Source organism: Marmota monax, unplaced genomic scaffold, assembly GCF_021218885.2.
Source record: "Marmota monax isolate L192 unplaced genomic scaffold, Marmota_monax_Labrador192_F-V1.1 WCK01_AAM20220418_F8-fsc00029, whole genome shotgun sequence".
In the NCBI taxonomy this organism is placed as follows: domain Eukaryota; kingdom Metazoa; phylum Chordata; class Mammalia; order Rodentia; family Sciuridae; genus Marmota; species Marmota monax.
The window spans coordinates 17,671,366-17,906,640 of NW_026693024.1; the positions used below are offsets into that span (position 1 = coordinate 17,671,366).

The following is a 235,275-nucleotide window of genomic DNA, read 5'->3' on the forward strand; positions in this document are numbered from 1 at the left end:
GAGGGTCCCATCCCTTGTACGTGCACTGTAAGGAAAAAGGTCCCGCGCCTTTAGGGGTTCCCTGCACCCGCCACTCGAGTGGATTGCAGCGGGTCCATGTGGCGGGCCCTCCCTCCCTCCGGTCACCGAGGAAGCCCCGAGTTCCTGCAGCCGCACCCCGCCCGAGCCCCGGCGCACCTCCGCAGGCACCTAAACGCCGTGCTCCGAAAGCAATGCAGTGTTTCCCCTTCCAGTGGCCCCCTTCCGTTGGTGATGGCCACCGTTTTCTCCCAGCTCCTCAGCCAATAGCTGCCCAAGGATTCCTTTACTCGATGGGTTTAATCAGGGCAGAAATTAGACATCTTCCTTGGCTCCTTTCTTGTCCTTTTGTGCAGCTATCCCGGACACAAGCAAATCCTGTCCTTCCTACTCGCGAATTTCATTTCCCTCTCTACTGTCTTGGCTCGAATCCTGTGCACTCTCTTCTGCTTGGAAGCCTGTCATTAAGTCTCACCTTCCTATTGCTGATGCCTAATCCCCCCTAGTCACGCAACAGCCAAAGTGAGCTTTTTAAAAAATTTTCAAATTAGTTACTCTCTTGCTGGAAAACTCTCCAGTGGATCCACATCATACTTGGAATAAAATGCAAATTCTTGTCCTGGTTTATAAAACTATGTAATTCGGTTGCCAATGGCCTCTCTCCTCTCGTCTCTGACAAAGTTGGATGTTGCAGCCACATAAGCCTTTTTTTTTTTTTTTTTTTTTGATGCTCCATGAGGCCAAGTTTATTTTCACTTTGGGGCCTTACACTTACTAGTTTTTTTGTTTTGTTTTGTTTTTTGTGTTTGCTAGGACTGCTTTGCTCTTTGAGTTCTCAGATGACTGCCTCCTTCACATTTAGCTCTTTACTGGAGTCATTTTCCATCCAAAACCCATCAATAGTTCCTTACCATTTCTTCTCATTCATTCAAGAATATTAATTGAGCCAGGCAAGGTGGCTCATGCCTGTAATCCCAGCTGCTTGGGAGGCTGAGGCAGGACAATTCTAAATTTGAGGCCAGCCTGAGCAACTTAGCCAAGATCCTGTCTCAAAATAAAACACAAAGGATGCAGCTCATTGGTAGAGCGCCCCCTGGTTAGAGCGATACGAAGTACCTGCCGTCTAGAAGCTTACATTATCGTGCAGACAGTGAACAACTCAGCCAATATATTTTGTGATAAACAGTTAAAAATCAGATTAAAGGAGATAAGAGGTAACATTAAGGTGGATTATATTTTATTTTATATATTTGATGATTAATGAAGATCTTAATCCTTGCATTAAGGAAGATGACATTTGTTTGAAAAGAGAACTTAAGAAAATGAGAGTAGTGGAGAGAGACTAGATACAGTCTAGAGAATTCTCTAACATATTGTATGTGGGGGTTAGAATCAGGGCGAAGTCAGCCATGCAGGGCTTTTTTTTTTTTTTCTTCTTCAGGGGAGGGACCTGTGGGAACATGTTTTAAGCATGTTAGGTTTGAGATTTTGGTGAGCATATAAATGGAAATTCTGAATAGGCAGTTGGATATAAGAGCCTGGCATTCAAGGACACGGCTCTAGCTCAAGATGTAAACGTAGTAGCTCTGAGACTAGATGAGATCATGGACAGTGAATACAGGTGCCCGGGGAGGAAAGAGGTTCAAGATTGTACCCTGAGTCCTGCAGTGTTCACAGCTTCTGGAGAGAGAGGAGCCAACAAAGAAGATGAGAAGATCAACTAAACCAGTGAAGTGGGGGGAGGCTCAAATAGAAGCTGTGTCCCAGAAGCCAAGTGACAAAGGAGTGTCTTCTGAGGAGAGGGTGATTGACTGGGTCAGATGCTGCTGCTAGGTCAGATGAGATGTGAACTGGGAGTGAGCATTGGATACAACAGTGTTGTGTTGTCAGCGATGCGGATGAGCTGTCTCTGTGGGGTGGTTAGTGTGAGGTGCCAGGTATGAGATGCAAGGAATGCATGCGGACACTCTGTCCAGGAATTTGGCTAACAGGAAAGAGACAAACTGTAGGGCAAAGCAAGTTTAGTTCTTTTTTTTAGGAAGGGAGATGTTACTGTGAATTTGTATGATGATGGAAATGAATCAGGAGAAAGGGGAAAGTTCAGAACTGGGCTCCGTGGTGCAGCCTATGATCCCAGCCACTCAGGAGGCTAGGGCAGGAAGATTGCAAGTTGCAGGCAAACCTGGCCAACTTTGTGAGATGCTGTCTCAAAACAATACATAAAAAGTGGGGAGGACGTAGCTAAGTGGTAGAGCATGCCTGGGTTCAGTCCATAGTACCACAGACACACACACACAAAAAGGGTATCTTACAGAAGCCAGGTGTGCTGGTTCACACCTGTCATCCCAGCAACTTGGAGGCAATTTAGTAAGCTTCAGAATTTTATTTTATTTTATTTGGCATCAGAGATTGAATCAAGGGGTGCTTAACCACTGAGCCATAATCCCTAACCTTTTTATTTTTTTTATTTTGAGACAGGGTCTCACTAAGTTTCTGAGGGCCTCACTAAATTGCTAAGGCTGGCTTTGAACTCATGGTCCTCCTGTCTCAGCCTACCTAGCCACTGGGATTACAGGCATGAACCACTGTGCCCAGCTCAGTCTCAGAATTTTAAAAATAAAAAGGGCTGAAGATGTACTCGTGGTAAATCACCCCAGGTTCAATTCCAAGTATTGCAAAAGAGAGAAAATTCGGTGATGGGAGAGAAGCAGGGGACATAAGCAGGAGCCAACTTAAAGCAGGTATGTCAGGTTGGGTTTTCTGTAAGCAGATGCTGAAGAAGAATTTGGGGTACCAAGTGTTTTCTGTATTGTTGCTGAATGAACAATGCTCTGCACTGAAAGGAAAGGAGAGGAAATGAGACGGGGCAGAGGAATAGGTCAGACTGCAAAGCTGACCTGACAGCACTCAGCCAACCCCTGGGGAGCTGTGCAGCGGGCACTACTCTTCTGCGTGTCCTGAATGACTGGGCTTTTATTCCCCACACTGTGCAGGCACTGCATGTAGGCTGCCCAGGAACAGTGTGACCTCCTTGAAGGGACCGCAGCTTTGGCAGATCCTGAAGGAGCTGACAGTGGGGCCTGTCTGCCTACTGCAGGCTGTGGAGGAAGGATCTGGAGGACAGGAGATGGGATCTAGTGCACAAGGAGAATTGTCCTTCATTGGGCAGTGAACAGTTTCTTCATATCTCTTAATCTATTTTCTCTTGTTATAACAAAAATACCAGAGACGTGGTAATTTATAAGGAATAGAGGAGAGTTATAGAGTTTGCATAGCTGTTCTGGAGGCTGGGAAGTCCAAGGGCATGGTGCCAACATCTGCTAAGTCCCTGGTGAGGGCCTTCCTGCTGCATGCTAATAGAGGGGCTCAGGTGCTGAGACAGAGCAAACTTGGGCCAGCTCAGGCCTGGCCTCCTCTACTTAGCTACCAATTCCATCCTGGGAGCCTCATGCCTATGATATTACTGAACGCTAATTACATCCTTAAAGGCCTCATCCCCAAATACCAACAGCATATGAATTTGGGGGTTAAGTTTCCAACGTGAAGTTTGGGGACATATTCAAATATAGCAACAGATTAATGGGAGGGAAGACAACATATGTATGCATATATGGGGTGGAGGTTGGCAGAGATAGTGGGAATTTTACAAGTTCTTATTCCTTTAAATTTCTCATTGGAATCAGGAGCAAAACCATTGACTGTAAGTATGGAAGAAGACTATTAGAGGTTTCAAGAAAGAGGAAATGTGAGCTGAATGAGGGAGATACAGGAGTAGTGTTGCCAGGCAGCTGGGAGTGAATGGGAGACAGAGGAGTAGGGCTGCCAAGGCAGCTGGGAGAACCCGTTGAGGTTTGTGCCTCAAAGTGAGACGAGTTAGCATGAGTGTTTTCTCCAGCCACGTTCAGCTGCCTGGTAGTAGGTGCAAAATGGAAAAGGCCGGCAAGCAGGCAGGGGTTTAAAGGAGAAGGTAACAGTGAATATAGTGACCACGGAGTCCGCTGAGTAAGGAGGGAAGAAAGGACGTGAGAAGGACAAGCTTAGTCAGAGGGGCAGGATTACCAAGTAAGGTCTTTTCTTTTTCCCCTTTGCTGCATTTATCACTACCTGAAGCTCCCCACTAAAACAAGCTCCAGAGGCAGCAGGCTTCCTTTTTCTTGGTCACCACTCTATCCTCAGCGCCAAAGGCAGTGCCTAATTCACAGTAGGGGTCAGTAATTATTTGCCTAATGAATGAATGCAAGCCAAATAAATTCTTATTATGAAGATCCAGCATTTTCTTATTAATGTGGTCAGAAAGTGTATTAGGATAGATAGCCTATTTCAGTGGCTTAAAAGTCAGTTATATATTTTTGCTCTATGAAGCTCTCTGGTCAGTTGAGGCAGCTCTTTCCCAGTTTCCTTCCATTCACGTGGTTTACTCATTGCTCCAGGCCACTTTGATCCTGAGAACCTATCACCTCAACACAGTCCTTCATGTTCACGGTGGTGAGGAAGAGAGCAGGAGAACTCACACCCAAGGCCCTTCTATAAGTCTTCCCAGTGGTCAGTGGCCAGATCAGGCAGAGGATTCCCCCTGAGGGCGCAGAGGGAATCGGTGGTGAGTACTGCTGCCCCTGCCGTGGAAGGAGCCAGTAATTGCAACCTTGTCTGGACCAATTGGGATGAACAAAGGATGTGCCTGAAAATACCTGTTGGCTTTATTTTGGTAATCATTAAAACACCAGTTCTTAAAATTTCTCTCATTTTGCCTTTGAAAAGTTTTTACATTCATTGCATGCACCTGCCAATCTTTCTCACACACATATCTAGCTCTTGTATGAACATATCTATCTATTCCAGGCTGTGAGCTTCATGAAGGGTTTCATTATGCTCTCCCAGTGCTTGGCACAGTGCCTGACATATAGTAAATGCTCTAAAAATATTGGTCTAATTGAAATGCACCCTGTTTTGGTTCTTAGACAGTGGTATGCATCTGTTGTCTACATGCTATTTAGAGACTATCTAGCAATATCCACTCAGTAAATTAATGTGGCTTGAATAAGCTGATGGCCAGATCTTTTTTAAACCAGGTCATAATTATAAATACAGTGACACTTATAAATACAGTGACATTTGGTTCTTCTAAAAACAAGATATCATACTCTATTTTGGTAGAAAGAGTTAGCTCAAGTACATAGTTTAGTAATTTGAGATTAGGCTTGAGAATATCTGAATGCAACAGTGACCAGTTGGTTGATGATAAACTGGATACACTTGCCTGAAAATGGCCAAGTAAGCAGCTAGAGAAGAGGAGGGAAATGGTAGTGAGACTAGAAAACTTGGAGAGCAAAGGATGAGTGGTTACCAAGCTTCTGCCCTAGTGACTAATTTCAGTCTAAACTTTATAGGTATCATTTGCAACACATTTCATTAATATATCTTATCAGCTGTTCCATGTAATGAAACTAAACAGAGAAGCTTTGGTAGGTGTTTATTTGCTGTAAAATAAAGAGATCATCTCAGCAGGAGGGGCTTTTCTGCATATGGTGTATTTAATGTCATCATGGTGGCTAGATCATCCCATCAGAATAGGAAGGATGCTCTTCACTAAAGTGGGCTAGATGTCCTCAACAGTTACAGGACTCAAAATGAAGTATTATCTTAGAAAATAGGTATGTCTAACTCTAAGATAGTCTTATAAGTTTATTTTGAATCTAGACTTTATAAATAAAATATTGTAATTTATTCTTTAAGGGAACTATAGAGAGTTTGAGTATGTACATGTCCCACAGGCAACTTGGGTTTAAGAAATTAAATTTAGAGTAAGGAGATATTTTCAAATTACAAAAAGAAAAAAAAAAGATGATGCCACCTCCTAAAATATTTTTTGAAAAATATACGTATTGTATCTCTCTTCTATGCATGTCTGTGTTAGTGAACTGTCACTGTAACAAATACCTGAGATAATCAACTCAGGACAGTTTCATTTTGGATCACACTTTTGGAGGTTTCCGTTCGTGGTGGATCGTCCCTGTTGCTTTGGGGTCTGTGGTGAGGCATGGCATTATGGCACAGCCGAACCACTTACCTCATAGCAGAGAAAGAAAAAGAGAGATCAGTGTCCCACAGTCTCCTTTAAGGGCACACCTGCAATGAAGGCCTCCTGCTAGGCCCCACCCCTAGAAGTTCTCATCCCCAAGCTGGGGACCAACCCTGGAACCTGTGGGCCTGTGTGAGACACCCAGGATCCAGTATAGTACAGTGGTTCTGAGGTGTTAGGGGCACCCTTTCCCCATAGTAAACTATGTCATTACAGCTCAGTGACAGAGTGCTTGCCTAGTGCTATGGGTGCGAGGCTGTGGTAGTGTCCCCAGCACCACAAAAGAAAACAAAACTGGGGAGAGGTGTTACTGACATTAGTGAGTAGAGGCCATGGGTGCTGTTAACAAGCCCAGGGCAGCCCCACACAGCAAGGAATCACCTGGTACCAAACTCAGTAGTGCTAAGAGTGAGCAGCTTTGATCTGAAGTGATGCATTGTCTTTGCCCACCATTCCAGTAAAAATGCTCTCCGAGATGAACAAAGACCTCCAATAGTCAAAGTGAAAGGCTTTTTTCTTTTTCTTTTTGAACTAGGGATTGAACCTGGGGTATTTTTGCACTGAGCTACATCCCTGGTCCATTTTTTTTTTTTTTTTTTTTTTTTGTACTGGGGTGCTTAACTACTGAGCCACATCATCCCTAGTCATTTTTATTTTTTATTTTGAGAAAGGGTTTCACTAAGTTCCCGAGGGCCTCACTTTATATTTTGAGACAGGGTATCACTGAGTTGCTTAGGGCCTGGCTAAGTTGCTGAGCCTGGCTTTGATTTTGCAGTCCTCCTACCTCAGCCTCCCGAGTTGCTGGGGATTACAGGTGTGCCCTACTGCACCCTGCTTTGAAGACCTCTTGAATTCTCCTCTGATATCAGGTCCACACGGCATTTCACACTGTCTTCCCTCTCCTTCTTGTAAACAGTTACTGTCTCTTGACTTCCGGGACATTGCTTTCTCTTGCTTCTCTCCTTTGCCGGCTCTCCTGTCTGGCATGCTGTCATCATGAAGAGCCCTTAGCTCTTTCCTTATACCTGATTTCCACGGCTGATCTCATCCATACCCATTTCAATGGGCCTGGATTTATAAAAAACAAATCAAGACATTCAATAAAATACTCTTTCTCTGAGCATCACACTAATAACAAGCGCCTATTGTATACCTGCACTCAATATCTCATCAATATTTGAAAGTCTACATTATAAAAAAAACTTAATTTATTCTATAGTAAATATCTTCCCTTTTTACTGGTTTTATTTAATCTCGTTATTGTCTACCTTGTAGTTTGAGCTTAACAATTTGAAGTCATCTCTGGCATCTCCTTGTTTTCAACTCCTCACATCAAGAAATCTGGAATCTACACCCCTCAGTATCTCCCATATCCACCCCATTTTATTTCAGGCCATATCAGCTCTCGATTGAACTGAATAGTCTCCTACTGCTCTTTCCCTGAAGTCTCTGCTTTCCCTTTTCCACCAAACAAGGAATAAAATCCTATAGACTAGCTCGTATGACTGGCAAGCAGATTAATCTAGTAAGATTCAAAAAATTGTCTTCTATTTTCTTTTTTTCCTTCTCTTCTTAAACACTGTTTTGAATGGAGACTTCCTCGTGTCTCTGAAGCCAAGACACTGGTCCCTCCCCTTCACTGTGCCCCTTAGTGCTCTGCTCATGTCTTTACTGTGGTGCTAATTGCGTGTCTGCCCTTAGAGCAAACAGATACTGAGTTGTCTTGCTGAAGTGCACTTTCTGAAGAGCTGTCCTTCCCCTTGGCCTCCTGAAATACCCTTCCGTCCCCATTCCCAATCCAGTATCCACCCTCCATACAGGTAGATGAAGAATTCTTGTAGGCATGTTATTTTTTTTTTAATTTTTTTTAGTTTAGTTGTTGATGGACCTTTATTTTACTTAGTTTATTGTATATGTGGTGCTGAGAGTCAAACCCAGTGCCTCACACATGCTAGGCAAGTGCTCTACCATTGAGCCATAACCCCAGCCCCTTGTAGGCATGTTTTTACATCATGATTCTTATCTCAGTAAGGCCAGCTAGCCCCCTCTCTGGGAATTAGGATCTGAGAGAGAAAAATATTGATTCTATTTGGTAGTTGGATTTACAACACATAAAGTTAGGGACTGTTGGGAAATTTTTCTGCTGTGTGAACAGGGGAGAGAGAAGAATGAAGATCAAAGAGCATTGAGGTCAGGCAATGAGATGGTTAACTCTATACATCAACTCCACAGGCCACAGAATGCCTGGGCAGCTGTGAAACAACATTTCTGTGTCTGTGAAGAGGGTGTTTCTAAAAGAGATCAAGAGGTCAGTGTTTGAGTTGGGGGACTGTGTTAGACATGTTCTCTAGAGGATCAGAATCATTTATATATATTCATATATATATATATATATATATATATATATATATACACACACACACACAATGATACTATATATATATATATATATATATATATACATACACATATGTAATGTAATATATGTAATAATATAGAATTAGAAGAGATTTATTAGGTTGGCTTACATGGTCAGAGGCTGTAGAGTTCCACAAGGGTCATCTGCAGGCTGAAGAGACACAGAAACCAGTAGATGGACAAGAAGCTGGAGCCTCAGAACAAGATGGATCAGTGATGTGGTGCAGTCCAAGGCTGAAGGCGGGAAGCCCCTGGAGAGTGAAGCTCAGGCCCACAGGTAGCTGCGGCGGCATCCTGAAGAATGGAGCTAGCCCACGCTGGCAGGCTCCTCCTTCTGCTTTTTGTTTTCTTTTTATCCATTGGGCCCTCAGCCTATTGGACAGTGCCCCCCACATTCAGGGTGGGTTTCTCTGGGCAGTTTGCTGTCCACATGCTTCTTATCTCTGGAAACACCCTCACAGAAACACCCAGAAATGTGCTTTACCAGTTTTCTAATTGTCTTTTAATCCGATCGAGTTGACAATCAAGATTAACCATCATAGAGGCTTCCTGGATGTGGGTGGCATCGTACAATTGGTTGAGGGCCTGAGTAGCCTAAAAAGGCAGAGGAAGGTTGAATTGGCTCTTTGTGACTGAGCTGGGGTACTGGTCTTCTCCTGCTTCAGTGTTTCTGATTTTCAGGTCTTCAGACTGGTGGTCAGACATGTGTCAAAGCTGCATGTGTACTGAGCATGTATGGTATTTTTGTTTTGTAATTATCCCCTAAATAATATGGTACAGCAACTATTTACATAGCTTTTCCATTGCATTAGGTATTTCAAGTCACAGAGATGATGTAAAGGGTAGGGGAGGGGGTGTGCTGATTATAGGCAACTGCTGTGCCATTTTACATGAGGTATTGAGCACCTCAGATTTTGGTGTCTTTGTGGGGTCCTGGAACCAATCTCACATGGACACTGAGGGATGACTGCATATCGTATATACCAACGAGGCTCCCATGTGTCAAATTTCTCTTTATTCTACTACTCTGTTACAAATCAATGTTCTTTTTATCCTTGGGCTATATGAGATAGTCACTATATAAATAAAATGTCTAGTTTAAAAAGCCATTTTATCTATTTCTACTTTCGGTTTACCTCTTGTTTCTCAGTTGTTTATTACTACTGGCCCTCCCTGCGCCACACCTTCCTTCCCAGAAGGCTTGTCTCTCTGGGGACTTGTCCTAGGACTGAACTTAGATTCCACACAGGCGTGAGGATATATATGTTGACACTCTCTGATTCAAATGTCTCTCTTAGAGTCCTCCTCCCTATGTGTCCTCTTTACTTTCATCCTACCTCCTATTGTCATTTATTCCCAGCCTGTAGCCAATAGTCTTTCTCAAATAACAATTGATCTCTCGTATTACTTCGCCAGTAACATTTCAGTGCTTCTCTCTTGTCTGTGGAATAAAGTGCAGTTTTTAAAATGTGGCCTAGAAAACACTACCTGGTCTGGCCTCTACTGAACTCGCTAGCCTTGCACCTCTACTCGTCTTCCCAATCACTCCCCCACAGGTCCCCTCCCCCACCCCACCCACAGATGGTCCTCCAGCCATAATGAATTTCCTTAAATTCTTTGAATTGCCAGATTCTTTGGTATTCTCTTCATGTTTTTCTCTCTACAAAACTCTTTCTCCTCCCACTCCTGTACTCCAGGCCAAATTACACTCGCCCATGAGTTCTCCTGGATCGTGCCTTCTGTGCATGCACCCACCAAAGCATCTGCTTTTGGCACCTAAATTTATGTGTCTGTTCCCTGGCTCAGTTTCATGAGGGCAGGGGGCAGGGATGTCGTCCTGTTATCTTTTATATCCCCAACACCTAGTTATAGTAACTTTAGTGAGTTTATTTTCCAACATTCAGTTCTTGCTCAGTAGAGAAATCTGACAGTTATTAGGAAGTGCCTCCACCCCACATTTAGAGCCCTGAGGTTAGAAAGTTATTTGATAAATTCAGAAAAGGTGATTAAATGGAGGTTCTGTTATAAACTAAGAAGTTAATTCCTATCAGCCTATAAGTTATAACATGACTGAATAATGTTATACTGCTTTTAATCTCTCCCATAGTATTTATTATATTGATAGGTGAATGAATGAATAAGTAGATTGCCATTTGACAACGCACCTTCCACATTCCCCATGGGGCTCATGTCACTCCCAGCTCCTGCACGTTAGTGATAGGTGATGTTTCTGGCTCTCTTCCCGTCCTTTCCACTCTTCTCTATTATTCAGTAAGCTCTGCCCGTTGCTGGTTCGCTGTTCATTAGGTCCCCTCTTCTTTGAACACATCCTCCTGCTCCTTCCTGGAACTGAGCCTCAGAAGTGGGTCTCTCCTAAGTGAGAGGAGGTTGGGGAAGGCTCAGTAATCCAAACCAAAGTGTAATTCAGGGCTCCTCCCTGGACTCTGGGTGGGGACAGGAGTCAAGCATCAACAGGGCTGCAAAGGAAACCTGCCCTGAATTGAGCAGTTGAACAATCCTTCCCGGGGCCAATATAAGGTCCTGGCAATCCAAATTTAAATAGTGGGGAAGCTGAGGATGTTTACATCTTTAAAATAATAAAATCAAATGTTTATTTTGGAAAAATTTAAATGACTGGTAGGAGAATCTGAACGTGATCTTTACAGGAATCCCTAGCATTGAGAGAGAGAGAGAGGGCGGGGGATGAATGTGAGTGCTGCCTTGAACTTCAGCGAACAGATCAAAGGTTTCAAACGGGTTTTCTGAAGTTGCCCAGCGTCCGAATTTCAAGGCGTACTTGCGCTGCCTCTTTCCTAAAGTGCGTGCGTTTCTGGGGGAGGTGCGCGCCGCGGAGCGAAGGCCGGAGAGGGGCAGCGACTTGCGCCAGAAAGCGCAGGGGAGGCTCGGCCGGCGCCCGCGGGAGGAGCGAGCGGGCTGTGGGCCGACGGGCGGGGGAGGCCCGCAGGAGGAGCCGCGACGCTGGAGACCGACCGCCAGCGCCGCCCGGAGCCGCGGCCAGAGCCAGCAGCCGGCGAGCCGGCGGGCGCACGCACGCCTGGGAGCCCCGCGCCTCCGCCTTCCCTGCTGGCGAGCGGACCTCGGGCAGCAGGTAAGGAGCTCGGGTGCCGCCCTGCGCGGCCGGGACGCGCCGTGCCAGGTGCACATTCCGACTCCCTGGGCTGTCACCTCGCCGGCTCCCGCGACCCCTCGGCGCCCGGCGTTGCCCACGGGACCTCCGCCGCCTCTCCACGCTGCACCGGTCGCTTTCTCCCCTTCCCGGGTGGCTCCAGAAACGGCGCGCCCCCGGGCTCCGGGGTCGGGGAGGCGGGAGGTCCTCCGCCTTGCCCAGGTGTGGGGTCAACACCGACACGCCGATTTCCCCCCTTCCTCCAGAACACACCCGTCTTCCGACGCTGCCCTAACTTTGGGAAGCATATGGACTCTTGAATAAGGCGAATACACCGCCTTATCTGCACCTAACAGTGGATTGGGGTCCCCCCACCCTAAAATACTATGATACATTTACAAATTCACAAGGTTTACTGAATGACAGCAGCGCTTGAACTTCATCACGGTCTGCAGCTCGGTCTGCAGCTCTTACTTGGCCTGGGAGACCCGTGACCCCACCCTGAGGTCCTGATTCCAATCTGAGGGTTGTGTGTGCCCGTCTGCGTCATATTTAAAAAGCACCTCAAATGATGGCAACAACGCCCCCCCCCCCCATATCCACTTGAAAGAGTCTGTGAGGCCCGCATCGGGGAGAGAAGGGGAACCCAGTGTGGCCAAGCCTCACCTGGAAATGTTAGTGTGAGCAGGAATGGGAAGGGGCAAGCCAGAACCTCAGGTTGAGGAATTTGGTGCAGTATCCATCGTTCAGAGAGGTCAATTTTGGGAAAGGAGGGTTAATAGTCATTTGAAACTCAGATACAGGGTAGGGAGAAATGCCATACCTCTAAGAGACCTGTTTATAGAATAAACTTTTACTTTTTACTTCAAAGATATTTTTATTGATGCATATAATTATACATAATAGAAGAGTTAACTTTAAAATATTGATTTAAAAATCTTCAGTGGTGGTGCCTGGTAGGCAAGCACTCTGCCACTGAGCTACACTCTCCTGGCTGAGGCCTGGCAGGGTATGGTGGCACATGCCTGTAATTTCAGCTACTCCAGAGGCTGAGGCAGGAGGATGGCAAATCTGAGGCCAGCCTGGGCAATGGAGTGAAACACTGAATGAGAGAGAGAGAGAGAGACAGAGAGAGAGAGAGAGAGAGAGAGAGAGAGAGAGAGAGAGAGAGATCAGGATGTAGCTCAGTGAAAAGACTTGAGCATGTATGTATGAGGCACAGGTTCCATCCCCAGTACTCCCCCCACCCCACCCCACCCCACACCCCACACACACAGAGAAGGAAAAAAAAAGTCTTTATGTCATCATTCACCACTCCCTTGCCTTCTTGTCAGTTTCAGAATACAGGCCATTGGTGGTTTTTACCTGTTGCTTACTTTAAGGCAAAAGACTCAAATGGACTTATTATTTCTAGGCACCAGGGGGAGGAATGATTATTTGCAACAAACTCTTCTAACTTGAATTGATTAAGAGAGTCTTCAAATTACATTATATTTACACAAGTGCTGATGTTTCTCCATCTTTCGCTTTGCATGTATATGTATCTGCTGCTTTTTGTTGTGTCGATGTATGTACTTGAGCCATTTTAAGTACCTATCAAACCACCAGAAGGTGGCTCCTAGGGGAAAGAAGTATTGCTATTTTTCTTTTGGTAAACTGAGGAGAAAGAATGGTATTTTAAAATCCTGTGAGATAGGTGCAATAGTTATAATATTAAATCATGTATTTCTTTTTATGAAATGAAATGTCCATTATGAAGTCAGGATGATGATATTCAGTCCTTGCTTTCAAGAATGTTAAGGACAAGTTGGAGACTATGAAGCCTTTTGAACTTTTAAGAAAAGACTCGATGTCTAGTTATTGAGCCAATGTGATTGTTTTCCTGGCAAACTTTTTCTCCTTTCTAAAATTAACTTTCCCCCAGGAAAAATAGTGCAGATGTACATGCTTCAGCCCAACCAAAGCTAGAAAACACTACGTTTGAATTTCTAAAAGTGACCTTAATTCATCCCTATAGATCTGGTATTTGCCAGCCTCTGCCACAAAACATGCAGAAATACTCATTGCTTGCTGACTTTTGCAAAATGTTGGTTTAATGAGAGTAGTTATGGACAGAGCACAATATTATGTTATAAATTTTATTGGTTTAGGCAAAACTATTATTATTTTCCTAAGGTTTTTGTGTATATGTGTGTACACTGGATCTGGGGCTTAGCATAATTATATATATGTAACACATGTTTTTAATAGGAACAAAAACCCACAATATTTTTCTCTGTGGTGAAACATTGTAAGCATTAGGTTTTGATTACTTTTTTCATGGAAATTTTAATGTGACAGAACTAAGAGCTTCAAGGAAACGATTCCACAAACATCTATTTGGAAAAAGAAGTTGTTTTTTTTTTTTTTTTTTTTTTAAGCCCTTGGTCTGCTGAATGCTTAGCCTATGTGGAATACTCCTTTGTGAGTAAGGGTGGTGGATCCAGTTCTGGCAGCCTCAGAGGGCAGATGATTAGACCCTGCCACTCTTGTGCAGACCTTTAATTTAGTCTGTAACTTGATGCTTCACTGACCCCACCACACTCTCCCTGCCATACTAGCTCACAGAGGAATTACTGGCACTTTGGACTGAATTTTTCCCCTCCCATCAATTAGGATATGTATGCATAGGCTGCAGAATGCAGTTACATTTTTAGCTTAGTAGTCAAAGAAATATCTTTGGCCACAAAGAGACAAGACTTCGAGTAGCCTGCATCATGAATTGTCTTATTTTATTGTGCTGTGTTAATTTCCCAGTGATTCAATGGTGCAGAAATAAGATTGTCATTGAGCATTAAAATTGGAAGGCATTTTACAAATCATCTAGATTTTAATCATTTCTTTCTACACATGAATATTGAAGTGCTCATCGCCATAATCCAAACTCTGAGAATGGACATTAAATTTTATATCTTTCCAGTTCTTGTAGTAATGAGTATTTTGTTCACTTGAAATGAATTTATATATGAGTTCAATAATGTGGTGATGGCAGCAAAGTATGTTGCAAATCTCAGATTTCCACCGAAACTCGAAATGTAGCATTACAGGCAATGTAGGTCATTTACAAAGGTGGTGAACTCTAACATTCTGAATTTTTCATTATACTGGATGCAGACCACTTCAATCGGCTGACGGAAGAATAAGGGTGCACTAAGACATATGAGTGTAAAAAGAAGGAAGGAGTGTGGGTACCGGTATGTGGAGAGCACGGCAGGGCTTACTGAATGAGCAACATTCAGGAATGGTTAGCTTTTAGACCTGCCCCAAATTTTAAGCTGAAATAATAAGAATAATCATTGGAAATTTTTGCTCTTAAAACTGTACCTTCCCCTTTTGTAAGTCCAACTTCTTGATGCTTCTCTCTTTCAAGATCTTCTGTCTTCCTAAGAAGATCTATCTTCCTAAGAACGTAAAAATACTCCTAAGAACATTTTTTCCTAGGAATATTTTCTTTACCATTATGAAAACTTTATGCTCATATATAGGCACAAGGCAGATTGAATTCAACCTCTAGGCATCATACATGATATAGAGAAGTATTCTTGCTTCTACCACAGTTTGCTACCATGTACTGAGGTACTTTACATACATTAAGAAAATGTCTTCATCGGCCTAAGAGACAGCCATTATCACCATCTCTGTGTAGATCTGTGATTCAGTGTGACCTTAGCCAAAGGCAATTTCAGTAGAGATACAGGTAAAAAGAAGACCAGTAGGATGATTAATGAGTGTAGGATTGGAGAGCATTGTTGAGGGCGGAATGACGCCTGGCATTTTGCCAGAGGGAATGGTTGAAAGGTGACGCCAGTGAGCCATTGAGATGATGATGGTTAGTTAAGCTGTGTATTCAGTTGTGTATTAGACCTTTGCTGTGTGGCTATAGGGCAGCTCTTGTTGAGTTCTCCTGGGTCGAGGGAGGCACACAGAGCCGGTGGAGGGTGAGGGAGTTCCTGGGGAGTGTGCATGGAGTGCTGGTGGAGTTGGGGCAATAAAGTTTCCTGTTTGAACATACAAGTGCTTTGTGGCGGCTTGGTGATTTGTGCCCAGCCAGACTGCGGCAGAGCATGAGCAGCCAATAAAAAATTTTAAAAAGTGTTTATCCTTCAGGAATGAGGGGAAAGGTGGAGAAAGGAGAGAGAGGTCAGCAGCTAAGAGATACTCAGATCAGGGTATTCAGATTTGGGTGGGCAGGGATTCAAAGTTTCAAAAACAAGTTGGAGACCTAAAGAGAGCCAGTTTCAATTTTTTTTTTCATTTAAGGGTATTAAAAGCATCAACTAATATCATCTTAGAAAAGACAATATTAATATTGAAAAGTTGAATAAATTAAGTTTATGAAAAAATAGTATCTCAGATTGTAAAGTTTTTCTTAAGAATCATCTTTTTCCCTGGTTTCCAAGTTCCATCTCTCCTTCTTTTTTTAAGGTTCTGGCTTCATCAGTTGTCTTTTCTCTCAAATATTTTCCATGCCTTCTCTATCATTAGTTTGTGAGCACAGTCCAGTTCCCTATCTTAGAAAATCCTGGGTCAAAATGAGTGAGAACTTGAATGAAAGCAGCATCTGTGGGCATGGGACAATATCCCTAACCCATTGACATTACTCTTCCTCAGAGTTGACACTTAGACTTATTTTCTGTAGTTGCAGGTTCAGTGTTGCTTAACAAATTGCTTAAGGCCAGAACTCTTTCAAATTTTGATTCTAAAATATTTTGATATGTGTAATGAGGTAACTTGGGGATGGGATCCAAGTCTAAACACAAGAGTTGCTTATGTTTCGTGTACACTTTATACACACATAATGTAAAAGTAATTTTATGTAACAGTTTAGTGCACTGGTGTTTGACTATAACCCATGAGGTCAGGTGTAGAATTCTCCACTTGTGGTGTCCTACCAGTACTCAAAAACTTCTCATTTTGAAGCTTTTTGGATTAGGGATGCTCAGCCTGTATAACTATTGGAAGTTGCTTCTAGGAGTTTGCAAGTCAAGAGAATCTGTGTGGGGGGTCTATATATATAGATACTTACATATGTACATACATATACCTATGCACATACACATGTATGGATGGATATATATGTGTGTAAATATATAAATATTTACTGAAAAAAATGAACCAATTAATAGAAATATGAATATACATGTAATAGGATGTTAGAATGGAACTTTTTCAGTTTCCGTGTTAGCTGTGGCTGAAGACAATAGAGGCCACATTCCAAAGTCAAGAGAAAAAGTCAGCTTTAAGTGCCCACCATGCCAGCCTTCCTTAGATTGTCATGTCTGTCTTGGTCAAGGGAGAATTTTCCCCCTCCCTCTTCCTCCCTCACCTTATCCCAGAATGGGGGGCTGGTATCAGAAATTGGGGTCACCTAAATTAACAATATGGAGAGAGCAGTTCTTTCCATGTCCATCTTTCCTGTACAGGTGGCCAGTGTTCAACAGGCTACAGCTGAAAGAGGAAGAAGTTTAACTTCACATGAAATGGGAATAGTTTGAGGGCTGCGTTAGGTTGGACACATTGATAACAGAACTGTGATTGATATTTTAGACTGTGAGTGACTTGAAGGTCTAGTTGGTGACTAGAAAGGTCATGACAAGTGTCCTGAATTTAAATCAAAGACAAGGAAATATCCAGCCCCACCAAATAAACTAAAAGAGTGCAATAGGTTCTTCAGAGAAACAGAACAAATACAATATATCTTGCTCTACATGAGGGGATTTATTATGGATGCTGAAAAGTCCCCCGATCTGACTACAAGTTAGAGAACCAGAAAAACCAGTGGTTTAATTTTGTTCAAGTTTGAAGACCCAACAACTCCAATATCTGAGGGCAGGAGAGGGTGGGTGTCTTAGCTTAAGAAGAAGAATTCGCCCATCTACTGCTTTTTTCTTCTCTAGAGCCCTCTAACAGTTTAGATGATGCCCCTTTGCTTTGGTGAGGGTGGACCTTCTTTACTCAGAGTACTGAGTCAAATGCTTATACCTTCTAGAGACACCCTCATAGACATGCCCAGAGATAATGTTTTACAGCAGTCTGGGTCTTCTTTAGTCCAGGCAAGTCGACACATAGAAGTGATCATCACAAAGAGGCAAAGGAGAAAGCAGATGAAGTAATTTTTTGATGATGCCCCACGAGTCCTGCTTGTTCATTATTATGGTCATGGATATCAAATCATCTATGGTTTTCAATGATATGTAACTGAGGAAAGGAGAGAAGGGAAGGACAGAGGTGATTATTGTAAGAATTAAATTTATTTCACCGAAATGTCACAGTAGCTATTTGTGTTTCATAAAATGATGCTAGGAGCATATTAATTAATCAACTTAAATACACATTAGGTAATTTTAAAATGAGGTTTACAATCTGTTCCACAGCTGGGGAAATGATCTGTGATATTGCCTGTGTGTAATAAGCATACGAGACATTTTACTCCTTCTGCTTTCAGAGAAGCACAGAAGCAATAAATGGCTAAGATTAATTGTTCACATTTATATTCTGTCACTGATCAATTAAAAAAAAGTGCTCCTGTAAAAAAATAAAGATGATGACCATAAGCCAATAAACTCTAGAACAAGCAGGAATGCTGATGGATTTGTCTTTTCAGCATTTGGGAATTTTAAAAGGGCTTTAAACTATTAGCTTCTGGATTATCTTCCAAGAATCTGTAATGTTATTCAATCAAAGTCTTTTAATGGTAAAAGAGTGACAAGAGGACAATCTAATTAATATTTCTTAAAAAAAATATATATATATATATATGGTGTGTGTGTGTGTGTGTGTGTGTGTGTGTCTGTGTATGTGTCATTATAGGCAAAAACAAAACAAATAATATTTCTATTACTGTGTTCCTAAAAGTTGAAAAGACTACTTGAAAAGTACATGTGAGTCACACATGAAACATTTACAATGACAGAGAACAAGAGCAACTTATTCCATAGAAGTAGAATTTTGGACCCAGAGGTAGGACATGGGATTGGCCTGAAAGAATGGAGACAGGGGATGAGTTGGCATGGAGACTGGCCCAGTCCTCTGTGGTCCTTGAGGAAGCCCTTGCTGTGCCCGAGGATCCCCGGGGTGATGCTGTGTTGCTGTGTTGCTCTTTTAAATGCCGTGTGCAGTTCCATGGTGTAGGTACAAGCAAGAGTGCTAGAAGTGGGCTACCAGTAAGGCTTGTGACCTTGGAATTGTCGTTTACTATTGTTTTTTCCCTGTGGCTCAATTCTGTGGTCTCCCAAACACTCCCCCTGCTGGTGTGCTGTAACAGTGGGTCCCCTGGAGTGAGGGTAACACTGGTGAAGATGGTGGAATGTCTGTTCTGGTGTTGTGTTTCATCAGCTCTGTTAAAGCCAATTGGAAAGAGATTCTCCTGCTGATTTGGAGAAAGCAAGATGTCGTGGGAGAACCCAGAGACTAGGACTTTAGGGCAGCCACTAAATTTGTGGTGAGTTGTTTCATGATATAGAAACTATCCATCCCATTTTCTCCAGTCCATATTTTCAGAGTTATCATTAGCACATCCTGGAAATCCTCATTCTGTCCTTGTGTCTCTTAACTTCTTGTATTTTCCATAAATTTTATTCCTCTATATTGTGCCCTGGGTTTCTTTAGGTTTATCATTAATTTTGTGAATTCTCTCTTCAGCTGACGGTATCGATCAGCTTTGATAAAAAATGTTCTAAATAACCTTGAAACAGTGGCTTATAACAAAACTTATTTCTCACTCCAGATTGCACTCTCAGTGACTGCAGGTTGAGTGCAGTGTATCTGCTCAAATGTGGATCAAGTCCAGTTGATCCTGTGCACCTTCTCATGACAGGGCCCCTGTTAGGATGAGAGGTTCTTGTGGTACACAGAGGCTGCAAAGCTTCCTATGGCCTCTGCTTATGATGGCCAACCCAAGACAGTAGCCAAGCCAGCATCAGTGAGATGGAGAACTACGTCCTTCCCAAGAGAAGGGGAGAGAGATACATTTGAACAACAGTACCATCTATCATGATGGCTATTTCTTTTTCATTAGTGATATTTTAAATTCTAGGTCTCTATTTGGTTGTTTTTGAAATCTCCTTGTTCTTTTATTTCATAATGGCTTATTCCTATAGATTCTATTCCATCCCTTATCTTGTCAAACATTTAAAAAACACTAGAGCTAAAGTACAGGGGTTTCTGTGGAATCATTTCTCATTTGTTTCATCTGCTTATATATCTTTCTCGGGGTGGTTCATTGGCCGGTGGGCCTTACTATCTGGGCTAGTTCATCAACATGGGAACTCCGCGCATCCCCGTTTGTAGAGGTGTTCCTCTTTGACAGTTGCCCATCTTATTCATCAAGGCCTGCATGCTTAGTTTGGCTCTGGTTTCCAATCCTGTATAGTTGGTGTTCACTTGCACGCCTTCGGGGTTCTTGAGCTTAAGTCTCCAATTTATCCTGAGTGATTCTTTTTCCTTTTGTAGCCCAGGGCGAGGGGCATGCTTCTGCACACTTTCTCTTTTGAGAGGCAGGAGTTGTTCAGTGCTCCTCCCTCCTGACTTTACATGAGGTGCTTGCTTCCACCTGCACATGATAGGCAGGCCCTAGACCCAGAGGGGACCCCTCATCTTCCTATTTCTGCTATCTTCAATTCCAAATCAACATTGCAGGTTTTGGGTTTCTTTTTTGTTTGGGGGGGGTTTTCCTTTCTGGCTTTTTGCACAGCTATGCATTTAAAAATATTTAGAGATATTTCATTCAGAGCTTATATATAATAGCAGAAAAGGGTATCGAGTGGAGTAGGAATGTTCCCAGCTCAGCATACCTTACTGACTAGAAGTCCTTAAATTCATTTACCTCCCCCCCCCAATCCTATTTTAATTATTATTGGAATTCATTGGAATTATAGGTTAATTTGGAGGGAATTTACATATGTAAAATATTGAATTTTGTATCTATGAATCTGGTATATACTTCACCATCTTTTTAATATCCTACTGCAATTTTGTAGTTAAAAGATAGTATATACTTTATGCTAGATTTATTTCCCGGGTTTTATATCTTATTCTTTTTTATTTATTTATTTTGGTACAGGGGATTGAACTCAGGCAGGCTTAACCACTGAGCCACATCTCCATCCCTTTTTAATATTTTATTTAGAGACAGGGTCTCATCAAGTTGCTTAGGCTCTTGCTAAGTTGCTAAGGTTGGCTTTGAAGTCATGATCCTCCTGCCTCAGCCTCCCAAGCTGCAGGGACTATGGGTGTGCACCACCTTACCTAGCCCTTATTCCTAAATATTATTCCTGGCTTATTGAATAGCCATGAGCAAATTAAAATAGTTTTAATTTGCTGTTTAATTATTATTATTTAACTTAATTGCCTGGAAAATATAAAGTGACAAACTTACTGGATAATTTATTATTTGTTTCATTTATTAATTTATTTTTATTATTACTTTAAATTTATTTTTTATTTTTTGGTACTGGGGATTGAACCCAGGGGTGCTTTACCACTGAACTGCATCTTCATCCCTTTTCATTTTTTATTCTTTGAGACATGGTCTTGTTAAGTTGGTTAAGGCTTCAGCTAAGGCTGACCTCAAATTTGCTATCCTTCTGCCTCGGCCTTCCATGTATAGGGATTGCTTACCACTACACCTGGCTTCATTTATTATTTATTTCACTTATTAGTCTCAGTATATTGCTCATGAATTTATAATATATGTTTATTAAAGTTACCAAATATGTACATAAAGTAAAATTTTTTTGAAACAAGTCAAATAGAAAAGAGTAACAGGTCAGTAAACTAAATTAATACATAGGTTTTCATTACTTGATGCATGCTGGAATCAGAATTTGTCAAATGAGAATTTGAAGGAAAGACATGGTGGAACTCAGCAGACCTGGGTCTGTCACTAGACTGGGGAGCTCAGCTTTAGGCAATGGACACCAGGGGACCCAGGCGATCCTCATCATTGGGTGTGGTAAGAGTCAACTCAGACACAACAGAAATATAAATTCCCAAAGAGCATTCAGAGGACAGGGTGGATGCTCTGGCCAGAGCCCACTCCCCTTCTCTCCGGGACTCTCTGTGAAATGCAAATCTAATATGAAAACCTGATCAGCAGCTGCACAGACGGAGAGCACGTGTACTGCTTCTTTCACCACAGTGCCGCTAGCGAATCAGTAAATTACTCTTGCTTGCAGAGTCTTATTGATTTAAAGGCATAGATCTCTCTGCTCATTGGCTCCATTTATTAATGTAGAACACTAGCTGGAAAGGACTTTAGAGATTTAGAAGTCACAAACTAAAGGTGTGTGTGAAATCCTTTTGTGGAACATTTTCAAAATACTCATGAAACCTTCTAATTTAGTAGGTCTGGGATGCGGACGGGTATGTATGTTTGGCAAAATTCTCTGGGTAATCTGATGTACTCTTCTGGTTAGGAATCATTTCTTTAGTCTAACCCTTTAATTGTATAGATGAGAGAGTTTTCTTGGAAGAAAGAAAACTGCTTCTAATTTAAGATTGCCTTGGTTAACATAGGTAGTTAGCAAATTGAAGTCTTAATGATTCCATTTCCCCAGTTCTTTCTGAGCTCATATTTCACCACCATCAAGTTGTAATTTAGTTTTTGACTTAATGACTTGGGGCTTTAGGTAGACCTTTATTTTCAAAACAAATCTCTATTTTTCTTTAATGTTGATGAATGAACAATACTCTACACTGTGTTTTGGGTTCAGAAATTGTGAGAAGCTCTTTGATCATAATGATCCAGGCTGTTGTAAACATTTGCAGCCAGGAGGCAGCGACAGAGCTGCTGGGCCTAATGCCGAACACCACACTGAAGTTTGTACAGTGTCCATGGGACAAAGACTCAGCCCTAGCCAGGAAAACGATTTTTAAAGACCCACCAAGTTTGTTTTATGTCAAAAAAAAATGTCGAAAAAAAAATGAACAGCATATATAATTCATGACCTGGCGTCATTTCCTGCCCCGGACATGTTTTTTTTTTTTTTTAAATATTTATTTTTTAGTTGTAGTTGGACACAATATCTTTATTTTATTTACTTTCATGTAGTGCTGAGGATCGAACACAGGGACTCACACGTCTAGGCAAGTGCTCTACCGCTGAGCCACAACCCCAGCCCTGCCCTGGACATATTTAATGACGACAACGACTCCTCCTCCTCCTCCTCCTCCTCCTCCTCCTCCTCCTCCTCCTCCTCCTCCTCCTTGTCTTCTTCTTCTTTTGTATTTTTAAATTTATTTATATTTGTTCTAATTAGTTATACATGGCAGTAGAATGCATTTTGACACAACATACATAAACAAAGAATGACTTCTCATTCGTCTGGTTGTATATGATATAAGTTACACAGGTCATGTAATCATATATGCACATAGGGTAATAATGTGTGATTCATTTTACTATCATTCCTGCCCTCACACCCTCTCCCCAGCTTTCACTCCCCTCTGTTTAGTCCAAAATACCACTATTTTCCATCCCCCACACTCCCACATTTTTAAGTAGCATCTGCATATCAAAGAAAACATTTGGCTTTTGGTTCTTTGGGATTGATTTATTTTGCATGGCATAATATTCTCTAGTTCCATCCATTTATTGGCAAATGCTTTAATTTCATTCTTCTTTAAGGCTGAGTAATTTTCCTGTGTGTGAGAGTGTGTGTGTATCACAGTTTCTTTATTCATTCATCTGTTGAAGGGCACCTAGGTTGGTTCCATAGTTTAGCTATTGTGAATTGAGCTGCTATAAACATTGATGTGGCTGTGTCACTGTAATATGCTGATTTTAAGTCCTTTGGGTATAAACCTAGGAGTGGAATGACTGGGTCAAATGGTGGTTCCATTCCAAGTTTTCTAAGGACTTTCCATACTGCTTTCCAGAGTGGTTGCACCAATTTGCAGTTCCACCAGCAATGTATGAGTGTACCTTTTCCCCACATCCTTGTCCACATTTATTCTTGCTTGTATTCTTGATGATTGCCATTCTGACTGGAGTTAGATAGAATCTCAATGTTGTTTTGTTGTGCATTTCTCTAATTGCTAGAGATGCTGAACATTGTTTCATATATTTGTTAATTAATATAAAGTTGACTTTTTCAGATGGGTAAAGCAGGCTTCTGTGGGCAACTGCAAAGCAAGAGTGTTCTTTCACAGAGAAGTCTGTCATTTGTGTAAGAGGAAGGAAAGTAGTTGATTTTAAACTTAGTTCCGACTATCTACCCTAGTTGAGTAGTAACTAACCAACACTCTTTATTTCCCCCTACTCATTAGGTCCCCAAATCAGCTTTGTTCACAGCATAGGTTAAGATATTTAGTAAAATAGGATCTGAATAAAGTATTTTAGGGTTAGGTGACTTGCTTCATAATCTTCCTTTTATTAGGAGGTAAAGGGAGACTTCATTTAAAGAGAGCCATATTTCTAATTTCACGTGTTCCTTTCTCAAAGAGGAATATATATACCATTCTATTTCCATATTACATAAAAACAAAACCATTTTTTCCTATAAAGATTAGTCTGGAGCTGGGTTGTTGCTGAGTGGTAGAGTGCTTGCTGAGCCCATGCGAGGCCCTGGGTTTGATCCTCAGCACCACATAAAATAAATAAATAAAAATAAAGGCATTGTGACCAACTACAACTAAAAAATAAAATATTAAAAAAAAATTAATCTGAATTCCCAGTGTGGTAGGTCATGTCTGTAATCCCAGCTGCCCAGGAGGCTGAGGCAGGAGGATCATGAGTTCAAAGGCAGCTTCAGCAATTTAGCAAGGCCCTAGTGCCCTTAGTGGGACCCTGTCCTTAAATAAAATATAAAAAATGGTTGAGGATATGGCTCAGTGGTTAAGCCCCCCTGGGTTCAATTCCTAATACCAAAAAAACAAAAAACTGTCTGAGTGATTAGGAGTAAATATGAGTGCGCCCATGTCTCAGCTGATTGAACAGAATGACCTCTGTTCAGGTGAGGTGGGTGTTATGCACTGATTTTTGTAAGGAAAAGGTACAAGGCTGCATTACTGTCTGGTAGAATGTAGTATTCTCTAGGTCCTGGAAGAAAGGGGACAAAGAAAAGCAGAGAGAGAAAAAAATAACCAAAAGGTTATGCACCTAAACATAGTAATACAGAGTCATGTCCAGAGTGAACACAGAACTTTTGCCTTGACTGGGGAAACTACTTCTAGATGTTGACTGAGAGTCTCTGGAGTAAGCTTCACACAAGCACCATGCTGTGCTTCCTTGAACTAATAGAGATGCTCCGCTTCCGTGACTCTTAAACAGTAGCAGCAACAAAAAAATAAAGGAACACAAAAGCAAAACCCCTGCAATCAATAGATCATCATTATCATTTTGGTGGGTAGGGTTTTTTGAAATTACTTTTTTTTTATATTTGAATGTTGCCTTTTTTGTTTTGTAACTGGGGGTTGAACCCAGAAGTGCTTTTCCACTGAGCCGCATCCTCAACTCTTTTTATTTTTGATTTAGATACAAGGTCTCATTAAGTGGCTTAGGGCCTCCATAAGTTGCTGAGGGCTGGCCTTGAACTTGAGATCCTCCTGTTTCACCTCCCTAATCACTGGAACCACAGGTCTGTGTCACTGTGCCAGGCTGAATATTTCATTTTTAAGAGAAAATATTTTTATTTTAGTATTGATAATGCAACTAGTGAAATTTTTTTCTGTATATACTCTTAAATTTATGTCAGTTAGGGTTACAGCTCTTATAAAACTAGACAGGCTGGGTGTGGTGGCACATGCCCTAATCCCAGTGGCTAGGGAGGTTGAGGCAGGAGGATTGTGAGTTCAAAGCCAGCCTCAGCAAAAGCAAGGTGATAAGCAACTCAGTGAAACCCGTCTCTAAGTAAAAAACAAAATAGGGCTCAGTGGTGGAGTGTCCCTGAGTTTAATCCCTGGTACTCCTCCCACAGCCCCCCCCCCCCCCCCCCCCCCCCCCCCCCGGCAAAAAAAATAAAAGACTAGACAGAACCTCAGAAGCCATCTAGACTCATCCATGACTTTGCAAATGAGGAAACTATACAGGACTCCATGGGGCCACCAGTTAGATGGTGGCTAAACAAAGCCTTTGCTGGACGTTGGGTTCTTAGTCCAGCAAAGTTTCTCATGCTGTAGGATTAAAGAAAATGGGTACTTAATTAACTGCTGTGTGTTCAGAGACCGTTGGTATTCAATTTTTCATGTTTCAGACATACATGGTGCAGTAGTCGTCTGCTGTTTTTCAAGTATTCCTGGCTTTCTGACTGCACATTTCCTGACCCCCTGTGACTAGGGTGACCAACGATTTGCAAGGAGAATGGTGCCACTTCTGAGTAGGAGTCTTTTAGATTTTTAATTTGCAAAAATTGGATCTACTTATGGATTTACTTATGTACAATGTGATGTTTCTCTTTTTTGACAAATCTTGAGGTGTACACAAATATAAAGTACTTTCTCAGATGGTAAAGAAGCCTCTGCAGACAACTGGAAAGCAAGCGTGCCCTTCTCTTGTGTTGAACCGTAGGAGGAAATCCCACAGAGAAGTCCAACATCATTTGTGTAAGAAAAAAGAAGGTAGTTAATTTTACCCTCAGTTCAGTTGGCTGGCTGCCTTCCTTCCTTCCTTCCTTCCTTCCTTCCTTCCTTCCTTCCTTCCTTCCCCCCTCCTTCCATCTCATTACATTGCCCAGCTGGCTCTGAAGTCCCGTGCTCCAGCGATCTTCCTGCTGCAGCCTCCTGAGCTGCTGGGACGACAGGCGCACCCACCGCATCCAGCTTGATGTGATGTTTTGCTATCTGTGTACGCTGTGGAATGGCTGAGTCAGGCTTATTAACATGCCTGAGCAGGAATTTTTAATTCATGCTGTGAGACTCTCTGGGGGTTGTTTGTAACCCCTGATTACAAACCTGCCAAAGAGTGTTTTCTTGAAAGAATGAAAATGCTTCTAATTTAAGCTATAGTCTTAAAGGGAAATGAAGAGTCTAGGCCACACATTTGGCATTTTAGAGCAGAAGAGTAATTTTTTTTTCTTATTTTGGTGTTACATTTCTGTATTATTATCTTGATTCTTCACTCTTTGAAAATGATCACCTGTGTTAAAAAAAAAACTATGCAAGGAATGACTGTTATGACCAATCTCAAAAAAAATTTGAACTATTGTTATTTTAAGTTATAGCTACATTCAGTAAATAAATTGAAGAGTCAAGGAATCCGGGTCTTGGTTTTCTCCTTGTCACTGCATGACCTTCAACCTGGCTGGGTCTCAGGATACTCACTCGTCTATAAATAGGTGTTGAAACAGATCATCCTGTATATCTTTCTAGCTCTGTTAATCTGTAATTCCAGGAAATCAGAGCAATGTGCTTCTAGTTGTTTTGAAGCAGGGAATTCTTTCTTTTTTCTTATTTCTGGTCCTAGGCGTTGAACCCTGGGCCTCAGGCATGGTAAGTACACACTCTACAACTAAGCTGTACCCCGAGCCCCCGAGTCAGGGATCTTAAACACAATTTTAAAGTATAAGAACTAGACCTAAATATATCTTGGTGCGGCAACTCAAGGAATAGCTGATGATTAAATCATGCAAAACTTGAACTGTCCTGAGAAATGATATGTTGTACTTTTAGTACTATTTCTTTTGTAATTCTTAAAAATATATCTTTGAGGTTTTTCTGATATTTAGATGCATTTGCCTTGTATTTAAGAAATTTTTTCTTCTCTAACATTCAAGAAGTGTTTCCCAAGGGTGTAGTGGAACTGTGCCTCTGTTGTGTTTAGCTTGTTTTTTTTTTTTTTTTTTTTAAGTCTAACCATGGGATGGCAAGATCTTCCTGGTTTTTCATGACATTTGTTGACTTCATCTCCCTGAATTCTAAGACCTTAGAAAACATTGGCAGCTCGGCACTAGCTTCTCTTTTTGATGGAAGTACAACCATGGTTGCATTCACAGTTCAGCTCTCAGATCTGTTAGAATGTTTTGTTTGCAGTCAACTTTGGAAGGAAGGCTCATGAGCAAAGCCCTAATGGTGGAAGTGGTGTCACTGGGTTTTTGCTTTGGCTTTTTTTTTTTTTTAATTTTTATTATTTATTTTAATTAGTTAGACATGACAGTAGAATGCATTTATGCACTTTGATATATCATACATAGATGGGATATAATTTCTCATTTTTCTGAGTGCACATGTTGCACAATCACATTGGTCATGCGGTCACATATATACATACAGTAATAATGTCTGTTTCATTCTACTATCTTCCCTATCCCCACATCCCCTCCCTTCCCCTCCCCTCCCTTCCTTCTACCTAATCTAAGGTAACACTGTTCTTCTCTAGTGCCCACCACCTTATTATGAATTAGCATCTACATATTAGAGAAAACATTCAGCCTTTGGTTTTGTGGGATTGGCTTATTTTGCTTAGCATGATATTCTCCAACTCCAACCATTTACTGGCAAATTCCATAATATTACTCTTCTTTAAAGCTGAGTAATATTCTATTGAGTATATATACCACAATTTCTTTTATCCATTCATCTATTGAGGGACACCTAGGTTGGTTCCATCGTCTAGCTATTGTGAATTGAGCTGCTATAAACATTGATGTGGCTGTGTCACTATAGTATGCTAATTTTATTTCTGTTTTCTCAGAGCCAAAAATAAACTGGCTATTGGAGTCTCAAAGCCAATAGCTCCTGCTCGGAGATATCTGTCTAAATGATATTAATTTTTCCAGGTACGATGGCCAACTCCTATAATCCCAATGATTTAGGAGGCTGAAGCAGAGGATTGCAAGTTTAAGGCCAACCTCAACAACTTAGCAAGATTTATATCTCAAAGTTAAAAAAAAGGGGTGGTGGTGCTGGGATGTGGCTCAGTGTAGGATGCCTTTGGGTTCAGTTCCCAGCAACCAAAAACAAACAAACAAACAAACAAACAATAAATAAAAATTTCACTTCTATCCTAAAATGGATTGGTAAATCTGCTAAATGATCTGTAAAAGCCAGTCCAGTGTTTGCTTTTTTGTCCAGTGGACACTGTGCTGAATTCTTTGTTTTTTTTCACACTTAACTCTTTGTACTAACATGGTCAGCATAATCCTCTATCTGATGGAGTTGTTAGCTGATAGAGAACGTTACTCATACTGATTGCCATTCTCCTTGATTGTAAAATAAACTTTCATAGAATCAGAAACTGCCTTAAAATATAAGTCTAATCAAGTATACTGAGCACTTTGTTTTAATTCAAGGCAAATAAAATGCTCTTTATGTAAAATGAATTTTTAAGAAAGTAGAGGTGTGACATTTTGACTGGTGTTACTTATTTTGCATTCCTAAAATATTTTCATTTTCTGCCTTCATCTGAATCTTACATATAAAGAGTTTCAGTGCAGTTATCCCAAGAAATAAAAATAACCTAGAATGAATACAAACATTATTTAGTCACTCTTCTTATTGAACTTCAAGACCCGTGTACAAAAGTACCATTCAATGCCTTAAAAAGCTGGTAGTCGTGATCTTAGAGCTGAAAATCATAGCGTCTTTGGCTAGTCATCCTGCCTGACCTTGAACATTGGCTACTGTAGTGTGGAGCAATGTTGGAGAAGGTGATTCAGTGTCCCCAGATTTCAGTTGACACTCAGGAATGCACTAGCTCCCGAGGCCAAGGTAATGCACTGTAAGTCTTCTGTCTATTTGGGAACCACATTCCTGGGGTCTCTGGATAGGGGTGAGAAATGTTACTGACTCCTTTTATGCCAGCAAGCTCACAGCACTCAGCCGTGCTAACCCAGAATCCACATGTTGCTACTTGGGTGGCTTAATTCCTAAGGAAGGTGAATGGGTGGGATGCAGTAACAGAGAGTGTTCTGAACATGCTCAGGTTTGATGGGATGAGAGATATGTGCATTTCACAGTATTATTTTTAGTGGAACACTTGCTATTCTAGATATTTTTTCTTAGCCTTCTAAAAACAAGTAGTGTTATTTGCTTGATTTGCTGTCGTAGCCATTTCTCAAAGTCCAACAGACAATAATATTAAGAAAATCCTAATAATTACAGTAAGCATTCCGTTGCTACAGCTATAAGTTTTCTCTTACCTCATCAACTATTCACAAAGAGAATGAACGTTGTTCTCACGGTACTTAGCGTTTGAGATAAGTGTAAACCTTTCTCCTTCACACTTTGGAGGTTTTACAGCACATTTAAGTAACTGTACCTAGCATGCCCCAGGGAAATGTTGACAATAATAGGTCTGATATTTGGGGAAAAAATTGTTTGAGCTCATCAAAGTAAAAGCAAATCAAAAAGCAAGGAAAATATTTTTCTTGCATAAGTGTCCTAGGAACTCATCTGTGTTGGGCTCCAAGGGCAAGAGTGAGCCATGTTTCCTGACTGAGTGTGGGGTGCCAGCCAGCATCAGCTGCTGCCACTAAGTGTCAGTTATGCAGGGTCCCTGACCCTTTTCCATTTTCAGAGCAAGAATAGAACTAATTGTAGCATCAGGATGCAATGCATTCCAAAATATATTTACTCTGAAGCAGTAATCTCTTTCACATCCTGAAAAATAACCAAAAAGGACATAATTTTTGTCACTTAGAATATTTTTGACATTGGGTTTGAAACTCTACACTTCAAATGTGCTGAAAAAAATACAGTTCAAAAAATTAGATCTGTATATAATTCAAATAGTTTAATAGTGAACTCTGTGAGACCACCTACATTCTTTACTCCGGTGGAATTGTGCGATATTAACTTATATTCATAACAAGTCAACCAATTTTAGAAAGCGTTTCTAATGATGGTGTTTGTCATAATGGCATTGTATCTGGAGCCACGTCTGGTCCTTGGTCAAATCATGAACTTGGTAAAGTTTCCATCTCTTTTCTTCATTTTCTTTCTTCTTTAAGTTTTCTCTACTGCTCCAAAGCTTTTGCCAAGATTTTAATAAATTCCATGGGTTGGACAAACTCCCTCTTTAACAATGTAAAAAACAACAACAGGGCTGGGGATGTGGCTCAAGCGGTAGCGCGCTCGTCTGGCAAGCGTGCGGCCTGGGTTCGATCCTCAGCACCACATACCAACAAAGATGTTGTGTCTGCCGATAACTAAAAAAATAAATAAATATTTTTAAAAAACCAACCAACAACAACAACAAACAAACAAACAAACAAAACCCTGATTTTCAAAAAGATTCTAAAAGGATGCATGTTGGTCTAATTAATCAATAACTAATAAGAGGCAGTCATAGGAACCTCTAACTTTGTTCCTGGACTGATTTCATCTGACAAGAGGAAGTTTTCTAGTTTCGGCAGGACTTGGAGCCCCCGTGATCTGGCTCAGTTACATTCCCAGCATTCCATCTTTCCAAGTTTCACTTTGTACCTATTGCTTGGGGGCACCCATGAGCCCATAAGATGGTGCACACAGAAGAATTTTGTAAAGCACGAAGCTCCCTAACTCGGGTTTATAAGCATTGCTTTAAAATCACGCAGGGATGGCTGGGGTTGTAGCTCAGTGGTAGAGCGCTTGCCTTGCATGTGTGAAGCACTGGGTTCAACCCTCAGCACCACATAAAAATAAATAAATAAAATAGAGATATTGTGTCTATCTACAACTAAAAAAATATTTTTAAAAAATCATGCAGGGAACTCTAAATAGGAAGTCAGAAGCCTGTGTTCAGTCTGTGTGGGTCAGCTCTCTATTACAATAACAAATACCCGAGAGAATCAACGTATGAAGAGAAAATATTGATTTTGTCTCACAGATTTGGAGCTTTCAGTCCATTATCACTTGGCTCCACTGCCTTTGGGCCTGGGGCAGGGCTGCACATCACGGCAGGACATGGGGTGAACTGAGCTGTTCATCTCCTGGCCAGGAAGCAAAAGAGAACAGGGAGTGCCCAGGACCCAGTCATACTCCTGAAGGCACCCCCAGTGCCTAGAGGCCTTCTCTAGATCCCACCTCTTAAAGGTTCCACCCCCCCCCCACCAGCAGCACCCCGCTGAGGACCAAGACTTTACCATGTGGGCCTTTGGGGGACAGCTATCCCCACCATAGCTGTCCTGCTTTGCTACTCCCTCCCCCTGAGACCTGAGGAAAACCTCTCACCATGCCAGACCTGTTTCCTCTCCATAAAAACCTGCAGATGGAACCAGAACTTCTCCAAAGTCCCTTTCAATGCAAGGTACTTTACAGTTCCATGGATGAATATCATCGGCAAAGAAAATACCGTGACATCTAATACCAGGGGCAGAGAAGGTGCACGGGTTTGGACTAGAGGTAAGCCGAGGAGTGGAGGAGACAGTGATGGTGGGTTAGGAGGGGTTGGTGCTCCAAGAGAAGTGATGATAGAAGCTGTAGGACAAGAAGTGACGGGGGTCCGCCTGGCAGGACCCGTAGGAAGTGAGGCATTAGTGTATATGGGCCCACAGCTGTGGGGTGGAAGGTGCAGGATCCTGGGAACTAAGTGATGAGGGTTATTAGACCTTTTTCTCTCATGGGAGATGCTGTGTTGCAGGATCTAAGGCTGCAGAGATTTTAGCAGTCAGCAAACACAGGGGTGAAGGTGAAGGTGGAGGAGGAGGAGCGGATGATAAGGACATCGAAGACAAGGACAACCTCTTTAATTTGTCTCTCCCTTGAGTCAGCAGCAGTGAGAGTGGTCAACTTAAAATGTTAATCAGATGACTTCTTTCTCCCCATTAAATTCTTTAATGGCTTTCCTTGTATTGAGATTACAAATTCCTTATCATTGGCTTTTATGTCCCGGAAGGAATTAGCACTTGCTTATCTCTCTAATCCCCCTACCCCTCTGTTCCACCACCTCTTCCTCTCCAGCCACGGTGGGCAGCTTGGGGCCACCAAGGGGCATGGCTGTCTCTCCACCATCCTTCACAGATCCTCTCTGTTCTGTGGGATCTTAGCTTGGCTTCAGACAGGGTTTCTCCACACCCTGTCTACAGTACTGTCTGCTTAGTGACCTTCACCCCCACCGCGAGCTAGAATTGTCATGCCCTCCAGTGTCTGATCAGAGGATCCTTTGTCAAATGACCCAACATATGAAGAGTTGATGTTCCTTTTTACCTTTTCTCTCCTTTTTCTATCTTTCCTGTACTTATTATTTTGTCTTTCTCTCATTTATTTAAAGTCATACCTTATATAAATTTCTGATTATAAAAGCAGCACCTACCTGTTCCCAAAAAGTAACACTTGAGAGTGTAAGGAAGAAAGTGAAGAGCTTTGAAATTCCATCACCCAGAGAAAAACTAGAACTCCCATTTTTCTTTTAAAAAACAGATACATAAAAGCATAAAAAAATTATATGTAGGGCTGGGGATGTGGCTCAAGCGGTAACGTGCTCACCTGACATGCGTGGGGCATTGGGTTCAATCCTCAGCACCACATAAAAATAAAAAAATAAAGATGTTGTGTCCACCGAAAACTAAAAAAATAAATATTAAAAACTTCTCTTTAAAAAAATTATATGTAACAAGGTGTACATCGGATGTTTCAACGTATGCATACATTGTATAATGTTTAAGTCAGGTTAAATATATCTCCTTAGTCATTGTCATTTCTTCATGGTAAAAACCATTAAATGTCCTTTCTTCTAGCTTCTTGTGACAGATAGCACATAATTGTTACCTACAGTCACACTACTGTGGAGTACCAATGGAGCATCTTACTGTAACTTAGCATACATTAATATTTTATTCCATATGCTTCTAAAGTTTTTCAGTGCAGATGAAAAATGCGAGGTGGGTTTTGACTCCTGTGCTCATTTGAGCTTCTTTTTCCACTTAGTAACACACATGTACCATTATATTTTCCTTCTTTCGTCACACTCATTCCCCTTCAATAACAGCTCATAATGTGGGACTAAAACAAGTAATTACTCATTGTCTTCATTGGAGAGTTGTGAAATCTGGTTCTTAATTTCAAAAAGCAGTTGAAAGCAATATTTTTTTTTCCAAAATTTAACAAAACCAAGTTGCTTTTCCTTAAAAAGGCCTTCAATCAATGGAGGCTGTGTAGCCTGCCCAGAGTTTTGCCTTCCATTGACATCAGAACTGTGCTTCTCTGCCTAGGGGTTAGGCCCACCCTGCCTTTCCCAGGCATAATCCAGCATTTATCTTTGGTATAAAAAGTAACTGTTATTCTTGTCTGTCACTGCCAGCACTGCAGAATGGGCGTCTAAATGCCTCCGATTGTGTATTTAGAGAGGCTAACAGCTGCATGTGCTATTTCCACGACTCTAAGATCCACCCAGGATGTGACCATGGAAATGCTTGCCATTTCTTTCTTTCTTTTTAAAATTGGTGAGTGATATGCAGAGGTGAGAACTAGGTGAGAAATTCTTCAACAGATGTGGGCTTGCCATTTGATATCTACAGAAAACTGCATTCCTTTGAGAAGCTCTTAGAATGCTAGTCTGCCTGAACTTGGGACAGCCCTACAAAGTGTCTGGGACACTCAAGTCATATCAGTGTGTTTCCAGAACAGATAAGCAAATTCCACACTTGTATATACATATGTACCCCCATGTGCTTATGTATACACATGGGCCCCTCAATGCACCAAGGCGCGCCAATACTAACCAACCAGCAAACCACATCCAGATGAAAACCCCCAGCTTTTCCCTTAAAAAAAGAAAATGTGAGGCTGGGGCTGTGGCTCAGTGTAGAGCACCTGCCTCGCACGAGTGAGATGCTGGGTTCGATCCTCAGCACCACGTAAAAATAAATAAAGATATTGTGTCCATCTACAACTGAAAAAATATTAAAAAAAAAAGAGGAAGACAAAATGTGGATCAGTTAAGAGGAAATGGGCAAATCTCTCCCTTCCTTGAAGTGTTATAACTCACAGATTAACCTTCTTTCTGGTTGTTTCTGTGTACTGAGAGCCCACCAATAAACACTGGCACTGTTTGGTGATCCGACTAGGTCTAGAAATCCTTGTTGCATTTTGATAGGCTCAATTTCATGGATTTTCTCAAAATAATTTTCAGTTCAAGTCAGGTACTGTGGTGTATGTCTGTACTCTCAGTGACTTGGGAGGCTGAGACAGGAGGATCACAAGTTTTGAGGCCAGCCTGGACAACTTAGCAGAAACCCTGTCTCAAAATAAAAAAATATAAAGGGCTGGGAGGTAACTCAGTGGTAGAGCATCCCTAGGTTCAAATCCCAATATGAAAAATAATAATAAAAAAAGACCAAAACAAACAACCAAACAAGAAAAAAATATTCAGTTCAAATCCTAATACAAAATGAGATATTAATATCTGTCCTTTTCATATAATAAATTATTTTATGTTCTAGGAATTTTGCATTTGGGAAAGGATGTTTAAAATTAGAATGACTTTTCATGGCTATAAATACTTAAAACGACATCAACCACAAGACTGCGACATTGTCTGTTGGTTTTGATGTGTGGCGTTGGCCATGCAGTTAGCATGTTAGTATTTGCATAATTACACGATGTAAGAATATGTTTTAGGCTTGGAAGGATGTAGCAGATGCTGTCCGTGCCCTGCCTTCTTCTTTTAAGGCCTCATTGTGATTCACACTTCTAATGACTAGCATCTGGAAATGCGGGGGCATCAACCTGGCCCCCAGAAGCCCTCCACCAGTGGCTGATGGGAGCAGAAGTATGATTACGCTGGGTTCCCTCCCTTGGACGAAGTGATGGTGGGGCCTGTTTGTCCTCAGTGTCCTGCTGGAGTTAGGTTCAGTTAGGTTCAGGTCAATAGTTACCAATACAGTCTTTATCAACAGTCTTCCATTTCCTGCCCCCAGTCCCGGATTACAATCAAATTTTGATCTCAAATCAAGATTTGGTGGCTTTGGTGGCTCCCTAATCTAAAATAAATGTTTTACCTTCAGGCAACATTTTAATCTGTCATCCTAAGTAGATAAATTAATTTTTTGGCTTAATCTACTATCTATCATGCCCTTTATATATTTTTCACTATCTGGTAGCACGTATTGCTAATTGTCTACTAGATAATGTCTTTTTTATTTATCTTTTAAAGGGAAAGCTTTCATACATTTGAAACAAGATTGAAACAATTAAAATACAATGAAAGTATCAGAAGAATAAATACATAGGTTAAACCCAATCATATTGATTCCCAATCTTGATCGTGATGCTTACAGGCAGAGCCGAGCAGAATACGTAGGTACCAAATGCTAAATTTACTGACTGAACTTTTATGTTTATCATTGCTTTTCATAATATCTCCTATATTAGAGGATATCAGAGACTTATACAGAATTTGTAATTTTAGTGACACCAAGTAGTAAGTTGATAAAGTGATTCAAGCATAGTACCTGTTAAACAGTGTGCTCCTGGTAGATGGTGCTGTTGTTAGGGTCACTGATTGTCCAAACCAGTACACTTTAAAACATGAAGATTGGTGTGGCAATAATACATACAGGATCTGGGAGTGAGCTCAGAGGTAGGACCTGTGCTTAGTATGTGTGTGGCCCTGGGTTTAATCTCCAACAGTGCAAAAACCAAAAACAAAACAAAGAAAAAAATAGCTAGAGTTTATTTGTTTTAATATGATTTTTAAATTACATTTTGATGTACAAATTAGTTTTATTATATGGCTAGGCCTAAAAAAATAGTTCCATTTAAAAACTTTTGAAAATGAAATTTTTTTTCCTCAAAATAGAAATAAATATCAATTTTTTTCCTCAAAATAGAAATAAATATAAATATCCATGTACATTACAATAAAATTCAAACCCTCATATTGTCTTATCAGAACAATGAAAATCATACAGTAGAGTGATTATTTTTGTTGGTCACATGCTGAGTTTAGTCATATCTTGCTCAATTCATGCCCTTTTCATATAATAAAATTTTCTAACATGAACTGATTTTTAATTTATCATAATGCTTGGAATCTTTTTTGAAGTTGTACTCTGTGAATAAAATTTCACTATTCTGTATTATTTTTATACACCAAAAAATAAAAAAGGTTTTTCCCACCAGTAGATACATTCCAAAGAGCAATTATAGAATTTCCAATTTTAATCTTGGAGCCGGGTGCGGCTGTAATTCCAGCAGCTGGGGAGGCTGAGGCAGGAGGGTCTCGAGTTCAAAGCCAACCTCAGCAAAAGCAAGGTGCTAAGCAACTCAGTAAGATCCTGTCTCTAAATAAAGTACAAAATAGGGCCGGGGATGTGGCTCAGTGGTCAAATCAATCCCTGGTACCAAAAAAAAAGAAGAAAAAAAAATTAATCTTGGACGCGATTTGAATGTTTGTTATTCAGTCTTTCACTTCTTCCTTTACCGTGCCTGGGAAGTTTCAGTGCCTTCTTCTTTGCAAGTTTTGTTTTCCAAAACTACAATTCTCCAGAAAGCCTCAAAAGCAGAAGTGTTTTTTCAGGCTCTGTGAATTCTTTGATTAAAATCTCTAATTTACATTGATCATAATGCATCTCAAATCTAGAGGACTCATTAATAGAAATGTTAAGTATCATCAATAGACAGGCTGATGTGCTAAATAGTTCCAGTTGATGATGGGCAACAGAGAAGTTTCTGAAGACTGAAGTTTACTTATTTTTTTAAGTTCAACATCAACTTTATCACATAAATTTTATAGTAATATCATCTAGTATATTCAGAATTTTTAAATGTTAACAAGTACAGCTTTTAATGATTGCAGTTGGTACTCTATTTCAGTTTCCTTTAATTAAATTATGACTTGTTTATACTCTAATTCCAATTATACTTCTGCTTCATATCTTAATTTAAAAATTAGAAATCTAAGTTTATTTATTTATTTTTAAAAATATTTTTATTTTTGTTTATTTATTTTTTTATCTGGTGCTGAGGATCGAACCCAGGGTCTCACGCGTGAGGGGCAAGCACTCTACCACTGAGCTGCAACTCCAGCCCCCAGAAATCTAAATTTAGTGAGATGTTATTTTTTTTGTGTGTGGACACCATGTTCCACCAAGTTCCCCCCGACCCCTGCCCAGGTGCTAGGGGTTGAACCTAGGCTCTTTTGCATTCCAGGCAAGCACTGTACCACCGAGTTAGACTGCAGCCCTTAAATGTTGAACTCTTACAAGATTCAGAGTAATGTCAGATGTTTCATCTCAAATGAACCAATTATCCAAAAAAACATTGCTTTAATTTCACAAATTAGATTGAAAACATCAGATCACTATTGGAATTAATTGATCTTTCTAGAAGCCTTGATAGCACTGCTACAAAATTAGCAACAGCAAACTGTTTATAAAATTCTTCTGCTTTTAGTACCAACACATTGTTAATGTTTGCTTCAGTTTTTGGTACAGGAACACAAAAACTTGAAATAAAAAATTGGCAGTCAATTTAGAATACCATTCTGAATGTTATGTAAGCACCTTCTGCAGCTGCATGTGATAAATCATAAACTACAAGGACAGGGTTCTCAAAATAGTGACTAATTTTTGATGTGGATTATAATGCTTCTTCAGAAAATTTGTGTTCTTGGGTTTTTCACTTGGTAATTGATATTACTTTGTCCCCAGTGGCTGTAGGGGTGAGATGGGTGACAAATGATGTCATTTTGTGCAACTTTTTTTAAACTTTTATTTGTCTTTTCATTTTTTATGTGGTGCTGAGGATCGAACCCAGGGCCTCATATGTGCTAGGCGAGTGCTCTACACCACAACCCCAGCCCCTCATTTTGTGCAATTTAACATTCATCATTAACTTGCTTGAGTCAGAAATTTAGTATTTAATATATTTTTACTAAGTATGCATTTTCATTTTTTTAGTTCATTGCTGTTGAAAGGATTTATTGCAAAATACAAAAGCATCACCAAACAAGAACTTAACATTTGAAGATGCACATAATAGAGAAAAATGCCCAAATTATCATGGCACAGATGTTGTTAGCCAGCTTTCCTTTACTGTTACAAGTATCCAAGATAAATCAACTTATGAAGAGGAAAGGTTTATTTTGTTGACAGATTCAGAGGTTTCTATGGTTACTTGACCCTGTTGACTTTGCAGAATATCATGGTGGGAGTGCAAGGTGGAGGACATTACTCACCTCATGGAAGTCTGAAAGAGGGGATGGAGGAGCTGGGGTCCAACTATCCCCTCCAAGGGCATCTCCCCCTAACTTCCTTTGGCCAGGCCCCACTCCCTCAAGGTTTCACCACCTGCCGATTGTGCACAAGCTTGCAACCAAGCCTTTAACACAAGGGCCCTTGGGGGATGTTAAAAATCCAAAGTCAGCAGGCATCTAAACTGGTATCTCTCTTCTCTGCTATATATATCTCACATAACCCTAACCCATAATTGACCCATTTCCTACTGATCTCCCCTGCATTGGCAGTTTTGTCTCTTTGGGCCTGAGCATGGGTCGTGGCACACCTAGCTGGTAAATCCGAAGGATGCAGGGTGGCCGCTGTCAGAGAGTTCTCTCACCACCAGCAGAGTTTTCCTTAGACGTAGAATTGGAAGCCCTTATTTGAGGTTTGTTTTGCAAGCAAGTGCCCTTGAAATGGAGATGTGTTAGTTCTACTGTGTGTGGGAAGGAGTGGAGAAAGCAGAGATGGGTAATTGTTACTCATCTATGAGATTTTATCCTCATGTTGAAGTGAAACCTTTGCTTACCAGTCACATGTCTTAATACTAGAGAAGACCATGGTGGAGCCTGGAAATACTAAACCAATCCCAGCTTATTTTAGTGCTGCTATCAATGACAATTCCCCCATAAGGAGAAAAAGATCCAGGGAAATGTTAAAAACGGGATGAGAAGGAAGGACAACAGGTTTCCTAAAACTATTCAGGACAAAAAAAGACCCTAGTTACAAGGATAGTAATTATCTGAAAAGAAGTTATTGTGCAGGAACACTAGAGGGCGCTTTAGACTATAATTAATAATTCTGCTTTGATTTACATGAGCACACTGTAACGGAATGCTGTTACAAATTTCAATAGTGAATGTTATTTAAAAGCTTAGGTGAATCCACATCAAGTTGTTTTTATGTAGCATTCAAGCAAATTTCAAAACAAGTGTTCTGGTGTCCTTTCACTTTTGTCCCACCTTGCTGGAGGGGACGTTATATTTCTGCTTTACTTCAGATTTATTTTCAAAGTGACAGAAGGTTAGATAAAGGTGGGGTTGCAATCTGTTTTCGCTAATTGAGATTTGTGTGTGTGTGTGTGTGTGTGTGTGTTTAGCCAACTAAAGTAACTGTGGCATTATCCTTCTTTAGAGATTAGCCCAGGGATAATGTTTTAGGTACATGTAAGGCTCATTTTCTTCTAAGTATTTGTAGGCAAGGGCTGATTACTGAGGCAGGTATATTAGTCTTCAGGTAGCAGTATGACACTGGAAGAAAGCGTCCTTTGACAGGATGTCTGGTCTGGAGCTTGTGGTTCTGTCCCCACTTCTGTGACTTTTGGCAAATCATAATCTCGCTGGGATTATTTCTTAGTATTAAGTGATGGGTTTTAATTAAATGTCTCCTGTAATTCCGACTTTTATGCTTACTTTTGATTCATTTTCAATGTATATTAGCATTAGGTGTCACATTGAGAGATTTCCTTCAAACTCAAATTGGGAGGTCTGGTGCCACACTGTGAAAGCTTGATTCGGGAGGAAGTGGGGATGAAGGTGGTTCTGTCTGGGCCCCTGGTCAAGTTCTTTAAATGGCTCACTTTACATTAGAAACAGACAACTCTTTGTCAACTGCCAGAAAACATTTATATAAGCACCGCTACCAATCTTAGACTTGCTTTGAAGCAAAAATGATAGTGAGGAGTTTATATTTCAGTGATTAGATCCACATTAGATAAAGAGAAAGAAGTCAAAATTATTTGAGCTTTTAAATTAACTCTCATGAGTCTATCTTGATGCTACCAAAACATCCAGGACAAACGTTTGCCAAATAAGATACAGACCCTATGTGTCCTCATATCAGTGAGGTAAGATTTCAGTGATCTGGGGCTTCATTGAATATTGATTGAATATTCATTGAATATTACTCCTGAAGAGTGCTCTGATATTCTTGACTGAGTTCTACTTCTGAAACAAATATCTTGTTAAATGGTGTGGAAAAAGAAATGCGGGCAATATTTATGTCTGTTGGAAAGAAAACAATTTGGTCAGTGGAGTTGTGTGCCCCTTTATTATGTAGGCATCATAGAATGATTTCTTAGTATGTTTCTAAATTTGTTAACTTTTCCAGTAACCTCTTGCAGATCTCAGTGTGTGCCTCTGTGTGTAGGTGTCTGTGTGTCTTGTGCCTGCAGGTGTGTCTCCATGTGCTCATGGGTCCGTGTACCGTTACCCTTGGTAACTCTTAGGTGGTAACTCATTTTACATCTTGAAAGTTTCTCCACATTCTACAGGTTTCCCACCTGTGAAGGTGACGTCAGAATTAAGGAGACGAGAAGGGAGCTTCCATCTCTTGGTCATTTCTTCATGACTCATCATGTCAGAACCGAGCCTTGAGAGAAGCAGGAAAGGGCAGGCGAAGAGGGGAAGCCATGTAGGATGGACCAACAGAGCAGGTGATCCCGGAGGTCTCACTCCAGGGAACTGGCAGTGGGTGGAGAAGGAGAAGGCTGTGGGTCCCAGGAGTCAGTGCCAGGGGAGTCAGCCCATCTGTTCATCAGCCCTGTGTGGCGTGCCTGCTTCGTGCCAGGTGCTACAGTCAGTGAAATGCACGTGGAAGTTTCTTCCTTCAAGCATTTGAAGGATTGGTGGGTAAAATGGACGTGTAAACAAACCATTATAAAAGTAGATGCTAAGAGGATTGCCTCGAAAGCCCCAGGAGTTCCTGCAATGGGGCAGGCAAACAAGGGAATTTGTGGGCTCAAATAAATTGGCAAGTCAATGAGGTAGAGGCAGGTGGACTAGAGGTTCCAGTGATGCCAAAGTCCCCTCTCCCCCTTGGTCCCTCAGCCCTGTTCCCCATGTCTGCCTATAGTCTGGGATCCCACGTTCCTTTTTTCTGTTTTTAAGTATATTGAGCATTCTAATGAAAGAGAACTTGCTGGTGTGTGCCAGATGGCTGACCGATGGTCACTTTGGCCACTGTAATAGAAATGATGATAAAATTGTAGGAGGGAAAACTTCTTGCATCCCATCCCCCTGTGGTTGTTTTTTTTTTTTTTTTTTTTTTTTTTTTTTTTTTTTTAATTTTTTATTGTTGGCTGTTCAAAACATTACATAGTTCTTGATATATCATATTTCACAATTTGATTCAAGTGGGTTATGAGCTCCCATTTTTACCCCATATACAGATTGCAGAATCACATCAGTTGCACATCCATTGATTTACATATTGCCATACTAGTGTCTGTTGTATTCTGCTGCCTTTCCTATCCTCTACTATCCCCCCTCCCCTCCCCTCCCCTCCCCTCTTCTCTCTCTACCCCCTCTACTGACATTCGTTTGTCCCCCTTATATTATTTTTCCCCTTCCCCTCACTTCCTCTTGTATGTACTTTTGTATAACTCTGAGGGTCTCCTTCCATTTCCATGCATTTTCCCTTCTCTCTCCCTTTCCCTCCCACCTCTCATCCCTGTTTAATGTTAATCTTCTTCTCATGTTCTTCGACCCTACTCTGTTCTTAGTTACTCTCCTTATATCAAAGAAGACATTTGGCATTTGTTTTTTAGGGATTGGCTAGCTTCACTTAGCATAATCTGCTCTAATGCCATCCATTTCCCTGTAAATTCTATGATTTTGTCATTTTTTAATGCAGAGTAATACTCCATTGTGTATAAATGCCACATTTTTTTTATCCATTCATCCATTGAAGGGCATCTAGGTTGGTTCCACAGTCTAGCTATTGTGAATTGTGCTGCTATGAACATCGATGTAGCAGTGTCCCTGTAGCATGCTCTTTTTAGGTCTTTAGGGAATAGACCGAGAAGGGGAATAGCTGGGTCAAATGGTGGCTCCATTCCCAGCTTTCCAAGAAATCTCCATACTGCTTTCCAAATTGGCTGCACCAATTTGCAGTCCCACCAGCAATGTACAAGAGTACCCTTTTCCCCACATCCTCGCCAGCACTTGTTGTTGTTTGACTTCATAATGGCTGCCAATCTAACTGGAGTGAGATGGTATCTTAGGGTGGTTTTGATTTGCATTTCTCTGACTGCTAGAGATGGTGAGCATTTTTTCATGTACTTGTTGATTGATTGTATGTCCTCCTCTGAGAAGTGTCTGTTCAGGTCCTTGGCCCATTTGTTGATTGGGTTGTTTGTTGTCTTATTGTCTAATTTTTTGAGTTCTTTGTATACTCTGGATATTAGGGCTCTATCTGAAGTGTGAGGAGTAAAGATTTGTTCCCAGGATGTAGGCTCTCTATTTACCTCTCTTATTGTATCTTTTGCTGAGAAAAAACTTTTTAGTTTGAGTAAGTCCCATTTGTTGATTCTAGTTATCAACTTTTGTGCTATGGGTGTCCTATTGAGGAATTTGGAGCCCGACCCCACAGTATGTAGATCATAGCCAACTTTTTCTTCTATCAGTCGGCGTGTCTCTGATTTGATATCAAGCTCCTTGATCCATTTTGAATTAACTTTTGTGCATGGCGAGAGAAAGGGATTCAGTTTCATTTTGTTGCATATGGATTTCCAGTTTTCCCAGCACCATTTGTTGAAGATGCTATCCTTCCTCCATTGCATGCTTTTAGCCCCTTTATCAAATATAAGGTAGTTGTAGTTTTGTGGATTGGTTTCTGTGTCCTCTATTCTGTACCATTGGTCCACCCGCCTGTTTTGGTACCAGTACCATGCTGTTTTTGTTACTATTGCTCTGTAGTATAGTTTGAAGTCTGGTATCGCTATACCGCCTGATTCACAATTCCTGCTTAGCATTGTTTTTGCTATTCTGGGTCTTTTGTTTTTCCATATGAATTTCATGATTGCTTTCTCTATTTCTACAAGAAACGCCGTTGGGATTTTGATTGGCATTGCATTAAACCTATAGAGAACTTTTGGTAATATCGCCATTTTGATGATGTTAGTTCGGCCTATCCATGAACAGGGTATATTTTTCCATCTTCTAAGATCTTCTTCTATTTCTCTCTTTAGGGTTCTGTAGTTTTCATTGTATAAGTCTTTCACCTCTTTTGTTAGGTTGATTCCCAAGTATTTTATTTTTTTGAAGATATTGTGAATGGAGTGGTTGTCCTCATTTCCATTTCAGAGGCTTTGTCGCTGATATACAGGAATGCCTTTGATTTATGTGTGTTGATTTTATATCCTGCCACTTTGCTGAATTCATTTATTAGCTCTAATAGTTTCTTTGTAGACCCTTTTGGGTCTGCTAGGTATAGAATCATGTCATCTGCAAATAGTGATAATTTCAGTTCTTCTTTTCCTATTTTGATGCCTTTAATTTCTTTCGTCTGTCTAATTGCTCTGGCCAGTGTTTCGAGAACTATGTTGAACAGAAGTGGTGAGAGAGGGCATCCCTGTCTTGTTCCAGATTTTAGAGGGAATGCCTTCAATTTTTCTCCATTCAGAATGATGCTGGCCTGAGGCTTAGCATAGATTGCTTTTACAATATTGAGGTATGTTCCTGTTATCCCTAGTTTTTCTAGAGTTTTGAACATAAAGGGATGCTGTACTTTGTCGAATGCTTTTTCCGCATCTATCGAGATGATCATATGATTCTTATTTTTAAGTCTATTGATGTGGTGAATAACATTTATTGATTTCCGTATATTGAACCAGCCTTGCATCCCAGGGATGAATCCTACTTGATCATGGTGCACAATTTTTTTGATAAGTTTTTGTGTGTGTGTGTGTATGTTTCTGGGGACTGAACCCAGGGCCTTGTGCATGCAAGGCAAGCTCTCTACCAACTGAGCTATATCCCCAGCCCCATCCTGCTATTTTTCTTGGACAAAAGTTGCTTGTTTGGTTTGCTGCTTCCTTCCAAGCTTTACAGGTAGTGTGATTGATCAGGTAACATAAGGGCAATCCTTCCCCTCCTTGCCCCCCAAACCTATCCCCAGATCTCTTCTCTGTGCTGCCTAAAATACAGAGACTTGGAGATTGGTTTGAAGGGAGAATGGGGAGTTGAGGTAGGGAGAGGATGCTGTCAATTATTTGCACTTGATTGTGAATTAGAATAATCAGATCATCTTCCAGCTCCTGGCCCTGGGCCAACTGGACCTTGTAAGTAGGATTACGGAGCTGGAGTGCAGAGGGAAGGTGCAGTTCGATGCTCACACATAGCAGGCTTGTATAGACATCGCCTGAGCCTCAGGTGTCTGGGGAAACTGGGAGAGAAGAGGAACTGAGGAAAGCAGGAGAGAAGGGCAGGGGCTGGCTCTGCTCTTGCCAGTCTTGAGCAGGACCAGATGGGGCAGGCCCCTTCACCCAGCCCGCAACTGCCATTTAATGCACGTAAAGTCCCCAGCCCGCTGGAGTTTTGAAGGGGACGGGCAGAGCTAGATCCTGCAGTCTCCCTCCCTCCTCGCAGATTCTCTGGCAATGGAGAGGAGGGAGTTTCCAAGGCCTACTCTGGGTCAAGCCTTGCAAAACAGACTTTCTTTGTGTATACAGTTTGCCCTCTTTTCAGTTGGAAATTACTAGGGCCAGGACGCTGGAAGGCTGCTGGGCAGGCTGACGAAAGTGAATGCTCACGGGGGAGGGCCTCTCTCACCTGGATGCTGTTCTTTCCTGGCTTTCTAACAGCGGGTTGGCTGGAGGGGAGCTGTCAGCCTGGACGGAGAGAAGTGGGAGACAGGAAGGAGGTTTCTAGGTCTGTGGTGCTGACCTAATTCTGGATGATGTTTTCACTGAATGAGTTGATTATTTTTATACTTTTTTCTGGTAAGTGAATTGCCTTCACCACTTTCAACTTTTCCATGTCCCAACTTCCAGTTCCTCACCACATTGTACGTGCGCTTGAAAATTCACTCCTTCAGCTATTTTCATTCTTTTAGCCCAGAAGAAACAATTGCCTGCTTATTATTTCAACAGCAGCGTTGCTGCTGGCATAACAGACACCCTGCTCTTGCGCATGATTTGTGTGGGGAATAGGTTGATATTTGTTGTCAGGGATTCAGAGGGGCTGTGTTCTTGGTGTTGCATTTCAATGTTTAATGTACCAATGGAATCTTTTTACTTTAATCACCTTCGTTATTGGGTGATTAAATGTGAGTCACCAGACCTGGCTTTTCACCCACCCTGAAAACTAGTTCCCTGTTAAACCAGCAATTTACTTGTTTTCTAGTGTTACATTCACCATGTACTGTGGTTACTGACTTTGTTTTTTGTATTTCAATTTCAATGAAAAAAAATTGCTTTTAAAAAATATATTCTCTTTGTATTTTGAAACTGGGGTATTTGTGTGTCTTGTGGTTTTTGTGTGTCTTGGGGTATTTGTTCTAATTTAAAACCCATGATTTGTTCCTAAAAATTGTTCAACTGTGCCTGATATCTGCTGGTACAACATAATGAAAAGACTCTTTTGTGAAACTGGACTTTGTATCATCTCTCTGCTTTTCAGTAAACGTTGAGATTCTTTTCAAGCCTAAAAATTAAGTGGAATAGTTACTAGATTAAGCATGGCTTTTACAAACAAATGTTAAACAAGTGGGGCATGGTGGCACAACCCATAGTAACAGCTGTTGAGAGGCTGAGGCAGGAGGGTCACAAGGCCAGCCTCTGCAACTTAGCAAGACCCTGTCTGAAAATAAAAGTAAATGAATAAATAAAAGGGCCAGGATGTGAGTCAGTGCTTAATGGCTTCTGGGTTCAATCCCTGGAACCAAATAAATCAATAAATCAATAATAAATTTTAAAAAATACAAAGGGCTGGGAATGTAGCTTATTGGCAAAGCACTCCTGGGTTCAATCCCCAGTATCACAAAATAAAAATAAAATGTTAAATAAAAAATAAAATGTTAAATAGAAAATTAAAATGTTAAATAAACAAGACATCATTGCTTGAATATTATTTTTAAAAAATGAAGGACTGGGGATATAGTTCAGTTGGTAGAATGCTTGTCGTGCATGCATAAGGTCTTGGGTTCAATCCCCAGCACCAAAAAATAAAAAATAAAAAATAAGATGAGGACATTCCAAAAAGAGTTATTCCCATGGAAATATTAAGCCCTCCTATTATAGGTTCTTTCAGTATCATTGGTTTGTGTGTGTGTGTGTGTGTGTATGTATGTGTGTGTGAAAACTATGTTAAATGTAAATAAGTTCATTCAGTAATCTTTTTTTTTAAACATTTATTTTTTAGAAGTAGTTGGACACAATACCTTTATTTTATTTATTTATTTTTATGTGGTGCTGAGGATCAAACCCAGAGTCTACCCATGTGCTAGACGAGCGCTCTGCCGCTGAGCCACAACCCCAGCCTTCATTCAGTAATCTTTTAAGTAACAATTACTGCTCCCTCATTTCCTAGAATAAATATTTTGGCCTGCACATGATGGTGCACACCTGTAATCCCAGCTACTTGAGAGGCTGAGGAGGCAGGAGGATCACAAGTTCAAGGCCAGCATGTGCAATTTAGGAAGACTCTGTTTCAAAATAAAAAAATAAAAAGAGCTGGGGATGTGGTTCAGTGGGAGAGAATCCCTGTGTTTAAAGGAAAAAAAATTAAAACTAATGTCACCATTTTTGCACATTACATATGCAGGCATAGTTTTTTTTTTCTTTTTTTGCTTCCTTTTCCTGTTACTAAAGAGAAAAATAACTTTCATTGAGAAAGCAGGGAGAAACTATTTTTGGCATCTGTTCCTTTGCTGTTGTGACTGTGCTAAACAGTAGACTGTTCTAGTAACGCAGCAGTTTTGCAGCAGCCTCAACTAGTTTAAAGTCACATTAAAACAAGTTCCTTCTTCCTGTGCGTCCAAACCCATAATTTCGTTCTGAACTTTTAAAAGAATGCGTAGCCAGTTTTTTTTTTTTCCCCTCTAACTACAATTTGATATAATTTCCTTAAAAGACAAGAAAATTGCCACATTTGGAGATCCTAGTCCTGGCTGTTTAGGGGCTGTTTTTGATGATGGGGAAATTAGGTGGACCACCATTTTCTTTTGAGCAATGGGGAGAAACCAGGGGCTGGAGAAAGTGGGGATAGTCAATCAGCTCAGCAGAAAGAATTGGCAAGATTGGGATTTTTTCCCCATCTTTGACCTCAGCATTTCAGTGGGGCTTTGTTTTCACATGGGTCCCCTCAACCCCTGCTACCTCATTTCCTTCTTTTTTTTTTCATACAAGCATTTTTTTGAATGTGCTAATATTTGGATGCCCTCTGAGCTTTGGAAAGGCATTTTCTTTGGGTTCCGTCCATGGAGTGCATTTAGTTCTGCGGTACATTCATCAGAAAAATCTTAAGTGGGATGAAGCACAAAAAGTATTAAATTATCTTAAGTTTCTTCTTGAGTCATTTCAGCGGTAGTTTCTCTTCCTTTGGCTAAGTAGGAAATTGAGGTCTTTGGAAGCAGGGAATCCCCAAACCACAGAAGCTCTACTGGAAGTCCAAGTCCTGCAAACCAAACATCTTCCCACTTCCCCTGTATCTCACACATTTTCTTTATGATTTGGTAAATGCTGGAAGGAGGGGCTCTGGTTTAAGCAATGATGAGAAGGAACTTAGCTCAAATGCACAGCACAGCATGGACGTGACTCTGTAACCTGAAGATTTTTATTAAGTGGACAAGAGATTGGTGTAGATAGGTGACTTATAAAAGAGGAAATTTGCGGTGGTGATTAAGACTAGGACCTTTGGCATTAGCCAAACCGTGTTTGGAAACTGGCTGAACCATTTGTTGCTGGTTCAGCAGATCCATCAGCTCCCACAGGATAGAAACCAAACACCGATAACAGAAAGGGTTGGAAAGAATCAGTTGTTGCATTGATTAATATAGCAAGGCGGTTAGCCTATAGGCAGAGGAGCCAGGCAAAGTAGGCAGGCAAAACGACCACTCCATAGACAGTGACCAAGCTCAAATGTGAACACCATTTACAGTTGTGCGTCAGGAATTTGCATATTTATGTTACATAGCATTATTCTGTCGAAGTCTCTTTGTGCACTGCCATCTTGCCCAGGGTCAAAGATGTGTCTAAAAGTGTGTTAGGTCTCTCCTCTGGGTATGTTTTTCAACATGGAAAAAATGCATTTAGATGAAGGTCCCAGTTAGTCTCCGTCGAGGGGTTTTGTTCAGCCCTGCTTGCATTGATTTTGATGGTTTTGATCTTGGGGAGGCCTTTTTTACCCATCAGCCTGAGCAGAAAGCTTGTAGTGCTTTTCCGTCACCAGTTTAAATTCTAGCCCTCTTCTCCTGTCTCAAATTGATGAGCCAGGCCACCTTGATCTAAGAGTTTTTCATTGTAAAGATGATATATAATATTTAGTGTGTATTATAAGACTAGCACACCCATTGTGATGTCTAGGACAGTGATTCCTCAGTAAATGGGCCATTTTTTTATAAATGCATTTATTCATACATGTTTTGCTGTGTGTACAAAGAAAGAAATGAATATTATGAATTTCTTAGTGTCTGTCTCATTGAAACAAAAATGATGGATGTTGTTTTTGATATGAAATGTCCTCATAAATAAGGTAACTTGACATGATATTCACTGGTATTGATAATACCGTCTCCTGCCTGGTGAACTCCTATTTGTATTTTAAAACCCTTCTCTTTCTCATTTTGCCTGATCTTCCAGATGGTTGTTGGTCTTGACTTTCTTCTGTGTTTCTTTTGTATTCCTGGGCACTATTTAGCTCAGAGTGTCTGTAGTCTCCCGTTCTGGACTGTTTGCCTTTGATATAGGGATTATTTTATTTATAGTCCCTCTCCCTCCCCCTACTGTCCGGCACAGGACCTGGCATGGAGGTCACCACTAGGTGGATTGAAATGAATTAAATTTAGTTGAATCAAATACCTGCCTTGGAAATAGGACTGTGCAAAATATTTGGGGCTTGCAAGACCCATGACTCATTTTACAGATTTGTTTTTGATCCGAACGTCCAGCCTTGGTTTAGGAAAAGATTGCACGTCGCATTCAATGTCATTCGGGACTCTGTTGTTGCAGACAAACGGCGCTCTGTGTCATTCAGTGCCAGCAGATGTCAGGTTTCCCGTGGCTTCACAGCTGGATTTGCTATTTGTTCTCTGAGACATGAGTGGCTGTGTGGATCAGTCTTCTGGAATTAAGAAAAGATTGCCAGCTGACCACAGGGAGAAGGAGGTCAGGTAGAACCCCGGGAACTACCTATGCTCGGATCGCCTGGGTTTCCTGGCAGCGTTCAAATGGGTTTACTTCTTTGTCAATAAGAGGATCTCTTTATTTGTAACCCTATTAAAGAATTTTTGTGTTCTTTGATATCATTTTTAAGAAAATAGGAATAAATTATTCTACTTATGGCGTCAATCAAAAATAGCAGTGTTATCTTCAAATATTATTTAAAAACCCATGTGCCATTTTTATTTACAATTTAGTTTAATACAGTTGCCACATCTTTTACTTAAATTACAGTTGAAATGTAGGACTTTTTTGCAGGATGTTGCATTCTTGAGAGGGAAGTAAAATTTTAATGTGTCCTCTTATCTGTTGTAATTCTCTGCTTTCCTTTCTGTGAGTCTTTATTTCTTATTCCAGAATTGATTTCACATTCTTTTATTGCCCATGATCCACCAAAGGTGGGTTGGAAAAAAAATCATCCACATTATTTTAAAACCATAATAAAACTAACTAACAACGAATCTACTTTTTAATACCACCATGTGCTGCGTTTTCTAAACAAATGTCAGTGATAAAATTCTCTTTCCTGAAAAATCTCTTTGGTTGGCCTAAAGTCTTAACAATTGTTGTGGTTACTGTTGAGTTTTAATAAAACACGTAATCTGAAGATGGGCATTTTTTTTTTGACAAGGAAATATAATTTTAATTTAAAGTTCCGCATGGTTTTCCAGTCTTGTTACTCCCAAATTTCTGGGAAATATGTAAATCTTAAAGTTACCATAATTTCGCCCACTTATTTTAAAATTACTTTGTACACTGTTAATTAGCTTAAGCAATAAATAATTGAGCAAAGAGATATGAAATATCTTAAGAAACCACAATTTAGGGGATTCTCCAACATTATCTATTGATCGAATAAATGGGCATGTTTTTATTATTCTTTAATAAATATTTCTGTGTAGAAGTTGATTGTAAGAGCTCTACTTATTTACAAAATATGAAACAAAAGTATTTTATTTATTTATTTTGCAGTACTGGGGATTGAACCCTGTGACACTGTACCACTGGGCTACATCCCCTGTTCTTTTATTTTTATTTTTTTAAATTTTGAGACAGGATCTAACTGTCTTGAACTTGCAATCCTCCTGTCTCAGCCTCCTGAGTTGTTGGGTTTACAGGTCTGCACCATCTTGCTGGACTAAAAAGTTATTCTTAAATGTACAACAAGCTCCAAGGCAATACTTCATTGTAGATGTTACAGCTGGTCGGACTTCAGATGCTTAAACAGGAATGGAATCAGGGTCGTGGTCACCTCAAGCACAAGAACAGCTTACTTTATGTAGACGTTTTAAATTCCACCTGTGGCCAGGACCCTTCCCCTCGGCCTTTGCTGTTAGTTTCTTCCCCTCTGTGTGTTTCTGTCTGAAAGCCTTATCATCCTTGTCCGTCTCTTGGGCTTGCTCCCTAGACTGTTTAAAGGACTTCTCACTTTTTTTTTTTTTTAAGTTGTGAACATTTATTGTCTTACATGGTTTCTAAGGACTGGGAATCTGCAGGTGGCCTAGGTGTGTGGCTCTGATTTAGGGTCTTTTGTCTTTTGGCTATGAGGACGCAGGCTGGGGCAGCTCATTTGAAGGCTGTTGGCTGCAGTTTCCAGAGGCTTGTCTAGGTCTTCAGTTCCTCCTTGGCTGGGGAGGAGAGGCTGTGGTTCCTGGCCACTTGGGTATTTCCTAGGGGCTGTTCATCACGGCCCCTGGATTCCCCCAAAGTAAGTGATCCACGTGCCTTCATTTTAAGCATAAGTTTCTAATGGTCAAAATGGTTTGGGCAGCGCTGCACACGTCTGTAATTAAACCACAGACTTGAGATAAGCAATGACAGAGCATGCATTGGACAGGTGAAGAAACCACCTTCACTTACTGCAGTTATGTCACTCCTTGTGACCATCTGGAATTTTAAATTTGTGTGTAAAATGCAAGATGATATAAATTTCTATCCATACAGTTTCTATTAGTAAGTGCAAATTTTAGTTCACATGACATTTTATTGAATTTGAGTAGCATCTTTAAGATGAAAATTATTTTTTCTTTTAAAATGTTTGTTTTAAAACAAAAGAATGAATAAAATATTTATAATTACATTAGTATGATTTAATAGTTACCCAAACTATAAATTTTTCAATTTCATTCTTATTAAAATTTACTTATTCAGTTACTATAATGTTATTTATTAAATATAGATAGGCAAATTCATATTCATTATTCAAATAGGCCAATGCATATAACTTTTCCTCTCTTTATTCCAAAGGTATATTAATTAAAGGTATCAATCCATTACTTTTTCTCTTTTTATAAGTGGTGATTCTTCTTTTCTTGTTTAATATATATATTATTAAGTTTTTTTAAATATATTTTTAGTTTTAATATATATTTATTTAATTAAATAATATATGATTTATTAATGTATTAATTAATATATATTTAATAGATTTTTTTAGTGGACACAATACCTTTATTTTATCTTTATGTGGTGTTGAGGTTCAAACCCAGTGCCTCATGCATGCTAGTTGAGTGCTCTACCACTGAGCCAGAACTGCAGCCTTATTATCTCTTTTTTCTTGTGCTTGAGGCGACCACGACCCTGATTCCATTCCTGTTTAAGCATCTGAAGTCCGACCAGCTGTAACATCTACAATGAAGTATTGTCTTGAAGCTTGTTGTACATTTAAGAATAATTTTTTAGCCCAGCAAGATGGTGCAGACCTGTAAACCCAACAACTCAGGAGGCTGAGACAGGAGGATTGCATGATCAAGACAGTTAGATCCGGTCTCAAAATTAAAAAATAAAAAATAAAAAGACAGGGAATGTAGCCCAGTGGTACAGTGCCACAGGGTTCAATCCCCAGTACTACAAAATAAATAAATAAAATAAATAAAAATTCTGTCTAGGATTTTTTTTTACCATTATTGTAATCATTTGTTTCTTTTTACAGTTACAACTAAAATAATTTTGTCATATAGAGAAGGGTAATATTAAAAATTGATTTTTTTTCCAGGTCAAATTTGTTGGGTATGTCGCTGCTTCAGGGATATTTTTCCACATGAACTTGACCACCTCTGCTAACTTTCCTTGTGCTACTGTACTTAGTCTAGTAAGCATATCCTGCTTTTGTGTAACAAGTTCCTGGAAAGCCCATATATAATCAGAATCTTTGGAAAACAGAGCTTTAAAATATATTTTTTGAACTTGTATAGTTGGTCATTTTCTTTTTTGCGGGGATACCAGGGATTAAACTCAGGGGCACTCAACCACTCAGCCATATCCCAGCCCATAAATAAAATTTTTATTTTATGTAGAGACAGGGTCTCACTGAGTTGCTCAGAGCCTCGATTTTGCTGAGGCTGGCTTTGAACTCTCGATCCTCCTGCCTCAGCCTCCCAAGCCACTGGGATTACAGGTGTGCGCCATTGCACGGTCTCATTTTCTTTTCACCCTATTTACCTTCTACTCTTTTGCCCTGATTAAGAGAGCCATAACTCCATTTTGCACTGAAATGACTGTCCCAGACTCATGGGTCCTCTTTGGTCCTATATATACCCACCAGTGAATATAGCCTATAATATGCTGGCTCCACTTAATCCAAACACCTTGGCTGCTGGAATTATCATTCCCTGGCACTGGCGGGTCCAGGTCAGTTTTGGAAGATGCCAGGCTAACATTGCATCTGGCACTTGTTTCTGCTTCCCACTTTCCGCTTGCTTCTACCCACCTAGAATGAAACGAGCAAAACGTTCCCTGCCAGAGACGGTTCAGGAACCACCCAGCCTAACAGGGAAGACAGACTGCTCTACGTGGCCCAGGGACATGGTAGGTAGAAATCCCACCTAGGAGCAGGCACACGTATGTGAGCTACTCAGTCTAACTGTTAAAAAGCAACCAAGAATTTCTGAATGAACTTTAGCTGGGTTTTTAGGAGAAGCATCAAGCTCTTAAAGCACCTTCTTCTTCTTCTTTTTATTTTAAAATATTTTTTAGTTGTAGTGGACACAATACCTTTATTTTATTTATTTATTTTTACATGGTTCTGAGGATTGAACCCCGGGCCTCACACGTGCTAGACGAGTGCTCTACCGCTGAGCCACAATCCCAGCCCCTTGAAGCCCCTTCTTTTCCACTGGCTTGGAAATATTCCCACATTCCCTGGTGAATTTCCCCACAGGTATTTTCAGAAGAACTTGGATAGAACTTCTCTATAATTCCTTCTGTTAGTTCAGAATTAGAAAAAGACACCTGTGATGGATGGCTGTCTACGTGGGTTGCACTGTCCTATGCTGTTGCAGGCCAGCCTGATCCCCACACGGGCAACCTTTCAAGTTCTCTGTTTGTTTTGCACGGGCCAAACGCCCTAGTCCATTGACCTCTTCCCCATGTCTGCTGGATGATGAGAGCAAGAGTTAATCCAGTGTGTTCACCTGAACAGATGCATTAGTCCAAGTGTCAGTGCTGCACATAAAACAAAATATTTTCTAAAGACCTTCAAATAGAGCAAATAATGGTGTAGTTTTCAGTGTAATGGCGGGGAAAGTGAACAGTGTTCTTTGAGCAAGAATCTTGGCTTTGGCCTTAGGAAAATTAGAGTATAAATCCTACCTCATTAAGTTTATTAGCTGTGAGATTTGGGGCAAATGATTGACCTCTGTGAGACTCAGTTTCCTTATCTAAGAAACAGAAATGATAATTCCAGCCACCAGGTTGTTTGGATTAAGTGGAGTACAGCTGGTAGAATGCCCAGACATTATAGCTTGTAGTCACTGGCAGGTATAATTGTGGTATTTAGTACCATTTTAGGGTCCTCTGAGGTCATCTCCTCCATGAGTTTCTGCCTGGCCAGCTGATACAGAACACTAGTTTTTTTCTTTGGAGTTAATAGGAAAATTCTATCAGCTGGAAATAGTGCCCGAACACTTGGGGATTATCAGTCTGGATGTTGGTTTTATTATGTGCTTTATGTCAATTGTTTTATTATTCTTAAATCATCTCCCTTTGGGTTTATTGGCGTCTCTTCCAGCATATGTGATGCTGATCCCAGAGCAGTTTGAAGGATGAAGGGATGATGCGTTTAACTGGAGGGAGGGACTTTTCCTGCAAGAGGGTCAGTATCTACCTCTTCATTAGGGGGGTGGCTCTGTGTGTGGTCACCATGAGAGTAAGAGGGTGCTTTGATGAGCCTCTTACATTTATCGGTGCAGGGTCTAGTGACTGCCCCAAGAAAGACAAACAATCATAACTTGAGCTTCGCTGAAAAGGATGAACCTCAGTGTTTCCGTCTTGGAGGGGAAAATGGCCGTGACTTTCCCTTATGTGAAAACCCCCGTTGGACTATTAAGGGACGTGACAGTTCTCTGAGGAAGCTCCTGAGGAGGTGATCCGGACTGGTTATCCGACCTATGGATCCAGTGTATTTAGTTCTTTTGGGCTGAGGAGAAAAATAACTTCTCCCTTAATTTCCATATTAAATAAAATTTCTAGTTTTAATGAATGAATATGAGAGTTGACAAACGCCGTTGAATATGTCAGTTTCTTTCTCTGTAAAATGAGGGAGCTGGAAAGGCACTCAAACCTTTTCTGCCCCCATAGTCTCTGATTATAATGCAAATCAGCAGGTCCCAATGGCCGTTGAACATCTGCTGGTCATGCCATATCCTTCACATGAGGGTTGCCTGGGCCCCCAAAGACTGTGCACTTCTAATATTTGAAGGGAAGATGTCATTTAAACTTTTATAATTGGGGGCCAGAAAAGCGGCAAGGGAATTTTTATTTTCTATTTTCTATTTTTTATTTCCCCTCCTTAACCATCGGCAAGTCATTGCTCCTTCATTGAAGTTAAATAAACGTTTGCTTCCCTTGAGTTTTCCCAGGTGACTGCAGAGCTGTGAGCTTTGCTCTGATAGCGGTGCTGTGTTAGCACCTTGTCCTCGGCCTGGGGAGGCCTGGGGATGGGCTCAGTGGCAGAGTGCTTGCCTGGCATGTGGGAGGCACTGGTTTGATCCTCAGCACCACATAAAAAATAAATTAATAAACAAAGATATTGTGTGTCCCTCTACAACTAAAAAAACATGAAAAAAACAAACAAAAAAACCTTGTCCTCCTCCCACCGGGATTCTTAACCTGTGCCCACTGGCAGCACACCACAATACCCTGTTTTCTGGAAGTCTCAATACAAATGCAAAGCTTAAGAAAACAAAGCTCAGGTAAAAATTTAAGTGACATACTTACCATCTATCAAATTTGACTTTGTCTTTTCTACCTTAAATTTCACATGTTTTTCTAGATATCTTGTTTAAAATATGTTAAAAACATGATACCCCTCCCCAGGGCTTAGAGTAAGTTAACAAGTATGTCACATTGCTACAGTTTTCCAAGTGCTTTGTTCATACTTAAACCCAAGTCATTGACACTTAAATCGATTGAAATCTCACGTCATGTTTTATAAAGTTAAGCATTGTTATAATTATCACTTTTTATAGATCAGGAAGCTGAGATACAGGAAGACCGAGTAACTTGCTGGGCATGTTAGAGGACAATCCAGGCCCGGAATTCAACTTCTGTGATATTTGCATATTACTAGCTCAGTTCAAATCAGCAAGCATGCTGTAACATGCCCCTTTTTGCAGTGTAAGGGAATTTTACTTATTGTGCAACTTGGGACAGGATTTCTCTATTTCTTAAAATACTATGTAGGCCCCACCTCATCCTTAGCTCAAGTTGGCCTGAAAAACACTATAATCCATTTTAGCCTCAGTGGCGCATGTCTGTAATCCCAGTGGCTTGGGAGGCTGAGGCAGGAGGATCATGAGGTCAAACCCAGCTTCAAAAATTTAGCAAGGCTCTGAGCAACTTAGCAAGACTCTGACTCAAAATAAAAAGGATGAAGCTCAGTGGTTAAGTGCCCTGAGTTCAATCCCCTTACTCCCCTGTGCCGGAAAAAGAATATGATCCATTTTATAAAGGAAGAGTTTCAAAATGTTCAATGCAGGAGGATTCCATAGGCAACAATGAATTAAGTCATTCAACAATTAATCGAGGCTCCACTCTTTTAAGGACTGCAGAAATGGCAGTGAAGAGGAAGAGACAAAAATTCCAGCTGTCACGAAGCTGACCTTCTAAGGAATGGGGTGGGGAGACAGGAAATCAACAAGTCATCAAAATATACCACATATCATCTGATGGTGATACTCACTGTAGGGGGAACAGGGCTAGCAATTGTGAAGAGTGTGATTGACAAGATGGTGTTTATGTCATTTACACCTGAAAGGGGCAGGTGAGGGAGGAACCAGGATAAGTGGAGAGGTAGACTCCAGGCAGGGAACAAGAGCCAAAGGCCTGAGGTGGAGGCTGTCCTGGTGCCAGTGAAACCTTCATAAAAGGAGAAACAGAGCCCACAGAGTCGTGCAGCAGTTATATTAGGAACTTCAGCATGTATTCAACGGTGGCTGGATGGGTTTTTGTGTGATTTCCCAAGGCTTTTAGTGCTAAGTGGTGGAAGTGATGTCTTTCCCCAAATCTTTACATACAAGGATAGTATTATTGTCAGTTTTGCTAACACTTGTAGCAATTTCATTTAAGTCCTTTTTTAGTATATTATTGTTTGATTTTTTTTTTTTGTGAGTGTGTGTGTGTGTGTGCGCGCGTGCTGAGGAGGGAACCAAGGGCCTCATACACACACATTAGGCAAATGCACTGCCACTGAGCTACGTCCCCAGGGCAGAGTATTATTTTTCTGAAGAGCCAGTACATTTACTAAGTGTAAGGAATACATAGTGGTGTATAAGTTTAAAGTGTCCCTCTAGTACCTCAGATACCCAGTTCTTCCCTGGGGAGGCAAAGAGGTCCCTCCGTCCTTGCTTCTGTGCCCAAGGACGGATGCTCATCTGGATGCTCATGCAGCCTAGAGGTTGGGGCACCAGGTTTTGAGGCCACTACTGTGTTTCTGCCCTGATTTTGGTGCTCACCATGTCTGACCTTGGGCAAGCAGCTGAAGGTCTAAATGCTTCCAATTTCTCATCTACAGAATGGAGAAAATAATATTTGGTTTAATCTGAGGATTAAAGGAGATTTTCTTTGTATAAAATAGTATAAAAATGTAAAGAATGTACATGATTTCTAGCAGATGATAAATACCCAGTAGCTGTTTGCTGTTATAAGCATACTTAATTCTCACTGGAAGCTTTTGTGGTGCCCTACTGTACCCAGGAGGAAAGTGTCTTCGAAAGGTCAAGAGCTCTTGTAGGAAACCCGGGCTGACAGGCGATGACACCGTGGTGCTTGGTGGTAACTCCAGTCCCACACGCCTGGGTTTCTTCTGTGAATATTGTTGCGATGGCTCTCAGGTGTCTTCCTTTTAGCTGTATAAATGGCAGATGAATGTAAATGACGATGACAGCGAGGTGTTTGCTTGGAAGCCTAATCAGATTCCTCTCATTTATTTTTAATGGCTTCAGCTAAGGATATTTCTAAAATGCACGTAAGTTAGTTTTGTTTTTAGCCTTAGGTAACACCTTTTCTTTCCACAGATGTCCCTTGAGCATTTGCTATGCTTGATGCAGCACATTCACACAATGGTGGAAGAACTGGACGGCCCCCTCCCACAACGGTTACAGTTGAGTGAGAGATTTAGTCACGTTCATCTTTAAAATACCATGTCATATTTGCTCCCATAGAGGTTTGTCCAGGTTGAGGAAAGGAAAATTTCCAAAACATTGCTTTCTTTCATTTTTTTTTCCCCTTTGGAGAATTCACCAGGTTTATTGCTCATGGATGTACATCAAATAATTCTTGGGAACAATAGGCTTGTTTTCATTTGGTATGCCTGAGAATGTTCTAAATATTTGGTGTTATTGCTTGCTTTGAAGGTTCAGTGGGTTCAAGCAGGCATTGCACTGTTTGCCAATGGAGAAGTCACTATTAGTATAACACACAAAGGAGATTAGGACTTCATAATGCACAGAGGGAAGACAATAGGTATGGATTTTCAGTGGATTGTACGAAAGGTGGGAAATGTGAGTGCAGTCTGCCTTGAAGCAATGATAAATTATAAATGCTGCCGGCTATTATTTCTTACATAGAGGAAGTAAAAAAATCTTGAACCATTAATTCTGATTTGTCTGGCGTAAATGGTCTACTCAGCCCTACATGCCCAGAGGAATAAAACATATAATAGAAGGTTTGGAAAATAATAAACTCTTCAATCAACTTCAATCAGGCTTTTTTTTTGGGGGGGGGGTCATGTTTGGCTTTGTAAATTTCTAAATAAACCATAGTAGGAGCTCAGTTAAAAAGAGAAGGAAGTATAGGATAATTTAACATATTTGCTTATTATTCATGGCCATCGGAGAGAGCCACTGCCTGTTTCTGTTTGTTCACTGGACCTTCTCTCAGGAAGGTTTGTACATCTTATCTGCTTCCCCACATCTGTGAAGCTGTCACTCTCACTTGCCCTTGAATGCATGACTGGTAAGAAGCTGCACACCTCAGTTATGGGTCGGATTTACCTGCAGAATTGTGCCTGCCTTTCGGTTCCAGTTCATGAGTTTGGGCCCAGAGCTTCCCATAGCCCACCTGAAGAGACCCAGTGGCTCATATTCTTGGATCTGGTCTGTAGCAGCCAAAATGTTCTTGCTGCTGCTGCTGCTGCTGCGGTGGGGTTCTTTGCCAGACTTCTAGATTTCCCTGCTATGATCTGAATGTTGTTGTCCCAGAAATCCATGTTGTTGAACTCTTGACTGACCTCCCCCCAAGGAATCTGGGGCCTGAGGAAGGCCACTTGGTCATGGGGGCAGGGCCCTCATGAATGGGATTAGTGCCCTTATGAAAGAGGTCTGAGAGACCCCTGCTGCTTCCACCATGTGGGGTGACAGGGACAAGGTGGCTTTCCATACACTAGGAAGGAGGCCCTCATCAGACACCGAGTGTGTCTTGGTCTTGGACTGTCCAGCTTCCAGAACTGTGGGGAATAGGGTTTCTGTTGTTTATAAACTATACCAGTTGATGGTATCCTGCTGCAGCGGCCCATGTGGACTAAGACACTCCTTTCCCTACCTCTCTAGGACTTGTCTTTGTGCATCTTGTCCCAGTTCCCCTTATACCTTCCTGTTCAGCTGTCGGGCACAGAGTTCCAGTACTGTGAAGGCCTCACTGTGTGTGTGCCCTGTGGCCTGGCAGAGGCAGAGCCCTGGACCTCAGGAATGCTGGAGGCAGGCAGATTTCCCGGAGGCTGATCTTTAGCATGGCTCTTCTTGACTAGAGGTGCCGTTAGGGATTGTCATCATATAATGTCACAAGCAGGTAGATAGGGAGAGGATGGCAGTCAGCAGCCACTCACCATTGCTTCCCCTGAGGACTCAGGCAGTTCTCTCCAGGCCACTGGCCAGATGTTCTCTAAGGCCTTGGGTTTGCATCCTTTTCTCCCTCCCGAGCCCCTACTCCCAAGGAAACCTAAGGCATGACGAGGGGGTTGCTCTTGTGGGTTTTCTTTAAAGGCAACATCATGTCTTGTCAATCCTCCAAGTGGGCGGACCTCAGCCATCTGTCCCGACTTGTTACGATTTGCCCTGGGAAGCAGCATGTCTGAATGAAGCTCCTGTCCCCTTCCAGACCTCAGTGAGGCCTGACTTTGAGTCAGAGAGCTCCACAGCTCCCCCTCTTCCAAAACTCCTTCCACAGCCAGCTCAGTCACACGTGGTCCAGACTCCTCTGGCCCCGACGGGCACCCCACAACTGGCTCATTCTCTGGCCTCCAGCCTGCCAAGTTCACTTGGAAGCTTTCACTGGCTATTTATTTATTTATTTATTTATTTTGCATCGTGCTTTGCAATGAGTTAAGTGAGAAAAAATACATCGCACCTGGAGCCCCGTGCTTGGTACATGGTGGGGATGCAGTAAACATTAGCTTGCGTGATCTTTTCTGATTTTTTTTTTCTTTCTTGGCAACAAGTAATGTGTGGGCGGGCTCTTTAACTTTCACTTGCTGAGCAGTATTACAGTGTTAAGGTTAAGACAGCAGACCCTGATCCTTTACATTTCAAGTTCAAATTCATCCTCTAGGTGACTCCAGGTAACTGAGTCCATTTGCTTAACCTTTGTGCCTCAGTTTCCTTATCTGTGGAGTTAGCATTTAGAAGAGCTCCTATTCATAACATTGTTATGAACATTTGTTAATAGGTGGGCATAAGACCATTCGCCTGGTACATAGTGTGGAGTGTTCACTACAGTATTTAAATCTTGCAGACGTACGCAATTGTATTAATAGTAAATGTGGGGCTTCGGAGGTCTCTTCGGTGGTATAAAGCATTGGGTTTTCGTTTCTGTTCAGTGTTAAGTAAGATGAGCTTCTTCTTTCTTAGCTCGGATTGGAGCTTGGTGTGGCAGGTGCAGGGGAAGACTCCAAAACAGGACTAAATAATCCCTAGTAGCCTTGCTGGTGACTCTAGTTTTTGACTCAGCTAAGTAAAAGACACGTTACTCAAACCCCATCATGAGAATCTCTGGGGTGCTAGCTAGACAAACAGGGGCCTTACCCAGACCTGAATCAGAATCTTCAGGGAGGGGCTTGGAATCTGGTGTACAACAACCCAGACAGATAATACCACCTGGAGACACCAAATGCCAAATCACCTGGGGAGCTTAAAAAACACATTCCTGAGTCTCACATGCTGGATGTTCTGATTGGCTTGTTTAGGGGTTTGGGTATTTATGTGTAAGGGCTTTGCCCTCTTCTTCTGTCAATCTTTTCGGAGATTTCTAATGTGAGCGAGGATTAAAAACCACAAAAATAGAGAATGAGACTTAAATCAGTTTTTTTTTTTTTCAGAATTAGTTGAGGTCTGTGTTTAAAATATGTATTTATAAGCTCCCACCCCTGCCTGCTGAATTGGACTGGATATTTTCATGGTAGGGTGAGGATGTGAGCACGGGGAGGGAGGCCCTGGAATTTGCATTCAAAACAGACTTTTCATATAATTTTTGTGCATGCTGGACTTTGGGGTCAGGCTGCTGACCAGTGTTTCCCCTTGGTAGGCGTGTGCGAAAGGGCTGAATGAATGACAACAAGTCACTATTTCCATTCCACTGAGACCAACCTGTTAGAAATGTTTATTTTTTTTATTTTTAAAAATGTTTATTTTTTAGTTTTAGGTGGACACATCTTTGTTTTATTTTTATGTGGTGCTGAGGATCAAACCCAGCACCTCATGCATTCTAGGCGAGTGCTCTACCACTGAGCCACAACCCCAGCCCCAGAAATATGTTAATTCATGTAGTGTAGGTAAATTGATTCTGTAGCATGTTGACAGTTTCAGTAGGTAAATTTACCGTAGGTGAAGTCATTCTGTAGCTACCTACTGTAGGTAAACTTATTTTGTTCTCCTTTGCTTGGGATAGTGCTTATAGATAGTTGACTTTCTCTCTCTCTCTCTCTCTCTCTCTCTCTCTCTCTCTCTCTCTCTCCTTTCTTTCTCATGCTTTGGTTTGCTCTGGAAGACACTTATGGGAGTTCCTTCTGGTTTTTCCCGTCGCCACATGAATAACAGGGTCAGATGATGAAATCAGGCAAACCTGCTGCGGACACAGTCGACTGGTGGAGCAGGTTGTATTCCGCAGGTGGCTGCCTCCTAGTCCCAGGTCTGAAGCCACCGAGTGCTAGTCATGGGTTGCTCTTGATCATGGAGATGGGGGCATCAGGCAGCCAAGCCTGCAGGAAGCTTCTCCATGGCCAGCCTTTCCTGTGAGCTGATGAAGCTGGTACCTGGGTTTCCCAGGAAGCTGGTCGAGACCCTCGCTGTTGAAAGCATGACCCCTGCACACTCTGAAGCCCCGCCGACCAAGCCCAGCGGGGGTCGGGGGGCTGCCTGCCATGGTGGTGCCTGTTTTTCTACCTGATTTCTCACTGATTTCTCTTGGTGTGAGTCACCATCGGTGGTTTGATGGACTTGAAGATACCGAGGAAGTAATTGCTGAGCCTGGGAGGCTGTCAGCAGGTTGGGGAGTTCATTAAGGACAATGCCACAGAGCTGGTGGCCGGCGTCCTTCCTCAGGTCACCTTTCCACTTCCCACCGAGAACCCACTCCTGCTGCCCAGGTAACTGAACTGGGCTTGCTTCCATGAGGCTGGGCACTGGAGACCCTGTGGCTGGGCAGCCCTTTCCAGCCCAGGGCTCCCTCCTCCTCCAGCAGCCCTGCAGGTTCTTGGGGGAGTCCTGCAGATGGTAAAGAAAGAGCCTTCCTGAAATTCTGCAGGGTGCCTGCGCATGAGTGTTAGGAGCACTCTCATTTTAAAGACTACTCATGGAGAGCAGCTTTGGGTTCCCGGCCACTTTGAGAGGAAAGGACAGATACATCCGAGTACCCACCTCCCACCTTAGCAACCCCCCATCGGGGGTCCATTTACCGTTTTTTAATTAACTGAAGCCTGTACTTTATTCCCACTGCCTTGGTGTTTACCCAGTGATCCTTTTCTGTCCCAGGGCCCATCGAGGACACCAGTTACATGTGGTCATCATCTCCCAGCACATCTCTCACAAGGTCTTTGATGACCTTAACAGTTTTGAAGAGTATTTTCAGACTGTTCCTCAGTGGGAAGTTGGGTTTTTGCTGGTGTTTTCCTTATGGTCAGGCTTGGGTGTGGGTTCTTAGGAAGAGCGCACCCCCTTCTCTTCACCTCACTGGGGGACAGGCTGTCAGCGTGACTTGTCACATTGATATGAGCTTGGAGCTCCTGGCCGGGGCAGTGCTGGTCGGGGTTTTCCACTGCAAAGCTTCGTCCCCACCCCTCCTTTTCCCTCCAGAACTCAGTAGAAGGAAGTCACGTAAGAAGTGGAGTGCTATGCGTCACCTCCTTGAGGGAGAGTATCTACATGTACAAATTATTTGAAATTTTTCCACATGGGAGATTGTTCTATCCTCACTCATCTATTTATGTCATATGGATATATGAATATTTAGTTTTATGTTTTGTGCTATAATTTAATCCCACTTTATTTTGTTGTTCAAATTATAGGGCTTTTTGTTTGTTTGTTTGTTTTGGGGTTATTTGATACTGGTGAGATTGAAGCCAGGGGTACTTTACCACTGAGCTGCATCCCAGCCTTTATTTTTTATTTTGACACATGGTCTTGCTAAATCGCTGAGTCTGACCTTGGACTTGCAATCTTCCTGCCTTAAGATTGTTTGGGATTATTGGTGTGTGTTACCATGCCTGGCTGGGTTTTTGTCTCCTCTCTCCCTCCTTTTCTCTCTCTCTTTTTCTTTCTTTGTGTTCATTAAAAATAACTGGGACTTTAGACTTTGATTGGGTCTAGACCTGCCTGTAGTTAGGTAAAAGAGGTGAGCACCTAACTGTGTGATCTCAGGGTCTTTACCACCAGTCTAACACCGGTGCTGTTTGAGGTTGCTGCTCCTTCCATTAGTTTGGGAGCCTGCTGCAAGGAAGCACCACAGACTGGTAGCTTGTCCAAGATCAAAGTGTTTGCAGGTTTGGTTTATCCTGAGGTCCCCCTCTTTGGCTTGCAGATGGCGTCTTCTCCCTGTGTCCCCACACGGTCTTCCTTCTATGTGTTGGTGACATTATATCTTCTTATAAGGACACCAGTTATGTTGGATCAGGTCCCACCCCCAGTGACTTCATTTTAACCCAGTTACCTCTCTAGAGACAATATCCTTAAATATAGTCGTATTCTGAAGTCCTGGAGGTTAGGACATGTGAATTTTGGAGGCACACTGTTCAGGCCTGAAGGCTCCTTAAAGGTGCCTTGTGTCAACACACATTTTGCCAAGCACTAACTAGAAAGGCAACTCGTTGGTTATGTTCTTTAATTTACCTGATCGGCACCACCCTCATTGCCGGGAAGCAGTGGTGTTCCTCCTCTCAGGCAGTTTAAGACCCAGGTCACTGGGGTGGGGAATTGGAATCTGTTGTTTTGCAATGGCAGAGCTGTGATAGAGGCCTCTGCTGTGGCCACCATGAGACCACTGGAGGCCCAGTGGGTGTGAGGAAGGGAGAGGAGCTGCAGGGTGTGGCACTGAGCTGGAAGTGGGTAGTCCCACACTTTCTGTGCAAGATGTATCTGCCCACGCTGAGAAGCATCTTACTCTCCTTGCTCCGTCTCATACAGAATCTATAAGAAAGAGCTCAGGGTCAAATGTATGTATGAAACTGGGCGATTGACAGCTCAGGGGTGAGTATCTCTTGGTGTACCTGCTGCTCAGTGTGGCAGAGAAGAGTCTGTCTCTATTCTTAGCTCAGGGTTATGTTACAAAAGACCTCCTGGCTCCTTGCGCACCTTGCCCAGAATGGGTATGGCTCTTGTGCAATGCACACATACCCTTGATCCTACGCCCAGTTTTTGAAGCTTAAATTATAAGGTCATTGTGACCTTATGGACAACAGATCCTGCTGGTGAATATGGTTCTGTGTCTTCAGCTTATTTAACCATGGCAGAAAGTAATGGTGTTGAGTTTTTGTACTTTGTGTTTCATGTCACATAAGTGTCTTCTAAGGCTGGTTAAGACTTGGGAAAATGGGCCTGAATGTAGAGTAGTGATTACTAGAGGTTGGGAAGGGCCCGGGCAGGGGTGGGTAAAGGGTACACAACACAGCTGGAAAGCAGTAAGCGCTGATGTTCCCCAGCACAGAGGGATGGCTGTCGTTCAAAACATCCTGTTATATATCTTAAGAAGATGTGGACAGGGTGCTCAGAGGCTCCGGCCGGGAAGAAATGATGCGGAGAGGGTGGTGCAAATTCCCGATTTGATCCATATGTGTTGGGTGCACGTGCTGGAATATCAAACTTGACTCCACGAATATGTGCAATTAATACATATTAATAAAAAATAAAAACGAGGTTGATTTAAACAAAAAAGAGCACATTTGAAAAGAAAGAGCCTAAGCTATGCTGCAGATTTCCTTAACTGAGGCAGAACCTGCTGGTTGCCTCCCCAAATCCCACTTTCAACTTCTCCTTCAGCAACAGAACATGAGCCAAGTTAAAGGCTGTATACCTCAGTCTCCATTACAATCAAATGTCGTCCCACAGTTGAGCTTCAGATAGTAAGATGTAAGTAGAGGGCGGTGGGAAATTCCAGTTAGGCTGTTAGAGTGGGTCCTTCTAGAAGAGATACACATTCTTCTGCTCCTTTCTCTTTTCTTCTTTCCTCTGTTGTTGGATGTGATGGCTGGAATTTCAGCAGGCATCTTGGCCCATGAAGTAATCTTCCAAATACAAGATTGACACAAGGATTGTGAGCAGAAGACAGAATAAGCTCGGGTCCTAAATAACTCAGCAGCTTTATAGGCACAATTATGTGCAGAAAGAAACTTTTTTATATGAAAGGAAGAAAAAACTTTTATTTCAAGACATTCCCTCCCCCCAACCTCTGTTATAAGCAGACAAATCTAATTCTTAGTGAACTCTAGGTACACATTAAAATCATCTGGGGAATCTATTTAAACATATAACTTCCAGGACCCTGTTTCCAGAGCTTCTGGTTTTACCGATTTAGGATTGAAATCAGCCAAGTGTCATTTTTTAAAAAAATGTTGTTGTATTTTTTCTACCTTTATTTTATTTATTTATATGTGGTTCTGAGGATCGAACCAGTACCTCACACATGCTAGGCAAGCACTCCACCACTGAGCTACAGCCCCAGGCCCAAGCGTCATTCTTAAAATGCACCCCCAGTGATTCTAGTGTAGTATCAGGGCAGAGAACCAGTGTCTTCACTGATACTCTGTGTCCTTCTAGTAACTGCTCTGCTTGAATAATCCTGCCTTCTCCCACCACTGTGGCCTTTGTTTTTTTTTTTTCTGTACTGTTAGGGAAGGGAAGAGTACTAGGAACATCAATAAGAGAACCAAATTGAAACAATGTATGTTTTAACTATTGAAAACAGTTTTTGGAATTTGAATGGTAGTATGGATATGAGCAGATTCCCAGACCCAGACAACATTGAAACAATGATGAAAATTGTGTCATAGAACTTTACTTCGGGGAAATCAGTGAAACTCCAGTCCTCCCACTTCCCTTCCCTCCACCAAGTTCAATGCACTTGTGGAGTTACCAAAAACAATAGGGCTGGGAAGTATGTTACAAAGTGTTCCTCTAAAGCCAAGTGGTAGTTAGCTGTATGGAGGGGGAACAAGGGTAGCTTTAAATTATTTTTTCATGGCTGCAGTTAACACTTGGGTCTGCGAGGACAATCAATGGGGAAAAGAAGTCCAGTTCTCAGGCCACCTGTTATATTAATCGGACAGTGATTTCTCTCTTCCCTAGAGTGTTCTTTTATTTCCAGTACTTTTTAAAAATCTTAAGATGCTAACCCCTAAATTCATTTGGCATTCACACTATAAAGATTGTGATTTTTGGATTTTTAGTCTAATATTCACAACTTTGTGTTTGTCAACAGCAAGATCGATTCTTGTCCTACAGTAAGAGTTTGAGATATGAACATGATATCAAACCTCCCCCTTCTCCGGTTTCTTTTAGATTATTTGCTACAGAGTTTTCTGTGAGAAATCATGAGTGGGGAGAAATAACGAAGGTGCATGTAATCAATTTGATTGCAAATAATGAGGAAAATTGCCATATTGTGTTTTGGTCTTTTGGCAGAAGTTTTCATGTAAGCATCTTAGTGTTTAAAAACAATTAGCTTTAATTGATACAGACATATTATTACATTAGAGATAATCAATATGTTAGAGATGTACTTTGGAAATATCCATATGTTAGAAATAATGAGCAACTGTTGGCTGAAAGTACTAGAAGCTTGGGTAAAACTGGTTTATGCAGAAAGGAAAATTTACAAGTCTACATAATCAGAAGCATGGGTATAAGACCTTTCAGAAGTGATTGATTTAGCAGTTCAAAGGGGTCTTCATGGACTGGTTGTTTCTATCTTCTGCTGTCATCCTCAGTGTGGCAGCCGATGACTTGTGGTTGTCTGACAGAAGGGCTGCAGCAGACCCAAGCATCATACTTGCATTTACCAATGGCAGAAAATGGAAGTGGTCACATGCCTTTCCCCTATGTGCCTGTCAGGAATAGACTTTTCAATAACCACTGTAGCCGGCTTCCCTTGGAAGTTCATTGGTCAGATTGGTGTCCCCATCTTTTTACTGAATGATATACTAGCAGGGGGAGTGGAAATGCTCTGACAGACTTATTCAACAAAGTCTTTCTTTGTTGCTGGAGAGGAGTCATGTTAGAAAGGGGCCAGCTTCACTCCGTCCCATCACCAGCGATGCCTGTAACGTTAGGTCTCTGTTGGCCAGGTCACTACCTCTAGTGAAGAATATTCATGGGAAGCTGGGCAGGGTGGTGCATGCTTGTAATCAGCTACTCAGGAGGCTGAGGCAGAGGATCCCAAGTTGGCGGCCAGCCTGGGCAACTTAGCAAGACCCTGTCTCAAATACAATAGAAAGGGCTGCAGACGCAGCTTAGTGGTAGAATGCTTGCATAACACGTGCAGGGCCCTCAATCCCCAGAACACACACCCCCCCACACACACATACACACAATTCATGGTTGTAATTAGAGTACGCATGATTAGGCATTAGTACTGTATAATATTAATAATGTCATGCGTGCTTATATTAGTGTAGTGCATAATTTACGTGCATGATAATACATAATATGTATCATGTACATAGTTACACATGCATAGTCCTAGCACACACATAAATGGAGCAAGGCGCATGAAATGACTGCAGGTAGAGGGGGGCTGTGGTAGGGCCCGTGGTGCGGATTCTGAAGAACTTGGGAGTGGTCCAGGCTCTGAAGCCTTATGCTGTCTTCCCAGCAGTGTGGATACTCAGCCTTTGCTTCCTATTATTGATATGTTGGCATGGTTTCCTATAAGACCACCCTAACTCAAACAACTGTCGATATGTGTGTATAAGCTTGTGGAACTATGTATATATATGGAAAAAGAGAGGGGGACTCACTTCATTAACATTTTATGTTAACAGTTATTTCTAAAAGGTTTTAAACTTCTGAAGAGCACTAACTTTTTGAACATAATATTTTCTTCTATTGAGAGTCTGTGGCCAAATTTGCTTCGATTATCATTTAGCAATTTATGTTTGCGAAAGCATCTTGTTTGGGTTTATTTTTAGTTGAACTGCATCAATTTAACCCAGCTCTCTTATTTACAATGTTCTGCCTCTTCTTCATCTTCATGGAGCTCTGGGTTTATGGGGAGTCTCACCTTAGACATGTATCTAGAGTGTGTTGTTTAATGAAAATACTGAATCATTTTCACTGAGTATGCATCTCATGGACCTTATTCTTCATAGTCTATCCAGCTAGCAAAACAGGCAAAACTTTGAATTATTAGGGGCCAAATAAAATATTTTCTTTTTGTTGCCAAAATTGAAACACACTTGCTCACACACACGCACACACACACACATCTGGGATACTGGGGGTTGAACCCAGGGGTGCTTTACACTGAGCCACATCCCCAGCCCTTTTTTATTTTTTATTTTGAGACAGAGTCTCGCTAAGTTGCTAAGCCTTGCTCTGAACTTGGAATTCTCCTGCCTCAGCCTCTGGAGCTGTTGGGAGGACAGGCGTGTGCCACGATGCCCACTTCCTCGTCTTTCTTGACCATGACACCCACTGCCGTCTTTGTTTCTACTTGCGGTTCACACCCATCTCCCCTACTCTTGGGTCTCCTGTTGCGGAGTCAGTGTTGACCTCCAGGATCGCCGGTCCAGTGGGCCCTTTGGGTCTTTATCTTGCTGGAGTTTTCAGCGCCATTAGATTCTGCAGTCTCTTCTTCGCAGAACTTTCTAGTCCCTTGGCTCTCATGGATTCCACTCACTTGGTTCTACTGCTCTGGTCATTCCTGTTTGGAATCTTCGCTATCTCTATTTGTGAGTGATCCGAAGAGGTTTAGGTTCTAAGCTTTCTTCACCTCAAACTTGTAAGACTGTAGTTGAAATCAAAATCCCTGGTTTCCATTCAATAACTAAGTAAGCAGACTTCTCCTGAATCCCTGTTGTCATAGAGCCCGAGGCATGTCACTCTATAGTTCACCTTGAAATCAACACGTTTTTTCCTCCAAGGTCGCCCATCCAATTGCTGTTATCAGAAACATGGAAGTCAACCTTGGGATATTGAACTCCCTATTGCCCACATCCTCCCTGGTCCCTTGTTCCCAGCAGTTTTTGGCCACCATCAGCACTGTATCTAACCCTGTGCTGCAGAACCCTTACCTAGAAACACCTGCATGCATTTTCGCTCCCCTGGATCTATTTCTTCAGTGTAGCCAAAGGGATCACTTAAAGAATACAGATCTGGTAAGATGAAGTCGCTTAAAGAGGCTTCCTACAGGGGTTAGTTCAGTTTTTAAACTTACAGATTCCTTCCCTCTCACCTGGCTAACCCCTCCACCCAAATCCTAGAGTGCGTTTCAACCTTTCTACACTCCAGCCCTACTGAATTCTCTAAATTCCTCACATGCATCATGCTTTTCTGCCCTCTGCCCTTGAAACACACAGTTTTCACTGTCTGGGCACTTTTTTCATATTTATTTTCTGACTCCTACTCCTCCCCTGTCTCAGCTTAGATGTCGGTTCCCCAGGGAGGTCTTTCCTTACCCCTGTGATAGACCAGTAATTCTCAATGCTTCGCTTGACATTAGAATCAGCTGGGGGAATTTTATTTTGTATTTTTTTTCTTTCCACATTTTTATTGGTGCATTGTAGTTGTACATAACAATGGGATTTGCGACATACTTGTACATGCACACAATATGCCAGTATCACTCCCCAGGACTCACCCCCTTCCTCCCCGCCCCCACCCCCACCCCCTGGTCTCTTTGGTCTACTGATGTCCTTTTGATTTCCATGAGACACCCCACCCCACCTTTCTTTTTAGTTTTGCTCTCTAGCATATTCTACATATAAGAAAACATATGACCCTTGACCTTTGAGTTTGGCTTACCTCTCTTAACATAATGGTCTCTAGTTCCATCTGTTTTCCTGAAAATGACATAATTTCATTATGGCTGAATAAAACTCCACTGTGTATATATATCACATTTTCTTGATTCATTTATCTGTTGTTAAAAGACACCAGGCTGGTTCCATAGTTAAGCTAATGTGCATTGCACTGCTACAACGTTGGTCTGCGTGTGTCGCTACAGTATGATGACATTAATTCTTCAGGATAAATACCCAGAAGTCACTTGGTGGGTCACCTGGTGGTCTCAGGCCTCGTCTTTTGAGGAATCTTTATATTTGTTTCCATAGCAGTTGTACTAATTTATAATTAGCTGGGGAAACTTTAAAAGTGATCTAGATGAACTGCTCTGGGAGGGGGTTTGAATCAGCATCCCCTGGAGGGGTTGTTAAAACTAGTCACCCAGCAGTGTCCACACTGCTGGACCAGGGACCTCACCTTGAGAGCATTGCTCCAGATGAGGCTCGTTCTAGGCCCCAGGGAAGTGCCTCCACAGCACAGGCCTTGCTGGGCACAGTACTCATCACACTTCAGGATAACTGCTTTTAAAAATTGTTTTTCTTGCTAGAAAGGAAGGACAGTCCTTTTCTCGTGAGGTCAGGAACACTGGCCTTCTGGTTTACCTTTGTATCCCTCACAGGTCCAGCCCTGTGCCTGACACATAATAAGGATTTATTTAATACTGACGCTGGAGAAATGAATAAAAATTCCAGTTTGGGTAAGAATGTAGTGTCCAGATTGTCCACAGGTCAGTTAAGGCAGCAATAATGTAGAAATGAGACTAGACGCTGCCTACGGATCTACGACGTGTAACTTGGTTGATTTTGGTTTGCTCACTCGGAATCTTACTGAGGGTGCTGAACATGTCTTGAGTGCCACGGTACCCAGGTCCCCTCAAGCTCACCAGTTCCCTCAACACATGGGAACAGCAACTTGTGGGCATTTTTGACTGATTATGTGCAAGACAAGCCCATGGAAATCAGGCCCTTATTCTCGGTGTGTACAGGTGTATACTTCCATGTTTGTGGGTTAGGTGGTGTATTCTTTTGAAATATCAGAGTAGAAGACAATCAAAGAAGATCTCAAGCTGTGCATTGTACAGTGCTCCATTGCCAAACATTTAGTTCTTTAGAACTGACCGAGCAGAAACTCCCTTCCTTCAGCCCTGCGTAGGTTGTTATGGACTTAATTACATTGGTGAATTTAATTACATTTGTGATTCTGAAGTAGATCACAAATCATATTTTTTTATTTCTTGGGCAAATATTCCCATAAATTACAGTTTATCGTTATAAAAACTACATGCTTATTTACTTGCCATGTCTGAATACTCCCATGGGGAGCATAATCCTTCTAATGACAGACCCAATTTCTGCCCTCCTGCACAGCTCACCGAGGGAGAAATTCAAGGAGGTCAGTGATTAAACTCTAATAGAGTAAATGCTGGCTGTGCTTGTTTGTGGCTTGCCCCCTCCAAAACCCACAGTGAAATTTGATTGCCATTGTGACAGAGTTGGGAGTGGTGTCTTTAAGAAGTGATTATGTCTTAAGAGGGATTTGTGGCCACATGCAGTGCTGCACGCTTGAAATCCTAGACTTGGGGAGGCTGAGGCAGAAGGATCACAAGTTTGAGGCCAGCCTGGGCAGCTTAGAAAGATCCTGTCTCAAAAAAAAAAAAAAAGGAGGGCTAGGTATACAGCTCCTTGATAGAGCATCCTGGGGCTCAGTCCCTGGTACTGCAAATAAATTAATAATTAACAAGAAAGGAAGCACGTGTGCGCGTGCACACACACACACACACACACAGTATGAGGACTTCTAGGGGTCCTTAAAAAAGAAAAAAAAGAGGGCTTCATACCTTTCTCAAGTGAGTGAGTTCTTCCTCTTGAGGAGCTGGATTAAGTGTTTCTCCAAGATCAGTTGGACCTTCATGTTGTGTTATAGCAAGTGGTAATAGCAGGGATGGGGTCATTATTGTAGGTCATCTCTTGTCTATGGTTGTACCTAGGGGCACATTCTGAGATATGCAGAATTTGAATATTTTTCAGTCCTTTAGGATCTATGCATGAGGTTCAGTAGGACCATATGTCAGAAAATGAGCAAAATTTTATATTTATGTAGTACTACTATACTGAATTCTACTAGACGTTATAATTTGTGCTTCTTGCATACTGGTTTTCACAATTAGATGTGATAGTTAACTGCATTTTCTAGGTGAAGACACTAAGGTTCAGGTAGCCTAGAAAGCTTCCTCTAGACTAGATGGCTTATATTCAGGGCATCACAATTTGAACCTGGTAGAGTCAAAAGTCTATGCTCAGGCTGGGTTTATAGCTCAGTGGTTGGGCACTTGCCTAGCTCGTGTGAAGCACTGGGTTCAATCCTCGGCACCCCATAAAAGTAAAATAAATAAATTAAAAGTATTGTGTCCATCTATAACTGAAAATATGTTAAAAAAAGTCTATACTCTTTATTTTTTGTGGTGCTGGGGATTGAACCCAGGGCCTTGTGCATGCAAGGCAAGCTCTTTACCAACTGAGCTACACCCCCGGCCCTATACTCTTTTCATACAGTTCACTTTCATAGAGTTTCATAGAGTGACTTACTTTATGGTAATCAAAGAGCTTACTTTATGGTTTAATTAAAGAGCTTCTAGTCTTACATAACTAAATTAAATTCAAGCTAGCTTTAACAAAAAAGAAAATATATTGTAAGGAGCGGGGATGTCTTGAAATGCAGAATGCAGATGGCTTCCAGAAGGAACTGGAACTGAGGATGGGAAAGCCGTAATCCTCATTCTCTCTTATCTCACCTCCTCCTTGCACATCTGTTCTTGTTCCCTCTTTGGCTTCTGTAGGTTATGCAACATGGCTGCTGCGCAGCTCTGACCAGGCCCACGTGTTAGCCGTCCCCAAATCCCAATGCCAAACTCCTGATAGAGAAAATCGACCGGCTCTGCTTCAGTCAGACGTTCATCCTGGTGCAATCAGCTGTAGCCAAGGGGATGGATGACCTCACCCAGGTGCAGCCACCACGGGATTTGAGGCACCTTCCTTTCCCGGTCTGCAAGTCTGACTTTGGCCTTTTCTCGCTCATCTAGTTTGGCTGCCACCACTTTGGGTACTGTTCCACAGGGAAGTCCAAGTTTCCCTCTGGGTCTGATCCTTCTTATGGCTCTTTTTTTTTGGTACTGGGGATTAAACCCAGGGGCACTCAAGCACTGAGCCACATCCCCAGCCCTTATTTTGTATTTTGTTTAGAGACAGGGTCTCACTGAGTTGCTTAGCATCTCACTTTTGCTGAGACTGGCTTTGAAATGTGATCCTCCTGCCTCAGCCTCCCAGGATACTGGGATTATAGGGGTGCACCACTGTGCCCGGCTTCTTATACTTCTTTGAAGAGAAAATAATACTAGGACAGGCTTGGCCAATATGTTATTGTGTTAATGATTTTCCTCTTTTGAAGGGCATTATCGTTTTTCTTCTAACTCATTCCTTATCCCAAGTGTCTCTGTTCATGCACTTGTGTGTGCACACATGTGCTCACACACGAGTACAGTTAGAGAACCTGTTCAGAAGAAATCACCAACTTCCTTTGGAGCTTGACTTGTCTCTTGAGCTGCAGTAGCAATAGCTCTACTTACTTTCTTGGCCAACAGAAAGTGAATTAAACCCTCCCCACACCTGTTGTCTCTTCCGCCTCCTTATAATGTTTAAAGGCCTTTCCCCAAAGTCCCCACTTATCCAGAAGTGGGTCCAGTTACTCTTTTTGGACACATTGGGAAGAATAAATTGACCCCGAGGTCTTAGGAGCAAGTGGTAGTCACCAACTTCACTGTCAACTGAAGTAGCTCCTGGGGAAGGAGATCAGATCTCAGTGCCCTGTTGCATACATGGGTACTTTCTGTTTTCTCCTTCAGCTGTTAGGGAGAAGAAACTCAGAGGTAAAAAATATATTGTTACATGTTTTATTGGTGGCCCAAATTTATGAATATTTAGTGTTCCAGAGGTTTGTTTGCAGACCAGTTGTTTAGAACATGGAATTCATCTTGCTATGGAAACATTATCCTTGCTAGTTAAGTTTCTAGCCAAACTATGAATGATCATTTGGCCTATAACGTGGCTGAAATGCTAATTGTGGCCTTGAGGTTTTTCTTACCCTTAAATGTAGAGTTAGAACTCTTCTTGTCCGTGGCTCTGAACTCATTAGCTTCCTGAATCCTTGTTCACCAGAGCGTCTCTGAAGTTTAGTGTTTCTGGAATCTCAATTTTCTGCCTCCTTAAGGAGGCAGGGGAAACCATGCAGGTATGTGGGGATGATGGGTGTGGGTATTGAAAGGTGCAGGGTGGTATAAAAGAAGGGTAGGTCCAGTGGAAGGAGGTGCCTTTGGTGTCCTCAGTGATTCCTGTGGGAAGGGCAGATCAGGCTAGGGAAGAGGAGTAGGGAGGAAGGGCTGGCTGGCTGCACTTCTGGACAAGTAGGTATCGTCATTAATTAGCCAACGTCTGCCTCTAAAATACTTATTGACTCTTCTTTCTTGTATGCGGTTCTTTGAGCTGTTCTTTCCCCTTGATTAGCCTGCAGTAAGTACATGAAGAACGAATTGACAGCATTTCTCCTTTGTCTTGCTGGGTCCCTGAACTCACCCCCTTGGACTCACCATGACTGCGTGAAGTCCAGCCAGGCAGCCACAAGGTGTGAGCCAGGATCCTACTGCACGTGGTGATGGCAGCATGCCTTTGTGGGTCCTGCGCCTGTGGCTTTAGCAGATGATTTCCTCTCCTTCTCCAACTTGGAACCAGACAGTTTCACATTCTCAGCAAGCAGATGGACAACAAGGTTGAAAGAGGATCTGGTACTGAAATAGTCTTTGAGTCATCCTCTGACTGTTCCCTCACACGGGCACTCGCCTCTCTCTCTTACAGGAGGACAATGCTGGGAATTCACTGTCCTCAGGATTGCTGGCCTCTCCTCTCAACCTATGTTTCATTTTTTCTTCTGGGTCAAGGTTGGAACTCTGCTAGTATAATAATTTGTCTAGAACTGAGATATAGCACTCAGTGATAGAGCACTTGTCTACCACAAGAGTGAGGCCCTGGGTTAATCCCCAGCACTGCCAAAAAAAAAAAAAAAAAAAAAAAAAGAATATTGTCTAATTTGTTTTGGCAGAACACCTGGTCTTTTGCCCTCAGTAGGTGTTTAAAAATAGAATTTATAATTAAAAGTTTTCTATCTACCTTCTATTGTTGTCCTCTTTCAAAACAACAACAAAACTCCTGACATAAAAAGGGAAGTGTGAGTTTTGATGTCACCTGTGACATGTTTTGGGAAGTGAAGGTGCTCTGGCTAGAAACCATTGACTTGGTCCTTGGTGCTTGTTATGTGCTGACGACCGTGTGTGACCCCCAGATAGTCACTGTGTCTTTCTATGCTTTCTTTCCTCACCTGTAAAGTGAGACACTAAAACCTCAACACATGTGACTAGATTTACATAGATTTCTATTAATTTTCATAGATTAGAGCTATTCTTCTTCTACAGCAAAATAGTTGATGAGCAAGAAGCAATTAATCTACTTAAGGATTTACTTATTCTGAACCATATGTATTGTGCTCAAATGCCTTTTATTCGATCCTTGCTGCAAAGGGCTTATTGTGTTCTCTTCTTTGTGATTACACCCTCCATTTGATTTGATTTGATTTTTTTCTTTTCGTTTTTTCTTGGGTCACTCAGATGGCTTTTTCTTTTTAGTGTGACACTAGGGATTGAACCCAGGGCCTTGTGCCTGCAAAGCACACACTCTACCACCAGGCCATGCTCCTGGCCCCTCCATTTGATTTTTTAATAGAGCATAAGATGCACTATAGTCCAATTCAGGGCATGTTGTGGGGTCACTCTGTCTCATCCTGCTCATTTGGAGGTATTTTTTGCAGTCAGGCTTTCTGTTAAGAAATGGAAGCAGGAACATCAGGAGCACTCTGAGCTATTGAACAGTCTACATAAATTGGCAGGTGGCATCCAAAGTTACTCCATGATGATGGTATCTGATTTCTATTTCTCTCTCTCTTCCCAATTTTGATAGTTTTAGGTAAGTCCCGTGACCTCGGTTGACCAAGGTCTTATACAAATATGTGTAAAAATTTTAGGAGGCAAAGATTGGAACATTTTTTTTTTCCAGGATTAAGTAACACTTTGTAATGACATTGCTGACTTTGGAAAATTTTATCTCTGTTCCTCAACACATGGATTGCTTCCACCAAAAGAGGATAACATTTGGGATGATGATTTTCAAAGTAACCACAGGGAGAGAGCTTCAGCCTTTGTGTGTGCCTTGGGTCACGTGGAAAGAAGAAAGAGGTTTGATAAGCCTCTCCGAATCCCAGCAGAATTGTCTGGGAGGTTTGCACCAAAGTTTCTGTCATTTGCTTGGACTTATTCACCCTCACCTGGGGTGGTGAACAAGTCTTTCCTCTGAAGCCTCTTCTCTATCGGCTGTGTTATGTCTGACATGACTGAACTGTGCATTCACAATGCTTATCAGAGGAGTTGTAAAATACCTGTCTGGTCTCTAGATAAAAGTTGACAGTTGTATGTAGTGTTAATGCATCACCTAATGATCCCCCTTGGGTTTAAGAAAGCATTGGATTTTTTTTGGGGGGGGGGTGAGGTACTAGGTATTGAACCCAGGGGCACTTGACCACTGAGTCACATCCCCAGCCCTATTTTGTATTTTATTTAGAGACAGAGTCTCACTGAGTTTCTTAGCACCTTGCTTTTGCCGAGTTTGGCTTTGAACTCACGGTCCTCCTGTCCTACCTCCCGAGCTGCTGGGATTCCAGGTGCTTGCGACTGTGCCCAGGGAAAGCATAGGGTATTAATATACATGTAGGAATAAAGTTAGGGTTGACTTTCCTTGTTTGCTTTTTTGCTTTTATTAGAGCTTGAAAAGCTTAAAATTGGTAGTTCTAAAATTTCATCATGTTTTTTCCCCTCAGTTCTTTCTGCCATTGCTGACTTTGCTTTCGATTTCTTTTGCCCAGAATACTCTCTTCCTCCTGCCCCTTGTCTTCCCATGCTCTGTTAAATTCTCCAGATTCTGGAGGGCTGGGCTCAAAAAGCTGCCTGTCTTCCTGGATCCCAGAGGGACATGGCATGCTCTGCCCAGTTACCGTGTCCAACCTGTGTCTTTCCCTCCACCACCTGAAAGTTCTGTTTTGTTTATCTTTGTGTTCGTAGCACCTGATAGAGGACCTGGTAGATAATAGGAGCTTCATGAATGTTTTCCAAATGAAGCAATGAGGATAAGAGTGCTGCACTAAGAGAGGGTATCTAACTATATGGGGGAGGGAAAGGGAGGTGGTGGAAGTACCCCAGAAAAGATAGGCCTGGAATGACCTTTTCTTGGAGGAGGAGCTATTAGCCAGATGAGAGGGGTGGGAAGAATGACCTTGGTAAATGGAAAATCGAGGAATTGTGAATAAGGAATTTCAGGTACTTATAAATAGTGAAGTATGACTGGAACTTCAATGCAAAGTGGAAAAGGCTGAAAGAAAAATGGCTCTAAAAAGGAAGGCAGGTTCTATGTTAATTTGAATTTTGTGCCAGTAAAAATAATTATTTAGGTTATTAGCCAGAATTTACCTCTGTACTGCACTGATCAATAGTATAAAAAGCCAGGTGTGGGACTGGATTTCATGAGGTCATTTGATTAGAAGAACTTAAATATTTATTTTTATGTAATAATTACTTCAAAGGAAATGGATGGGTATATCAGTCTTTGTATGAAACAAATGTTTGCTAAAATCACAAACTAAAATCTTAAAAGGTTCAAGGACATTATTCCTGACTTAGAAACAAAAATACTGGAATCTCAGTTTAACCTAAGTGATTAACCAGGTCTCATGTCATGGGACAACTTTATAGCTGAAGCTGTGTTTTAATGAAGCGTTCCTGGTCCATCAGTTGCTAACCATTTAAAGATGGGATACTCATAATTCATAAGTAGATAAGCCTAGATTACTTTCTCTAATGCTGACTTCATGAAGATCAAAGGAGATGATATCTATAAAATGCCCTAAGGGGCCTGGGGGTGTGGCTCATTGGTAGAGCACTTGCCTAGCATGTGTGAGGCACTGGGTTCGATTCTCAGCACTGCATATAAATAAATAAAAATAAAATTCTATCAACAACTAAAAAAATAAAATTAAGTTTAAAAAAGGGAACTTGTGGTGGATTAAAAAAATACTTAGTCCCAGGCCCCAGGCCTGGCACCCTCTGAGGACTCAACAGCTCTGTAGTCACACCAGAGCTGAGGAAGCCTCCACTTTGTGATCCTCAACTTTCTCAAGAAACTTTGAGAAACAAGTCTCTGCCTCCAATTGTCCCGTTGTTGATATGTCCACTCTTTCCCAAGACTCTGGACTTTCCTTGGTGGTTTTAGGCAAGACCTCCCCTCTCAGACGTGCTTCCTGTGTGAGTCTCAGACCATCAGGGTGATCTGATGGGAGGACAGAATCTTCCAGCCTCTGTGCATTTCAGCAGTTACCTGTATTTCAGATAGTTCTGGTTCCACTTCCCCAAAAGTTTCAGGGAATCCCACCAAGGGCATCTTGACATGTCAGGCAAAGGCTTTCCTCCGTGTTCGTGGTGGGCAGCAGGTTTGCCCAAGTTGCTAATGATGAGGAGGAATCGGGACGCTGTACTAAACAACTGAAACCTGGTTTTTGGTGGGCATAATTTAGGAGTATCATGTGCCTTTAGTTTGTTTTGATTAAATTCCAAGATGATATAATCATCTGACTATTAAAATAATTAATTGCCTTGTTTTCTACCTAGAGGTGTAATGGTTCCAGATTTGCAAGTCAGAATGCATTTTGCAATAAGACAATGAAGCATGAGCAATTGTTACTGTGATTTCTTCTGTGGCAGGGTAGGGCACGTTAGCTGGCCGAGTCACTCTGAGACATTTCAGGGAGCATTTCTTGGAAATGTGCATTTTTCTTGTGCTTAAATTTGAAAGACGATGAGAATAGCCCAGGTTTTCCCCCAGTTCTTTCCCAATGCAAGTGAATTGACACCATTCTGTAAATGCAAGGTGCTTGCTGAAAAGTGAAATGCCTTCCCACTGTGGTGCCCAGGACCACAGACCCATTCCAGTCTATGGGAAAGGAGGAAACTGCCAGGCTGACCATGCTGAGGTCATTTGAAAGTGCAGGAAGTCTGAATGTTCTTGGGGCAGTGCCTTTGCCATTTTTGAATGGCCTAAATCTGTAACTATTCATTTACTGGTTCATAACTTTAGAAATTATTTTGGAGTAATCCCTTTCAGCAGAGAGAATGTGCTTAAAAAGTGCAATTTAAATGAAAAATTAAATGCCAAATTCATGTTTCTCAAAGAAGGAGGTGGTGAATATGTAATTCATAAGTCTATGGAAACAGCATCAATGTGTGTTCTTCAGTGTGTAATTATTTTTTTAATATATATTTTAGTGATAGGTGAACACCATATCTTTATTTATTTATTTTTTAAAAATGTGGTGCTGGGGATCGAATGTTTTTAAATGAAGCAATGAGGATAAGAGCGCTGCACTAAGAGAGGGTATCTAACTATATGGTGCCTCACTGGTGCCAGGTGAGTGCTCCACCATGAGCCCCAGCCCCGGCCCTGTGTGTAATTATCTTAAGAACAGTTTGTCCATAGACAGAGATTCAACACATGCAGGCACAGGAGGGGTCGTCACATGTTTCGTTCACTCTGGGAAGCAGGACTCTTCATTTGGAACAAATGACTTTCCTAGATGCATTTCACCCATCATCAGTATTATGTTTTCTTATGCATGTGCGAAAAGTGAATTTAAAGTTAATGTGGATGACTCCACTAGTAGAAGAGCAATTTATATACAGTTTTAAATCACGCTGTTTTACACTAAGATTACCAGATGCTTCAAATAGAAGACTGGTTTATTACTTGAAAGGTTGATTTTCATCTAATTTAACAAAGTTAGGTGTTTAGAAAAATCATTCTACTGCAGTTTAAATACTTATATCACTGTGAATTCGAATGTAAATTTGGTCTCAAAGTTTATCATCAAAACTAAAATTTATTTTTTTAAACAGCTTCATGAAGGTAAAATTTGCATATCAGAAATGTCACCCATTTTAAGTTTCTAGCTTGTTGGGCGTTAGTGGTTATGCAGCTGGGTAACCATCACTACCATGCAGTGTAGAACACTTTGTTTCCCTGCATGTGATCTGGTGTCCCTTTGCAGTCAACACCCACCTTTCCATCCAGCCTCAGGCAATCACTGAAAATTATTTATTTTTTCTGTGAACATGCAAATAAGTATTTTGTGTCAGAATATAAACAATGGAATTGCTTATGAAAGAAATCCATGGAGCAGAAAATGACATATGTAACCCATTGCAATAGAAATATTCTACTGCAATAAAAATAGTTGCCAAAATTCATCAGTATTTTTCTGTATATGCTAAGTAGTTGAATTACAATTTTTTTGTGACGAAACCAATGTTGCATATAAAGCATCCTTCAGGAGGTAATACATGTTTTTTCCTCTTTGCAGACCATTATCAATCTGATTTTAGGAATGTTTTGAATCTTTGAAGAGCTACTGTGTAAGTCTGTGCCTACTATAATATGGATTTTTTTCTTTTTGCAAAAGAAAGTTTTGGTTGTATTTTGTTGGAAATTTTTAATTAAGATAAGTAGGCAAAATAGTCACCTTTTGAAATTTTACAAATTGCACTAATGGAAAATTAAGCTTGCAAACAGGAGGGCACTAGAACTTATCCTTACTGATCATCATTTTGGTGCTGGGGATTGAACCCATGGCCTTATGCATGCAAGGCAAGCACTCTACCAACTGAGCTATACTCCCAGCCAGAGTTTATCCTTATAAATACAATGTAGAACCTGAGCAGATTAGATAATAAGAACTCAAACACAGCACACAGGCTTTCATTTGGAAGTTTTATAATTGTACGTGGAATACTGGGACTTGTAAGAATCTTTTCATGAAACTACTGTTTTTAACAGGATATATTTATAATTTTTAGCAGAATTCAAAGTATACTGAACGTTAGAAGGCCTGTGATTTCTAGGTATCTAAATTTGGTTAAACAGTAACCAGAACTATAAATAGACACAATTTGTTTGATGAGATTCGTTGTCATAATTTTTCTTCAAGAAAAGGTAACATAAGCAAAAGATAATATTTTTGAAAATAACTTTACATACTGTAATATCAAAACAGGAAAATGAAGACTATATTTCACTTGGAATTTTTCCTGAATCTGGTAGGTATTTGAGTACTGAAGAAAGTATTTTCTTAATTAAAATTATTATGGTCTACAGAAAAGAGTCAACTGTCACCAATTTCAAATTTATTAACTATGAAATGTATCCTGAAGGATATTTTTAAAACATATTGAAAACCCTGTATCCTTGCTTATGTAATCAAAAACCATTGCATGGAAAAGTAACACAAATCAGTAGAAACCAGCTATTTCTGAAAAAAGTATCTGTAAAATACATTGCAGGAAAAGTGTTAATAACTAAAAGCTACAAAGAACTCTTATGAACTGATGAGAAAAATATCAACTATTTTAAAGCAAAACTTGGACAAAGAAGAAGAAGAGGCGATTCACAGAGTTAAGCTAAGATGCTGTGTGTGCGCGTGAGGGTGTGTGTGTGCCTGTGTGCACGATATATGATTAAATGAGCCCAAAGGAAAACGTTTAGTAGACACCAGGGCTGTTAACTTTGGTACAGCATTGAGTGAGGGGCTGGTGTTAGTAGAAAGCTAACCAAACAATTCCAATACCCTTTTCAAAGATGACTGAAAGAGATACAGGAATTAATCATTAGAATACCCCAGGTGCCACAGTTGAGGAGCAGAGAAACGGCTCCTCAGGCCTGTGGTCTGACTAGAGAAGGCCCTAGACAGTGAATTATTTTCTTCACTCCTTATGAGATCATTACTTGCAACTAGGGACATAGTGGCTTTCATGAGGTGAGTATAGTTCTGTGGTTGGGCACAATCAGAGTTCAGGAGTTGTTGTGAGGCCCCTGGAAGAACGCTCCTTGCAAAGACACACTGCATCTGGTGGTGACTGCTTCTTTGAGCAGGCCATCCTGTATGTGATCTGAACAGGATTCACCTCCAGGGAATTGAGGAGGATCTGCGTCTGGAACCTGGTTTGTAAGACAGAGTTCTCTTTGTGACCCCATTTTGCTGGAAATGTGAACATTGTCACATGCAGTTTGTGGTTGTTGCTACACTGGAAAAGTCCCCAAGGTGCTCCTTATGAGGGCCCCACTATGATGTGTGCCTGGAAGACACATTAAAACAGCAGCCTGCTCCCTTGAGACCTATGTTATGGAGGCTGTGGAGGGAGGACTTCCCGTGACTAGCAGTAAATCTGGAAGGAAAGTGGACTTTTTCAGCATAGGGGGATTTTTTTTCTCATATAACATGAGACGGGCTCCCCCAACGCCTGGCACCTGCAGCCCCGCCTCAAGCAGTTTCTGGACCCCTCCCTACTGTCCTCCAACCCTGGCTTCTGTGCCTTAACTTCTGATTCTCTGATCTATTCAGATGGTATTTGTTAGTTCCGTCCAGCTCTGAGTTCAATGAGGATCTGGTGATTCACTCTTCTGTGGGAAGAGGAAGGTGGGGTGGAGGAGAAGGTGGGAGAAGAAGAGTATCAGTTACCTAAGTCGTAGAGAGAATTTAAGTTTGTAAGGGACCTTTCCCGAGAGTTCTCCTGGAGCTGCCCTATTCCTAGCAGGATCCGCCCTAATCCTAGAGCCGCCCTATTCCCAGAGCAGGGTCACCTTTCAACCATTCCCTCTAGCAAAATGCCAGGCCTCATTCCCACTAAACTGTGGCTCTCAACAGAATATGATTGATTGAGTTCTATTGTGTATCAGGCTAGGACCACAATGTACAGCTGAGCAGGTTGTGTACTGCACAACCCCAGGATGTGACATTTTTTGCCCCACTTCCAATACTTGTACAATACAGGTATTTCTATCCCATCTGGACTGTGCTAGCTACTTTACAAACTCTCATATACTTTAACAATAACCTATAAGATGAAAACCATTCTTCTTACTTTAAAGAAGAAGAAAAAAAACGAGTTTATGTTAACAGTTTACTGAAGGTTATATAATAACCAGTGGGCAGTAGAGTTTGTCTAGGTCCAAAGCCTCTGCTTCCCTCTACAGGATGCTACATTTTGTGGGTGACTTATCCTCTAAGTAATTTCATCCATGACCACCACCTCAATGATGGCACTTTCCATAAGGCACTCCACCAGATCTCTCTCTGGTGGCCTGCTGGAGAATTCTCCTGTGCTCCAGAGACCCCTGAGATTCTGCAGGGTGTAAAGTGAAGCCTCATCGTCCTGCTCATTGCATCTCCTTAACTCCCACTCTTGGTGAAGTCGCGATCTGGGCTCTTCTCTCTCTCTCTCTCTCTCTCCTGTCATATCCAATTAATGCCACATCTTACCAATTCTGCTTCTGAATTCTCTATTGTTCCTTTTCAAACCAAAATTGTCACTGCATTCATTCAGGTCTTTGTTCTTCTATTCTGAATGCAACTGTTCTTCCTAAACTAGGAAAAGCTGTACCTAAATCTGTCTAAGACTTTGCACTAACCATTTGCTCTGCCTGCTTCACCCTGTCTGCCTTCCCCACTCAGCTGCCCAAGGACACCGGGTTTCAGTCACCTTGTCCTAGAAGCCTTCTTTGATCCTTTCATCAACCCCCTTCCATTAATTACTCTTCTCTGCTCCCGTGCCACTCGGAGCTTATGGCCATCCATCACATCCCTCCTCACAGCATTCTGATAATGGATTTACTTGTCTGATTCCTACCTTGGATTGAGAAGTCTTTGAGGATGGGGACCATGTTTAACTTACCTGTATCTGCCTCCCCACTAGCAGCTTGTCTTGGAGGAGATCAATAAGTGCTCAAGGGAATGATATTCAGTCACATTGTGGATGTCTTAGGGAGATCTGAAAGAGTTGTTTGCATTATATTGCAGTGTTGGATGTGTTCATTTCGTTTTATTAAATTCTGACTGCAATTTTTATAAATTTTCATGGTTGGAATAATTTGTGGTGAAGTTATCCAATTATATAAAATTTTTGTGATGACAGCCAGTGGGATTACTGTCAAACCTATGTTTTTATTCATATTGGCAGCCACTTCGTACCTTTATTCTACAGATAAGCGATGATGACTTAATTGCGTGGTAATTTAAAAAGTGGACTCTGTTGAACTTTGGTTCAAGGCTCAGAAGATGTGCATCAACACTAACGAGTAAAAGCCGCCTCTTAGGGGGACCTTATCTTTCCTGTTTGCTGTCCATCAACAATGGTTACTATAGCAAGAGAATTTCTTGAGGAAGCTATCTAGAACCTAAGCCACTGCTAAATCGGAAATTAGATATCCTTTGGGGGTGATTTTCACTAATATGCAATTTTTTCTCATGCAATAAAGATTTAGGTCTTGTGTCAGCTCTGGTCTGGTTTGGCCAACCACTTAACTCACCCTGGGCATCAGTTTTCTTGTCTTTAAAATGAGGTGTTTGGATTAAAATAGCTCGAAGGACTTTTCAGGCTCAAATATGCTTTGATGACATTCCTTGCTGGGGCTGGGGGCTTGGGAGTGTTCTCCTGCCCTCTCCTCTGCCCAGTCCTCTGTTCCTTCTCCTGCTCCAGTGGGCTGGTGCTGCTGCAGGTCCTAGCATCACAGTAGTTAGCTGGGTTCTTCAGCACTTGGCTTTGACCTGGAAGTTTGCTTCCACGTGAGCTGAGAAGCAGGTGGCTCCTGGCCTTTGGAGCGGCGCCTGCTGTGCAGGGTCACTGCGCTGCACATCCCTTCCCCTAAGACTTGGGAGTTCCTTTCAGGAAGAAGTGTCCTGACAGTGGTTACAAAAGTAGAATGAGGTTGCTGAGAGAGCACAAAAAGACACCATGAAGGAGGAAGGACTGTTCCAACTTACAACGTTCCTGAGGTGGTGACCTTTGCGGGTGTGGAAAGCCAGGACGTGTGTCACCCACATGTATGTCACACAAATGTCCAGAGTTTGGAGTGAGGAAGGCACGTCGTGGAAGGCGGCTTTACCTAAGGGTACAGCTGGTTAAGTTCCCACGTGTTTCTTGAATAACTTGTTGACAGAGCCCCTCCATGACACCCTCGCAGACCACTGTTTCCTCAAGGCCGGTGCCTGCGGTTTAGGAGGCGAGCTGACACTGTTCGCTGCCTTGATGTCCCCACATTCTAATTCTGTCGTTAGGCGCAAAAGGACAGGTCAGGTGCCAGCTGTTGTGATGAGCTCGGGAGGTGCTGTACGGAAACAGGGAGGTGGAAGGCCGGCGTGGGCCGCTGGAGGAGGGAGACCGGAGCTGGGCAGCCGGGGAGGTGGCCTGTGCGGTTGTGCGCAGAGGGAGAGGCGCAAGCGCCGAGGCGGGGCGAGGCGGGTGCAGGGCGCTGGACTGCGGTGCGCCACGGGCTCGGGGTTGCCGCGGCCGGCGGGCGAACGCGCCAGGTCCTGGCCCCCGGGCGGCGACAAGAGCGGAGAGCCGGGCGCGGCAGCCGGGCTCGGACAGGGTTAAGCCATCACCTGCCTTGAAGTGCGACCCAGATGGGAAGTAGGAAGTGCGGCGCCTGAGCTTCCTGTATAAATAAACGCGGCTCCCAGCGCCGCCGCCGCCCGGCACGGTCCCCAGCGTCGCCCTGCCGGCCAGGCCGGGAGGCGCGCGGGGACTCCTCCTCTTCCCCGCCGATAGGTCCGGGCGCGCGATCGCTGGCGATCCTGCCAAGTGAGGAGCTGTCAGCCGCAGAGCGCCCAGGGCAGGGAGGAATGGAAGAGCTCCCCCTCCCCGGCGCCGGCCGCGCAGCTCGGGCTGGCGGTGCGCGCAGGACCCGCCGCTGAGGAACTGCGGCCAGAGGGACGCTGCCCTCCTGCCAGGTAGGTGCAGAGCGCGGCTCCGGGGCTGCAGGCGGTGCAAGCCTGGAGCCTCGTTAGTCCACGAAAAGGGACCGAGACGGGCGAGAGAAGCGAGGCAACGGTGACACCTTGGCGCTTGGCTTCATTTTCTGTTTCTAGTGCTGAAACCATACAGCACTGCATGCATTCTGAATGCCTTAAACACCTGTTAACTTTTAAAAATAGATGTCTTCCTAAAGGTGAAAATACATTAGCTTCATTTGTAACAAAGGTATCATAAAATTGAAGATTAGATCAAATCTCCCTGGATCTTTGGGGGAGAATAAAAGTTGGCAGGATCTTGGATGTCTACCTTCTGTTATTTGGAAATGCATGGCAATATGTTGACACACAGAGCTATGGATACAGTGTTGGGTTAATCCTGGAATCTTGGCCAGACATCACTGTGGTTATTCTGACAATTTGTATAAAACAGAATCAAACTCTGTGGTAGCCTCAAGTTTAAGTTAAAAGGAAACTGATTTCTGTTTTAACAGGAAAAAGGCATCTTTTGCTTACCCCTTCCAGGGTACCTTTTGCTTTTCTCATTAGTTTCAGGGATTCTGCTGTGAATCTGCTCCTGACGCATACACTTCTTACATACAGATTTCTCAGGGTGAAGTCCTCTCTCTGAATAAATGTTTCCACTATAGACTGTCAGTTTCTTATTGCTTTCTGTCCCACATATCTTATCAAAACATAGGCTGGGGAGCCTTATAAGGACTATCAGTATTCTTCTGGCTTGCCATTTCTGGGTGTTTATTTGAACATCCAGAGGTATGAATTACAGGATAATGCATTTAACATTTCTGAAGCAGGAGATTAGGGGTGTCTATACCCAGAAGCAAAATAAATGAACTTTGTGATGACTCAGTTTTCAGGGTGTGGATGAGGCAAAAGGAACCCAGCCGGTCTTCACTGAGTTGCTGGCTAATTAAAGCATCTGCTGCAGCTTCCCCTGAGCTGCTGAGCTTCCTGGGCTCTGGTCCCTTCAATGGTTCACTCCTCTCTGACTCTCTCCCCTCCTTGCTGTGCCCTTCCTTCTGAACATTGGTCCTTTTCATGGGTAGCAGTTCCTTAAGTATTTCTAAAACTATCTTGAGGAGGAGGAGAAGGAGAGAAAAAGAGAAATCTCTAGCAGATGCACAAAGCTACTTGGAGATAATTGTATTATGAAATTCAAGGCTGTGATTTCACCTAACGTCTGCCCTGCCCTTCCACGCCTTTGGCAGGGTATTTTATTCTTTGTGGTGGGCATCAACTTAGAAAAATGCCTGTTTCAAAAGTACTCTGACTAACTTGATGGCTTAAAAGAAAATTAAACATATATAGTGAATATGAAAAAAAAGTCAAGGGGCAGAATTGGGTTACTTGGCTTTTAATCTCACACAAACCAAAAAACTCAACCAAAAAAAAAAAAAAAAAAAAAAGAGCTCCAAACCAATCACCCTAGATAACTTGCTCTTGTACTACTGCGCTGGAAGGAAGGTCTGAGTGTGGTCAGACACTGTCAATTTACCCAGAGTTTTACAAATATTTACAGTCATTATGCCAAATATCTTCGTGCTGAGCCCTGAAGAACATTCTCAGCATTCAAAAGCTCCATTCTCATGAATGGTTTCAGTTCACTTGCGATTTAAAGGCATTCAGGTTTCTAAACTAGGTCAGTTTAAGACCTGTCTTGTAAAAATAATCAGCTTTTGGGTCTCAGATTATGAACCAGGTTTTTGCAACCATATTCTACAGCAAAGAGAAAAGTATGCTCTTTCTAGAAAGAAAAAGTTTGTTTTATCTACCTAGTAAGACCATCTAGCTTCCCAGAAGACATCTTTCTCTCCAAAATTATGAGTACTTTTCATCAGAAAAGGTATTCAACTTCCCTTCTTAAAAGGTTGTTTCAATATTTCAGGTGTTTAGAACATTTCTATCTCTGCAGAGTGGCTTCTGTGTTTCCCCTGCCCTTGATGTGACATTACTTTCTTGTTGAGTGAGGTTCTTCGTGTTTGCAGTCTCCAGTTGGAGGTAGAGGTTAGGAATCAGGTTGAACCCAGATGTTGACTGGAAGAACAAAGTCCAAACAGTTTTGGGACTGAACCTACTTTGTGCAACTGATTATTTGGAATGTGGGAAAGGGGCCAAGCTGCCACTCAATCATGCTTTCCACTTTGGGGAGTGGGTATTTGCAGTGATTGCTTCAGAATACCAGACATTTTTTTCAGGGATTTCTGCATTAACTTATAGAAGCTCCTTAGTTATACCTTTGTTTATCAATATTTTAAGTTTTGAATTATTGAAAGTGAGTACAGGTGAGAACCAGGTCTTGAATATTTCTTCTCCTCCATGTACAAGCAACACTCTACTGTTGGGTGATGACTGTTTGCCAGGCACTATGCTGGATGCTGGGGACCTAAAGGGTGTGAATTGTGGTCTCTTGTCTGTAAAGATTCTGATAATCTTGGCAGTGGCTTTGGACTTGGGTGGTCATTCTTAATTCAGGTTGTTTTACCAGAGTGTGAAAACTACTTTGATGTTTTTCATCCTGATCATGTGTTTTTCCTCTGTGTGTGGTTTTGTTGTTGTTTTTGGTTTGTTTGGGGAATGTTTCTCTGATGTCATTTGAGCCTTAAGTAACTCCAAGAGGCAATAAAAGCACCTAAGTTCAGTTAGTTAATGTCTCAATTTTATTTTTCGACCTTTAAGCATATAGAGGAGGCTTTGGAGAAATATTTTATTTGTATTCACTTGGCATTTGCTACATACTTGGTTGTTGAGCACTTCTTAACCCAATGTATCATACTGTACTAGTTATTTAAAAATGGAAAATGACACATTGTAGAGAGTAAAGGTGACCAATGCTTTTCCAACCTGGAACAAGAAAGTTCCCGTCTGGGATAGGCTCCCTTTCTTGATAGGAAACACAACTTAAGTGAAACACAATTCCCTTATTCATAGCAAGAGAGACTTTGATGGCATGGCTTGAGTATCAATTAAGAGCTGTTTTGAGGGCTGGGGTTGTGGCTCAGTGGTAGAGCACTTGCCTAGCACGTGTGAGGCATTGGGTTCGATCTTCAGCACCATCTAAAAATAAGTAAGTAAGTAAGTAAATAAATAAATAAATAAATAAAGGTATTGTGTCTGTCTACAACTAAAAAGAAATATTTTTTAAAAAGCGTATTTCGAGACCCAGACCTCACTAATCTCTCTGAAGTCGTGAGTTTGAGTCCTATCCCTTAGTCAACCTGTTGTTTTTCTTGGAAGACAGAATAAGATAACTCATTTCTCTTTGATGGGCTTGTGGCTGAAACCATAAACCCACGGATTCTTCTCTGTGGCTATTTGAAATCATCTGTTGACAACCTCCCCAACTAGTTTCCCCTTTGTACGTAGGGACTGGGCTTAATCACCTTTCCATCCCTACCACCTGACATGTGGAATTTGGTTCTTTGTGGGTTGACTTTGTTTCCTGCACTCTGGGTTCCAGCTGCAAGAACCTTATTTGGCAAAGACATTGCAAATAAACACCCCAGACCTTGCTCAGCATGGGAGGGAGGAGACTCTGCTTCCAAATTGGTTTTAAACTCATTTCTAACTAAAAATTCTATATGAAGTTTTCAGCCTTTATAGGAAGGGTACTATTTAGTCAGGCTTTTATACATTTGCAGAACAATTTTTGATTTAGATGTTCATATCCTGACCCAAGAAATGAGAATCTTGCTCTGTGGGGCTTTCTGAATACCACTTCTCCTTGATCTTCTCATTGCCTCATTGTCTGACCTGCCAGTCAGCGGCCTTCCTTCCTGCTTGGGAGCTTTGTTGTTCTGCCAGGCAGGGGAAGAAAAGTATTCAGCAGGGCTGTGTAAATAGGTGTGGGAGGCAGGGGAACCACTGATTAAAAAAGAGTGGGCAGGGCCAGGTGGTGTTCAGGAGGGAGCTTCCAGGACGGTGTGAAGTTGCAGTGCCCCAAATCTGGAGCCTGTCCCTGTCTCCCATTCACTCCTACCTTCTTTGATAAGTTTGTATTGTTAGCAGAGTCGGAATGGATTGCCACCTCTTGGGCCTTACCCTGTAGTGTAATGAGAACATGCCAAGAAGAGTCAAAGAAAGAGTCATGTGCTCTGTTGGCCATGTTCTCAAATCTCCCTCCATAGCTATTTTGTAGGAAAAAAACTTTAAAATTAGATCTCATTAAAACAGTAGTCAAGAATCTTATTTGTGACATACTTTTAAACAGCAAAGAGATACTTTAGAAAACAATTCTTGTTGGTATTGAATGTGCTCCTCCTTGCTCTTTCCACCCACAAAAATGGTTAATGAGGCCGAGCACGGTGACGCACGCCTGTAATCCCAGCAGCTGGGGGTGCCGAGGCAGGGGGGATTGTGAGTTCAGAGCCAGCCTCAGCAAAAGCGAGGCTCTAAGCAACTCAGTGAGACCCTGTCTCTAAATAAAATACAAAATAGGGCTGAGATGTGGCTCAGTGGTTGAGTGCCTCCAGTTTAATTCTTGGTATTACCCCTGCCCCCCAAAAAATGGTTAAAGAGGATACCCAGTCATGTGCCATATAACGCCTCAACCAATGGCGGACCATATATATGATGGTGGTCCCACAGATTCCAGTGGAGCTAAAAAGTTCTTGTCACCTAGTGATGTCACAGCCATCTGGTGGTAGAAGACATTCCTCACATGTTTGTGGTGATCCTGGCGTAAACACTCTACGGCACTGCCAGGTGTACAAAGACAATAACATGAAATTATGTGCAATATGTAATACTTGATATACACAACTACGTTATTGGTTTACGTATTTACTATATCATGCTTTTCATTGGTACTGGAAGGTTACTTTTACTTATTATAAAAACAAAGTCCACTGTGAAGCCCCGAGCAGTGTCACCTGGCCACAGCTTCTCATGCCTTCTGTTCACCGTGTCTGATGGTCACATCACAAGAGTTGGCTTCTGCCATCTGCAGTGCACTCTGCCATATTCACACAGTGACATGTCCCTGTCCTCAGGGGATGCTTAGCTGTATTTGCAGATCAGTTCCATATTTAGAAGATAATGGCCTGCAGGTTACAAAGTTATGATCTCATTGTCATCCTGGAATCTTGAGAGGAAGATGCTAAACAGGAGTTGTGGACTGAAATGCCTTTTCACCTCCAAATAAGCTGTGAAACGGGGAGGGACCGAAGTTCCCCATCCTACCTCACAAGGTACCATGAGGAGCAATGCTTTACGATGCTGCCACCTCACACGTCCTGAGTAGGGGATATTTATTTCCATCGCATCTATGAGCCAAGTGTTTCTTGGGATTGCTTCTGTCAGAGAATATTTTCTGATCTATGTTATTATTAAAATAACGACAGGGCATGCTCTGTGTGGCCGCGCATGTCCACCAACGCACTGGCCTTGAGCATTATTCTGTCAAACATTCCATGGATTCAGAGCATGCATTTCTCTGGAGCGAGTCTGCTGGTGCTCCACTGGTTCCTGTGCTCCTGGGGCACATGAGAGCTTTCTGATTTTGCTGATATGCACTGGTTCTTTTTGTCCCTGAATGACGGGAGCACTGGCCAAAGACTTAATCAGTGTTCACGACACTGAGCTGGTTGGAGCATTGCTCTGGGTTCCTGATCCTAAGCTCTGTCCTCATCACCCTCTTGTCTTGCTTCTGCTTCTAGCCAGGGGTCCACCTTGCACTCCAGGATGTATTTGGGTGGAATTCCAGCAAATGGCTAATGATTGATGCTGGTCAGCCCTTCACTAACAGCCAGTACCATTTCAGTTCCCAATAGCTTCTGTTAAGAACATGAACCAGTGGCTAAATAAAGCTCTCTATTGGGTAGAAGTGCCAAGGTCAATGTAGCACACTTGATCTGTATCCGCACGTTCCGCACCTGTTCAATCTGAGGATGCACCCAGTTGTGGATCAGAGATATTCAGGAAAAAAAATTGAGTCTGTACTGAGCACATACAGATATTTTTCTTGTAATTATTTTCTCAATAATTAACATCTTATACAGCATTTCCCTCATATTGATACGTACTCTAGAGATGACTTAAACTACATGGGAGAATGCTTGGAGGTTATGTGCAAATACTATGCTATTTCACGTAAGGAAGTTGAGCATCTGTGGATTTTGGCATCTGAAGGGGTTCCTGGAACTAATGTCCCAAGGATACAAAGGGGCTACTATACCGATTTTCAGATTGTGTTGCATGGTAGCTGCTGTCTGGAGTGCCATTCTTAGCTGGAGTTGGGAGACCTTTCCCAACAAGGCAGTGATGGGTCTTAGGATTGATACCTCTTCCTTTTCCACTAGAGCACTGACTTCCTGAGAATCTCCCTGTGACACAGGTGGCCCTCAGCCTTACCTCCCACCACCTACCCTTCTTGGAATCCCTCCCCTCTGCCAGCCCCCTCCGAGGGTCTGCATCCACATCTGCTCTCCCAGCTACTTCATAGGACAACTCAAGGTCTTGTAAGGGCATATAAACATTTGAGAATATTCAGGTGTCTCCTATTCCTTCTTGTTCCTTGTTCTCAAGTCACCCTTAGACTTTCAGAGTATAGTCTGGAATTAGGGCCTGTGCATGGATCAGTGGAGTTTTGCATACATTCTCTTACATCAATAGTGTTTGGTTGATTCATTCCAATGGTTTTTCTATTTTTCTTAGTCTGTTTGTGCTTTGTGAGTTTAATCCAAGTTTTCAGGGTTTTGCGGAATGGTGTAAATATTTCTAAATAACTAGATTAGCATTCTGATAAAACGCTGTCCTTTCCAGTTACATTATCTTTTTTTGTGCCAAGGGATAGTGTTTTGATTCTGGGTAGTAAAACGGGCATAAACTACACTAGTTAAAAAATACCCTGTACGTTGGTTCCTCACCCTCTGCGTTAGGGGAGCAGATTGCTTTTTCAGGCTGGCAGCAGAGATGAAAATTCCTTATCCATCCTGTGCTTCCTGCACGCCTTCTGAAGCCGTCCTTTCTTTGATGATTCTAATGAAAACACGTGAGGGGGAAAGTGACTTTCCTGCTCTTTTCCTATCTGATGGCACTTGCTTCTCATATGATGAACACTTTATATAGAGCAAGACCCCCTTGGAGCAGGTAGAGTTGCCGATTCTCTTTTCCTGGTAGTTCAGTGTGAGATCAGATGGTTTGAGCAGCTTCCTTTCTTAGGTGGCCTGGCCAATCTGTCCTGCTGTATGGCTGGGGATATGTAAGCCACTGAAAACTGCCACCGGTCTTAGAAAGTTTAAACCTAAAGGCAGCTGCCAGATTTCTCTTCTTTCCAACACGCCCCTACATTCTCTGCCAAAATTCTTTACCCAAGGGGTTCTTAACACCCAATGAGAATCACAGTTACATCTGTAATCCCTGTAAAAATAATTATAATTGTTACCTTTTAAATCCAAGTGGTAGGTGTGTAATTCAAATCACTTTCTTAGATAAAAATGTGGGGTATGAGGAAGAACAAGTGGAGCAAGCCAGTAGACCAGGGAGTGAGTTAGCATCTCTGGAAGACTTTTCTGAAAACATGGAGAGGAATGGGAGTGAGTTGCCCATGCTCCATGGAGGTGTGGCTGGTGATAGGGGCAAAGGGGCAGGTGAAGCTCGGAGTGTGTCCTTAGTGCTCCTGTGGACACACGCACTGGGCTTTGTGTCACTTATGAGGCAGTTTGGGTTGTGAGGGTGAGACTGGTGGACTTTTTTATTTTTTCCCCCAGTTCTGGGAACTAAACCCAGGGGTGCTCCACCACTGAGCTACACCCTCAAAACTTTTTAAAACTTTTTTTTTTTTGGTGCCAGGAATTGAAACCAGGGTTGCTTAATCACGTAATCAGCCACAACCCCAGGCCTTTTTATTTTTTTATTTTGAGACAGGATCTTTCTAAATTGGGTAGGGCCTTGCTAAATTGCTGAGGCTGGGCTGGGGTTGTAGCTCAGTGGTAGAGCACCCACCTCAGGTTCGATCCTCAGTACCACATACAAATAAAATCAAGGTATTGAGTCCATCTACAACTAAAAAAATATTTTTAAAAAACAAATAAATTGCTGAGGCTGACCTTGAACTTGCCATCATCCTGTCTCAGCCTCCTGGGTCGCTGGATTATAGGGGTCACCACCATGCCAGTCTCCTTTATAATATTTTTCTTCTTCTTTTGAGACAGGGTCTCTCTAAGTCGCTTAGGCTGGCAATGAACTTGGAAATTCTCCTGCTCCAGCCTCCCAGATAGCTGGGGTTACAGGAGACTGGTGAATCTTAAGGCATAAATGGAGATCAAGAGGAAACTCCGTAACTATTCACAGCTATGGGGAAATTCACTGGGAGGACTTTGGATTCTCCTGTTTACTGTGTGAAGAGCTTGAATCAATGGTGAAATGATTTCTTGTTCAGTATTTTTTTTTTTAAAAATGACATGCCTGCTATGTGTCATTCATTTTTTTAAAACATTCACTGTTGAGTTTGCCCAAAGTGAAAAACCCAAAGTGCCATTTTTCTGACTGTGTGTGGTGTGGTCTTAGGACTGTGTAATGGCGCCACAGAGGCTGTGAGAGGGTCGAGGGGACTGGCCCTGGGTCTCCCACTGTGAACCAGCACTACTTAATCTCTATTATACAGTGGTAGTTTGGTGAAGATTTTTGTTTTTATAAATTTCCATTGATTGAAAAATGTTTCAAAACCATCACATTAGGGAATTGATGTTATTATACCAGGAAAATAAATTGTTCCTTTTTTGAACAATCATTTTGGATTTTCATAGCTCAAAAGAAATGAAATATGTGTCTTCTTTCCTGTATCTCACTGGGTCACAATTGAATGGGTCACATTTCATCCTTTGAAATGCTTAGAATTCCTTTTTTAAAAAACAAAAACAAAACGAGTTTTTGCTACATAAAAGGTTTTTGTGTCATAAACATATTTTCAGGGGTGGGGGTGTAGCTCAGTGGTAGAGCATGTGCTTAGCATGTGCAAGGCTCTGGGTTCCATTCCCAGTACCAAAACACCTCCACATATTTGTTTTTACATTTTTTGTAACTTTGATTTCACAGCCTCTGGGCATGTAACTCACAAACTAAGGAGTAAAATCTTACATATGTGACAAGAAACATGTTTATATTTCAGACAGCCTTGATTGGCACAGTTGCTCTGCCATGTATTAAGCTCTGAGAACTTTGGCTGATAACTTTTCAATGTCTCAATTCATCTATAAAATGAATAAAATAATCATCCTGGTTGTAAGAGATTAAATGAAATAATATATGTGAAGGCATACAATGAACAGTGACGCTCTAAACATTTTGAAAATATCTGTAAAACTTTTTTTGGTGTACAAATGTTCATAACATCTTTATCATAATAAAAACTTAACATTTCAACCATTTTAAATATAAATTCAGTGGTGCTAAATCCCTTAAGGGTTGTGTAGCTATTACCACTCTCCACTTCTAGAACCTTTTCAGCATCCCATGCAGAAACTCTGCACCCATTAAACAATAATTCTTCATTTCCCCCTCTCACCACCTGGTAACTCCAGTTACTTTTTTATCTCAATGACTTTGACAACTTTAGGTATGGCTTTTAAATGCAATGAAAGTATTTACCATTTTCTGACTGGCTTATTTCACTTAGCATAATATCTTCAAGGTTCACCCATAAAATTATAGCGTTTTAGAATTTCATCTCTTTTTAAGGTAGAATAATATTTCTTTGTAAGTAAATACTATATTTTGTTCACTTATCCATTGATGGACACTGGAGTTGGTTTTCCCTTTTGGCTGTTGTGAATAATAGAATAGATGTACAAATATCTCTTTGAGACCCTGCTTTCTGTCCTTTTGGGTATAGACCAAGAAGTGAACTTGCTGGATATTATGGTAATTCTTTAACTTTTTTTGAGCAACACCTTTTTTGAGTGTTTTTGTGAACCTGTTGAACTGGTTACAGTGATGCAACTCCTAAATGGCATGTTTACTAATGGTGGCACTTCCCTCCCTCCCCTCCAGCTTTATTAGGCTATATGTGACAAATATAAATGGGGTCCCTTTGTAGTGGACAGTGTGGTATTCTGATATACTGTGTGTACATGTGAAATGAATGAATTAAGATCATTAGCATTTTGTTGGGCTGGGGTTGTAGCTCAGTGGTAGAGCCCTTGCCTAGCATGTGAGAGGCACTAGGTTTGATCCTTAGCACCACATAAAAACAAATTTAAAAAAAAGATAATTAACATATCATTGCCTCACATATTTTCTGTAGTAAGAACATTTAATTCTACTCAGCAATTTTAAAGTATATGATACATTATTGTTAACTATAATCCCCAGACTGTACAGTAGATCTCCAAAACTTATTCATGCTGTCCAGCTCAAACTTCGTGCCCTTGCCCACCATCGCCCCAGGCCCCTGCCACAGTGGCCTTTTAATTCCCACAGCTTGCATGCTGTGAGTTGGGACAGTGAGGTGAGGTCAACTTAAATTTCAGGACTCCAGGAATAAATACCTTGCCAAGATAGCAAGCTCTCCAGCCCAGGCTTCTCAGAAATGTATTAGCTGTACTCTTAGAGATCATGGAGGCTGAGGATATGCTCAGCTGGTCCCCACATGTGTTGGTGAAACAATAGTGGTATCCATGGGTATAATATTTTCTGCTTTGGACCTCTCTGCAGGGATTGAGGAGACAGAAGAAGGCTGAAGACAGGCTGATGGGCTCAGTTGGTAGGCTCCACTACCTCACCATGACTGCCGAAAATCCCACACCTGGAGACCTCGCTCTGGCCCCCCTCGTCACTTGCAAGCTCTGCTTGTGCGAACAGCCTCTGGACAAGATGACCACACTCCAGGAGTGCCAGTGCATCTTTTGCACAGCTGTAAGCTTTCCTTGATGCTTTCATTATGAGAAAAAGGACAAAGGGAAAAACTGTGAGAGTAGGATACATTTCTGTGGCTCTTTGAGAAGCCAGAGTTTGCTCCAATATGATCTTGCTTTGGAAAACAATGTCACATTTGCTTCACTTTCCAAATAGCAGCTCACATGGTAAATCCAATGTTTAATTTTTTTTTTTTTTTAGTAAATATGATGTGTATATGAAATTTAATTATTGATTGAATAAGTACAGTCTGTTCTTAAGATTCTAGTTAAGTAACAAAATAGAAAGCACTTAATATCTCTAAGAAGCTCACTAGGTTTTGAATGATAGAGAATCAGGTAGCAATTTACTGAATTTTCTTTCATAGCCTTGCTCACCTCCTACAAAGACATGATATATTATTGTTTTACTTTGTCATCTTCCCTTTCTTTCTATGGTATTCTGAATCTTCTTGTTCCACAGGAGAGAACCCCAGAAATCTCCTGGGGTGAGCTTCTCTCTTTTAGGGTGACACCAGGTATTAATGCCTGTGACCTTTATTACAAGTGTCTTTGAAGGTTAGTTGGTTAAGGTATAAAGATAGGAGACAGACTGCTGAGTTCCTAGCAGAAAATATTGTTACATTGTTTATGCATTCAGCACAGTTCTGTTGAACAGTAACTGTGTCCCAGGAACTATTTCAGGGGCCAGGATTTTATCAGAGAAACAAAACCTGGAATGGATCTTTGTTCTTAGGAGCTTATAGCCTATCAAAGAAAGTTATACAAAAAACAACAAACAAATATCATAATAAGTAGGTAAGTTATCTAGTATTGACGAAAAAGGATTTAGGGAAAATGTAGAGTCTGGCAAGCGTGTGTGGTCTGAGGGCATGTGGTGGTTTCCAGTCGGGTGGTCAGGAGCAGGCTTCACCGAAACTCGTATTGACTTTGCTTCTCCTTCCTTATCTTGCCTGTGTGTGTTGCTTTGTAGGAAGTGAGGAAATGACCTAGTATCTAGAGCAACATCCGGTTCCTTTGGTCTTGCTTTGTTTCGGACTACTGTCCTTCAGAAACTATTATTTCTCTTTCTCGCACATGTTTCTGACCCTTGCTAATCCTTGAAACAATGAGTCAGAAGCAACATTTGGTGAGAATTCATGATGGAAATTTTCTCAGAGGGTAACTGGTGTTTGCAAGCAGGATATGGAATTGAGTTTTTGCTGTGAGGTTTCAGGGCAGAATTAAAGTTTGTGTGTCAGCATTGGGTGAAGAATACCAGGCAAAGGTTATACTTCTTATTTGTAAATAACCATCTATGACACATTAATGTTTCAATAGATTTTAGTTCCTAATTAAAAGCAGCCCAACTACTTCTCATTTCTCCTTCAACAATTTGGGAGTAGGAGTCAGTACAATTAGATTATTCTGTCATCGAGATTCATCCCTCCTCAGTGTTAGGGAGTGCCCAAAAGCAGAAAATCAAATGGCTTAATACTTTCAGTACCCTCCCTCTTCAGGAACTTTTATACCTTAAGGCATTAATCTTCCCTGGTCTCCTATTAACCCAGTGATCTACTAAAATAGGAAGTTGTGTGTGTGTGATCACATTAGTGTCTGGACATTTGTGATTAGAATCAGACTTGTCTGAAATACTATGTTAACACTTTGTTTTAGTTATAGATTTATTTCTTCTTTTTCACAAAAATATTTAAAAATGTGTCTAATAGCTCCACACTTAAATTTTCATTCAAATTAAAGATATCACATATCTTTTGTTTTCAAGGATGAAAAGAAATCTGTAACATTTTTTCATATGCTACATTCTCCCAATTTCCACTTTAAATAGGATGATGACATCTCCCAGTTTTTGACTGGGAAAGACTTCTTATGTGTACCATATTTTAAATACAGCTTTACCGGTTTTGCTAAGAACTCCCCTCACCCTCCCTTTCCCCTGAGGAATAGCCAAATGCAATGGTCTACCTGCTAAATTTGGTGGAGTACCGCTGTGTTTTCATGGATTTAATGAAGTCTTTTAACATTCTATTTTGGGCTGTTCATCCTAAGAGGCATCCCTGGCCGTTCTGCTGGGAGCTTAAATTCTTTTTGCTTCTAAGGCCACTGTGCTCCAGATCTAGCTCTGTCTTAACTCATCTGTGTGAATGGGCACATGATTAACCTCCCTGTTTCTCAGTTGTAAAATAGAGGTGCCAGGACCCTTCACAGTGCTCCAGCTGTGGGGGGCATTGCATTCTGGGAGTGCAGAATGAGTGGATGTGGCGCCCTGTCTTGACTAGTCCATGTTCGCCCGCTCATTTCCTGTCTTTAGGGAGAACTGGCTTCTCTCCATCCCAGTGTGTTCCATGGACCGGCAGCTCTGTGAGGCCAAGATGATTCTTTAATAAAACATTCCACAGTTGGATTAGTTTGGAAACTGCCATGTTTTTTCTTGGAGGAAAGTAATGCATAGTTGTACTTTGGAGGCTTTGTGAGAACTTAGGGTGAAAGGAAAGCAGGGGGACCCTGTGTAACTTCTTATAAGTACCTTGTGAGAATCAATTGTGCCACTGGAATGCCACCCCCATTTAACTTCTGACGAAGGGCTTCTGTTGCACCTTGCCACCTACTGACTTGTCCACAACCGGTGCTTTGAAGAACACTGCTTTAAATTATGTCATGTAACTTCTAGTCCATTAACAAATTTAGAAAAGTAACAGGATGTAAGATCAACATACATCACTTTCTTATACTCCAACAAGGAGTCTGCTGAAAAAGAAATTAGAAAAACTATCCCATTCACAATAACCTTAAAAATAGACACACACACACACACACACACACACACACGGGAATTAATCTAATGAAAGAGGTGAAGGCCCTCTACGATGAAGACCATAGAATACTGAAGAATAAAGAAATTGAAGAAGGTGTTAGAAGATGAAAAGACCTCCCATGTTTTTGGATAGGCAGAATTAATATGATCAAAATGGCCACACTACCAAAGGCATTATGCAAAATCAATGCTATCCCAATGAAAATACCAATGACATTCTTTATAGAACTAGAAAAAGCCGTTCTAAAATTCATTTGGAAAAATAAAAGAGCCAGAATAGCCAAAGCAACTCTGAACAAAAACAGTGATGCTGGTGGCCTCAATAATACAGGACCTCAAATTATACTATGGGGCTTTAGTAACAAAGACAGCATAACACTGGTGCCAAAAAATATATGAAGGCCAATGGACTAGAAGACACAGAGATAAACCCACAGAAGTACAATTATCTGATACTAGACACAGGTGCCTAAAGCACATGTTGGAGAAATGATGCTGCTGGAAAACCCGGATGTCCATATAGGAGAATGAAACTTGACCCATATTTCTCACTGTGCATGAAAGTCAGCCCAAAGTGATCAAAGGCCTAAGAATCGTACTGGAAACTCTGCAATTGTTGGAAGAAAATGTAAGGTCAGCACTCCAGCATGTTAGCACAGGAACTGACTTCCTTAACAAGACTCCTAAAGCGCAACAAAAAAAACCAAAAGTCAATAAGTGGGACAGCATCAAACTAAAATTTTCTGCACAGCAAAGGCAACAATTAAGAATGTGCAGAGAGAGCCTAGAGAATGGGAGAAGATCTTTGCCACCTGTTCCTCAGATAGGGCATTAATATGCAGAATAGGTAAAGAACTCAAAAACCTGTTCCTCAGATAGGGCATTAATATGCAGAACACACACACACACCATCAAATAATCCAATCAATAAATGGGCAAAAGAACTAAATAGACACTTCTCAAAAGAAGAAATACAAAAGGCCCACAAATATATGGAAAAAAATGTACAACATCTCTAGCAATTAGGGAAATACAAATCAAAACTACCTTGAGACTTCATCTCACTCCAGTCAGGATGGCAATTATAAAGAATACAAATAATAAGTGTTTCAGAGAATGTAGGGGAAAGGTATGCTCATATATTGTTGGTGGGACTACAAATTTGTAGTCTGGAAAGCAGTATGGAGATTCCTTGAAAAACTAGGAATGGTCCCAGCAACTTGGGAGGCTGAGACAGGAGGGTCACAAATTCAAAGCCAGCCTCAGTAACTTAATGAGGTCCACAATAATAATGTGTCTCATAGGCAATTCTTGATTAAGCAACTTAATGAGACCCTGTCTCAAAATAAAAATAAATAACTAAATAAATAGGGCTGGGGGTGTGGCTAAATGGTTAAACACCCCCGTTTCAATCCCCAGTCCCAAAAGCAAAAGACAAAAAACCTAGGAATGGAACCACCACGTCACCCAGCTATCCCATTCCTTGGTTATATCCAAAAGATCTAAAATCAACATACTACAGTGATGCAGCCATATTGATGTTCACAGTAGCAAAATTCACAATAGCCAAGCTATGGAAACAACCCGGGTACCTTTCAACAGGTGAATGGATAAAGAAAATAATAATTAATATTAGTCATAAAGAAGAATGAAATTCCTAATAAATGGATGGAACTGGAGACTATTATATATAAAACTTTAATGCCATTAGAAAATATTCAACTAAATTATAAAAAAGAAAGAAAGAAAGTCAAAGGTCAGTTGTTTCTCTGATATATGGAAGTTAGTCCAAAATAAGGGTGGGGGAAAGAAGAAAGAAAAGAAAAAGGGGTGGGGGATTTCATCTAAATAGAAGAAAGATCAGTGGAGTATAGAAGGGGATTGGGGGGAGGAGAAGGGGCAGTATAGGGAAGAACAGTGGAATTAATCTGACCTAACTTTCCCATGTACATATGTGAATTTACCTCAGTGAATCTCACCATCATGCACATCCAGAAGACATTAATAATAAAACTATAAATAAATAGTGGAAAGATCATTAGAGTAAAGGGAAGGGTAAAGCGGGGGGAAGGGGAGTACTGGAGACCGAATTAGAGAAAATTATATTCCATGCTTTTATAATTGTGTCAAGATGAACCCTAATGTTATGTGTAACTAAAAGGAACCAATAATAATGTGTCTCATAGGCAATTCTTGATTTAAAGGGCATCCAGAGAAAGAAATGTGATGGACAGTGGTTCAAATAAACTATTGATGTATCTAGTTTCCTGTTAAAGGATATTCTGCGTGTGAAGATAGCTTCTGTTAGACTATCTTCTCAGCTTTAATACACAGAAGAAAGGATAATGTAAGAGAAATTTAATATATACGACAAAATAGGCATAACTCTCACTGGCGTGATGTAAGTTATAGGTCATTTGGAGCATTAAAGAGCCCAAGAAGTTGGTGTTTTGGGGTTGCAGAGAGAGGTGCTGCATGATTAGCTGTCCTGTTCTGAAAGTTAGGTCCACAGGGATGTTAGTCCACTAATGACATGAAAGAGCATCTGTTTCTGTTTTTATCATCTCTTGTTTTAAATCATCCAAATATGAAAATTCACTTTCTGACTTTTGCAACTCACTCTTTCAGATAGTATTACACAATTTTAATTCAAGTGAAAGAAAAAAAAATGTTCATAAAAGTCAGCTATCAAAGTAGTGAAAATTCATGGGTTTCATCTCTCATGGGCAAGATTTGTCTCTGATTTATTTTGGATGCTATTTCTGTCAGCCATGAATTAAGGAATAATGAAAACACAGTTGTTACTTGTTTTTATAACCCAGATAATTTCACCTGAAAAGGGCTGGTATGTTGGGCATGGCCTATTTACCTTTCAGATTACAGACAGGATGTGCTGAGCAAAAAGAAAATAAAGTCCAGCCATATTCTTGCCTTTTTCCATTACATTTATTGGCTCTGGATAGTTAGAGCTCCTTTTACTATTCATTTCTCTCGGCCGAATGGATTTTCCAATGTTTAAAAGGTGAGAGGAAATATAAAACTTTTTAGACCAAGCCCTTCTTTCCCTAGGGGCTTGTTGGGTGACCTTTAAGAAAAGCCCACAGATGGCCTGAGACATCTACAGTTGGGAAGCTTTGGACCACGTGTGCGTGTGTGTACGTGTGTGGACCAGCACGTATGACTTGGGTTGGTAACTTGGAAAGGAAGCAAAGAGCCTGCTACGCTTCTTTTCTGGGTTCTCTCTCACCTCTGCGGCAGGAGAAAGGAATGCTATATTCCTCGTTCCTTCCTTTCCTCCCTTGCAGTATAGCACAGTGGTTAAGAGTACAGATAGAAAGAAGCCCAAACTCAAGTTCAGGCTTTGCCATTTAAACAGCGGTGCTTGATTTGGGTTCTTTAATTCTTTGGCTTTTTAAATTCTTAGTGTCCTCACCAGTGAGATGGGGGAGGGAGGAGTTGAAAGTGCCTATCTTGGGGGATGATAGGGAGCATCAAATGAGAATTCCAGGGAGTCTTCTAGCCAAACTACGGGCCAAACCCACGTAGTAAGTTGACATTGTTGTTTTTCTTTTCCTTCCTAAGTATAACAGCTGCTTTTTCACAATGGTTTAGAGAAAGGAAAGCCTATAAAGATTTGACTAGCTTCCTCTTTAGCCTTTTATAAAATGGTGGTTATATGTAGGTGATTTCAACCTCACAACTATTCCGAGACACCCACAGACTAGCAATTAGGAGATGAGGGGGGTGGGGAGAGAAAGAAAAAGGAATATTTCTCTCTGGGTTTGTCCAAAGTGTGGCTTACATCTGGAGTTTTAAACTGAAGTTCCAAAATGTTGGTCGGGAAGAACAAAATAAAACAAATACCACTTTAAAAGTGAATCAACAGGGACATTTCTGACAAATGTAAAGCATTCAAATGGGAAAATGTCCCAAGCTGCTGTCTGTTTAAGAGAACTTACCCCCAAGAAGAATTTAATCATTTGTTGGCTTGATAAGTTAGACAGGAATAATATTAGGAGTCTCTTATTGAGAACTCTCTGGAACTGCTAGAAACAGCGAGGCATCTTATTCCAGGCTGTTTTCTGACCCCCTTTTCTGACCATGTGACCTGCCAGTCTGAAGCTTTGAAATCCTCCAGCTCTCAGATTGCCATGCCGCGCATTTCTACTGTCATGTTTAACTAATTAGAACAAACTAAAAAAAAGAAAAGAAAGAAAAAGAGAAGTAAACTCTGCCTGTTCCAAGCATCTATTCCATATGTCTTTGGCTTATAATATATTAGCTTTCAAGGTTAGATTTATGTTTTCCCTAACTTTTGAGTGGTCAATAATAAATCAGTGAATTTATCTTTGTAAAATGACTTCAGTACACTCACTGTTGTTTATATCTGTTAAAAGTTTTAATGAGCCAGGAATGGTGGCACACACTTGTAATCCCAGCAATTTGGGAGAGGGAGGCAGGAGGATCAAAGTTCAAAGCCAGCCTCAGCAATTTAGCAAGACCCTGTCTCAAAACAAAAAGGACTGGGGCTGTGGCTCAGTGGTTAAGTGGGTTCAATCGCCAGTACTGAAAGAAAAAAAAGTATATATATATATATACACACATATACATACACACACACACACACATATATATATACATATATATATATGACATAATAACTTTTGTATTTATCAGATAAGTCACCAACTTGAAATGACAGTTTCGATTTTGTGCTTTCCCATTGACAACGGAACTGCTACAGGACCAGGTGTCATCTGAGGAATAAGAGCAAATAGTAGCAGCATGAGAAATGGGTTAGGTGACTCAGGGAGGAGTGGCTTCCTGAACCTGTGATCTCATCCACGCCTAAGCTCACCCCTAGCTTATTCAAGAGCAGCAAGAGGAAACTGTACTATAAAGGTCCTAATGACCTCACCATAGCATCACAGTCCGAGAATTGGAAGGAACCTTAGATCTTCTTGTTCCTAACCACACCCCCAATCAAGGAAGTCCTTTTTACTAGATGCTAGTAACCCATAATTAGGTATTTAAAAGAATGGGTCTCAAGTTCAGTTGCCTGGTCTTTGTTCATTCAACAAATCTTTACCGTGTCTTGTACCATTCTGATGGTTGGAATATAATGATGCACAATTCGATCAAGGCCAGATTTTTAAAAATGGTGTGACTTTTAATGCATGATGCAAATACTAATAAGTTAATACAGAAGTCAGATGGTGATCTGTGTTCACAGAACATGAAGCAGGAGGGGGAGGCAGTGAGTGCTTTGGGGCTGGGGTTTCTGCTTGATGTTAGACAGTCAGGACGTCTCATTGATAAGGCATTATTTGAGCAGAGACCTGAAGGAAATGAGGATCAACCATGTAAGTACCTGGGGGAAAGGATTTTAGGCAGAGGGAAGCAGTGTGGAGTTGTGTTCTGATGCAGTAGAGACAGTGTGCCTGGAGGGGCGTGCATGCACATGCGTGTGGTCAGTGGGAGGTGGAGTGAAGGCGGTGCTGTTTGGCTGGTCTGCACCGTAGAACCTATAGGACTTTGCAGGCTGTGGTCAAGATTTTGGCTTCAGTCTGATTTGAGAACAGAAGTCTCTGGAGACTTCTGACTCACAGAATGACATGATCTGACAGTGTTGTAAATGGATCAGCGTATCAGTAGGAGTTTTCCAAAGGGAAAGAAGCAATAGGAGGCTACACACATATGTTTAGATTTATTACAAGGAATTGGTCCCTGCAGGTAGGGAGGCTTACTCTCACCATCTGCAGTCTGCAAGCTAGAGGCTCGGGAGAATTGGTGGTTTAAGTTCCAGTCCAAGTCCAACCAGGAGAGATGATGTTATGCACCCCAGTGAGAGGCCGGGAGAAGACATGACCTCCCAGCTTCAGTAGTCAGGCAGAGGGTGAACCCTCCCTTCTTCCATGTTTTTGTTCTGAGCAGGCCCTGATTGGTTGCAGCCCATCCACATTAGGGAGGGCAATCTGCTTTACCAAATCTGCTGATTCAAATGCCAATTTCATTCTAAAACTTCCAGAAAATAAAGTTTAACTAAATATCTGGGAGTCCTGTGTCTTTGTCAGGTGGACATATAGCATTACCATCACAATCACTGTTGCTGCTGTGTGGAGAATAAATTCCAGGTGCCAGGACAAAAATAAGATGACTAGTGGGAAAGCACTGAGATAAGTAATCTAAGGTAGAAATGCCGATGCCCTGGACCCCCAGGTGGTGGCTGGTAGGGTCTTTGGGCTGTCCAAATCTTCATTTTCTTTTATATACTATGGGGATTACAATAAATCATCTCATGAGATTATGGAGACTATCACAGTAGATAATCTGGATAAGGCACTTAGTACAGCTCCGGACTGTAGCTAGCATGTGTAGCTCTAAAGTTTTAGTGTTACTGACAACGTCCAGGATAGGGACAGACCATAGCACTGACTACTCGATTGTTAGGTGATGCTAACTCATTTAGAACTCCTCCCACATTCAGTGGAAACCTGTTTCTAGGTAAACCCCACCGGTGCTAGTTTTGCTCCCTAGAAAAGCACTGGTTGACGTCTTCTTTCCTGTTACTCTCACTCCCCTCACTGGCTTTGTGCTATGGGAACCGTTATCTTTTTGTTAGGAGCAAGGATTCGATGACTTGTCAAAAATCTCTTCAGCGCCGTTCTGCTGTGGGAAGTAGGGAGAGAGGCTGGGTTCGTCCTGACCGTGAGTTCACCCCTGGCGCTGGCTCTAATTCTGTCTGTTACTCTAGAACTCCGAGCAAATCATTTCTCCAGACTTTCCTCAAATGACAGCTTGATTTGGAAAATTGCTAAAACAACCCGGGAGACTTTTTCCTCACAGTTCTTACTTTTTTAATCTGAGAATCCTCAGTTACTGCAGCCAGCCACATCATTCTCCTGTGGACGATTTCAGTTTGCTGAGGGATGTACGTGATCCAACTTACTAGTTCTTGTTTCAGTGTGCACCTATCTTTTATATTTAGATCCCATAATCAAGTGAGCAAGATCCTATTCCATTTGCGATAGAAACAAAACTGTCATAGTCTCCCAAATCCCTCTTCCAGGTGGTGTCCCCTTCTCCATTTCCCAGGGACTGGCCTGCAGACCAATGACTGATGGCAGAGATGTAAAGGTTTTACCCCCCTTGGTTTAATGAACAGCAACTTTGGAGGATTATTCTCCCCATAAGACACCTGGCTGGATTTATAGGCCTGACTCAGGTCCTGGCTACAATTGTAGTGCAAATATGGAGATCACCTTCTGCCAATCCTACCTTTCTCACTCATGGGCATTTGGTGAAGGTACACCCAGTAAGTCTTCAGCATGAAATCCTCCACCTCAGATTCAATTTCTAGGGAATATAGCTGTATTAGTTAGCCTCTTGTTGCTGTGACAAAATACCTGAGAAAAATCAACTTAAAGGAGGAAAGATTTATTTTTGGCTCATGGTGTCAGTTTGTGGTCAGTCAGCTCCATAGTTTCTGGGCCTGTGGTGAGGCAGAACATCAGGGTGTATGTGTGTGGTGGCTGACAGACACGTGGGCAGAGGGAGGGAGAACTGAGAGGGAGCTGGGGACAAGTACCCAAGAGCACAACCACAAGGACCCACTCCCTCCAACGAGGTCCCACCTTCTACAGTTTCACCACTTCTCAATAGTGCATTCAGTTGTGAATCCTTAGGTGGATTAATTCAGTGATAAGGTCAGAGCCCTCATGATCCAATCACCCCCCCAAATCCCTACCTCCGAACATCGTATTAATGATGAAGCTGTCATCACATGAGCCTTTGGGGGATGTGTCAGATCCAGACTGTGACAACTGAAGACCTAAATCTATAAATCTCTTTGCTATTATTTTTCTCAGATAGAGTTCCTCTCTCTCAAGCCCAAGAAGGCGTATCTCTCTCTCTCTCTCTCTCTATTTAAATGAGCATCTCATGATTGTCACATGGTTTTTTCTTCCCATTACCTCTACATTAACGAAGTGTGGGGGAAATCCTAGAGTGTGGTGTGCTCCTGCTTTGTTAGCCTATTTGTATAATTCTGTAGAAACAGGAAAATATTTCCCCCCTCCCCCCGGGTGGAGCCCTTTGAATGTACCCTCGCCCGTGGAGTATTAACAAACGGTACTGTATGCCTCCCAGCCGCATTGACAGAGTTCTTTTGAAATAAGCATCAGCTGCACAACATTCTTGACTTTGATCAGGGGCTGAACATGTGCTTCGGGCTTTTCTGTGTTGTCTGAGAAAAGCACGTGGTATAGGGTTGGGGGCAGAGTTCTAATACGGGACAAAATTTTATTTCTTTTTCACAAAGTTATGAAAAAGTTCGGGGGTTGGTGATCCATAAACAACATCATAGAGACTCTTCTTTAAGGCACCCTCCTCCCAAGCATCAGTCTTCAGCCTGCATATCCTCATGGAGTAGACAGGCCAAACCTGCACAGCACGAGAGACAGCAGCCCCAAATGGGCGCACGAGAGGACTTCTCCCGACTCGGTCACCAGAGTCCTTCTATGTGTGCTTTTGAAGCTGGACCCCACTTCCAGTTTCTTCCAAGCCTGTTCCCGTCCCAGTCCAGATTCTGCCCATCCGCTGGTGCTGTGGTGCCAGGCACTGTGCCCACTGGAGCAGGAGGCAGCAGACGCCTGGTGGAGCTCAACCCAAGTAAACCAAGGAGGCCGGCAAAGGCTTCCTGAGGGGCTGAGACCGAAAAGTGAGCAGGAGGTTGCTGGAGGGTGGAGCTGGGGGTCGTGGGTGGGGAGGTTCCTGCAGTCCGTGGTTGGCCACGTCGGAAGGTGTGGGCACGAGCCTGGGGCTCTGATTTCTCTTTTTTCCTGCCTACTCTACTAATGTCACATTTCTCAAAAGGTTGCTGTTCAGATCTGCTGCCCTCATCGAGGCTGTATGGGCTTCTGTTTGCATTGCGTGTCCCCATGCTGGCTCTCAGTCCCTCCCTGAGCCGTCGCATAGTGCCTGCCAGCTCTTAATCGGAGGCGACTCATGCCACTGTGTCTTTCTGGAACACTCCTCTTCCCTTTCTCTTTACTCCACCAGCTGGATTCTAATGATTTTCATTGCCTGGTCAAGGCACGCCTGCATCCGTTAGTCAACAAAGACTTACTTTGACAAGCAGGGTACTAGGTGGTGGAGGATTTGTTGATGAAAATGTCAAGCGTGGTTCCTGATAAGGTAAGATGGCCATCCCTTCTCTGAAGTTCTTTAGCATTTAAAATTGAATTAAACAGATTTCATTGCTATCCATCCTCATTGCCTTATGTTCTAGTTATTTGACCTGGGTCCATCCTACCTTTCCACTTAGAATCCAGTTTCACTGAGAGCAAACTCCCAGGAAGGCAGTTAGACATCACTAGTCGTCATTATTGTCACGGCAGTAGCCGCTAGCATTTGTTGAACACTTATTCAGCGCAAGGCATTGTTTGCACTACTTTAATTCATTTTGTTCGTATGATGACCAGATTGGGTATTAAGAAATGACCCCTATTTTCACAGTCATGAAACTGATATGCAGTAGCAACTGCTCACTAGTGTAGCAGTTTTTTGGATTTGTGCAAAAGCATGGTTTGAAGTCTACTCAGCCAGCTCACGCAGATCGTCCACCTAATTGCCACGTTCTAGAAGTCTTTGAGGCAGGCAGACTGCCTGAGCCATCACCTGACAGCTATGCTAGCTAGTCTTGACTAGATAGTTTGCAGTAATTTATGAAGGATTTTAGTTCCTCTCTTTCTTTTTTGGAACTAGGAAGCCTACGCGTGTGAAAAGGGCTCCCAACAGAAGGATCCACAGGAGAGGCTGCCTGCCTGAGTTCTCTCCCTCCTGCCCCCAGCACAGAATCGCTTTCAGCCCTAGACCGGGGCTTCAGCTAAGGCAAAGCTTCTGGTGACCAATTTCATGTCACCAATGGGAGTCGAGAATGTGATTAGAAATATGGTGAAACCTCAGGTGCCTGTTTCTCTTTCTTCTATCTCCTTTCCTTGCTCTCTTCTTTTTACATTGGAAAATGGTTTTTAATTATAAATATAATACAATGGGGCTTCAAAAAGTGTGGAGTGTATGAATCGTTCACCTGTACCCACCCCCAGGCTCTTTCCCTGCATGGAAATCAACATATAAATCCACCTCTGGAGATGTGTTTGTACATATCACTTAGCAGAGAAACGAGATCTTTAGAGATGCGTTAACTTACATTTATTGTATAGTGAATGTTTCTGTGTAAGAATACAGAATGTTTTAAAATGTTGTATGCTGTCCTCTGATGTGACTGTGTCAAATGTATTTAACTAAGTCCCTACTAATCATGGATTTTAAGGTTGTTTTCAATTTTTACTATTATAAATGAAAATTCATGTACTTATTAAATGTGAAAATCTCTCTCCCTAGGATAAGGTTTAAAAGTGGATTTGCCTCCTTGAAAGATATGAATATTTTAAATCAATCTGTGGGGCTGAATGACCTTCCCTACTTCTGCACCACTTGAGCTGTCCCTCCAACAGTATAGGAAAGCCCCTTCCTTTGACTCGCTGGGTATTTTCAAACTTATCACCTTCTCTAATCTTATATGTGAAAAGAGCACATCTCACTTTTTCACCCGTGCTTCCTCTTTTAAAGAGGAAGGTAGTTGAAAGAAAATAAGTTCCTCCCATGAACCTATCTTTAAAAAATGTGTGCAGTCTATTCAGGGCCAATAATAGAGTTTGGGCTGATTTGACACCCTGGTCTTTACAATATGGTCAAGTTATAAAAAAAAGTGAGCTATACCTTAAAAAAAAATATATGGACAAGACATGAATCAGTGAAGAATTGGTATTTATAATAGTGGTTCTGAGGTAGAGGAGGTGCTTTGTCACAAAATGTGTTTGTGTTTAGTGACAAGATGTTACTAAGTGGAAAGGGAAATTTTAAAAATTTAGGTAAGTTAAAGCTGAAAAAGATTGTGAGTTAACTAAATTCTAAACTTCCATTTTCTGAACATTTCAGTTCATCAAAGATTGATTGTGGAAGACCTGTGTGTGGATTTCAGAAAGGTGACATACCTGTTGGAGTTAGGTGAGACAGAGAAATAGGTAGCTTTGAGCTAACTGAGGAGGGCCTCGTGGTTTGGACTCATTTCCCAGACCCAGTGGGTAGTAGTTGGTTTTGGTTTGACTCTTCTGAAAAGCGTGTGGGTTATTTACCACGTGAACCTCGAGTGTTTACTCAGTCTGTTTGAACTTCACTTTATTCACCTGTAAAAGTGAAGTCAATGAAGGAGAGAAAGCACGGGCACTGGATGCCGGTCCTGTCAGAGGTATCCTGCAAGGGCGCGATTTTTATTTTTATTTTTCATTTGCTTTTACCTTTCAGTTTACAGATAAGGAAATCAGTGCAGTGTTAAGTACCTTGCCTAAGATCCGGGCTCTTAATTCCTTTTCACAGTGTCTGGATGAAGTAAGAACCACTGTGTAAAGACCTAACTGTACTGACTGGCACTTGGGATGTGCTCCCTAGGTTTTACTTGTTAGCAAGAACAGTGGATGAAGGCCCACATTAGGTTGTTGTTGTTGTTTTTTTTTTTTTTTTGGTACCGGGAATGGAACTCCACCAGGGGCATTTAATCACTGAGCCACATCCCCAGCTCTTTTTAAATATTTTGTTTAGAGACAGGGTCTTGCTGAGTTGCTATATGCCTCCATAAGTTGCTAAAGCTGGCTTTGAACTCTCAACCCTCCTGCCTCAGCCGCCTGAGCTGCTGGGATTATAGGCTTGTGTCACCTCACTTTAGGTTTTAATGATCATACCTGTAGTTTCAAAAGTTTCAGAATGCCCTCTACAATGCAAAACTGACAGATGGTTAGTGATTTTAATATTCATGAAAGCTTAGTACAAGTAGATATAAGGAATAACTGATTAAAAAAATATAATTCAAGGGGCTTTCCACAGGACAGAGAGTACATAGTTTCAATGCAATGGTGGTCACGGGTGCCGAGGAAAGCGATTGTACAGTGTGCTAGAACTCTCACCTGTGTGACTTTGGGCCCATTATTTGGGGACACTGAGTCTGAGAGATGGAGAGGTCTGGCTTACACATCAGATGCTCCCAGGGCACTGAGTGTATTTTCAGGTGTTGAGTTTGGAGTCAAGGTGCAGCCCCAGACTGGTGTCTCCCACTGCACACACACACCTGGTATTACGGTGTTACTGTGTTCCCAAGAGGACCTCAATCTCGTGCTTGTTTCCAATGATTCCTGTGTGCTGAGGTGACTGATACATGGGTAACTCCAAAGCATAGAGACTATTTCTGCAATTGGGAAAAAAAATAGCTGTAACTTCTCTTTTCCTAGGCAGTCATGTGTTGGCTATAGGTTGCTTTAATATGAAATGGTGACTGGTCTTTGATTATCTTATGTTTTATGATATCGATAACTTTAGAGAGATAATCGTGTTTTAAAGTTATAAAGGTTCCACTATTTTCTCATTTTTTTTAGTACTAATAATGTAGTGGGAAGAAAAAGCAAGGGCTCAGTCTCAATTAGACCTTGGTTTAAATCTTAACTCCTAAATTTATTAGTCTTGTGAAGTGAGGATAAGTTACCCACTCAACTGCTTTATGAGACGTGGGGATAGCACCAGTTACTATAAAGGTTAAGTGAGATTTTTTTTCCAGATGTGCACTATATTACTTCCACTGTAACAAATACCTGAGATAATCAGCTTAGAAAAGAAAAGGCTTATTTTGGCTGTCAGTTCTAGAAGTTTCCATATGATTGGTGGGTCTCATTGGCCTGTGCTGAGGCAGTTGGGTAGTGGCAGAAGCACACGGAAGAGCAAATTCACTCACCTCGTGGCCAAGGAAGCAAAAAGAGAGGGGAGGAGGAAGAGACTGAAGTCCCACAATCCCCTTCAAGGGCATGACCCCATGATCTGAAGGCCTCCCATTGGGCCCCAGGTCCTAAATGTCCCTCCACCTCCCAGTAGTGCCAAGCTGGGGGACAAGCCTTTAACACAGGCCCTGGGGAGCGCTCCAGCCCATCTAGACTGTAGTCCCACCATAGCCTCACAGGAGGTTGACAGACGTTCTCGTTCCCCTCATCCCCTCCTTCTCCTGCCTGTCATGTAGTCAATATGGTAGATCCAGGTCACTGGCTTTCAGAGCATAGAGCTCACACCAGCAGCACCTGTGACCTGTTAGTTAGGTAAGTTCTTAAGCTCCACCTTAGACCCCCTGCAGTGGAAGCTCTGGGGAGCGGCCCGGCAATCTGTGTCTCAGATGGTCCTCCAGGTGGTACACCGGCACCGGGCGTTTGCAGAGCACTTTGTTGGTAAAGCTCCCATCAGTCTCCCATTGCCATGTGCTGTGGAGTACCTAGCTCGTCTTTTCCGTGAGCTCTGACGGGTCTTTCTGCAATATCTGGCCAGATGACTTTGACCTATGACCTTTGCCTTGATGACCTCACATGCTAGAATATGGTGCTCACTCAAAACATTTTGAAAGTGGCAGTTCTAGATTAGCAACCAGGTTAGGTTTTAGCAAAGTCAAAACTAACCTTAGATATGTAGGCAGATCGATTTACTAAAAGACTGCTACAAATTATGGCAATTAAAATAATAAAAAAAAGAATAACACCAAATGTAAAGTCCTTTGATTTCTAGAAACTTGCTTTCAAGAAAATGTTTTTTAAAAATGAGTTTTTCATAAGAAACCCTTGGATGAATATTATAAAATAAGGGATAAGGCATAGTTGCATTTTTTTAAAAATTAGAGCTTTATGGCTATACATAGTAGTTGATTTCATCTTGACATATTCATACATGTACAGAAATCACTTTCAGTTTAGTTGTAGTTTTGATGCAATCCAAATTATAATTAGACATTGGGATTTTGCTGTGGAATAATTTAGTAAAATTATTTAAAATGAATTTTGAATACAATAAGCTTCCTAATAACCTGTCCGGTCATTGTTCAGCCTTTTCTCTTTTTCAGAGTTTACATTTCTTATATCTGATAGATTCTGTTTTGTACTATAGCCAAAGAGGAAGTTTGCCTAAGGCTCAGGTGTATCCTAAACTGATGTCCTTAGTTTCCCAACTATCCCAACTATTATTCCAGGTAGAGAGACAATGTTGTCTTATAACAGCATTACTTCTGGGCCATAGATATGACCTATTTTGTAAGCTGAATTTTTAGCTTATATTCTATAAGAAAAAGAGGTCTTTAATGATGAGTTAGCATTGTTCTTTTATACAGTATAATACTTCAAAAATTTAGAGTTGTTAATGATTATTACTGCCATTAGTTTTGATTACTGTATCACTGTAAGACAATATTTCACTGTAGTTTATTCAAATTCTGGTTTACATATTGAAATAGATATTGGACTTTTATCTAAAATATAATTTTATTTAGAATACAATTTTATGCTATAAGGAACATTAAAATTTGAGATTTGATGACTGGTGCAAACTTTTTATTTTTAGTTTCAAAAAAATGGAATAACAGTTTGTTGTGAAACTTTTCAAATATATGAAAAAGGCAAAAGAATTTTACAATGAATACCTATATACCCACCACCTCTTAGATTCTGTCTTATTCTGTTTGTGTTGCTATAACAAAATACTAGAGAGTGGGAAATTTACAAAAGAACAGAAATTCATTCTTGCAGATCTAGGTTCTGAGAAGTCCCAAGATCAAGGTGCTGGCAGGATTGGTGTCTGGTGAGGGCTGCTCTCTGCTTACTTTCAGAGGTGGAGAAGACTTTGTCCTCCCAAGGTGGACTGCAAAGCAGGGCAGAGAGCGTCCCTTTCAACTTTAAGCCCTTTTATTAGAGTGCTAAAGCCATTCACGAGGGTACAGCCCTCATGACTTAATCACCTCCCAGAGTGACATCTCTTAATACAGTTGGATTGGGGATTAGGGCTAAACATGATTTTGGAGGGGACATCATCATTCAAACCATAGCAGATTCTAATGTTATCTTTTTACTTGCTTGATGGGCTATCTGTCTTTCCATTTATCCTGCTGTCCTTTATGTGCCTTGGTTTTAATACTCAGTCTGAATTCTCTAGTAGAATCTAAGTACTCAAGGTGTGGGCCGAGATTGGGTTGAAGGGTCATATTTTATTCATAACTTGCATAAGCTTACATCATGGGTGAAGGGATCTCTTGACCCTTTTCTAATTTGGCTCTGTTTCCTGCTGTGCTGGCAGGACCTCCGGGCATTCTGAGCTATTAAGAGGTGCTCTGATAGACGGAGTGGGAGGGAGACCAAGGAACTAGTGCAATCTGCCTTGGCTGGGCTCATTCTCACTGCCTGAGTAGGGCCAGCGGGCTCGAGCTGGGGCCTACAGTTCTGAGGCCTGATGTTTCTCTGGAGGAAATGGAAGGATGTGCACTTGGCAAATCACCGTGTTTTCTTCCTCTTGGAGCCATTGGTTGCTGTTCTGGATTCACTGTGTCATAAGGCAGCACCTGGCCCAGATGGTTCTTTCGGGGAATGGTGTAGGAAATGTCGTCTCCCTCTCAAGAGAGGCAGCCCGCCCAGGTGGGACACAAGGAAGAACCTCAGCAAGGCCAGCGGAGGAGTAACTGAACGACTCACGTTGGAAACTGATCTCTCCTCTGCTAGTGCCTGTTCACCGCTCTGCTAGGAATGTTCTTCCAGTTTAGCAGATTTAATTGCTTCATTGTGAGGACTGGACCAGGCTGCAGCATTTCCAGTGAATTTCTCCTCAGAGCTACTTCTGTCAGCGTGTTTCTTAATTAAGATGTTTCATGATCACTTGAGATCAGGATAGAAGTATTTGATCACTCTTGCTTGGTAGGAACTGGAGGTACTATTGATTGGAGCCCAGCTTTAATCTCCTGTATTGAATGTTCTCAAACTTATGCCAGGTGGAACTTTGTACCCTTTTCCAGAAAAAGTAACAGCACTATTTTGGGTTCAAGTACTTAAAAACTCTTCAGAGTTTTAAATTTTGCATATACAATTTCCCCCTTAAGTGTCCTTTACTTTCTTCTGGAACTAGCTGAATGCATGTATTCTTTTGGTGAATCTTGGTTAGAAAAAGACCCCTTCTTTTCTCTGGAGTTCATGTGGGTTACCATTATTAAATGACTTATAAGCAGCTAATGATGGACATAAAAGTATCTTCTCTGATTGGATTGAAGGCATAGATGGTTCTGACCTAGGGTTCTCAGTCTTGGTTGCACATGTAATCACTTCAATAGTTAAAAAATATTGATGCTAGTTTAGCAAGGTTGCAGAATATAAGATCAATATACAAGAAACAATAGTATTTCCATACACCAGCAAAGACTCATGTGATAATGGAATTACAAAGCCATTTCAGTTATAATAGCACCAAAGGGAATAAAAGAGTAATGAATTTAACAAAAAGTGCAAAACTTATGTTCTAAAAACTATAAAATATTATTGAAAGAAAATTAAAGACACTCCTAATTTACGCAGTAGGAGACTTAATATTGTTAAGATGGCAGTATTTTCCAAATGGTTCTACAGACTCAAAAATTCCACCTGTCTGTAGAAACTTAAGCTGATCTTAAGCTTTATATGAAATTTAAGGGACTTAAAATAGTGAAAACAGGGGCTGGGGTTGTGGCTCAGTGGTAGAGCGCTCGCCTATCATGCACGAGGCACTGGGTTTGATCCTCAGCACCACATAAATGTAAAATAAAGATATGGTGTCCACCTAAAACTAAAAAGAATAAATATTTTTAAAAAGTAGTGAAAACAATTTTGAAAAAGAAGAACAAAGTTGGAGAACTCAATTTCTGATTTCAGAACTTACTATGGAAACTACAATAATCCAAACAGTGTAATACTGTCATGATGATAGATTAATGAAATAGAATTGGGAGTCCAGAAATAAATCCTCACATTTATTGTGAGTTGGTTTTCAACAAGGTTACCAAGACAATTCAAGGGGGAAAGAAAACTACATTAACTCACAATGGACCATGGACCTAAATATAAGAGTTAAAACCATAAAACTTATAGAAGAAAATATAGGAAAATAGAAAAAAAAAAAGTCATAGTTAGATTAGGTGAGATATTCTTAGACATGACACCAAAAGAAAAAAAAAAGATAAATTGAATTTCATCAAAATTTAAAAATCTTTATTCTTCTACGGACATCATGAAAGTTAAGATAACCTACAGAATGGTAAAAACAATGATGCAAGTCATCTTATAAAGGACATACGTAGAATATGTAAAGAACTTTTGTAACTCAATAAAATAACACCACAAATAACCAGTTAAAAATGGGCAAAGGAATAAATAACTGCATAGATGTTTCTCCAAAGATGTGCAGAGTACCAATAGGCACATAAAAGTGCTCAGAATCATTAGCAAATACAGGGAAATGCAAATCAAAACCACACATATTAAGATGGTTGTAGTAAATCAGAAAATAACAAATGCTGATGAGGATTTGAAGAAATTGTGACCCTCATACATGGTGGTCGGAATGTAAAATGGTACAGCTGCTTTGGAAAATGCCTGGCATTGCCCCAAAATGTAAGCAGACCTGGAGTTACCAAGTAACACAAATGCTCCTAGGCGACACTCAGGGGAGATGAAAACATGTCTGCACGAAAACTTGTTCACAGCAGCACTATTTATCATTGTTCCAAAATGGAAATAACCCATTGCCCATCAACTGGTGAATGGATAAATAAAATATAGCATCTTCATACAATGAAATTCTATTCAACAATAAGCATAAATGCAGTACTGATGCCTGCTGCAATATGTGTATGAATTTTATAAACATTATATCCATATAATGGAATACTGTTCAACAATAAACATAAACACTGTACTGATGCCTGCTGCAGGCATCAGTACAGTGTTTATGTTTATTGTGTATGAACTTTATAAACATTCTACTTAGTGAAAGAAACCAGTCACAATGGACCTCAATTTATAGGAAGTGTTCAGACAAGGCAAATTTATAGGTATAGAAATTAGTTTGATGTTTGCCTAGGGATCAGGTGTGGAGGACTGGGAGGCAGGTGTTAGCATTCTGTTACTATCATAAATTACCTGAGTCAAATACTTACAAAGAGAAAAAGGTTACTTAGCTCACGGATTTTTTTTGCAGGGATGAGGGTACTGGGGATTAAACTCAGGGGCACTCGACCACTGAGCCACATCCCCAGCCCTTTTTTGTATTTTATTTATAGACCAGGTCTCACTGAATTGCTTAGCTCCTCACTGTTGCTGAGGCTGGCTTTGAATTCATGATCCTCCTACCTCAGCCTCCCGAGTGCTGGATTACAGGCATGCGCCAGTAGCTCACATTTTTTTTTTTTTTTTTTTTTTACTATTCTAGTCCAAGATCAGATGGTTCCATGCTTTATATCTCTGGAAAGGGTTGAACAACAATGGTGTGGAGTGTGTGGAGGAGCAAACTACTGACTAATGTCAGAGTAAGACAGGAAGCAGGGAAAGAAGAGACCAGGGTCCCCCAATCCCCTTTAAGGGGATTAACAATCCCTTCTAAGGGGATTTAAGGTCCTTTATGACCTATGAAGCACCCACGAAGCTCTACTTTCTAAAGGTCCAACCACCTCCCAATAGTGTCATCCTGGGGACCAAGATCTAGAACACATGAGTCTTTGGGGGGCACTCAGCATCCAAGCTCTAGCAGGACGAATGGGGAGTAAATGCTCAGGGGCACCAAGTTTCTTTTAGGATCACAAAATGTTCTAAAATCAAATCTAGTGGTAGTCGCACTCCATGAAAAATTACTAAAAAGTATTGAATCATGCAGTTTAGGTGGTGAGTTGCAGGGTGTGTGAGTCGGATCTCAGTAAACCCGTGCTGTGTGAAGACCAAGGCCTCCGTCATTCTCTTAGAGAGAGTGGTTTTATCAGTCGGGGGTGCAGCCTGAAAATCTCCCCAGGTGATTCTCCTAAGTGGCTGCTGTGGAAGGCCTTTGTCCCAGGTATCAGCACTCACAAGTGTGATCTCTGCGCCAGCTTCCCCAGGACCTGGGGACTTAAGAGCAGGACAGAATCTCAGTCTCCGTCCCAGATCTGCCAAGGGCGAATCTGCACAGGGTCCTCCAGTGATTTGACTCCACTGTCAGGCAATTGGACAGCAAGGCAGGGGAGTGGGATCTTTGAAATCCCACTGCCTTCCTCTTGCCATATCCCTCTTCCTCCCACCCAGGCCTTCCCCTGAGGTCACCCTTCTCAATAGTGTCCTGATCATTTCCAATGTTTCTTGTCCATAAAAACATCTCTGGCTTAAATCTTTTTCTTGAGGGTTCTCTGTGTGTGTGTGTGTTTTCATTTATTTATAAAAATTTTACATGTATATAATTTTTAAAAAAATAAAACCTTGTTTCTAGAACGCTCCTGTCACCATTCACAACTAGTCATGGCAGGAGAATAAATTAGCACAGTTTTAACCAATATCTATCCCAGTGATTTCTTAGCCGAAGGCAGAATTTCTTTCTCAAGAAAAGCCCAAGCAGTGCCCAGGGTAAGAGCAGAAGAGACAACGGGTTCCCATCCTCCTCCGTATTCCAGAAGTGGGGCTTCTCCGTATTCCAGAAGTGTCAGTAAGTAATATTGCTAGTGGTGACCGCTAGGAAGACCAACAAGCCAGGTCGGGGGCCTGCGGGGCAGGGAGGGCCGGACTTGTCAGCGGGGAAGGATCTCTGGCAAGGTCAGGGAGAGTGTGAGCCACAGAGTGTGAGCCATCTGGAGGAAGAGCCTTCCAGGAGGGGAAGTGGAAGTGCCAGCAGGGCCTCGTGACAGGGGCTCGCCTGGCCTGCTGAAGAGTTAGGAGAAAGCCCAGGTTAGGAGGGACAGTGGTGGAGAGCAGGCCGAGCAGGGCTGAGTTAAGACAAACAGGACCCCGTAGGCCGCGGCGGAGAGTTTGAGAGGTGACCCCCAAAAGATGTGCTTTCCTTAGAGGGCTTGGGGCAGGAAGTAAAAGTATGATTTATGTTTTTAAAAATGTATGAAAATCACTCTGGCTGACTCGAGGTGCAGTCAGATAGTGGCAAGTGACCAGACTGGGGACATGTTTTGGTTGTGGCGTTTGAGGAAAAGGGGAATCGAGGATGATTTTTTCTTTTTGCTAAGCTCCTTGGCAGTTGATGTTAGTCTTTCCTGAGTTGAAGAAAACTGAGGATTGGGGCAGCAGGTTGGTTGGATAGAGTGTCCAAAGCTCTGTGAAGTCAGTGGGTGAGCTCTCCAGTGGCACTGGCTGGGAAGAGGGTAAGAGAGAAGGGAGGGGGCCCCAGCTGGCTCCCGGGTCATGAGGCTAGGTGGATGGAAGGCCATTCAGAGAGGTCAAAACAGGAGATGAGGCCCAGATTGAGGGGGCAGATCATGAATTCAGCTTTGTGTTTGTTGAGTTTGAAGTTCCTGTGATCCATCTTGGGGAAATAAAGTTCTAGCAAATAAAAATTGAATGGAAGAAAATGGGAGAGATGGGAGAAGGAATGTGTAAGAGGAAGAGCCACAGTCAAGAGCAAGTGGAGTCCCGAACACAAGGAAGAGAAGGTTTCCAGAGGTGGGAGGGGTAACTCTGCCTGATGCTGCTGAGGTCAGGAAGGGAGAACCCGTGGACTGGATTCGGTGACATGCAGGTCTCTGGTGACGTTAGACAGCCAATTCAGTGAAGTGGTAGCTCTGGAGGAATTGGGACGGGGTTGGTGAAGGACAGACAGCTCATTTAAGCTGTGAAAAGGAGAGGGAGGTAGAAGGCAGTGTCCACCCAGATGGGCAGTAGACAGAGCTGTTTTCTATTATTTTTCTTTGATTAGGATATTTTTGAGTATGTTTAATTGCAGAAGAAGGACCTGATAGGTAGAAAAACATCCAAAACATAGGGGAGAAGGTGGATAATCAGGAGGGAATGGGAACTAGAGACTAGTGGGCTCCATACGCATTAAGGAAGGAGGTTGGGAGATGCATACCAGGGTGGGCATAGTTTTTCATTGATGGGGCCGAAGGAGTCTCGCCCCGAAGCTGGTAAGTAGTAGATTCAGGCTTCCAGCTCCTTCGGAAGCCCAAGAGTCTATCTAACACGCACCAGATCGTGTGATAGGTGCTTCCAGGGACACGAGGAGGGGTGGATGTGATCCAGACCTGGAGGAACTCCTGGGCTGTTTGAGAGACAGGCAGGTTCACGGTCCTTGCAACGCAGGTGCTAAGGCTGTGCTACTCACAGGTGCAACATACTTCAGTGGTTAACATCTGCTGTCACTAAGGTGGCCTGGGAAGGCGGGTAAATAGGGGGAGAAACCACGTCTTCTGGGGAGTTGGGCGGGGGTGCTGTACAATTTAGGAAACCCCCTGTAGAACCTGATATCCCGACATGTCCTCAATGGAAGTACAGTGCCACCAACCCCTTGGCCATTGAGAATCACCATGCCTGCCCTCCTTTTGATGGGTTTATGTGGCTTCCTTAAAAAACTTACACAAACATAAATACAAGGTATAAACCCATTTAGGTGTACATCTTAAGTAACCAGAATGCCAGAATGCATGTACAGACTGAATGTTGACTAAAATTATAGACCAGTGAAACTCAAGCGCATTAATGTGATGGGCGATGTTTTGCTTCAGCCAAATCACTGTTTACAGGTAGGCTCTGCGTTTGGGAGTGTTCCAGTGAGTCCTGGTAATTCAGTGACCCTAGCACTTTTCTCTGCATCCCTAGCCGTCCTGACTTGTATGGCCATCACGGGGTCTGGATTCTTCCACCCTTTCTTCACCTGCTTGTGACAGTGAAAGCATTCCTACCTCGCTGAGCAGGCACCACAAACACAGGTGTGAGCTTTGTGGGTGAACGTAGGGAGTTTCCTACGTTGTGTTGAGAAATCCAAATGAGGAAATCTTGCTATGAAGAGCTCATGAACTCCCCCAAATACATTCTTGTACCCAATTTGAAAAGTTCAGTACTAGCTGGGCTCAGGGTGCTAGGAGAGCATATGGGCTGGGTGTCCTACCAGACTATGGGGTGAGGCAGGGAAGATTTCTGGTCTGAGAGAAGCTGACAGACGAGAACTAGAAAACAAAGGTCTCGTTTTAAAAGTATTTATAGCTCCTTGTTTGATTTAGGGCTTCTTTTTAGTGATTTGGTGCCAAGTTTTCCTATCTACCCCTTGATGTCCCATATGGTTGGTAAACACTTAGGATGAGGAAGTTGATCTTCATCAATAATATCATTCTGGTTAAAATCCAAGGTCTCTGAGAAAGTTCCAGGATCAGACTAAACCTGGTAACAGCTTCCTGCTTAGCTATACATTGTTGACTTGCTTTTGGCATGTTAATAGACATTTGAATTGGGAGAAATGCCATCATGAGTTGTACCAATAATTGAACTCAACAGTATCCCACAAAGAAGGCTTTGTTCTCGGATCATGTGTGACGATTATAATTCCAACTGGAATAAACAGACTACTGATTGGCCTCAATCTGAGATGTTCTGTAGAACACACTGGAGGTACTGTGAAGAAATTATGTACTGGGGCAGAGAAATGTCCATCTGCATTTTCTTGGAACATCTACTTTAATGTATACATTGTACCGGGAATGATAAAAAGCAAGACAGATATTCAAAGTCGGTATGGGTTTGGGCCTGCAGGTTCTTTCTCTCATCACCTTCCCTCCCCGTCTCTGCTGAGTTAGTCATGAGACACTAAGAGAGTAGCAGTTCACCAACTCAGCCTCAATTCAGGAGGTCTGCCAGTCCTTTGACCTCAGGATTCTGCATCCAGAAGCTGCCAAGACCCTGTTGCAGGGACCACTTAAACTGACAACCGTTAGCACCATTACCTCCTTTCTGAGCCCCCACCCTCCAACAAAACCTGTTCTCACCTGCCCTGCTTGCTCTCCTGGGCCAATCTCCCAGGGTTCTGTGTGTCTGAGGACCTTCGTTTCTGCTGGCCTGCCTGTCTACCTTTCAGAAGCATCGATTGCATCCTCCAATCGTGTTGTCTTTGCAGATCTCTTTCGCTTTTCAGAGTATTTTCATGTATGCACGTTCATGGGGGACTCCCCATTTCCCTGTGAGCAGGCAAGGCAGGTGGTTGTCCCATAATGTAAACTAGGAGCATTGTAGCCAGAGAGGTTGACATCTTGCCCAACATGTAGAGGCAATTGTTGGCACCCATTTCCATTCACTGTTCATTGTAATACTTTTTTTTTTTTTTAAATCTTAAGAAAGGAATAATCTAGGGATAGAGAATGAGGAACAGTGGAGCAAATTAACGTGTGTGTGTGTGTGTGTGTGTATATATATATATATATATATATATCCCCACCCCATGTTTATTCTGGGGTGGGAACATAGAAGCTTTGTCCTAACTTTGTGACCATTTACCAGGCCCACCATAATACCTAAGAATAGCTTATGAAGAAGGCCATGATACACTGGAAACTATCACCCCTCAAAATGGCTCTAGAAGAAACTTGAAAAATTCCACTGAGGAATTCCACAGGAGGCATCTGAATCAACAGTTGTTGGGTATCTACATCCTTGAGGGTCATGAAGAATCTTTGTTATTACATGTGACCCTTCTGGTCTTTAAAGTACATTTAAGTAAAATGTTGTCTTTTCAAAAGAAAAAGTTGTTTCTTTCTTGGGTTATCTGGATTTTTGAAATCTATTGTTTGAAACATTTCCCTTGGAGTTTGTTAGCTGTTAAAAAAAATTGTGTTTTAGATATCTGCATAATGTTATTGTTTAATGAAATGCAGTCTAAACAATACGATTGATGGGAATTTCTTTTTCTGTTTCCCTACCTTTACTTACAGGCTAGACACCAGTTTTTTCTCCACAATTGGTAGCCAATTACCTGCTTGGTTTGTGTGACATGCACAGGGCTTCTTTCAAGTGTTTTCAGTTCTTCTGTGCTTTATTAGTCAGAGGTATGGACGAGGAGAGGGAGGGTTTGAGACTAAGGTTTTCAGCGCAAGCAAATGGAAGACACACAGTGAACCTGGGATACTTGAAAATTCAGGGAGACACAATGACTGGGACTAAATGTTTTCCAAATGCATGCCGTGATGGCGTGTCAAGTGCCTGCGTGCATGAAGATTACTGAACATTGTGCACTTGCAGATCTCTATCTTGAACAAGTGTTTCTTAGAATAAAAACCAGAGGATATGTATTTAAACCCTGTAGTCAGTGTTTAAGCCCCAATTTCTCTCCTAAAATCATAGGTCACACAGTGTTATTTGCAGCCAAGAGTGTGCTTGTGGGAAGCTTCAAAATTCATTAGGTCGATGAATCACGATCTGCAGTGTACCTAAGAACATTGCATTAGCAAATGAAACCTCCGTTATAAGCTCTTGGGAGGTTTATATTTCAACTTTACAAATTTGCAGTATAAGTTTAAATGATTTTACCTTTTTTATATCTATATTTGGTTTATGAAGACTTACATGGTGTCTCTGGTTCCTATTTGACACTCAACTATTTTATAGACCAAAATAGTTCTAAGGAGAAGCTTGCCTAGGGGTGTGTGGGGAGTTCTGATGTGAACCTCTGTTCTGTCCCTGCAGCTCCATCCTAAGTGGTTTAACTGGCTCCCTGCAGGGAGTAGAGAAAGGATAGCTCAGAAGGCCAGAGGATTAACAGTTCCCCACAATGTTTTTGATAGAAAGTCTAAGTTCAAGTGAAGACAGTAAAAAAAATGACCTAATATTCTGCAGTTTGTAAATTTAGAAGGGGCTTGATAGATAAAATTTCAGGGGTGAGTATGTGTGTGTGGTGGTGGTGGGGGAGTGTTTTAAACCCTGAGAGGTAATTGTAACAGGTATTATTGTTCTCATTTTAAAGATTTAAGGGATGTAGGTCTGGGTCAAAGGCAGAGTCGTTTTCCTGTGGTCTCCTGGCTCTGAACCCCAGCTAGAAGGGTCTGAACTTCATGGCACCCCTTACTGTTTTCCTCACCTGCCTTTCCCTGAGCCTGGAGACGGCATTGTTTTGCAGTCTGTTTCCCGCAGTTTCTGTAAGTGCAGTTGGGATGAGGCTGGGCAGTGGCTCCGGAACTCACTGGGCTGATGGGAGGCCAGAGGCCCTAGGAGCAGAGCGAGCGGCCGGCTTCACATCACTGACATATTTGTCCCTTGGGATCACTCCTTTTGGGAGCCCCTTTCCTGTCCCTCTGGGGTTTCCCTGCCCAATGCAGTTCTCCCTCCTGTTGCCTGGCTGGCTGATCCCACTGTTCCTGGAGCCGGAGAGCATGCTTGGCACAGTGAATCTTACAGCAAGCAATTGTTTACCCTTCTCTTGAAGAAGAAAGTGAAAGTGAAAAATCTAGTGTCTCTATTGAGGTCAGTCACAAGGGAAAAGCGACTGAAGACTACCCCTGCTCCCAGGTATCGCTTATTCTCTGTACTAAATCATAGGTTTCCCCAGGCCTTTAAACACCATTTGAAAATGTTTTTCATGATTCTGCCCCATCCCCTTTACCAAAATTCATTTCAGTGTTCTGTGTTAGACAGTGAGGTTATTTTCTAGTTTTTGCTGTGATAGAAAAAAATCAACTCCTTGGAGAAGGGGGCCGTTAACCACTGGCAGGAAAACAAGTCTGCCTTAAAGGTTGGCCATGGTTGCTGATTCACCAGGACCTGTAGAGTCACTTCAGAGGAATACATATTTTTTAAAAATAATATGATAGTGATGCTGGTTTTACTTTTCAAATGGAGAAAATGAGTGAAAAAGGTCAATGAAAGGCATAGATGTCACCATCATGTCAGAAATATTCTGAGCATAGACTTTCATGTAATGATTTACTGAATGGTGCATGGAAAAAAATTTTAACCTAGCAGGCTGACACAGAAATGTATAAATTGGAAAAACAGATCATTTTGTAAGAGTCATGACTTTATTGACGAGCTTATGTATTTTTTAGGCAATGCACTCCTCGACATTTGAGATTGACTTTTTTTTTTGTTTTTTGTCTTGCAAATAGAAAAAGGCTCATCAATCTTGAGCAAATAGGTAGAAAGTGAGGAGCCAGTTTTCAGATTTCCTAATTTTATTTGCCGGAACTATATGGCCCCTCAGTATCTGCAGGGTTTGGTTCCAGGACTTTCTGTGGATATCAAAAGCCACAGATACTCAAGTCCCTTATACAAAATGACACAGTATTTGCTTATAACATACACACATCCTATGAATATATAATGTAAATATTGCATAAATAGTTGTTATACTGTATTGTTTAGGGAATAATGACAAGAGTAAGAGATCTGTGTATATATCCAAACAATCCCAAACATCAAAGTTCTAACTTGTTTAATACATGTCAGCAACAACATAACTTTTTTTTTCTTCTGGATATTTTTGACCAAGTTTAGTTGAGTTGGAATGTGTGGAGCCCTTGGATAGAAGGGGACTACTCTAAGGCCTCCAGTTTCTTGTGGGATGTGAGGCTGGCTTGGGAAGCAGAGAGGAGATGCTGGAGGTCTCCGTGACAATGTCGGTTCTCCTACATTCCTGGTCAGTCTCATGTCTTCCCCAACAGCCCAAGGTCCAGGCACAAGAAGCAACGGGGAGTAGCAGTCTGTGCTTGAGGTCTCCCTCTTTTCCTCTGGGGTTTCTTTTTTAAAATTCAGTTTCTTCCTTCTTCAGTTTGCCACTGTCTTTTTTTCTACTCAATCCCCCTCTGTCAATTCTCCACCAAGGCCTCAGTTAGGTGTGGTTCTCATTTCCCCAAATTCTTTGCTGTCTCCATTCAACAGAAATCCCCCTGACTTTCTCAAGTCGACACTGTCTATTCTTGTTAAGCACGTTCCTAGATGTGTCATGGCCTTAGTCTTACTTTGATTCTGCTCCAGTAGCTTGTGGCAGGGTCACAGAATTCCATTCAACTTGGAAGGAGGGGGCCTCTAGATAAAAATGGAATTCGGAAGTCACACAAGTTAAAAAATAAAATAAAATAAGAAGAAAGCCTTTGCCGTGTGTGCACAAGTGTTTCTTCTCCTCCCAGCTGATGGTGGATGAGATGTGGGAGCATTCTTGAATAAGCAAGCCCTTGACTTGAATAAACTCAGGATGAAATCATGCATAATTAACTGCCTATCTCTGCATTCTTTCCACAGTGATGGCTCTTAGTATTCACACTTGTGGTAACTTACGTTTCCTGAGTACAAGAACCCAGAACAGCCAATTAAGGAAGAGCCACTGGTGGGTCTGTCATGCAACCTTGGTGCTACTGGAATGGGGGGTAACTGCTGTCTTTTTTCTTTTCAACTCCAGTGCCTGAAACAGTACATGCAGCTGGCAATCCGAGAAGGATGTGGGTCTCCCATCACTTGCCCTGACATGTTGTGCCTAAACCATGGGACCCTGCAGGAAGCTGAGGTATGGGGCGTCTGCCGCAACCTTCCCTTCTTTCCTGTTGACGTGATTTGTTAGGATCTTGACTCCACCCACCTCCCTACTAGGGAGGCTAGCAATGAAATACAGAGGTTGATTTTTAAAGGAGGAATTTATTGCTACATACTGTTGGATTCCTTATACAAACTGTTAAAGCTGCTATGTAGCTCAGGTCTATATTTATGTCTGCTGTCTTGTGTGTTGAAAAAGTTCTAAAATAGGTGAAGGCACTAGAGATCAGACTGACCAAATGTGAGGTGTGGAGGCTGAATCACGAGTGGTCTTGTGATCTCGAATACTTTAAGGACTCGTAGACCATAGATTAGCCATGGTTACGGAATATATAAACTATTTTGATTCTACAATGGTAACTTGAGTTGAACTCTTTCCAAAGAGCAGAGAGAGGCCTTTTAATCTATCTGTATCAGGCATCAGAAATGTCTTTCTTTTACAATGAGTTACCTCGTTTTCCTAAGATGGTGATTTATCTCATTCTGTTGTTTGTTCAATTTCTGATCTCAGCCTGCCCTTAGATCTGCCTTTTAATCTTTGGTCCCTGTTCACCTTAGACTGGAACATAAGGAACTCTCGCCCATTCTTAGGGAGTTTGTCAGCCTTTGAAAGGGGTTCAAGAAGCCGATGAACGTCCATTCAGTAAACAGACACCTGCTTTGCACCCAGCACTCTCCTGGTTGCTTTTGTGGTCAGTGTATATTTAATTGTCTCAACAGACCTCATGGAATTGGATATTTTTTTTTTTAGATACAGAAGCTGAGGTCCAGGGGGCTTAAGTAAATTACCAAAAAATGCCTGTCTAGAAAGTAGAAGAGCTAGAATTCCAATCCAGTTCTTTTTGACCACAGTGATGGCATGGCTTTAAGAGTAGAACTAGGTGTAGGAAATAAAGGACCTGATAATTAGAAGGCCAATAGTGTGTATGTATGTGCGCAGATGTAAATGTGTTCATGTGAAGGATGTCTGTATGTATATATACATGTTTTATGAATGTGGATGCTTTTACTTATAGATCGCCTTTGTTTTGTAAGCAAAGTAGTCAGAAAGATGGTATACACAATTTCTAACCTAACACAGGGGTTATTCTGTGTTTAGCTTCTGAACTGTATTAGCTGAGTGCTACAAGTGAGTTAAAATTATTTTTCAGGGAAGCATAAAAAGAATCCATAATGATTTAGAAGTGATTCATTTTAAGAAAATAATGAAATAATAAAGTTTTGATAAAAAGTTAATTTTGAACATGTAAATCCTTCCATGAGGACTAGTGTTTACTTTTGTGTGGGTAATGAATAGGAGGAAATTAATGTGAGGGAAATTTAGGCTAACTACCAAGAACACTGTTGATCTTTGTAATTTAGAATTGCCCTTAAAATGAGACTCAAGTATCTGGGAACTCCTGTCCATGCATAATCCGAGCACGACAGAACTTCCTTTCTGCTTTGCTTCTCTGGGGTCTGACAGGTCACAAGTGTTAATGGAGAGTGTGCTGTGTGTGGGCCGGATGCCAAGCGTGGATGGAGCGAGGACGGGCAGGCCTGGCACTGTCCTGGTGGAGCTTCTGATTAGCATAGAGATGCTAAACAGATAACGTCAGATAGTTAAAGTGAAACACGAGAGATGGGGCACACAGCAAGAGCTGGATCTGGTATCACACTTACCTAATTCCTGTGCGTAAGATCTATTAAAGGTAAATGAGTAGTTTGGTGAAGTTTCAAAACAAGCCTATGAGATCAATCATAGGTCTGTGCTGTCAAAACCAGTAGTCCCTAGCCACCTGTGGCTATTTAACTTTAGTTAAAATTAAACAAAGTTAAAAACTCAGTTCTTCTACTGGGCTAGTCCGTAACTGGTTAAGTGCTCAGTAGCCTCTGTGGCTCATGGCTGCGTCATGGGACAGCATAGCATTGAATAGAATTGAACACTTTTGTCACCGCAGAGGGGGCTTAGTTGCATAGTGATGTCCTAGACTCTCCTCAGATGGTAAGCACTGACCTTTGACACTTTCGATATTGGGAGTCAGGGCTAATGTGTCCAGATGAGTGGGTGAAGGCAAGCTGTGCTTTCCACAGTTCTCTAGAACAGAGTCGACTCTTCTGATTTTCTTTGCATAGACATTTTCTCTTTAAATCCCCTTCCCCTTTGTTCTCTGTGTCCTTTTCCCACTGTGTACATTGTCACTCACACTTTCCTGTTTATACTTCTTTTTATTCAGTTTTACTCTAAAAGCAATTTTGCTTTTAGGCTGTGTTAAAACCAAACAAACCCATAATGACTCTTAAAAATTATTTGAAAAACAAAAGAACAAAATCATATTCCAAACTAAACTAATTTTAAATTCTTCAAAGTGTTTTTCTCATTAGATGAGTAATAAGACACTCCAGGGCATCAGCAAGCCATTTCTATTCTCACTGGTCCTGCTAAGAGCCTGGTCAGAAATGAGCATCCCTGTACAATAGTCGAATGTTCTTTACCAATTTGCTACCTTTTTTTTTTTTTTTGCCCAGAGTGATAAATTGGTGTGGTGGTGATGGGGAGTGTTTTCACTGTGAATTGAGAATTGAACAGAGGATAATAGTGGAGATCTGAGTAGCTTTATTAGCTTACATGGACTCCTTTGAAAGTAAATACCACACATATAAAAGTACCCCACACAGGGCTAGGGATGTGGCTCAAGCGGTTAGCGCGCTAGCCTGGCATGCGTGGGGCACTGGGTTTGATCCTCAGCACCACATAAAAATAAAATAAAGATGTTGTGTCCACTGAAAAACTGAAAAATAAATATTAAAAAATTCTCTCTCTTCTCTTTAAAAAAAAAAAAGTACCCCACACAGGTGAGCTGGATGGTGCTACCTTCTTTCTAATTTGCTTGACTTCAAGACTCATGAGTCATTATGATAAAGCATACCTCTAACCTATGCATTTTTGAGTATATCACAATGGGGCTCATTCATATGATGGATGACTGAGTTTCGTCTCCATGACTACTACTTCCCTCCACTTAAAAAAAAACAAAACACGTTTATTTTATACAGGCAACACATAGACTTTGCTGGTTAAAAATATTTCTTCGTAAAGCGGGTTCCCTTTGTCTTGTCTGCCATTTATATTATGGTATATGATTCCTCATTATTTATTGTCTTATAAAAGGTGCTTAAGTGTGACATCTCTCCACCTTGAAAGGACACTAGGAATTGAAGCTCTTTGCTCTGCATGCTTTCCTGCCCAGGTCTAGTTACCCTCCTTGGCTTTAATCCCTTGCCTGCCTTCCAAATTGGCTCTGCGTCTTCGTATTTCTCTCTCAGGAGTAAGCCTACTAGTGAAGCATTTAATGTCCAGTTCAAACCCTGTTCATGCAGGAAACAGTAGAAAATGGCAGCTTCCTCGCCATGCCTTCCCTCTCCATGTCCTGCAAGCTGCTGAGAGATAGTGACTCAGGACGACTTGTGGCCAGAGGTGAACCCTGTGGGAGCCAGAGAAAAGTAAAACTTTCCTTCATTGCATCATCGGGTATTTTCAGCTGTTGCTCTGCAGGGCTTTTCCAATGTACTTTATCCAAGAACCTTGTCCAACATGGAATTTTGAAGGCAGGACACAGATTGTCTGTTCTGATAGCAGTACTTCAAGCAGAGCTCTTGCTTGAAGTTAGCAGCCCTGTTAAAAAAAGGCAGCATCCGATTTAAGCAGTTTCCTTACTGTGTCATGCAAGTAGCACACCCTGTCTTGCTGGAGAGCCTGGGCGGTGTGAAGTCAGAGTGGCGAGTACTTAACCTGTCTGAATGGTGCCTACCGTTCTGTGGCCTGAGAAATTGAACTCCTTCCAACTGCCAGCTGGCCTGGAGGGCAGGAAGAGCTTCTCGCTCACCAATCCCCCTCCCAGTCCTGGGGCCCTGAGCAACCAGCCTGCCTTTTACTGCTCCCGCCACCGCCTGCACCGGAGGAAGGGTGGAGACAGCTGCCCTTGCCAAGAACAGGCTTAGGATTTCTATAGAAAGGGATTTAGAAGGTGGCACTCTGGAGGCCCGAGGAGGGGGAGGAGTGGAGAGCTAAGGAACTGGAAGCTACATTTGCAAAATAAGTAGTTTTTTCTTAGAATGCACATTTATTTAGGGTGACTGAAAAGGCTGCGAGGGTTACAGGATCCAAGTGTCCCCCCAAGACCCCCAGCATGGCCTGCCCTGGCTAGCCACCTTTGGTTCTCCTTCCTCCTGTTATCATGGTGGGAAGCTGGAGCAGGGGCCGGGGAGGAGCCAGGTGAGCGAGAATATTCCTGTTACTGTGGTTTGAGGATCTGAATGTAGGAAGGAATCGAGTTTGTCTAGAATAACCTTTATGGCATGTCGTGAGACATGTCGGCCAAAGAAAAGTTCAACTTTGGGGGTGGCAGGAGACAAAGGAATCTGCCAAACCAGAGTTCAGGGACATTTGTTGAGAATCCCAGCTAAATATTTTCAAGAACATATGTAAGACTCCATTTTGAGATGTATTTAAAACTGCATGTAAGTGGAGAATAAGGTTTCTAAGATTCTTCGAAAACTAAAGGCAGATACTCTATAGGAACACTCAGCAGGACAGGCTGAGTGTGTCCCGTGGAGCTACAGTGTGTCCCGTAGGTGAGTGGAGGGGGAGAGCAGGAGGTGGTGGGGACCAGTGATGCTGGGTGACATGATACTCGTGATACTCGGGGCTTCTGCTGACCATATGAAGCAGCAGGGGGCTGTGCCGATCCCTGGCCCTGGACTCCAGTTCTCTCCTGTCTTTCCCTCCGCAGTGGGCTTGGCACCCTCTTTCCAATCATGGTCTCATTTCTAGTATTAGGTGAGTTTTATTCGGGTGAATGTGCCGTTTTTCTTCTATGTTAGGAGGAACAGTTTTTATTTCCTGGGTTGAGATAGGACATATTCCTAGTTTCTGCCCTAGTGTGTTAGACACTGGCGTCTAAGGCAAGTCCCCAGATGCACCTTTATCATGGTCTACGTTCAACTTGGTGTTTTTTTTGTTTTGTTTTTAACCTTTTAAAAGCAACTGTAGCAGAAGAATAATTTAAAGGGCCAAAGCTAAGGAACATCTTGGCTTCTTTCACCTTCTGTCTTGACTTTACATACTCTGGTGAGCAGTGTTTCCCTAGCCTATCCCTAACTTCTGTTTTAATCATTTCATCCCCTTAACTGAGAATTGGTGTCCACCCCTAAAAAGTAACATACATTTCTTCTGGGGTCATGCACTGCTTTCAGCTCCACTGCACCTGAGGAGAGCAGGCTCCACTGTCTGTCCCCCTTTCCCTCCCTCTTCTTTTCGTGTGTGTGTGTGTGTGTGTGTGTGTGTATGTTGCAGTAGGTGGTGTTCATTCAGAGGTTATGGTTGTAGTTAATAACACTAATAAGGAAGGGTGTGTCTTGCTTCTCATTTCTTCCCAGTTGCAGCTGTTAGAGATACCAGTCAGCGTATGTCTAGTGGTTACAGCGCACAGACACACACACACACACACCTGTGCAGACCTACACTGTCTCCACAGATTATGGTCTGCTCTGAGTGGAATGAAGAAGCAGAAACTCAGCCAAGTAGAGACTGGGTGTTTAATAAAATGTCCCCAGGTCAATTTTTACCAGGAAAATTTAAACAAAACAGAACAAAAAACCCCCACCAACAAAGAATACAGGCAGTTAGAAGCTTTTTGTTGTTACTATCCTGATAGTATTGCCCTTGTTTAATTAAAATGAATCTGAAGTTATTTTATCTTTGAATTAAAGTTTTTTTTTCTTTTTGGAAGAATTTATAGGATCATGATGATAAGGTGAAATGTTTTCTACACTTGGATAAGGGAGAGAAATTTGTTTAACAGTTATATCAGCACAAATTTCAAAAGAGTAGCAAAAATAATTTTAAATCAAATTAAGACCTTTTAGTAGTTGATCTGAGGGAAGTGGTCTCTTGATAGCTCAGAAGATACTTCTCTTTGTTACTTCTGCTAAAATACAGGTCTGGTTAGTAATGGATTAGAATACACTGAATAAAATAAGTATCAGTAAAGCATATAATGACTTAAAAATGAACAAGCAAATAAACGGAGAAGAGGCAGCTGATTCCAGTGGAATCTTTTAAAATTGATAAGTTAAATTTTATTTATTATTAAATTATTTATTTATTCTAATTTGTTCCACATGATGGCAGAATGCAATTCATTTCATATTACACATATAGAGCACAATTGTTCAAGTCACTGATTGTACACAAGGTATTTTCACAGCATTCATGTCTTCATATATGACCTAGGGTAATGATGTCTAACTCATTCCACCATCATTCCTACCCCTTTGCCCCCTCCCTTCCCCTCTCGCCCCTTTGCCCTATCTAAAGTTACTCTATTCCTCCCATGTCCCCCACCATTGCCACTATGCGTCTGCATCCTCATATCAAAGAAAACATTCGGTCTTTGGTTTGGGGGGATTGGCTTGCTTCACTTAGCATTATATTCTCCAACTTCATCCATTTACCTGCAAATGTCTTGATTTTATTCTCTTTTAATGCTGAGTAATGTTCCATTGTGTATGTATACCAAAGTTTTTCTATCCATTCATCTACTGAAGGGCATCTAGGTTAGTTCCATAATTTAGCTATTGTGAATTGCGCTGCTATAAACATTGATGTGGCTGTGTCCCTGTAGGATGATGTTTTTAAGTCCTTTGGGTATAAACCAAGGAGTGGGATATCTGGGTCAAATGGTGATTCCATTCCAATAAGTTAAATTTATTTTTAACTGGTGCCGTAGCATACCAGACTTTTTTGCTCCTATCTAACCCAACAGCAGAATTCTAATCACCAAATATTGAATGAATGGTGGAAACTGAAAAATCATCATTAAGCAAATATTACATTAACATTTTGGGGGAAGAATAAATTGCCACTAGAAACTAAAATTAGCGGGTGAACTTGTGATGAGAAACAGAATTTGAATCAAGTATCCCCCCGCAGTAAATTATTATTATAATTTCTTGTTGCCTCAGCATCCATTGTGAATACAAGTTGGACTTTCTCATACCAGAAAGAAGGCTTAGTCACCCTGACACAATAGGATTCTAGCTCTACATCTCCTCTCAGTTCCTCAATGTGGTCCTTCCAGAAATCTCCTGTATACAGCTTCCTCCTGATAACCACCTCCCTGTGGGACAGCTAGATGCAGCCTATTTGAATAGCCATAGTGGTGCACCACTGCACCCAGCTCTGCCTGCTTTCTTTAAATCCACCAGTCAAAACTCTTCATGTGAATCCTGTTTTGATAATGCCCTGGCCCCAGTGAAGGTGTCTTCCCATGGGTCCCTCTCTCTCCCTGTCCTCTGTGTGTATCTTCCCATCATGCTTGTGTCCCCCACCACCCAGGACCTATAAGTAATAAACTATCTCCATCTCTGTCCTTGTATCTTAAAGATCTTAAGTTAAAACACCCCCTACAGGATACTTATGAATTACAAAGGGTGGAGAAACCTGGCCTCAACCTAGTTAGGATGTTGACATCACAGTCCTGAACCATGTCCTCATGTGCCTCCTGATGGCTCCAAGATCATACTTGGCATTCTTGTAAAAATACACAACTCCTTTAATCATGAGAAAGCATCAGACAAGTCCAAATGGAAGAATATCATACAAATAACTGACCTGGGCTTTTCGGACATGTCAGGTCTTCATAAACTAAGGAGGTGTCACAGAAGGCAAGGGAGATACTGCACCTAGGTACAAGGATTGGATCCTGGACTGAAAAAAGACGTTACTGGGCCTGCTGATGATTTAATTGTACATATCAATGTAAATTTTATTGTTTCCGTAGGTATGGTTATATAAGGTGTGCTCTCTAGGGGAAGTTGGAATGACATTTAGGTACTCTACAAATTTTGCAACTTTTTATGAATCTAAAATTATTTCAAAATAAAAAGTTAAAAAAAAAAGATGTTCTAGTGTGATTTTGGATGATTTGGTCTTTCTTTGTTGGTAGAGACAGGATAAGGGTATACTATAAGACACTTTTTTTTTTTTTTTTTGGTGGTGCTGGGGATTGAACTCAGGGCCTTTTTGCGTGCAAGCCAAGCACCCTACCAATCGAGCTATATCTCCATTCCTACAAGACACTTCTTTGTAATCTTATTTATTATTATCTTATTTATTATTCTCTAGTCTTATCTAGTCTGATTTTTTGAGGGTATTTGTGAATACCCTCAAAAAATTGATTCTAACCCTTTACCTGCAGCCCGATTGAGTCTTCAATATCATTCTAATAGGGTTATTTCAACCTTATAATTGTAGAAATGGAGACTTTGAATAATAGCTTCAAATGGCAGTGGAACTATGAATTCAATACTTTGCATCATCTGCTATCTTTAAATAGCTCCAGCTTTTCCTTATCTAAAGCCACAAGTGTGATAGAAGTATTTTAGAAAATTAGTCCTAATCTGAAAAATCCAACTGATGACAAGATCCCGGTATAAATTCTTTCTCCATCCTGTGTGTGGGCAATTTCAGTTCCTTAAGCACAACCCCTGTCTCTTTGGCATGGCCAGGCATCATGCAGTGCTTTGCCCATAGCAGACCATCACCTAGCTATGGAGAAGATGCAAGTTTACACAACAGAGAGAAGGGTGTGTTCTGGGCATTACCATTATTCCCAAAGGATAAAATAGTGAGCCATGGTAGAAATAACTTTTCATGATCACAGATTGTAATGGAAAATTTGATTTACCTTATTAAGGTTTTATTCCATATGAACCTTTGAGTTAGGAAATAATAAAGGAGATTCAAAGTAGAGGAAGAGGCCAAAAAATTAAAGATGTATGACTTTCCCATTGGCAGTAATAAGAACTTTGATGAAATTTATGTTTGTAAACATTCATTCCTACTGTTGGTGATTTTTTTACTGCATTAATTTCTATTGTTTTTCTCATTGGCATTTCATTTGTGTCTGAAACATTTTTTTAGTTAGCTTTTTCACTGCTGTGACTAAATAATCCAACAAGAACAATTGTGGAGGAGGAAAAGTTTATTTGAAGGCTTACAGTTTCAGAGGTCTCAGCCCATAGAGAGCTGGCTCCATTCCTCGGGGCTCTAGGTCAGCAGAACATCATGGCGGAACAGTGGAGCAGAGGGAAGCGGCTCATGTGATGATCAGGAAGCAGAGCAAGGTCTCCACTTGCCAGATACAAAATATGTACCCCAAAGGCACACCCCCAATGGCCCACTTCCTCCAGCCATACCTTATCCGCCTTCAGCTACCACTCAGTCCCATGAGTTGATTAATTCACTAATAGGGTTAAGACTGTCATAGACCAATGCTCTCTCCTCTAAACCTTCTTGTATTGTCTCACACATGAGCCTTTGGGGGACACCTCACAGTCAAACTATATAAAATATCTTCAATTTGCCTGTGTCTCATAAACTGCATTTGACCCAACTGTTATCTAAGTTGCTCATCATTGAAAAATGAAAATTTTTAGGGGTTGACTTTGAAGGACTTAAGGAAGTTCTTTACCAGTTCACAAACTACTTTAGATGGAGGTGAGTGGGGAATAGGACTGTCTATAGAATCAATGGCTTCAAATAGCTGAGGCTTGTTGATCATGGAATGTGACAGAGGTCTCTTGGACCCAGATGATATCATCCTCAAAACAACTTGGTACAAAAGTTAAAGTCAGTAGCAATTGGTTCTTTATACAAAGATCAATGACAAAGTCAGAAAGTGGACTCCAATTCTTTAGTGTCTCCTGCCATTTCACTTACTGCACCTTCTATCTCCAATTCCAAGTTTTATTTGAGAACTTTCATCTTTCAGGAAGGATTTTTGGGTGGTATTATAACAAATGAACAAAGGTGGTTTTCAACATAATGAAAGTCCAATTAAAAAGAACTGTGACAAAATAGATATCACATAAAATTCACCCTAACATTTTTACAAGAATTACTAAGGAGTGTTTGTTTAAGGTACCAAATGGGAATATACCATACTTTGTCCCCAGTTGGAGAAAGAAAAATTAGAAAAATAATGTTCATAATTAATTAAATTTGTTTTACCCTACTTCACTTGGAATAGTGGAGATAGAACTGAGTTGTGGTTCTTCACACGTTTTAATTAAAAACTTAGTTTGTTCATTTGCAAAATAAACAAATTGAAATTATTTTTGTGAGGGGAATGATTAGATTTCTAATACATTTCTAAATGTATTATATGTTTTTAGATGTAATTTTAGCTGCATTATCTTATTCTGGTTTTCTCAAAGCTGACTTCCTTTAGTTAGTTGAAAGAATTTCCATCCAGATACATTTTATATCAAAAACACTTATAAAAATGTGTGTGCATACATGGCATGTATGTGTGTATATGTGCATGTGTATGTATATGTATATATTTGTGTATAATTTAGAGGAATCATCAAGACTGTCCTGTATTGCTGATGTCTGGAAGGCTAATAGCAAATTCTTTTATTTTCTCAGCTATAAATCTTTTAAGAAACGTTAGTATACTTGTATCTTGACTTCAATGGAATTAATATTTTTAGAATGCCACTCTAAGAGTGGTTAGCTTTTCCTGCATAGGCCTTTGAAATACAATTTAAAATAATTAATCTGAAATGTCACTTGGTTAGGTATGAATCATTGTTCACTGTACATCTGAAATGGAAATAGATGTCTAGCCATAAGCAGTACCTTAGGCATTTCTTTGTCTCCAGGGTCTGGGATGTCAGTGTGTGGTGACTAAGGGCTCCATGAGTGATTTTTGTCAGGAATAATTTTTTGTTGTTGTTTGGAAGATACTGTTTCCTAGGTGACAAATGCTGTTTTTATAATTCCTGAGGCACTGTCAACCTGACCTTAGCTTTTAAGGGTCCAAAGCTAGAACCAGTATTTTTTTTTTTTTTTTAAAGGTACATTATGGTTCTACATAATGGTGGGGATTCACTGTGACGTACTCATACATGTACATAACATGGTTGGATCCATTTCCTTCCCCCAGTACCTTCCCCTTCCCCTCCCCCTCCCGTTTCCTCAGCACCACTGGTCTAAAACTATAATCTTTTTGAATTTTTGTAACTGAATGTAGAAAGAAAGCAGCATCATTCATATATATAGACAAATAATTTGGGAAGTCCAAATAAATTTTGGTTGTCTGCTCTTAGTTATGCTGCTAGTTCATTTCATAATTGAAGCCTTGACAGTGTGTCCTAGCTGTGCTAGGAGACAAGGATTATTTGAGAATTGCTGCAGGTGTTTCTGCGTGAACAGTGTCGAGAAAAAGAAGTTTGCAAACACTGGTACAGGGAGAAAATCGTAGGCAAAGCCAGGAAGAGAAATCATAAATGGCTGCTAACTCCAGGGCCTGCAGTGATTCAATCTCACCTCTCCCATATCTCTGTTTTCAGATTGCCTGTTTGGTACCTGTGGATCAGTTTCAGCTTTATCAGAGGTTAAAATTTGAACGAGGTATGCATTCTTCTCCTTATCCTGATGGGGAATGTAGCTTTCCATTGTGTCGGTTTTTTTTAACGCCCTCCACTGTGGAAGATTAAAGCTGCCAACGGCTCCAAAAGGAGAAAACTGTAATTGCAACATAAAATCTCAACTCTCAGCCACAGTCAGGGGAGAACAAATGCAGATGAGCAGAAAATAGAACTTTCCGTATGTTGGTTGTTTTGTATTTTCAATTTGGCTTATGTGAGAAAGGTGTTGCAAAAGTTGAATCATTTCATAACAGTGGTAATACAAGTGAAGCAACTCTCAAGATGGATTGTATCACCAGTTTCCTGCTCTCAGAGATCACTTCAGAACACTAGTCAGCCCAGACCTTTTTTTTTTTTTGGTACCAAGGATTGAATGGGGGTCGGGGCGGGGCTTAACCATGGAGCTACATTTCCAGCCCATTTGTATATTTTATTTCGAGACAGGGTCTCAGAAGTTGCTTAGGGCCTCACTAAATTGTTGAGGCTGATCTTGAATTTTCAATCCTCCTGCCTTAGCCTCCTGAGTTGCTGGAATACAGGTGTGTACCACCACGCCCAGCCAGCCCAAACATTTTTATCGCTCCTTTTTTTTTTTTTTAATTTGTAAATTTTGAGTAGATAATATATATACAAAGTAAAACACTAAAACAACATTACAGTACTGAAATATACTGAAAAATAGGTCTTCCCACCCATGCTGTTAATAAAATAATGTACAGTCTTTAACCTATGATTAAAAGAACATATAGACATACATTTTAAATTTCTTTTTTTTTAATTTTATTTATTTATTTATTTATTTATTTATTATTGTTGGTTGTTCAAAACATTGCATAGTTCTTGATATATCATCTTTCACACTTTGCTTCAAGTGGGTTATGAGCTCCCATTTTTAGCCCATATACAGATTGCAGAATCACATCCCCTCTTTATCGCTCCTTATAACAGTCATTGGTTATTCTTTTGATACTACTTTTGTAATCATAGTGAAACTGAGAGAGTTTGGTTGTGTCTTCCTAACACAATTTACAATATTGGACTAATTTTCTTTCATATATTTGGGTCTGGGGTAATTTATACAGGGTTTTTTTTTTTTTTTTTTTTTTTTTACTTATATGGCCTCATTTTATTGGTACGAATTCTATTTTTGCTCCTTTTGGCCTCTGATAGGTATTTTTTAGGAGCCCATTCCCTTTGCTACACCCTAAAATAGTCTTGAACTAAAGGGCCTATTTTTTTTTTTAAGAGAGAAAGAGAGAGAGAGAGAGAGAGAGAGAATTTTAATATTTATTTTTAGGTATCGGCAGACACAACATCTTTGTTGGTATGTGGTGCTGAGGATCAAACCTGGGCCGCTCGAATGCCAGGCAAGCGCGCTACCACTTGAGCCACATCCCCAGCCCAAGGGCCTATTTTTTAGTATCTGAGAATTTGGAGAAAAATTGTTTCTCTCAGCACTCACAGGACTGGTATGGTTTCACAGAGTATATAAAAAAATTTCTGTAATCTAGTATGAATAGAAGTTTTCTGATTCTAACTTTTTAATCAGTATTAATAAAATCTAGAGATGGGGGTGGGGGAAAATGTACATGTATCTGTCATTTGCAATTGGTTTGATCAACACAATTACTTTTATCTCATTCAATTTTTATAACTATCTTGCAGGTAATTCTTTTTATGCTTTACTAGTGCATTATAGTTCTATGCAATAGTTGGGTTCATTTGGACAGAATCGTCCATGCATGGAATTCACTCCACTCCACTTTCCCCTTCCTCCCTCCTCCTGTTCCCTTTCTTCTATTCTGCTGGTCTTCCTTCAACTCGTTTATTTATTTATTTTTAATTGGTGCTTTACAGATACGTATAAAGGTGGAATTCATTACGGTATATTTATACATGGAAGATAATTCTTGCAGGAGGAGGAGAAAGAAAACCAGACAGTGTGAAGAGGGCTATTGAAGGAAGACTTGCAGGGGATACTGGGAAGATGGCATTCACTGCCTTGGACCAAGATCTGGCTTGGTCTTAGGGACTGAGAACACTGGGTTATTTATTTATTTATTTATTTTTAGCAAGCTAATAACAGATGTATCTCTGTGGGTGGATCACTTAACTCATATAGCTGATACATTAAAGCTGAATTTACAAAAAAAATATATTAAACTAGATTGTTTGAAGTTCAGCCAGCATGGCAGGTACATTATTACTATAAAGAGTCAGTGGGAAGCCAGGAAACAGAACTTTGTTGCACATGAAATCCAAACAAGAATGAATTGAAGGTTTAAGGGACTAAGCTGTCCCATGGGTCTATGTGGATTCTGAGTTCACCGGAGCAATTACCACTGGGTGTAGTTTGTACCCCCACACGTTCTGATCAGATTGAGCATTGTTACCCCAGATACTTACTTTTTGGGTATGACAGTTGAGGATCATAAGGTCCTCAAATGTGTGCCCTACTACTCTCCCACTTGCTTGTTCTGTGGATGACTGTGGGGGGTGGTAGGTGCCACTGAAGCACCTACCATCAGAGACCCCCTTGTCGTATTTGTAACATATAAGCTTCTCCAGCCTCCACCCCCCACACAATTGATCTTCTCTTCCTGTCAGAAAGATTTTTATACAGGATATCAGCAAAAACTTCTACAGAGGGCATTGTGGTTTGTTTTTGTTTTAGTCAGCTTTTTCGCTGCTGTGAATAAAGAACCCACCCAGAACAACTGTAAGGAGGAAATGTTTATAGGGGCTCATGGTTTCAGAGGTCTGAGTCCATAGAAGGCTGGCTCCATTCTTCAGGGCTTGAGGTGAGGCAAAACATCATGGCCGAAGAATGTGGTGGAGCACATATCATGAGCAGAAAGCAGAGAGAGAGAGACCCTCCAGGTACAAAATATATACCCCACAGTCACGCCCCCAGTGAACCACTTCCTCCAGCCACACCCACCTGCCCACAGTTACCACTGAGCCCCATCAGGGATTGATTCACTGATTAGATCAAGGCTATAGTCCAATCACTTCTCTTCCAAACCTTCTTGCATCGGCTCACACGTGAGCTTTTAGGGGATAGCACATCTAAAGCATAACAGGTTTATAGCTTCCTCTTTTTTATAAATGCCAGGTTTGCAAAATAAAGAAAAAAATATCTCCTCTGTGTAGTCTAAAAAATGGAACAAAAAGCCCTTGTCATGTAAACCTTCAAACCCCTCCTCCTACTAGGTATAAAGTTCAAAGAATTTCCAGACTTGTGGTCCAGCGAACTTTTAGGCGATAACTCCTCTGGACCCTGCAGTCAATAAGCCTTCTTCCTGAAAATTCCTTGGGCATCGAGCCTTACCTGTCCTACCTCTCCATGATGTGAGGGCTCCTACCTGCAGAAGGGCTAGAGTTGGGCTGGATTTTCTGGCTGCTCCTTCGTGGTGAGACGGGACTTTGCAGCCTCTCAGTTGTCTCTGGGACCTGGTGTGGTCTGTTTGTAGCAGTCGCTCTCCTCTCCCACGACCACCCACTGCCTCAGCAGTCCACAGCAGGCCTTATTCCTGATTGTTTACATATGAGGGGACTTGTTTATTAGCTCAGATGCCTTTTTTTGTAATTAGACAAACTCTAAGAATACCTGGAATTAAAACTTTCTGTGGTTTGTTCTCACTGAAGAGTGTAAAGTTTTGATTGATTTAAAAAATACTGGCTAAGACCTGAATACAGTTACTCATCAGCTTCTCTGCTTACGGGCAGGGTACTTAAAATTACTTCTACACCTTAGTTTCCTCATCTGGTTTCCTGATCTCTGGTGGGTGGATTACGTAACTCATATAGCTGATACATTAAAGCTGAGTTTACAAAAAAATATCTTAAACTAGATGGTTTGAAGTTCAGCCAGCATGATAGTTACATTTTTACTCTATAAAGATTCAGTGGGAAGCCAGGAAACAGAATGTTGTTGCACATGAAATCGAAACAAGAATGAATTGTAGGTTTAATGGATGAAGCTGTCCCATAGGTGTATGCTGAATTAATATTCTATTGTATGTTTATACCACATTTTGTTTATCCATTTATTCATTGATAGACAATGGAGTTATTTCTACCTTTGGCTATTGTGAATCATACTATTATAAACATTGGTGGATAAGTATCTGCTCTAGTTCCTATTTTCAAATCTTTTGGGTATTACCTAGGAATGAAAATGTTGAATTATATGGTAATTCTGTGTTTAGTTTTTGAGGAACTACCAAACTGTAAAACCATACAAATATAACTTTAATATAAGCGTGCTATTTTAAAGTATTAAAGTATGGAAAATTTGACTCAACACTTCATTTTATAATAAAAGGAAATTGAGACCCAGAAACATTGTACTCTTAGATGATTTTAGAAGTCATTTTGTAATCACGTAATAATTCATTATCACCCATTACAAATAATTACTATTGGAAAATAGGAATTCCAAGTAAGAATACATTTAATATAATGAACAGCTACATATGAAATTCACTTGATGGGATAATCTTTATCTAAATTATATACCTAACTTTTACCTAATAGATTTCCTGTCAATCTCCAATTCAGCCCCCCTCCCCTTTTTTTGAGGTATTGCATTTTATTTATTTATTTTTATTTGTTCTACTTAGTTGTACATGACAACAAAATACATTTCAATTCATCGTACACAAATGGAGCACAACATTTTAATTCTCTGGTTGTACACAGTGTAGAGATGCACCATTTGTGCAATCATATATGTACCTAGGGTAATGATGTCCATCTCATTCCACCATCTTTCCTACCCTCATAACCCCTTCCCACCCTATCCTTTGCCCAATCCAAAGTTCCTCCATTCTTCCCTTGCCCCCCACTCCATCATAGATCAGCATCCACTAGTCAGAGAAAACATTTGGCCTTTAGTTTTTTGGGTTTCGCTTACTTTGATTAGCCTAATATTCTCCAACTCCATCCATCTACCTGCAAATGTCATGATTTTATTCTCTTTTAATGGTGAGTAATATTACATTGTGTATATATACCACAATTTCTTTATTCATTCATCTATTGATGGGCATCTAGATTGGTTCCACAATTTAGCTATTGTGAGTTCAGCTGCTATAAACATTGGTGTGGCTATGTCACTATAATATGCTAATTTTAAGACTTTGGGGTATGGATCAAGGGGTGGGATAGCTGGTTCAAATATTGGTTTCATTCCAAGTTTTCCAAGGAATCTCCATACTGCTTTCCAAAATGTTTGCACCAATTTGCAGTCCCACCAGCAACATATGAGTATACTCTTTTTCTCACATCCTCTCCAACATTTATTATTGCTTGTATTCTTGATAGCTGACATTCTGACTGGAGTGAGATGACATCTTAGAGTAGTTTTGATTTGCATTTCTCTAATTACTAAAGATATTGAACACTTTTTCATATATTTGTTGATTGCTTATATATTTTCTTCTGAGAAGTGTCTGTTCAATTCCTTAGCCCATTTATTTATTTATTTATTTTAGGGTGTTAAGCTTTTTGAGTTCTTTATATATCCTAGAGATTAGTGCTCTATCTGATGTATGTGTGGTAAAAATTTGCTCCCATACTGTATGCTCTCTCTTCACCTCAATGATTGTTTCTTTTGCTGAGAAGAAGCTTTTTAATTTGAATCCATTTCATTTATTGATTCTTAATTTTATTTCTTGCACTTTAGGAGTCTTGTTAATGAAGTCGAGGCCTAATCCAACATACGGAAGATTTGGGCCTACTTTTTCTTCTATTTGGTGCAGGGCCTTTGATTTAATTCCTAGGTCCTTGATCCACTTTGAGTTTTGTGCATGGTGAGAGATAGAGGTTTAATTTCATTTTGCTACATATGGATTTCCAGTTTTCCCAGCACCATTAGTTGAAAAAGCTATCCTTTCTCCAATGTATGTTTTTGGAGCCTTTGTCTAGTATGAGATAACTATATTTATGTGGGTTTGTCTCTTTTTTGTGAACCTCTAGTCTGTACCATGGTCTACATTTCTATTTTGCCTTCAATACCATGCTGTTTTTGTTACTATTGCTCTGTAGTATAGTGTAAGGTCTGGTATTGTGAGGCCTCCTGCTTCACTTTTCTTGCCAAGAATTGCTTTGGCTATTCAGGTTCTCTTATTTTTCCAAATGAATTTTGTGGTTGTTTTTTCTAGTTCTATAAAGAGTGTCATTGAGATTTTAATAGGAATTGCATTAAATCTGTATAACAGTTTTGTTAGTATGGCCATTTTGATAATATTAAGTCTGTCTATTCCAAGAACATGGGAGATCTTTCCATCTTCTAAGGTCTTCTTCAGTTTTCTTCTGTAGTGTTCTATAGTTTTCATTGTAGACATCTTTCACCTCTTTTGTTAGGTTGATTCCCAAGTACTTTATATTTTTTGAGGCTATTTTGAATAGGGAAATTTTCATAATTTCTTTTTCAGTGAATTTATCACTTTTGTATAGAAATGCATTTGATTTATGGGTATTGATTTTATATCCTGATACTTTGCTGAATTCATTTAACACCAATAATTTTACACCAAATTATTCCATGAAATAGAAAAGGAGAGAATCCTTCCAAACTCATTCTATGAGGCGAGCATCACGCTGATACTAAAACCAAAGACACATCAAAGAAAGAAAACTTCAGACCAATATACCTGATGGACATAGATGCAAAAATTCTCAATAAAATCCAGGCCAATCACATATAAAAACATTTTTAAAAAGATAGTGCACCATGATCAAGTGGGGTTCATCCCAGGGATACAAGGTTGGTTCAACATACAGGAATCAATTAATGTAATATATCACATCAATAGACTTAAATACAAGAATCATATGATTATCTTAATAAATGCTGAAAAAGCATTTGATAAAATACAGCACCTCTTCATGTTCAAAACACTAGAAAAACCAGGAATAGTTGGATCATACATCAACAATGTAAAAGCTATCAATGCTAAGCCCAAGGCCAACATCATTCTAAATGGAGAAAAATTGGAAGCATTCCCTCCAAAAACTGGAACAAGACAGGGATGCCCTCTTTCACCATTTCTATTTAACATAGTCCTTGAAATTCTAGTCAGAGCAATTAGACAGATGAAAGAAATTAAAGGGATATGTATAGGAAAAAAAGAACTCAAACTATTACTATTGACATGATTCTATATTTAGAAGCTCAAAAAAATTCTACCAGAAGACTTCCAGAACTAATAAATGAATTCAGCAAAGTAGCAGGATATAAAATCAAACCCTTTATCAGCTGGGTAACTTTATGGTCTATTTCATGAAGATATCTGCCGCAGTCTGGCTGGGAACAAAATCACGAGCCACTCACAGCCTTGTAGATTCAAACAGCAAGTCTTTATTCCCTACCTCTCACCGGCACTCTACACGCACATTCTGGGGCAATCCCACCTCCACTAGGCTCTGCATCCCAAATACTCTCCGAATCCCTCGAGAACTCAACGGGTGGGTGCCTGAGGCAGCAGGATACGCCCTATTCCCAGCAGGAATCACCTTAAACCTGGAACGGCCCTAAACCCGGATCTGCCCTGGTCCTTGAGCAGGGTCACCTTACTCAAACATTCATGCAATGTCACTGCAAATGACCTGGGTCCAAGGCAAGCCCGTTTCCACAATGGAGAGTCCTCCCTCTAAGCAACATGGGGTAGGCTGACAAGGAAATTGCCATGTGTCATTCCTACTTGGCAATGGCTCTCAGCAGATATCGTAGAATTGTTTCTAAGGGGATCTTGGGGTGCATTAAATATACAATTGATGGTTAATCAGTATTTTCTTTGATTCTCAAATCTCAAGTTTCATTGGCTGTGTGAGGCAGAATTGTTGAAATTATTACTGTGGAAAAATGTAAAATCAGATTAAATGAAGTCCTATTTCTTAGTTATAAAAATTATTCTTAGTTTTGTTCAACTCCTGTTGCCAACCAAGTTCTTTTCTCATTATTGGTTTGTTGTCCCATGTGTATATTTTTCTCTGCTCTGTTACGTGTTTGATTAACTTGTCTTTTATGTCTTTGTCTTTATGTAAGTCTCCATGGAGAAAAAGTATATTGAATAGGAAAAGAAGAACTTTTTCAGGAAAAATTCCACCACTGCTTACATAAAACAGAGAAACACCCATTGACGTTAGTTGGTTGTTCTCTTCATTTTCCATTCAACTGCAAGTTTTCCATTGGCTACCGCTTCCCTTTCTGTGTCAGTCTTTCAATATTAACAAAGGACAGAGGATGGTAATTTCTGCATGTGTTAACCATCACTGTTTTCTTTGGTTCTCAAAGCACATGCCTATTATTTAACGTTAGAATTGTGTTTTTCTCTTGTTTATAGAATGTGCTTTTTAAAAAGTAGTTTCCCCCCCCAGCCTTTAGCAAATTGGGTGAAGATTATTAATCTCTAAGCTGAACATGCTGGCAAACACCCATAATCCCAGCTACCTGGGAGGAGGATCACAAGAGGAGGATCCCCAGGAGGCCAGGGAGACCCTGTCTCAAAATAAAATTTAAAAAAGCTTGGGTGATAGAGTGCTTGCCTAACAGGCACAAGACAGTGGGTTCAATTCCCAGGACCAATAAAAAAAAAAAAAGATTATCCATATATAGTTCATATGCACTCTCTTATTTTGGAGAACCTTGTTTAGCTTTATGTAACTACAAGTTGCTTTAGTTACTCAATAAGTCAAGGTGTCTGTCCTTGGACATCTGTTGTACTCCCATAGCGTGAGCAGGAGCACTGTAAACAGGATGGAGTGCCGTATTGTTCTCCTTCATAAAGAAATGAAGCAAAACAGGAATGTGTTTTCCTGTTGTTATTTATTAATCCCACCATATGCACTCATGCATTCAATCGGTGCTTATTTGTGTACTCTGTCCTGTGCCAGGCACAGTTCCAGAAGCTTCTGGAAGCTATGGGTCCATCTTTTTAGAAAGCCCTCCTGTTCAATGCATTCTCTGAAAGCCTTCATTTTGAGTTTTCCTATTTATGATGTTGCTTTTCCAGTTCCATCCACCCTTTTGTATTTATCGTTGGTGAAATCTTCCTCCCCGTCTTTTGTATCTGATCACTAGGGTTTATGTCATCAGAACTCCCTAAGCGGTTGTTTGGTTCCTTTTTAGTGTTTTTTTCCTCTTTTTAAGACTGTGAAACTTAATGACTTTATCATCTGCCAGTTTTATGTGCTCACACCTCCCATCTCTCATTAGTCACCTTCCTTTTCATAGTCTGTATTCACAAGCCCATTCCTAGCAGCTGTATGTGTGTGTGTGTGTGTGTGTGTGTGTGTTGATCCCACACTTCTGGTCTTTTGTGGTAAACGGGTGACTCAGTACAGAGCTTCCTTCCTATACGGCTCTGTGCTTTCAGACGGTAACACTTTCTCCTCAGCTTTAGGTGTCAGCTGGTTCTTTCTTGTTGATTGGTTTTAAATCTAAACCGGCACCCTCTCAATATTTCAGCTTCCTTCTGAAAAGGAAGGCATTCTCCAGACAGACACTCCCAGCAGGTAGGGTGCAGTTTTTAAACATGACTTGAAGGAGAGGCATGTGTTGAGTTTGCTCCTCCCTGTGTGGATTTCTATCTTCTGATATTGGGGATAATGTGGAACTATCCTAGGGTTGTTGAAGAAAATAAATTGGTCTGTCACAGGATGCAGTAAATTATTATTGCCATTAGTTGTTATTATTTTTTATTATTTGTGTTAGTCAGCTTTTCATTGGCGTGACCAAAATACATGACAAGAACAACTTAGAGGAGGACAAGGTTATTTGGGGATCATGGCTTCAGAGGTTCAGTTCATGGTAGGCCGACTGCATTGCCTGGCTGAGGTGAAGCAGGACACTGTGGAAGGGTGTAACACAGGAAAGCTGTCAGCTCATGGCAAGGGCGGGGGAAAGCAGGGACAAAAGATAATCCCAAGGGCACGTCTCCACTGACCTACTTCCTGCAACCATGTCTCCCCTGCCTACAGTTACCACACAGTAATCCATTTAAATTATTAACCCATCAAATGGATTAATCCAGTGATTAAGTCATAGCTCTCATGCTCTAATCTCTTCACCTCTGAACATTGACCCATTGCCTAGGAGCTTTTCTGGGGGCATACCTCATAGCCAAACCAAATTTTATTCATGATTATTGCTACCAGATATCTTTCCCAGTTTTTCACACTGAACTAAGAAAGCATTTTCCAGAATCCAGGCTACACTTTGGACTGAGCATATAGCACAATAATGTCACTCCTTCTGTTACCTTTTTTAGCATGTTTTTATCCTCAGTGCCCTGAATTCTAGGGTTGTGAGGAAACTTGACAATGAGTAACGATTCCATAAATCACCTGTCTTACCAGTTTTCTTTAAGGCGAGTTAACCTCTCTCTAAGCATGAATCCCACCATCTCTAACCACTTGCAAGAGTGTCATGACTTGCTGAGATAGGCATCTAACATGGCCACTTTAAAAGAAAAAGTTCCTTTTAGTGATAGAAGTTAAAGCTTATTTAATAATGGGATTTTTTTTTTTTTTGCATAGACAGTGGTATTCTAGGTGTAAAAACAAGCACTATCTGATCATATGCTCACTCACTAAACCTGAGTTATACAAACGCCTAATTTCTGAAGGCCTTACTACAACAGTGGTAGACTAGATAACATTAAAGTTTGTTTGGAGGGGGACGGCTGGAGTTGTGGCTCAGTGGTAGAGCACTCACCTAGTTCATGTGAGGCCCTGGGTTCCATCCTCAGCACCATATAAAAATAAGTGAGTAAAATAAAGGTATTTTGTCCAACTACAACAAAAGAATAAAAATTTTAAAAAAAATGTTTCCAAGTTTGAAAATCTGTGGTTCTTTTCAAATATCTTGAGAGCAAGTATCTTGAGACCTCTGATGATGGTCACCACTGTTGGAATATATTTACTATAGCAGATGTTAATTTTGATCAGTTTAGTTTAATTGCATTTTAACTATCTGCAGAAGACCTTTGTTCTTTGAGATAACAGAAAGCAAATTAACTTTGGCATAATTAAAAATGCAGTGGATCATAAAAGTTAAAACAGTTTGATTGATTTCAACTGATAATTAAATTAGCTTGGGTGTATGGTGTTTTCCACAATAATAAAAATTCATGTGTTGTCTTTTTTGGCAAAACTCATGATGGTGGAGGATGAGAGGAAAATCTCTTTTGTTAGTTGAGAGAATAGACAAAAGAATAAAAATAAAAGCATATTGCATGTGTCTAAAGTTATTTGTGCCAGCTGGGAAAACCAAGGGTCTTGGATTCAGTTTTTGAAAATTGAAAACAATCATTTGGGTCAGACATGGTTGTTAGTCCCCTGACAGTTTTAATCTCCCAGAATGTTTCTGTTTCCCGATAATTGTCAGAACACAGAAGTAGAAAACAGTTTTAAATAGCATCTCCAGCCTTTTGCATAATTTACATGAATAAGCACAGTCTTAAGATCAAATAGCCCTGGGTCTTTACCTCAGTAATCAATTCTCCTTTCTATAAGTAAACTGCAGTTCAAGTCTGTGAATTTGTCTGTCTCTGATATAATTATGTCACAGTTAATCGCTTCTAAATCATGGTTCACATTAAAATTTCAAGGGTCACTGTTTTGGGGAGCTGCTTTTCAGGTATCTGGATTCTCATTTTCTGGATTTTTAAAAATTTCTCCCCCTCTCAAAGCTCCATGATGTTTTCATCACTGTAGATGCAGAAGAAATTAATTGAATATGTATCAGTTCACTTTCTTCTAACTTTGGGTTAAAAATTAGAAGGAGGAAGAGGCTAAATCTTCAGCTGTTGGGATCATTGTGCATTTGGTTTACATAATTATCGTGTTTCCTAGGCTAAAAGCCAGCAGGTAGAATTGAATGGCCGAATAGTAAAGAACTTCTCCCCTGGGCTCTCTTAATGTCACATCCCTGTCAGGTCATTGGTCAGGAGAGAGGAGGAAGCTGCAGGTCTTCCTCGGTGACAGTGGTTTGACCACCACCTGGTATCTGTCAGTTTGCTCCTTTTTGGCCTAAGTCCCCGGCAGTCCAGCCAGAGGCCAGGGCTGCCAAAGCCACACTTTTTTCTTTGTCACTAATCTGGCCTCTAGGCCTCACGCTTGCATATGCTGTGCTGCAGGAGATGATGTAGGCCCCTCTGCATGCGTGCGCTCCACACCCAGGGATCCAACCTACTGTGGATTGAAAATATTTTCTAAGAGACTTATCCCATACAGACTTGTCTTCTTATCATTATTTCCTAAATGACACAGTGTAACGACAACTTACATAGCATTTACTTTGTGTTAGGGGTTATAAGTAATCTGGAGATAACTTAAAGTATGTGGCAGGGAATTCATAGGGTGTATGCAGTACTATGCCATTTTATATAAGGGACTTGAGCACAATTTTGTTATCTGCAGAGGTCCTGGAACCAACAGCTCAGTATGCAGAGGGATGATTAAGTATATATCAAGCAAATATGCTCTTAATGGCATGTTGGAATTAAAATAAAAATTTAAAAGAAAAAAAGCTCTTTTACTTTCTGTTGACTTTTGCTTTTAGCTGAGCTATAGGGTATCTGAAGGACAGGTACCTTGCCATGCCCAGATTCCTTTTCTATGGAATATAGGTGTGGAGTATTCCAGGTTCCTGTTCCTTTGGGGAGGCTCTTCTCCAAGAGTGGCCCCTCTCTCCCTGGGTGATGCCTCTGTTTTCCAGAAACATCTGTCTGCAGGACTGAACAGCTTGGAACCTTGATGTCCAAGCTGCCGTTACCTTTGGTTACCACAGGGAATTGCTCTATGATCCTATTTCTTACACTTCTCTTATAGTGCTTCATCATTTATTCAGGAAATAGTGTCCCAGGCATCTGGCTAAGTCAGAGGTTCTCAGCTAGGGCTGCATTTGTCTTCTGCAGGGCATTTAGTAACATCTGAAGACATTTTGCTTCTTATGATGGGGAGTGGAATGCTGCTGGCATCTGGTGGATTGAGGTCAGGGGTCCATCTAATACAAGGATGTCCTCTGCCACTAAGAATTCTCTGCCAGTGCTGCTGCTGTTAAGAAGCCCTGTCCCAGATGAGGTGGAAACAGTGATTAGCAACATAATATTTCTTGCCCTAAAGGATTCTGATGTGCATGGGCAGGGGCTAGATAATAAATAATATGTACCACTTATATAAATAAAGAAAGGTCAGGGGAAGGAGATGGGTGGGTAGGATATTTTAGATAGGATTTTATGGGACACCTCTCTGAGGAGGTGATATCTGAGTGGAGCTTGTTTTGAAGTGCATAAGCCACATGACCACCCGTGGGAGTTACCTCTCAGGCAGATGCAGAGTAAATGCAAAGGCCCCTAGAGGGGAACAGCTCGGCTCCTCACAAGAGGAGGCACTGAACATTGTCCACTTTGGAATATATATATATATATATATACATATGTGTGTGTGTGTGTGTGTGTGTGCAGTGAAAACTAAGGTCTGAATATATATATACATATGTGTGTATACATAAATTTATTTATAAAGTATTTTTAGTTGCCACTGGACCTTTATTTATTTATATGCAGTACTGAGAATCAAACCCAGTGCCTCACACATGCTAGGCAAGCACTCTACCACTGAGCCACCCCAGCCCCCACTTTGGAGTATATTTTGAAGGTAGACCTGTCCCAAGCTTTCCCTAGTAGAGAGAGAGGGTGGAGGGGAAGTGGAGAGGTTAGGACTGACTAGCAACATAAATTTTGGAGTCGTCAGCACAGAGGTCAGGTTGATAGCCAGAACGCTGAGCTTGTTGGGGAACACAGTGTGGATGAAGAAGTGGTATCAGGGGCACTGGAGGTTTTGGAGGTAGGAGGTGGGGAAGAACCTGCTTGGAGAGGGCTTACCATGTTATGAGATGAGAAGGGCCAGTGGATAGCTCTTTGAAGGGGTGTTTTGTTGTTTAGAGAATCGCTGATCCAGCAGAGAGGGTTGGTACAGGAGGGAGGAAAGCTGCAGAAGCCAGGTCCTTAAGGTGCAGAGGGGTGGAGCTGGGTGCAGGATGCAGGGTTGGGCTTGCTAGGGGCAGACAGAGTTCTCTTCTCTCTCAGGAGGGCAGTGGAAAGAAGGCGGGCGTGGGGCAGTGGGCGAGTGGGCGAGTAGGAGAGTGGATCGCGAGTGTGGGTAAGAGGAGGAGCTTTATGTAATAGGAAAGTAGGGTAAACCTGGGGACATTGGACTTGGTCTTTACAAAATACCTCCCAAGTCACACAAGTTCAGAAACCTCCCACCAGGTGTTTCTAGAGCCCCAACTCTGTGCAAGTTGCTGTGCTTTTTCAAAGTATCTGTAACCCAGAAAAAGAAATAGATTTTCTTCTTGGTCCTCTCTATCTCTGGGTTCTACCTCTGCAGATTCAACCAGCCCTGGATTGAAAAAACATTTTTTTAAAAATTGTGTCTGTTTTGAATGTGTGGAGACCTGTTTTCCTTTTCATCATTTTCTAATTAATACAGTATATCAGTTATTTATGTAGCATTTCATAGTATCAAGCATTGTAAGCAACCTGGGGATGTTTTATGATGTAATCTGGGGATGACTTAAGGTACATGGGAAGATGTACCTAGGATCTTTGCAAACGCTCTGCTATTTTAATATATGGGACTTGAACACCTGTAGATTTTGGTATCTGGCAGGGGAAGGGTATTCCAGGAACCAACCCAGGATACCGAGGCACTGCTGTACCTGGAAACCAGTGCACATACATGCCCCAACATAGAACCAACAAAACTTATTGATGCAAAATGTGCTTTCTTTTCTAACCTTTCATTTTTAAAAAATTGCTACTTTCAGCTCAATTGATTCCTCAACCCCTTGTTTGAAAAAAGCATCATGAGAAAGAATATAGATTTGTGGGTCCCCTTTCAAAGGGTTTAAAATCACATTAAAGTTGAAGATTAGGGAAAAAAATGGGAAGAATTTCACTGCTATATGCTGGGCACTGTGTTCAGTATGTGATAGACAGTGTCTTTAATCTTGACTCTCCTGTTTTATATAAGGGACATCCTGGGTTAAATGGTTGCTCTTGGAAGTGGTAAAACCACGCTTTCTCTTCTTTGTGATAGCCCTGGCTGAGTGCAATGAAAACCAAGGTCTGTTTCCACTCTGGAATTTTTTTATTTGTTTTGCTTTTGTGAAACCAGACTGCTGTATTACATGGGCAAATCTCTACTTTTGCTTTATTTGGATGAAGTTTGTATATCTATCAGATCAGTTGCTTATTTGTGGTTCTAATCTATAGGCTTAAATGTGGCTGCTAAAACATGTGCAGTTATAAATAAGCTTCAAAAGCAGTACTGTTGACTCAGTGTCATCTGGCTGTCACAGATGTGACAATCTCAAAGATTTCTCTCCGGCAATTCTAATCAAATTAGCAATTCCCCAATTGAAAGAGTAGAAAGTGTACATTCCAGCTGAGGGGTCTCTGCCATGAATCAACAGTAGAGAAGGCAGGTAGAAAAACAAATTATGTAAGTGTTCTTTGTGCCCTCAGGCCCAGAGACACAGTGTACCTTTTCTTCAAAATGTTCCTTCTACCAAAAGACCTGTGTGTGGCTATTCAGTTGCAAGGAATAAATCTCTTTAGTCCTGTCCCCATATTCCAGGAAGAGAAATTGAGTCATTTACTCCTTTGAGTATCCACTCCTCCAAACTTACTCAGCTAGGAGGACTTCCAGGAATTTGACCAGATTAGTGTTTCCCCAGGATATTTACTCTACTTTTAATGGCTTATCACAAAGAGATGCTACAACTCCTTTGGCCTGAATGTTCTGCGTAACCAGAGCGGTGTTTAAAAGCCACAGGAGAAGCTCAGGCACCCATATGAGAAAGCAAGGACTTTGCCCAGAAGCAAACCTCCCATAGCACTTGTGCTGCTGCACGGTGCCCAAGGGTGCTGCGCTGGGTGGGTGGGCGGCCGTGACCCGCCAGATTCCAACTGGCAGGCTTTTCTTTCATATTCATTTAAAAAGTGGGCTTCATGGTGGGAGGGGGCTCTCAGAGCAGTGATTACTTTGAATTCATAGATAACTGGTCTTTGTCTTCTCCCCTGACCCTCTGTAAAAGCAGGACGGTGTTGATCCTCTGCGGTTGACAGGAGGAGTGTAGAGTGTGTCTCATCTAATTGGTGGGTTGGAGGGTACTTGAGAGCCTGGTAGGGAGATCCAGGAACCTCTCTCTCTGTGTCTCACTCTCTCTCTCTTTTTGATACTGGGCGTGGAACCCAGGGCTTCACACATGCGTAGGAGTGTGCCGCTCTCCCAGCCAGAAGCACCTCTTTTCGCCCCTCTCTGACTCTGTGGGAGGAACAGCCTGTACTCCACCGAGCACTTCAATGGAGCGTTGCTGAGTCCAAGACTCCAGACGGATGTACTAGAAGCAGTTAATAATGGGTTGGGATATGAGACCAGAAGCAGTCTGCTCTTTAGGAGATGTGTAGGCATGTGGGTTTTACTTTAGGTACATGCTGCTGTCTGTTTGCAGGATGGTCAGGAAATAGAAGTGGTGGTCAGCAAACATAGCTAAAAGAACTGTCTCTGTCCCTTCTGGGGCTCCTCGTCCTTTTGGGCTGTGTGTTCTGCTCTTCACTTTCCCTCTGTGTGCCGTGCTGTTCTGTGCTGGGTCTAGGTTTTACATTGTGTTTGCTCTTAATTTGGCCTGTGTTCCGTGGTAGACAGACTTTCTAGGAGGGGGAAAGCCAGCTCTGAGTTGTCGTACGCGCCACTTCCTAGGGTGTAAATGCTGCCACTGCAGCGGACCTCAAGCTGCCAGTGTGCTGTGCTGTGACTGAAGGTGGAGTTGGGGAGAGCCGCGGGTGGTCTCTGTGAGCCGCCTGGAGCATTCTTCAGGAGGGGACAGCTGGTGTCCTCGCTCTGTTTCCTCTGTGTGGAGAGGTTACCCTCTCCCTTTGTACCGCCCCTATGCTGGCCTGCCGCCTGCAACTGCTTTCCTCAGGGCCTTTGTTTTTTAATCTCTGTTTCGGTGGTGCTTTAGATAAGGCAGCCAGTCTCTGTGCTCCACCTAGGCTTGCGCCATCTGCTTAGTTCAGTGATTAAGAGGGACTCATCGCACTCTCTGATTTTAAAGTTGGTGAAATGGGGAAATTTCATTGTGGATACTTGGATTAAAGATTTCCTGTACATAACTATGAAATAGTCCTTATCTCCACCCCGGAGCTGCTCACAGATACTTGTTAATAATTTCATTTTTGTTATCTTCTTGTGGGATGCACTGTCATGTATTTGAATCACTTGTTTCCCTTTTCTTTTATTTTTCTTTCTTCCTTTTCTTTTTCTTTTTGACATTGTACGTGTTTTGAACAGCTCTTTCCCTTTTCATACTGCGAAATGTTTCAGGAGGGAAGTCGCTGTTTTTCTATTTCGTATGTCCAGGTTTTTCAATCAGCCATTTGTTGAAGGAACAGTGAAAACGAGGCACGTCAGTTTTCAGTCATATAATCACAAGAGGTCATGCCTGAAGAAGACATTTGGAATAATCCAAGTTAAAGTGAGAGTTGAGGCCAGTGATGGTGTGAGTCCTGTAAGGAAAACGTGGGAGAACCTGGGACTAAGTCTTGGATCCCGTCCACGCATTGGAGCAAAGGAAGCAGGGCAGAGGGATAAAGAGGTTTCATGTTGAAGTGCTTCATGTAATGTTTCATGTTTTGCTAAAGTTGATGTCTTTCCAAATGTGAGAGCCCTAGTCAAAGTGGGTAGAAGTCCATGGTCCACGACACGTCGTAGCATACTCCTAACACCAGGACTGCTGTTGGGCAGCTGTAGTGTGCTATGGACATCCTGGATGAGAGCACTAGGGGGGAGTGGAAAAATAAGTCCTACTGCGAGGCAATTCAGGATGATGTGAGTGTAATGTTATAGCCAGGCGTTTGCACAGAGTATGTCCATGCTCTTAAAACCACCAGAAGTTACTGCTTTAAATCAATAGGTAGCAGTCCATTACCATGTCAGCAACTGGAGCCCACAAATAAAATAAGAAACAGCTCTTGCCTACTAACTAAAGAGAGAAAAGCTATCTCCGTGAAGTGACTAGAGAAAAGCAATTAACAAGATGCGGATCTGTGACCCCAAATTAAGGCAGCACATAATAGAAGTAGGTTCTTTAAGAACAAATTGAACACTTGATAAAGAAGAAAGGGGCTTTTTAGTGAAGAGGAAAAGCACAGAATAAGATTTGTGTATGTGGAGAAGAATGTGAGACACAGGGGAAATTTTTGTTATAAAAGGTAATACAGGGCTGGGAATTTAGCTCGCTCAGTTGTTAGAGTGCTTGCCTTGCATGCACAAGTCCCTGGGGTCAATCCCCAGTACCACCAAAAAAAAAAAAAGGTAGATATATTCCTAGGGGATAGCTGAATTCCAGAATTATTTATGAGTTCATTGCCCAAATGCCATATTGAAAATAGTTATATAAAATCAGTTTTTCAAAAGTATATAAGTAATGTTAATATCTTTAATATTTTTTCAAGTTAATAAACAGAGTAAAGGATTACCTCTTCTCTGTATTCCTGACCTTTATTTGAGGGTAACTGCTAATATGTTTCTTTAACATTCTTATGAAAATATTTCACTATATACATATTTTATCAATATGGCTCATTTATATTCTGCAGTCTGCTTTGTTTTCACTAAATGTATCTTAGAGGTCTTTCTGTATTGTCATATTGATTTATCTTATTTTTTCACTCTATGTACCAGTACCAAAAATTTTTTTTTAAAAAATGCACCTCAGGGTGTCTCCCTGCCATTAAGTGTTGCACGACTCCTTGAGGAAGCCTCTCGTGTTCCCCTTCCCCCACCCTCTACCCGCCTTTGCACAGACTTTTATGTATCGTTGTCAGGGGAAAAATACAGAAGATCACTGTTTTCTATGGCTCTGGGTCTCCCTTGCTTTGCATGGGACTGTGTGCACCAGCTGTTCTTAACGTCCTTCATGGCAACTCATCAAAGTCTGTGATGGCCCCTTTATTGTCTGTGCTTGTCTTGTGCCACCCTGGGTACCTGAATGCTAGGCTGAGAGCAGCCAGGGGAACCCCTGCCTGGTAACTATCATTGATTGGCGTTCCCAGGCTGAACCGCACCCTTGCATCTGTTGAAGTGATCGCTAGAGGTGCCATCCGTCCTGACGTCCTGTGTCAGTCTGTCCATGTCTCAACTTTCCTTTTTCCCTTCTTTTCCACTGGATTTTAACAGACCTCTGACAGGGCTGGGATGTTACTCGGTGGTAAAGCACTTGCCTAGTATACGTGGCGAGACCCTGGGTTCAATTCTTAGCACTACAAACACCAAACAAAACAAATAAACAAAACCTTTGATGAATGATGAGTAGATCTGTGATGTGGAGGTCCTTACTTCTAGGTCCCACTCCAGCCTTCAGCTCCTTGGGCTTAGTGTCAGTAAAGCAATTATAGAACAGTTTGGAAGCAAAGGCCATGACCTTGGATCCCATGTATGTCACTCCTCCCTTGGTTTCCTAAAGTTTGGGGGTATTAGAGGGTCCGTCTCTCTTGGAGTCTGAGAGTCTTTGAATAGTGGGATCCCTCCTTCTGATGATATTTGTGTCGAGGGTTCATCATTCACCAGTACCATCCCCCAGAATGATCAGATGAAACTCTATATTTAAGGATGTTATTTTGAAATGAAAACTTGTAATAACAATGATAGATTGAATTATTTCATTTTCTAGGTAAGACATCAATGGAGGCAATGTTTATTGGAACATTTCACATTTACCGTCTTCCCCAATGCTGAATTTGTGAAATTACTGACTTTAAAAACTAAACTCCTACTTAAAATTTTAATGCCTTCATTTTCTTTCTGCACCACCCTTTGGATTTCTTTGCCTCATGTATACAAATTTCTAGAAATCACAAGCCTTAGGAGGTTTAAACTAGAATCTCATCAGTTTGATGTTTACCAAAAGGTGTTGGTTCAGAGGGAAAAGGGCTGTGCTGTCCCTCAAAGTGGCCTCATTTTCTGCATGGTCTGTTTCCTGAAAGGTCGTACCATACAAAGAGAACGTGGAGTCCATGATTGAAAGAAAGGAGAAACTTAGCAAGTTTTGTAGACACTCAATGGATGGTTGTTCAATTCCCAACCATCTTCTCTCCTATGGAATAGGGTACCATTCCTAGCCAGTGTTATAGGATTGGCTACCATCTATTGTCTGTAAAAGTCCCTGCTTCCTGGAACCCGTGGGTCCTTTCCACATTGTCCCCTACGAGCACGTTGGTAGAACAGCAGAAGGCCCACTGACAGGAAACCTGACTTCCTGGCTAGGCCGCAGCAGATGAGGGAAGAAATACTCTAGGGTTACAAACACTGATTAGAGAGAAGACCCTTGATTTGTTAGTAAAGGCAGTGGTACCCTATTCCATCAGTACCTACCTTGAGAAACGTGGGCAACCTCGTGGCTGGTAAGTTTAGACCCATTATGAAGACTAACCATAGAAGTCGTCCCCTTTGGTTCTATTATACTTCTGTGGGTGTATAAAAGAGGGTAAGTAAAGGGCAGAAAGCCTCCAGCTTGGATCAGGGACAGGCAGAAGAAACAGGTGTTTCTTTCTTTATGTTTTAGAAGTTCACCTGGACCCCCACCGAACGTGGTGTCCTGTTGCAGACTGTCAGACAGTGTGCCCTGTTGCAGCAAGTGACCCAGGACAGCCAGTGCTGGTGGAATGCCCTTCCTGCCACCTGAAATTCTGCTCATGTTGCAAGGATGCGTGGCATGCCGGGGTCTCCTGCAGAGACAGCCATCCCATCGTCCTGCCATCCGAGCACGGGTAAGGAAGGGACTGTCTGAGATTACTCAGGGGTGTTCTCGGACACCCAATATGGGTTCCCTGGGAGAAGGGGTGATCATAATGGCATTCAGAGACTTGTTATTTTCTTATACAATATCCCTGAGCGGTGTGTCAGAGTTGGTAAATCGGTAACAGAATAATGACAAAAGCATTTCTAAAAGGGATTTTAGTTACTTGACCCAAAAGAATCTTCCAGATATGGTGAAACTAGAGCTTGTATGAATTTAGCTTTCTCTTGGGTAGAGAGGCTCCGTGCTCCAGGGTTCTCAGTAGAAGGTGTGACTTGTCCACAACCATCTGCTTGGGTCCCACATCTGGCTGCTCGTTGGGGTAGCTTGTTCTTTCTATGTGCAGAATGAGACAGATTATTTTCTTACCTGATGAAATCGCCAGCTCCTGAGGTGTGCCAATCAGAGCAGAGAGAGCCCAGCAATACAGTAACAGTCCTGAATTCTTGGGAAATATAGGAAGAGAGCTTCTCCTAGCACTTTATTCTCTGAAAAGATGGAGCCGAGATTAAGATTTTGTTATGATGAGAAGCTGTGAAGTCAGCACCTTTTCGTTTGGAAGGTTTTTTGTGGCAGCAGCAGGATCCTGAGTGAGAGACCTTTATGTTGGATCTTTGCTTTGCTTGAGGCTGTGGCTGCTCTGCATTGGCAAGAACAAAATGCCAGTGTTCTGGGCCGGTTGGCATTGTCACCCTGGGCCCTCCGAGTGTGCAGACCAGTCTTCAGGAAGGGTAATGCTGCCTGGAGGTGCAGCTGTGCTCAAATCTCAGACCAGACGAGGGGAAAATAGACCTACACACACAGCAGGCACCAGCTCCTTATCCAGATTCAGGGCCCTGGCCTCCCAGGCAACGTGAAGAACTGCAGGAGAGGATGACATGAGTTCTGACAGTGTCACTTGGCATCTGAGTGTCCTTACACAGACACTCTTCCTGAATCTCTTTCCCCACTAGCAAAACAGGTATAAAAATAGAGACTGTCCCCCACACCCCTATGTAAGGCTCTTGCCTGTACCAAATCTGGTCATAGAGTGGGCAGCACTCTGTGACTGAGATGCCCCTGGGCAGGGAGGTGGTCTTGAAAAACAAGAGCCAAAATGTAACCTGGAGCTCTGGCCCCTCCCTCCCACCAGTTGGTCCCACTTCTTGTTTTCTGTGCCCCTTTAGGCTGTGAGCCTGTACTGGCCTATTCATCTAATATTTTACAGAACCCCTCTCCTCCATTTATCGAATGAGCAGATCACTAGATGGACAACGCACGCCCCATTTGGATCCTGAGCCAGTTTCTCTCTGCTGTAGCTCACTCCTCCAATTTATTATTCAGTGCACTCAGGAAATGAAATATTAATTTGACAAAGCAATGAGTTAAATCAGCTGTGGAAAGTGTAATTATATAATTGACCGAAAGCCAAAGTAAATATTCTTTCTTATTTTGAGTTATCTGAACAACTAATAATCTGTTTCTCCTATTTTTATCCCCACCATTTTTTTTTTTTTTTTTTTGAAAGTGGATTTTAAGCACAGGTAACTGAGAGCTCCTTCCTGACCATCTGGAGAGCTGGGAAATCAGTCGATGACCATCAGTTGAATTCAACTTTCCCTCTATTTTGTTTCTAGGGCCCTCTTTGGGACAGATGCAGAAGCCCCCATTAAGCAGTGCCCAGTGTGCCGAGTTTATATCGAACGCAACGAAGGCTGTGCCCAGATGATGTGCAAGAACTGCAAACACACGTTTTGCTGGTACTGTCTGCAGAACCTGGACGTAAGTTTCCATCTGAAGAGGCCCGTCGTGTGGTCTTCCCTGCACTGTATCTGCACCACAGCCTCTGTCCACAGCTGCTCCTTTAAAAAGGTTGAATGTTGAGCCTATGTTGTCCTGAAAAAGGTCTTTATTTTTCTTAATGAGACTTCCTGAGGCCTGCCACATTGTTTTTCTTCTTCTTCCTTTTTTGTTTTGTTTTGTTTTGTTTTGTTTTGGCTGTGCTGGGGATCAAACCCAGGCCCTTGTGTATGCCAGGCAGGCACTCCACCTTTCAGCTATACCAGCCACTCCCCTCCTACCTGAGACTACTGTAAACCCTTTCTTTAGCTTCCGTAGCTTTTAAAAAAAAGCTTCTGTTTTAGCGGCATTTCTTTCTTGCTTTCTGACCATTTTCTCACTCTAGTTTGTGGGGGCCTATTAGTGTATCAGTTTTTTATTGCTGTTGTAACAAATTATCATAAATTTTGTGGCTCAGGACAACACAAGTGCATTATTTTGTATTTCTGTACATAAGAAGTCCAACTCAGATCTTACTGGGTTATAATCAAGGTTGCAGAGGAGAATCGTTTCCTTTCCCTTTCTACCTTCTAGAGGATGCCTACATTGCAAGGTGATGATCCCCTTTCTCCATCTTCAAAGCCAGTAACGGCACATCTCTCTGCTCCTCATTCCATAGTTGCTGTGCCCTCTGACCACAGCTGGACGATTCTCTGCCTTTGAAGACCTGTGTGATTAGATTGGGCTCATTTGTATTATTCTGGATCGTCTCCTCCACCTCAAGGTCCTTGATTCAATCACACTTGCCAAGGCCTGTTAGCCATTTGCGATAACATATTCACAGATTCTGTGGCTCAGGCTATGGGTGTCTTTGGGGACACTTGTTCTGTCTTCTATAATTAGATTATTTTCCTCTGTTTGAATTCAAGGAAAACAAGAGTCCAGATCAGTGGCACCTCTTAACTGGCTCTTGTTCAGCGGCGCGGCAGCAGTATTGGTGGTGTTTTGTCCGTGTTCCTTTCTGGCTCTGGGGACTCGCCTCGTCACGGTTTCCTCTTGCCGTTCATGTGGCCTGTCCTCTCAGCTCCAGCTGCAGTGCCTTCAGCCTTGTGCCAAGGTGCCTGGTCACCTCAGAGTTGACAGTCTTACTCTGCTTCTAGTCTTTTAGAGTTGGGGCAGCACAGAATGTCTGTAGATTTTCCCTCCGTGGGCAGTTTGGACCTATAATATGAGGCCAAATCAATTCAAGCCTCCGTCATGGCTGGGTGGCCATTCTTTTCTCAGCTCTCGGTTTTGTTGCTTGGTTTGCTTTAATTCAACAGGCAATTTCTCTCTGTGAGTGAGAGTGCAGGTAAGAGGGCCGCAGTGTGTGGGTGTTTAGCCACAGTGTGGCTGCCTTCAGTCCCCAAGGCGGCTGGGCCCAGGAGACTCTCTTCAGGAGTCAAGACTCTCAGGAACTAAATGTGTGCTCCGGATCTCTGTCCCGAGGCCGAGAGACGCTGTGGGATGTGTGGAGAACACTGTGTTCTGTCACGATGCCGCTGGTCCTCGAGATGAAATGGGACAGGTGTTAAATGGCTGAGCACACAGATTTTAAGTGTTGAAGCGTCTTTTTTGCCACGGTGTTCTGAGATCCATTTGCTCTGTTTTGGCCCAAGGCTTTGGCTTGTAGGTAACTGTTTTCTCCAGGCAACTCCCCTGGGTCACATGACGGTGTTGATGTCTGTGTGTGTGAACCTTGAGAGGCTGGGGCTGGGAGAAGGGGCACTGAGTCTGTCTGCCCCAGAGATTTTGAGTGAACTGGGGCAGGCACTGAGTTTTTTCCTGCCTTGACCTTCATCCCTGCAGTTTCAGAGGCTGAAATGTTATTTTTTTCGAGGGTGAGAGGGTGTTGCTCCAGGGATTGAACTCAGGGGCATTGACCACTGAGCCACCTTCCCAGCCCTACTTTGTATTTTATTTGGAGACAGAGTCTCACAGAGCTGCTTAGTGCCTCGCTGCTGCTGAGGCTGGCTTTGAACTCACGCTCCTCCTGCCTCAGCCTTTCCAGCTGCTGAGATTGCAGGCGTCTGGCACTGCGCCTGGCTGAAATGATAACAGTGTGCTTGGGAATCCTGTTCCCATGGGTGGCCTCAGAGACTCCCCCCTTTGGTTATCTCTCCTCTATGCTGGGGCTTGAACTTCCTCTCTCTACTCCTTCCATGTCCACCTGTGCCACCCTGCTCCATGTCAAACCAGACTTTCCTCTAGCCTGCCCTCTGCTTCTCTCCAGCCTGGTCGCCCCTTGCTGCTGGCCTGTACTCACCCCAGGCAGGGCAGTGTGCAGGGCAGTGTGCAGGGCAGTGTGCTCACATTGCCATGCCCACACACTGATTGGGTTCTTTCCAGGGTTTTGAGTGACTTCTTCTTGGTAGAGCCCAGTGGAGACTTCAGATTGCACGTTCAATACCTAGGCCGCCTCCGCTGCAGCTACCATCCCCACTGGCTCCCTCCTCCTCTTCTGGCCGAGTTCTGGTCCCCTTCCAGGCTCTTCCTTGATCCATTGTTAAGGGTGTGATCGGCAGCATCTTGCTCTCAGTGGTGCTCTCCCTGGGCACGCTCATTCACATCCGTGATTCCTTTCACCCCATGGACTCGGATGCCCAGGTCCCCCCGCCCAAGCCAGATCTCTGGACTGAGCTGCCCTTCGGACAGTACTACCTGGATGTCTCCCCTGTCTGCAAGTTCAGCATCGTGTGCAAACCATGATTATCGTCCTTCCCCCGAAGCATCTCTGCGTTATCAGATTTCATGTCTTCTTCAACCCCTTGTCTGTGGCTGTGTCTCCTGCTGCCCCCTCTAGTTGAAACCTCTTCTCCGTCTGGCATTCCCCTCTCCTGGTTTGGGGCAGCGTCCTTTGAGCTACCTCAATCCTAGCCCTTCCATTCCATCTCTGCCTCTGCTAATGCTCTCGATGACCTTCCCAAGGTCATTGACCAAGTCATCCCACTTTTTTTGTAGAGCCAATCGAGAGTCTCATTGACCACGATCTCTTTTCACTGGGTGCTTTATAAAACTACCTTGATGAGTGAAAGATGGCAGGCTGGGAGTTCCTAGAGGAGGGTCTTCATGTCACCCGGTGACTGGTGTGGTTGATGTCCTCCTCTCTTTCAATTTGAACTGCATGTTCCTGAAACCTCTCCCTTTGTTTTCCAGAATGACATTTTCCTCAGACACTATGACAAAGGACCATGCAGGAATAAGCTGGGCCACTCGAGAGCCTCAGTGATGTGGAACCGCACACAGGTAGTCTGACCTTGAAAGGATGTGACAGAAACCAGGCTGGTGAAGGCTTAGGGGGCCGGCCTCTTTGTCCCCTACGCTATTCCTTCCTTACCCATGCTGGCCTGGGAGGGGCTGGGGGGTTCTGGGGCAGGGAGAGGCCAAGGTGGGGGCAGCTGCCTGAGGATAATTCATGAGCCAGACAGGCTCCATGAGGACACGTGAGGGGCCGAGGCACCAGAGAGCCCCACAGTCCCAGAGCCCTACAGAACACGGGCGGATGTTCTGGAACACGGGAGAGGTCCTTCCTAAGACCCTATGGGCACATTAGCTATCAAAGGCCGCGCTCTAAAGTCGTGCTCGCCCTGCTAGGACTTAGGTCCTTCTGTGCAGGCCACCGTGTGTTCAGTGGAGGTTCCAAGGGAGCCATGGTTCATTTTCATAGTTTTTATATTTATCAAAGCCTTTGCTCCTTTTGGTGGAGTTGATGCTAGTATCCTGCTGATCATTATCAACTCCACTCTGAGACCATTGGGGAAACTCAGGTAGAGAACAAGCTGATGCCTGCAGTTCCCAGTTCTGTTGAGCTTGCAGTGAACTCTGGTTAGCACTCAAGGGTTCGTCCTCACCCTGGACTTGGTCCATTTTATCTTTTTAGTTTATGTCCAGCTCAGACCATTGCTGAACACTGGCTGAAGTTCCCATAAATGTAACTATCTCTTGTGCCTGAGATGATGTCTTAATCTTTCTTAGTCTTAGGCTACTGTAACAAATGTTCATAGGCTGGGTGACTTAAACAACAAAAACTTACTTCTCACAGTTTTGGAGTCTGGGAAGTCTAAGCTCTGGGTGCCAACATGGTCAGATTCTGGTGAGGACTCTCTTCCTGACTCACAGATGGCCACATTCTTGCCATGTCCTCACATGACACACACAGAGACGGAGATAAGAAGAAGCAAGTTCTGTGGTCTCTCTTCTTATAAGGACACTAATCCCATCACGAGAGTTCCACATAATTGACACCCAGAAGCCCCATCACCAAGTATTATCACCCTGGGGATTAGAGTATCAATGTGCAAATTTGGAGTTGGGGGGACACGAGCTTTCAGTCCATAGGAAATGGTGCAGTTGGAATAACTACACACGTAAGAAAACTTAAGTGCTGACGTCAGCTTTCTTTTAAACTTCCAGGTAGTGGGAATTCTGGTGGGATTGGGCATCATCGCCTTGGTGACGTCACCACTGTTACTTCTGGCCTCCCCATGCATAATCTGCTGTGTCTGCAAGTCCTGTCGGGGCAAGAAGAAAAAGCACGACCCGTCTACAACCTAAGAAGATCTCTGCGTGCACGTGCCACAATCATCTGGGTTACCTGAGACAGCACAGCGCTAAAGCCCCACTTAGTGATCTTGCCTCCTTCCCCTCGCCAAACTTTGGAAGTGCCTCTGCGTCCAGACTTTGAACTTGCCTTCCAGCCTCGGCATCAGAAGAGGCCGAGTCCTGGGTGCAAGTGTTCCAGTGTAACCAGAGCTGCCGCCGCCCCAGGCTGTGCCCGCGGAGCATGTGGGGAGCTTTGGGGTTGCTCGGGAGGAACTAACAAACCATTTTATCATCTGGACGATCCCACTGGACTGTTCATCTTCCAGCCAAATCCAAGGAGGCTGAGCGAACGTTTAATATAATAAACGTGTTGTCGCGGTTGGCAACATTCATGCTAACTGAGAAGAAGAGTCTGCTCTGTTTGATTTGAGCACCATGAGAAACGGGGAAACCCGTTGTAGGAGGGGAAGGCTCAGACTGCGTGTGAGAGATTCTCCTAAGAGCTACAAAGCAGGCTGCTTATCTGAGCAGCTGATAGTTGTGCCTCTGCCCGTTACTGGGTGTGCTGTTCCCAACGTTCCCACAGTGACTTGGCAGAAACACAATGGGTTTCTCTTCGTGTGATCTCAGCTTCAAGCAGTGGAGACTGCTGTGCAGAGGGAGTTGGCCCTTCCCAGTGAAAGGGTTGCAGCCCGAAAAACAACACGGTCTAATTTAGTGTCTCTCCTTTGGCAAATGTTACTTTCCTAAGGTGACCAGCTTGTCTCTCACAGCCAGTAGCTGTGGTCTGAGGGATTGGTTCATATGAAATAGGGGTAGAGTGGTAGAGGCTCAGAACATTCATCACAGATGACAAGGACCTTCCCCAGGCTCTGTGTTCACACACTCAACAGATCTGGGCTTGGGTCTGAAAGTACACGACAGAGTCCATATGTCCCCCTAGAAGCCCTGTGGCTTGCAGGCTATCTGAAATTTCTATCCACTGGGCACACATTATATGTTAAATAGTAGAAACAAATATTTCCCTAAAAGCCATTCTCTCGTCCTAGAACTAAAATGGCTCATTATCCATCAACCTAAAGAATTTTTGCACAGTATATAGATGTAGATGTGGGTTGCAAGTTCATGACTTACCCAAGGGGATAGACCCAGAAAGATGACTCTTTTTTAACACAGTACTCAGTTCAAATCATACCATGTCTATAAAAACATGCATTGATAACCAAGAGATTTACCTATTTTCCAACGATTCAGAGCAGCTCTCTTCTCTGAATAATTTAGTATTTCTCTATCTGCAGCTGTGAAGACATCTGAACACTTTCTGTGTGTACAAGGCACCGATAAGACAACAACAAGATATGTAAGAAACAAAATGGGAACGCTATTATATATCTGAAAGAGATTTATATCACCTCATTGTGACTTACTTTTCCCATTACACCATTAGTCAGACTTGCATAAATGGGCCTTGAAAGACAAAAACATTCTCTCCAGTGACAGGATTATATTATTGCCATCAGCAGCGCAGCCTGGTGGTTCACAAGAGCTGTGCTAAATGTTAACTGAGACCTCTCCCCAAAGCCAGGGACGCCACACTGGGAAAAATCAGGGCCCGTCAGATTTTCTGAGGTAACTAGGTTATTAAATTGCTGCTATCCTGGACCCCTGATTAAAGTTGATGCTTTTTCTATGTGACGGAATGTATCCTAAGTGGGGATGTTTATATTTAAGGAATTTTAAGTCACACATACATATTGATATCTGATATACCTAGAGTACATTCATGGGTCATGTCCTTTTTTATTAGTGTATACTAATTATACAGAATAGTGGGTTCCGTTGTATCATGTTTGCATATGCATTAACATGGGGTTTGATCATTTGTCTTGTACTTTTTCATTTATAGTTTGAACTCTGGGAAAACTTTTGAATGGCAGCCACCCCAAATAATTTTTAATCATTAATCAGAAATTTCTCAATAGTGACTTTGAATCTTTTAATACTTCAGGAAAAAAAAAAACTCCATCAGTGTATCTCATGTTGTTATAAATATAAATGTACATATATTTGAATAGTTATTTGCTTTGTTTTACACATGGACTACTTCCTCATTATAGGTAAAGGGCATTTGTAACTGCTCAGGGGATCATAGGAACCCAACTGAAGCTGGATTTTTGTACCAAGTTGTACCAAGTTTGTACCAGTTGTGGCAATGCACACCTCTGTTAGTAACCTCTCTGAGCTTGGTTCACAGAGATTCTCCAAACAGGGGCAGATTTCAAGTAACCCGAGTGCTGTGTTCTTATGAATTTGTAGTAAAGGTAGAAGAAAATGTCTATGCTATTTCCTTGGCAAAATTAAAGGGATTTGTCTTCTTACAGACATTTTATAACAGAATTAGCTACTTTTTTTTTTCCCTCTGCCAGGGCTAGGGAAGGGGGGGTGTGGGGGGGTGTTTGTTAAACTGATTTTAAATAAATGGATTTAATATTTTTTAATGTTGTAAAGTGCCTGAAAAAAATGGTGACTGAAAATGCGTGTGAGTCGTCAGAATCCACAGGAACAGGTGGGTAGTTTGAACCCACACGTGTCTCTGGTACGACCAAGGGCACAGAGCAAGCCAAGCCAGAGACCTCGTTTACACAGGAGAGAGCTGATGGCCTTGGTATAGGAAGCTGATGCTTTCCTGTCTGGTAATCGGCCAGGACAGAGTATATACAGCTTGTCCCCTTCTTCTTTCAGCTCTGTCTTACTTACCCTGGTGATTCTGTTTTAGGAAAAACGCCTGCATCTACATAAGATGTTTGGATGTTGTGACAAAGATCTCCTTGTGTTTGGAGTAGTGCAGTCCATTTGAAATAGAATTCAAAAATCCTCCACCAAATTGCAATCTGGTGTAATAAGCCACCATCCAGAAATGCCACCAGCTATTACGACACACCATCTAGCTGTTGTTGCCCCTTCTAGGAATTTTTTTTCTTGTTATTGGGTAGGGAGGAGGAGGAAAGCTGACTGAAAGCCAGTGTTAGAATCTTAGGCATCCTATTTGTTCATGCCCCGGGTATTTGCTTTGGACTTGAAATCTGTACTTTGAAAGCCTTTGAAAAACAAATAATTCGCAGTGTGAGTTTTCTTGGAGCCTGCATCACACAAATCTTATCTATCCAGGTTTGAAAATCTACGTGTGTTTATTTCAATGTAAATCTCTGGGAACCCTAAGTTTTCTCTGAAAATTATTCAGAATCTAAATATGTATTTCCGTATCCTTCCCTACTCAGTGCTCCTGAACGATCTCTCTTTCTGTTCATGAATAGATGCCTTTATGTGCGTAGAATAAGTGTCTGTGTGCAGCTTTAAGGACAATTTCAGAAATGCCTTAGGTGACTGACATTTGATAAAGCCGCCAGAATTGATACCTCTAGGCTATTATATCTCCTGTCGATTCAAGACCCAGAAAGTTTGTTATGTGCTTTAAAAATTGTATTATATTTTTCCAGTTCTTTGGGAGGAAAATAACTGTTTTAGTTTCTCTGACCCCAATAAATGTGAGCAGGAAATCAAGTGTGTTAACCTGTGTTTTGCTGGATGATTCTAGACGTTCAGTTTTATCCTCTGAGAACCAACCAAATCACTGTCAAACCTAGGATCAGAATTTGCAAGAAGTACCAGAATGTGCAACCCCATCCACGGAAATGAGTCTCGCCACTTTGCTGCTTAAAAGAAAGGGAGGCGAGTGTAATGGCTTCACTTGTTGCAGACTTTCTTATTCGGGGAGGGAAGGGGTCCCACACTTCCAGTGCACAGGAATTGATCATTATTTAGAAAGAGAACTAAGAGTATTATGTCTTTAATCATTCTGATTCAAAATAAAATGCTGCCTGGTGTCAAAGTCACTGGTCTTACGAATAAATCAGGGTGGGACTGAGGTCAAGGTGAGTTCCATCCTTCCAAAAGCCTGTCAGAAGCCTGTGTTTCCTTGTTAAGAGTTTTAAAGGAAGGACTTACATGGGTGTGGGAGGGCCACTTCCCTGGGATCAGTATTCAAGGCAGACCTGGTCTTGGGTTGAGTGCCAGAAGCTGGGGAACAGCTAGAACTTGTGTTTCTCTCAAACTGAAAGCTCACTGTGCTGGAGTTATTGCCTTTTCATTGGATAGAAGAGTGCCCTAAAAGGGTACCTGAGCTCAAGGGTCTACAGTTGACCCGTAATTCAGATTTCATTGTCATTGTTTTGGAGAAATCAATAAGATCGTATAAAAAACACTTTTGGGTTATGGTTTCTTAATTTTCTTAATCATCTCCTAGAATGTCAACAGTATTTCATTTTCAAAGCGTGCTGTTTGCCGAGCCTGAATTTGCATTCCCAAAGAAATATTGAATGAACTATTTTATATAGCAGTGATTTTAATCAATGCCCTAACCAGCAAACTCATTGCGATGTAAATTATGAATCTAGTGAAGATGGAGGAGAATTATAATTAGGTTTTTCTGTAATTCAATTATTTTAATTTGTTAGATAATAAATCTGTTTTTTCTGTAGACCCTAAAGATTATATCCAACTCTACAGCATGAGAAAGAAATGCATTTCTTCAAATAATTTGTAAATAGCAATTATAATGTTTTATTTATATATTTTTGTATAAACTATTTAAAGAATTTTTGAGAATAATCCTGTCAGATAATGAAGCAGATGTTAGATCCATTGCACAGAGAAAGCGATGGTTCAGGGGTTAACGTTTTGCCAAGGGTCATACTGCTGATGGGGGGGCAGCCAGAAGAGCAGAGGACCCCTAGAAAGCACTTCAGTGTCCATCACCTATATCAGTAATGTCAAGCCTGTCTCCACACACAGGTCTGTGAGTTCTGAGGGAATGAACACCCCCCTCAATTATCTGCCCCAATGGAGGTATAGGTAGGAATCCTTTCTATTTCAAATCATCATTGAGAATGTGTGCTTCGGGGTGTGTGACAGTATGCCAGGGCAGACAGGACCCCCTGAGGACAACCCCCATCACCCCTGTGGCTCAGCTAGGGGATGAGGATGATTCACTAGAGAAATAACAAGGCCCTGCGCGTCTGACTTCCCAATATCAGAAGCACAACAGCCGGCGAATCCGTGAACTTCAGAAGGCAACGTGCCCATCTTTCCCCAGTGAAGTGTGTTCCCACGGTGCCTTTTGATGTTTCCAATCCAGACTCAAAGCCATTGTCAACCAGGTCCAAAGCCTGTCTTAGTAACTTCTCCATTTGGACTCAAACGTGTACTTGTGGCCTATCATTAAATAAATCAAAGGGCTGTTTTGAAAGCTAGAGATGGGGCTCTGGATAATGAACTTGCTGGATGCATTTATGATGTGTGTGAACAAGCTGTGCTTTGAATTCCATTTTCTGCCTTTGTGACTCTCAATTTTATCAGGATCCCATTTATTCTCTTTTGTCTTTTTAGAATGCTAAAGCCAGAATCCAGGCTTTTTGATGAGGAGGAAATCAGACTCATATTAGACATTTATCTTGTACTTCCTTAATGACCTGGCATGATTTGAAGTGGTGTATTTTCTCTTGGGGCTGAGTGGACAGGTGGTTAACATTGATACTATTGGACATGTTCGAATAAAATGGACAGATGGACTTTCTTCCCCCATGCCCCTTCCTGGTACTGAGGATTGAACCCAGGGCCTGGTGCAGGTATCTAATTTTGGTTTTCTGGAAGTAAATTATGAGACTTCTGACTCTGGATTAGCCAGTGCTTACATTTTGAACCCAGGCCAATATGTTTACCTAAAAAGCAAATAAATTTAAAAATTCACACACAGCCCTGCCTGGTCCTGGGACTTTAGCACCACAGTGGCACGTGAACAGGTGTTGGGAGAGGGCTGGCAAATCTGGCATCACCTCAGGTACAGAACAAGGTGCAGGGTTGTCTTCTGACCTCCCTGTTCTCTGCCACTCCAGGTGATGCACAGTTGGAAGCAGATGCCCGGACTTGCAGTGGGCTGGTTTCTGATCCAGGCCTGGCTCTGGTCTGGGCTGGGGTGCGGTCCAGTCATTTTGCATAGTGAGATTTCATCCCTCCTTCAGGTCAAGTCGGGAGGTTTGGATGAAATCCCGAGTGTCAAAGTGTGTCCAAGTGTTTGTTAGGGAGATGAGAGGAGTGGGAGCCATTGTGTTGTGTGGACATGTGGCTGCCAGTGTGGCGAGTTTCTAGCCAGTGTCCCCAGAGGAGATGAGAGGTGGAAACTGGAGGCTTGAAATACTGTTCAAGCTTAAGAATGTTCGTGGAGGGAGGTACAACACCCTCAAGTAAATGTTTTGTCTTTATAGTTTAAAAAAAATTCCTTTATGTCACTTTTTCACAAAGAAATATTTCACAAAATAAAGCTCTCTAATTTTATGCTTGATTAAAATGAAGCAGATATGTGGAAAAATATAGAATTGATATCAACACAATGATCTTTGGAGGGAAAGTTTATTTGTTGTGAAAGCTTGCATTTACACAGTGCCTCGTGCTGTGCAAAGTACTTTCAAACATGTCTCCTTTTGTCCTTCCGGTTACTCTAGAAGGTAGATATTAATATACCTGCCCCTGCCCCTAATTCACAGATGGGAGACAAGACTCAGGGCTTAGGTGATGTGGCACAAGGTCATAGAGCAGGTCGGTGCCAAAGCTAGAATTTGACCTTACATCTTGCAAAAACCATTCCAGGACCTCTTAGTATTGTTTAAAAATTTTAAAATCAACTTAAAACAGTGCCATTGTTGACTTCAATTTCTCTAGGTCAGGAATCTGCTGGGTGTAACTGGGATCTCTGCTGGGAGTCTCCCTGAGCAAGATCCTGGAGTTTAAGATCAAGGTGTTGCCTGGGGCCATGGTCTCCTCAAGGCCTTGGGTCCTCTCTCAGCTCACATTGGGAGAATTCAGTTCTTCCACGTGGCTTCCATCCACGCGGCCACCCCATCTTCAGGCCCGCCAGGCTCACCAAGTGACTTCCTCTTCTGACACACCCCTGACCTTCAACATTTCACATTTTTCGATGGCTAGGAGAGCACACTTACTTTTCTTGTTTTCTAAAGGCATTTTAAGAGTTTCCCTGCCCTGTGAAGGCACACAGTCCACACAGTTGACAGAATCAGCTTGACAAAAGCCACAAACTCAGGGAAGAACCTGACTCCGACAAGGAACTTTTGATTTAAAGTCGCTGGAGCAGCCAAGGCGTCAGCAGCCCTGGGAAGTCTGCTTCGTCTTTTTGTCTTTACGTGGGATGGATTTTCCCAAATGGATTTAGAAAACCTGGTTGCATCTTCCTAACAAAACTTTAGAAGACTCAGGGCTGGTTAGAATCTGGTGCTGGATTCAGGAAGGACAAGTCCTTTCCCAAGCTGACCCTCCAGGGTGCAGGACGGCCTTTCCGCTCAATCCCACCAATAAAGTAGACAGATTTGGGTTAATCAGTCACTGCCTTGGCCCAAAGTCAAGGTCATCACCTCTTTCCCCCTTGTCCACCAGGGCAGAAATATAAACTCTGGACAGGTACTTCAGATGTTTTGAGCCAGAAGAGCCATTTTTCTGATTTGAAATAGACAATGGGGGGAATGAAGGGCGAAAACTTCGCTCGTCCTTTGTAGCCTTGGACAATTTACAATTTCTCTTGACTTCAGTTTCTTCATCTAGAAAATTAGGAATTATTATCTAGGTTCAGTACAAATCTAACATTTTGACTAAGATGGACCCCAAAACTCTCCAGTCCCCACTGTGAGCCCCACCATATGCATGGAAGCAGGTGGTAGCACAAGGGAAATTCTAATTAAACAAGGAACTAAATCATGAATAACTCCAGAAGAAGGTGAAATATATTACCAATTTACTTAAAATGAACAAATTCAAAGAACAATGGTTGAACTTCATGGTTTGTCCACAGCTCATGGGGGCTGAAAAGACCAACAAAAGTTGTTTGGGAAATTTCTAAGATATGTTTCTGCTAGTAACTGTATTAAAAATACCAGACCTCAGTGTTCTTATCTGGAACACATCACAGACTATTCAGTCTCAGTTGCTTGTGACTGATCACCTTGTCTCTATATTTCCAGTATACACTGAATATTCTGGAACTGAATTAAATTTATGGTACATATGTACATGTGTTAATGAACAGCATATATATATGTATACACACACACACATATACACACATATATATAATATAGGTACAAAATGTGTGTATGTACAAGAGTATGTGTGCGTGCCTGTGAATCAGTGGAAGAGAGGCTGGTGGATGTATAGGCACATATATTCAGAATCAAAGAAATTTTTATTCAGGCATAAATAAATTTCACATTCAAAAATAGAATACAAAATGAATTTTGGATTTCAAAAACACTGAGTTAAGAAATAAGAGTTAAGGGGCTGGGACTGTGGGTCAGCGGCAGAGCGCTCGTTTAGCATGGGCGGGACCCGGGTTCGATCCTCAGGCATTGTGTTGTGTCCATCTACACCTAAAAAATAAATTTTTTTTAAAAAAGAAATAAGAGTTAAATACAAAAAGAATGCTTTTGGGAACATCTTGATTTTTGAATTGACAAGGGCTTATTTTTGGATATTGCTTGAAACCTATAATAAGCTGCTCCCAGAGATGAGTGTACTCACTGGCGACAAAGTGTTCCCACTTAGGCTTTTTAACAGCAGAGTCGTTTTAAGAGTAGTCATACTAGAGGCCCATGCTTCATGTTAATAGCTAATGCTACAAATGTTTCATAACCAAGCAAGTAAAACCAAGACCTGAAAGAAAATCTTCAGGTTTAATTTGTTACCGCTTTGATGAAAACAGAAATGTGTATTGATTGCAACTTAAAATGAAAGGATGAGAAAATGGAAATGATTGTGTCTTTTCCTCATTCCTCATGATCTATAAGGTATTTCCCAAACATTGCCACAAAAATGTCCTCAATGGGAGTAAGAACTTGTATTTATCACCAGAAGGGACAAAAGATGACCCGCAAGCATTGTCCCATGATGGCTCAGGGATAGCTACTGGTTTGACATCTCCCGTCTTAGCTTTCAATTTCATTGTTTTTTTAAAATTCATTTGAAAGTGACAATCTGCTTATTTTATTTCATTTTAAAGATGATATTCTAAGTTACTGAAGTAAAAGCAACTTTGTAAAGATGTTTCATCTTCAACCTGGTATCCTCCCAGCCTGGTGCAGCCATGGGTCCACAGGCATGTGTTTGAGAGGCAGAAGGCTATGGCTGGCCGAGAAGGTGCGTCCTCAAGGTGGCCATGCACCTGTTTAGCACACAGAGCACCTTCTTTATAGTCGCAGAGGGGTGGCATTTAGCTGTCGAGAGGAGCAGTCAGGTTTGGAGAAAGGACTACTGAGAGGTGAGTGACTGTGTGGGTCCTGCCTGGTCAGTGGTGGCATAGACAGGTGGCACAGACAGGTGAGGGGCATAGATGGAATGAAGAGGAGGGCGGACTTTTCTTTAGGGAGGCAGTACTGCATCAAGTCCTTGGACGATTATTAGGACTGTGATCAGCAAAGGCATCATAGAAGAGACATAAGAAGAGGAAGGTGGCTTGTGACTGATGCACATTTAGCTGAAATAAACCAGAACAGAGCACTGTGGGGCGGAGGAGAGCGAGGGATGAAGGAAGAGGCAGCCTTAAGTGCCAGGGTGCTGAGTTGGTGTTTTGTTTTGTTTTTGTAATGGAGATTCATTTAAGGGTTCCGAGCTTGGGAGGTGATATATGAAAGCCACATTTTAGCAGTTGATCTGACAGCAGTGTGTCAGCTAAGTTGTAAGGGGGAAGAGTGCCAGTAGCGTGGCTAATTAAGGTACTACTGCACAAGTCCAGGCATCTTTTAATGGGGACTCGGTCCAGAGGACAAGTGTCTACAGAGGAGTGTCCACAGGAAATGCAAAAGAAAAAAAAAAGGAAAAGGAAAGAAAAGAAAAATTTTATACAAGACAAATAAAACAACAAACCCAAAGCATTTTGCATTGGGGTAATTCTATCATCCACAGAAGTTCTGCTTTAAGAAGTTTTCCGTGATATTGTTTTCTTCCTCGAGCACTTGACTGTATCATTGAATCTTAAAACCTCCACACAATAGCTGTCCATCTTAATCCAAGCCAGCTTAGAATGGGTTTTGATAAGATGAGGCTTACTCATAGGACTCACCCTGAAACCATTTTTGGAACAAAGCAGGGAATAAATAAAATTGCTCACAGGACATGATGAAGGAGCAGCTGAGAGAATAAGACCTGAGCGGGAGACGGATTTGTACTTGGTTTTGTGATTTCAGTTAATTATGAAGGCAGGGGTCGGAGGAGAGGTTCTTATATTAATGAACTCATTTGTGTTCAAGAAATGATTTCGACCCAACTACTTTCTCCTCTTCTGGGAAGAACCAGGGGCACTGAAGTATAGAACTAGCTGCACAAAGACAGGAAATGGAGCAAGTTCTGAAAATGGCCCTTGTTGTTTTCACTGACTTGCAAAGGAATTCCCTGGGACAATACGTGAGGTGTGTCTTTCCTCTGAGCCGCCATGCTGTCCCCTCAGAGGATGAACTGGTGCCGTCTGATGTTATGAACTCCCTTCTTGGGCGGGAAGGACTGAAACTGGCACCATCCTGAGCTCATTGGTGACGAGGCCATCCTTAGTAGAATATTCTTTTGCCCTGGCCCATGGCACCCACTTGTGTATCTGACAGGGTAGCTGATGGAGCCCTGCTTGATAGGACCAAGGGCAAGAGCCTAGGAACACTGCATCCCGCCCAGAATGGCCTTGGTTAATCAATACCACCAGGAGGGAGGGAGGAGAAAAGAAAAAAGGGAAAGGGAAACCACTTTATGATCAGAAATCAACATGGTCTTCGCACTCACCAGCTCTAGGAGGAGAGCTCAGCCCCTGGAGTCGGGTTCAGACCAGTTGATACTTAAGAAGGAGAAGCCACTCCTGGGCAAGTGGGGCACTACCTCTTTGCTCCATAGATGTTGGTATCTGCAAATGTTCCTCTACCAATTCCATCAATGCATCTGTTGTACCGAGAGTTCCAACATGTCAAGAGCTGAGTCCTGTGGAGAACTCTTTTATAATGAAAAACAACCCCCCATCTCAAAAGGAGGCTTCTTTGGGGGAGGGTACAAGATATTGAACTCAGGGGCACTCGACCACTGAGCCACATCCCCAGCCCTCCTTTGTATTTTATTTAGAGACAGGGTCTCACTGAGTTGCTTAGCACCTTGCTGCCTGGCTTTGAACCTGTGGTCCTCCTGTCTCAGCCTCCCATGCTGCTGGGATTACAGACATGTGCCACTGCGTCCTGCCAAAAAGAGGTTCTGAGCTGGTTTCCTTTAAGTTATTTTTTAATAGCCAGATATGTGCTTATTTCTTAGCCTTTTCAAACAATGAGCTTTTGAAATGATTTTTGTTTTCTAATTCATTAATTTGAAATTGATATTTATTAAAGTTTTTCCTTCTACTTTTTACAGTTTTTTAAAAATTGCTTCCCCCTCCCCCCACTTGGGTTGTACGCATCACTTATTTTCATTATTCCTCGTTTAATTATAAAAGCATTTGAAGCCAGGCACAGTGGCGCACACCTGTAATCTAGTGGCTTGGGAGTCTGAGACAGGAGGACTGCCAGTTCAATGTCAACCTCAGCAAGAGCCAAGCACTAAGCAGCTCAGTGAGACCCTGTCTCTAAATAAACTACAAAATAGGGCTGGGGATGTGGCTCAGTGGTTGAGTGTCCCAAGTGCAATCCCTGGAACCAAAAATAAATGAATAAATAAATAAAAGCATTTAAAACTATAACATCTCCTTCCAATATAACTTTGTTAGCCTCCTGTAAATTTTAATAAATAATGTCATGGCTGTATTTTCTACAAAATAGGCAATCATTGTATTCGTGTCTATTTTTACTCAATAAATAGTTTTGGTTACACAAGCTTTGGTTTCCAAGCATATTTTTTTTTCTTTAAAAATATGACAGATTTCAAAATTTATTTGTTTTTGCCTTGGGTCACATTGTTTGTATAAGCTTTACTTTGGAGAATTTACTGAAAACTTATTCGTAGAGAAAAACAGAAAATATTTCATAAGTATTTTCTCTGAGGGGTATAAATTTTGATAGATAAAAAATAAATGTTGCTTATTAATGCTCATTCTATTCTATCTTTGTGTATCACTTTATCTGCATGGAAAGAAGGTATTTTTTTCTTAGAAAGTTGTTTATCTACCCCTAGGCTCCCCATTTTATCAATTTCTCTGTATTTCTAGTATCTCATATTATGTGGTTTAAAGTTATTGCAATCAAAATGAGGTCTGCATTATAACATGTTGTTAATAGATTCTGTTAGTATGAATTTGGATGATACAGTAGACTCACCCAATAGGATTGATAAGCAAGGTTTTCTTTCTTTTTAAGGGTCCAACTTTCTTCGGAGAACATGCTTACTGGAATCATGCGAGACCTGTCCTCTCTGTCGTTGAGGCTCAGGAAACCCACTTTATCGTTTGGGCTCCGAGGTCATCTGGTGGTTCCTCTGTAGGTCTAAATAGCACGCAGGTGCCACCTTCTTGATGGGGAAATTCATTTTGGTATCAGCACAGCGTCACTTGATTGGCAGCCGTTAGTCCTGTGAACTGAGCTCCCCCCTGCAGTCCCTCCCCTGCCCTCCCCTCCTCCTCCCAATGATGTCCCCTTGTTCCTTTCGTTCCTTTCTGGTCTTTCCATGGATTATAGAAGACGTATCCCTTGACTCCCCCAAACATAGCTGTTAGCATCCCTGTCCTTCCTTCTACCTCCTGTCCCATCCTTTCCTTATGTTAATCATACTTTGACTTTTTTTTTTTTTTTGCAAAAAAGAACAATAGGGAGTATCAGTGTTTCGTGCATAGTAAATGCTCACTAAAGGTTTGTGGTTGGTGGTGTTTTGTTATTACCAACAGGGCTGCGAAAATGCTCCGCAGGGCACTGTAAGGGCGGAGTGATATGATCCTGCATTTGTCCAGCCCCACAGCATGAGGATCATCAAAGAGGAGCTGTGATGTGGCCCGTGGACTTTGAATTGTCATAAACGCAGCACTCTGGTGCGCTACGTTGATAACCGTGTTGGCTGTGCACGTGTGAGGGCAGGAGCATTCAGGAAGCCTCTGTGCCTTCCTTTCAGTTGTAGCCAAGAACTCTGTCCCTAGAGCCATGTCCTCCTGACTTGGACCTGCCTGTCACTCTCTGTGTAAGTTATGTAACCTCCTTGAGCTTTTCCTGTCTGTAAAGTGGGAATGGGCTGCTTCTAATTTCAGCCTCTGGGACACAGTAATTGCTCATTAAATGTTGTTCTTTTGAAGATCATCATCAACACATTTCAAGGTACATTATATTTATTTTCTATTTTGTAATATAATTTGACCTTCTGTGCTATCATTATCAGTAGATTGATTCTAATCGTTGAAACCTCTTGTTTTAATCACTCTTGTGATATCACCATAGGTGGCACTCCCCTCCCCGTGACCTGCCCCCCAGACCCTCTAGGTCCTGCCTCCCCCTCTCCCTCTCTGGGCTCCCCGGCTCTCCTGCTCCTGGCTGGGTGGACCTTCCCGGCTCCACACCTTCTTTCCCTCTGCCTATCCCCTATCTTTGCCGAAGCAATTTCTCAACTAAAATGTGTTCGGGGGGGGCACATTTTCTGAGTTTTTGCTTGTTTGAGTTTTGGGGGATCTTCTCTCACATTGAATTGAGAGTGTGGCCTAGTTGGAGTTCTGGGTTGTGAGTTACTTTCCAGGGACATCTAAACACTCTGATTCTGTATTTCTCGGTGCCTGGTTGGTTTTCCGGAGATTTCTTTTTCTCTCTTGTTACCTTTCACAGGTACAGCCAGGAGTCCCCCCAAGTATTTCAATTTGAAGACGTATTTCCTTTTTAGGTCCTGGACAGTTTCCTTCTGTTATTCCCCCTCCATGTTCCTTTTCTGAGACTTTGGTGGAAGCTTGAGCCCTCTGAGTGGACCCTCCCCATTGTCTCCCGAGTCTTCCAGCTCTGTCCCCGACACCTCTTCTGGGGCCTTTCTCGCCCTCTATTGACCTGAGTGTCTGAGCCATCATCCTGTCCTAGTCTCCAAAAGCATCCTCTGATGTCTCTCCTCTCCTCTCCACAACACCCTGTTACAAAAGCCACCTGCAATCTCTCCAAGGATGCCGACTAGAGTTCTTGATTTTTTTAAATAGCTCTGCACAGGTTCTCTCTTTTGACGTTGCAGGCTTCTCTCAGATGTTGACGTCTTGGGTTGTGGTTCATTTTTAGGATGAGGGAATTGAACAGTCGGCCGCCCTGGGGACTGTTTTCCTTAACCCGCAGCTTCTCCTCGAGCTGAGCCACCAGGGAATGAATGGGTCCTCGAGCTGCAGCCTCTCAAGGCCATGATTTCCCCTGTAAGGTGACAGTGCTCTTGCTAATTGACCTTGATCTTCCCTTTTCGTGACTTTCTTTGGAAGATTATTTATTTATTTTTGCCCCCATTCAGCTTCTGCGAGGGAAGAGGGGAGGCGGAGAGGGCGCCTGCCTTCTGTGCCCTTCAGCCAGGCCCCGGCCTCAGGTCCCGGCCTCACTCCCCGCCTCCCGTGCTGTCCAGTTAACCCCTGCCATCGCCCCTGTGCCTTTGTACGCGTGTGCCGTGGCCACTCTGCTCCGTGGCACCTGTCCATCAGGGGTTTTATTTCTTCATTTTCGTGGCTCTTTCTCTGTGGTGGATCGGATCAGCTCTTTGAAAATTCACATCATATTCAATATTCATTCCTTGAGTTCAGATCATCTATTGATTTCGCAATGTTTGTATAGAATTTTTTTTTTTTTTGTACCTAGCGGTGCTTTTCCACCGAGCTACATCCCCAGCCCTTTTATTTTATAATTTGAGACAAGATCTTGCTAAGTGGCTGAAGCTGGTCTCTGACTTTTAATCCTCCTGCCTTGGCCTCCTGGTGTGGGTCACCGGTCCAGCTTACATAGAGAGCTTTTGATATTTCCACTGCAGCATTTTCCTTGAGCACGAAGATTCCGAAACACGTCTGACTTCAAGGTGCTCTTTCTCTGCCTTTGGTAGAACAATGGGATTTTGTGGTTTTCCATTTACAAATCCTAGATTTGGGGTTCCTTGGGGAGCTGGTCTAACCTCCCACGGAATCCTTCCACGGCAGCTCTGTCCTCATTATTTCTCTGGTCCCTGCCTTCTCGGGAAGTGCTGTAGCCATGATCGTCTCACAGTCCACAGAGCTGGGATCTCTGTGGGCTGGCAGTTGGAATTAGTTCCAAACCCCCTGAGTGTCCCAGAACAGAACTCTTCTCAGCGGATGCCTGGCATGATATTGGTATCAGACAAACGTCCTGTCTTCAAGAGATTGTTTAATTTCCTGGCAGGTGGCTCTCGGGTCTTTGGGCTCTATGGGCTTTCTGGTTCTTGATTTGGTGAGGCTGGGCAAGTGAGATGTGTTGGAGTTACTTTTGGGTTGAAGGCTTCGGTGTGATGTGGAGGATTCAGTGCCTGAAGATGGAGGCCCAGAATCTGCAGCTCACAGCTTTACAAAATGGGACTTCTGTTGAGAGCCACAGCCGAAGGGGCCCCAGCAAACTTCCAGCTGCCAGCTGATGATTGGCTCACAGCGGCCCCAGCAAACTTCTAGCTGCCAACTGATTGGCTCCTCTGGGGACCCAGCCAATCGGCCTCAAGAGCAGGAGGAGTGGGGGGGTGGGGGTGGGGGTGGAGAGGCTTGTGGGAAGCCAGTGGTGGCAGTTGGGCTCTGAGGGTTTTTTCCTGAGGAGCTGTGTGGTGTGGCGTGTGTGTTCTAAAAATAAAGTTTGTTTCTTTTGACAAGTGGCTCCTGAATTGTGCCCAGCCAGACTGCCGCAGACTTCCTTTTAACAAACAGGGGCCGAGACATTGATGTTTTGAAAGAGGGAGAATGGTAGCCCTTATGAAGAAACAGTGGTGTGCACAAAGAACCGTCACTGTCAAGGAGCAATGCAACAGCCACCAATGGCTAACCATGAAGGCACATTCTAGAAACCCCAGTCAAGGCTGGCAGCACCTTAAAAGAGAACCCAGACCGTCCCTTGGCATTCTTTCCAGTGTCCATGGAATTCTCCCATAATGGGTACACGTACCAGGCAAGAATAGGGATCTCACGAGATCTTTTACAAGTAATATGTCATCTCAATAACTCATGCTTGCTGAGCACAGGGGTGCACGCCTGTAGTCCCAGGTGCTTGGGAGGCTGAGGCAGGAGGATGGTGAGTTCAACGCCAGCCTCAGCAACAGCGAGGCACTAAGCAACTCAGTGAGACCCTGTCTCTAAATAAAATACAAAATAGGGCTGGGATGTGGCTCAGTTGTCAAGTGCCCCTGAGTTCAATCTCCGGTACCAAAAAACAAAACAAAACAAAAACCACTCCTGCTTGCCTCAGAACCCTATTTCCCCCCCATAGTACTGGTACTAATACTGTTACCGCTGTTGGCCGGTGAGGAGTCCTTGCTTCCCCGATGTTGAAGAATAACACCAGAGAAGCACGCCGAGGCAAGGTCAGAGTGGAAATTAGAAGTTTATTAAAGGACAGCAGAAAAGACTTCTCCCGAAGGAAGAAGGGGACCCAAGAGGTGGAATCCGTTGAAGGGCGAATGTGTTCCCCTTTTTATAGTTTTTGGTGATGGAATGTAGGTGGGAAGGGTTGGGACACAGGTGGGCCAAAGAAGTAATCTGGGCATTTCCTAGTCCAGTTTGCTGTTCATTAACATTTCTCTGGGATGGGCTATCTCCAAATCTGTTGGGGGCTGTTTCCTGGGCTTCATTAACATTCCGAGAGAGTTGCTCAGCTTTTCGTGAAATTCATTGTCAGCACGCCCTCCATTTTAGATCTCACTGGATATTAGACCCGATTGACCTAACTACACTGACTGCCTAATTTTAAATCTGGCTTCATTACTGCTACTAAGGGATAATATTTGGATGTCCACTGTGGACTTTGGCGTTGTCATTTAAAACAATATTGATCTCCATTGCAAGGTATACATTATCATTTTTTATGAGACAACTGAATCTCCCAAAGTTCTGATAACTTGATGGCAAGTACGGGGCCCAGATTGGAACCTGGGTTGAGGTCTGTGGAGGCAGATATCACAGCTGCCTTTTTCAGCTGGTAATGTGCATAATAGATGTTTAATAAATATTTGAGTGAATGAATGATGTTCATATTTGAATGCTATCCACTATCTTCTTTTTATTATTTCATGTTAGGATTAGTTAAGGATTTGGGCTGTGGCCTTCCTGGTTCTGTATAGCAGATATTCCAAAGGGGTCTGAGAGTTGGGGGATATTAGGTGAACTGGTCATTTTTAGTGAGCTGGAGGTCCTTGTACTAGTGGGCACTTGGCTATATAGGCTGGCGTAAAGTTATGTAAAGTAATGGCAGACCTATGGAGGTAAACTGTATTTGGTTAAGGGTGTTATCCTTTCATTTAACAGGTTTAATAAAGGAATCTTGAACACAGGAAGTAGAGTTCGAAGGGGGTCTATGTGAGGTCCACAGGAAGTCTGTCTATATTAAAAATGCATGCAAAGTTGTATTCTGTATGTATTTTATTTTTTCTGGGGAGAAGGTCCATAATTTTTAGGAAGCTATAACACTAAAAAGATTAACCGTGTTCCACAGGAAAACTTATTTACATTCTGGTTCATAACTATTTCTATGTAAAGTTGGAATTAGAAGTATGCTTTTTGATGGTTAATAAAGGGACAGATTTCATTCTTTCCTAAAAATAATGGATTTAAATGTGTTTTCAGGTGCAGTTAACATGTCTGAGCTGAGTCCTGGGACATTTATCTCTTACTAAAAAGCCCAAGTCACTCATTGCACGGAAACCCAAAGAGAATATTAATTAATTTCCAGTTTACTTGGAGGCAAAATGGAAATAAGTGGTCTCTCTGACCGCCCAACCTGCCAGCTGCCCTGAATGCCTTTTCTTGTTTGTTCATGTTTTGGATCCAAACCAGGTAAATCAGAGTCTTCTAGAGGTTTTCTCTGAACACGTTTGGTAAGCATTTACCTGCCTCTGAAAATCTTCCCAGACCTGCCTGCCCAATTATGGCAATCAAAGCCCGAGGCTGCTACCAGTTTGCCTCTGCTTTGATCTGTGCCATGTATAACAGTGTGTTTTTTGGCTTCTCTAAAGCAGCATGCCAATTAGATCCAAATGTGTCAGAGAGACTCAGAAAAAGTCCCAGTGGCCAAGTTTTCAGTAGTGGCTACTACTGACCGAGGCCTCTTGCATTCCATTCATTTAGAAATGGAAACCTACTCTCCTCTTTCATCCTGGGCTGGGGCTTTGAGGTAAATGAGAGGAGAAATTCCCCAACACAATCATATCTCTTCTCATCTCAATTTTTGTTTTTTTTTTCACATAGGAGAGACTCTGAGTGTTAGGAGGTTGGATTCTCTGGTTCCAGCTGGGACTTGTGCTTGGGTAGAGAAGGAAGAAAGAAAAGAACAGAAAGCCCCATTTATGGAAAACAGTTCTGTACCTGCCACTGGAACAGGGGTCCCTCACCTTCTGAATATAGCCCCCATTGCTCTAAGGCTTATTTAAAGAAAAAAAAAACTGTTTTTTTCTCCCTTATCCCCCTCACCCTCCCTAACAAGATTAGGGAGACAGTGTTATTTTTTTCTTCCCCTAGTTAATTGCTCTGGAACACACCCACCATAGGAAGGAGATGCCTGCTGAGGATCTGAAAGTGAATACCTCCCAAATTAACAAGTGAATCCTAACACACCACCAGGGTGCCCTGGGGCCCCCTACCAGAGCACACCTGCAACGTAAACCTGGAAGACTTCCTTTAAACCCCGCCCCCTGACCCTCCAGATGGGGAGAGTCACAGTCACAGTCCCCTGTGTTTCAATAAACCTTCTTTTTCCATTTTCTCAAAATCCGTGTCCTCATTATTAAATTGGCATTGATTGGCATTGGGGACAGGGACCGAGCTTTTGGTTACACAACTGTGTTAGATGTTTTTACTGCTTCTGTAGCGTGCTCACTGTAAGTGTGTGAATGCTAGCAGGCTCTGTGGGCTCCAATAGTCTGTGCTGTTTGTAGGGCACTGAACAATAAAGTTAGTGACTATAGTGTTAATTCCTCCGGTGCCATCAGGGAGTCAGGGAAACCTTGAGTGCACAATGGGAATGGACCTGAATACATCGCAATCTATTCACACTAGAAGCTTACCTGAGAGTCACCAGAGGAAAACGACAGGGGACCTCATTTCTAGATGTCAATCTTTGCATTAATATTCAGAAATGGGCTTGTTTTAAAATCTTACTCCTGGGCTCTGGTTTCTTGAAATTGAGCTGTGCTCTGGGAAGTAACCTGCATGGGGGAAGGGATTGAGAAAAGAAGAGAAACAAACCTCACCTCTTTGTTCCAGGCACAGTGTCTGCCCTTGGATTGTCATTGACACCAGTGGGGGTGGGGGGTGGGGTTTGCCCATCTTTCAAAGAGGATCTGGACAATGATTCTTGGGGACAATGATTCATTGGTACCCACTTGTGGTACCAATGAATTCTAGAAATTCACAATGCATTTATTTGAATTTACATTTGATTTTGTTCTTTCTACCCGTGCCTATTTTCGAAGGATGTACTTTGATATTTGGATGGCTTTACACCAAAGTCAGTGGAGCCCGCTGGAGCCCCACCCTTCAGAGAAGGGAGGTTTATTCTTACCAGAACTTTCAGCTGTAGTGTGCATGGCTTAGAGCAGAGGTTGGCACACCTTTTCTTAAATGTTAAATAATGAATATTTTAGGCCTTTTTGGGCCACATGGTCTCTGTGGAACCTACTCTGCTTTGCTGTGTCCTATGAAAGCAGACCCAGGCAATGTGTAAATGAATGGGTGTGGTTTTAGTTCCAATAAAACTTTATTTTATTGAGGGCCAGATTTGATTTGGCCTGTGAGTGTGCAGCTTGACATACCCTAGCCTAGAGATGTGCTGTGTTTTTCCATGTGTATGACACCTATAGCCAAGCACATAGTAGGTGTTCAGTATGTTTACAAAATTTTTGTTGTTGTTGTTTTAGTTGTAGATGGGCACAATACCTTCGTTTTATTTATTAATCTTTATGTGGTACTAAGGATCGAACCCAGTGCCTTACACATTGGAGACAAGTGCTCTGCTACTGAGCTACAACCCCACCCCCTTCAGTATGTTTTTAAATGACTGAATGCATATCTACAGTAATAGCAAAGCACTTCCAGAATATTACAAAACAACAACAACAACAACAACAACAAACTATGTTATAAATGAAGAATCAAGTTGGAATAGACTCAATTTATACATAGAAGAAAGTGAAAAACTTGGGCCCCAAGAAGTCACAGGCAGATTTCTACGTAGAATTCAAACTTACTGATTCTATTCCATGCTGTGTTTACTAAGCTTCCTTGGTTTAAATGACTTTATCACTTATTCTAGGGGAAGCCGCTTCTTTCAAAGACAATGATATCAATATATCTTGTGCCAGATAAGGTTCTCTGGCTGGATACAGTGCACATGCTCCTGGTGGGAGACTCAAGGAGGAGGATTACAAGTTCAAGGCCAGCATCAGCAATTTAGTAAGACACTATCTTAAAATAAAGCAAAAAAGGGACGTGGTGGAGCACTTGCCTAGCATATGGGAGACCTTGGGTTCAATCTCTAGTATCAAAAAAAAAAAAAAGCAGATAAGGTTCTCTGTTGCATCAGAAAACCAATTCAAACAATATAGGAAATTTGTTAACTGATGAGAAAAAGGAAAAGTCTAGCTGTAGAGTAGGCTTCACTTAAAGTGACAGAGGACCCAGTTACTCTTGTTCTCTCTGCCACTTGAATACCTTGCTGGAGGACCTTGAAGGTTTTCTGGCTTGGGGATGGTGGAGTACGGAAAATGAACTCTTCTTCAAACTGAGGCTGACATTGACTGATGGGAGAACCGAGCAGAGATGAGAATGGCGAGGGTTGGGGAGTTAGGTCCATGGTCCCGCACCTGCTGAGCATGTGTGAGCCCTGGATTCTGTCTCCAGTGCTACACATGCACAGAAATTGGACTGAGTCTTTCTCAACCTCTCTCCGTGGAGATGAGGAAGCAGGATGAAATTAGCAAGTCAAATGAAGATTTGGTAGTTCTGAAAACCCAGAACAAACAAGAGGGTAGGCTCAGTCTAGGGAGAGCAGCGCCTTGGAGGTGTGCCAGGGTCTGGCATTTCCGCTTGGGAGGGGTTGAGCACTCAGGTAGAGAAGGACCAAGTCCTGAGGTCACTCAAGGGAGTCAGCTGTGAGCTCTGGGAGGAATGATGTATGGCGGGAAAATTTTGATCAAGGAGGTGATGATATCAGAAGTAAATATCAGAAAAATTTTGCCGAATGCTTTAGGGGGAGGAGATTGGGGGAGGTAATGAACCTGATCCAATAGTAAAGACCTGAGAGCGGTGGGAGGGGAGGAGAAGGGAAGGAGTAGAGGAGCCCTTGAGTGGAGTAAACCCGGACGTGGAGAGAAGCCAGGCAGCCAGGAGGACTGAGGGCTTCAGCAGCACGTTCGTCCCTCAGCCTGATGGACACACAGACAGACCCCTGAGTTTGCTTCTGAGCCATATACATGGAGTCTGCTGCTGAATCTTCTGCACTTTTCAAGATGCGTGGATGAGGAAAAGACAAATAGAAGTGACAGTCCCCAGACAGTGTCCCAGTTGCTCAAGTCAGGGTGGAGTCTATGCAAAGGTCTGTAACTAGTTTACACCCTGGGTCCCATTGCCTCTGAGGAGACGGGTGAACCCTGGCCTGATGGAATTCAGCTGGACCCACAGAGCCCCTGGGCTACCCAGCCTTTTCCAATCCACTGGGTGGAAACCATATTGGAGGGACACTGTCTTCTCTGTCTAATTTCCTTTTGCTTCTCTGGCTAATGGGAGATATTCTGAAACAGCCCTGGAGGGGAGAAGATGCCTGTCTTTTGCTTTTGCAAGAATCCTGGCAGGGAAGGGGGGTGTCATAATATGCCAATGCCTTAGGCATCTTGGCCCTGAGGGCACAGGGCACCATGTCCCTCTGTGTCTCAGCTAGGTCCCACAAAGAGGATTTGCCAAACCCGCCAGAGTGGGGGGGTGGTAGGGGGGTGGTAAAGAGAACTGGAAGGCGCTTCTCCATTGTTCTAGCCGTGGGAACATATGTCAGGAATATTGCCAAAGGGCTCCTGGCACTGCTTCCCATCCTGTATTAAGTAGGGAACAGTCGTAGCTGCTGGTTCAGCCTGAGGGTGACCAGGGAAGGGTGGACATGGTCCCCCTCTGCAGGGTCTCAGCTCAATGGGCCTTCAAAGACCTGAGTGGGTGGGAGGTGAACTGAACAGACGATTTAAAAAATAAGGGCATATAGGTTATTTTTTAATTCTGCATATTTATGGGACACCATGTGATAATCCAATACATGTCCACAGTATGTAATGATCAAATAAGAATGGTTAACTTTCCATTTCCTTAAACATTTGTAACTATTTTCGATTGACACAAAATAATTGTACATTTATGGGGCTCGCTGTATACATTCAATACATGCCAACAATATGCGCTGATTAGATCAGGACAATCGGCATCTCCATCTCCTCATCACCAGTTTTGTTTTTGGAGGTGGATGTCTTGAGCTCCTCTCTTGTCGCTATTTACAATGCCTATAACAGTTTATGGTGAACTCCAGTCCCTGCGCTGTTGTACAGAACTTATTTCTAGGTTTGGGTATTGGACAGTAGATCGGTTCTTTAGTTTCGAAATGCTTAGAGATGGTGGTAAAAAGGATCCGAAGTTGAAATGCAGCATCCTGTAGTTCTCCTTCGAGATCCAGGAAGCTTCAGATGGCCTCAGCCAGGGCGAGTTACTTTTCAGGTAAAGCCAGTCCCCAGACACAGTTGGACAGGCAGCGCAGCCTCAGGCAGGCGGATGGGTGTGGCCCAGAGAGGTCTGGAACAGTTAATGGCAGAGAAGACAGTTTTCACATGGGTCTGGATCAATCTGCTTCTTTCCTGTCCATCAAAATGCCCTTTCCTGATATTATGGCAAAGAAAGAGACCCGTGCACTGGGCTTTAGGTAAAAAGGAGCAAAGGAAGTGGTTAAGAATTTGTCACGACCCAATCCAGTCCCCTCTGCTGTCTGTTCACCATGGGCCCTGCGGTGTGGTAGGGATGGAGGTGCAGGGGTAGGTGATCCCAAAGACACAGTCCAGGCTCTCCAGTGCCCAGGGTCAGTAGGGCAGGACAGGCTTCTTTCAAAGTAGTCCTTACACAGGTCAGACTCTGCAAGTGCTCCAGGAAAGGTAGGAACAAGACAGAAAGACAAGAGGAAGTGTTCTGACCAGGGGTGGACAGCGAGGGGAGGAAGAGCCACAGAAGGTGGTGACCGAGGGAGTAGACGGGCCTGGAAGGAAATGCAGTTAAATGACTCAGCCATCAGAGGAGAAGATTGGATTTTTTTCTTGCTCTGTCTCTCTTTGGTTAATATTTATTGAGTCCTTCCTGGGCACTGTGGAAACCCCCTGATCACAGGAATGTGCAGTCTGGTACAGACATTGTTTATATTGCTTAAAATACAAAACTGATGCTTTTCAGAGATGCCAAAGGTTGAGACCGTTCACCTATCAAAGCATTTTTCTGCATCTGCAGTTCTGTGTAAGCCATGATGAAGAAAAGTCCTCCATGGGCTCTTATTTCAGATATTTTAAGACCTGCATTTCTGTCAATTTGAGTAAGTTATACACTCAGCTCATTTTGAGTCTGTGCTTTTAGAATTGACTTGGTTGGTGCTTTGCATTGTTAGGATCAACAAAACTCCTCCAAAAAGCTGTAGCGAAAGGCAGAGATGATCTTCCAGAGCTTAGAGAAGGCGTGGCAGGGGGTAGGGAGGGAGGATGTGGCAGGAAGTTGTATTTATGGAATCACTTTATCCACTGGGTACCACACTAGGTACCTTATAGGTAATATCTTAGTAATCTTGCAGATATCCTGAATGAAATAGGTGGTATTCCTATCTAACGATGAGGGGATCGAAACTCTGAGAGGTTAGGTAACTCGCCCCAGGCTCACTGACTTAGCCATGAGGTAGCTATGATTCACAGACCAGAACGCAGGGTTCGCTCCACCTGCTCAGCTGCTCCTGGGCTGGTGCCACCCCATCAGTAAACAAACACTGCTGTTCTTCATTGTGCTGATACCAGGAAGGGGGAAGGTACGAACAGTACTACCCTGACCCCCAGCCCCCTTGCTGCTGCTGGGACAAAACTTTTAAAAATTTTTGTGACCCCAAAAGTAGTAAGAAATACATTTTATAGGAAGACCTGGCACAGATTTATACATAAAATTTCAAAAGTTTTTAGGAAGCAATTCTTAACAGGTATTAAGTGGTAAGTACCTTACACTTCTATTGACATCATTTGTTTATTGGTTCAATGAAAAGAGTGCTGGCCCCAACCTTGCAAGTTGAGGTGATCTGCCTAGTGGAAGCATGCTTGGGGTGCAATAAATTGGGGGATTTATTTGTAGCTTTGGACAAAGGAATTTGGACAACTTCTCTCTCTTTGTGTATACCCCACTGGCTAAGGACCCAATAGTACCTTTTATAATGACCTTTTTTTCCCATAAGGGCCATTGGGTTCACACTAGATGATTCACCAAGAGCCTGACACTCTGCTGTGTGTAGGATTATACCCCAGGTATAGTCTGCACCTTCCCATTGACGGAGGGCCCCAGCCTGGCTCTAATGGGGAGGTGGTTATAGACTTGAATTTGAGGAAGCTGATCATATCTGCTGTGTAAAAATTTGCCCTTGGTCCAGATCAGGTGTAGAGATTTTCTTTATGATTCCTCCCTCTGAGTAAACAGAGCTTTGAAAGCAGCATTCTTTTACTTTGTCCACTGAAACTTCTGCTAGGGCTGGTGGTCTCTGTTGCCATCCACGTGGTTGTTGGATGAGATGGGTTATGGTTCCACTTCATTATCTAAAGATCATGCTCCCCAGACTTGTGGGATGAACCCTGCAGAACAGTCTTTTTGAAGCCAGTTTGTGTGCTCTGGAGCGCTGGACAGACATGAGTACTGATTGCCATCGGACATGCAGCTGAGCAAACGCCCTGTTCTGGCTGGGAAAGATGGCGGCCTCTCCCAGACCAGAATGGGGACTGTAACCAACTGCTGCTCTTCACCTGGCCACAAAAATTGGTGCTCCTTATTTGATCAATGAATCATATATTTATTGATTCCCTGTTAGATACAAGTATTTGCCCGGCTTTTGTGGAGGCTGGAACACATGAGATAGGTTCTCTGCACCTTGTGTGCATATACTTGATCTTCAGGGAGAAGAGAAATGAAAAACAAGTGACCATTCTACAATGGCAGGTAGTCTGGTGCTAAGTGATGACTGTCGGTCGTGAGAGAAAAGCCAAAGGATTAGGCTGGTCAGAGAAACCCAGACCCACCTCATGGACCATCGAGAAATGTCCATGTTGAAAATCAGAGAGAGGCATGAGGAAGCAGCAGGGGACTGTTTGTCCGAAAAACTCAGTAACTTGGGGCCCTTGAGATTTATTTGAACTTCTTTGTAGTGCTGATTGAACTTGGGGGCTCAGGACATCCTGGGAACTTCAGCACCTGCCTCTTGACTTGGTAAGGAACTCCACTCAAGGCCCCTGACGTCTGCATCTCTGCGTCTTTTCCCACTTGGTCTGCCATAACAAGATGGCTGAAACAACAGGCATTTATTTCTCCCAGTTGTGGAGGTGGGGAAGTCCAAGAGCAAGGCCTCAGCTAAGCAGGCTTCATTCTGAGCCTCTTCTCTGGGCTAACAGGAGGCTGTTGCCTCGCTCTGTGTTCACCTGGCCTCTAGGAGAGAGCTCTGGTCTCTCTTCCTCTCCGAACGAGGGCACGAGCCCCATCACGGGGACCTCATGCTCATGATCCCATCTAAACTTTCCACAGGACCCCGCTCCCAAAGAGCGCCACAGTGGGGGCTCAGGCTTCAACTCAGGGACTTGGGGGGAGACGAACACTCGGTATGCTCAAGGTAAATGATGCAAGGGGACAGTATGAAGCACAGGGGACCTCCACTCCCTCAGTGCCCTGGAGCCCTGTGCAGGGAGAAGGCATCTCAGATCCTCTCCCATGGTTCAGCCTTCAGGGCCACACTTCTCTCTCGACACCTTTGTCATATCTGAAATGGAGGCTCTGACTTTTAGATCAGAAGGCTGCCCTAGTGCCATGCCCCAATTCATGTGCAGGGGACTCAAGCCTCCCGGAGACGTGTATGTGAGAAGCGTGTGCTCTCCTGACACAGGCCCAAAAGCAATGGGGCCAACCAATAATAGCCTAAGACCTCCAAAACTGTGAGTCGAACCTCTTCTCTTTCCAAGTTGATTCTGTCAGGTGTTTGTTACAGTAGCGGAAGCTGACCAGCACACCATGTCATCTTCCTTCTACTTGACCTTCACCTCTGCCTCTTCTTCCTTGCTCAGGAAGACATAAAGTAGCAGGGAGTAGTTTGGCTTGTGTTTCTGCCTCTGGATCAGGCGGACTGAGGCTTGGTACATTCATTTAAGATAAGCAGGGCTGGGCTGCAGTTCAACGTTTGCAGATAATATTTCAAGGGAAACAATGTGGGGTTTGGACAGGGTGAGTGACCTCTGAGTCAGACTCAGGAGAGGCCCTTGGTGTGGTGCTGGCACAGAGGAGCTTGGGCTATCGAGACAGAACCCTGTGACTTCAAGAATAGCCCATTGGCCACTGAGCTCTGAGGTTCTTCCTCCAAGTAAGGCAGGTAACTGGGAAAATCTCAGCTGGGTAACCCCATTTCTTCAACACCAATTTTTCCTTAACAACATTTTCTTCGAGTCATTTGCCAAGGAGGCCCATGACAGCCTGTTTATCCCTTCTGGATGAACCAATCTCACCACCTGGGTATCCCGGAGGATATCGATGTGATCACACAGGATCACAGACGCTGGTGGATGGAAGGACCTTTGGAGCAGCTAGTTCAACCTTTTTGATTTTGGGTGAGGAAAGCAAGACCCAGTGGGTAGTATCTTTCACCAGTCAGCAAAGAAAACCTGAGCCTATATCAGGGTTTCCTGACGCTTATACAATTTGTGGTTCTGTTTACTATGCCTAAGCTTGAAAAATCTTTTTTTTTTTTTTTTTTGTGGTTGAGACAGGCTTCCTTTGAGAATTGTCTGGCATTTTAGCAAAATGCTGAGAATTTGATAACCTCATGGTTTAGTAGGCTGGGTTGGCATAGATTTCACATCTTTAGAAGAGCTGGGAGCAGATCTAGAGGTGATAAATAAAGCTTAGAAAATGTGCTGGGATAAAAATCTCTTAAGTCAACAAAACCCAGCCTGTGTTTTGTTCAGACTCTGCATTATGCCATGAACTCACGCTGGGGTCAGCCTGCAACATTGCCCTTCTTTAAACAGCTTCCATGAGCAAGTGTGTAAAGAGAGGCTGTCCTTAGCATTGTGATGCATGGTGGGAGAGGAGGGTTGCCAAGAGGGAGAAAGAGAGAAGTGGATTTGCATTCACAGAAGCTCCTTCAACAGGACGTCGGGAGACCATGTACCCTCAACTGTGCCACCAAGTCAAGAGCGAATGACAGGGGATGATGTCTACCCTTTGGGTCCCTGTTTCCTTATCAGGGTCATAAGGTGATGAATTAGATGTCTTGGATTCTTTTTTGGCTCCAAAATTCTAGATCATCTCTGTTCCTAAAATTATTCTGATTGTTGTGTCATCTGCCAAGCAGGGCGCTGGATGCTGATAGAGCCTGAGTCACTCACTGGCTTTGCTAGTTAACGCCCTGAAGATCACTAGCAGGAGGCAGCTTTGCTTCTGCTACCAGAAACTGCTTAGAGAGACTTGGCAATTTGGGGGTGAGGGTATTATGAAGTCATCCTGCCCAAATAGTTCTTTTATCTCCTATCTTGAAGGCAGGTGTGTTGCTAGCGCTCAGTGCTGCCTCTGGTCCTGCAGACCTGATGCGGAGCATGGATCCCTCGGTCCCAGGACCTCTCATCAGGGGAGGTCACAGAGGGCTCTTGGAGAATATTGTTGATTGTTCAAAGGAAAACCTTAGGATTCCTTAAAAGAATCTGGCCTTGGCACACTCTGAGGCCACAGTGCTCAACCATGGCACTTGTGGTGCACAAATCAGCCCTTTCTCGGCTGCCACTTGGGAATCGCTAATACGCTCAGGCTGCTTCCTCTCATCTAGAGCTGCCTCTCCCTTCCCAAGGCTCTGTTTGCTTAGTGTGCAAACCACTCTTCCACATCACAGCTGCTGATTTCCTGCCTCTAATAACAGGTGCGTGTGCACACACACACACACACACACACTCACGCAGGTTGGGGGGAGGTCACAGTCATAAACTTAGTCTGTGACAAGTCAAAGAAAGGTAGTGACCTTGAATCTTCTGTTAGACATTAAGGGTAATAGAATTTTTTTGGTTCAGGAAAACACTGAATAGGCCATTTTGGTACAAAGGTCATACCTCCTGGAATGATCTAAGGGAGAAGATGGATCCGGCAGTGACAGCTTGCTTTGCACAGTACACAGAGGGAAGTATGCTTTCTTGGGTTGTAGCTTGGCGGAAAGGTGGTGAGGACCCTGGGTCTATGAGAAAGAAGCACAGTAGAAAGTCTGGTGGGGGTCAGGGATGTAGCTCAGGGGTAGAACGTGTGCCCAGCATGTGCAAGCACTGAAAAAAAAGGGTGGGGGGCAGGGGCATGGGGAGAAAAGTCTAATTGGATACCACCACATAAAAATTGTTGAGGACAAGGAAAAGAAGGGAGCCAGTGGGGATATTCTGGGTCGGGGCTGAGAAACTTCAAGAACAATGATGCCTGAAACTCAATGGTAAGTTTTGACTCCAGAGCTGCAGGTCTCTTCTACTAGGCCTGAGTTCCTCCATGAAGCAGTGGTGATTATGTCACTTTGGGAGTTGAAAAGAAGAGGTGAGCGCAGGATGGAGAAAGAGCACCTTCAGGAAGCACTCAGGAAGGACGACTGAGAAACGAGAAGTGGGACCGACCAGGGGGACAGGCCTCCGGCATGCCCTAGGTACTGGGAGACGGTGCACACACTAGTGGTACGTAGCAGCAGAAGGTGACCTCTGTTAGGCTTGGAGACTTCAGATTATATAAGTGGGACTCGCACACACAGCTGTATGTAATGTCCTGGTACCCTGTGGTACCCTGAGTGAGGCTGTGTCCTCCCAAGCCCTCTAGGCCCAAGGCTGCCCTTTAAAATCTCCTGGTGACTCTGTCCTATAAGAGCAGTCTATGGGACAAATCAGTGTTGGCAGATGCACTGTTAAGTCACAATAGAGAATTTCTGTCAAAACCTAGGAGTGTGTGGTAGCTCTTCTCGCACAACCTAGAACACACCTTGCCACAGAGCTTCAAGGAGGAGTGGGGAATCTGGAATCAAGAACGTGGTTCTAGGCTCTGATCTGCTTCTTGGAGCCCTCCTTTCCTCCCCGATCTCAAGGTTTTCCAAGGTGTTCCAGATCCAAGGTCGAACCTGGGATATGGAAAGGTTATTCAGAGACTCCTTCAGCTCGGGGGCAATTTGTGATAAGCATTTAAGGACACCAAGAGAGAGCAGTATTGGGGGGCTGGGGTTGAACTTTGTCTTCTGACTCCCACTAGCAAGGTCCCAATGCTGGCTGTAGAGATGATCCTCCTGAGGTCTCCCAGGCAGTCTGTGGCCTGCACAGGGTTGGGGGTGGGTGGGGTGGGGTACGGTGGTGTCTCCCTGGTGGTACCATGCTGTTTTTCTCCCACAGCTTTCAGATGGCACTTAGTGTCAGCAGGGAACAGCCCTTAGACTGCAGGGAAACAGGACCACAGGCCATCGGCTGCACACCGTGGCCCTGCTTCTACCTGCTGAATCGAAACACTGTCAATTACTTCTAAAGAAGCAGGAGGGAACTAAAGTGCTATTAGGTTCTGGTCCTTGCATGGTAGTTAGCTTGGTTCCTGTTGAGCCTATAGGTGTCTTGGGAGGGGACCAACTGCACCACTAAGGAAATGTACAAGTGTGTTTGCTGAGGGGTGAGAAGGGGAGCAAAGAGCAAAGTGGATCCATTTCACAGAGTGGGGTCACGTGCATGAGGCCTCATGTTAAGGCCTAAGGGGTGACTTTTCTGGCGGGGAGATGGCCACTTCAAAATCTCCCTCCCATGGCGACTCAAACCTGACCGATACTGTCCTTTGGACGGAACACTGTTCTTTCCCCACCGTTTACAAATACAGACGCTTCCGCAGGGATGGCAACTTCAGTGTCTCTCACTCCTGTTGCTTCCTGAACCAGATGGAGAGCCTGGGAGGAGTGATGGCACGGGAGGTGAAACCAGGGTGTAGAGGAAGAGGGGCTGCAGGGACCCCCGCCTGGCCCAGGTCTCGGTGTCGCTGGGCTTTTGCTGGGAGGACAGGCAAGAGAGCCCTGGGCGTCTGCCCGGGATGGGGCCAGGGGTGGTTTGTTAACCGGGGACCTGGGAGGCGCAGCCACTGGGGACCTGGGAGGCGCAGCCACTGGGGACCTGGGAGGCGCAGCTCTGGGATGTGACACGGGACGGGCTTCGGTTCCCTTGGTGGCCCAGCACCCGCATTCCCGGACAGAGCACCTCCCGCTGCCCGGGAAACCTGTGCTCCCGGCAATGACTAAGTCACCTGTCACAAGTCACAAAAGTCACCTGTCACTAAGTCACAGAAGCCTCCCCCATCCGTTTCAGGAGCCAGGGGAGGGCGAGCAGGTGCGGAGAACCCACCGGAGGGCGCGGGAGGGCAGGAAGCTTCTGGAGCCCCAAGATCAGACTGCTGACCCCGACGACGGCGGCGTCGCCTGTCGGAATATCGTTTATCTTGACTTCTGCGGTCTGGAGGAAGACGTCACCCACGAGGGCATCCTGGAGGCAGCGAGCGTGAGCTGAGGTACCCAGGGGAAGGGCGCCCCGGAGCCGCACAGCGCCCGCCCTCGCCCCGTGCGGCAGACGGGCGCCATCTAGCGTCTCATCCGAGTGCCGGCAGGTGACGCTGCGCTGGGGGCGACGCTTGTGCCAAGCGAGGTTTTAGGGTGGAGCCGTTTTTCACTAACCGGGGTCTGTGGGTGGTTGTACTTATTCGGTGGGGGGCTGAGGATTTTCTTTGCAAACCACCTTCTCCCACAGATCCTTTAGGACTGGGAGGCAAGACCTGGCGTACAAACCCAGTGCGCGGAGTTACTGATTATGCCCCTAAGTAGCTGCGGGTGCGGAGGGCCATAAAGCCCCCAAAGGAGGGACCCCTCTGCTGACTCCAGGCCACTAGAGCACAGGGACAGCTTGGCTAATGCCATTCATCTAGACAACACCTGCCACACAGTAGGGCCAATAAATGTCCTTTCCGCCCAATACCCGCGGCACAGTTTCAGGCATGGTGGCACCTGGCGGAGGAACAGGAGATCGGCCCTGCCCAGCAGTCTTCTCTGGTGGCCGGTCAGTGGTGGGGTTCTTCTCTTAATTCCACAGATGCAGGCAGCCTGGGTCCAGGGACATACATCCTCTAGGGCCAAATACCAACCTGGTCCTTTCCTAGAGGCAAGGGCTGGGTTTTGTTCTGCAATATGGAGAGATGAGCTCCTTCGTGGCATAAACTGGAGAAGGTTAGGAAACCTTTTTGTGGGCCTCCTCCTTAACTTCCAGAATGGGGACCAGAGACAGGAAGGCGAGTTGAGGAACTGGAGGAAGGGGTCCTGATTTTAGGACAACTTCCACTGGGCAGATTCCTGAGATCCCTCTCTTGCCTCTAAGCATGAGCTGTGCAAGGGATATTTGGAAACAGTAGTTTGTCCTTGGATAGATTATTCTTGCTCTTGGCATCCCTTCAGGCCTCCCCAACCTCCCCAACGCTGGGTTTCACCTGGCCGCTGTGTTGACTATGGAGAGGGCATCTTCTGCTGGGTTCCATGTGGCAGCCACACAGGAGGGCATGCCTTGTGGGCCTTCCTGCTGGGACATGGGCTGCAGTCCAGTGAGGCAGAGTCTGCAGCTCCAAATGAGAGTAATGATGTTTCCCCTTTTATTCCTATTTTATTTTTATGCTTACTTTTAGCAACATCTGTGTGAGTAGAAAAATGCTTTTCCATGTGACTGCTTAAAGGAAACTATAGTTGATTCTTTTGAAAAGCAAAGAAACTTTTTGCAAAGTAAATTAATTACTACACAGTTCAATTGATAATCTGTAAGTTAGCTAGGACATGTTTATTTAGGATTTCTCTTGTTAAATACATGCCATATGTTTGAGGATTTCAGAAGCACATGTAGTCCTGCCTTAGAAATGGATTGGCTGGGGTGGGTGGTGTACCTCAAGGGCATAACATGTGCTTAGTTAGCACCTCCCAAAATCAAAATCAAGCCCCAGAACCAAACAAGTAAACAAAAGCAAACAAACACAACACAAAGAAACCAAAAGATTGTTAAGTCTTTACTGATGCAAAAATACATGTTCTTTGTTTACAAAATTATAAATCATGACTAGGTTTACAGATCAACCCTCCAAAATCAGTTAAATCCACCATGTAGATAAAATAACAAACTGTATAATGGAAGTAAATAAGAACACTGATAGAATATTCAAAATTATAAAACATCCAATAAAAATCTATTTTTATTTATCACTAAGATGTTTTAGGAAATGCAACATAAAGAAGAGACTTCTGTAAATCTTGAAGGACTACAATTTGAGTTAATTGCACTGATTCCTGACTCTAATTCAATCTAAAAACATGTAGCTTTCCTGTGAGTGGATCTATACTAGCTTGTGTTTACCAGAGAACTGGCCAGTTCTCCTGCCAAAATGGAAACAAGCAGGAGTAAGGAGAGATTTTCCTGGGCTTCATGGGTGAGATCTGAAGATGAAGATGGAAGTAATAGAATTGGGAATAAATATGTTCATGTGTGCAGAGAAGATATCCTGGGCTGTAAGTAGATGCTTGGTAAGAAAGTAGCAAAATGAAGAAATCAACTCATGGGGCTGGGGATGTGGCTCAAGCGGTAGCGCACTCGCCTGGCATGTGTGCGGCCGGGGTTCGATCCTCAGCACCACATACCAAAAAAGATGTTGTGTCCGCCGAAAACTAAAAAATAAATATTAAAAAAAAAATTCTCTCTGTCTCTCTCTCTCTCTCTAAAAAAAAAAAAAGTCAACTGCATCCACGGGGGTTTCTATGTTGACTGACTTGACTGACATGCATTTTAAAAGGAGATTAGCACTTTGCATGTTTAATGTCTTAAAAATCATTTGCAAAGGTTTTTTGCTACCCACCTTCAAACATATTACAGTGGGTTGGGAAAGGAATATCAATTCAGGAATTTTATTTAAAATCAAAATTCAGTCTTCCTTCCTAATTTCCTTTAAAGTTGTTGTTGTTTTGATTCTTATACCAGTGAGGGCCCTAACCTGGGCATCCCAGGGTGGCATCCCATAAAATTCCATGGCAACTGAGCCTTTCACAGCAGGGCACATACCCAACTGGCTTTCCATCTCTGTGTGGAAGCAGCAGGCAGCTGTGAGTCATCAAATACACACAGGGTCATTGGGAGATAATCTTCATAGAGATTAAAAATGCATTTGAGTGTTTATTGATTTCATTTCAGTGTGAGATGTCATGCAGTGGGCCCTGAGAGTGTGGTCCTGGCAACAGTAGGTGGGCGGCACTTGAGAACTTGCTAGAAATGCAGATTTCAGTCCCTGCCCCAGACTCCTGAATCAGAACTTCTGGGCTGGGGTTCATCAGCCAGGTGACTGATGTGAGCTCAAGGCTGAGAACCACTGAGTGACACAGGGGTGAGGTCAGGGAACTATAGGGGTAGTGGACAGCAGCCAACCCAGGCCAAGCCCTGGCTTCCCCCACATTATGATGCGGCTGAGGGAAGTTTGAAGGGAACATTAAGGGGTGATCTTCACGCTTAAGAAGGGAGGCAAACACAGCTCTGGGAGGCTGGGGATGGAGGGGGAATTCCACAGGCTCAGTATCCCTTCTCTGAAATGTTTCAGGTTTCAATTTTTTTTTCCAATTTTGGAATATTTGCAAATACACGTTGAGATTCATGTGTGCTTCGAATATTCCTTCTACACGTAGCTCAAAGGTAACTTTACATGATATTTTTAGTGCAATTTTTTTAGTGCAGGGTTTTGACTGCCCAAGAGGTCAGGTGTGGAGTTTTTCACTGTGGCCTGTGCCAGTCTTCAAAAGTCTCAGATTTGGGAGCATTTTGGACTTTGGATTTCCAGACTGGAGATGCTCAACCTCTACTGATTTTCTTTTGGGGTCGAAGCTGAAAGGATAATAACCAGATGTAGTCTCTCTTATCCCAAATTCCAATATCACAGAAACTCTGAAAACCATTAACTTTATTGTAAATCTGGCACCAAAACTCATTTGTGGTGAAACTGGACTGGAGTTCACGAGACTGTTCTAACTCGTTGTTTATCCCACTTAGGGTGAATATTATTGTTGGCTTTGACAATACTAATACACTTAATTATGGGGTGTAGTTTTGGATTCCGCTGGAGCTCGTAGTAATTGAAAACTAAAATTCTAAAAAAAATCTAAGGATTTAAAAATAAGGGACTTTGGGCTTGGATGTTTCAGAGCCTCTGGTTGCAGTTGGCTGTTCTCTGGCCACTCTCTTTATATCAGGATAACAGTCTTTGATTCTCCAGGGCTACCTTCATTTCCACCTCCTGCTCTGCCCTGTGATGGCTGAGCTTACTGAAGCATAGGATCCTTCCGGCCAAGCATGACTTAGCCCTGAGGATAACTGCTCGGAAGGCGAAGCCTCTGAAAGTCATGACCGTGAGGAGGGTCCCACCTTCTTGTCCACTCCTCCTCAGTTTGCAAACTGCTTGAGTGTAAGGGGTAGTGGACAGCACCGAGCCTCAGTACCTAACCAAGGGCCCTGAGTGCTGGAGTGAATGGAAGAGGCTTTGTCCTGAGGGATGGAATCCAAAGAGATGCAAACTAGCTCACATTTCTAGAGTGGAGGGAGTTATGCCTTGGTCATTAGGCCCCCAACTCTCAGAGCAAAGACTCACGGGAAGGGAAGGTGGAAGTCTCCACCTTCTCGCCCTTAAAAAAAAGAACAAATGAAACCAAAACAAAACCTCTTTTTAAAATTCCAGTTTTCTTAGCTTTTCTGTAATACGATCGTGTGCAGCATAACCACGCTTTGGTAAGCAATTGACTGTAGCCCTACAAGATCCTAGCTCCCAGTGACATCATAGCCCCTGTTGTGAAGGACACTCTGTGATGTTTGCACCGGCCCAGACTCTCCCAGTGACGCATTTCTCAGAATGTGACTCTGTCCTCAAGCGATGCATGACCAACTGTATACTTATCCACTTCGTCACCATGTCTCCTTAGACTCTTGTCAGCTGTGACTGCTTAGACTCTCCTGGTTTTTGATGACCTTGACACTTTTGGAGAGTATGAGTAGGTATTCTGTGGACTTCCCCTCTTCTGAAATTGGATATTTTTCTCCTGGTTAGACTGTGGTTATGGGTTTTGGGGAGGAAGACCTCAGAGGTGAAGTGCCCTCTCATCATGTCATGTTAGTGGTTATCCCTGATGGGCTGTGCTGGGCTGTGGTTGTGGCTGGCTGTTATCTGGCTACTCTCTTTATATCAGGATCACAGTCTCCGATTCTCCAGGGCTACCCTCACTTCCCCAGAGGTCAGAGTGAAGTGTTGGCTGGCTGGGCTGTGCTGGTCCCTACAACTGTTGCCATAGAGAAAACCCAGTTCAAACTCAGCTCAAACAAGGAATTTCTTGATTCATGTTACTGTCAAACCTAGGAGGTGGGTTTCAGGCACAGCAGGAACTCAATCACAGTCCTTCAGAATCTGCCTCCTATAGTGGCTCTGTTTCTTTGGGGTTGGATTTATTTTTAGGTGTGTTCTCTACAAATTTTAGAAAAGAGGATTCCTTGGCACTTCAGAATCTTTATGTGATCCTTAGAATTGTAGGATTTTCAGGGGGGAAAGAACATATTTTTATGATAGTCCAGCAGAAGCCCCAAGTAAAGGTTTCATTGACTCAGTCCGGTTCAGATGGTTATTCCAAGATCTGCGGTGGAATATGCTGCTCTGATTGGCCAGGCCTGAGTCACATGCCCAGCCTGGAGCAGGAAGAGTGGGGCTGCATCATCTAAGCCACACACACTGGGAGAAAGGGTGGGTGGGCAGCGTGTGCACAAGGACACCTTTGGTGAATAATCCCAACTCTTTTGTTAGGTAGAAACAGTAAAATGTATACGTGGTGTTCTGAGAGCAAAAATAAAATTCATATCCTACCTATAATTTGTTGGATGCCCACCATGATAAGCTACGTGCATTTTTACATATGCCAATTCATCTAATATCCAGGACCATCATAGGAAATAGCACTATTGTCTAACTTCACATTCAAGGAGACCAGGCACGGGGACATTAGGTAACTCGCTCACAGTGTGATTGACAATGAGTGGAGACGGCTTTGCACCAAAAACCAGGCAGCTCTGACTTGAGACAAAGGCAATGTGGTGGCCGCTCCCTCTGTCCAGGCACTCTTGTCCGCAGTAGCCGGCAGCGTTGGCGGTCAGGTACACATCCTAGCTCTTCCCTGTCGTCACTCCCCTGGGAAGCGAGCAGCCACTCCAGGTTTGGGGACAACCAGGGTCCAGTGACTCGATGCAAGAGTTCGAGGATCTGTCCTGCTGGCCCCTGTAGGGCCGTCCTGGCTCCAGAGCCTCAGTAACCTCGAAGTCAGCAAGCCCCTCCGCCTGATGCTGCTGCCCCGACAGCGCTGCTCAGGAAAGCTGTTTCCTGCAGAGGATCCCAGGCTCGGAGTTGGCTCCCAGAGAAACTCCTGCTGTTGTGTGTTGGACAGAGTCTGGCAGGACGAAATTACTGTGCCAGTGCACTCCAAGAGCAGTCAAGGAAGGCATGGGGCGTTTCTCAGGGCAGGCATCGCATCCCCTCCTGGAATGAGGCCTGCGACCATGTGAAATACACACTGAGGTCTCCGAGGAGGGTCGCTGCGTGAGCCAAGCCATTCCTTGCCAACTGATGTAAATTTCCACACCCCCCTCCCAGCTCTCCCAATACCACCTCTTCGCTCCCCCCCACCCCCGTCATTGCACTTATTCCCAATTTTTCTCCTCTATCATCTCTCATCTCTAGGTCTCTATTTCTCAAAATCTCTTTATGTCTACCTGTAAATTTTTATCCATTTACAGCCTTTATCTTTATCGTCTGTTGGCCGATTTGGGTGTAGATTTCCTTGTAGCACACACGCGCCTGTGCGCACGCCACCCTCTCCCTGCCTGCATCAGCCTGCACGCTCCGCAAGAGGAAGAATTTCTTTCGCCTTCATTTCATACTCACTTCCTGAGTCAGAGTACGGTGCCTACTGGGTGCTCATTAAATATGTGTTGAACGTGAAAGATAAAAGAAGCAGATTCAGAGCAGCCCAAGATGGCCCACTTCGAGGATCGGGTGTCGGGTGAGGAGAAGCTATGCATAGCTGCTAAATTCATCACTCATGCACCCCCCGGGGAGTTTAATGAAGTATTCAATGATGTCCCGCTACTACTTAACAATGACAATCTCCTCAGGGAAGGAGCAGCACATGCAGTTGCCCAGTGTAACACGGAAGATAGAAGGATATGAAGATCAGGTCTTAATTACAGAGCATGGTGACCTGGGTAATAGCCGATTTTTAGATCCAAGAAACAAAATTTCCTCTAAGTTTGATCACTTACAGAAAGAAGCAAGTGACCCTCAACCAGAGGAGGTTTGAAGTCTTGGAGAGAATCCTGTGACAGTGCTTTAAGAGCCTATGTGAAAGATCATTATTCCAACGGCATCTGTACTGTTTATGCTAAAACTATAGATGGGCAACAGACTATTATTGCATGTATTGAAAGCCTCCAGTTTCAGCCTAAAAACTTCTGGAATGGTCCTTGGAGATCAGAGTGGAAGTTCACTATTACACCACCTACCGCCCAGGTGGTTGGAATGCTCGAGATTCAGGTTCACTATTATGAAGATGGCAATGTTCAGTTGGTTAGTCTTAAAGATGTACAAGATATAGTCCAAACTGCCAAGGAGTTTATTAAAATCATAGAGAGCGCAGAAAATGAATATCAGACTGCAATTAATGAAAACGACTAAACAATGTCAGACACCACATTTAAGGCCTTCCGCAGGCAGCTTCCAGTTACCAGCACCAAAATCGACTGGAACAAGATACTCAGCTACAAGATTGGCAAAGAAATGCAGAATGTTTAAAGGCTGACTGTAGGATTCTTCAGTATGTAGAAAGAAAAGGATTCAACATGTGGTGAAATGATACATAAGTGATTGATAAACAAGAGTGATATTTTGCTAGGGCTTTCAAAGTTAACAGATTTTTTTTAGCCTCATGAAATACTGTTGAACCTATAGCATTGACTTCATCTTTTTGTGTTCTTTGCCTTATATTTTTCTGTTATCACTATATCTACTTGCAAATCTTTTTTTTTCTCCTTTTTGTTAATTCTGCTATACTTAGTGTTGAAGAGAGATCCATCTATTCTGGAGTCATTTTACTCTTTAGAAAATTTTCCTAGCCATGAAGTCCTGTTACTGATTTAGACAGATAATATGCTCCGTACTTTTACCCTGTGCTCCAAAGCACTTCTGGTACTTCAGTGCTTTTGACTGATCCACCAACAGCCAAGGAGGCTCTGCTACAACTCGTAGCTAAATGGAAGACACATTCATTCTTCTCCCTCTGACCGGCATTTATAGCATCTCATGACTATAGTGTTCAAAAGTTTGGATTGAGGATTTTCAGGTCCATTTTGGGGGGGCAAAGGAGGTTTTCTGGAAATTCCATGCCAGCCAGCTTCTCTGGAGGGCACTTGTGTTTAAATCCAAAGACTTGAACCACATGGAAAGTTTGCTTTCTTCATTCCCTTATGTCTTCTTCCCATTTAGTACCATTGTCGTTATAGACATCTGCATTTTTGGAAGAGTCTCATTCGTGTATTATTTTTTAAGTATCCAAGAACTGCGGACATACTGTGGATGTAGTAGAGTATAAAACTTGAAAAATGGCAGATGCTGAAGGAATAATTCGTATCTTGCGCTTTAACACTTTGTGGCAGGACTGTACTATAAGCAAATGAATCGACTCTGTAAATCACTAAAAAGTTAACTTTCAGGCAGTATCTTTCTACTGTAACCTGTTATTTAAGGGAATACTAGTGTTTTCTAACTAGGATGTAAAACTTGTTCCCAATTACTCCTCCTCAGTCCTGCCTGCCAAGAAATCAAGTGTAACTGTGATATAGCATCCCTTCCCAGGTATATTGGCAGGTATGTGTATGATCTCAGAATACACAGGTGACATAGATATGATGGGACAACTGGTAATGGTGGATTCATTTACATTGTTTACACTTCTATGACCAGACCTTAAGGGAAGGTCAGTTTTTTAAAACCAAGTAGAGTAGTATCTTCCTACCTGTCTCCAAATACATGTCAAACAAGAAGGGTGTTGGTGCTTCAGCCTTGTCTTTGTTCAGTAATCAGCCAAGCAAGAGTTTGTTTCCAAGTGAATGCTGTGTAAGCATTTTTTAAAATTTCAAATAAAATATATTTGTCAAAAAAAAAATAAAAAGAAAAAGCAGATTCAGTAAGAGAAGGGCGGAGAGATGCTCACAGGAAGAAGCCCTGACAGCACCGGGATCTTCAGCAGCAGCCCCGTGGAGCTTATCTGTCACATCATGGGGCTGGGACAACAGCTGTGCCCTGCACAATGCACCTCCTTTCTCCCTGGTGGCGAGTCCTTGACCCCTCTCTAAGAGGCAATCTTGAGTTTGAGATGCAAGGTGCACCATCCTAGACAAATCATTTGTTTATTTATTTTTGTCTGTAAGATGAGAATTCTGTGCTTCTTACCTGATAGAGACTCAGTGTGACCCCTTACACCAGGCTCTCAGAGAATCCTGTGCGGAGCACATGCTCACTGAGCACTGTCTCACATCGGCTGTGGTGTTTGTGACAGGAGATCTGTGATCTCTGGGGCTGACCTCTTGCAGGTGTCATAGAAAGGGTTTATGCCCTAGACCAGAGATCGGACCTGCAAATGACTCAACCTTTTCTTCATTCTGAGCCTGTGACTTTAGGTAACGATCTGAGTGGAGACTAATTTTCTTGTTCTAATCAGAGCCTAGCTTGCTCTTTGTTTTGATGGGGTGGAGTATTTTCCCCTGGAAACAGGCACAGGAGGATTCGCAATGCAGCATGGTGTAGTGGCCCCCGGCCTGAACTCTGGAGCTATCATGAGGTTCACTTTGTGGCTCCACAACATACCAGCTGTGATGCTCAGCAGTTATATAACTGCCCCCTGGCCCGATTTCATCTGGAATATGGGGATGATGATGATGATGATGATGATGATGATAATTATAATAATAGGTCAACTCTACTGTGCTCAGTTTATTCTAGTAGATACCCTTTCAGGCAAAGCACATGAACTGGACATGTCACAATTGTCATGCAACTGCCCAGATATTATTGTCATGTCTCTGGATAATAAAGCAGGATGGTGTCCGGTGGAATTGGAAATCATGGCACTAAGAATTGGATGACATAGCTAACCAATGTCAATTTTTCCAGCTACTTAAAGCAACTACTCTTAGCTTCATGGTGTCAGGCCTTCCCATAACGGGACAAGATCTCTCCTTGGGGACAGAGAGGATCCCACTGCTGCCAGTCTGAGCCCACTTTCCATCACAAACTGCGGAGACTTGTGAATTCTCCTTCCTCAGGAATCTCCTCAGCTTGATATTCTTTATTAACACTTGCTGAAAATGTATTTTTTGAGCTCAGTAGAAAACTGTGGCCTTTAAGATTTATGTGTCATGACCTGGAGGGACATGTCCAAATAAGCTGTGTGTGACTGGATGACTTTGTTCTTGGTGTTTTTCTGTTTCCTACAATGCACAGTGTTTCCTATCTTTTAAAAGACAGAAGCTATTTAAAAAAGAAAGAAAAGATTTATGTGTCAGGATACTCAGTTCCACCAGGCCTCCAGCCTTCATTTAGAGGATCACTTTTGAGTAAACATTTCTCATTTGAGTGCCTTTCTCTTACTTCCCAGAGGAAGCAAATAGCCATCTGGTGAATGTATGACTATGGGCCGTGGACAACATGGTGGGTGGACACAGTGCTTCCTAAGCCAGAGTTGGACACAACCAGTTCCTTTTCTGCAGAGGGGGAGGGAGTTAGCATTTCCTTTCTGCCATGAGATACGCAGACTGGACATTGGGCCCAGCTCCTTGTAGTGCCTGGCAGAAACCTCAGGGTGACCTTGACTGCAGGCTAGTTGTCTGCATTTCAAGGAGAAGAAGAAACATGGATGTTTCTTTGAAAAAGAAAAAAAAATGTGTCTTTAAAATTCCAGTTGGCCTTTTAGCTATCTTGAGGTGAGTGGCATTGCCCCATGTCTCCCACACACACCAGGTGAGGAAACACGTGTGGCAATACACAGCTACAAGTAAGAGGAACCCCAGGAACCCGGGGAAGAAGACTGTGAGGATGCACAACCACCTTGCATGTCACAGGATCTGCATTTCTGTGTGTAAGGGCCAGCAGAAGTGGGGTGTGCACATTTCCTTCTCTGTGAGCTGTCTCTTCCTTGACAGTTCTGTGGCATCTCTCAGAAGCAGAATTGACTTCAAAGATGAATTGACTCAAAGCCATTAAGTTTGTAGCTTGTGCTGTGTCTGGAGGCAACACTTGGTTCGTGAAATTTAGGGGAAAAAATGCAAAAAGTGCTGGGCGCGTGGCACACGCCTGTAATCCCAGTAACTCTGGAGGCTGAGGCAGGAGGATCACAAGTTCAAAGATAGTTTTAGCGAGGCCCTGAGCAACTTAGTGAGACACTGTCTCTAAATAAAATATAAAAGAAATTCAGGATGTTAAAGAGCCTCTGAGGCATTCCAGACCGTGGAGCAGTCGTGCACTCCGCATGCTGTTAGAGCCCGGCAGCCACTGCTGTCAAGGTCAGCGTGACCTTGCCATTCCTCAGTGACATCAAAATAGTGCCCAAATAAAGACTAGCAGTTTGACTGATCCCTGCTGTATGCTGAAGTTTGTGGAGTGAACTACAAAAGGCTACTAATACTTTGACTTTCTCCGGTGCAAAGATTTGTGGTAGATGAAATCAAAGTTGAATTGAGATCACTATTAAAGAAAAATTAATGTCTAACCTTTCCTCCTTTCCATTTTTTTAAAATTCTTTTTTTTTCTAAAAATTATAGATGGACATAATATCTTTATTTTTATTTATTTTTAGTGGCTCTGATGATTGAATCCAGTGCCTCACGTGTGCTAGGCAAGTGCTCTACCTCTGAGCCACAACCCAGCCCCCATCCTTTCCATTTTTTTAAAGAGTACCTTGGCTCCTTCTGAAATCTTTTTATATAGCCACATTTACAATCAAACAAAATATTAAAAACAGACAAAAAACTCATTGATTGAATCTGACAACTTTCCTATGTTCATATCAGAATACACCACCAGTGTGATTCCATATCATGTACAATCACAAGAATGGGATCCTGATTATAATAAGTCACACTCCATGTATGTATAATGTGTCAAAATACACTGTACTGTTATTTATATCTAGAACAAATAAAAAAATACTCATCGATTGCCCACTATGTGTGAAGTGGTGTGCCACATGAGCAGCAGATTGTGGGTAGGGACTGGGGCAGGGGCACTACCCTAATAAAATGGAAAGTTTTGTCATATCTTTCCACTAATTAAAAAAATTAGAAGGCTTAGCTTCTCTTGATGATTTAAAAGATAGCATTTTATTAAGAATTTTAACTCTTGGTTAGGTACATTGCAGATTTAGCTTTGGCTTATCTTTTACCTTAATTTTTATTCATGGTCGTTTTTGATATAAGGAAGTGACCCACAGAAACGTAGGAAAATTGGTCTGTCTCCCTCTTGTGCATTTTGTTCCTTTGGTATTCTAAATCCTATATCACACATCCATTTGTTTTTCTTATTTCTTCTACGTATTTTGAATGTAGTTTTTATCATTTGACAATTTAACCTACCCCAAGATATATATTGTTCCATATTTTCATGCAGTGATTTATCTTCTTCCCAAAGTACTTAACCCACAGTGTCAGCACCACTTATGAAATAACCCTTCATGCTACCAAAGCCACATTTATCATAGACTAAGTCCTTTTGGAGTAGGTATCTGTTAGGCTCCATCTCTAGGCTATTTGTTTCCACTACCAATTTTTATGTGTATCATATAATGTCACCAAAGTGTCATAATATGTTTTATTATCTGGTGGCACCAGTTCCCTTAATTACTGGGAGAGACAGCAAATGATTTTTAATAGCTGGCAGCCAGGGTTCAGGCTAACACATGAGAGTGTACAGTTTCATGTCATGTAAAGATATTATTTTTAAATGAACTTTTTCCCTGAGGAGAATGCACCCCATGTTGTAAAAACCTTGATAATCCAGAAAAGCATAAAGGAGAAAACAAAAGCCACCCCAACTTCATCAGCAGAGAGCCATTTAAAATAATTTGAATCCTATGCCTCTGATTTTCAGAGGTGCCTAGGATACCTATACAACTTCAGCATCCTTAATCTGAAAATCCAGAATCGGAATGCTCCCAAATCTGAAACTCCTTGATCACAGACATGACACTCCAAGGGGAAAATTCCACACATGGTGTGTGATGGGTCACAGTCCAAACAGGGTGCCCTAAACATGTTCTATAAAGACACCTTCAGGACACGTGTTTAAGGTGTATATGAAATACTACTGAACTTTATGTCTAGTAGACCTGAACCTCATCCCCAGGGTCTTTCATCCTGTGTATGGAAATATCCCAAGATAAAAAATGAATCCAAAATCTGAGAAACACGGTACTGACGGATAAGGAAAACTCAACTATTACTCTGAAGGGCTTGCCTCTTATTTGGAGGAGCACCTAGCAGATAGCAGTAGAAAAGTATCTCAGATGCTCAGTGCAGCGTTTTCTGTGGCGTTAAATAATTTTAGTTATTTAAAACGTTGTTTTAATGATTCCATATGTCACCTAGGGTGTATAATAGTGTATTTAAACAATTCTGAAGATTATTCACATTTTAAATGGGGCTGTGATTAACATTCTTGGGTGACAGGATGGAATTCTTTCTCCCTTTCACTCTTTTCTTTCCCTGACCTTGGTGGAGGAAGATCTGCAGTAAACTGGAGAAGGGTGACAGCTTTGATACAATAAAAACATTACACTTCTCCCGAGAAAACTCTAGAGTGGCAAGGAATGGCATCATGACCAAGGGATGGAGTCTATGAGTTAGAATGTATCTTGGCTTTGTCTCCCTAAAGTGGGCTCTACAATATGAACTATATGGTCAGAAGGATTAAATACAAATTTCATAGTTTTTTTCCTGTACAAATTGAAAGTTAAAAAGATCAGCAGCTTTGTGTCCTTATTGATATTAGCAAAAGGAATTTTCCCTCGGTCCCCTTTTCTTGAGAATGTTCTACTGTGAAGATTTGGATGTGAAAAACCAGCCTCTACCTCAGAGCAAAGCCTGTCCAAGGAAGGGACATGACCTTTGTCCTTGGAAAGACCCACAGAGTGCTCCTAGGCACATTCCCACCCTGCTAAGTGGTTTATCTACAAATAACAGGAGAGATCTGCTGCGCCAGGTGTCCCTGACTCAGTCAGGCTAGGTGGGGACCCATAGCAATCCTCTAGCAGCCACCCTTCAGCATGAGACAGGGAAATACCTGGGATGGCAGATGACCCTCCCAGTAGTTTATGGTGTTGAGAAACCATGTAGTTCAGCATGAACACCCCTCTTGGCTTAAACCAATCAGTTCAAACGAATCCCCCTCTTGTAGTAACCAATCACCCTTACCCAACTTGTTCCCGCCAGTGAATGTGCTAATCATGTTTTAGAGTTATTATTTGATTTTCCCGTGGTGTGTGATGATTTGCTAAGAGACGCTATGATGTATGTGGGGGTCCCTGCCTTCTCCAAAGAATGCATAAAACTGCTGCAAACCCTGGGCTTGGGGCCTCTCAGTGTCACCAGTTGCTGTGTGTGCGCGTGTGCGGGAGGACCGAGCTAGCTCGAAATAAACACCTCTTTGCTGTTTACATTGATCTTGGTCTCTGGTGGTCTTTTGGGGGTCCCAAATTCGAGCATAACAGATGAACTGAAGAGCTTCTTTTAGAAGCCAGTGGAAGTTCCAGTGTCTGCTGTCCTCCCTGGGTAGAGCTGGGAACCTGCATGGAGGGCGGACAGGGAGAAACAACCCTGGGCTATCCTAAGGAGGGGAAAGAGAAGATCAAACAAATAAGGGAATGGGTACCTGCAGCAGGCGTGGTTCTGAAAATCTCTGGGCACGTATTGGATCACTCCTCCCAATTCATTTCTAGAAAGAAAATTTCTGGGTCAAAGGGTATCAATAACCTCAGAGCATCACACTTTCTGGAATCTGATTTGAGTCATGCCTTGAAGCTGGCCACGTGCACTGGCCACAGGTGCTCAGGAAAATCTGGGCAAGGGAAAAATGGCATTTGAAAGGCAGGCAGGTCGCCGCAGCATTGCTGTGAACCACCAGATCACGATCTCACAGAGGCACCGCTCCCCACCCCTCCCTACCTCAATTTAGCACAGAGTCATGTTAAGAAGTTTAAAAGAAATACTTTTGATTTATATTCCTTGTTATTAGAAGGCGTCTGACAAAAATCTAACAGATCCCTTATAAGTAAAGAAATAAAGACTGGGTTAGAGCTGAGTCTCCACGGTCGGGTAGGAATTCAATGTGAAGTGTTTTTAAGCTTTGCAACCTGCTGCGCCCGGCCCTTTCTCTCCTGGCTGAAGCCGGTCTCAGCCTAGTTCCGTGAATCTTCAGCTTTGGCTACCAACAGGGTCATAAGTGGATGCCCCAAGGCTCACTCCTGTTCCTTTTGAGCTTCACACTTCCTAAGCTCTCCTCTCCACCTGCACCATGCCTCTGCCTGCTGTCCCCAGCAGTCTAGACTCTGGATTCTTGGGGGTCTCCTGGGGGGCACGTTGGTTCTCAGACGCCTTCCTCTCCTCCTCCCTGGCACTCACCACTCCCCTGTGAGTCCTCTGCTCCAAGGATCTTTCTCGTAGCTCAGGGTCTTCCCTTGGCTTTGGAGTGGGTGCCACACCTTCTCTACCTGCATAGATGAAATAGCCATATTATTGTTAAAAAAAAAAAAAAAGAATTGAGCCAGCTGCTATGGCGCATGCTCACAATCCCAGAGATTTGGGAGGCTGAGGCAGGAGAATGGCGAGTTCAAAGTCAGCCTCAGCAACTTAGTGAGGCCCTATCATCTCAAAATAAAAAAATTAAAAAGAACGGGGAAGTAGCTCAGTGGGTTCTATCCCCAGGATCCCCCAAAATAACAGCAAAAACAAACAAAACAAAACATTGTGCTCCTACAAAAGGCAACCCCAGCTCCCTGACAGTCTTCCTAGCACATGGACCAGGAGTAGTGCCAGGTGGAGGTGACAGAGCTGCTTCTGCAGAGACACAATACCTACTGTGCCTGAGAACTTCAGGTATGGTCTACTTGGAGATGTGCTCCCAGGTGTGGGTCTGGGCCAACTGTCCTGCCTCTTCTAGCTCCTAAGGTCACCAGGAATGCAAGCTGACGGAAAAGAACAGGACTGCAAGGCACAGGTGGGAGCATGCAATGTGCACCTCTGGTTCTTTGAAATCATGGGAGGCACCTCCGATTTATGAAAGTGGCTCTGAGTTTTCTTAACTCAGTGTTACGGTATGGATTCAAGGTGACCCCCTGTGCCCCTGCGTTAAGGCTGGGATGTTCCTGAGGGCAAGTGATTGGATTGTGAGAGCTGTAACCTCACCGTCTGTCCTAGTTTGAACGGACTGAGTCAACCACAGGAGGTGGGGCGTGGCTGGAGGAGGTGGGTCACTGGGGGCTTGGCCTGGAAGTGGGCACCTGCAGCTTCCCGGATGCAGTGAGTAGAGAGTGCTCCTCCACCACCCACTTCCGCCATGATGTCTTTCCTCAACTGGGGCCTGAACAATGGATTCGCCCACCATGGACTGAGCTTCTAGAACTGTGAGCCCAAATAAACTTCACCTCCCCTAACTTGCCCTTGTCAGGTATTGTGGTCACAGTGAGAAGAGCTAACACGCTCAATATAGAAATGTCTTCACTTACAGAAATGGTGTCAGGGTAAAGTGAAATAAGAAGAACAAAAACCTCAACTGTTTAGAAATAAAACTTCTTCTGGTATTGAGATAAATTGCTCTTTTGCCTCCAGCAGACCGAACAGCAGTGAACAATGTCAACAGCATTCTTAAAATCAAGGCCACTCTACATTCCACAGTGTAGGTCAACCGTGCCGTCCGGAAGTGCAGGATTCCTTCAGTGGACTTGGGCTGTTCCGGGCAATCTTTTCCAGCAGATGCAAAAGAAAACAGGGCGTGGCCGGCCCCCTCCAGCTCTGGATCAGATGTCAGCTTCTGGGTGGCCCACAGGCACACAGAGCTGGGATGCTGGAATGTACCTTTTGTGAAAGACGATTTGAGTGAGAACAAGGGGGGGTGCTTTTGCCACATTTCCCAACGGACTCTGAAGCAGAAGAGTGGCCAATAGCTCAGGACCATAAACCGATCACCTCTCACAGTTCCTCAGAGTGCCACCTTTCTTAGGTGAGGTGTAGGTGTGCAAAGCTTAATGCTTTCAAGGTCATTCTGTTGGAAAGCTGAAAAGGTATTTCAGGATTTCTAGTGAGATTCAAAATGGTCATTCAAAAGAGGCAAAGAAAGATGAGAGACAACAAACCCTCCCTGTTTGTTTTTGGTGTGAGTGTAGTATTAATATGATACTGCGTATGTTATATTATGATATTTTATTTTTGTTTTACTTAATCTTATGTAGTACGGAACATATGTTAATCTGTTTAGAATTATACATATGAACTTATTTAATAAATAATATAAAAGTAGTAATCCTTCATACTCCCATTCCCCAAGGTGACCACGTTCAGCCATTTGTGATATTTTTCTGGATCTTTTCTTTTCCTTGAACATATTGTATTGTATTGTTGTTGCTGTGATTACTGTGATTATTGTCCTTATTCATATTATGAGGAATAACACTATTTTGCAACCTGCCTTTTTACTTAGCTTTAGGTCTTGAACACCCTTTGATATGAGCCCATCTATGTAGGTCACTGTGCTCCAGGGCTGAATAGTTTTCCAGTGTGTGAATAGGCCGTGATTTCTCTAATTATCCTGGTACCAAAGGGAATTTATGTTATCTATACCTTCTCACGAATAAACCTGTCTACTATAAAGGTGCTTTTGAAGGCCAAATTCCTAGGAGTAGCAATGCTGGTTGAAGGGCCCCCATCGCTATAATTTCAACATATTTTCAAATCGTTCTCCAACATACATCAGCTCCTAAAATGTAGTGGAGTACCTGCTTCCCCACCTCCTGGGCAACGCTGGACATTATAAATTATTTAAAAAGCCCAAGGCGAAGAAAAGCAAATAACGTGCATGTTATTAAGGGGTGGAAGAAGATGAAGAAGGAAAGAGAAAAAAAAATTTCACATTGAAGCCCTAGTAACTGAAAGTCCAGAGCAACAGGTGATTTTTAAACTTCTGTTCAGAGGACTGGAGGTCCCGTCGGTCTGTGTAGCCTGGACTTCTCCGCTGCCTGGAGGTAAGCTCAGTGCCTGGACAACGTGGCGGGTCCGTGGTTCGCAGGGATGACGTTGTTTTCTGGGGCTGCCCAGGTAAAGGGGGAGCCACACATGTTGCAAGCCATCCAATCCCAGGATCACAGAGTTTAAAACATTAAAGGTGGATCATAGACATTTATGTAGTTACTAACAGAAGAGTGCTCCAGTGCAAGGTATTGGTTCAGTGACTCTGCACCACACCACCCTTGTTTCCTGCTTTGGGACGTTGGAGCCAGACCCTGCAAGGTCTCTCCTCACCTCGCTGGCACAACACTGAGTTTTTCAGGAGAGGACATAGGATGCATCTGGAGGAGGAAGGGGCTTCTCTTTATGCTCTGTCTGCTGTGATTTCTCCCTTCAAATGTTTGAATGTTTTAAAATCTACTTTTCTTTGAATGGACTCACAGCGATTTCACATACTTATGGGGCACAGTGTGACATTTAAGGACATGAACACAACGTGCAACGACTAGAGCAGGACACTTGTGTGCCCGTCACTCCACACAGTGTTTCTTTGTGTTGAGAATGTTCTTAATACTAGTTAATTATAAATATTCAATTATTGGTGGTCAGCCATAGTCACCTGCTCTGGTAACCACTATTCTATTCTCCATTTCTTGGAGATCCACTTTTGGATTTCCACATGTGAGTAAGAACATCTGCCCGTTGTCTTTCTGTGCCTGGCTGATTTCACCTCATCTAATGTCCTCCAGGATGCTTCGAAACATAGAATCTCATTCCTCTTAATGGATGAATATTTTTTCCCTTTTGGTTTTTGCAGAGCGGCTGCCAGTGGTGTTAGAAATGGCACTGACCTCCAGCAAGCTTTGCTGAGCCCCTGGCTGGTGGTTTTCTATGTGCCTGACCAGCTATGGAAAGGCTCTGGTTTGGGGCAAACTGGGGAACTTCTATGCCATTGGGCTGGTTCTTGCTCTCCACACTTGGCTTGTTGGCACCCCAGGGGGATCTTCTGCTGACCAGCCCTGACCCCTACCTCCTTGCTGGCTGGCCTTGGGCTACTACTGCCTGTGGGCCAGCTCTGGCCCCAGCATGTACCAGTGGCCTTCCACTTCACCCAGCACCCAGCGCCCTCCCTTCTCCTCCAAGGGCTAGATCTCAGCCTTGGGGAGAAGGTCCCCTTGCAGATTCGGTCCTTGTATTCTGCTCAGTACTAAAGTATTCTACAGACTATGCCTTCTTAGTCTTATTTCTAATTAATTATGCTTTATATTGCGTTCTCTCCAGTACAAGCTGTTGGTGTGGGTTCTATTCCGACAGGGCTCACATGTGTGGAGATGGGAGCGTCCTAGGAGACAGATGATCATGGATTGGATTTGGGGATTAGTTTGGTTATGCCTCTTGAATATGCTGAGATCTCACTAGTGGGAGGCTAGTGATGCATGACATGCAGATTCTGATCAATCAAGCTGTGATTGACAGGGATGAAGACCAAGTGAAGCAAAAGGTGGTGGAAGGCCAAATGGCTGTTGCACTGTGTTGGAAGCAATGACGACTCACAAAACAACACTGGAAAATGTGGACGGGGATCTCCAGGTAGGCAGGCGGTGAGCCCCGTGTCCTGTGGTGTGGTGGGCATCCCACCTGCAGGGTCAGTGTTTCTGTGCTTTGGAGACAAGCTCCCACAGTGAGGAGCCATGCTGCTGGCTCTCTCCTTCCCATGGTTCTGAGGCGACAAGCCAGACATCCTTGGAAAGCGTGGTGCTCAGAAGGTGTACTGGTTGGCCATAGACTGCTGTCTTTCAACCCACTCAGAAAGATGAGGGTCACCGCCTTGACTTGACTTTACCTGTCACTGTCCTTGTCACACTCTGGGGTCCTTGTGGAAGGTGGCGGTTGTCTGCTCTGCCTTGTGAGTGAGGGAACCTGACAAATCAACCCTTATTAATTATTCACTAATACTCTGTACTAACGACTGCTTTTGGTGGTAGCAGCACTAATCAACGGAGCATAATGAGCCCCTCCCTAATTAGGAAGCAATCCTGCCCCCAATCCTCTGTAGATGACCTCTTAGAAATGAGGAGCCACCAAGGGAGGGCTGGGACAGGCATGGGATGGCAGGGCCTAATTTGTTTTTAACTTGCTTTTATGGGGTTTATAATTAATATGGGATACGTACATACGAAGGCTTGAGCAGGTGCAGACACACACTGCACCCAGCTGTGTAATGGACCTCAGTGGACCAAGCCTCACCAATCACCTGCCCACGTCCAACCTGTGGCTGTGAAAAGGCTTCTCACTGTAGTGAAAGATTCCCCAGGTCTATCTGGAAAATCCCATGCCAGCTTGGGATGGAGTGAATTTCTGGGTCACTGAGCAAGTGCTAGTAAATGGGTCAATTTCCACTGACTACACCAGACATGCTGCTGCTCCCTCTATCTGGCTCATTTGTTTTTAGCCTTCCTAAAATTTTGTGGATCCCATGGATGATGTTTGTGGTTGTAGATAGACGGGTCTCCAGCTTCAGATCCGAGAGTCCAGGAATTCCAGAGTGGCAGGAGCTCTCAGTGCCTTGAGGACCAACTGTCCAGTTCAGGGGTTGGCAACCTGTCTTTCTAAATAAAGTTTTATTGGAACACGGTCCTGCTCCTTGTCTCTGCAGGGTCGGTGCTGCTTTTGTGCTACTATGGCTGAGGTGAGTATTTGTGTCAGACCCTATTTCGATGTGCAAAGCTGACACCCTGACTGTCTGGCTCTGTACAGCACAAGTTTGTTGACCCTTAGACTCAATCATCTAATCCATTCTGTATTTTTAGCTTTTGCTATAAAGTTGCATATGTGGCCCTTTTAAAAAAGTGTTTTCAAGGAGCCCGTAGTATAGTGGAGGAAAATTTCTTCCAAATTTAAATTTCTCCTTATGTAAGATTTAAAAAAAAAATCTTCCAAATACTTCTTATTTCCTGTATGTTAGACTGGGATCTCATTCCATCTCTACTACAGCACCTTGCTTTTGTGTGTCACATATCTGCTAATTTGTTTACCATCCATTTTCCTCTGCACAATGCAAGTTCCACAAGAGGGAAACTTCACATATCTTCTTTACCTAGAATAGCAGCCTAGAATATTCTAAATGTGCAATAAATACTGTGTTGTATAACTCAAAGAAGTCATCAGTGGTAAGCTATACTATTCTTTTATTATATCAATAAGAAAGACAAAGCTCTGCCAGATAATGTACGGCATATGCTCAGATATTGTTGATTAAAAGATGCATCCTTGTTTTAGAATAAGGCTCATTGTCAAGTGGGTGGGAGAACTGAGGACCTTAGGATAATGATTTTTCAAGACTTAGTTAACATTTCATCTTAAGTCAAATCACAAATATTCTATTAGGTAATTACTAGGTGCAATATTCTGGTCTGGTAAAGTCAGTTGTATTAGTCAACTTTTTCTTACTATAATGAAACACCTCAAGCAGGCTACTTTATAAAGAAAAGAAGTTTATGGATTTGAAGCCAATTTGGATGCTGGGAGTCCAAACAGCAAGGGTGAGGGCCACCCTTGGCTGTATCATCTGTATCTCTCTTTGTTATCTCTCTCCTTCTTATAGACAAAAGGATTCAATCATGAGGGCACCACACTCATGATCTAATCTAATCTAATCACTTCCCAAAGGTCTCACTTTCAGTCAGATTAAGTTCCCACCCTCTTAATGCCATAAGACTTTGGGGACTAAGCTCCTGTGCAAGTTCAGGGGGACAAACTCTGGACCCTGACAATGTGACCTGGGGAAACATCCTCCAAGCTGCAGAAACTCAGGGCCCCCAAGGCCATCTAGGACTTCGTCAGATCTCTATCTGTACAGATCTGTATCTGTATCAGCCTCTACTGATCACGATGTTTGAGTGAAGTTGGAGTCTTTTCTCCACAACTAAATTGTAAGCCCCTGGAGCACAGGGACCAGTTTTTCCTTTTCAGTTATGTATTCTTCACGTCGCTTTCCCTTTCTACTACCCAGAAAGGAGGACAGGACAATTTAAGGGCCTGCAGTTGAACATTAAGTGCAGAGAAAACCTAAGACGGCTTTGAAACAGACGGAGAAGAGACACCAGCAGAGAAACAGACTGAAAGGTACACGAGGATGGGTAACCCGACGGGAATCCACGACATGTGGAAGCAGGCCTGCTGGTGAGGTGACTTCCCGCACAGGGTAGAGCATGGGCTGAGCAAGCAGCAATAGGGGCGCAGATCAGGTAGCGCGTGGACAGGAACCTGAGAGCCCTGCCCCCCCCCTCTGCCTCTTCTTACTGCCTGACCTGCTCATCCTGTGCCTGTGTCTTTCCTCAGCAACCCAAGGCTTTTCCTAGGCAGGTCCTTCCTGTAAGACGTCTTCTGCAAGCAAGAGGAGGAAGACCTGCTACTCCAGGGAGGGTGAAGGAGGAGCCTTGGATTTCTCGGCTCACTTCTTTTTTTGTATCTGCTAGGACCTTTTATCTAATCACAGTCACCTTCGGTAAAGATTTCAGATTCTTGTCTGCAGCCTCAAGGGCATCAACTAGCCACGCTGTCCTGGCTGGTCGCCTGGTTCCAGAACCCACAACCTCATCACCCTGCCTTGCAAGTGAGCATGCTGCCCCCTTCTGGTTGGAAAAGCTCATGCTTACATGCATTCTTGTATTGAATACCTAGCTATGTTTTTTTTTTTTTTTTTTTTTAAATATTTATTTATTTATTTATTTTAGTTTTAGGCGGACACAACATCTTTGTTTGTATGTGGTGCTGAGGATCGAACCCGGGCCGCACGCATGCCAGGGGAGCGTGCTACCACTTGAGCCACATCCCCAGCCCCCTAGCTATGTTTTAATACTTAAAGAGACTTTGCTAAAATTTAGTTTATTTTTAATACACCATCTTATGTGTCATGATTAAAAAAAATCTCTAAGATGAGAAAACAATTTCCCTCCATGCAGAACATTGTAAGGAAAATGCTGAAGTGCTCTTTCAGAGACAGATGCTTTGACCAGGGAAAGAGCCCCAGAGCCCAGCATCTCAGACCAGGGTACAGGTTTTAGGCCTTCGTGGGTGGGATCAGTGGTTTGTTTTATTTTATTTTTTTTCCTAATGAACAATTGGACTAAAAGATCAGAATTAATTATAAGGAGAGTCCCTTTCTGTTTGTACATGCTGCAGACCTAATTGTAGGCTGGCCTCCCTGCTGTGGCCCAAGTGGTCATTAGCTGATAACGGCCTGTTCTTGTCAACAAGGCCTCATTAACTATTGTGTTTTTTTTCAGCAAAATGGTTGTAAGGGTTTGAACTTGTGATTGAGGACGCTCCTGGTACTCAGAGAAACTTTTGCAGTTTGCTCCTGGCCAGATCCACACACTCTGGGCTCAGGGGAGCGAGGACACCCAGGGGTGACCCGGGTCTGTGTCCTGGAGGAACACTGACCTGAGAGCTAGCGGTCCGAGATCTGAGATTCTAGCCCCATTCTGTAGCTCTGTAGCTGTGCGGCTTTGGGATAATCCTTTCTCTTTCTGTTCCTCGGTTTCCTCACTTGAAAATGAAAAAGTTCTATTGAAGGATGATTGGTGCTAGAACTTTTGGCCAATAAAATTAATTTTGCAAGCTTCTCGTGCAATTTCCTTCCTTTCGTTTCTGTTTTTGATTCAGGGATTTTATTTTTTCAGGTTATACACTAGAGGGCAGTGGTACATTAGTATTACAAACTATGATGGCACTCAGCCGAAAGGAAGGGACCTTACTTGTTCCTCATTCAAAATACAGAAGTTGTGCTGTAGTATCCTCTCCTGATAGTCATCTTGTCCTTGTTGAACATTTCCAGTTGGGAGCCTGGCTACTTCACTAGGTAGCTTTTTTCTCTTGCTAGTTCTCATTATTAGCAAGTTCTTTCTTCAGTGATTGAAAAAAAATCTGCTTACGTGCAGCTTTTACCCACTGGTCCTGTAGCTCTACCAGAAACTGTATCTCTTTCTCATAATGGCACTCCAATATTTCCTGCAATTATGATATTGACTAATTATACTTACATTTGTTGGTCATTGTAGACGCTACATTTTAAAAAAATATTTTATTTTATTTTTGGTGGACACAATACCTTTATTTTATTTATGTGGTGCTGAGGATCTAACCCAGGGCCCCCCACACATGCAAGATGAACGCTCTACCACTGAGCCACAGCTCCTGCCCCTCTAGATTTTTTGTTATCAGCTGTGTGTCGGCACCCTATCAGATGTCTTGTTTACATTATTCTAATTTGATTCTCACAGTAAGTTCTGAGGGAGATTTCATCTTTACCTACCTCTGCTTCACCGAGGCTCAGATCCAAACCGTGAAACCACTATGTAGTGAAGGTGGCATTTGAACCTTGGTCTGATTGACGCTCCCTGCTGTGGTCCTCAGTACCTCCTTTCATACCGTGAAGGCCTGAGACCCAGAGAAGCAGGCAACTTGCTTGTGATCACACAACTCAATAGGAAAAAAGAGGGAACTGGATTCCAAGTGTTTGGTGAGCAGGTTCAGTTTTCTTTGTGGCTCAGCACGGTACCCTTTAAGACTGCTGTCACTGACTTCCCAAGTCCTCTTTTGAATGTGTGAATGTTCCCATTTTCCATCATTGATATTCTGACGGGCTCCTTGCTATCCTGTCATATTTGCTGAGGCTTCTCTTAATTTGCAGTACCCTTTCTAAATTATAATACTCAGAATTCAAAACAGTGGTTGGTCTAAAAGGACAGAAGGCACTGAGACGGGACTTCCTGTCATTTGGACTTAATTTTCCATTAAACATTTACTCTCCGTCCCTTCTATTTTTGTTTTAATTTTTATGAAATGTAAGAACGAGACAAAATGTTCCTATTCTATTCTGATTGATTAAACAATAAAGTCCTCCTGATCCCAGGAGGAGACCTACTAAATGGATGATAACCTAGAGCAAGTTCCGAGCCTCTCAAGGTACGTAAGGGAGTGAATGTGAACAGGCTCCGATTTCTGGTGGAGATTATGTGACAAGTCAGTGGCTGAAGTCCACGATTGGTTTTGCTCTAGGAGAAATGCTGGCTCCTCGCGTGTGGCCGACATTCCCCGCTGTGTTCTTCCTGCCCAATATCTTTCCCACAGCAGGACTCTGAAGTCTCTTTAAAGAAGGCTGCATATAACCCAGGAGGGGCCCTTCACGAGGGTCCCCGCTCCTCTCTAGCCAAGAGATGGACCTGTGAGGTGGTGCTCCATGAGCCAGGCCAGGAGTGTGATTCCCCTGACACAGGAGAGAGGACCTGGAGGCTGGCTCATCCTGAGGCCACAGCCCCCAGCAGTCTGTTCCACAGATCCTGCTGTCCCATCTCGTGGCCTGACCCCTCAATATTTTCTTTGATCTGCAAGTTACTTAACATTTCATTTCAATCATAGATAAATGTAGGTACATGGAGTTGTCCCTTGGTACTGGTTCCAGCCCTCCTCCCCGCAGACACCCAAATGTGCAGATGCTCATTATATGTAATGGGACACCAACTGTACACTTGAACTCGTCTCTAGATGACTTATAATACCTGGTACAATGTAAATGCTATGTGAGTAACTGGGACACTACATTGTTCAGGGAATAATGACAAAGGAAAAAGTCTATACCTGTTCAGTACAGACACAATTTTTTCCTGACTATGTTTGATTCATGGTTGGTTGAATTTATGGATGCAAAAACGCAGGGATACAGAGGGCGAATTGTGTGTGTGTACACGTGAGTGAATGTGTGTGTGTGTGTGTGTGTGTATAATTAAAAAACTCAGTCAGTTTCTGATAATTGCAACCCAAACAATTCTTACTTATGCGTTGATCTTTGGAATTTATTTGCTTTTTTGACATAGCTGTATCAGAAAGTTCAACTGTTTCACGACATAACAGAATAGCTAATCTATCCAGAGTTTGTTGGTAATATATATATATATATATATATATATATATATATATATATATGAAACTGTTTTCTGATGCATTTTTGGGATTATGGTTCTTAAAATATGTTTGCCACACCTAATGCAAAAGAAGCATTCTGAAAATCTAGTGATAAGTGAAACTTTATAAATTAATTTTACTAGGGGCAATTGCTAGTCAATAAAAATCAGTGTTCACATTCAGGGTTGGATCTTTTAGAAGGCTAATCATTCATCTGTTTGAAGGTAAAATTTAATGAATTTACTTTTTTTCCCAAGAGAGAAACATTTTTATCTTTTCAATTAAATGCTAATTCATCTTTGAGACCTATTAATACACAAACTTGGTGACAACATGATGTATTTATTTAGGCAGTTCAGCGTGAGCCTTTACAGCAAGGGGACCTTTTCAGTTCTCTTTCTTTTATGTTCTCATTGACACCCAGGGCATCTCTTTCATGTGAGAAAATTCCAAGTTCATTTACAGTCTCAGTCTTGACTTTCTGAGCTTCAGATTCACACTCCCAACTTCCTGCAGGAATATTCATTGCCTTGCTCGAAGGGCAAGCACAGCTGGCTGTGACGTTATCAAGCCAAATTATTTATCCCAAAGCGCAATGTTGAGAACATGGTTTCCTACTTCACGAATCTCTTTGATAGTCCAGAGTGGCAGCTTCTCCCGGGTTTCAGTGAGGAGGAGAAATGGGCTTTTCCTGACTCACCCATCGGCTCTGCTCGCGGACTCTGACTTTTGGGGGTTGTGATTATGAGAAAGCTTCAAGCTAAACCTGGGGCCCTCTGCGGCTCACCCATAGCTTCATCTTATCTATCGACCCTTATTTTTCTCTGGTCTTGTTGTTTTCTTTCTTTATTTCTTTAAAAGTTTACTGTCTTTCCTTACTGTACATTGCAGATTTTTGAAGATTTTAAAAATCTCCCTTAGACAGCGGCATAAATAAGTAAAAACTAACACATGGATCTATTTCTCCAACTGTGTGTGTCCTCCTGCTTTGCTTACCCATCTCTTTGCCAAAGTCATCTTTAAATGGCCTACCTCTGAGGGTAACCCTGGGGAGGTACTTGACATCCTTCCTATTCCTCCACCCTCTCAGGTCCTCCTTCCCTGATCTAGTTATCAGAAGTCATTCAGTTGTACTTTCACTTTATTTCTTACAAAATGGAAAAAAGGGGGATGGGATGGGGAAACGGTCAGCTCTCTGGAAAATTTGGGGACAGAATTTAAAGAGATGGGATAATCTGCATCCCTTAGATAATCTTTATCCTTCAGATCGCTGATCTCTTGTTAAAATGAGCAGCTTTTATTCCCATCTATTCTATCCCTAACCTTCTTGCTATGATCATTTCACCCAGATTAACTTTTCATTGCAGGTCATCAGGATGATTAAAATGACCATGTATCTCATTCCCCAACCTGAGCATGTGGCAGAATTCCCCAGAGGCATGTTAAAATGCAGATTTCTGGGCTCACTTCCAGAGCTTCTGATTCAGCAAGTCTGAGGTGGGGCCGACTGGGAATGTGCTTTTCTAACATGTTCCTCGGTACTGCGGCAGCCTGGGGACCCCATTCTGGGAACCAATGCTCCTTACCGGTGGCATGCCCTGCACCCAGGTGTAGATCTTTAAGGGGTGCTTCTCTTCCCAAGTCTTCGCTGGCCCTTCATTGTTGACTGAATTTATTTTTACATTTCAAATGTCCTGCTTGGTATTCAAGACCCTGAATAATCTGAAGGCAACTGGTCTCTTTCCCTTCCCAACGTTTCCCTCTAGGCCTGCGACACTGTTCCTTCCCTCTTTTCTGCTACTGATGATCAGTGCACTGGTCAGTGGTCTGCTCAAGTGCCGACCTCCTCGGGAAGCCTTTTCTGATAGTCCCGCTCTAAGGAAGTGCCAGCCCCCTCTGATTCCTTAGACTGGGCAGAGCATGAGTCCTGGTTAGTGGAGTGGTCTTTGTCTCCTCTGCCGAATTTATCAAATTTCAGTGTGCAGGACCTCAGACTGTACTGGATGCTTTCGTATGGAAATTATTATTATTATTATTATTATTATTATTGTTATTATTATTATTATTTTGTACTGGGGATTGAACTCAGGGACATTCAACCATTGGGCCACACCCCCAGCCCTATTTTGAATTTTATTTAGAGACAGGGTCTCACTGAGTTGCTTAGCGCCTTACTGAGGCTGGCTTTGAACTCATGATCCTCCTGCCTCAGCCTCCTGGGATTATAGGCCTATGCCACTGTGCCCAGCTTAGAAATTATTCTTGAAATTCATTTGACTAACTACTGTATAGAGATTTTGGAGTTGGAGCAGAGAGGATGAATGTTATTATGAAACACAGAGTTTTCCTGAGTTCACATTCTTTGTTAAAAATCATAACATTGCTCATTTTCATTAACACAATATTTCACAAAACACAAAACAAGCAATTAGGACATACAGACCACTGATTATCTTATCATACCACAGGGTTTCAATAGAACAGTAATTTTTGTTGCATCTTGATTTTTGCCAAGGTTTATTAATTGAATATTATGACGAGTTTATGGACCAAATAAATCATATAGATGATAATCTGTCATTGAAGTATACCCTACATCTGCCAATTTCCAAGTGATGAAATGCCCTATTTTTAAATAGAAAAATGAATTCTAACATTAAAATAATGTGTCCAAAAACTTTCTGGAGTACTAATATTAGCTGCATGGGTAAAGGAGTTTATTGCCAAAGAAGTTTAGAAAATTCTAGATTAAATGATGTTACACCTTATTGAACTGCAGGGCCTCAGATTCATGCATGTGTTTTCAAGGGGCCCTGTGATATTTAGCATTTTTTCAAAGTTCTTTGTGTGTTTAAATTATTTTATTTTAAATGCTGCAGAGCAGCTCACAGTGGTCACTCCCCTGGTCACACTTTGGGAACGAGGTCCATGGTCTGAAGCAGAGGTTCAAGTGTAACACTGAGCGTTGGACAGGTTCTTACCCGCTCATGACCAAAGTCATGCCTGGGGTGACAACTCCCAGGGCACATTTAATTGGGTTCTTTTGCGGTTTGTTGGATTCCTCTAAGTCACTGGGCTGGAGTTTTATGGAGGGTGGGCCTGGGGACTTGCTGGACAGAAGACCTCTGCCTCCTTCATTTCTCCACAATTTGCTCTCGTCACCGGAGCAGGATTCTAACTCGGCCTCAATGCCGGAGCCAGATCCAGGCTCTGGACAGGGTTCCAGCAGGGACTCTACTTGGACAAGCCTTTCTGGAATACACTGTGGGCAGAAGTGTTGACAGCGATTTCAAGCTGGCCACGAAGATTACTGCTTATGACAGGGGGTTACATCCAGGTCCTGGGAAACTAAGATTTCTCTGCCTGGAGTTTGTCTATGAGGCCCCCAGAGTGTGTTGTCCTGAGGTTGCTCCTGAGATCTCGTTGTGGAGGTGATGGGAGGTGGCTGTGGGGATGGACACCAATAGATGTGGCCCTCGCTAGCCTTTTCCTCTTTTCTGGATAATTATCTACTGTATGCCTCCTTTCATTCTACCTCTTTTCTGATATCAATGAGTAGAATGATTCCTTTGCATAATCTGGGAGTCTGTGATTAAAAGGGAAGAAGTAGAGTCCAATCTCTTTGCCATCTGTACCTTAAACTGGTCCCGTGGGTAGAAAGATCTGCATCCTGGTAAATCTCCCTCCCTCTTCCATCTATCAGGATCATTTTAGATGCTAACTTGCTTCTATTTGGGGCCTAGGAATTAATTTTACCATCATTTTAAAATAACAACACAGTGTAGCAAAATAGTTTTGGACTATTTGATTCTGTGGGTGCTGATACAGTGCCACGGTGGGAAATTGCACCCCTGACCTTGTGTGACAGGTCAAAGTTGAAATGCAGGTGCGCTCAGAATATGGTATGAAACAAACTTCAGGCTATGTGTGTAAAGGGTAGATGAAACACAAATGAATCATGTGCTTAGACTTCATTCCCATCCTGAAGCTATCTCATCATGTATATGTAAATCTTCCAAAATCCAAACATTTCTAGTCCCTAGCATTTCAGATAAGGAATACTCAACTTGTGCTCTCTCTTTCCAAGGATGTTGACTCACGGTTTTGCTATATCTCTTTATTCTTAATTTTGCATTTTGGTTGACTCAGGTTTTCCTTCTGAATCCTACAATCAATACCCAGATGACTCCTATGATGGGTCTGTTTCTCTTAATCACTGAGCTAAGGAGCACTTACTAAAGTCTTATAATTTTTTCTTCTGTCATAGATATGCAGTTCTTTTATGTTTGTTCTAACTGCTTTTATCTGCTGTTGGGGCATACTGTCTTACTGATTGATGTTAGAAGCTACAGAGGCTAAATGTCTACAGTGGTCACTTTGTTCTGGTTCGATGCAAAATGGCTAAATATTCCTGAGCTCTCCTTGTTGATCAGCGTTGCAGCTATAGTACAGGTTTTAAGATTGCCCAAGGGGGACTAAAAATCCAGCAGACCCTCATTTTCATCTCAGAGTTTTATAATGTTCAAGCGATCCACTGAATGTCGACATATCCTGAGATCTCAGGCACTTGACTCCAACTTTCTAGGTCTCTTTTAACCAGCTTTTATTCTTTGGTCCCTGCCTTGATGCGCTCAGGTTTGCAAGCCAGCTGCTAACACCACAGCAGATCTGCCTCTCGCTCTATTTATTAGAAATGCTGAGATACAAAGTGGACATCCACATCTGAAGATTCTCTTTTTAAAACAAAAACAGGATAAACCCAACAAAGTGTGGCAGAAGTGAAGTGTCGGTGCCTTCGTGCTGCACAGGTGGAAAAGGTGCTGGTGAAAGCAAAGTGACTCCTGTAACCGAAAGAGAAGAGCGGCATAGTACAGAGGGTGGAGGGACCTGTCCTGGGAGCCCCACCTGTGTCTCCAGAGCTCTCTTCTTCCATTTGAGCTCCAAGATTGCTGCATGAGAGGAAGAGAGGGTCAAACTCTCCCGTGCCCACAGCTTTCCCAAGATGACTCCCACCACCTGCCCCTCAAGAAAGGTGCTCCTGGGAAGGTCCTGGGTTTGGTTGATCTCTTCTGCATCTTTCCGGGTAAAGCCTCTCTTTCTGTTTCCTTCCAGCTAATCTTCTGTTTCTCCTGAAGGAGAAGGTGATACTGCCCAGGACCCCTCTTGAATAAGCTGTGTTCCCCAGAGAGAAAAACAGAGATGGTCATGGTGGAAAATTTTTTGGGGAACTTGGTGGGACAGGTGAGGTCCTATCGCACTTAAATCGGCCAAGAGGTGAAACTCCTGCTCTCTGGAAACTTGGGTCATAATGGCCCATCTTTGATCCTTCTCTCCATGGATGTCACACGGTTTGGAAATGCTTTTCTCGTGGCTGAAAACAATCTTAAGAACGCATCCCTGGGGAGGAGGACGAAGGGGGAACGGGAGGGATGTCCCTGGCCAGGAGGCCGGAGGTGCCCCAGGAAGCTGTTTCCTCTGAATAGTTAAATGGCTGCCTCTCAACTTGCACAATGTCACATTGAATTTGAAACAGGGAACTTTTTATATTTTTCCCCTGATTGTGCTGGCACCTGGCAGATGCCTATTTACCACAGGCATCAATACACATAGTAATCAAAGGAAATCAGAGGCACAGATTAGCAACAGCTGCAAGTCATTAGTGACAGACACGGGAAAGCACAATTCTGCACCCAACTTTGAAATAACCAATATGAGTATTTCAGAGCACGAGGGTTACCGCAGGGCACTCGAGAACACAAGAGCAGCCAGACAATAGCTGGGCTTGTCTCTCCAGAGAGCCTCTTCTCACCCACCCTGGACCATCAATCAATCAATCACATGATATTGGTCCATTGAACGTTAGCCCTTTGCACAGCACATGTGCCCATCTGATCTTCTGATCAAAGGTCGTCTGAACTAAGAAACACCTTCTGGCTGGTGCAAAGTCCTGCTAGCCCCTCTCATTATTTTTAGTGATAGGGACTTGAGTGGATTTCGGATGTCTTGATTATATGATTGACCTGTTGGGAAAAGGGGCATACAGAGGGGGAAATAAGACATTTCCTTTCCCATTTCATCTCATTTTTTGCACAATTCTATTTGAAAACCGGTCGTGATTGATGGCTGTTCTTTTGCGCGTTACATATTTTCATTGGCAGCACTAACCTTAGCCTACTCCAAAACATACTCTTCAGTTTTTAGCTTTTTCCTAATCAATTCATTCAGTGCCTCGGTGAATACAAGTTGGTCATTTAAAAATTTCTAGCTGTTGCCTGATATGTCCCAAAACAAATTTAGCCAGCATGGGTTTCTATTTTAGACCATCTCTGGAAATGCAGATTTACTGTACAACTGGGTAATGGCTTAGAAATAAACAGACACAGTGAGCTGCTGTCTGATTAGCAGGACTGGTCGAAATTTAGCATTACATATATATCTATATATATATATGTCGCAATAATTGGACCATCGGACCATAGGATGTAGCTTAAATTGGTCTCATCACCATATGTGGTCTCTCTTCCCTTTACTTGATATGAGGGTTGAATTATTCTTTGTGGTTTAGAAAATTGTCTTCTTCCCCTGTCCTATCTTCTTAAAAATATATTATGAAGGTTTTCTACATATTCTAATGATGATGATGATGATGATGATGATGATGATAATAATAATAATAATAATAGATTTGTTTTGGAGATTAGGAAAAGAAATTTTTATCGAGTACAGAGCCAACTGTTGAATATCTGCTCTTTAACAACAAGTGACATCCGATTGTTCTAGAGGAAGCCTTCCAGGGAACGTGGGTTCCAGAAGATGCCTTATAAGCCCACAGGTGTGTGTTATATGTCTTTTTTTTCCCAACTTTCTGAGGAGAAATTATTTTATATCTCCAGGTTCAGGGAGATTTGATTTCTTGGGGTCATTTTATGATGAAGTGATGACATAGTACTAATTCATGATTTCATTTAATAATTAAGTCAGCGTGGACTTATTAAATACCTGCTGTGTCCCAGTGAACGCTGTAGGCACTGTGGAGAGAGCAGCAAAATTGACAAGTGACCTGGAGGCAGTGAACTCAGCAGTGAAGGCACAGCAGATTGTAGGGGAGGTGGCCGTTTGACTATGAGTCTTCACTGCCTTCAGTTCCCTCCTTCCCCATCCCTCTCGGTCCCTTCCCTTCCCACTCTTTCCTTCTTTCTCCTTTCTCATTAATTAATATTTTAGAGCACAGGATTATTTAAGGAAAGTAGACATTTTTTGGAGACATTTAACACATTCTGTATTAGTTAGGATGAAGCTTCCATAGCAGATAGAGTCCAAGACTTTAGGGACTTCACATGGTGGGAGTGTAACAGTCCAGTGAGAGTATTCTCAATTGGTGGGAGATTTTCCTCCATGAAGTGACTCACAAACTCAGGCTCCTTTCAGCTTGGGGCCCTGCCAGTCTTCAGAATCCTCTGTTTCCTGCAGGTGCAAAGGGAAACAGGGTGGAGAAAACAGTCCTTTCTTTTTTAAAATTCTAATTTTTTTATTGGTACATCCTAATTATATATAACAGCGGGATTCATTGTGACATATTTGTTTGTGATATACTACAATTTGTCAAGTTAATTCTCAGTACTTTCCCTCCACTCTTCCCCTGGGCTCTTTCTTCTACTCTGATTGTTTTCCTTCTATTTTCATGAGATACACATTCTCTCTCTCCCTACCTCCCCTTCCCCTCCCTCCCTCCCCCCTCCCTCCCCCCTACACACACACACACACACACACACACACACGTCTTTTCTCTCTGCCTTCCCCATTTGAGAGTAAACATACAAACACTGATCTCCTGCATTTGGTTTAGTTCACTTAACATAATGTTCTCAAGTTCCATTCATTTCCCTGCAAACAATAACGTTTTGTTCTTTATGGCCTAATAAAGCTCCATGGTGTATATGTGACACATGTTCTTTATCCTTTCATCCATTGGTGGACCCCTAGGCTGGTTCCAGAGTTCACTTATTTTGAACTGTGTTGCTGTCACCATGGGAATGCACGTGTCACCGTGGTAAGGTGACTCTAATGCTTTAGGATAAGTTCTGAGCAGTGGTGTAGCTGGGTTGTGTGGTAGGTCCATGCCTAGTCTTTTGAGGACCCTCCATACTGATCTACAGTGGTTGGACCAACCTACAATCCCACCAACAGTGTGCCGTGTCTGTCCCTTCTTCTCCATCCTCTCCAGCATTGTCATTGTTTGTAGTCTTGATGGCTGCCATTTTGACTGGAGTGAGATGAAATCTAAATGTAGTTTTTATTTGCATTTTCCTGATTGCAAAATTTATGGAACACTTTTTCATGTATTTGTTGACCATTTGTATTTCTTCTTTTAAGAAGTGTCTGTTTACTTCCTTTGTTCACTTATTAATTGAGGTATTTATTTTTTGGTGTTAAGTTTTTTGAGTTCGTTGTATATTCTAAATATTTTGTTGGAAGAAAGGCTGGCAAAGATCCTCTCCCCTTTCATGGGCTCTTTCTTTAAGCTCTTGTTTCCTTTGCACGTAGCCATTTATTAATCAACGTGGCTTGAAAGAGGTACACATCACTCTGCTCCTATACCATGGGGACGGGCAATTGTAGATGAAAGGGGCCTGGGAATTTCTCAGCCTTGGCCTGAATGGACACTTCAAGGTGGAAATCCTGTACCAGGGAAGCAGAGGACATATCTGAATGGACACAATTATGTGTTGTACACCATGCTAATTTCTGGAAATGTCAGACTCCTTATCCTTTTAGGCTGGTGATGGCTACATAGGTACCCTACTGACCACACACGATAGTATTAGAAAGAGTCAGCTGTGACCACAGATGCAGGGACAGACACCTCATTGTGGATGGACTTGGAGGAAGGACTGCCAAGGCAAGGCCTCCCAGGATCCACATAGCAGAAGAGAGGGAGGACAGAGATAGAGCTGAGCAGACATGTAAAAGCTGAGAGTATGTCCAGGATGGCCAGAGACCCAGGATCCCTCCTGTGTCAAATGCTGTGACTGTGGGGTCACGGAGGCCAGGTCGGAGGGGCCTTATGGCTGGGCCTGTGTAAGAACAGGGCAGGGATGGGAAGGTGAGTCGTGGTTTCCTCTGGCTCCCTGATTTGGGTTACTACAGCTCCTGGGTAAAGCAACCTGCCTGTCCTGCGGCTGGCCTCCCTGGCCATTTCCTAGTCACACAGTTCTTGGGCTCTGTCTCAGTCCGGCGTCCATCAGAGTGGGGTAAGGGTCTCTCCATCTGTGACAGCTGAGACACCTCAGGGTCTTGTGGTACCTGGAGCTCGACTCTCTCTGACATCATAATGAAGCGTCTTTACCACTACAAGTGTTGGGGAGAGAGGCAGGAACTTTCAAACGTGACGAAATATCAGACTTACGACAGATGAAGGATCCTTTGAATGTGCCTCTTTAGTAAGATGACACATTCCGTCTAGTAAAGTACCAAGGCTGCCAAGGCTACGCTCTGCTTTCCGAGAAGCTGCCTTTTTAGCTTAAAATGTCAGATAGGACTTCTCAAGTGTTACGAATCAGTTTCTTTCCACATGCGTAATGAGGTACCCAAGAAAGGAGTGTGGTGGGAAGGGCGGTGTTTGTAGCCTCAAAACCACAGCTAGGAATACGGGTAGACTGAGGTTTCTGTCTGCATCTGACAACTGCACGTGGGTAGCTCCACGTTCACTAAGAGTGTGAAGTCTCCTTGAAGATGGAGTCGAGAGGAAGAGGAGAGGATCTGTTACTGTAGGAAAACAGAGGAGTAATGGAATAGGTGCCCGGGGAACTGGATCTGAAGCCAGGAAGTGAGTCTAGAGAGAGCAACTGGAGCTGAGATGAGAGGTGAGCAGGTTCATGAGGGCATACGAAGGGTCAGGAGTCAGGGCTGCCTTCACAGGGGCAAGGGAGACTGGGGAGAGGAAGGGGTCTCAGGAATGCCCACACTGGGGGCTTGAATACCTGGTTGGGGAACTTGGATCTAAAATGGAAAAGGCTTACTCTGAAGCTTTCAGGCAGATTCATTGACAAGGACCGCAAAGCTCAGAGAAGTTTCCAGAGATTGGTCCAACTCGGCTTGTACTTCGTGCAGAAGAGGCTCAGAAAAACCCTCCTGGCAGGGTTCGTGTGAGGCCGGAGGGAAGTCTGAAGTCAAAGGTCGGAGGGCATGAGCCCTTGGCTTTGCTTAGGAGAGCACACTTCCTTCAGCCAAGTGTGAACACATTTAGGACTTTTTACAAAAACAAATAAACAAATATATAAAACCAAGCAGAGGAGGGTGCCTCTACTCCCATGACCTAAAGCTTTGGCTTCTGGCTTTGTTACTGTTGTCATTGTTTGTTTTTCTTCTGCAAGTTCAGGACGAATGATCCTGTTACCTTGGTGATCAGAGAGTCCCACGGGTTAGAAGGACCGACCGCTTGTGAAACAGAAATACGAACGATGACTATCAGAAGAAAAACCTCTTGACAGATGAAGAGGCAACATTTACTATAGCTTGAAATGGATAACTGCTGTCCAATTGGATTTTTTTTTTTACTGTAAAATATAGAATAGAAAATGCTCAGAGATTTCCTTTTTAGAACTTGGTAAAAATTATTGCAGATGAACATTAGGCAAAAATCAAAGGGGGATTTTGCTCACATATGAAAGTTTATAAGAAATCTAGTTGAGTCTGGTTTCAGTATTTGCTGAAGTTTGTGGCTGTGTCAACAAAGATGGGTTAAAGTAAGCATATTTCAGATCCTAAACAGAGCAGCCTCACAGTCTGGAATAGAGAGTAGCTTTAAAATGGGTCTCCTTTTCTTTCCCTCCAGCTGTGCCTAGAGCTAGGGGAAGATGAACTGGCATGTTCTTTGTCACACAGCAGCGTACCCACCCAGGAGAGCTAGGCACATTACATTTTCAAAACCTTAAGTCCTTTCAATCAGCTGGTAGTGGAGTTTGGAGAAAATGCCTTGGGAAAGGCTGCCTCATCATTAAATGTGGCTTTTCAGCACCTGAACCATCAGAGCCAGATTCTCCAAAACAGAGCTGACGGTCTCACTGGCGAAAATGGAGCAGGGATTAAAAGACATTTTCTGGCATTTGCCTCTGCATCTTTTGACTTGTCTTGACTCTGGCTATTTTTCTAGCAATTTAGGGCATATACATTGAATTGTGCAGAGAAGGCATTAATATGTAGGTGAATATTTTAGTTTTATTTTTGCACCTTCTTCATTTTACCTATAAATCTCTACCCCACTGAGAACTGTCTTTGTGTATTTGATCAGTCTTCTGGGCACCCAGAACTAAGTGGTTCTTTGGTAACCCAGTATCCCTTTGTTATATATTTATTTTTTCACTGATGCAAAATCAATTTTCTAAAAATTGCAAGTGGATTTTGATCTTCTTCTGATGAAATGCTCTGGATTTATTGTGCCTTATTATTATTATTATTATTATACAATTTTTATAAGCCCCAATATGATGCTGAAGTTTTCTCGAAATGTTTTGCGTTTGCTATCTTTTTCATCTCTAATGGCTTGAATTTGGGGAATTTTGTAAAAAATATTAAATTTTGAAATCCATTTCTGGTCTTACACAAACCAGCCTATATTTTTGAAGGTGACAGATTATTTTTAAAACATCTCAACATTAGGAAAACTTATTAACAGAAGAGAAACTTGCTTTGTTTACTTTGGAAAGCAGCAGAAGGTTGAATTAATGTCAGCTTAGGGGTGAAGATAGCCTTATTGTGATTCAGGGTTT

The 235,275-nt window shown here is 42.6% G+C and overlaps 1 protein-coding gene, 2 long non-coding RNA genes and 1 pseudogene across 5 annotated transcripts; 3 read left to right on the forward strand and 1 right to left on the reverse strand.

Moving 5' to 3' along the window:
* The first annotated feature begins 11,532 nt into the window (after positions 1 to 11,532).
* On the forward strand, positions 11,533 to 170,215 carry Rnf144b (ring finger protein 144B). 3 transcript variants are annotated; one of them, XM_046453431.2, is made up of 8 exons: positions 11,533 to 11,624; positions 97,559 to 97,759; positions 127,835 to 127,939; positions 139,366 to 139,426; positions 160,082 to 160,286; positions 161,932 to 162,076; positions 165,269 to 165,358; positions 166,526 to 170,215. In XM_046453431.2, exons 2-8 carry the CDS (start codon positions 97,595 to 97,597, stop codon positions 166,664 to 166,666), a joined length of 912 nt encoding a protein of 303 aa, XP_046309387.1. In that variant the 5' UTR covers positions 11,533 to 11,624; positions 97,559 to 97,594; the 3' UTR covers positions 166,667 to 170,215. The 3 variants fall into 3 exon arrangements, with proteins under 3 accessions (XP_046309387.1, XP_046309386.1, XP_046309385.1); XM_046453430.2 differs by lacking the exon at positions 11,533 to 11,624 and adding an exon at positions 45,307 to 45,473; XM_046453429.2 differs by lacking the exon at positions 11,533 to 11,624 and adding an exon at positions 86,700 to 86,866.
* Positions 81,165 to 86,442, reverse strand: LOC124098569 (uncharacterized). The gene is made up of 3 exons (XR_006853611.2): positions 85,444 to 86,442; positions 84,810 to 84,905; positions 81,165 to 83,538 (listed from the first exon to the last, which is right to left on the reverse strand). It is a non-coding gene; the product is annotated as an uncharacterized LOC124098569 (long non-coding RNA).
* A 9,569-nt stretch (positions 170,216 to 179,784) lies between the features above and the next one.
* LOC124098512 (uncharacterized) lies at positions 179,785 to 185,580 on the forward strand. Its single transcript, XR_006853594.2, has 3 exons — positions 179,785 to 179,896; positions 184,488 to 184,697; positions 185,379 to 185,580. It is a non-coding gene; the product is annotated as an uncharacterized LOC124098512 (long non-coding RNA).
* An 18,674-nt stretch (positions 185,581 to 204,254) lies between these two features.
* Positions 204,255 to 205,275, forward strand: LOC124098544 (F-actin-capping protein subunit alpha-1-like; annotated as a pseudogene).
* The last annotated feature ends 30,000 nt before the right edge of the window (positions 205,276 to 235,275 follow it).

What these genes read in the sequence shown, in the direction of transcription:
- Rnf144b (XM_046453431.2), top strand. Translation starts at nt 97,595, where the DNA reads ATGGGCTCAGTTGGTAGGCTCCACTACCTCACCATGACTGCCGAAAAT. An exon ending in GGACCCTGCAGGAAGCTGAG is followed by an intron (nt 127,940 to 139,365) that starts GTATGGGGCGTC and finishes CTCTGTTTTCAG; the next exon opens with ATTGCCTGTTTGGTACCTGT. An exon ending in GTCCTGCCATCCGAGCACGG is followed by an intron (nt 160,287 to 161,931) that starts GTAAGGAAGGGA and finishes TTTTGTTTCTAG; the next exon opens with GGCCCTCTTTGGGACAGATG.